Source organism: Eleutherodactylus coqui, chromosome 1, assembly GCF_035609145.1.
Source record: "Eleutherodactylus coqui strain aEleCoq1 chromosome 1, aEleCoq1.hap1, whole genome shotgun sequence".
NCBI classification, from domain to species: Eukaryota; Metazoa; Chordata; class Amphibia; order Anura; family Eleutherodactylidae; genus Eleutherodactylus; species Eleutherodactylus coqui.
The window spans coordinates 528,122,112-528,410,469 of record NC_089837.1 but is presented as its reverse complement, the minus strand read 5'-3'; the positions used below and the strand labels follow the sequence as shown (position 1 = coordinate 528,410,469).

The 288,358-nt window shown below is 47.9% G+C and overlaps 2 protein-coding genes across 5 annotated transcripts; both read right to left on the bottom strand.

Moving 5' to 3' along the window:
• Positions 1-72,731: 72,731 nt before the first annotated feature.
• Positions 72,732-222,421, bottom strand: SLCO2B1 (solute carrier organic anion transporter family member 2B1). Of its 4 annotated transcripts, XM_066588374.1 has the most exons (16): positions 207,454-207,627; positions 206,769-206,980; positions 176,050-176,151; positions 172,866-173,003; positions 169,124-169,286; positions 167,798-168,019; positions 159,809-159,907; positions 157,782-157,912; positions 145,528-145,630; positions 128,084-128,248; positions 125,800-125,998; positions 123,915-124,074; positions 114,461-114,630; positions 112,824-112,888; positions 79,323-79,443; positions 72,732-77,159 (listed from the first exon to the last, which is right to left on the bottom strand). In XM_066588374.1, exons 3-16 carry the CDS (start codon positions 176,131-176,133, stop codon positions 76,973-76,975), a joined length of 2,007 nt encoding a protein of 668 aa, XP_066444471.1. In that variant the 5' UTR covers positions 176,134-176,151; positions 206,769-206,980; positions 207,454-207,627; the 3' UTR covers positions 72,732-76,972. The 4 variants fall into 4 exon arrangements, with proteins under 4 accessions (XP_066444471.1, XP_066444470.1, XP_066444473.1 ...); XM_066588373.1 differs by lacking the exons at positions 206,769-206,980; positions 207,454-207,627 and adding an exon at positions 222,344-222,421; XM_066588376.1 differs by lacking the exon at positions 206,769-206,980.
• A 28,087-nt stretch (positions 222,422-250,508) lies between these two features.
• PGM2L1 (phosphoglucomutase 2 like 1) lies at positions 250,509-288,092 on the bottom strand. Its single transcript, XM_066588372.1, has 14 exons — positions 287,885-288,092; positions 281,102-281,269; positions 262,123-262,229; positions 261,520-261,604; positions 261,318-261,401; positions 260,141-260,334; positions 259,044-259,233; positions 258,780-258,877; positions 258,407-258,584; positions 257,096-257,189; positions 255,583-255,712; positions 255,004-255,193; positions 253,417-253,550; positions 250,509-252,344 (listed from the first exon to the last, which is right to left on the bottom strand). Exons 1-14 carry the CDS (start codon positions 287,987-287,989, stop codon positions 252,242-252,244), a joined length of 1,860 nt encoding a protein of 619 aa, XP_066444469.1. The 5' UTR covers positions 287,990-288,092; the 3' UTR covers positions 250,509-252,241.
• Between the last annotated feature and the right edge of the window lie 266 nt (positions 288,093-288,358).

Here is a 288,358-nt window from a genome sequence, read left to right as displayed (position 1 = left end):
ATTACCACAAAGGCTATTAAAGGGGGCACAATTACTATAGAGGCCACTGAGAGGGAGCACAATTACTATAGAGGCCACTGAGAGGGAGCACTATTATCATAGGAGATATTGAGAGGGGGCCCTAGAACTATAAGGACGACTAAGAGAGGGCACTAGTGCTATAGGGGCCACTGAGAGGGGCCACTGAATAATGGAATGAAGCGGCTTCTCGCGTTCCCAACTACTGCTCTATTCAATGTAGTTTTTATTGGTACCATTTTTTGGGCACATATAATGCATTGTAGAACTTTTACTAATTTTTTTGGAGGGTCCGGAGAAAAAACATAAATTCTGCCAGTGTTTTGTTGTTTTTTTTTAATCATACAGCCTTAATTAAACAGCATGAATGAGATTTTTTTTCTGTTGGTATGATTATAATGATACCAAAATGATATATATATAATAATCAATCCATCCTGAATGCGGCAGCCAGGCTCATCTTCCTGTCCAGCCGCTACTCGGATGCCTCTGCCCTGTGCCAGTCACTGCACTGGCTGCCCGTTAAATACAGAATAGAATACAAACTCGCTACCTTCATCCACAAAGCCCTCCACAGTGCAGCGCCCCCCTATATTGTATCCCTCATCCACAGCGCAGGGCCCCCCTATATCGCCTCCCTCATCTCAATCACCCAGCCCGGGCTCTCCACTCTGTAATGAAATCAGACTGAGCGCCCCTTTAATTCGAACTTCTCATTCCCGCCTCCAAGACTTCTCCAGAGCAGCACCGGTCCTCTGGAACGCACTACCAAAGGCCCCCCGGGTAATCCAGGACTCGCAGAACTTCAGGCGTGCTCTAAAAACGCACCTCTTCAGGGAGGCATACCGAATTCCCTAAACAAACCCCTCTGTACTCCGCCTGATAACATGCTTCCTGACCTACTGACTGCAATCCCTGCTAGCCATCATAAACCGCTCCTGCAGTCATACTGTTTCCGCCGTCACACGGCTAAATGTCTGACCATTGTCTACGTGTATAGCATCCCTCACTCTCCACTCCGCCATACCGTGAACATCCCCACCCCGCCATACCGTGCACATCTCCACCCCCCCATACCGTGCACATCTCCACCCCCCCCCATACCGTGCACATCTCCACCCCCCCATACCGTGCACATCTCCACCTCGCCATACCGTGCACATCTCCACCTCGCCATACCGTGCACATCTCCATCCCTTTACCTTCTGTATCACCCCATTACTTGTAGTATGTAAGCTCGTTGGAGCAGGACCCGCACCCCTATTGTCTTCATCAGCTGATTACTATGTAGCCGTGGTTCTGTAATGTTTGTACTTTTGTCTTTCTGTATCCCCCCCGTCTATGTAAGCGCTGCGGGATATGTTGGCGCTATACAAATAAAGATTATATATATAAAATATAATATTTTTTTTAGGTTTTTCCACTTTTTCACATTAAAACTCTTTTTGGGAAATTCTTCTTATTTTTTGCTGAATTGACAGTTCCATAACTCCACGCATGGAGCTTTGTGAGGACTTTACGTTTTTTGCATGTCGAGCTGCAATTTTGTATTGGAACCATTTTGGGGTATATACAGCTTATTTAATCACTTTCATTGTTTTGTTTTTTTTTCTTTTGTAAAGGCTGAATGTTTTTATTTTTATATGGCAGACACGGACGCCATTCTCCAGTACTCAGTTGCCATTGGCAATCCATAGGCCCCCTATGATTACATAGTGCGCTCCCTCTGTGATCCCTTCAAATGCCGCAATCTACATTGATTGCGATATGTAAGGCCTAAAATCAGGGATCAGTGTTCTCACTGATCCCCGCTGTTGCAGCAGGAGGCCAGCTAGCAGTCACACCCTCCTCCTGCTGTGGGATGTGCCATCCACATGGCATAAGTTTACATCCTGTTAAGGTCCACCCAGCCTGGATGTAAACTTACGCCCTCTGGCATTAAGAAGTTAGATGCCCATCTTGAGATTTTTTGATTTGGCAGCTTTACCCATGGGACTGTTAAGGATTAGAAAACATGGCAGCGCCACTCCTGTCCACAGGTTGTGTGTGGTACTGCAGCTCACCATACACTCCAATGGAGCTGAGTTGTAATTCCAGCTGTACCCTCAGACAGATGTGGCGCTGTTTCTACAAGAAAGGAGCAATGCTTTTCTAATTCTGGAAACCCCTTTAAGATGCAGGACAGCAAACTGAAGGAAATCCTAAAACAGCTCTACAATAATCCTTTAATGTACAGAACAAAGCTTCGCTGAAAGCCGTCTTGGCGGGACTTGCAGATAAGGCAGATGGAGGAGATATGGCGATATCTCCTCACTCTACACTTCCATCTGATCTCAAGAAGAACATGGGATATAGATCTAGATATCTCCAGGGAAAACTGTCAAACTTCCAGAAAGTTCTCAAGATGAATTCTGAAACTTTTGCGAGCGCCCCCCCCCCCCCCTCCCCCCCGCACACTTTATATAATATTTTATATCAGATCTCTTCCTATTCGGCTGCAATTTAATATTCGGCGTTACTAAGAATATCCGAATGTACGATTATCCAGCTATTACATGTTTAACTATTTATGTCTTTGTCCTACATTAAAGATGACTTTATAAAAAGCGAAGAAATTGCGGCGTCCAGAAATATATCCTGTAAATACGAATATGGAAATGTAATTAAAGGGGAAATAACCTGGAAATGAGGAACTGAATGCGACTGAGAACACGGATGGTGTAATTGTGGTGCGTAAGATCACCGAGGAGCGTTATAGAGAGTCTAGACATCTCCTAGTTGTTGCGTATGCTGTAAGGGGGAGGCGGCTCCGCACATGCTCCCTTAACCCGACTAACCGCCATCAAACCACAAGAAAAAGCGCACAACAATACTTTTGAAAGACAGAAACTTGTGGCATGAACCAGGTTTTTATTTACAGACAATACATGGTGGAGCCTGACATCAGTCGCGGCACTTACACCCTACAGACTGAAGGAGGCGCCTGTCGCCCGCCTCTGGGGTGAGTCAGTCCACACCTGCCCCCCGACTCATGCTCGCTGCTGTGCCCACACTGCATTACCTGCATGGCATCAGGGCTGACACTGACATTAAACCAGTAACACGCTGCTGATGTGGCATTGGGCTGATATTAAGCTGGTAGACACGCTGGTGATGTGGCAATTAACGGGCCAATGTCAGTGTCAGCCCTGATGCCATGCAGGTAATGCAGTGTGGGCACAGCCGCGCGCACTGATTCAAGAAGTGCATGTTCAGTATTTGAAACCCGTGGGGTCTTTAGCTCAAAGGAGTTGCAGACATCATGCATGAGCCGAGGGGCGCGTTTTGAGCCGATGAGCTAGGAGAGTCTAGAACAAAGCGGCCAGAGAAATGCCCATTGGACAAGTTACAAAAACTCAAATATTGCTGGCACCATGTGAAAATGGCCGTGGCGTGCTGGGCAGTGGGGATATGCTATAGTTACACTTATATCTCCCCTCTTGTGCTAGGTTTGGTTTATGATGGGGATTTTTGGTGATAAACTTCCATTATTACAGTTTTTTGGCCCTGCAATTTGGAGCAACAAAAAAAGGCAACAATGGTGGAGATTTTAGGACAAAATCCCTGGTTTGGGGCCTGGATTAAATCTGAAGTCTACTCTAGGGATCAGGATTACTTCAGGGGTCTGAATTTATTTTGGGGTATATTCAGTATGAATTAATTTAGGAGTCTTAATGAATGCAGGGATCTGGGAGTGGATTCACATTGTAAAAGCCTCTGGAGGGAGATGTCAGACGGAGGAAACTGTCTGTGTGATTACAATACCAGAGCAAAAGGGTCAATTATTGTGGAGAACCAAACCATTCTATGGAGGCTCTAGTACCCTGTTGTACCGCCTCTAGCTTGGATACAAGATGTGATACGGGGGGCATGGAGGCTCTAGTACCCTGTTGTACCGCCTCTAGCTTGGATACAAGATGTGATACGGGGGGCATGGAGGCTCTAGTACCCTGTTGTACCGCCTCTAGCTTGGATACAAGATGTGACACGGGAGGGGCATGGAGGCTCTAGTACCCTGTTGTACCGCCTCTAGCTTGGATACAAGATGTGATACGGGGGCATGGGGGCTCTAGTACCCTGTTGTACCGCCTCTAGCTTGGATACAAGATGTGATACGGGGGGCATGGAGGCTCTAGTATCCTGTTGTACCACCTCTAGCTTGGATACAAGATGTGATACGGGAGGGCATGGAGGCTCTAGTACCCTGCTGTACTGCCTCTAGCTTGGATACAAGATGTGATACAGGGGGGCATGGAGGCTCTTGTACCCTGTTGTAACACCTCTAGCTTGGATACAAGATGTGATACAGGAGGGCATGGAGGCTCTAGTACCCTGTTGTACCACCTCTAGCTTGGATACAAGATGTGATACAGGGAGTATGGAGGCTCTAGTACCCTGTTGTACTACCTCTAGCTTGGATACAAGATGTGATACAGGGAGTATGGAGGCTCTAGTACCCTGTTGTACTGCCTCTAGCTTGAATACAAGATGTGATACAGGGAGTATGGAGGCTCTAGTACCCTGTTGTACTGCCTCTAGCTTGGATACAAGATGTGATACAGGTGGGCATGGAGGCTCTAGTACCCTGTTGTACCGCCTCTAGCTTGGATACAAGATGTGATACAGGCAGGCATGGAGGCTCTAGTGCCCTGTTGTACCGCCTCTAGCTTGGATACAAGATGTGATACGGGCCGGCATGGAGGCTCTAGTACCCTGTTGTACCTCCTCTAGCTTGGATACAAGATGTGATACAGGAGGGCATGGAGGCTCTAGTACCCTGTTGTACTGCCTCTAGCTTGGATACGAGATGTGATACAGGCAGGCATGGAGGCTCTAGTACCCTGTTGTACCTCCTCTAGCTTGGATACAAGCTGTGATACCTGAGGGCATCGAGGCTCTAGTACCCTGTTGTACCACCTCTAGCTTGGATACAAGATGTGATATGGGAAGGCATGGCAGCTCTAGTACCCAGTTGTACCGCCTCTAGCTTGGATACAAGATGTGATACGGGAGGGCATCGAGGCTCTAGTACCCTGTTGTACTGCTCTAGCTTGGATACAAGATGTGATACAGGAGGGCATGGAGGCTCTAGTACCCTGTTGTACCACCTCTAGCTTGGATAAAAGATTACTATGGGAGGGCATGGAGGCTCTAGTACCCTGTTGTATCGCCTCTAGCTTGGATACAAGATGTGATATGGGTAGACATGGAGGCATACCGGTTCTGTATGGTATCCTGCAGAGTATCGCTCCACATTTGCTGTAACTGAGCCTCTAGATCTTGTAAACTCGGCGGCTGTGGAAGTTGATGTCCCAGATGGTCCCATACATGTTCTTTTGGTGATAAATCTGGCGACCGGGCAGCCACGGAGTGTAACAATTTTGTGGGGGCTCCTGGGACCCATTTATGTGAGCGGCCAAGCATTATCCTCTATGGTAATGGTTCCGACAGACACAGAAGTGTAACGATGGCGCCCCCTGTCTCTGGATGGCGGACAGTGAAACAGTTGGAGTTGTTGGTGCTTGTCGGATGATCAGACGCTCCTCTCTACTGGTGGTTTTGCAGCAAAACAACAACTACTCGGGACGGATTGTTTTGGACAAAGACTGTATTTAAGGGGTTGTTAATTTTAGGTTATGGCATCTGAATTAATGTAATTGTCTGGTCTGGGTGTAGATTAATTTAAGTATCCACTCAAGGGTTCTGGATTCATTCTAGGATCTGATCAGTGGTTGGAATTTGTTTTGGGTCTGCTCTATGGTCTGAATTAATTATAGGGGCAGAATTTGGTCTTGAGCCTACTTTGGGCTCTGTATTAATTTAGGGGTCTGGTAAGAAGTCTGAATTAATTTTGGGGTCCCCTCTGGATTAATTACAGGGCCGTTTTGCAGCCAGAATCTATTTTTGCTCTTGGCTCTGGATTAATTTGAGTCAAGTCAGAGGTATGAATTAATTCTTGGGGTATTGCCTGAACGGTATATTTGTGAAGTTATGTGTTTGACCATTATAAAACAATCAGCTCCCCAAGCAGTCCAAGTGTTGAGGATGAGAACATTCCCATTTGACCAAATGTAAAAGCCGAAAACGATAGAATTTTGCCAGCTCATCCAAATCTTGAAAAAAATCTGAACACAATAACCTTTTATTTATGCCAAAAACGACTGAAGGACGACCTCACCCTCAGAAAGACTTTGCTGATGCGTTTCTGGCACAAACAGCACCAGAAATGGTCCTAATGACAACGTGAGCCTATCGCGGCATTTTAGGTTTAAATAGATCGTTATTCTGGTAAGAGTACTGGATTGGATGTTTGCTTCATTAGCATGTCACATGATCACAGGGTAATGAATTTTCTTTTAAAAGGGTATGAGGTTTTTCCTTCTTTGATACAACTTAGACTACTGTTTTGGGCCAGAAACTCATCCTCAAAGGTTTTCTGATGGTGGGGTTGCTCTTCAATCCATTTCAAAATTTGGCATAAATAAAGAAAGACTATTGTTTTTGCTTTTTTTTTTTTGAAGATTTAGATAAACTGGCAAAATCCTATAGTTTTCAGCATGTGTGGCACAATATATCTCTAGGGTTCATTTTACATTGAGCAATTTACTCTAGATGAGCGCCAATCAATGAGATCAAAGTTCACCCACCCAGCCTTAACACGTGCCGATTCAGACTCTACATGGGACAAATGATAGTTCAAGTGATCGTTTAACTCAGGATTTCCTCACCCAAAAACTCTAGAGTTGGGGGCCCATTCCAACGTTTGTTCTCGGGTCCAACACTTTCAAGTTCTGCTTCTCTTTAGTTTTGTTGGCAGCTGATTACGTTGAAAGGCCCAACATCTTAGAATTTGTTATATTTAAGTTCTATTGTAAGAAACTGTTACGTCTGTCACCACTTGGTTAAATATTTGCCAGCACACCTAGTGTCTGTGGGTTCTATCCAGACTTGCCAGGGTTAACAGCTCCTGTGCCTTCTAGTCTAGGTTAATTATCCTACTGGTGTCTGAGAGGTGTGCTGGTGCTTGACATGTCTGGCAGCCAACCAGCTTCTCCCGCCTCCCTATAAGATCCAGCTCTTGCTGCCTGGGAGTTGCCGATTATTCTCCAGTGATCCCTGAGCAGTCCTTTGGTTTGTGCCGGGTGTTCTAATACTGCTGATAGTAGCTGCTGCAGGTTTACCAGTTTTTCCTGTCATATTGGTCCATCCTTCCAGCCTAGCCTGTCAGTACCAGTAAGTGGTCTTCTTCATAGGTACAGCAGTTCCTTCCTGTTTTGCCACTAGGCAGCATAGGGTAATTGTTGGCGGCATAGACCTGTCCACCTTTGGGGCTATCTCCAGGAAGGGACATTGGCGTGGGTGAAAGTCAGGCAGTCCTGTGCCGTGCGTACCTGTGCACATTACCAGTATTCCAACATACCTGTGCCGTGTGTACCTGTGCACACTACCAGTATTCTAACATCCCTGTGTCGTGCGTACCTGTGCACACTACCAGTATTCTAACATACCTGTGTCGTGCGTACCTGTGCACACTACCAGTATCCTAACATACCTGTGTCGTGCGTATCTGTGCACACTACCAGTATTCTAACATACCTGTGCCGTGTGTACCTGTGCACACTACCAGTATTCTAACATCCCTGTGTCGTGCGTACCTGTGCACACTACCAGTATTCTAACATACCTGTGCCGTGCGTACCTGTGCACATTACCAGTATACCAACATACCTGTGCCGTGTGTACCTGTGCACACTACCAGTATTCTAAAATACCTGTGCCGTGCGTAAATGTGCACACTACCAGTATTTTAACATACCTGTGCCGTGCGTACCTGTGCACACTACCAGTATTCTAACATACCTGTGCCGTGCGTAAATGTGCACACTACCAGTATTTTAACATACCTGTGCCGTGCGTACCTGTGCACACTACCAGTATTCTAACATACCTGTGCCGTGCGTACCTGTGCACACTACCAGTATTTTAACATACCTGTGCCGTGCGTACCTGTGCACACTACCAGTATTTTAACATACCTGTGCCGTGCGTACCTGTGCACACTACCAGTATTCTAACATACCTGTGCACACTACCAGTATTCTAACATACCTGTGCCGTGCGTACCTGTGCACACTACCAGTATTCTAACATACCCGTGCCGTGCGTAAATGTGCACACTACCAGTATTTTAACATACCTGTGCCGTGCGTACCTGTGCACACTACCAGTATTCTAACATACCTGTGCCATGCGTAAATGTGCGCACTACCAGTATTTTAACATACCTGTGCCGTGCGTACCTGTGCACACTACCAGTATTCTAACATACCTGTGCACACTACCAGTATTCTAACATACCTGTGCCGTGCGTACCTGTGCACACTACCAGTATTCTAACATACCCGTGCCGTGCGTACCTGTGCACATTACCAGTATTCTAACATACCTGTGCCGTGCGTACCTGTGCACACTACCAGTATTCTAACATACCTGTGCCGTGCGTACCTGTGCACACTACCAGTATTCTAACATACCTGTGCCGTGCGTAAATGTGCACACTACCAGTATTTTAACATACCTGTGCCGTGCGTACCTGTGCGCACTACCAGTATTTTAACATACCTGTGCCGTGCGTACCTGTGCACACTACCAGTATTTTAACATACCTGTGCCGTGCGTACCTGTGCACACTACCAGTATTCTAACATACCTGTGCACACTACCAGTATTCTAACATACCTGTGCACACTACCAGTATTCTAACATACCTGTGCACACTACCAGTATTCTAACATACCTGTGCCGTGCGTACCTGTGCACACTACCAGTATTCTAACATACCTGTGCCGTGCGTACCTGTGCACACTACCAGTATTCTAACATACCCGTGCCGTGCGTACCTGTGCACACTACCAGTATTCTAACATACCCGTGCCATGCGTACCTGTGCACACTACCAGTATTCTAACATACCTGTGCCGTGCGTACCTGTGCACACTACCAGTATTCTAACATACCTGTGCCGTGCGTACCTGTGCACACTACCAGTATTCTAACATACCTGTGCCGTGCGTACCTGTGCACACTACCAGTATTCTAACATACCTGTGCCGTGCGTACCTGTGCACACTACCAGTATTCTAACATACCTGTGCCGTGCGTACCTGTGCACACTACCAGTATTCTAACATACCTGTGCCGTGCGTACCTGTGCACACTACCAGTATTCTAACATACCTGTGCCGTGCGTACCTGTGCACACTACCAGTATTCTAACATACCTGTGCACACTACCAGTATTCTAACATACCTGTGCCGTGCGTACCTGTGCACACTACCAGTATTCTAACATACCTGTGCCGTGCGTACCTGTGCACACTACCAGTATTCTAACATACCCGTGCCGTGCGTACCTGTGCACACTACCAGTATTCTAACATACCCGTGCCATGCGTACCTGTGCACACTACCAGTATTCTAACATACCTGTGCCGTGCGTACCTGTGCACACTACCAGTATTCTAACATACCTGTGCCGTGCGTACCTGTGCACACTACCAGTATTCTAACATACCTGTGCCGTGCGTACCTGTGCACACTACCAGTATTCTAACATACCTGTGCCGTGCGTACCTGTGCACACTACCAGTATTCTAACATACCTGTGCCGTGCGTACCTGTGCACACTACCAGTATTCTAACATACCTGTGCCGTGCGTACCTGTGCACACTACCAGTATTCTAACATACCTGTGCCGTGCGTACCTGTGCACACTACCAGTATTCTAACATACCTGTGCCGTGCGTACCTGTGCACACTACCAGTATTCTAACATACCTGTGCCGTGCGTACCTGTGCACACTACCAGTATTCTAACATACCTGTGCACACTACCAGTATTCTAACATACCTGTGCCGTGCGTACCTGTGCACACTACCAGTATTCTAACATACCTGTGCACACTACCAGTATTCTAACATACCTGTGCCGTGCGTACCTGTGCACACTACCAGTATTCTAACATACCTGTGCCATGCGTACCTGTGCACACTACCAGTATTCTAACATACCTGTGCCGTGCGTACCTGTGCACACTACCAGTATTCTAACATACCTGTGCACACTACCAGTATTCTAACATACCTGTGCCGTGCGTACCTGTGCACACTACCAGTATTCTAACATACCTGTGCCGTGCGTACCTGTGCACACTACCAGGATTCTAACATACCTGTGCACACTACCAGTATTCTAACATACCTGTGCCGTGCGTACCTGTGCACACTACCAGTATTCTAACATACCTGTGCACACTACCAGTATTCTAACATACCTGTGCCGTGCGTACCTGTGCACACTACCAGTATTCTAACATACCCGTGCCGTGCGTACCTGTGCACACTGCTAGTACTGTAACAGAAACTCAATTTTCTAGTCTTATTCCTTCGCTGATATATGACAAATTGTTTGTAGTTTCACCTCCTGAATGAGACTTTTTCTTTCTTGCATCCTTTTTCTTTTTGGATTCACTAATAGAAAAATCGCCCCAAGAAGAAGGATTTAATTAATAATGTTGTGTGGAGCAGAAGTGAAGGTTCAACCAAGGTTTATCGAACGTCGAACTTTGAAGAGTGAAAAAAAGGAAGAAGTAAGCCCCGCTGTGTCGGAGATAAAACAAAGTAATGTTACAGTAGGAGCGACCGGCAGGACGAGGATCGGCACTGATTTATAGACAGGCTGATGAAGTAACAGGACTTTAGTCGGAACCCGTAGGTCCAGCTTCTCCCACAGATGGCTGTCCTTGAAAATACGTCAGAATTCCTCTTTAATCACAGAATGGTGCGAAGATTTCAGGTTCCAAATATAAAAGAGTTAAAACATGGAATATGAGGGTCAACGAGGGGGCAAGAAAGGACTCAAAACGTCTTGCATTGATCATTAAAAATATCCAGGGGCTTGGAAAATCCCACCAATTCATTGAGGATCTTCAGATGTCTAAAGAGTACCAGGGCCCCTTGCAGCCCCTTGGGGTCTTTTCCTCCCGTCTTCCATCTTGGACCTATTGTTTACATGGATTACATGTAAGATTAAAACTGAAAGTGAAAGAATGTTGCTCTACTTGAATTTAAAGAAGAATAAAATTAGGACAACTGCAAAAAATGGCCAAATTCAAATCTAAATCGACAATGAGGTCATAGAATGCGAGCGGGACGTCCTCTCCCTTGTTTCAAAATTGGCCAGGCTGGAGAATCTATGCCAGAGATAAAATGTAGGATAGTATCGGGGCGAAGAGCGATGCTAAACATGGACAAAATCTGGAAAAGTAGGGATCAACTAAACGCAGAATAGTGCAAACCACCGTTTTCCCCAGATTCATGTATGGATGTGAAAGCTGGACTGCGAGGGAAGCTGATAGGAAGAGGATTGATGCGTTTAAGCTGTGGTGCCGGTTAAAACTGCTGCGTATACCCTGGATGACGAGGGGAGCAAACAGCGATGTCCTCAATTGTAAAAGACCCAATATATCACTGGAGGGTAAGATGAACGGACTCAGACTCACGTATTTTGGCCATGTAATGTGAGCAGAGCCACTAGAAAAATTTATAATGCTTGGACAGATCAGTCACAACACAAGATTTGTCCGCCAAAGGACATGATGGCTGATACTGTCAGAGCTGATACTGGCATGGATATCACATAGCTGAAAGCAGTGCAAAACTGAAAAACATGGAGGGAGGGAGCCTTTAGGGTCGTCGAAGGTCATGAACGAATAAACGGCCAACAACAACAGGGACTGCATAATCTGTTTTTAACATAAACATTGTCTTAGCCCTTTTTCCATGGGTCTGTTGGGTTGGGTCCATACCACATACTTGCTAGGTCCTTATACAATGGCCAAACAGAAGACTGATATATGTTTTGCACCAGTTTTGTACTTGAAGCCTTTCCAATCCACTGTCTGATGTCTTACTACATTCTGATTGAAACTTGTACAGCTCCAATGTCAGAAAACGTCCAACAGGGTATTCTTACCGTCTATTGCTAGCCACTCCACTGTCGGAGCCTCTCTGGCGCACACACACTGGCTTTAGCCAGCAGATGGCACCGTTGTATACCAGCAAAAAGAGAAAGCCTTTTAGGAAGCCCTGAACCCAAGATTGGATTGGAAAGGGTTAATATTTGGGCCAATGTGCAAATGACATTGGATGACTCACTAGGTGTCAGAATTGAAGTCAGATGAGGAGGTGGGTGAGTGTTCATAGACAGGAAATCTTGTATAATTTCAACAGTAGTCCCAAATTTGTATACTTTTCATAAACTGAGCCCTATGGACGACTTTGGACAGATTTGTTTTACTTGTTCATTTAGTTCCTACATGCAGATTTAAATAACTTGCTAAATAGTCTTCATTAAAGATTTTCTTTGATTTTGCTGTAGAATCTGTGTAACCCCTGCACATAGCTGTCTGTGCTGCTGCTTTTGAACTAGATCCCACAGCATGCTGCTCCTAGTCCAAGAGAACATGGGTCCTGTAATCAACCAACAGATGGTTCTGTTTGCTGCAGAAAGAGCAGCGTGGACAGGCAGCCAAAGAAAAGTGGGACTAAAGAAAGACCATGAATGCCAAAATGTATCTCCTGTGTGAACCCACCAGACTCCATAAACCTGCCATAAACCAACTGTGTGATCAAGCCTTCTTCCAGAGATACGGCCAAGGGGACTCTATGTTCTGCCTGTGTGGGATACAAGTCCCATCTATGCAGATACAAGAGTCTGCCCTGCAGCTGGAGCTTCAGCCGGGGGACTGATAAGGGACCACGTGCAGGCAGCCCCATAACCCATTGTGGCAAGGAGCCTTCACCTATCTGGGTTGCATCACACTGTAGAGCAGACTGCATCAAGGTGTATAGAGGAGGAGAGCACCCACAATAGGGTATAGAGGGGGATCACAAATTCCTTTAACATCAGGCTTTTCACAGGGACAGGAAATCACACAGGAGCGGTATCATTGTCTGCAGAAGGGAAAACCAATACAGGAGCGAAGCAGTGCTAATACATGAGAGCTAGTAAAGGCAGAAGCATCCTGGACACACTAACCTCTCATCCAGCATGTATCACTGTAAGGTATACTTCCTAACTTTACGCCATCTGTGTCCCTTTACAATAATTGTGCCCATGAGTGACCCTCTTACACTAATAATAGCCTTTAGTGACCCCTAACAACAATAGTGCCCCTCAGTGAATCCCTTACAGTAATAGTGCCTCTCAGTGACCCCCTTACAGTAATAGTGCCCCTTAGTGTCCCCTCACAACAATAGTGCCCATCAGTGAGTCCCTTACAGTAATAGTGCCTCTCAGTGACCCCCTTAAAGTAATAGTGCCCCTTAGTGTCCCCTCACAGTAATAGTGCCCCTCAGTGACCCCCTCACATTAATACTGCCCCTCAGTGACCCCCTTACAGTAATAGTGCCCCTCAGTTACGCCCTTACAGTGTTAGTCCCTCTCAGTGACCCACTTACAGTGATAGTGCCCCTCAGTGACTCCCTTACAGTAATAGTGCCCCTCAGTGACTTCCTTACAGTAATAGTGCCCCTTAGTGTTCTCTCGCAGTAATATTGTCCCTCAGTGACCCCTTTACAGTAATAGTGCCCCTCAGTGACCCCCTTACAGTAACAGTGCCCCTCAGTGACCCCCTTACAGTAATAGTGCCCCTTAGTGTCCCCTCACAGTAATAGTGCCGCTCAGTGACCTCCTTACAGTAATAGTGCCCCTCAGTGACCTCCTTACAGTAATAGTGCCCCTCAGTGACTCCCTTAGAGTAATAGTGACCCTAAGTGTCCCCTCACAGTAATGGTGCCCCTCAGTGACTCCCTTAGAGTAATAGTGACCCTTAGTGTCCCCTCACAGTAATAGTGCCCCTCAGTGACCCCCTTACAGTAATAGCGCCCCTCAGTGAGCCCCTTACAGTAATAGTGCCCCTTGGTGTTCCCTCACAGTAATAGTGCCCCTTAGTGTCCCCTCACAGTAATAGTGCCGCTCAGTGACCCCCTTACAGAAATATTGCCCCTCAGTGACTCCCTTAGAGTAATAGTGACCCTTAGTGTCCCCTCACAGTAATGGTGCCCCTCAGTGACCCCCTTACAGTAATAGTGCCCCTCAGTGACTCCCTTACAGTAATAGTGCCCCTTAGTGACCCCTGACAACAATAGTGCCCCTCAGTAACCCTCTTACAGTAATAGTGCCCCTCAGTGACTCCCTTACAGTAATAGTGCCTCTCAGTGACCCCCTTACAATAATAGTGCCCATCAGTGACTCCCTTACAGTAATAGTGCCCCTCAGCGACTCGCTTACAGTAATAGTGCCCCTCAGTGACCCCCTCACAGTAATACTGCCCCTCAGTGACCCTCTTACAGTAATAGTGCCCCTCAGTGACTCCCTTAGAGTAATAGTGACCCTTAGTGTCCCCTCACAGTAATAGTGCCCCTCAGTGACTCCCTTAGAGTAATAGTGACCCTTAGTGTCCCCTCACAGTAATAGTGCCCTTCAGTGACCCCCTTACAGTAATAGTGCCCCTCAGTGACCCCCTTACAGTAATAGTGCCCCTTGGTGTTCCCTCACAGTAATAGTGACCCTTAGTGTCCCCTCACAGTAATAGTGACCCTTAGTGTCCCCTCACAGTAATAGTGCCCCTCAGTGACCCCCTTACAGTAATAGTGCCCCTCAGTGACCCCCTTACAGTAATAGTGCCCCTCAGTGACTTCCTTACAGTAATAGTGCCCCTTAGTGTTCTCTCGCAGTAATATTGTCCCTCAGTGACCCCTTTACAGTAATAGTGCCCCTCAGTGACCCCCTTACAGTAACAGTGCCCCTCAGTGACCCCCTTACAGTAATAGTGCCCCTTAGTGTCCCCTCACAGTAATAGTGCCCTTCAGTGACCCCCTTACAGTAATAGTGCCCCTCAGTGACCCCCTTACAGTAATAGTGCCCCTTGGTGTTCCCTCACAGTAATAGTGACCCTTAGTGTCCCCTCACAGTAATAGTGACCCTTAGTGTCCCCTCACAGTAATAGTGCCCCTCAGTGACCCCCTTACAGTAATAGTGCCCCTCAGTGACCCCCTTACAGTAATAGTGCCCCTTAGTGTCCCCTCACAGTAATAGTGCCCCTTAGTGACCCCTGACAACAATAGTGCCCCTCAGTAACCCCCTTACAGTAATAGTGCCCCTCAGTGACTCCCTTACAGTAATAGTGCCCATCAGTGACCCCCTTACAATAATAGTGCCCATCAGTGACTCCCTTACAGTAATAGTGCCTCTCAGTGATCCCCTGACAGTAATAGTGCCCCTCAGTGACCCCCTGACAGTAATAGTGCCCCTCAGTGACTCCCTTATAGTAATAGTGCCCCTCAGTGACTCCCTTATAGTAATAGTGCCCCTCAGTGTTCCCTCACAGTAATAGTGCCCCTTAGTGTCCCCTCACAGTAATAGTGCCCCGCAGTATTCCCTCACAGTAATAGTGCCCCTTAGTGTCCCCTCACAGTAGTAGTGCCCCTCAATGACTGCCTCACAGTAATGGTGCTCCTACTCAATATTAATGCCCCCTGAGTAGTAATGCCACCCCTGTAATAATGCCTTTTTGTGCATTTTCTCAATAATAATACCATGCACCCCTCCTCAGTAATAATGCCCCCTTTTAGGCAGTAGAGTAAAACAAAACAGCCTCACAACCTCCAGTCCCCTGCGCCTCTCTGGTCCCCTGCTCACTTCTGGGTAGCACAACTACGTAATCACACTGGTGTGGCTGGGGCCACTGATTGCCCAAATCGATAGCATGCTAGCCAGCATGTGATCGTGCTACCAGGAAGTAAGTAGGGGACCAGAATAGTGGCGGCTCAAAAGAGGTGAATATAACCATTTTATTTGTCTTTTACCCCCCTCCTGACCGTCCGTGCAGGACATGTCTACTGCCTCCGGGGACAGCTCCCAAAATCTGGGACTGTCCCACTGAATCTGGGATGGTTGGAAGACATGCTGGCAGGCGAAGGCTCACATAAGCCTCGTCTGATCCTGGAAGCAGATGGCAAACTGCATATCGAGGGATCTAAATGAATGAAGGAATGAAGATCGCAGCCTAACACTTAGTGCATGTTAACCCATAGGTGTTGTTCCATGAAGACAGCCGCTGTCTGCAGATCCTTACATGGAGGGGAGTCCACGAAGCGGTATCTCTGGGTGGTGAATGAAGCAGGCTGATCATCGCAGTCAGACGGGCGGAGGGGCGCTGACACCTTCTGGGGTGATGGACAAATTAAATGAGACACTTTTGTTCCTGATGCAATTGCTTTCCACCGGCTGACATCTTGTAACGGGACTTAATTGGCTTTGTTCTGATGGATGAGGGGCTGTTGATTGGACTTTTCCTGAATTCTCAGCAGTTCCCTCCTTCGGCGTTTTATTGATCATCCCTTAAAGGGCAGCGTTAGTATTGGGAAGGCAGCCCGACGCTAAAGAGCAGAGAACTCCGAGATGGTACATGAGCGCTATAGGGTTGGTGAGCCTGACTGAGGAGGGAGAGGGCATCGGCGGGCCGCACACAAAGCTCCTTTTTGTCAAGTTTTTGCCTATTTCTCAGTTTTTCACGGAGTTCCCCACGTATCGGTGTCGATTGTGCCGGCAGCTTGTTTGGTTGTACTTGGTGAGACAAGTCTGGCTGCTGCCACTCAGCATGCCAAGAGGATCGATACCATTGTCTGCCCACAACCTTGGCATTCTGTTAGAGAATCAAATCCACCTTACTTTATCTGGTGGATAGGGGGGCTGGAAATCGTGCATTTCATTTCCCGCGGCCAGATTATCGCCGCAGGGAACGCAATTCGATAACGCCCGTGGACAGGCGGCCTTAGTTAGGTCAGGCACGGTACTACATGCAAAATCTATCAATTGTTTTAAGTCTATAACAGCACACCACATTGTAGAGGATGGTCCTACATGTAAAGCATAGTAACATGGTATGTTAAGCTGAATGAAGACTAATGTCCATCTAGTTCAGCCTGTCAACCCTTGTAGTTCATAACAGCACACCTAGTGGTCAGGCATGGCATTACATGGGAAACATACTGTATCAATCATACATGTACAGAAGAGAATGCCATTTAGTTAGGTGTGGTACTACATGTGAAGTGTAGCAATCATTTTAGGCCACAGATGTCACAGGTGAGAGGTCAGCGGTCACAGACTCAGCATCGGCTACTACTGCTGCAGGTGGACCGGAGCTACAGGCTGGATGAGTGGTAAGCCTGTAGGGATGCTGACTGGCCAGAGACTAATAGGGGGGTTGCCATTACTACTGGGACTACTATGGGGGTTACAATCACAACTGGGACCACTATGTGGGTCACTGTTACTGCTTTGGCCACTAGGGGGGTCAATATTACTACTGGAACCACTTTGGGGGTTACTATTACTACTGGGACTACTATTGGGGTTACAATCACAACTGGCATCACTATTGGAGTTACTGTTACTGCTTCGGCCACTATTGGGGTCAATATTAATACTGGGGCGAGCATGAGGGACACTATTACTACTGGGGCCACAATGTTGGACACTATTACTACTGGGGCCACTATAGGGGTGACTGTTACTACTTTGGCCACTATGGGGGTCTCTATTACTACTGGGGCCACTATAGGGGGGGTCACTATAAAGGCTTGTTCACACTTTGCATATTTGCATGAACAATGCAGTGTAGCAAAGTCCGTTCTACTGCTGAATGGCAATATATTGCACACTATTTCAGTGTTACAGACTATTGAAGCAAAGTGCAGAAGGAAGCGCGCCCGGTCAGTCCATTGCGCTACACTTTACCTTTGACCTCATATTATCCATTCTCCTTCTATCGCCCAGCATGTGAAGCCAGGACTTTGCAGAGCTGTGAGTGATGATTACCCAGCGTGTTATTACACAGCTCCGTCTCACCTGCTTCTCCGTAGATAAACCATCCGCTGTGCTCATAGAGTAAATAATACAGTATGGCAGCGTGTGCGCCCCCCGGTGACCCTGCGCTGTTTTACTGCTGCAGAAGATACTTCTACTTATAGCAACCTATATTTCCCATGGAACTCATCCAGCGAGTACACAACGTAATATCTCAAGGTGACATAGAGGTCAAAACTAAGGGAGGTCATGCAGAAAACCGAGCATCCCGCTAGGACTGCAGCCCCCTGGAAGCACAGAGCGCTGCAGAAGGAGCGAAAATGTGCAGAAAGAGCAAAACTGAATAATTCACGATATAGAGAAGTTCTGAAAGAAAAGCAAAGTGGAAACTCTTCAAACTCCCACCGACGGCAATCCTACCTACTTCATCAGGATGGGGGTGACTAGTGGTTTATAGGTGCTGCGGTGTATGATGCTTAGCTCTTGCACTGCACCTTTGAGGGTTAATTCACATGCGGCAGATTATGTGTTGTACTTTTTATGATTGTTAAATCCAGTTCATTTAGCTGAATGTTTCTGCAGTTTATACATGTATGTCTGCAAGCTCCCATTGGTACTGGTGTATCTTGTCGACACCGGAAGCTAGGGGTTTAACAGCTCTTAGCAGGAGGGAATGCTCCTGTCCAGCCCCTAACTGCCGATTGGCTTGTACTGTGGCAGGGAGGACACTGAGAGCCACAGACTTGTGGCGACACCAGGAAACACTCATAGCGGACGACAGCAGTGATGATGAGCGTGACAGCAATGGTCTTCAGCAGCGCACAGGAGAGCCCAACACGCACAGGTCCTCCTGCCTCATCCCAGCGCTTGGCCTCACATCTCAGCACCCTGCAGCGCCCCTGTCATTAAACGCGCCTCAGCGCTCCTCAGTCCGGGGCGGCTCCTCAAACCCCCCCCTTCCCCCCACTACCACTGCCTCTGCTCCCTGCTCTGGCGCTGTTCTTGTTGGACCGCCTCCGCTCACCGCTCCAGTACCCCACAGCCTCCCATCTCCGGCTATGTGCAGTCACCTGTGAGTGTCTGAGGTGCTCTGCCTTCTACCCTCCCTGCAGCGCCACACACAGGATTAACCCTGACCCTACCCCTAAACCTAACACTCACAGTCTTCCGTAAACCTAACACAGTTTTCCGACACAGCGATACTGCGGAGCTTTATATAGGAATTCCCTCTCACTGACAGCAGCCAATCCATCTCTCCACCCATACTGGTGGAGACATAATACAACAATACCACTCCAATTAGCTGAATGGGGCACAGATCTGCCAAATATAAATATACCCCAGAGAAGGTTAAAATACTGGTGCAGCAGGGTGAAGGCATGTCCGGTGAACATTTGTCGTGCTAAAGGAGCATTCATGGTGTGATGAGTTCGAGTTAGCGCTGCTACATCAGTAGATTTGTCAGGCATACGATGGAGGGCAATGATGGAGCTGGTGATATTTAGTTTTATATGATTTAGTATTTTCATTCACAGAGCAGTTTAACTTACAGAGAAAGCCTGTGAGTCCTGCTTCCACTACCCATTCATTTAGAAAGCCTGTGAGTCCTGTTTCCGCCACCTACTCATAGAGAAAGCCTGTGAGCCCTGCTTCCACCACCCATTCATATAGAAAGCCTGTGAGCCCTGCCTCCACCACCTATTCATATAGAAAGCCTGTGAGTCCTGCTTCCTCCACCCACTCATAGAAAAAGCCTGTGAAACTTACTCCCCATCCACACAGATTGAAAGCTTTTACTATATCAGTTTTTTATGCTGCCAGAGAATATAACAGGTTAATATTGAATGGGTTTTCCAGGATCTCAATTATGATGGGTGTGAAGCTGCCACCTCAGTGTCATTTCCCATTCGCTGTCTACATATTGACATTCCTACACGTGTAACTGTGTCTATACTTGGTACTGTGGCACAGCTCCCCTTCATTGCATACCAGGCACAGCATCCTCATACAGTGCCACCATATAGTAATATTGCCCCTATTGTGCCCCCATGCAGTAATAATGTGTCCTTCGGGCCCTTATACAGTAATAGTGCCCCCTTTGTGCCACTATAGACTAGTACCCTCATTGTACCACTATATAGTATGTATGCCCCTTTCAGTAATGGTGCCCCCATTTGTGAGCCCATACAATTATAGTGCCGGCTTTCTGCCACTATACAATAATAGTGCTGCTTCTGCAATAGAAAAAAATTCTATAATTAAATTTCTATTTTAAACTCCCCATTCCCATACCAAGCCGGTTCTTTCCCTGCAGCCCAGCGCATAAGCACCATATAGTAACATCATCACGCTGCCTGAGCCGGCCGCTAGTCTATTGATTGACATTTGGAAGATATAAGATGCAGGGCAGGGAGCTGATGAGCTTTCTCCATCAACTTAGCTTTCAAGTGAATCAAAATACTAACGACCACCTGTCTGTTAGTCAGTGACTGTGCGAATTACATGTGATGATGTCACCATCATGTGCTCAGTCACCGGGGCTCTGAGCTCCGCCCCTGACTACATGATGATGACATCATCACAGGTCCTTCATCCCTGTGCACTCAATGAGGGATTATGGCCGGACTACATCCTCCACAAACCCCACGGCCTCAGTTGCTATGGATACAGCAGTCTTCAGCCTGGCAGTTTGTAGCTGGTTGACAGATGCACACCTGTGTGGAGACTCCAATAAATGACACCTCACAGATGTCTACATACATAGTTGGCGGTGCATTTGGCCAACAACATTGAAGCATAGTCCTTCACCACTATCTTCACATCTCCTAAACATGATATCATGTAATCTCAAGTGCTAATCCTGCCAACACCAGTCCAGCCTTCATCTAATCGTCAACCATTGTCCAGTGTTGTAACAAATCATCGCTGTTGTGCAAAGATGTCACCACAGAGGGTTCAACGCCCCTGGAAAGCTAATGCAGATTACATTACACAACGACAAGCCATGATGTCAGCTCAGCCACCAGCATAAGTTTGTAAATCTCATGCAGCAAATATGCGAAAGCAACGAGCCAACATGTCTCCTCAGCGAGCTGCTGAACATTTGTAATTCACATGGTCAGCAAAATTTCAAATAATGGCAATAGCATACTATTTGCATGGAAACATTTTGACCAACTTCAATCCCTTTCACTATGTTATATTAGTTGCATTTCACCCCACTAGAAACACTGGTGTAGTGGCCCAGCGGGTCCTACAGAACACTCACACCAACACTAGTCCTGTCTCACTTGTCTATGTGCCGTCCATGGGCATTGAAGGTGCAGTCTGTAGGAGAGACCCTGTTTCTTTCCTTCTCTCCACTAAGCCTAGAGCTTAGCTCTGATGTCAGCTGGTGTTCTATTAGCTGATAGTTAGCTTTAGTCTTACTGGTGCAGAGTCCAAGGGGAGGAAAGCCGCAACACAAGTTCCTATGCAAGAGTGGGTGGAGTCGAGAATGTGCAGGAAAGAAACAGAGGAGATAAAAGGAGGAGTCAGTTAGGCAGACTCAGCCAGGCATGAGAGAGGAGAGGTTGCAGTCAGTCATGTCTGAGAGGAGGAGGTACACGTACAGAAGCAAGTCAGCAGTGCAGCACGTTCCTTCTGAGGTTGAGCATGGTGTAAACCCATTCCCTTGGCATCTCGCAGCAGAGGAAAGGAGAACCTTTCTGAGGTTGGCCTTCTACTAACAGTGAGTCATAGCTACCCGGTGAACTCAAAGCCAGGATTAGCCTTACAGCTACTTTGCCCTCTGCTTCATCTACACTTCACTAAACTCAAATCAATCTTTCAGCTGGATCAACTAGTGGGGAGATTGTCTGTCAAGTCAGTTCAGAAAAGAAGAGGAGAGAGAGCATTGAAGTCAGATCCTAATCAAGTTAAAGGTTACTGTATTTCTCATCATGTTCAATTGCCTGCCTACTAAAGCAACTGCGTGTACCTGTTCAAAGTACCTTTGTGGAAAATTGTAAATACCAAAGTCAGTAAATCTGCGTACTGCCAGGTTACTAGATACTACTGGACTCGACTCATTTATTTCATCATCATTTCACCTCTGAGGGTCCAGTTGGAGTACTGGCGTCACCGTGACAAAACAGGCATTCCTGCCACGCGTACAAAGGTACGTTCCTTGGGTCGCTGCTCAGCTGTTGCACTGGTATTAGTCAGCATCCTAAAGAGGAGTTGCCCAGATATCTGGGTAAGGGACTTCTCCTACAGACCCAGTTGCACCCTCGGACACTGACATTTTAATGTCCCTGGACATTGGTTGGCGAGAGAACAAAAAAACAGTCAACAAGCTATGACATGATGCCTTTGTTGTGTGGATCAGTACAACTACGATGATACAAAACTCATATATACATTTTTTTTTTTTGTGGAAGTTTTAAAAAATAAAATTATTTTCTTACGCCATCCTCTGATTGCTACAAATTTTACATTTTTTTGTTGACATAGTAGTGTGAGGAGTTCATTGTTGCGGGACGTCCTGTATTTGTGCCATTTTGAAGTACATACGACTTTTTTTATTGCTTTTTATTACATTTTTTTCTTAGAGACAGGGTGACCAAAATAGTGCAAAACTGAAGTGTAGTTTTTTGTCCTGATGACATTCACTGTGCAGGATAAATAATTTTACTTTGATAGATCAGACTTTTACAGTTGTCGCTAATTCAAATTTGTTTTTTTTCCTTAGATTTTTTTAAATCATAAATATGGAAAAACTGTTTTTTTAAAAAACTTTTATTACCTTTTTATTTTTTCTAACAATTAATAAAAAATGTTAAAACTAATTTTTACATTTTTTTTTCCACATAGGGGACTTGAACTTGTGATCATTTTAATGCCATAGTACTACATTATACCACATTCTGACAGTTTACCAAGCCATGCCACAGGCATGTCTTAATACATAATCAGCCATGGCAGCCCTTTGTAGTGGCCCAGAGTTAGGGTACGTCTAGTTGGTAGTTATCTACCCTAGTTGTATCGTCTTTGTGTTTATGTTGAGCTATGTGCTATGTTCGTGTTGGTGTCACCATTCTTGGTGGTTTCGGTGAGTCTTTCTCTCTAACCTGCTTTGTCTGGCGTGATTGGTTGTTGAAAAATCTGGGGGTGGAGCTGGTAGTGTTGAGAGAGATTAGAGATGTAGTCATGGAGGAGGATGTGTGAGCAGATGGCTCTGCTGCTTCTGCCTGGGCAGAGCCCCGGGCCGTTTTCCCAATTGCTATGGGAAGTATCCCCTCCAAGGATTGGAGCCCAAAGACCAGATCCTTATAAGGAGGTGGCAGATAGCATCACACACTCCCCTGCTTAACTACATGTTGGAGAGAAAGGACTGAGTCAGATATTGCAGGTCGGAGGACAAGTTTTACATAAGCAACTGCATCGCACGAATGCCGCTAGAGAAGCAAGTTCAAGGACGTAGCGAGTGATGAATGTGGAATAAGTGTTTCCCCTCCATGTCCAGAGTGCTCTCTCAAGGGTTCTACCATCAGATAACTGAGACCGATGATGACTGTACTATGGGAGAAGAGTGACTTCTAATTACCAAAGTGTTGTACCTAAGACCGTAAAAGAAGACCGAGTGCTTCTGGTTTGAAACTACATCTTTGACTGTGGACTCATTTATTCAACTCAAGTGGTTTAATCACTCAGAAGAGGCACTGGCGTCACGTGAACAGATAAGTTCCGAGAGTACCAGAGCACTGTTGCTAATTTCACCCCTGCATGCATCTGGCCAGGCCGTGTTTTTGGGGATACCGGGAGAAGATGGTAGCACATCGTGACCTTCCGCCATCTTGTATCCCTGTCTACTCTGGCCAAAGTTCTGACCCCAGCTGCTGCACCTTCAAAAGATCCCAGGTGGTCATTGAAACCAAATGGCACCTCACAATTTCATCGCACAGATAGGGGAGTCATTCTGCAACTCAGAATACCAACAGAGGCATTTAAATGCTGTTATCTGAATTGACAGCGGCATTGAAAGGGTTAACAGCCATGCTCAGTCTGACGCATAGTCTGGAGTAGGATCGGATCCATACAAACCGTAAAATCGTCAATCCCCATGATGTAACTGTAGGTTTTGGGATCTTCATCCTGGTTATGGCTCGTAAGCCCCTGCCCCCTAAATAGGGGAACCCAATGGATTAAATTGCTTTATCAGCGATGTATCCGCCAACATCAAATTCTCAAAGGAAAATCATTGAGATCCCCTCCATTGTTCTTCCGCAATAGTCATCAGCTGAAAAGAAAGCCTTCAATCTTAATAACGTCCCAAAACCTTTACAAAACCGTGAATCTGTAATCGCATTGCGGACGCTTCAGCTAGACAATAGATACGTTTATATTTAGAATCCGCTGCAGATAAATCCATAACCAAGAGACGGTGAGAGCATTAATTCTGCGAGATTGCTTTTTAATGATGCCTTCATAATGGACTTAGCTTCTATTTATGAGGCGGTGAGAAGGTTCAGACGGTAAAGATGGCAATGGAGATTTCAGAACAATGGAAAGCCTTCCTTGCATTGTGGCGCTTTCATCTCCAGCTTCTGGCTTCCGTCTGAGCCTTCTGTGGAGACAATGTGCTGCTTGTAGGTAATGTACATTAGGTTAGGATAGATCTGCAGCTTTTACCCACCACAGACAGCAATGATTAGGATGAATTACTCCGGACGCAGGAGGTTCGGCTTTATCTAGAGGTACATTTGGCAACAATGTATCCAACGCACCTCTGCCTCACATCACTGCTATTGGAGACAATGCTTCTTAACCTCTGGTCTCTCCATTGCTTCTGCTTCATCACCTCAAGATTAAAGTGATCCTCAAGTCCCCAAAACTAAGACAGGGTCCTATACTATTTTTGGCCCCAAAAGATGTGCTAGGGCTTATTTTCAGGGGATGTCTTATTTTACTAACCCAGTAGGCTCGGTCCAGGTCTTCCTGCTGCTCTCCAGAGCCCCGGCGCTGTTCCCATAGTCCTTGGCCGCCCACACAGGATCACTCCCTGGTTACAGGATACATAAATCCTGCCTTAACAAAGCAATGGCTGGGATTGGTTTTTTGAGCGCTGCATTGAAGGACTGCAGCAACCGCACTGGGGCTCTAGAGAGCAATTAGAAGGACCTGTACCAAGCCTGTTGGGTAAGTAACTCGGCTGATCTGCGCGAAAAGTGCTGTGAAAATGCAGAAATTGCATTTTTCCGACAATTTTTACGCCCCTAATGCATTGCTATTGACGTTTTTATGAATTGTAACTATGGCATATTTTTGGGGTAGGGCTTATATATCAAGCCTCTTCGAAAATTCTGAAAAATCATGTTGGGGCTTATTTTCAGGAAAAAAACAATATTGCCTGTTCTTCTCTGAATGCGGAAATCTCACCACCTCACAAACTCCCATTTGGCACCTGCTGGAATCATAATCCTTAAATAAAAACTCAACAACCATTGTTTGAAAATTAAACCGTTCTTCGTGGGATGGGGGTCGGCCACAGCTTTATAAGAAAATTGTATGTTATTACAGAATATATTAACATTATGAAACAGGGTAAAACATTTGTAACACATCCTCCTTGGAAGAAAATTGCCTACTGAAGGCCCTTTAATGGATAAGCCCACCTTCCAAGGCCATTCTATATTTCTTAATGCCAAGGAGGAGCTTATATACTCTCTACTCAGGAGAAACAGGGCTTGCTCATCTTGAAGAGGAAGATGTCAAGCCCAATATCATTAAGATGGACCCCATCGGCCCTCAACAGGCTAGAAGCTGTGTATGGTGAACTACTATCCCCAATCTGGACCTAATATGATGGGACAGGCGAGAATTAATCATGTGCCTGGCTTTTTCTACTGCCCCTTGCCAAATGATCCTCAGTATAATTTCAGACCAAACAAGTACCAGTTCAGGACAAAACTAGGAAAGCATTTGAATGCTGAAGGCATGAGCATCAGCAGCTCTGCCAAGCAGAGATCATGTCCCCCAGCGTGTGTGTATAAGATAATAGGACTTTGCACTCCCTGACTGATATTACAACTTTCGTCAGCAACTGCGACCATCGGAGGACACAAATCCCCCTCTAAGACACGTCTACATCCTGAAATCCAAGACTTCTACCTCCTGGCTGACATGGCTCTCTGAGCAGCCCCAAAGACATGAGTGGCCCAATAGCCACACTTCAGGACTAGGGGAACCATGCTGTCTCCAGGTAGCTGGGGTCTCTGATACTCTAACCAAGGGCATCATCTGGTTTCCTCGATCCAGAGCTGCTCACAAGAGGGGCTCCAAATGAATAAGAAGGGAGAGTAGGAAGCCCCTTCCTTTATGCATATGCAGCGACCCAGACCTAGGAAGTGTTTAAGCAGCGGGGCAGAGATCAGATGGTACTAACGGTGGCTCTACTACCCCTATTGGCAGAGTGGAAAAATTCCAGTCTTAAGGTCCAACACCAGTGATAAAAATATAGGCAGATATTAACGCCTGCTACCGGCAGATTTGGGTAGGTGAAGATGTTCGTTTGTCGTGACGCCAGACCGTTTACGGCTAGGGACCTATTCCGGACAAAAATAATAAAATACTAAAAGTGGAGAACTAACCAATAATGATGGTACTAGTCCTTGCTCTCCTTTAGTGTCATGTGGTACCTCAGTGCAGATGTTGGGGTTGGCAGGAAGCACTCCAGGAAGCAGACTTAGATGATGAAAACAATTTAAGTCTTCATTGTCAGGGAGAGAGGTAACTGTTCAACTTGCAGCAGTAAAACAATTTATGTTACAATCACTGGAAGTAGATGATGAATTAACCTTCCAGGTATAAAGTCCTTTGAATTTAATTTTTGGACATTGATTATTTCCGAACTTTTCTCACGGAACTGATATTAACTTCCACCTTCTGTCCCTTGCTTTTACTCTTAGATTAATCATGACTTGCTGACTGGATTTCTTTTATTTCCTTCCCATTTCTATCCTTTCTAATTCTCTCCCTTCTACATATTTCTTGTAGTTCGAGTACTCACACTTTGAATGCTCTAGCTTCCCACCACACTGGCTGTCATGGATGTTCTCCTTGTTCCTCCCCGGTCTCTATCTCAGGTTCCTCTAGACTAGACTCTCTCCAGGTCTGGCCTAGACTCTCTTGGAAGACTTTTAAAGATGTTCGCATTATTCCTCCCTGGTCTCTATCTCTGGACTGTCTTCTCTGAGCTATCTTTAGGACTAGACTGGTTAACCCCACCCGCACTCTACCTTTTATACTCTAACACTCAGCCAATCATGAGATAGGGGAAAGCTATCTATCCAATCCCTAAGCTAGCTAGGGGTGACTGACAGGTGTTAAAGCAGGTGAAGGTATATTCTGCAAAGTCATAGGTTAGACACATTTAAAGTCATATACACATATTTACATAACAGTGGCTGTAGGAGTGCTGTGGGACCCCAACTCTGCGGTACTACACATAGGGTATAAAGGGGGAGGAGAAAATAATGTCCCATGATGGGACAGGCCTATTTATCAAAACAAAAGTAGAAGACAGAAGAAGAAGACCTTATAGCAGGTGCCATTTATTATAAATGAGAGAGGCCTTCACCATCCCTGCAGTCAGGAGGCATCCTCCACAGTCGGTCAGGTGACCTGCAGTCGTTGTCTCTTTGAACTGCAATTTTCTAACTACCTAATGCAGACTGCACACTTCTCTCTGACTGGTCAGCACTAATCATGTGAGTGATGCTGGCCAATCAATGAGCAGGTATAGTGTAATAGTAGTCTAACATTGGCAAGAATCAGGCCTCTTTGGAAGTCGCTCCAATTGCTGGATTTTCCACCCTAATGTGGATTCACACTGAAACTGATCCACAGAAAACTTGTCACGTGATTTTATGCCGCACGCCGGGGTCACGGGGAGAATTACCATATAGGGGAACGCCAATCGTAAAGGGGCAGAAAATGTCTCTAATAAAGGGTGCAGTCAGTGTAAGTGGGATAAAGTACAAGAAGGGATAATAGTTGAAAGATTGTAACTTCAACCACTGATGACACTGGCCAACATCATATTTTGGTACATTAAAAGTAAGAACCAAGCTTGAGTACATCTGGGCGCTGATTCTGTATGTAGCACCAGTTTACCTATCAGCACTAGTTCTCACTCAGCATGGCCACATTATATCCTGCTACTAATTCAGAAATGTTGCCTGCCTCAAGGTGACCAAGAAAGTTCTAGAACAAACGAAGATCAGAAACAAGACTCAACCTTGATATGATGTCGGTTAAGGAGAGGCTTTACACCAGCTCAGCTGGTCAAACAATGCTTTTCTGAATGTATAATAAGGAGTAACATGGCGGCAGCATACAGTATTATTTGCAGATAATACACAGTTTACTAAAGCGCAATGAATCAGTCGGTACTCTACAAATAAGGTGTCTTTAAAGGGGTTCTGTCATTAGAAAAAAAAATTCTATACTTACCTATTCCTCCCCAGGCAGTCTTCTTACCACATCTTCTCCTCGCCAATCTTCTCCTGGCCCCTCCGGTCCCGCCGGGTCACATAATCTCCAGCCGGCCGGATCCTCTTCTTCCTGTTATGTAGCATACATTGCCGGCATTCTGCTTCCGGCAGGTCGGTGTAACCGGTCACTAGTGACGTAGCATTCACTGCCTAGCAGGAGATGCCGAATCCTATGCCAGGCAATTGCCGCAATTGCGAGTGTGCGGTGTTTCGCTGCAATAGTATATGAACACTCGTGGCAAGACATTCATTCTCTGGTCGCGGCAATTGCCTGGCATAAGATTTGGCATTCCGTGCTAGACAGTGAACACTACGTCACTAGTGACTGGGTACACCAACCTGCCGGAAGCAGATTGCCGAGAATGTACACTACGTAACAGGAAGAAGAGGATCTGGCCGGCTGGAGGTCAGGTGACCTGGGGGAATGGAAGAGCCAGGAGAAGATGCGGTAAGAAGACTGATGGGGGAGGAATAGGTAAGGATAGAATTTTGTTTTCCTAATGATGGAACCTCTATAATATTGTGCACTTAATATAGAATTATCACAAATGGTTTACACCGTCAAGTAACTCCTCAGATGGTTCAGTCTCCTCTGATTAACTAAAGTTCCTGCAAGACTAAATTACTTCAAATGACTAAATCTGCTACCTGAAATATATCATCACAGTCCCCTGAGCAAACGATTAACACACCACCTTTAGGAAGGCTGTACAGTGATGAAGTAAAACCAATCTGGAACTCATGATTACACACCACCAGAACTGGAATATCCAGATGCCTTCTGTCTGTCTATCTGCTCTTGCTGGTGGTCCCTTTTCCAGTGATGGCTTGATGCTTGCGGTAGGTAATTGCAGCTTACATTTCCTTGGATGATCATCAGACCTCCCTCTGGCACTCATGTTGCAATCGCTGGGTAGCGCCACCCCAGGAATCCGAGTAGCACACTCTCAATCCCTCTTTCTAGTACAGGAAAACCCAGCTCTCCAGAAGAACTGGGGCAGCTCACTCCTCAGAAGGCTCTCTGTGAAAACCGCTGAGTTACACCAGAGCCCGAGAACAGGACCTGCCTTTTATACCCAGCCAATCAGCAGGCAGCTCAGGTCCTCTTAGTCCACAGCAGCAAAGTTAGAGTAAAAAAAACACAGTTGTTACCACTCTGAAGATCCTTAAACTCACACACCGGTTCGATCATATATAGACAGGTGTATTAAATGGGGTTACCCCCTTAGAAATGTAGCCCCAGAATCAAGCTCAGTACATAAATACAGTAGCAGAACTAAGTGATTGTTTTGCAGAGGGTACCGAAGGGCTGACAATGGAGCCTTAGAACATTGGAGGGGAGGAGACAGAGCAAAGAGGAAAATGATTCATAAAGCCCCACAAGATGTTGCCACATGGAGGAAGAGTATCATCTGTCCAGATGTACCTAAGGGTGGCGATCGCCCCCAACCTACATATACCTGGTGCCCCTAGTGGCCAGCACCCTGTGCAAACGCTTGGGTCGCATGCAGTTCAGGTCAGCCATGTTTATGTGATATGTAATTGAAAACAGCAGAAAATGTGAAAAACCGACTGATAAGAATGCAGATGATACGTCATCATAAACAGCATAAACCTCATTATAATCAATAAATTACACCAAAATGTCTGCAAAATGACTTCAAAAAATGCTTCAAAATTGACTAAAAACCAAATATAGAAACGTATGCCAAGTCTTAGCGTATCTCCAAAACTAGAGCTGATAGGATATAACTGGTGTTATTTTTGGAATCAGCACCCAAAATATACCCCAAAATATGTCAAACTTCCAAAGTACCCAATAAAAAAATGTAAATTCCTTGATCTGTGTAATCCAACAAAGAAAACACGGAGATCAAATCAAGTTTGTCCGACATCCACCGTCCACAACCCCCAAACACAAGGAATGATTGAATTTGTTGATTAAACCAAGAGTCTATAACATACCAGGGTAATGCGGTGAGTCACCGCCATGTGCCAGACAGGGCCGCACCTAATTCAATGAATGTCATCATTTCCAGCCGCTCCTCACTGCTAATTATAGAATGGATGGAGACTTTCCCCTCCGTGACTCCTGCGCCTAATAACCGGGATCTGGAGATCGAATCACATTAAGTCCAACCAGAGAGAAATAAAACCTCGCTTAGCTGCCAATCAAATGCCCATTTTCCCATTTTGTGCTGTTGTTACGGTTTAATAGGCGTTCATCGTGGCCGCCCGGTAATGTTCCTCAATCATTTCTGATGAGGTCGTCGCTGTTTCGATTTGTTTTTTAAATTTAAACAACTTGAAGGAAAAGCAACCCGTTCACATCACAGGGAGGGCCTGGAAGACTCAGGCAAAGATGAGGGTCTCACATTCTCCACGAGTTCATCTCTCCTCATGCCTGCCGTCGTCTTCACTCCGGCCAAGGCCAGGACGCTTCTGAGTTTACCAACTAATGGGAGAGTCTATTTATGGGCTTCTGCATGGTCTGGGGTCATCATGGGTCTGTATTTATTTAGATCAGGTCTGGGTCTTGGTCCAAGTACATAGACAAGTACGCACAGGTCCCACTATAGTCCACTACATCCATCTTAATTCCACACTCCTGATGTCATCCACTATACAGTACTTTCTACCAAACTGCACAATGGCTCCTCCCACAGCAGTTCCTTCTGACATCACCACAGGTTCTTCAGTCCACCGTGGTGGCAGTAGGTCAGTGTCTTCTGAATTGTGTCTGGGCTCGAACCCATGACCTCTTACATGCTAGCGAAGAGCTCTCTTGGCTAGGCTATCAGGACAGTTCCATTGCTGAAACCTATCCTTGTTCTGTATTGTTTAGAGGATCTGCTCTGGATTTGCATTTAATTAGGGAGTTTGGTCTGGGGTCTTTCTTTAGGTACTCTAGTGTCTGTATTTGTTGAGTACATCTTGTCTGGGGTCTTGAAGTTTTCCGGGGGGTCTGTATTCATTAAGGAGGTCTGGTCTGGAGACTGTACTCATATAGGAGCATGATGAAGTTGGTCATATTCACTACTTGTGATACTGTAGGTTGGGGGCTTCCTTACAGCTTGGAAGCTGAGATTTATGCTGCTGCTTGCAAGGACTTTGCATGAAAGGGTGGATTTCCCTCTCTCTGAGCCTGTAGGCCTGTTATCAGGAGCAAGGATTCACTGCTCAACGAGCCAATGTTTTGCCATTTGAAACAATGGATGGTGAAGGAATCTGCTGTTCAGCCGCCATCGTCTTAAATGTCAGTAAAATTGTGAATTGTCAAGTTTCACCTCATCTCTATAAATTTATTAGATGCCACTGTGTTGTTTCTATGTCACATCATCTATTTGAGCTCCTCGATGCAAGGACTCAGTCTCCGCTTCCTGAACCGTTGTGCATATGCAGCATCTGAGAAGCAGGCCCACAACCGAGGAGACAGCAGGGTAGATTTGGGTCTTGTCACAAGGCTCTACCATCTCCTCCCAGAGGGTAGCACGGGACCTGTCCGAGTAACTGCTGGGGGAACTTTCACGGGGGTAACCCAAGATGCATAGATTACCCTGAAAGTCCTGTCACTCGTGACGCCACCGTTCCTTACTCCACGGTGAATCCAGATGCTGAAATAAGTGGTCCACACACAAGGAAAGATTTAAGGAGCAAAGCTGGGAATGGTCAGCAGTGCTGGTTTATTTGAGAAATCATATATAGTCCACAACAGTGGATACACGCTAGCAGGGAATAATGCAGAACACAGGGTGGTGCGACAGGGAGGAAATCACAGGATAGCAGAAGAATCCACAGTCCAAAGTTATCTGTGGGGTTCTATTCTCAATCACTCTTCTCTACTCTCTTCACCTCTCTACTAGTCAACACTCACACTTGGAAGCAGAAAGCACTCAGCGCTGCTTGGCGGCCCCTTTCTCTCGGTACTGGTGCATTATGTTTCCACCACATGTATGAGTGGAAAGATGGGTTTGCCATGTTGAGTTATTGGAAATGCCCACAGTTTGCGATTGGCTAACTTGCCGGCGGCTGAAGACAGCACCTGACACCTGGCATCCATCCATCGTTGTGCCGGGGAACGGGAGCAGAGGTAGGCCAACAGTGGGGCAGCATCAGCGGCTTCAGAGGACGGGAGCGGAGATGGGAGGCCGGAGGGGAGAGTGACAGTAGCCTGGAGTGGAGATGGGAGACTGCCGGGGAGAGTGACACAAGGCCGGGGAGATGTCTGAGCCGTCAGCGGGGATAACCGGTACATGTGTGTCTCCATCAGCCAATCCGCAGCTGTGGGCATGACCTGGTTGTCCCCTGTAACTCAGGCCGGCCAACCCCTGTCTCCACCCATACTTGCGGTGGAGACATAATGCACCAATACCCTCTCTCTCCACTCGCAGCATTTTGGGGGTAACACTGGCATCTCTCGGGTAAAGCAGGCCCAGGGAAGGCTGGTGGAGATCGCTCAGCCTCCCCCATTTTGGCCCACACAGAACAGATGGTGTCTGCGTGGTTCACTTGCAGAACTCCAACCTCTCCTCTAGCAAGACTAGAGCGGGAATCTCTTGCAAAACACCTTGCATACACACGCACACACACATAACAAACAACAAGATACATTTTCCAGGCATTTCACATCCCAGACAGTTAACCCATTCAGTACTGCAGATGTGCAATACACAAAATCCTATTCATGCAACATGAAAGGCACTGACAACAAATAGGCACAAGACAAATGTATGCATACATTATGTGGGGTCCTCATTAACTCTGGGCCACTACACATATGGCTTGATGGGAGCGGAGGTCTTCACTCAAACCCAAATTTTACCTCAATAGTTACTACAAAGTGCAAACAGTGCATTGATGCAGCCCAATGGAGTTAAATAGCAAATTCAGCTCTGCTATGCCTGTGTTCTCCGAGGGTTAATTCTCTGTGTTGTTGTCCCGGATGCTTTGCAGACATTACTCTATTTAATTTATGGTGATTAGTGTATGGAGAAAGGGATGTGATTCCCGTAAATCGCATTATCAACAGGATAGCCGTCATATGGGGTCACTGCATGGACACAACCATGTTATACCGCAGCGAAAAAGGGGAATTGTAAAGACAGAGACACTGTGAAAACGTAGCATCCTAAAGGGGTGCTACAAGATTAAAGTAACGAGGATCTATGATCAGGATTAGAATCAATATCAGCTGATTTGCTGTGTGTATGTACAGAGCTGCAGTTTACAGTGATGGTCACAGCCCACCTCCTCCCCTCCCTGCATAGGTCATAAAGCATGCCTTCCCATAGAAGTCAATGAGTGAAGAATGTCAAAACCATTTGCTGGCCAGATAGGAACATCTGATCATACTTTGTGCATTTGGTATGGGGCTTTGGATACAGATGCCTTTGGGGCGAATACAAAATATGGCTACTCTTCACATAGAGCATGCGGGAGATTTCCAAGGCAAAGAGATACGCTGCCCTCACTGTATATACACTTTTACACTTTCACTAACTTTCAGAACTGCTTTGAAGCTTCTCGGTAACTGTGCCAGGTCCAAAACTATAAAGTTAAAAGTTGGAAGTGGGAGCATTAATAAAGCTCATGGTGTCATGGTGTGCGCCCGCGCTGGCAGCCGACGGTGAATTTCCATTTTAATGGGAACACACATTTCAATAACTTTGTGATTTGTTCTCTGCAGCTAATTACCCAATTTTAAAGCAATTACAAAGCAATAGGCAAACTTTGATTTAACCATTATGTATTATGCCTGGGGAATCCGCAGCCAGTGGCGATTATGGGCCGGAGAAGCCTCACATTTACTTACCTAACCATCTCCTTACTGAGAAAGGCTCCCGATAAGTAAGTGGCTCCTTAAGAATACCGTACACGTATGCCTCCCAACACTCAAGGAGGAGGGAAAATCCTTGTGGCTATGCACACTGTGGCATTGTGCCCCCCATCAAATATAATACCCTCAAAATAATAGTGCTTCTTTTGTACCCCTCCAAATAGTGTCCCTCTGTTCCCCCTCAAAGTAAAGTGCCCCTCTTTTCTATAGTGCCCTTTCTTCGCCCCTACAAAGTAATGACGTCCCTCTCTAACCCTCAAAGTAATAGTACCGTTTTGAGCTCCTCAAAGTTTTAATGCCCTTTCTGTACATTTATAAAGTAATAGTGCCACTCCATGCCTCCGTAGAGTAATAATTCCACTCTGTGCCCCTTCAAAGTAATAGGGACTAGAGATGAGTGAACGTACTCGTCCGAGCTTGATGCTCGGGCGAATATTAGCGTGTTCGAGATGCTCGTTACTCTTAACGAATACCACGCGATGTTCGGGTTACTTTCAGTTTCCTCTCTGAGACGTTAGCGCGCTTTTCTGGCCAATTGAAAGACAGGGAAGGCATTACAACTTCCCCCTGTGATGTTCAAGCCCTATACCACCCCCCTGCAGTGAGTGGCTGGCGAGATTAGGTGTCACCCGAGTATTGAAATCTGCCCACCCGCGGCTCGCCACAGATGCATTCTGACATTAGTTCAGGGAAAGTGCTATCGTGTTGGAGCTGCTATAGGGAGAGTGTTAGGAGTATTTTAGGTTTCAAGAACCCCAACGGTCCTTCTTAAGGCCATAAATCTTCTCTATATGCGCTCAATGGGGCCGGCGGCAGCAGCGCCGACCCCATTGAGAACATATAGAAGACAAATCCTTCTTCTCTGCCACAGCTGTAACAGCTGTGGCAGAGAAGAACGATGTTTGCCCATTGAATTCAATGGAGACGGCAATACAGCAGGTTCCACTGAATGCAATGGGCTGCCGGCGATCGCAGGATGAATGGTCGGGAAGGGGTTAAATATATAAACCCTTCCCTGCAATTCATCCAGAAATGTGTTACAATAAAAATATATACCGGCATATAAGACAACCCCCCAACTGTCACCTTATACGCCGGCAATACAGTGGAGCAAAGAATAAAAATCATTACTTCTTCTGACGTTCTGCGGTGCTCCTGCAGGCTGTCGCTCCCTCCTGGTTCCCGGCAGAGCATTGATTTCTCTACGGAGGGCTTTAAATCCCCGCCTCCAGAATCACACGTGCCTTCAGCCAATCACAGCCAATGACAATGATGTCATTGAATGGCTGTGATTGGCTGTGTTTCTGGAGGCGGGGATTTCAAGCCCTGCGTCCAGAAAGCAATGGTCTGCCGGGAACCAGGAGGGAGCGACAGCCTGCAGGAGCACCGCAGAACGCCCGGTGAAGTGAGTAATGCTTTTTATTCTTTGCTCCACTGTATTGCCGGCGTATAAGGTGACAGTTGGGGGGTCGCCTTATACGCCGGTATATATTTTTATTGTAACACATTTCTGGATGAATTGCAGGGAAGGGCTTCTATATTTAAGCCCTTCCCGACAATTCATCCTGCGATCGCCGGCAGCCCATTGCATTCAGTGGAACCTGCTGTATTGCTGGTTCCATTGAATTCAATGGGCTAACATCGTTCTTCTCTGCCACAGCTGTTACAGCTATGGCAGAGGAGAACGATCTTTACGCTGACAGTGCGGGGGGGGGGGCACTCTTGCCGCTATTGTGGCTTAATAGTGGGACCTGTGAACTTGAGATGCAGCCCAACATGTAGCCCCTCGCCTGCCCTATCCGTTGCTGTGTCGTTCCCATCACTTTCTTGAATTGCCCAGATTTTCACACATGAAAACCTTAGCGAGCATCGGCGAAATACAAAAATGCTCGGGTCGCCCATTGACTTCAATGGGGTTCGTTACTCGAAACGAACCCTCGAGCATTGCGAAAATTTCGTCCCGAGTAACGAGCACCCGAGCATTTTGGTGCTCGCTCATCTCTAATAGGGACCCTTCTGTACCCCTACAAAACTATAGTGCCACTGTGACCTTTCAGAGTAAGAATGCAAGTCTGAGACCCTATAACCTAATAATGCCGCTCTGTGCCTATTCAAAGTAATATTGCCTCTTCTGTACCACCTCAAAGTAATAATGCCACTCTATACTCCTCAAAATTATAGCAACAATCTGTGCCCCCTCAATGTCATAATGCCCCTTTGTGCTATAGTGCCATTCTTGCTCTTTCAAAGTAATAGTGTCACTCTGCCTCTCAGTTATAATGCCACTCTGTATTTCCTCAAAGTAATAGTGCGACTCTGTGCCCCTCAAAGTAATAATGCCACTGTGAGCCCCTCAAATTAGTAATTCCACTCTGTGCTCCCTCCCAGTAATAGTGCCCCTTCTGTACCTCTTCAAAGGTGCTACACTGTGCTCTTTCCAAGAAATAATGCCCTTCTCTGCTGTAGTGCCAGTTTGTGTTCCCTTGATATAATAATGCCACTCTGAACCACCTCAAAGTAATAGTGCCTCTTCCATACCGATACATATAATGGTGACCCTATGCCCCCTCGAAGTAATAGTGCCATCTCAAAGTAAAAATGTGCCTCTTTGCCATAGTGCCACTCCTTGCCTTTTCGATGTAATAGTGCCCCTCTGCCCCTCAGTTATAGTGCCACACTGTGTCTCTTCAAAGTAATAGTGCCACTCTGAGCTCCTCAAAGTAAAAGTGTCCTTCTTTGCCCCTCAAAGTAATAGTGCCACGCTGTGCCCTTTCAAAAAAATAGTGTCACTCTGTGCCCCCTCAAGGCAATGTACCGCTCCAAAGTAATGATCCCACCCTGTGCACCATCAAAGCAATAGTGCCCCTTCTGTACCACTACAAAGTAATAATGCTATTCTGTGCTCTTTCAAAGTAAAAAGTCTCCTCTTTGCAATAGTGCCACTCTGTGCCCCCTCAAAGTAACTGTGCCTCTTCTTTAACCATATATATAATAGTGACCCTGTGCCCCCTAAAATTAATAGTCCCACTCTTTTTCCCCTTCAAAGTAATAGTGCCACTCTGCCCCGCTGTTCTAGTGCCACTCTGTGCCTGCTGCAATCTCCTGCCGCCCGCCCTAAACTTTGGCCATCAGAGAACAAACTTTCCCACACTGCTGTAGGACACATCATGGTTCTGGGAATAGGCCAACTCCTCCCCTTGTCTCCTGCTATCAGTAAAGCTCCAGAGTCGGTAAATGGGGGAGGAGTCAGTGCATGTAACCGTAATGCGTTCTGCAGCCTTGTAAGAAAGTCCGTCCTCTGCCATTGTGTATGCCTGACTGCATTCAGCTGCATCAGGAGTATTCGGCTTGTAAAAGCTGCAGTTTATGCTCCGGAGCAGTCTGTTCCAGGAGAACTCACCAAGAATAGGAGAATATGAAGAACTCTCTTATGTCCGCCTCTCCATTACGCTCTAGTTGTGCTTGGTGGCTGTACAGTATGTCCTTTTTAACCGTTCTGTGTCTTACAATCTAATTTATGTAAGATAGCCTACTATCTAAGGTAGCCTACATCAGACTATTTCTCCTGACTCGACCATACAGATGCGCGCTCATTCCAGACCTGTGTGAATGAGTGGTATACTGAAATCCAATCTGTCCATGCTTCTGTAGTGGCCCAGAACAATCGGGCCCCTGCATAATAGTATGCATGCATTTGTCTACTGTATTGTCAGTGTCTTCTGTGTTGCATGAATGATGTGTATTGCATAGCTGCAGCACTGAAAGGGTTAACTGTCTGGTATATGAGCTGACTGTCTGGAAAATGTATCTGTTTGTTTGTCATGTGACCTTGTGATATATATGTGGAAGCAAGGTGCATAAATGGTGTTGAGTTCTGTTCTGGATCTGCAAGAGGACCACACAGGCACCTTCAGCCTGTGTGGCCCAGAATGGAAGAGGCTGGAGAGAATCTACAGCCTGCCCTGGGCTGCTGTACCCAGGAGATATGAAAGTACCCCTTCAATGCTAGGAGAGAGAATGAGGAACCGTCATGCAGCGCACCTGTTCCTAAATGTAAGTGTTGACCAGTAGAGAGTTAGAGGAGAGAAGAGTGTCGCCGGGATCAGGACCCATGGATAAGAGGACTGTGGTTTCTCCTGACCTCCCGTGAATCCACCCTGTCACACCATCTTGAGTCTTTGCACTGTTCTACTGCTGGCATGTATTAATGGATTGTAACCAAGCTGTTTCAAGTAAAGGAGCTTCACCGACCGTTCCCGGTTTGGCTCAGAAAATTAAATCCCCGTGTGGGGACTCCTTATTACCAAAAACTGGATTCACCGCAGAAGATGGAACAATGACGTCACACGTGACAAAAAGGACTAAAGTAATCAATCATTGGGTTCCCCTGTTTTAATAGCCTGCCCTCAGCCCTTGGACGTGTCTCTAGTTACCCTCCGGGTGGGAGGCGGTAGAGCCACCATGACAAGGCCAAAACTCTACCCCGCTGTCTCCTAGACTGGGGCTTGCTCCTCAGACGCTGAACTTCTTTTCCTCAACACCTACTACGGTATTAGTAGAAAGTTGGGATGGCCCCATGGACATTACATGAACAAAAATGTACTGCGCCAATCATATGACTGTTCGCTGCTCACCTTTTTGGCGCCATCCCCCTGCATCTCTGCGGAGGTTGCACCATGTCACTAAGCCCTCCATATACACTGCTGGGTTCTTGGCCAGGACAAGCAGGTTTTGATAGCATGGTCTACTGTGGCAATGCAGTGGTTAACTCTCCCTGTCTTTAGTCTCTGTTGCCACAGTGGTTTCTAATGATTAACCACTTGATTTGCATCTTGGGACTTCAGTCATGCCTTGCCTGATTCAATGCAATTGATTCCCGGTCCAGTCCTGTAAATGCTAAACCAGGTTGCCTTCTGTTATCCAGCCTTGTCCGTCCTGGTGCCTGCACTTGCATGGCTTTGCTACATCATCATCATGCCTTGTCTAACGTCCTGCACTTCTGGCCGCTCCATGATCGGGTATCTGATCGCTGTTCCAAGGATCCAGGAGTCAGCAGCTAAGGTAGGTGTCATAACATGAACACCCAGTCCCACCAAGATCCGCAGCTGGGGTCAATATTAATCAAATGTTTGACACCCTTTAGCTTCATTCTTATCCAACCTTTTAACCGACCTTACAACATGACTAGGGTTGTATAGGGAACTGTTTTAGAGCTCTAGCCCCCTTATCAGTATTCACTAGGGGTCTGGAAGCCATCAATGTTTCTCCTTGTGGAGAGCAGCTCAAGGGTGTAGGGATGCAAAGAGGGGACTATATTACTACTGGGGCCATAAAGGGGGTCACTATTACTATTAGGCTCACTGAGGGGATCACTATTACTGCTGGCGCCACTATGGGGGTCACTATTACTACTGGAACAACTAAGGGAGTCACTATCACTACTAAGGTCACTAAAGGGGAATCTATTACTACTAGGACCACTAAAGGGGCACTATTACTACTGGGATCACTAAGTGGGTTATTATTACTATTGAGGCCACTGTGGGAGTCATTATTACTGCTGGGGCCACTATGAGGGTCACTATTAGTAGTAAGGTCAAAAAAATCTATACTTACCGATTCCTCCCCTATCAGTCTACTTACCAGATCTTCACCTCACCTATCTTCTCCTGTCTCCTGCAGTAAGGAAGGGAGGGGAAAGGGGGGGTCACATCACCTCCACCTGGATGATTCCTCTGCTTTCTGTGAGGTTACATCCATTAATAGGCAGTCTCCTTCCTGCCCGGCAATGTAGGCTATGTCACAGGGGAGTGCTGAGCTATTGCAGTGACTGCTCATGCCCTCTGTCTCTGCAATAGATCGGCATTCCTTCCCAGCCAGTGAATGCTACATCACAGGGCCATGACCTTCACTGAAGAATGTGAGGAATGCCGGCTTCATAACAGGTCGGCCCGGCAGAAGCTCAGGGAGGATAGGATGCGGTAGGAAGACTGCCTGTGGAGGAGTAGGTGAGTAAAGAATTTTTTTTTTAATGACAAAACCCATTTAAGGGAGTCCCTGTGACTACTCAGGCCACTAAATGAGGTACTATTACTAGTTGGGGCCACTATAATGGAGGTAAAAATAAACATTGTAATAAGCCACACCCCTAACCACCTCTTCAAACCACACCCTCTTTTACCTGTCCAGTTTTTTTTAGTGACAAAGGTGGCAACCATAATCTCACCTGCCCGACCTGAGATGATGAAGAGCAGATAATCAACGTACAACACGCTCTTCATGTGCTGAATAAAGTGCTGACAAACCCGGCGCCGCCAACCGCAGCCAAGAGCCGTTATACCCAGACTACATTTTTTGCTCATCTGACAGAAGAAATAATCAGGATGAAATGATCCGCGACGCTTCTCTGTCTGTGTTTTCAGAGTTTTTCGATCCTATCAGCACACCTCTAATTGCCGCTGACATAAGAAAACAGAAAACAAAGAAATTGTATTTTTGCAGTGAAATGTAGCAAAGAGTGAAATAGGGAGAAAATAGGGATTTGGTAATATGAGGGGAGGGGGGTGGGGAGCATGGCTGTTAATCTTACCTTAAAGGGGTTTTCCAACAAAAACTATTGGTGACCTATCAGGACAGGTCACCATTGCCGGGAGCCACCGTTAGTGATCCCCAGTGACGTACCGATCACTCAACCCACTGTTAATGCAAAGGGGTCAGGAGGGGACGTTCCCTGGCTGGCTTCACTCCCATGAAGCAGCTATCGCACCTCTACAGCCGTCCTCGGTGTTAGAGGTGGAAGTGTAATAGCAGGTTCAGCTGCCATTGATTTCAATGGGAGCGAAGCCAGCCAGGCTACTTCCCCTCCTGACTATGATGCACGCCGGTCCTGCTGCATTGCCCCGGTTCCCAAGGGCCGTGTCCCCAGCGATTATTAATCACCTGTCCTCAGGATAAGTCATCAATAGCTTTTGCCCAGAAAACCCCTTTAAATGATGTCCATTATAGCTGAGCTGGAAGCGAGTTCAGTTTCCGAGAGATAAGCAGGATGAGCATGACAGAAAGAGAAGAAGAGGGAGGTGACCCTTACAGCGCCGCCTGCAACACCTTATAGGCCGACTCATGAAAAATGAGAACGTGTCTCTGGCCCACCACCAGCGGTCAGCTAATTTGCCTACAAAGGTGATAACCAGCCGGATCACTAGACCGGGTGCCCGCGGACATACAGAGACTGTGCCTCAATGAAAGACTAGCTACCTCCACAGACGACAGCTGATTCAGCGGAGCCCAACCCAGGGCATGAAAGTCTTACTACCCAGAGCCCCGCACAGGAACGTCACTCACCCGGCCGCCAGCTCCGGTCTGCGCATGCGCCGGCTGCCCAGCAGCTGGCACATGAAAGAGCCGGGGCCGCCAGGCGTGGGTAAGTGCGCGCTCGTCCCTGCAGGCGCTCGGGTCGGGTCCCGTAGCGAGAATCCTCGCCGCTGGTCCGACCCGCTTGTCTGCAGGCGGCCTAAGGGTTTAATCTAATCAATATGCCTTAGAAAAAAGTTCATATATGCATGTGCAGGACCTTCCAGGGAGGTCGTGTGATTTAACTAAACTCTACTGTGGTGTAGTAATCTGCAAGGACCTTAAAGGGGTTGTCCCGCGGCAGCAAGTGGGTCTATACACTTCTGTATGGCCATATTAATGCACTTTGTAATGTACATTGTGCATTAATTATGAGCCATACAGAAGTTATAAAAAGTTTTTTACTTACCTGCTCCGTTGCTAGCGTCCTCGTTCCCATGGAGCCGACTAATTTTCGCCCTCCGATGGCCAAATTAGCCACGCTTGCGCAGTCCGGGTCTTCTTGCTGTCTTCAATGGGGCCGCTCGTGCAGAATGCCGGCTCCGTGTAGCTCCGCCCCGTCACGTGCCGATTCCAGCCAATCAGGAGGCTGGAATCGGCAATGGACCGCACAGAAGAGCTGCGGTCCACGGAGGAAGCAGACCCCGGCGGCCATCTTCAGCAGGTGAGTATGAAGACGCCGGACCGCCGGGATTCAGGTAAGCGCTGTGCGGTTTGTTTTTTTAACCCCTGCATCGGGGTTGTCTCGCGCCGAACGCGGGGGGGGGGTTAAAAAAAAAAAAAACCCGTTTCGGCGCGGGACAACCCCTTTAAGCTCTGTGCTGATTGGCGAGTTAGTGAGGCAGGCCTTAGAACCTTCCAGACTGTGAGGGCAGAAAAAGACAGCAGTGTCCTAGTCAGGCAGGCTATAAAGTGGTGGAGGCCGCTGCAGAGTGTGGCGCAGGCCAAAGAGCAGCCTCATCCATTAGAGATTAAAATTGCAGCGTGCGGCAGCCAGCAGCATCCCGTGAGTGAGTGAGTGAGTGAGTGAGTGACCTGCGTGGAAAACGTGCTGTGAGCAACCGCTACTCAGTGAGCACTGAACAAAGGCTGCTGTGAGCGTATGCTGCAGGTAGACAGTTCGCAGTAGGTCCCTGGCTTGGTCTGTGGGCAGCCTATATTGTGGGTCAGAAGCAGTGGCCTGTCTCCATAAGGAGAGCACCCAAAAACTGATATGTAATGTTATGCAGCATTTCAGTGAATCATCCATAAATCCTAGTGGTGATTGCTCCATTGCCGACTCCATACGGCGGGTCCTCTGCTGGGGTTCTGAGGCCCACCAAGGGATCCTTTGCTACTCTACTGGGCTACTCCAACCTGCTGGGACACAAACTTTCCCTCAGTTTAATTAGAACCATGGCGGTCCACATCACTCATCGTACTTGTCAGGTTACATTCTGAACAGACAAAAAATGGATTTCGCTATTACTGGACAAAACCATCAACCAAATTACAATGTGGGCCGACAAGAGGCACATTAGGCGATAATAGGATTTCATCCAATATGAGTTGTCATCCGTCACCCTGTCTGCAGATGTCATGAGGCGCCCTGATGGATTCTGCGCTCTCACGGATAAAAATGGGAAATAAATGAAGCTTAAAAAAGGGATTAATACGACTCAACTACCGAAAGGTCAGAATCCGGCCGGGATGGTCATCAGGGGTCATCAGAAAATGACACAAATGTGATCAAAGCGTTCATTAGGAATAACCTGAAAGGGAAAATGTTACAAAAGTTTTCCTACGACCCCGTTCAAGAGAAACCTTAAAGGAGAGATCAGCCAGCTTCTGAAAAGCTCAGTTCAGCCAGTTCGGTTGACTGACTACTGCTATGACTGAAGTAAGGAAAGTGTATTGGAAGTAACCTCCTTCTGCATTGATGACGGACTACTCGGGGGGAGCGCCTTAATCTTGCCTTTGCTGTGGAGCGGCACACTGCCCCCTGCTGGTGTGATGGTCTGGGGGGCATCACATACGACAGTCGGTCCCCCTTAGTGGTGGTACGAGGGACAATGACAGCTCAGCGATATGTTCAGGACATCCTGCAGCCACATGTGTTCCTCTCATGGCGGCTTACAGCAGGATAATGCTCGGCCGCACACAAGGGGGTCCCAGGAGGCCCCCACAACATTGTCACACTACGGTGGCTGCAACATATATGGGGCCATCTGGGACACCACCTACAACAGCCTACGAGTTTGTATAATCTAGAGGCTCAGTTACATGTGGTCCAATATGCCGTAAGATACCAGATAGAATCTGTATGCCTCCTGGCTCACCCATATTAAATCTTATATCCATACAAGAAGCAGCCGAAGAGGGTACTAGAGCCTCCATGCCCCCCATATTTCCTCTTGTATCCAAGCTAGAGGTGGTACAACAGGGTACTAGAGCCTCCATGTCTGCCTGTATCACATCTTGTATCCAAGCTAGAGGCGGTACAACAGGGTACTAGAGCCTCCATGTCTGCCCGTATCACATCTTGTATCTAAGCTTAAGGCGGTACAACAGGGTACTAGAGCCTCCATACCTGCCTGTATCACATCTTGTATCCAAGCTAGAGGCGGTACAACAGGGTACTAGAGCCTCCATGTCTGCCTGTATCACATCTTGTATCCAAGCTACAGGCGGTACAAAAGGGTACTAAAGTCTCCAAGCCTAACCATATCACATCTTGTATCCAAGCTAGAGGCGGTACAACAGGGTACTAGAGCCTCCATGCCCGCCTGTATCACATCTTGTATCCAAGCTAGAGGTGGTACAACAGGGTACTAGAGCCTCCATGCCCCCCCTCCCTTAACATCTTGTACCCAAGCTAGAGGCTGTACAACAGGGTACTAGAGCCTCCATGCTCTCCCGTATCACATCTTGTATCTAAGCTAGAGGCGGTACAACAGTCTACTAGAGCCTCCATGCCCCCCCTTAACATCTTCTATCACATTTTGTATCTAAGCTGGAGGCAGTACAACAAGGTACTAGAGCCTCCATGCCCCCCCTTAACATCTTGTATCTAAGCTAGAGGTGGTACAACAGGGTACTAGAGCCTCCATGCCCTCCCGTATCACATCTCGTATCCAAGCTAGAGGCGGTACAACAGGGTACTACAGCCTCCATGCCTAACCATATCACATCTTGTATCCAAGCTAGAGGCGGTACAACAGGGCACAAGAACCTCCATGCCCTCCCGTATCACATTTTGTATCCAAGCTAGAGGCGGTACAACAGGGTACTAGAGCCCCCATATCCGTCCGTATCACAACTTGTATCCAAGCTAGAGGTGGTACAACAGGGTACTAGAGCCTCCATGCCCCCCGTATCACATCTTGTATCCAAGCTAGAGGCGGTACAACAAGGTACTAGAGCTTCCATACCCGCCTGTATCACATCTTGTATCCCAGCTAGAGGCGGTACAACAAGGTGTGATAGACATGATGATTGGTTGGTGTAAAATGTCTATCGATTTGCACTAGACGTATTATGTGTGTTTTGTGACTTCAGCCTAATGTGGAACTCTGCTGCATAAGAAAAGAGTTAAATCACAGTGTTATATGTTATTGCTTGAGTGTTTTCCCAGTCCTCCCCATCCCCCACACATAGAATCTTCTTGAACAAAGAGATATGTACTTCCAGTTTCAGTTTTGAGCACGTTTGTGAGACAAAGACTTGCTTATACATTGGACTTGAGAGAAGGTGGGCAGGAAGGAGGGGGGATTCTATATGATCCGACAAATGAGAATCATATATGTTACTGATGTAACCTGTTAAACGCCCATAAAGGGCAGGTGTTATCCTTCTCAATAAAAGGCCCTGTCTGGCTGTTTCTGGGCAGAGAGCCATTTTGGATATGAGGCTGATAGCTTGTGTCTAATTTGCTCCACGATGTGTGCACACGATACAATTCGGAAGCGACAAAATACCCCGAAGCCTGCTGGAGAAAACCGTAATCCAGATCAAAGGTACTAGAGCCTCCATGCTCCCCCTTAACATCTTGTATCCAAGCTAGAGGTGGTACAACAGGGTACTAGAGCCTCCATGCCCTCCCGTATCACATCTCGTATCCAAGCTAGAGGCGGTACAACAGGGTACTACAGCCTCCATGCCTAACCATATCACATCTTGTATCCAAGCTAGAGGCGGTACAACAGGGCACAAGAACCTCCATGCCCTCCCGTATCACATTTTGTATCCAAGCTAGAGGCGGTACAACAGGGTACTAGAGCCCCCATGTCCGTCCGTATCACAACTTGTATCCAAGCTAAAGGTGGTACAACAGGGTACTAGAGCCTCCATGCCCCCCGTATCACATCTTGTATCCAAGCTAGAGGTGGTACAACAAGGTACTAGAGCCTCCATGCCCATCCATATAATATCTTGTATCCAAGCTAGAGGTGGTACAACAGGGTACTAGAGCCTCCATGCCCCCCGTATCACATCACATCTTGTATTCAAGCTAGAGGTGGTACAACAGGGTACTAGGCCTCCATGCCCGCGCATATCACATCTTGTATCCAAGCTAGAGGTGGTACAACAAGGTACTAGAGCCTCCATGCCCATCCATATAATATCTTGTATCCAAGCTAGAGGTGGTACAACAGGGTACTAGAGCCTCCATGCCTGCACGTATCACATCTTGTATCCAAGCTAGAGGTGGCACAACAGGGTACTAGGCCTCCATGCCCGCGCATATCACATCTTGTATCCAAGCTAGAGGCAGTACAACAGGGTACTAGAGCCTGCATGCCCACCTGTATCACATTTTGTATCCAAGCTAGAGGCGGTACAACAGGGTAGTAGAGCCTCCATGCCCGCGCATATCACATCTTGTATCCAAGCTAGAGGCGGTACAACAGGGTAGTAGAGCCTCCATGCCCGCCCATATCACATTTTGTATCCAAGCTAGAGGCGGTACAACAGGGTACTAGAGCCTCCATGCCCGCCCGTATCACATCTTGCATCCAAGCTAGAGGCGGTACAACAGTGTACTAGAGCCTCCATGCCTGCACGTATCACATCTTGTATCCAAGCTAGAGGCGGTACAACAGGGTACTAGGCCTCCATGCCCGCCCGTATTACATCTTGTATCCAAGCTAGAGGTGGTACAATAGGGTACTAGAGCCTCCATGCCCGCCTGTATCACATCTTGTATCCAAGCTAGAGGCGGTACAACAGGGTACTAGAGCCTCCATGCCCACCCGTATTACATCTTGTATCCAAGCTAGAGGTGGTACAACAGGGTACTAGAGCCTCCATGCCCGCCTGTATCACATCTTGTATCCAAGCTAGAGGTGGTACAACAGGGTGCTAGAGCCTCCATGCCCACCTGTATCACATCTTGTATCCAAGCTAGAGGCGGTACAACAGGGTGCTAGAGCCTCTGACTGATTGATTACACATCCTGATATTAGTTGATCAGCATCAATGTCAGTAAATATTAGTTTCCTTCTGGGGAGAAGCATCCAGCAGATGTGGTCAGAATATCAACAGAAGGTCTCTGTAACCGGCCGGGGTGATGACATATCTGCAGTATCCTACGAGGAGAATATAAGGAACAATGAGAGGGGCCCGGGGCTCTCCTCCTGCCCTCAGTCTTCTGTGCTCCTAGATTGGCCCCCGGGGGTCTGCTGTGCACATACTTTGGTACACCGCCACTGCCGGCAGTCCGGCGGTCTCTTCCGGGGGTCCCATAAGGCGGTATAATCACAGAAAATGTTGGCTCCCTCGGTCTCGGGGTTTGTAGAGAGTTATGGCCTCACACTACAAGGAATGTAGATATTTCTTGTGCAGTGAAGTAGAGACAGCGTTCACCATCTTCCTCATGTCACCGGTAATGTACAGAGGCAATAGCGCAGCTCGCAGCGAGCCATAAAGCAGCGCCGCACACAATTGGAATTGTCTTTGGCTAAAGGTGAAGATGTGTAAGAAGGGAATAAGTGAGAATCGGTCGAAGCCGAGCCGCTCTGTGGTGGAGAAAGCTTCCACAATGTATCTCTGCACTATAATACACCATCTAAGAGCTGAAATGAGAGAGATAATCTGCAGCGGATATAAGACCTCTGCAGCCCCCCCCCTCCCCCCCCCCCCCCCCCCCCCGTAAAATGACAGGTTTTTGTCAAGTTAAAAAAATCCGACCAATATGAATGATTTCAGATTTCGCCCTCCCATGGGAGCCGCTGTCTGACAATTACAGGGGATCATTCAGGGTGGAAGAATAAAACTGCAGTAATGTGGTTGCATCGGTGTTCACGCCCTCCTATATTGGGGGATGTGATTGGGTTCAGAGTTGGCCAATCACATGTAACCTCGTGATAGATAGTAGTCAGCGCTCCGCTGCCAGTATTTACAGGGATTCTGGGTCCCCCAAAGAAAGTTCGGCTCTTCTAGGGGGATTTTTCTGACATTTTCTTAGTTGGTCGGTAAAGATCTTACAGAACATCAAAGGGATCTGATTGTGGGAAGGGATCAGTCCGGAGAAGGGGAGCAAAACATGTTCAAGACATTACATGTACCATGGGGCACAGGGAAGACCGTCAGCAAGAAGGAGATTAATGGCACAACAGTAACATCACCAGGAACTGGACGTCCCTCAAAGATTGATGAAAAGACCAGAAGAAAATTGTTCCGGGAGGCCAAGAGGCCGACAACAACATTAACCCCTTCCCTCCCTATGACGTAAGAGTACGTCATGGGGGCTGGGTACTTCCCACAAAATGATGTACCCTTACATCATAGAGATAGACAGAGCTTGTACTATCCCACAGCGGGAGCCGGCTCTCAGTCATAACTGGCCTCCCGCTGCAACAGCGCACCCCCAGCTGTTAACCCCTTCCCTGCCGCGATCTATGTAGATCGCGGTATGGGAAGAGATCACCGAGGAAGCGCTCCCTCTGTAAAGTTCCCAGTCTCTCGTGATATAATCGCAGAGAGCCCAGCTGGTTGCCGGCGTCCTGTGTTGCCAGAGCCTGTGATCGCTGTATAAGCGATAAGGCATGGCAGGACCCATGCCTTATTACAGCAATCATCAGTGCTGTGCTTTAAGTCCCCCAGAAGGACACAAATTGTGTAAGAAAACAATAATAAAAAAATATGCAAAAAAGGAAAATTCAAAAAAAAGAAATGTTAAAAAAAACCTTTTTTTATGCTTTCTCTCATATGAGCCTAAAAAAAGGTTAAAAAAAATCAAATCCAGCACATATTTGGTATTGACGCATCCGTAACGACACGTACAATAAGCTGAACACGATTTTTATTCTGCACGGCAAAAAGCGTTTAAAAAAACGCTAAAAAACAGAGGCAAAATGCTAATTTTTAGCATTTTGTCTCCCAAAAAATGCAATAAAAGTGATCAAAAAAGTCGTATCTTCCCCAAAATGGCACCAGTAAAAACTACAGCTCGTCTCGCAAAAAATAAGCCCTCATAAAGCTCCGTACAGAGAAAAATAAAAAAGTTACAGGACTTTGAATGCAGCGATTTAGAAAAAAAAAAGATTTCCAAAAAAAGGGGTTTTATTGCAGAAAAGTGGAAAAACCTAAAAAAAATATAAGAATTTAGTATCTTTGTAACCGTACCGACCCGCAGAAAAAAATGTATTGTGTCATTTATGCTGCATGATTAACGCTGTAAAAAAAAAAATCTATGGCAGAATTGATGCGTTTTCACTCCCTGCTATCATAAAGAAAAAGAAAATGTTAAAAATATAGTCTATGTACCCAAAAATGGAGCCGATAAAACTACAGTCCGCCACGCAAAAAACAAGCCCTTATACGTCTGGAAAAGTAAAAAGTTATGGCTTTTGAAAAACGGAGATGAAAATCCGCCAAAAATCCTTGCGTCCTTAAAGGGGTTGTCCCGCGCCGAAACGGGGTTTTTTTTTTCAACAGCCCCCCCGTTCGGCGCGAGACAAACCCGATGCAGGGACCTAAAAAAAAATCCGCACAGCACTTACCTGAATCCCAGCGCTCCGGTGACTTCTTACTTACCGGCTGAAGATGGCCGCCGGGATCTTCTCCCTCGGTGGACCGCAGGGCTTCTGTGCGGTCCATTGCCGATTCCAGCCTCCTGATTGGCTGGAATCGGCACACGTGACGAGGCGGAGCTACACGGAGCCGCTCTTCGGCACGAGCGACCCCATTGAGAAAAGAAGAAGACCGGACTGCGCAAGCGCGTCTAATCCGGCGATTAGACGCTGAAAATTAGACTGCACCATGGAGACGGGGACGCTAGCAACGGAACAGGTAAGTGAGTAACTTCTGTATGGCTCATAATTAATGCACAATGTACATTACAAAGTGCATTAATATGGCCATACAGAAGTGCTGAACCCCACTTGCTTTCGCGGGACAACCCCTTTAAGCCCAAAATAGGCCATGTCATTAAGGGGTTAAAGAAGCTGCAGGAGTTTCTGGGAAATCCTGGTTGTGTAGTCATGTGACAACCATCTTCTGTATTCTTCATACGTCTGGGATGTGGTGAAGGTGGTAAGACAGAAGACTTTTCTAACAAAGAAGAACATCCAAGCCCGGCCATGTTTTACCAGAACCTCCATCCCGTCCGCCAGCAGTCTGTGGGGGACGTGTTCTGTCTGAGGGGACCGAGGGGGAACTTGTTGGCCAGAAGTCCAGAAGGGATGTTTGGTGTAAAGCCAACCCTGCCATCACCAGAAGACCCCCAGACCACAGTGAGGATGGTGGGGGCAGCATTATGTGGGGGGCTGTTCTGCTGCTGGAACTGGGGCTTTAGTCAAGGGGGAGGGAATTATGAACAGTTCCAAATATCAGACCATTTTGGCCCAAAACCTTCAGGCTCCTGCTGAAAAGCTGAAGATGAAGAGGAAATTCACCTTTCAGCACGGCGACCCAAAGCGGACAGACACATCACCAAGAGAACGGCTTCACCAGAAGAAGATCAGAGTTTTGGAATGGCCCAGCCAGAGCTCAGACCTCAATCCCATTGAAGTTTTGTAGTTGACCTGAAGAGGGCGCTGCACACGAGATGCCCCGTAATCTGGGATTTGGAGCGCTTTTACATGGAAGAGTGGGCAAAGATTGCCAAGTCAAGATGCCCCATGCTAATAGAGAGCGACCCAACAGACTGACCGCTGTCATAATGTCAGAGGGGGCAGCAACAAAGTATTAGTTTTAGGGGGTGATTATTTATGCAACCACATTTAGTTTCACCCAAAAAGCTTTAAATTGGTTGTTTAATGGAATTGTACAAATAAGGCCTCCTTCCCACGAACGGATTTCCGCCGCGTAATTCGCGGCGAAAATTTGCTGTGTTGCCCGCAGCTATTAGGTTCTATTGAGCCTAATAGCTCAGGGCACACAGTGCGGATTTCCACCGCGGAATTCCGCACTGTGAAATCTCCCATCCTCACCCGCTGCATGCTCTATTTGCCGCGGGTGTACGCGCTGACGGCTTCCATTGCAGTCAATGGAAGCCGTCCGTTCACGCTATCTCCCGCTGTAACAGCGGAAGATAGCGTGAAAACGCTTTCCCACCAAGCGACGCTGCGTCATATGACGCAGCCGGCGCATCACATGACGCAGCCGGCCGGCCGTGTCATGTGACGCGGTGGGTGTGTCGTGTGACGCGGTGGGCGTGTCATGTGATGCGGTGGGCGTGTCGTGTGATGCGGTGGGCGTGTCGTGTGACGCGGTGGGCGTGTCGTGTGACGTGGCGGCGGTGGGCGGGGAAGCGTCATGCGAGAGCGAAAACGCCGGATCCGCTGGTAAGTATAGGGCCTCTGGGGGGGCGCCGTGACGGGCTTCGCCGTGGAATATTTCGCGGCGGAGCCCATCACGCTCGTGTGCAGCCGGCCTAACGGGTCACACTGAAGGTGGGAATCAATCTGAAACGATTCATCTTTGTTGGATTCTACAACATGACAAATACCTGGCGTTATAACAGGGGTGCAGACTTTTTATATCCACTATAGATAGATAGGAGATAGACGATAGACTAGTAAGGTGTGAGCGGCTGTAGATCTGCTGCTCAGTCTGTATACATATGGTGACCGGTACCATCACGCAGATCCCTGCAGTTGGCATCCTGCGATGACATCATCTCACCAGGTAAGCTCCTTCTCTACGGGTTCCTCGGGTCAGTGATACTCTGTAATTAGTCATCCTGCTGCGGAGGGAATGAAGCATTGAGATGAACTGTTCTAATTAACGTTTTACAAGATCACTGACGTTGGCGATTAATCACACACACCGGCAGACCGTGTCGCAGCAAACGCAGCATTATTTAATTCATCCCGTGGGTAGGGGGAGTAACATCCCTCCTTAAGGAGAGCACCAAGAAGGGGAGTGAGAAGACTTATAAGGCCATCCATGCTCCTCTGGATAATATGCAAATAAGGGAGATGGAACAATACCTCTGCAGCGCCACCTATTGGATGACAGCATTCCTTCAAATCAATACTTGACTCTTTATACAGGTCTGTAAGGCAATGATTGGGGGTCACTTTAAGAGTCTGTTCATTTTACAACTTGTTATATTCTTTAAAACTGATGACAAAAGAGCAAAAGTTTAAATCTGGTTGTTCTGCAGCTTTGTGGCCCCCATACATGAGGCTCGTAAATACAGGACCGCTCAGCCGCAGCCAGAGGACTCACAAGGTGATCATATCCAGGGGCAGGCGACGTCTTTTCTGGTGCAGTCGTTCACGATCCCCATTTTTTCCATTTGGACAAACTGACATGAAGACCCCCTCTATCTACGGTGTAAGTCACCTCTGTCTTTTACAGTACATAACCTTCACAATGCCCTTTATGGTAGCCACAATGTCACTAATGAGAGTCTCAATGCCCACGGTAGCTACGATGCCACAGGACATCCACAATACACTCATGAGTCACAATGCCCTCCGTGACACCTACAAAGCCTCCCCTGACAACCATAACACCCCATTAACAACCGCAGTGTCCCTAATGACAGCTACAATGTCCCCATGGCAGATACAAAGCCTCCTGTGACAGTCCACATGGCACTAATGACAGCCAGAGTGTCCTAATAATATCACGAAATCCCGTGACAGCCCCAGTGTCCCTAATTACAGCCACAATGTCCCTAATAACAACCGCATTGCCCCATGAATGCTACAATACGTCTCTGGTTTTGCTCTCACTCTTGCCTCTCATCTGATTCTCCTGTGTCTTGTAGTAGGGTGGCATTACCTTATGGCTAGCTGCAGGGGGTCTCACCATATAACTGGCATGGGGGGTCCCTTCTGATTCCACAGGCTCCATGCCCACGCGTTCCAGGTTGACTGTCTAAGATTCCATAAATCTAATGGATGTAGCCGCTGATGGATGAGAGAAGGGCTCCGTAATTATCTCTCAGACACATCATTACTGGAGGACTTTTAATTGAGTCATACAGAAAGACGAAGTAACTATATGAGAGGTAATAAAGCGGCAGAGAACATTCACTGCCGGCTCATTGACTCTATAAAATGTTTATATACATGACATTGAGAACTGATTGCCGCAGAGCCGAGTACACGATACAATGTAGCAAACACGCTCTCCTACTTCCAAATCAAAACTCCAGTCATCAATCAAGACCTACAGTACAAACTATGTACATCCACGAATGATATGCTGTATATCCATCCATCCAGGGTGCAACGCAGACTGAAGTCCTGCAACTCCTGTGCCCAGGGGCGTAACTATAGAGGATGCAGGGGATGTGGTTGCTCCCTGGCCCAGGAGCTTTAGGGGGCCCATAAAGCCTCTCTTCTCCATATAGAGAGCCCAGTACTATGAATAAAGCATTATAGTTGGGGGCCCTGTTACACGTTTTGCATTGGGCCCCAGAAGCTTCATGTTATGCCTCTGTGCAGCATGGTTTAGGTATGGGTACGGGTACAGATACAGATAGAGGGGGGGCCCAGCTCACCTTTTGCATCAGGGTCCCTGAGCCTTTAGTTACGCCCCTGCCTGTGTCCATGATGAGGGAGCCCACATGCTGCCGATCAACTCAACCTTTTCACTGGTGGAAACCAAACAGGTAATACGGTTAACTTTCCCCAAGAGGGGCGGTCCGGTATAACATACAGCTGACTCGGTTCATTCTCTTCTCCTGCCGCAGCTCTTGGGACAGACTTGAGGTAGTGGTAGACTGCAAAACTCCCACTGGGAAGACTCTTGCAGATACAGGGACTGTCATTTCATTTAGCTCAGACCGTCATGTTCCCATGAATTGCCCTCTCCCTAGGGCGTGCCTCAGAATACAGCTTCCACACAACTTCTATGACACACAGGCGTCCTCGCCACCTGACCCTCACCATGCAGCTTCCACACAGCCGCCCTCGCCACCTGACCCTTACCAGCGCACGCTTTTCCAGGCAAAGTACCTCTTAAAGGCACAAATACTTGAAACCAGAATGTTGCATAAACAGAATAAACGTTCTCCAAACATGGGGGAAATAATGCGGAGTCCCAGTCCTACCTCCCTTACTGTTTCACCAAATTACATCTAGTTTTTGACTCTTCAGTCATCCCTCCAGCTGATACAACAGTTTTACACCATTGAGGCATTCTTTCTACAATTAGATTCAGATATTGTTCAGAAATTTCTTCCCCACATTGCTGTGCTGCACCTGTAGATTGCTTCGCTTCCCCCTTCTGTTTAGTTCATTCCAAAAAGGTCAATGGGGTTTATGTCTAGAGACTGCAGGCTATTCCATTCTTCTTGTCTTCTTAAGTAGTTCTGGTATAACAGAGAAGTACGTTTTGGACATTGTCTTGCTGTAACATGAACCCCTGACTAACTAGGCGTACACCAGAGGGTATTGCATGGTGTGTCAAACTGCTGTGGTGGCCCTCTTTGTCCAGTGTGCCGCTCACCCTGTGCAAGTTGCCAACTCTAGATCCAGCAAAAGAGCCGCTGACCATCATGCTTCCTCCTCCATGTTTGGCAGTTGGTTTCACATACTCAGGAACCCTCACCTACTCAAAGGCGTACAGAAACCCTGTGTGATATACTAAGGATGTCTGATTTTCATTCAGCAGTCCATAAGACCTTCTTCCACTCCTCAGTAGTCCGCTGGAGGTGCTGCTTGGCCCAGGCAAGTCTTTTTTGTATTTTGCAATCTTAGCAGAGGCTTTCCTACTGAAATTCTACCTGTCAGACCTGAAGATTGAAGTCTTTGCTTCACAGTTAAGAATGGAAACTTTATTCTTATGGAAACTTTATGCTGCATTAAGCTGCGCTTGAAGATTTTGTGCTGTGAGACGCTGCCGATCACCAAACTGTTGACTGTCAAAAACCTGTCATCTGATTTTGTAGTGGCCTTTGGTCTGACAGACCTCTTACTGTCAGAGTTTCCTCTGGGTCCAAGTGTCTTTTGATGACATAGGAAACTGTAGTGACGGCCAACTTGGTTTTCTTGGCACTTTCTCTACACTTCTGAGGGTTATCATTGTTTGTCTTCTTTGGCTATCTTCCTTTATCTTGCCATTTGGATAGTAATGTCTTCTGTCCTGAAGAGCAAAACTGTCCCAATCCAGCCCCAGAGGGTGTAATGCAGTCTGCTCCAACGTGGAATCGGAGGGTTTGAAAGTAATCTACAAAAGTTGAGACTCCTGTAGGAATAGTATTCATCCAATTTCAAACCATAATTAGCTGTTTGTGCTGCAGAGCAGCCGTCCTTGATGTGTTACCTGAAAAAAACCCTTTGGTTAACCCCTTAGTGACGGCGCTATCGTAAAACTACGTCCTGCTGTATAGCGCTGCTATCTCCCTCCATACAGCGCGGGCATCAGCTGTTTATTACACCCGTTCAGCCGATCGTGGCTATTAACCCTTTAAATGCCGCTGTCAAATATGACAGCGGCATTTAAATCCCCTGAACGCTGTTTGGGGGTCCCGCACGGCCCCCCCGCGGTGAGATCGGGGGAGCCGTGCAGGTGTCATGGCAGCCGGGGGCCTAATGAATGGCCCCAGGGCTGCCTTAGCAGACTGCCTATCAAGCCATCCACACAGGGTGGCTTGACAGACTGCCTGTAAAAAAGCAGTATGACGTAATGCTATAGCATTACGTCATACTGCAGGAGCGATCAAAGCATCGCATATTGTAGTCCCCCAGGGGGACTTCAAAGTAAAGTAAGAAAAAAGATCAATAAAGTTTTTTAAATTGTAAAAAAAAAAAGTTATAAAAGTTTAAATCACCCCCCTTTTGCCATATCAATTATTAAAAAATCTAAATCATAAAATAAAAATATGTATTTGATATCGTCGCTTCCGTAAAAGTCCGATCTATCAAAGTAGTGCATTATTTTTCCTGCACGGTGAACGTTGTCCGAAAAAAAAAAAAAAGAACGCCAGAAATACACTTTTTTAGTTACCCTGTCTCCCAGAAAAAACGCAATAAAAAGCGATCAAAAAGTCATATGTATTCCAAATTGATACTATCGGAAACTACAGGACATCCCGCAAAAAATGAGCCCTTGCACAACTACGTAGATGAAAAAATAAAAAAGGTATTGCGCGCACAAAATGACGACAGAAAATAATTGAAAAAAATTAAATATCTTAAAAAAAAATACAAGTACTACAGCAAAAAAAAAAACTATATAAGTTTGGTATCGTAGTAATCGTACTGACCCATAGAATAAAAATATCAGGTCGTTTTTGTTGCAGCTTGTGCGCCGTAGAAGCAGGACGCACCGAAAGATGGTGGAATGTCGTTTTTTTTCCATTTCTCTCCGCTAAGAATTTTTTAAAAGTTTTTCAGTAAATTATATGGTACAATAAATAGTGCCATTGAAAAATACAACTCGTCCCGCAAAAAACAACAAGCCGTCATACAGCGATGTCGATTGATAAATCTCCGTCACTAAGGGGTTAAAATCATAAATTCAGACAATTGTTGTGTTTCAGGTTAAAATGTTATAATATTTTTATGATTTTTAATTACTTTTGAACCATTTCTAATTATTTGCTGGACATGAATTGTGTTAGGGCTCGTTCATAGGGGCGTAAGCACATTTCATCCAAGTACTGGGTTCCTTTTTGGAGGCATGACTGGTTTGAAAGGGTTCCAAGCTATGAGGATGTTCACATTCAGTATCGCTACAGTTCATCCACGGTAAGTAATAAAAAATGGCTGAGTTTCCATGTGCGGAGATTTGATGTCTCGCCAGTCGCCTCCTGAAGAGATTTTAATTCCTACTTGCTTTTGTGTTCTTTTGCGAATATGTCGAAGTTAGTTCCTAGAGAGCTGAGGAACACGCTCTTCCCTTTATACAGACATTGTATATGTAAAGTATATTTTTTAAATGCATTTGGCACCTTTTTTCATTTTGCTAAGTTGTGGCCCTGTGGCCCCTCACTCTGCACTCAGTACCCCATAATAACAAAGTGACAAGAGAACCGGAGAAATCCTTGTACATTTAATTTTTAAAGCAAAACCTCCCATTCTGTAGTGACCAAAGTTATTCCCACTCAGCACTTAGTTGAAGCCCCTTTGGCAGTGATTCCAGCCTCCAGTCATCTGGGGTATGATGCCACTGTAGTGGCCCAGTACATGCTTTGCTGGCCGCCTCCATAATGTCATACATGTATGTCTTATGTAGATGCTCTGTGCAAAACTGTCTTGTCATTCTGGTACGTGTGTTGCACAGCTGCAATTAATGAGAGATTAATGTCTGCAAAGTGTGAGCTGACTGTCTGTAAATGTATCGATTTCAAATCCTGTCACATGCTATGAGGAAAGGTATAAATGTGAATGCTTGAGAGCGGAAAAAGGTCTTCCATCAGCTTCCATTTTGAGTTCTACTAGAGAGAGAAAGTACAGAGACACATGGGGGTACCTTCAGCCCTCTTGTGTTGAAGATGGAAGAGGACGAGAGATTTCCCAAGCGCAAGGATCAGCATGAACAGTAAGTGAGCCCTCAGAGAGAGAGAGAGAGAGAGTTAGCCAGTCCTACGTTTTCTACTCAAGGCCCAGTGCAGAGGTACTCTTCTCTTCTAAACTATTCACGCCCAAGCGTCCTGAAGCCTGGGACCGCTGGGTGGAGGTACGCATCTACAATTGTCACACACACTGGCGTCCTGAAGTCTGGGATCACTGTGTGGAGGTACTCATATTCAAGTCTCTCTGTATATATCTCTCATTTTACCTGCACTTGGAATACTGCTTATTTTTGCCTTGTATCATTGGATTTGTTACCAAGTAACAGTTATTCCAGGCCCTGATCATTCCTGGGGACCTGAGGTACTATACTACTGTCTGTGGCTCAATTATATCCCCGCCGATGTTCATGCCGGTGGGTGCCGGAACGGTGGTGTCACCCATGACAACCCCTTCATCTGTTCTACTGTTTATTGGGCATCCCCATGCTGGGGGTGTCTGGTAGAGGCCCAGCGCTGCCCTGGCCTTGGCTACGTGGTAAGTGCCGCCGTGACAAGCCAGCATCTTTCCCTCCCAGCTCCTCAGCATATGCCATATGTCCTGGCTCACCCTACGGGACCCTGCACCTCGATGTTTGTGCACCTGAATATGGAGATTTTCTGTCATTCTTCTCTGCAGATCTTAAGCTCTGTGAGGTTGGACAGGGGCCTCCCACACACACTTTGATTGTGCTGAGCACGCATATGTTCTCAGCAGGGAGACCAGACCACTCTTTTCTCTCCAGATGCCTTTGTACCCCCTCCAAACTCCTCTATCCTCCCCCAGACTTCCTTGTACCCCACAGACTTTCCTTTGTTTCTTCGAGACTTCTCTGTCCTCCTTCAGACTCCTCTGTTCTCTCTGGACCTTCCTGTCTCTGTTAGCCCCTTCTGTTCCCTGGTGGCAGCTTATCTCCCTTGAAAACAAAAGATCAGGTATGTTGAAATCCATAAAGCCCACTTCCATCTTCGAGGCTCATCTCACACTCTTCTCACATCCTCAGGCTGCTGCCTCTTCAATCTTTGCTGCTTATAACACTCAGAGACCTTTAGACACCAATCACTCTACTATTCGACCCAATGCCAAAGGTCCGAGGACTGCAATGAAAAGCTCCATCGACGGTTACATCATGATCTGGGAGAAAAATCAATTGCCTCCGACTGACCTGAAAGCCCGAAGACAAGGTGATTTATCAGAATCCGCTGAACTCACAATACGTGACATTTCTTCCTTCAGCCAAAGAAGAGATCTATAAACAAAAGAGGAAAATGCGTCTCGGAGAGATGAAAAGGGAGAAAACCGGCGAGGAGGCAGAAAAGAGAGCTGACAACAAGATCACCGGATTTGGCCGGTTTTAGAAGACGTTTCGGATGTGGAAATATACAAAATGAGAAAATGAAGTGAAAATGTTAAGATTAAAAAACTGTCTTTTTTGAAAACCTAATTTAACCCCTTATTGATGCGCCGATTCTGGTCCTAAAGACGCAACAATTTTAGGGGGGGAATTTTCACCTGCACATCCCAAAACCCATAGCTTCCTTATTTTTCCGTCGATGCGGCCGTATGAGGATTGTTTTTTTCTGTGATGAGTTTTTGGGTACATATAATGTAATGCAGAAATTTTATTAATTGTTTTTGGACGTCCGGAAGAAAAAAAAACATAAATTCTGCCATTAGTTTTTTTGTCTTGTACAGCTTTAATTATACGGCATAAATTTATATATATTTTTATGTTTTTCAGCTTTCATACTATAACCCCCCTTTTTTTGAGAATATGTATACAGATTTTTTGCACCATTGTTTTTAAAGTCCCATAACCTTTCTATTTTTCCATGCTCGGCGCTCTGGGAGGTCTTGTTCTTAGCGTGATGTGCTGTAGTTTTTATTGATACAATTTTGGGTTACATAGGGTCTTTTTGATCACTTATATTGCTTATTTGGAGGGGAGGCAGAAAGAAAAAGAAAAAAAAAACATTTTGACTGTTTTTTAGCGTTGTTTTTTTTTTATAGCATTTACCATGCTGGATAGAAAGTGCTCAATTTACTGTATGTAACGATACAAATTTTTGCACTTACCCCTCTTGGTTTAAAAAAAAAAATCTTTTCATTTGTTTTCCTCTTTTTTTTTACTACTTTACGACTTATTAATAACACCGCGTTTACTTCCAATTAAGCAGAATATCTGGCTCCGTGTATTACCCAGCACCTCACTGCTCACTATTACCAATCCTGCCCAAGGGCGCCGCATCTCGAACAAAAACAAAAAAGAAAACCAATCATAATTGCCCAGTAATCAGCCCACCATATTGAGTACTTTATAAGGGACTTATACTATTGATAGGCGAGAAGTTGCGTGAAGATAAGACTAATCTAATTCTGCTCTTAGTTACACTGAACAAATGTCCAATTTACTCACTTTTGCCAAAGTGCCACGTTTCCCCATCAGGTCTACGGTCATGTGACACCTCTGTGAAATCCAGGCAAGTTCCAGTGACGTCACGTACGGAGACCTACATGAGCCTCTGCGGCTCGGTGTATTCGTACAACTGTAACTACCGAGTAAAAACAATAGTTTTGTTTGGCCTTACAACCAACAAGGATCAGGGACAAGATACAACACAGACAACTCCGGCCTGACATGGTCCTCCACCCTCTTAATGCAAAGTCTTGTAGCTGGAAAGAAGGCGGATCTCCATTTGTAGTCCGGGCAGGCCATACTGGTCGAAGATACATCGTCTCCATGACCATGAGAGCCACCTCTCTGTTGAACAATCAGACCTTCTCACCAAACACCAAATGTCTTGCACCTTCTGGCACTGGACTCACTTCCGCAAACTCTCAGAAACCATTTATTATCTTCTTTGTGGGAGAGGACTATGAGAGGTTCACAATTTTGTGTATTTTCTGTTGTAAGCTGTGAAGATGTTAAGATGGGGGAAGGGAACAGCCCCCACAAGAAGTGAAGGACCAGCAGGTCTGACTGGTTTACTGAACAGTGGAAAACTTTTACAAGGCTCAAGTTACAGCCTTAAAGGGACAGGAAATGGCTGGAGGGCAACAAGAAGTATGTCTTCTGGACAGCAAGTCAAGAATGACTAGAGCATGCTCAATGGAAGCTCCTCCTCAGTGAATGATCTCACAGCTAGCTCACAAATACCTCCCTAGGAGAATGACCTATCAGCACACAAAGTGCTGTAACTGAACCCCGAATGACCCAACTTCCTGTGTTTGAAACCTTATATAAACTTGTATCCGCCTAAATAAAGATTGGATCCCTTTTGGTGTACACAATGTAGATGCGTGCTCATTGGGGGGTCTCCGGGCCTGTACATGAATCAAATCTAATATGGCACCACAGCTTTCATGTGATCCTCGTACTGCGGCACAGACCCACTAACATGGACTACCAGTGTCCGTTACAATAAACAGCAGGGATCAGGAGATGATTCTGCCCCATACACGGTGGGTGTCGGTTGTCTTTGACATCTGACACCTGCCCTCAACAGCTGCAATCAGCATGAACACTAATCATGACTGTTAACCCATTAAATGCCCCAGGAGGTATTCTGGTATACCAAACGAACTCCCGACATTGAGATTGCGAGTTTCCGTTGAGTTGCCATGGCAGCCTGGGGCTTCCTGAAGACCCCCAGAGCTGTGATGGCGGTTTGCCTATTAAGCCAAGCCTGTAGCACATCTTAATAGACTACCTGTCAGAACACAGTATAATGCAATACTAAAGTAATGCATTATACTCTATGAGTGATCAAATGACCGCAAGGTCACATCCCATGTGGGGACTAAGAAGATGGGGCCGGCAGAATGGGAGGAATTGGGCTAAGCAGCAGCACATGTGAAAAAGACTTGGGTATACTAATAGATCATAGACTGAACATGAGTCAACAATGTGATGCAGCAACCAAAAAGGCAAACACAATTCTGGGATGTATTAAGAGAAGCATAGAGTCTAGATCATGTGAGGTCATTATCCCGCTCTACTCTTCCTTAGTCAGACCTCATCTGGAATACTGGGTCCAGTTCTGGGCACCCCACTTTAAAAAAGACCTAGACAAACTGGAGCAAGTTCAGAGAAGAGTTTTCAATGGGGCCGGCAAAGCATCACATGTCGTGCGAAGTGCAAGCGAGTGCAATGCGAGGTTTTCCAACAAGGTTTGAGAAGAGAAGACGTTCTGCAATCCTTGGATGCGGTTTTTCGCTACTTCCCTGAAGTAAACACTAAAACGCCTCACATCTGCAGGGAAGTTGCACATTGACAAGTGCGATATCCATCTGAGTTTCATGGCCCAATATCGCTGTCGCCGTGTGAAATTAGCTTGAGGGATTAAAAAACTTTTTCAAACAGTTTTCCACTAAATCTGAAAATTAACTGCAACTCAGGGAAAAAAATTTACCTTCATCCAGTACAAGCTTTTAGACCGTCAATGTCCTGCTTGGTTAAGGAGGATGCTCCACAACAAGAGAAGACCGCTAAGGAAAAGGATGGGCAAAACTAGAGACAGAACTAGGGTGGACAGTGCAAACAGAGTGCCCCTCCTGGCACTAACCCTCACTGCAAGACCTCGACCCATGTAATGGTTCATGCATGAGATAATGGCTGGAGGACTAGTGGATTGGTGGCGGTCAGCGGGTGCGAAACAGTGGTGGGTACTGACAGCGCAGAGAATGCATGACTTGGGAGGCTGTGATAGCTCTGCCTTCACCGAGCATCATGATGCTGTCCAGGCAAAATGGGATTTAACTTGTGGCCATTATGAGTTTTCAGCAGCCTCACAACGTAGGATTGGTTGTAGGATGGCCCACTGACACATCAGGTAGAATGGCCTACCGGGAATCTGCCTGGTTGGGTCGATTGCTAGTCCGGGCCTGGATGCAACTCATTCCTGGGACCCAAGTCCCTTCATCTCTTATGTGGTAGTTTCTTCACTGGTCAAATTATGATTACTGATGGTCATTCCCTAAAAAAATCCAATAATCAAGGAGAAAACCTGCAGACATCACGGCATTGGATTTAACCATTTCTATGGCTTTGAGATCTCAAGGTCACATGAAGGACGAGGACAGATTCTCTCCATGATATTTCATAGAGAAATCCGATTATTTTACTGAAGTAGAAATCAAACAAAGCCGAGAAGCGATCAGTAAGCCAAGCTGATTAATGAATTATGAGCCCTGATATTTACATACGGATGGTGATTAATTAATCTCTGTTTGGTCTGTGGGATGAGAAAGATGAGAACTCAGCAAGACTGCTTTAGTAAAATGTACTGCATGCTTCTACCCATGACAGGAATGGACTCAACTGCACCCATTATTTGCCTCCCCATAGCGCCCATCAGAAACACATATAACAAATACAAAGCAAATGGGAAAACGGGCATTGCCTCCACAGCGCCACCTATTGAAAGGCAGCATTCCTGCAAGTCAATGTCAGACCTTTTAAAGGGAACCTCTCATCAAGTTTTTACAATGCATTCTACTGCACAACTCTTTTCAGCTCATTATAATGCAGTGCGGGAAAACCCGAAAGACATAGAATCATAGGATGGTAGAGTTGGAAGGGACCTCCAGGGTCATCGGGTCCAACCCCCTGCTCAGTGCAGGATCACTAAATCATCCCAGACAGATGTCTGTCCGGTCTCTGAACACTTCCATTGAAGGAGAACTCACCACCTCCCGTGGTAACCTGTTCCACTCATTGATCCCCCTCACTGTCTAATATCTAATCTGTGTCTCCTCCCTTTCAGTTTCCTCCCATTGCTTCTGGTCTTCCCTTGTGCAGATGAGAATAGGGCTGATCCCTCTGCACTGTGACAGCCCTTCAGATATTTGTAGACAGCTATTGTCTCCTCTCAGCCTTCTCTTCTGCTAAACATTCCCAGATCCTTTAACCGTTCCTCATAGGACATGGTCTGCAGACCGCTCACCATCTTGGTAACTCTTCTCTGAACTTGCTCCAGTTTGTCTAGGTCTTTTTTAACCCCTTAGTGACGGAGCTTTTTTGCCTTTTTCCATTTTTGTTTTTTCTTTCCCCCTTTTAAAAAATTGTAACTCCTTTATTTATCCATCGACGTTGCTGTATGATGGTTGTTTTTTGCGGGCCGAGTTGTATTTTTCAATGGTGCGATTTAACGTACCAAATAATGTACTGAAAAACTTTTAAAAAATTCTAAGTGGAGAGAAATTGAAAAAAAAAAGGACATTCCGCCATCTTTTGATGCGTCTTGTTTCTACGGCGCACAAACTGCAACAAAAATGACATGATAACTTTATTCTACGGGTCGTTACAATTACTACGATAACAAACTTGTAAAGTTTTTTTTTTTGCTGTACTACTTGTATTTTTTTTAAAGATATATATTTTTTTTAATTATTTTCTGTCTCTATTTTCTGCGCACAATAATTTTTAATTTTTTTTGGCGACATAGTTGTGTGAGGGCTCATTTAGTGCGTTATGTCCTGATGTTTCCGTTGGTACCAATTTTGTATACCAACGACTTTTTGATTGTTTTTTATTACATTTATTCTTAGAGACAGGGTGACCAAAAAAGCGCATTTCTCGGGCTCTTTATTTTCTTTTTCGGACAACGTCCAGGGTAAAACTTGCATTACCTTGAAAGATCGGACTTTTATGGACGCAGCGATACCAAATACATATTTTTGCTTTATTATTAAGATTCTTTTATTGAAAATATAGCTTTTAACTTTTATTACTTTTTAAAAAAATAATTAGTAAAACTCTTACGTCATACTGCTTTTTGACAGGCAGTCTATCAAGCTACCCCACGGGAGTCTCCTAACGCAGCCCTAGGGCCTTTCAGAAGGCCCCTAGCTGCCATGACACCTGCAGTGCTCCCCCGATCTCACCGCGGGGGGCCATACGGGACCCCCCGAACATTGTTTGGGGGATTTAAATGCCGCTGTCAGAATTGACAGCGGCATTTAAAGGGTTAATAGCTGTGATCACCCGCGCGGCCGATTGCAGCTATTGCCCGCGGGTGTCAGCTGTAGTAAACAGCTGACGCCCGCACTGTATAGAGGTAAATAGCTGCGCTATCTCCCTACATACACGTCCTGCAATGCCGTCACTAAGGGGTTAAATTGTTCAAATTTGCCCAGATCTTTTTGAATCCTCTCTCTCTTCCCTAGTGTTGGCTATCCCTCCTAGCTTTGTGTCATCAGCTAATTTGATCAGTTTCCCATCAATTCCCTCCCCCAGATCATTTATAACAATGTTGACCAACACTGGGCCCAGGACAGAGCCTTGTGGTCCCCACTTGATACATTCTTCCACTTGGATGTGCAGCCATTTATGACCACTCTTTGAGTACGATCACTCAGCCAGTTGTGAATCCACCTAACAGTTGCCTTGTCAATCCCAGATTTGGTCATTTTTTCAATAAGTATGGTATGAGATACTTTGTCAAATGCTTTACTAAAGTCCAGATATACTATATCCACCGCATTTCCCTGATCAACCCAGTTGGTGATTCTGTCATAGAAGGAAATTAGATTCGCCTGGCATGACTTGTTTGTTAAAAACCCATGCTGGCTCTAGTTAATTACTCCATTCTCATCCAAGTACTTGCATACATGCTGTTTAATAATCTGTTCAAAGATCTTTCCCAGTATAGAAGTCAGGCTCACAGGTCTGTAGTTTTCTGGAATCACCTTCTTTTTTTTTGAAGATAGGGAAAACATTTGCTCGTCTGTAATCTTCTGGAACTTCTCCTGTTCTTCAGATGAGAAAAGATAATGTGTATCAGCTGTCTGTGTATGGTTATTTGCCCCTCATCAGAGTTTAGTTGGTTTCCTGGATTGGCTAATAAGGGGCCTGTAGACATGGGTCAGGAAGGGTAATTTTTAAGTCTCCTCACAACTCTAGGTGCTCTCCTTAAAAAGAATCTATACTCTTCCTGACTAACAAATTCAAAGGTGACACTTGAATATTTCATCTTAGAACACCCCGCCTCCAGTAAGAGATTGCACTGATTAGTTCCTCAAGCCCTAGCTCAGCCAATCATAGCCAGCACTTGATAAATCAATTACAGCTATGTTAATGAATGGCTCAGCCAATCAGGGCAATCCCTTGCTAAAGGTGGGGTCTTCAAACCCCGTTACCAGCAAAAGATGCTCTGACGGTACTGACAAGTGTCTAGAGGCCTGCCCGTTGCTCCAGAGAGCACAGTATGATACTTAACCAATCAAACCAAACAAACAACTTTACCCATAGACTAAAATAGTAGGGAGAACCCCCTTACATATATAAAACACTGAGGCAGGTTCTGTATAGGTCATTGGGTCATGACAAACAAGTCATGCCAGACTAATCTAATTTCCTTCTATGACAAAATCACCGACTGGGCTGATCAGAGAAATGCGATGGATATAGTATATCTTGACTTTAGTAAAGCATTTGACAAAGTATCTCATACCATACTTATTGAAAAAATGACCAAATATGGGATTCACAAGGCAACTGTTAGGTGGATTCACAACTGGCTGAGTGATCGTACTCAAAGAGTGGTCATAAATGGCTGCACATCCAAGTGGGAGAATGTATCAAGTGGGGACCACAAGGCTCTGTCCTAGGCCCAGTGTTGGTCAACATTGTTATAAATGATCTGGGGTAGGGAATTGATGGGAAACTGATCAAATATGCCTACGACACAAAGCTAGGAGGGATAGCTAACACTAGGGAAGAGAGAGAGAGAGAGAGAGGGGATTCAAAAAGAACTAGAAAGTCTTGCACAGGGGGCAGCGACTAACAGAATGGTATTTAACAAGGAGAAATGCAAAGTCCTACATCTGGGCAAGAAAATGAAGAAAGCACATACAGAATGGGAGGAATTGGGCTAAGCAGCAGCACATGTGAAAAAGACTTGGGTATACTAATAGATCATAGACTGAACATGAGTCAACAATGTGATGCAGCAGCCAAAAAGGCAAACACAATTCTGGGATGTATTAAGAGAAGCATAGAGTCTAGATCACGTGAGGTCATTGCCTCCTCTACTCTTCCTTAGTCAGACCTCATCTGGAATACTGCGTCCAGTTCTGGGCACCCCACTTTAAAAGAGACAGACAAACTGGAGCAAGTTCAGAGAAGAGTTACCAAGATGGTGAGCGGTCTGCAAATCATGTCCTATGAGGAACGGTTAAAGGATCTGGGAATGTTTAGCAGAAGAGAAGGCTGAGAGGAGACTTAATAGCGGTCTACAAATATCTGAAGGGCTGTCACAGTGCAGACGGATCAGCCCTATTCTCATCTGTACAAGGAAAGACTAGAAGCCATGGGATGACACTGAAAGGGAGGAGACACAGATTAGATATTAGACAGTGAGGGGGATCAATGAGTGGAACAGGTTGCCGCAGGAGGTGGGGAGTTCTCCTTCAATGGAAGTGTTCAAACAAAGGCTGGACAGACATCTGTCTGGGATGATTTAGTGATCCTGCACTGAGCAGGGGGTCGGACCCGATGACCCTGGAGGTCCCTCCCAGCTCTACGATTCTATGATTCTAACCTGATTTCCTCAGTGTTGTGCAGCAATAAAAAATGGAAGAAAAGTTGAGAGAAGTTTTCAGAGAACTTTAGTGAATAAATAAGAATCAGGAGAAAAATAATCCAAAACCAAATAATACAAGTCAGTATATTTTATATCCCCAGATCCACAGCGGAGCGGCTCCAGAAATCTTCTGAACGACTCTAAAGATTGATTTCTGTTATTAACTCTCCCTTCATCTGTTTCCCTGCGGATCTTCCTTGCAGCATGATATATCGGCGGCCGTTCCTCTGTGATTCCCTTTACTTCTGCTCCTCTATTGCTTTTAGTGTTCACTTTCAATGCTTTTTGACTGCCTGACCACAGAAAGGCATCTGGAGCCACATATATCCTGCAGCTTGCTTTTATAGTCCCGGACGTTAGCCATTTACCTCATGCAGTAATTAGGTTTAGGACTCGGAGCCTCCAGCGCACAACTTAAAAGGAGGGTTAATAAAATAGGACATAAAACATGCAGAGGTTGTTGGATTTATGAGGTCGGAGCTGGTGTTCCTATTCTTCTTGCATTTGCTCTTCCTCATCCCTTGCAGTAGGGGGCGCTGTAGGTTCTGACGTCATGTTCAAGCTTAAAGGGGAATTACATTCAGAATCCTCTTCTGGCCCCTATTGTAGTCACAGTTTTGGATGTCTGTAGTATTGATGTAACTGTTGTTTTTAAGAAGGTTCCACGAGAAGAGAGGGACTTTACCTTGATCAAGGACTCAAGTAGTCAAAGGTAGGGGGTTCCTGTCCCACCCCTGGGATCTGGGCTGCTGCCACAGGTAAGGTAGGACTATTTGAGGTTTTGAAATCTGTTGTAGTTTTATTTTGCTTATGTGTCCCTTTGATGACCGTGGGATCTCCTGGGAAGGAGCGGGGTCTGGCGCATCTTCACGCTACTGGTATCCGAGTGTGGCAGATGAGACAGAGAACAGCACTCATCTGAGAAGCTCCACGGAGGCTGCAGAACAGAAGTCCTCTGGCCTTCTGACCTTGCCAGTTCACGCGCCTCTTTTGGGTTCAGGCCGCCACCCAGGGAAAGTTATTGGCTACTAAAAAGTCTGTGGTAAGCCTGCGTGATATGATCCCGATTTCCGGTGAACCTTGTTACAGACTGTTCTGTGGTCCCGGATTACTATACGGCGAAGTACCGGCAAAGACTAGAGACTTTAACTTTTCTAATAGACCCAGTTCCCAGGAGAATTTATACCTGTTTCCTGCGGCTGATCCGCCTTGTACAACAAGTATTAAGCATGTCTGGAGAACGAGCCTTTGTGACATACTCTAACAGCTCTAGAGCCACAGGTTGGGCCTAGAGGTGCCAGAACCAGGCCATGCGAGCCTTCTCACGCTGCTCCCACAACACACAGACAAAGCTACCATGTCTCCCATTACGAAACAATCATTAGCGCAGACTGAACCCTCTATGCTGGCACCGTTAACATCATGGCGGAGCTCGTCCTCCCCAGCCGTGGTGGATAAGGAGACATCTCAACATCTCCTGCGCCTATCGTTAAACCACATATGCACGTGGCCCACTTTACTTGTAGTCTACTGTAGACAGTGACTTCGAAATTGAGAACTATATGGAGCCATCACAGCACTTCTTCTTTACTGGACAGGATCATCAAATGACCATCAAGAAGGGTATTGGAGACCTTCCAGATTACCAAGGTGGTGGAGGCCCCAGGACATGTGCCCCAAGTGCTCTCCCTACAGTTGGCCATGCCTGTTGCACTTCAATAAGTTGAACTCAACTTGATACCTTCCATCTCCACGAGTTCTTGATCGAGCATCTCTGCAGTGGCGCAATAAATTGTCCATTTTCTCCTGGAGTCTTTCTCCAATATTGCCTTGTAATTGATGCGGCTGTAACACACAGAGACACTGCTACGACCTTGAGATTAGAGGGTACAGTAGTCCCAATCAGGACTACGGAAGGAGTGTCAGCCAGGACAGGAACAGGAAACGGAAATGTTGTTGTGAACCTGATCCCCAGTCATCACATGCAGTGTTATAGGACAAACTTTGGTTCTGTGCTGCAGGGAGGGAGTAGGCCAATAATTGGTGTAGCAACACTAAAGTGGGAATGGCTACTTATCAGAGCAGCTAGTTAAGAGGGGGTAGGCCTTCTATTGGAGGGTTAGGTACTGATCGAAGTCAATGTGAGCTTAGCAAGTCAAAGGCACCTGGTGTAAGGAGCAACAACTAGCCAAGAAATGTCGGAGAGTATATAGAAACTTTTATTGGGCTTTCAAGCCAGATCTTAATACAGACATTGTCCTATCCTACACAAAACATTGTTCAGAATCTGCCCATTGCTCTTTGGGAACATCCTACAGACTATTGAATACGTTCAATGCATTTTGCTAGGTAGCTCCTACGAGGACCACATAGTCCTCCATACTGCATATGAATTGCTATACCATATTGCTAACATCATGGCTACTGATTCCAGCAGTGCACAACAGATCTGATAACTTGGCTTCATTTCTTGCTCTTGGTTGTGATTGAAGATTACATTTAGCACTTTTGGTGTTCTGATCAGTTTGGGTTAATGTCCATGGAACCACAGCTATGGTTCTGGTTCCAGTTATGACCATAACTGTGGTGGGACCTCCTAGTTGTGTTGTACCAGTAGTGGGGTCTATCGGGTGTGGTTTCCATCTGTCTCATCAGGCATCTGCCCTGGGTCACCTACAATATGAGTGACGAAGGATACAATGTCATATGCAGGATGCCTCCATGCGTCATTCAACATCTGGAGTCATCCGTCATCATGAATAAAGGAAGTGGAACCAGAGAAGACGCATCACATCCTCCTGTCTGCTGAGTGAATCACCAACTTTACATTCTCTTGTTTTACTTTTTATGACTCTTCTTCTGTTTTCAGTGTTTCTTCACTTCCCAGCCGGCTGCTCTTAAGGAGAAGGAAATACAAAAAGTTCTCCTTGAGTCTATTATAAAAAAGGGCACTAAAGTATTGAGATCTGATTGTTTGAACTTAATGGCCCAGAAGTCTGAGGCTGCACTACTGCAATATGTAGCATGTGATGTTAACCCCTCACCGCTGGAAGCAGTTTTCATAAATTCGAGCGCTCTACTTGAGTAACGAACCCCATTGACTACAATGGGAGACTCGAGCATTTTTGTATGTGGGACGCCGGGGCCCGAGTGTCTGTCTCTCTCTCTAAAAAATTTTCCGTTGATGCGTGCGCTGTATTGTGGGGGGAGAAGGGCCAAAACAGGCACGTCACAGCAGGGAGGAGCCAAAAACTGGGGCGGGGTCGAACATGGCGTGATGCTTGTTCAAGTAACGTGCACCATCGAGTACGCTAATACTCGAACGAGCATCAAGCTCGGCGGAGTCCGTTCGCTCATCTCTACACGTTATCTTTGCTCCGTGAGTTGGTACAATGACAGCGAGGCCACATTTATATTGTTTATGTTATACTACATTAAAAAATAAATCACTTCTGACCCCCGGGATGTTTTTTCTCCATTGATGGGTTGGCCTGAGGGCTTGTACGGCAGATGTCCGTAAGGGGTTAAAAACACTTTGAAAAAACACAAAAACAAGTTTTCCCATATTCTGAAAACCCTCCATTTCTTATTTTTGCGATGCGCGGAGCAGAGCGGGGGCTCGTCTATTGTGGCGCAGATTATAGTTTTTATTGGAACTATTTTGATACAATCCACTTTTTGTTCAAATTTTTGGGTGAAATTAACCAAAAACACTGCAGTTTTGTGATGGTCTTTTGTTTTATTTAGTAGCCGTTGTCCGTGGCTCACCGAGCGAAGGACAAAGCTTTACCCTTTCTTTGTACAACACTGACCGGCCCCTTTTATTAGACCCCCGTCCCTCTCACGATTGCCAACTCCTGTATGGTTATTCTCACCGTGACCCCGGAGTGCGGCATAAAATCACGTGACAAGTTTTCTGTGGATCAGTTTCAGTGTGAATCCACATTAGGTCATCGGTGCTAGACTAGTTGGCGTCTCACTGCCAACCGCGGGGGGTTTCTCATGTAACGGTGTGAAAAGTATACAGAAAATGGCACGATCGAGGAAAACATCCAGCAAAAGGATATCCTGTGGAAGTAACTCATCACTGAAAGGGGTCGGAGGAGGATGTCAGGAATCGTTCTGACCAACAGGCTGCACAGACAGCTGAATACAACGCTGGAGCTCCAACTAACGTGTCCGAACGCACAACTCGCCGTTCCTCCGCACGGATGGTATAACAGCAGACGACCAGTTCCAGCGCCATTGTGTCTAAGAGAAACAGAAAGACTCCAGCGGGCAAAAGAGCGCAAAACTTGTATCACTGAGCAGCGGAAAAACATCTCCTGGTCAGATGGATGGAGATTCCTGTTGCTGATGGGAGGTCAGAATTTGGTGCAAGCAGCATGAATCGCTGACCCCTTCCTGTCAGGCTGGTGGAAGTGGAGTGATGGTGCAGAAGGGGTTTACTTGGAACATGCTAGTCCCTGATATCTGTGAATGGATGCTGCAATTCTGATGGTCAAAGGAGGTCCTAGGCGCTACTAAATGGGGGCTCTAATGAAGTGGCCATTCTGTGTTTAGTACTACTGCAATTCTAACGACTCTTAGAAAGAGGAAATGCATCACTTCACCGACATCGCACACAATATGAGACAACTCAAACACAAAAAGGGGATGTTCTTCTTCTATAAAAGTTTTAAAATAAAAATCACAGACATATAATTTGGTATTGGCTGAATCGTAGCGTCCGATGACATAAAGTTAAGGTGTTATTGATCCTGTGGGGTGATATGGCGGAGTTGCCTTTTATTTCCTTCTGCTCAACATAAAATTAATAAAAGTTGATTAATAAATTTTGCGCATTGAGAAGATTGCATGGCGTGGCGGTCACGCATCCACGGCGCCGCGCCATTCATCTTCGGAGGGACTGCGAAATAAATGAGTGACACTGCGAATGTGTGACCGCTGCTTCATTCAATCCACGTCACTACAGGTGGGTGCAGAGACCCCTATCCTGGGGAAAGGCAAGAATTGTCAATTTCGGTACCGCCCCTTTAAGGGGTTAAGGTTAAAAAGAGCAGATAGATATATTCCCAATTATCTTTCTCCATCTCTTAATGACTGGTAAACAGGAGGATGGCAGTCACATCCCAGACGATGCGGTTTCCTGTAGAGCGGTCAGTAATGCCTAACCTCCAAACAAGACTGGAGACCCGGACGGCGCCCCCTAACACCAACTGCTGACATATCTGTGTTTAATGTGCACTTAAGTCAGAAAAGACTGAATATATAATTCATGGCAGAACAATCATTTCTCGGTACAAGAAGGAAATGAGACGTCTAACCTTCATAGGAGGCATCAGCAGTCCCATTAAATATCATTTCCCACCCCAATCAATAATTAACAAAATAAAAAATAACCTGAAAACAAGAATCCTCCCCATTTATGGGCCTAAATGTTAGACTGACTCCTCAGATATCATCCTGGAGACCACAAGGACAAGTCATGGTAATGCTGGAAGGCATACAGGCTTTATTAAGAATATCCCCCCAATAAGGCTGAGAGACGCATCAGTGGGTTATTACCTATGTATATATGTATAGCCCAGACAAAGAATGATAAGTCTTTAGCATCTTCTTTCGGTCATATTGAGATGGTAATCTAAGCATGCAGTATAAAAATGTTCAATGTGGACCAGAAAAGTAGTCATAACAAATGTAGGGCTGCTATACATTACTTCTCCTGTATTATACCCCAGAGCTGCACTCGCTATTCTGCCGGTGCAGTCACTGTGTACATACATTACTTATCGTGTACTGATCCTGAGTTACATCCTGTATTATACTCCAGAGCTGCACTCACTATTCTGCTGGTGGAGTCACTGTGTACATACATTACTTATCGTGTACTGATCCTGAGTTACATCCTGTATTATACTCCAGAGCTGCACTCACTATTCTGCTGGTGGAGTCAATGTATACATACATTACTTATCCTGTACTGATCCTGAGTTACATCCTGTATTATACTCCAGAGCTGCACTCACTATTCTGCTGGAGGAGTCACTGTGTACATACATTACTTATCCTGTACTGCTCCTGAGTTATATCCTGTATTATACTCCAGAGCTGTGCTCACTATTCTGCTGGTGGAGTCACTGTGTACATACATTACTTATCCTGTACTGATCCTGAGTTACATCCAGTATTATACTCCAGAGCTGCACTCACTATTCTGATGGTGGAGTCACTGTGTACATACATTACTGATTCTGTACTGACCCTGAGTTACATCCTGTATTATACTCCAGAGCTGCGCTCACTATTCTGCTGGTGGAGTCACTGTGTACATACTGTACATTACTTATCCTGTACTGATCCCGAGTTACATCCTGTATTATCCTCCAGAGCTGCACTCACTATTCTGCTGGTGGAGTCCCTGTGTATATAAATTACTTATCCTGTACTGATCCTGAGTTACATCCTGTATTATACTCCAGAGCTGCACTCACTATTCTGCTGGTGGAGTCACTATGTACATACATTACTTATCCTGTACTGCTCCTGAGTTAAATCTTGTATTATACCCCAGAGCTGCACTCACTATTCTGCTGGTGGAGTCACTGTACATACATTACTTATCCTGTACTGATCCTGAGTTACATCCTGTATTATACTCCAGAGCTGCACTCACTATTCTGCTGGTGGAGTCACTGTGTACATACATTACTTATCCTGTACTGCTCCTGAGTTACACCCTGTATTATACTCTAGAGCTGCACTCACTATTCTGCTGGTGGAGTCACTGTATACATACATTACTTATCCTGTACTGCTCCTGAGTTACATCCTGTATTATACTCCAGAGCTGCACTCACTATTCTGCTGGTGGGGTCACTGTGTACATACATTACTTATCCTGTAGTGATTCTGAGTTACATGCTGTATTATACTCCGGAGCTGCACTCACTATTCTACTGGTGGAGTCACTGTATACATACATTACTTATCCTGTACTGATGCTGAGTTACATCCTGTATTATACCCCAGAGCTGCACTCACTATTCGGCTGGTGAAGTCACTGTGTACATACATTACTTATCCTGTACTGATCCTGAGTTACATGCTGTATTATACTCCAGAGCTGCACTCACTATTCTGCTGGTGGAGTCACTGTGTACATACATTACTTATCCTGTACTGATGCTGAGTTACATCCTGTATTATACTCCAGAGCTGCACTCAATATATAACCCATGTTTAAAAGGATCCTTCCACCATAGAAAGTGATAGCATACAGTTTAACCTATCTCTGAATTTGGCTGCCCACCAGACAATTGAAGCCGATACGGCGGAGAAGGAAGGCAGAGATAAAATGGAGATGGATTTCTTGACTATGACGATCAGAAGTGCTTGATGTAATACAGGGAGGTTACAAATACCTCCTTGAGACAATGAAGAAGATAGATCAGCGATGACTGTGCTGCTGGGGCAATCGTGTCACCTTGTATGGTCCATTAACTAGGATTCGGTCCTGCTGGGCGGTCACCTACATAACCTAATCTGTTCATTTAAATGGTCCATAAAAGTCTCTAAAAACCCGTAAAGCACAAATATCAGACATCCATAAGGTGCTATATATATTGCATGGAGCTTTACAAGTATGGATCAAGTTAGCGAGGCCGGAATGTCTATGAGACGTTGGAAGGTTAAAGCCTGGAACATATTACAACGAGATTACAAATTAACAGGTACGAAAATGATCAGATCTCTGAAACAGCAAGAAAGACACATCTTAAAATATAAGACAGAGGGTCTAAGAAATCAGAATGGAGATCATATTTTTGTAATGGTTCACATCATGGCAGTAATTATTCCCCGAGATAGACTTCTTGGGGAATAGATACAGGTGGGCATGCAGAAGTCCAGAAGTCACACAGGTAGACACCAATACTCTAACTGGCACATGGTGGCTGTGAGGCGGTTGGGACGCAGCAGCATCAAATGACACCTCTCATCATTACTGTAAATATGATGGAGGCTTAACCTCTTCTTCCATCTCCAGCATCCCTTGTTGGTTAACATTCCAGCAAATGTGGAAAGCAGGAAGTAAAGGTAAGGCCAACCGGAGCTGGGAGAGCAGCTGGAAGCATCCTTCATGAAATGTGGATCAAGGAAGGGTCAACTAGGATAGCATCAGAAGGTGAAAACTGTTACAGAATGCAGGACAAGTAAAGGTCAACAAGATCTAAGATAGCAGCTGAAGGTGAAGCTTTCTTCATGGAATGTAAAGCACATAAAGGCCAACCAGAGTTAGTATAGCAGCTGCAGGGCATAATGCAGAGCAAGGAAAGCCCAACTGGAGCTAGGATAGCAGCTCAACGTGACGTAGGCTTTAGCAAGAGGAGGCCAACTGGAGCTGTGATGGTAGCTGAAGGTGAGCATGGAACGATCAACTACCGCCAGGATAGCAGCTCAACGTGAAGTATCCTTTATCAACTTAGAGCAAGATGAGGCCAACTGGAGCTGTGATAGTAGCTGGAGGTGGTTTCCTTTATGGTCTTCAGAGCAGTTAAAGACCAACTCAAGCTAAGAATGCAGCTGAAAGTGAAGTTTTTGTCATGAAATGCAGAGCAAGGAAAGACCAACTGGAGCGAGGGCAGCAGCCAAAGGGGAAGGTTATGTCATGGAATGTACAGCAAGTAAATGTCACATGGAGTTAGAATAAAGGCTGAGCTTCCAGCTTCCTCTATCGGATGTACAGTACCACAAGTAATGGTCAGCTGAAGGTAAAACTTACTATATGGAATGTAGAGCAAGGAAAGGCCAACTGGAGCTAGGACAGCAACGGAAAGGGAAGTCTCATTTATGAAATGCAGAATAAAGAAGGACCAAGTGATAAAAGAAGAGCAGCGGAAGGGGAATTCCCTTTATGGAATGTACAGCAAGTAAATGGCAGCTGGAGCTAGAATGTATCCCCTAGCTTCCCCTATAGAATGCAGGAAAGTCCAACTGGAGATAAAACTGTAGCTGAAAATGACGTTTCACTCGTGGAAAGTAAAGCAAGTTGTGTCGGCCTGATCCCAAATGTCTGAGCTTACATGAAGGATGTCTAACAAGTTATTACTGGTCCATATTTACAGTTTCTTGATTGCTTTTAGGTCTTCTGTCCCATAACTTACTCCTATGGGTTCATAAGGACCTTATGGCTCTTTGTGTACCAACCAAGCAAAGACAGGATCGGCTGAACTTGCTGATTTGTTTTATGGATTTCAGAAGTACTTCCTTGTACGTCCAACCGGCAGTCAGTCTGGGGTCATCAAACAGATTTTGCAGCGTGATTGGAAGAGTTTGATTTTCTAATTGTGCAATGATCAAAAATCGAAAACCACAACATTTACGGTAGTAATAAGGCATGTTGATGGCAGTACATCAGCTGATTTGTGGAGTTCTTAATGTTTTTTTGCCACACACCCAGTTCTGTGATAGCCTCAGTCCAAGCACCTTCCTCCGTAAGGTCTTTGATATTTTTGAAAAGTTTGTAATTAAAAAAGGTTTGGTCCTCGATCCCAGGAAGACAAAGTAGAAAAAAACAAGAACAAGAGATTGTTGACAAGTGTTGTGTTTAAGGATGAGATGTTCCTTCCGAACTTCTCCTGGAAATATTGTGCAACGTCTCCCAGTGATTGTGCAGAACGCAGTCATGGCCAACACCTACATCACCAACATCCCCATGGAACATTCGACCAGCGCTCTAAGCAGCCGCCTCCGTCTCCCGGTTCAGGATGAATCTTAGATTTTCTTGCTTTTCATTTAGCTTGTGAATCTCTGGGTTTTTCTCATCCTCTATCTTGACCTGTTCTTTGTAACGTAACACAAAGTAAACCGCGATGAAGAAGATCAAAGCTCCAATTTCAAAGAGAATCTGCAGGCCGATGTACCTGAGGAGAATAAAAACTAGATGGGCAAGGGTAGAGATCAGAGCGCCCACCGCAGCACCAGAGTCAGCAACATTGCAGAACTGTTAGAATTTAAACATGATTTACATTTAAGTCGGTCTTTTGGCACAAATATCAACTGCAATATGGCTAATCACTGGTGTTACTAAGGACTGCAGATTAGGCAGAAGGCACAAAGAAATGTTGGAAAACATGCTGTCCAAGGATGCCACAGGCAGAAAATGGCCCGATTATAGCTTTGGAAGCTATTCACATACATGCTTTTCCATACTGTCCACGGACATATATAGGGAAAGTCATCAGACATTCTAATTACATCCATTATCAGAAAAAGAGAAAAAAAAAACATTTAATGTGCCGTGTCCATATGGATTTGACAGCAAATGTATGGGTGTCCGTATACTCTCCAATGCGTGCACAGTCAGGTTTCTCAAGTGAAATTCCCATAAGAATATGTACCTTTGGCCTAAAACTGTTTCATCGCTTATTAGTAAACTTACGCTCTACGTAATTCCCAAATCAGCCATTGACCATTACCCCTATGTACAAGAATATAACTACTATAATACTGCCCCCTATGTACAAGAATATAACTACTATAATACTGCTCCTATGTACAAGAATATAACTACTATAATACTGTCCCCTATATACAAGAATATAACTACTATAATACTGCCTCCTATGTACAAGAATATAACTACTATAATAGTGCCCCCTATGTACAAGAATATAACTACTATAATACTGCCCCCTATGTACAAGAATATAACTACTATAATACTGCCCCCTATGTACAAGAATATAACTACTATAATACTGCCTCCTATGTACAAAAAAATAACTACTATAATACTGCTCCTATGTACAAGAATATAACTACTATAATACTGCCCGCTATATACAAGAATATAACTACTATAATACTGCCCCTATGTACAAGAATATAACTACTATAATACTGCCTCCTATGTACAAGAATATAACTACTATAATACTGCTCCCTATGTACAAGAATATAACTACTATAATACTGCTCCCTATGTACAAGAATATAACTACTATAATACTGCCTCCTATGTACAAGAATATAACTACTATAATACTGCCCCCTATGTACAAGACTATAACTACTATAATACTGCCTCCTATGTACAAGAATATAACTACTATAATACTGCCCCCTATGTACAAGAATATAACTACTATAATACTGCCCCCTATGTACAAGAATATAACTACTATAATACTGTCCCCTATATACAAGAATATAACTACTATAATACTGCCCCCTATATATAAGAATACAACTACTATAATACTGCTCCTATGTACAAGAATATAACTACTATAATACTGCCCCCTATGTACAAGAATATAACTACTATAATACTGCTCCTATGTACAAGACTATAACTGCTATAATACTGCCCCCATGTACAAGAATATAACTACTATAATACTGCCCCCTATGTACAAGAATATAACTACTATAATACTGCCCCCTATGTACAAGAATATAACTACTATAATACTGCCCCCTATGTACAAGAATATAACTACTATAATACTGCCCCCTATGTACAAGAATATAACTACTATAATACTGCCCCCTATGTACAAGAATATAACTACTATGATACTGCCCCCTATGTAGTTATATTCTTGTACATAGGGGGCAGTATTATAGTAGTTATATTCTTGTACATAGGGGGCAGTATTATAGTAGTTATACTCTTGTACATAGGGGGCAGTATTATAGTAGTTTTATTCTTGTACATAGGGGGCAGTATTATAGTAGTTATATTCTTGTACATAGGGGGCAGTATTATAGTAGTTATATTCTTGTACATAGAGGGCAGTATTATAGCAGTTATATTCTTGTACATAGGAGGCAGTATTATAGTAGTTATATTCTTGTACATAGGAGGCAGTATTATACTAGTTACATTCCTCTACATAGGGGTTTTTCTATCACCGACCTTTATCTGGCACTTCTGTTTTTAGCGTTACGCGACTCATAGGAAGTAGCCAAACAAAGGTAATATGCAGCACAAATTAGTCCTCGCCATTTTTAAAATACTGGCTGTTTTACGCTATTTCCATTGAAAATGTGTGTTCCTCTCTGCGGCCTCTGTCACTTACCGTAGTCTCAGCAGACTGTTATTATAATACTGGCACGCCGCTTTGGCTCCACACTTCTTCCCCCATAGTATACAAGTGCTGTCAATCATACTTCCAAACATGACGGGACCCGGCAGCCAAGCTGGGAAACAGCGTGAAATGTCATTAGTTATAAGCTAATAATACAGAGGATTTGTATCATTTCTTCAATGGAAGGTCAAATAATTAGACAATTTACAGGCCTTTACTCAACATTTATTAGAAACAAACAGAATGAGGCAAAAATCTGGACACACCAGTTTAACTGGGAATAATGAGAAAATTGACTTCCGATGTGTGAAAGTATTAATTGGGAGCGAGTCTGCAGTTTGTGGTGGTGGAGACGTATTTGGTAGCCATTTTGAACTCTACCATATTGAATTCAGCTCAGGTTTTTCAAATAGGAAGTGGGTCATACGATGTATCAATCTTGGCTAGAATTGACTCAGAAACCCACTGGAAGTGTCAGTTTTGCACCATCTTGACTTGCTTAAGTAAACCAATGTATCCTTTTTAACATATTGTCAATTTTCTCATTATTACACCACTTAAGTGGGTGTGTCCCGACTTCTGCCGCACCTTGTACAATAAACAAGTGTCCAATGAGCATCAAGGACTGCTTCAGACAACAAATTTGTACACTATGAAAAGGGTCATAGCATTAGACCTCAAGAACTATAATACTACCCCACTGGACACCAATGACTGGAATTCCGTATCCCAGTGGTCACCATGAAGTGGGACAGTAAACCACGGGACATCTTGTAATGAGATATTCATCACTTTTCTCGTTTCCCTGCAGACAGGGCTCCTAATTACAGGACACCAGGGACTGGGACTCTAAACCTCGGGCACCATGAATAGGGACATATACCAACAGCAACAGAAATGGGGACACTTATCTACTGGACTACTGAGATACTTGATGAAGGGACACTAGGAACTGGAAAACCTGAGCACTACACCTCTGGAGAGCATGGTACTAGACTACTAGACACCAGGGACTGGGGCACTAAATCACTAGACATATACAGCATTGTGATGCTAAACCACCAGATATACTGAGACATTCAACCTCTGGACACCATTAATAAAGACAGATATACCACATAGCACCAGGGACTTAGGAGCCAAACCACTGAACCCTTAGAGGTTACTAACTGGGACACTAAACGGTTGATAATGTGAATGGTGAAATATACCACAGGACACCAGGAACTGGGACACAAGATACCAGGAATAGAGACACTAAACCACTATAAACCAGCGATGTGGATACTAAACCAATGGACACCAGGGACACTAAGCCACCCGACACCAGGGACACTGAGCCACTAGACACCAGGGATACTAAGCCACTAGACACCAGGGACACTGAGTAATGTTCTGTAATGTTTGTACTTTTGTCTTTCAGTATTCCCCCTGTCTATGTAAGCGCTGCCGAATATTATTATTATTATTATTATTAGACACTAGGGGCTGGGACACTAAACCACTCGACACTAGGGGCTGGGACACTAAACCACTAGACACTGGGGACTGGGACACTAAACCAGTAGACACTGGGGAATGGGACACTAAACCAGTAGACACTAGGGACAGGGACAGTAAACCACTAGACACTAGGGACAGGGACAGTAAACCACTAGACACTAGGGGCTGGGACACAACCATTAGACACTAGGGACAGGGACAGCAAAACCACTAGACACTAGGGACTGGGACACTAGGGACTGGGACACTAAACCACTCGACACTAGGGACTGGGACACTAAACCACTCGACACTGGGGACTGGGACACTAAACCACTCGACACTGGGGACTGGGACACTAAACCACTCGACACTGGGGACTGGGACACTAAACCACTCGACACTGGGGACTGGGACACTAAACCACTCGACACTAGGGACTGGGACACTAAACCACTCGACACTAGGGACTGGGACACTAAACCACTCGACACTAGGGACTGGGACACTAAACCACTCGACACTAGGGACTGGGACACTAAACCACTCGACACTAGGGACTGGGACACTAAACCACTCGACACTAGGGACTGGGACACTAAACCACTCGACACTGGGGACTGGGACACTAAACCACTCGACACTGGGGACTGGGACACTAAACCACTCGACACTGGGGACTGGGACACTAAACCACTAGACACTGGGGACTGGGACACTAAACCACTCGACACTGGGGACTGGGACACTAAACCACTCGACACTGGGGACTGGGACACTAAACCACTCGACACTAGGGACTGGGACACTAAACCACTCGACACTAGGGACTGGGACACTAAACCACTCGACACTAGGGACTGGGACACTAAACCACTCGACACTAGGGACTGGGACACTAAACCACTCGACACTAGGGACTGGGACACTAAACCACTCGACACTAGGGACTGGGACACTAAACCACTCGACACTAGGGACTGGGACACTAAACCACTCGACACTAGGGACTGGGACACTAAACCACTAGACACTGGGACACTAAACCACTCGACACTAGGGACTGGGACACTAAACCACTCGACACTAGGGACTGGGACACTAAACCACTCGACACTAGGGACTGGGACACTAAACCACTCGACACTAGGGACTGGGACACTAAACCACTCGACACTAGGGACTGGGACACTAAACCACTCGACACTAGGGACTGGGACACTAAACCACTCGACACTAGGGACTGGGACACTAAACCACTCGACACTAGGGACTGGGACACTAAACCACTCGACACTAGGGACTGGGACACTAAACCACTCGACACTAGGGACTGGGACACTAAACCACTCGACACTAGGGACTGGGACACTAAACCACTCGACACTAGGGACTGGGACACTAAACCACTCGACACTAGGGACTGGGACACTAAACCACTCGACACTAGGGACTGGGACACTAAACCACTCGACACTGGGGACTGGGACACTAAACCACTCGACACTGGGGACTGGGACACTAAACCACTCGACACTGGGGACTGGGACACTAAACCACTCGACACTGGGGACTGGGACACTAAACCACTCGACACTGGGGACTGGGACACTAAACCACTCGACACTGGGGACTGGGACACTAAACCACTCGACACTGGGGACTGGGACACTAAACCACTCGACACTAGGGACTGGGACACTAAACCACTCGACACTAGGGACTGGGACACTAAACCACTCGACACTAGGGACAGGGACAGTAAACCACTAGACACTAGGGACTGGGACAGTAAACCACTAGACACTAGGAAGTAGGACATTAGGGACTGAGACACTAAACCAGTAGACACTAGGGACTGGGACACTAAACCAGTAGACACTAGGGACTGGGACACTAAACCAGTAGACACTAGGGACTTGGACAGTAAACCACTAGACACTAGGGAGTAGGACATTAGGGACTGAGACACTAAACCAGTAGACACTAGGGACTGGGACACTAAACCAGTAGACACTAGGGACTGGGACACTAAACCACTCGACACTAGGGACTGGGATACTAAACCACTCGACACTAGGGACTGGGACACTAAACCAGTAGACACTGGGGACTGGGACACTAAACCAGTAGACACTGGGGACTGGGACACTAAACCAGTAGACACTGGGGACTGGGACACTAAACCAGTAGACACTGGGGACTGGGACACTAAACCAGTAGACACTGGGGACTGGGACACTAAACCAGTAGACACTGGGGACTGGGACACTAAACCAGTAGACACTGGGGACTGGGACACTAAACCAGTAGACACTGGGGACTGGGACACTAAACCAGTAGACACTGGGGACTGGGACACTAAACCAGTAGACACTGGGGACTGGGACACTAAACCAGTAGACACTGGGGACTGGGACACTAAACCAGTAGACACTGGGGACTGGGACACTAAACCAGTAGACACTGGGGACTGGGACACTAAACCAGTAGACACTGGGGACTGGGACACTAAACCAGTAGACACTGGGGACTGGGACACTAAACCAGTAGACACTGGGGACTGGGACACTAAACCAGTAGACACTGGGGACTGGGACACTAAACCAGTAGACACTGGGGACTGGGACACTAAACCAGTAGACACTGGGGACTGGGACACTAAACCAGTAGACACTGGGGACTGGGACACTAAACCAGTAGACACTGGGGACTGGGACACTAAACCAGTAGACACTGGGGACTGGGACACTAAACCAGTAGACACTGGGGACTGGGACACTAAACCAGTAGACACTGGGGACTGGGACACTAAACCAGTAGACACTGGGGACTGGGACACTAAACCAGTAGACACTGGGGACTGGGACACTAAACCAGTAGACACTAGGGACTGGGACACTAAACCACTAGACACTAGGGGCTGGGACACTAAACCACTAGACACTAGGGGCTGGGACACTAAACCAGTAGACACTAGGGACTGGGACACTAAACCAGTAGACACTAGGGACTGGGACACTAAACCAGTAGACACTAGGGACTGGGACACTAAACCAGTAGACACTAGGGACAGGGACAGTAAACCACTAGACACTAGGGACTGGGACAGTAAACCACTAGACACTAGGGAGTAGGACATTAGGGACTGAGACACTAAACCAGTAGACACTAGGGACTGGGACACTAAACCACTCGACACTAGGGACTGGGATACTAAACCAGTAGACACTAGGGACTGGGATACTAAACCAGTAGACACTGGGGACTGGGACACTAAACCAGTAGACACTGGGGACTGGGACACTAAACCAGTAGACACTGGGGACTGGGACACTAAACCAGTAGACACTGGGGACTGGGACACTAAACCAGTAGACACTGGGGACTGGGACACTAAACCAGTAGACACTGGGGACTGGGACACTAAACCAGTAGACACTGGGACACTAAACCAGTAGACACTGGGCACTGGGACACTAAACCAGTAGACACTGGGCACTGGGACACTAAACCAGTAGACACTGGGCACTGGGACACTAAACCAGTAGACACTAGGGACTGGGACACTAAACCAGTAGACACTGGGGACTGGGACACTAAACCAGTAGACACTGGGGACTGGGACACTAAACCAGTAGACACTGGGGACTGGGACACTAAACCAGTAGACACTGGGGACTGGGACACTAAACCAGTAGACACTGGGGACTGGGACACTAAACCAGTAGACACTGGGGACTGGGACACTAAAACACTAGACACTAGGGACTGGGACACTAAACCAGTAGACACTAGGGACTGAGACACTAAACCAGTAGACACTAGGGACTGGGACACTAAACCAGTAGACACTAGGGACAGGGACACTAAACCACTCGATACTAGGGGCTGGGACACTAAACCACTAGACACTAGGGGCTGGGACACTAAACCACTAGACACTAGGGGCTGGGATACTAAACCACTCGATACTAGGGGCTGGGACACTAAACCACTAGACACTAGGGGCTGGGACACTAAACCACTAGACACTAGGGGCTGGGACACTAAACCACTAGACACTAGGGGCTGGGACACTAAACCACTAGACACTAGGGGCTGGGACACTAAACCAGTAGACACTAGGGGCTGGGACACTAAACCAGTAGACACTAGGGACTGGGACACTAAACCAGTAGACACTAGGGACAGGGACAGAAAACCACTAGACACTGGGACAGTAAACCACTAGACACTAGGGAGTAGGACATTAGGGACTGAGACACTAAACCAGTAGACACTAGGGACTGGGACACTAAACCACTCGACACTAGGGACTGGGATACTAAACCAGTAGACACTAGGGACTGGGACACTAAACCAGTAGACACTAGGGACTGGGACACTAAACCAGTAGACACTAGGGACTGGGACACTAAACCAGTAGACACTAGGGACTGGGACACTAAACCAGTAGACACTAGGGACTGGGACACTAAACCACTAGACACTGGGGACTGGGACACTAAACCACTAGACACTGGGGACTGGGACACTAAACCACTAGACACTGGGGACTGGGACACTAAACCACTCGACACTAGGGACTGGGACACTAAACCACTCGACACTAGGGACTGGGACACTAAACCACTCGACACTAGGGACTGGGACACTAAACCACTCGACACTAGGGACTGGGACACTAAACCACTCGACACTAGGGACTGGGACACTAAACCACTCGACACTAGGGACTGGGACACTAAACCACTCCACACTAGGGACTGGGACACTAAACCACTCAACACTAGGGACTGGGATACTAAACCACTAGACACAAGGGACTGGGACACTAAACCAGTAGACACTAGGGACTGGGACACTAAACCAGTAGACACTAGGGACTGGGACACTAAACCAGTAGACACTAGGGACTGGGACACTAAACCACTAGACACAAGGGACTGGGACACTAAACCACTAGACACAAGGGACTGGGACACTAAACCACTAGACACTGGGGACTGGGACACTAAACCACTAGACACTGGGGACTGGGACACTAAACCACTAGACACTGGGGACTGGGACACTAAACCACTCGACACTGGGGACTGGGACACTAAACCAGTAGACACTAGGGACTGGGATACTAAACCAGTAGACACTAGGGACTGGGACACTAAACCAGTAGACACTGGGGACTGGGACACTAAACCAGTAGACACTGGGGACTGGGACACTAAACCAGTAGACACTGGGGACTGGGACACTAAACCAGTAGACACTGGGGACTGGGACACTAAACCAGTAGACACTGGGAACTGGGACACTAAACCAGTAGACACTGGGCACTGGGACACTAAACCAGTAGACACTGGGCACTGGGACACTAAACCAGTAGACACTAGGGACTGGGACACTAAACCAGTAGACACTGGGGACTGGGACACTAAACCAGTAGACACTGGGGACTGGGACACTAAACCAGTAGACACTGGGGACTGGGACACTAAAACACTAGACACTAGGGACTGGGACACTAAACCAGTAGACACTAGGGACTGGGACACTAAACCAGTAGACACTAGGGACTGGGACACTAAACCACTCGATACTAGGGGCTGGGACACTAAACCACTAGACACTAGGGGCTGGGACACTAAACCACTAGACACTAGGGGCTGGGATACTAAACCACTCGATACTAGGGGCTGGGACACTAAACCACTAGACACTAGGGGCTGGGACACTAAACCACTAGACACTAGGGGCTGGGACACTAAACCACTAGACACTAGGGGCTGGGACACTAAACCACTAGACACTAGGGGCTGGGACACTAAACCACTAGACACTAGGGGCTGGGACACTAAACCACTAGACACTAGGGGCTGGGACACTAAACCACTAGACACTAGGGGCTGGGACACTAAACCAGTAGACACTAGGGACTGGGACACTAAACCAGTAGACACTAGGGACTGGGACACTAAACCAGTAGACACTAGGGACAGGGACAGTAAACCACTAGACACTAGGGACTGGGACACTAAACCAGTAGACACTAGGGACTGGGACACTAAACCAGTAGACACTAGGGACAGGGACACTAAACGACTCGATACTAGGGGCTGGGACACTAAACCACTAGACACTAGGGGCTGGGACACTAAACCACTAGACACTAGGGGCTGGGATACTAAACCACTCGATACTAGGGGCTGGGACACTAAACCACTAGACACTAGGGGCTGGGACACTAAACCACTAGACACTAGGGGCTGGGACACTAAACCACTAGACACTAGGGGCTGGGACACTAAACCACTAGACACTAGGGGCTGGGACACTAAACCAGTAGACACTAGGGACTGGGACACTAAACCAGTAGACACTAGGGACAGGGACAGAAAACCACTAGACACTGGGACAGTAAACCACTAGACACTAGGGAGTAGGACATTAGGGACTGAGACACTAAACCAGTAGACACTAGGGACTGGGACACTAAACCACTCGACACTAGGGACTGGGATACTAAACCAGTAGACACTAGGGACTGGGACACTAAACCACTCGACACTAGGGACTGGGATACTAAACCAGTAGACACTAGGGACTGGGACACTAAACCAGTAGACACTAGGGACTGGGACACTAAACCAGTAGACACTAGGGACTGGGACACTAAACCAGTAGACACTAGGGACTGGGACACTAAACCAGTAGACACTAGGGACTGGGACACTAAACCAGTAGACACTAGGGACTGGGACACTAAACCAGTAGACACTGGGGACTGGGACACTAAACCACTAGACACAAGGGACTGGGACACTAAACCACTAGACACTGGGGACTGGGACACTAAACCACTAGACACTAGGGACTGGGACACTAAACCACTCGACACTAGGGACTGGGACACTAAACCACTCGACACTAGGGACTGGGACACTAAACCACTCGACACTAGGGACTGGGACACTAAACCACTCGACACTAGGGACTGGGACACTAAACCACTCCACACTAGGGACTGGGACACTAAACCACTCCACACTAGGGACTGGGACACTAAACCACTCGACACTAGGGACTGGGACACTAAACCACTAGACACAAGGGACTGGGACACTAAACCAGTAGACACTAGGGACTGGGACACTAAACCAGTAGACACTAGGGACTGGGACACTAAACCAGTAGACACTAGGGACTGGGACACTAAACCACTAGACACAAGGGACTGGGACACTAAACCACTAGACACAAGGGACTGGGACACTAAACCACTAGACACTGGGGACTGGGACACTAAACCACTAGACACTGGGGACTGGGACACTAAACCACTAGACACTGGGGACTGGGACACTAAACCACTCGACACTGGGGACTGGGACACTAAACCAGTAGACACTAGGAACTGGGATACTAAACCAGTAGACACTAGGGACTGGGATACTAAACCAGTAGACACTAGGGACTGGGACACTAAACCAGTAGACACTAGGGACTGGGACACTAAACCAGTAGACACTAGGGACTGGGACACTAAACCACTCCACACTAGGGACTGGGACACTAAACCACTCGACACTAGGGACTGGGACACTAAACCACTCGACACTAGGGACTGGGACACTAAACCACTCGACACTAGGGACTGGGACACTAAACCAGTAGACACTGGGGACTGGGACACTAAACCAGTAGACACTAGGGACTGGGACACTAAACCAGTAGACACTAGGGACTGGGACACTAAACCACTGGACACTAGGGACTGGGACACTAAACCACTGGACACTAGGGACTGGGACACTAAACCACTCGACACTGGGGACTGGGACACTAAACCAGTAGACACTGGGGACTGGGACACTAAACCAGTAGACACTGGGGACTGGGACACTAAACCAGTAGACACTGGGCACTGGGACACTAAACCACCGACTTCTGCCGTACCTTGTACAATAAACAAGTGTCCAATGAGCATCAAGGACTGCTTCAGACAACAAATTTCTACACTATGAAAAGGGACGTAGCATTAGACCTCAAGAACTATAATACTACCCCACTGGACACCAATGACTGGAATTCCGTATCCCAGTGGTCACCATGAAGTGGGACAGTAAACCACGGGACATCTTGTAATGAGATATTCATCACTTTTCTCGTTCCCTGCAGACAGAGCTCCTAATTACAGGACACCAGGGACTGGGACTCTAAACCTCGGGCACCATGAATAGGGACATATACCAACAGCAACAGAAATGGGGACACTTATCTACTGGACTACTGAGATACTTGATGAAGGGACACTAGGAACTGGGAAACCTGAGCACTACACCTCTGGAGAGCATGGTACTAGACTACTAGACACCAGGGACTGGGGCACTAAATCACTAGACATATACAGCATTGTGATGCTAAACCACCAGATATACTGAGACATTCAACCTCTGGACACCATTAATAAAGACAGATATACCACATAGCACCAGGGACTTCGGAACCAAACCACTGAACCCTTAGAAATTACTAACTGGGACACTAAACGGTTGATAATGTGAATGGTGAAATATACCACAGGACACCAGGAACTGGGACACAAGATACCAGGAATAAAGACACTAAACCACTATAAACCAGCGATGTGGATACTAAACCAATGGACACCAGGGACACTAAGCCACCAGACACCAGGGACACTGAGCCACTAGACACCAGGGATACTAAGCCACTAGACACCAGGGACACTGAGTAATGTTCTGTAATGTTTGTACTTTTGTCTTTCTGTATTCCCCCTGTCTATGTAAGCGCTGCCGAATATTATTATTATTATTATTATTATTATTATTAGACACTAGGGACTGGGACACTAAACCACTCGACACTAGGGACTGGGACACTAAACCACTCGACACTAGGGACTGGGACACTAAACCACTCGACACTAGGGACTGGGACACTAAACCACTCGACACTAGGGACTGGGACACTAAACCACTCGACACTGGGGACTGGGACACTAAACCACTCGACACTGGGGACTGGGACACTAAACCACTCGACACTGGGGACTGGGACACTAAACCACTAGACACTGGGGACTGGGACACTAAACCACTAGACACTGGGGACTGGGACACTAAACCACTAGACACTGGGGACTGGGACACTAAACCACTCGACACTGGGGACTGGGACACTAAACCACTCGACACTGGGGACTGGGACACTAAACCACTCGACACTGGGGACTGGGACACTAAACCACTCGACACTGGGGACTGGGACACTAAACCACTCGACACTGGGACACTAAACCACTGGACACTGGGGACTGGGACACTAAACCAGTAGACACTGGGGACTGGGACACTAAACCAGTAGACACTGGGGACTGGGACACTAAACCAGTAGACACTGGGGACTGGGACACTAAACCAGTAGACACTGGGGACTGGGACACTAAACCAGTAGACACTGGGGACTGGGACACTAAACCAGTAGACACTGGGGACTGGGACACTAAACCAGTAGACACTGGGGACTGGGACACTAAACCAGTAGACACTGGGGACTGGGACACTAAACCAGTAGACACTGGGGACTGGGACACTAAACCAGTAGACACTGGGGACTGGGACACTAAACCAGTAGACACTGGGGACTGGGACACTAAACCAGTAGACACTGGGGACTGGGACACTAAACCAGTAGACACTGGGGACTGGGACACTAAACCAGTAGACACTGGGGACTGGGACACTAAACCAGTAGACACTGGGGACTGGGACACTAAACCAGTAGACACTGGGGACTGGGACACTAAACCAGTAGACACTGGGGACTGGGACACTAAACCAGTAGACACTGGGGACTGGGACACTAAACCAGTAGACACTGGGGACTGGGACACTAAACCAGTAGACACTGGGGACTGGGACACTAAACCACTAGACACTAGGGGCTGGGACACTAAACCACTAGACACTAGGGGCTGGGACACTAAACCACTAGACACTAGGGGCTGGGACACTAAACCACTAGACACTAGGGGCTGGGACACTAAACCACTAGACACTAGGGGCTGGGACACTAAACCACTAGACACTAGGGGCTGGGACACTAAACCACTAGACACTAGGGGCTGGGACACTAAACCACTAGACACTAGGGGCTGGGACACTAAACCACTAGACACTAGGGGCTGGGACACTAAACCACTAGACACTAGGGGCTGGGACACTAAACCACTAGACACTAGGGGCTGGGACACTAAACCACTAGACACTAGGGGCTGGGACACTAAACCACTAGACACTAGGGGCTGGGACACTAAACCACTAGACACTAGGGACTGGGACACTAAACCAGTAGACACTAGGGACTGGGACACTAAACCAGTAGACACTAGGGACAGGGACACTAAACCAGTAGACACTAGGGACAGGGACAGTAAACCACTAGACACTAGGGAGTAGGACATTAGGGACTGAGACACTAAACCAGTAGACACTAGGGACTGGGACACTAAACCACTCGACACTAGGGACTGGGATACTAAACCAGTAGACACTAGGGACTGGGACACTAAACCAGTAGACACTGGGGACTGGGACACTAAACCAGTAGACACTGGGGACTGGGACACTAAACCAGTAGACACTGGGGACTGGGACACTAAACCAGTAGACACTGGGGACTGGGACACTAAACCAGTAGACACTGGGGACTGGGACACTAAACCAGTAGACACTGGGGACTGGGACACTAAACCAGTAGACACTGGGGACTGGGACACTAAACCAGTAGACACTGGGGACTGGGACACTAAACCAGTAGACACTGGGGACTGGGACACTAAACCAGTAGACACTGGGGACTGGGACACTAAACCAGTAGACACTGGGGACTGGGACACTAAACCAGTAGACACTGGGGACTGGGACACTAAACCAGTAGACACTGGGGACTGGGACACTAAACCAGTAGACACTGGGGACTGGGACACTAAACCAGTAGACACTAGGGACTGGGACACTAAACCAGTAGACACTAGGGACTGGGACACTAAACCACTCGACACTGGGGACTGGGACACTAAACCACTCGACACTGGGGACTGGGACACTAAACCAGTAGACACTAGGGACTGGGATACTAAACCACTAGACACTAGGGGCTGGGACACTAAACCACTAGACACTAGGGGCTGGGACACTAAACCACTAGACACTAGGGGCTGGGACACTAAACCACTAGACACTAGGGGCTGGGACACTAAACCACTAGACACTAGGGGCTGGGACACTAAACCACTAGACACTAGGGACTGGGACAGTAAACCACTAGACACTAGGGAGTAGGACATTAGGGACTGAGACACTAAACCAGTAGACACTAGGGACTGGGACACTAAACCACTCGACACTAGGGACTGGGATACTAAACCAGTAGACACTAGGGACTGGGACACTAAACCAGTAGACACTAGGGACTGGGACACTAAACCAGTAGACACTAGGGACTGGGACACTAAACCAGTAGACACTAGAGACTGGGACACTAAACCACTAGACACTGGGACACTAAACCACTAGACACAAGGGACTGGGACACTAAACCAGTAGACACTAGGGACTGGGACACTAAACCAGTAGACACTGGGGACTGGGACACTAAACCACTAGACACAAGGGACTGGGACACTAAACCACTAGACACTGGGGACTGGGACACTAAACCACTAGACACTAGGGACTGGGACACTAAACCACTAGACACTGGGGACTGGGACACTAAACCACTAGACACTAGGGACTGGGACACTAAACCACTAGACACTAGGGACTGGGACACTAAACCACTAGACACTGGGGACTGGGACACTAAACTACTAGACACTAGGGACTGGGACACTAAACCAGTAGACACTAGGGACTGGGACACTAAACCACTAGACACTAGGGACTGGGACACTAAACCACTAGACACTAGAGACTGGGACACTAAACCACTAGACACTAGAGACTGGGACACTAGGGACTGGGACACTAAACCAGTAGACACTAGGGACTAGGACATTAGGGACTGGGACACTAAACCAGTAGACACTAGGGACTGGGACACTAAACCAGTAGACACTAGGGACTGGGATACTAAACCAGTAGACACTAGGGACTGGGATACTAAACCAGTAGACACAAGGGACTGGGACACTAAACCACTAGGGACTGGGACACTAAACCACTAGACACTAGAGACTGGGACACTAAACCACTAGACACTGGGACACTAAACCACTAGACACAAGGGACTGGGACACTAAACCACTAGACACAAGGGACTGGGACACTAAACCACTAGACACTAGGGACTGGGACACTAAACCACTCGACACAAGGGACTGGGACACTAAACCACTCGACACAAGGGACTGGGACACTAAACCACTAGACACAAGGGACTGGGACACTAAACCACTCGACACAAGGGACTGGGACACTAAACCACTCGACACTAGGGACTGGGGCACTAAACCACTCGACACTAGGGACTGGGACACTAAACCACTAGACACTAGGGACTGGGGCACTAAACCACTCGACACTAGGGACTGGGGCACTAAACCACTAGACACTAGGGACTGGGGCACTAAACCACTAGACACTAGGGACTGGGACACTAAACCACTAGACACTAGGGACTGGGACACTAAACCACTAGACACTAGGGACTGGGGCACTAAACCACTAGACACTAGGGACTGGGGCACTAAACCACTAGACACTAGGGACTGGGACACTAAACCACTAGACACTAGGGACTGGGACACTAAACCACTAGACACTAGGGACTGGGACACTAAACCACTAGACACTAGGGACTGGGACACTAAACCACTAGACACAAGGGACTGGGACACTAAACCACTAGACACAAGGGACTGGGACACTAAACCACTAGACACAAGGGACTGGGACACTAAACCACCGACTTCTGCCGCACCTTGTACAATAAACAAGTGTCCAATGAGCATCAAGGACTGCTTCAGACAACAAATTTCTACACTATGAAAAGGGACGTAGCATTAGACCTCAAGAACTATAATACTACCCCACTGGACACCAATGACTGGAATTCCGTATCCCAGTGGTCACCATGAAGTGGGACAGTAAACCACGGGACATCTTGTAATGAGATATTCATCACTTTTCTCGTTCCCTGCAGACAGAGCTCCTAATTACAGGACACCAGGGACTGGGACTCTAAACCTCGGGCACCATGAATAGGGACATATACCAACAGCAACAGAAATGGGGACACTTATCTACTGGACTACTGAGATACTTGATGAAGGGACACTAGGAACTGGGAAACCTGAGCACTACACCTCTGGAGAGCATGGTACTAGACTAATGGACACCAGGGACTGGGGCACTAAATCACTAGACATATACAGCATTGTGATGCTAAACCACCAGATATACTGAGACATTCAACCTTTGGACACCATTAATAAAGACAGATATACCACATAGCACCAGGGACTTCGGAACCAAACCACTGAACCCTTAGAAATTACTAACTGGGACACTAAACGGTTGATAATGTGAATGGTGAAATATACCACAGGACACCAGGAACTGGGACACAAGATACCAGGAATAGAGACACTAAACCACTATAAACCAGCGATGTGGATACTAAACCAATGGACACCAGGGACACTAAGCCACCAGACACCAGGGACACTGAGCCACTAGACACCAGGGATACTAAGCCACTAGACACCAGGGACACTGAGTAATGTTCTGTAATGTTTGTACTTTTGTCTTTCTGTATTCCCCCTGTCTATGTAAGCGCTGCCGAATATTATTATTATTATTATTATTATTATTAGACACTAGGGACTGGGACACTAAACCACTCGACACTGGGGACTGGGACACTAAACCACTAGACACTGGGGACTGGGACACTAAACCACTCGACACTGGGGACTGGGACACTAAACCACTCGACACTGGGGACTGGGACACTAAACCACTCGACACTGGGGACTGGGACACTAAACCACTCGACACTGGGGACTGGGACACTAAACCACTCGACACTGGGGACTGGGACACTAAACCACTCGACACTGGGGACTGGGACACTAAACCACTCGACACTGGGGACTGGGACACTAAACCACTCGACACTAGGGACTGGGACACTAAACCACTCGACACTAGGGACTGGGACACTAAACCACTCGACACTAGGGACTGGGACACTAAACCACTCGACACTAGGGACTGGGACACTAAACCAGTAGACACTGGGGACTGGGACACTAAACCAGTAGACACTGGGGACTGGGACACTAAACCAGTAGACACTGGGGACTGGGACACTAAACCAGTAGACACTAGGGACTGGGACACTAAACCAGTAGACACTAGGGACTGGGACACTAAACCACTCGACACTGGGGACTGGGACACTAAACCAATAGACACTGGGGACTGGGACAGTAAACCACTAGACACTAGGGACTGGGACACTAAACCACTCGACACTAGGGACTGGGACACTAAACCACTCGACACTAGGGACTGGGACACTAAACCACTCGACACTAGGGACTGGGACACTAAACCAGTAGACACTGGGGACTGGGACACTAAACCAGTAGACACTGGGGACTGGGACACTAAACCAGTAGACACTGGGGACTGGGACACTAAACCAGTAGACACTAGGGACTGGGACACTAAACCAGTAGACACTAGGGACTGGGACACTAAACCAGTAGACACTAGGGACTGGGACACTAAACCAGTAGACACTAGGGACTGGGACACTAAACCACTCCACACTAGGGACTGGGACACTAAACCACTCGACACTAGGGACTGGGACACTAAACCACTGGACACTAGGGATTGGGACACTAAACCAGTAGACACTGGGGACTGGGACACTAAACCACTCGACACCAGGGACTGGGATACTAAACCAGTAGACACTAGGGACTGGGACACTAAACCACTCGACACTAGGGACTGGGACACTAAACCTCGGGCACCATGAATAGGGACATATACCAACAGCAACAGAAATGGGGACACTTATCTACTGGACTACTGAGATACTTGATGAAGGGACACTAGGAACTGGGAAACCTGAGCACTAGACCTCTGGAGAGCATGGTACTAGACTACTAGACACCAGGGACTGGGGCACTAAATCACTAGACATATACAGCATTGTGATGCTAAACCACCAGATATACTGAGACATTCAACCTCTGGACACCATTAATAAAGACAGATATACCACATAGCACCAGGGACTTCGGAACCAAACCACTGAACCCTTAGAGGTTACTAACTGGGACACTAAACCACTCGACACCAGGGACTGGGACACTAAACCAGTAGACACTAGGGACTGGGACACTAAACCAGTAGACACTAGGGACTGGGACACTAAACCAGTAGACACTAGGGACTGGGACACTAAACCAGTAGACACTAGGGACTGGAACACTAAACCAGTAGACACTAGGGACTGGGACACTAAACCACTCCACACTAGGGACTGGGACACTAAACCACTCGACACTAGGGACTGGGACACTAAACCACTCGACACTAGGGACTGGGACACTAAACCACTCGACACTAGGGACTGGGACACTAAACCACTCGACACTAGGGACTGGGACACTAAACCAGTAGACACTGGGGACTGGGACACTAAACCAGTAGACACTGGGGACTGGGACACTAAACCAGTAGACACTGGGGACTGGGACACTAAACCAGTAGACACTGGGGACTGGGACACTAAACCAGTAGACACTGGGGACTGGGACACTAAACCAGTAGACACTGGGGACTGGGACACTAAACCAGTAGACACTGGGGACTGGGACACTAAACCAGTAGACACTGGGGACTGGGACACTAAACCAGTAGACACTGGGGACTGGGACACTAAACCAGTAGACACTGGGGACTGGGACACTAAACCAGTAGACACTGGGGACTGGGACACTAAACCAGTAGACACTGGGGACTGGGACACTAAACCAGTAGACACTGGGGACTGGGACACTAAACCAGTAGACACTGGGGACTGGGACACTAAACCAGTAGACACTGGGGACTGGGACACTAAACCAGTAGACACTGGGGACTGGGACACTAAACCAGTAGACACTGGGGACTGGGACACTAAACCAGTAGACACTGGGGACTGGGACACTAAACCAGTAGACACTGGGGACTGGGACACTAAACCAGTAGACACTGGGGACTGGGACACTAAACCAGTAGACACTGGGGACTGGGACACTAAACCAGTAGACACTGGGGACTGGGACACTAAAACACTAGACACTAGGGACTGGGACACTAAACCAGTAGACACTAGGGACTGGGACACTAAACCAGTAGACACTAGGGACTGGGATACTAAACCACTCGACACTAGGGGCTGGGACACTAAACCACTAGACACTAGGGGCTGGGACACTAAACCACTAGACACTAGGGGCTGGGACACTAAACCACCAGACACTAGGGGCTGGGACACTAAACCACTAGACACTAGGGGCTGGGACACTAAACCACTAGACACTAGGGGCTGGGACACTAAACCAGTAGACACTAGGGACTGGGACACTAAACCAGTAGACACTAGGGACAGGGACAGTAAACCACTAGACACTAGGGACTGGGACAGTAAACCAGTAGACACTAGGGACTGGGACAGTAAACCAGTAGACACTAGGGACTGGGACAGTAAACCAGTAGACACTAGGGACTGGGACAGTAAACCAGTAGACACTAGGGACTGGGACAGTAAACCAGTAGACACTAGGGACTGGGATACTAAACCAGTAGACACTAGGGACTGGGACACTACACCAGTAGACACTAGGGACTGGGACACTAAACCACTAGGGACTGGGACACTAAACCACTAGACACTAGAGACTGGGACACTAAACCACTAGACACTAGAGACTGGGACACTAAACCACTAGACACTAGAGACTGGGACACTAAACCACTAGACACTAGGGACTGGGACACTAAACCGATAGACACTAGGGACTGGGACACTAAACCACTAGACACTAGGGACTGGGACACTAAACCACTAGACACAAGGGACTGGGACACTAAACCACCGACTTCTGCTGCACCTTGTACAATAAACAAGTGTCCAATGAGCATCAAGGACTGCTTCAGACAACAAATTTCTACACTGTGAAAAGGGACGTAGCATTAGACCTCAAGAACTATAATACTACCCCACTGGACACCAATGACTGGAATTCCGTATCCCAGTGGTCACCATGAAGTGGGACAGTAAACCACGGGACATCTTGTAATGAGATATTCATCACTTTTCTCGTTCCCTGCAGACAGAGCTCCTAATTACAGGACACCAGGGACTGGGACTCTAAACCTCAGGCACCATGAATAGGGACATATACCAACAGCAACAGAAATGGGGACACTTATCTACTGGACTACTGAGATACTTGATGAAGGGACACTAGGAACTGGGAAACCTGAGCACTAGACCTCTGGAGAGCATGGTACTAGACTAATGGACACCAGGGACTGGGGCACTAAATCACTAGACATATACAGCATTGTGATGCTAAACCACCAGATATACTGAGACATTCAACCTCTGGACACCATTAATAAAGACAGATATACCACATAGCACCAGGGACTTCGGAACCAAACCACTGAACCCTTAGAGGTTACTAACTGGGACACTAAACGGTTGATAATGTGAATGGTGAAATATACCACAGGACACCAGGAACTGGGACGCAAGATACCAGGAATAGAGACACTAAACCACTATAAACCAGCGATGTGGATACTAAACCAATGGACACCAGGGACACTAAGCCACCAGACACCAGGGACACTGAGCCACTAGACACCAGGGATACTAAGCCACTAGACAACAGGGATACTGAGTAATGTTCTGCAATGTTTGTACTTTTGTCTTTCTGTATTCCCCCTGTCTATGTAAGCGTTGCCGAATATTATTATTATTATTATTATTAGACACTAGGGGCTGGGACACTAAACCACTCGACACTAGGGGCTGGGACACTAAACCACTAGACACTGGGGACTGGGACACTAAACCAGTAGACACTGGGGACTGGGACACTAAACCACTAGACACAGGGGACTGGGACACTAAACCACTAGACACTAGGGACTGGGACACTAAACCACTAGACACTAGGGGCTGGGACACTAAACCAGTAGACACTAGGGACAGGGACAGTAAACCAGTAGACACTAGGGACAGGGACAGTAAACCAGTAGACACTAGGGACAGGGACAGTAAACCACTAGACACTAGAGACTGGGACAGTAAACCAGTAGACACTAGGGACTGGGACAGTAAACCAGTAGACACTAGGGACTGGGATACTAAACCAGTAGACACTAGGGACTGGGACACTACACCAGTAGACACTAGGGACTGGGACACTAAACCACTAGGGACTGGGACACTAAACCACTAGACACTAGAGACTGGGACACTAAACCACTAGACACTAGAGACTGGGACACTAAACCACTAGACACTAGAGACTGGGACACTAAACCACTAGACACAAGGGACTGGGACACTAAACCACTAGACACTAGGGACTGGGACACTAAACCACTAGACACTAGGGACTGGGACACTAAACCACTAGACACTAGGGACTGGGACACTAAACCACTAGACACAAGGGACTGGGACACTAAACCACCGACTTCTGCCGCACCTTGTACAATAAACAAGTGTCCAATGAGCATCAAGGACTGCTTCAGACAACAAATTTCTACACTGTGAAAAGGGACGTAGCATTAGACCTCAAGAACTATAATACTACCCCACTGGACACCAATGACTGGAATTCCGTATCCCAGTGGTCACCATGAAGTGGGACAGTAAACCACGGGACATCTTGTAATGAGATATTCATCACTTTTCTCGTTCCCTGCAGACAGAGCTCCTAATTACAGGACACCAGGGACTGGGACTCTAAACCTCGGGCACCATGAATAGGGACATATACCAACAGCAACAGAAATGGGGACACTTATCTACTGGACTACTGAGATACTTGATGAAGGGACACTAGGAACTGGGAAACCTGAGCACTAGACCTCTGGAGAGCATGGTACTAGACTACTAGACACCAGGGACTGGGGCACTAAATCACTAGACATATACAGCATTGTGATGCTAAACCACCAGATATACTGAGACATTCAACCTCTGGACACCATTAATAAAGACAGATATACCACATAGCACCAGGGACTTCGGAACCAAACCACTGAACCCTTAGAGGTTACTAACTGGGACACTAAACGGTTGATAATGTGAATGGTGAAATATACCACAGGACACCAGGAACTGGGACACAAGATACCAGGAATAAAGACACTAAACCACTATAAACCAGCGATGTGGATACTAAACCAATGGACACCAGGGACACTAAGCCACCAGACACCAGGGACACTGAGCCACTAGACACCAGGGATACTAAGCCACTAGACACCAGGGATACTGAGTAATGTTCTGTAATGTTTGTACTTTTGTCTTTCTGTATTCCCCCTGTCTATGTAAGCGCTGCCGAATATTATTATTATTATTATTATTATTATTATTAGACACTAGGGACTGGGACACTAAACCACTCGACACTAGGGACTGGGACACTAAACCACTCGACACTAGGGACTGGGACACTAAACCACTCGACACTAGGGACTGGGACACTAAACCACTCGACACTAGGGACTGGGACACTAAACCACTCGACACTAGGGACTGGGACACTAAACCACTCGACACTAGGGACTGGGACACTAAACCACTCGACACTGGGGACTGGGACACTAAACCACTCGACACTGGGGACTGGGACACTAAACCACTCGACACTGGGGACTGGGACACTAAACCACTCGACACTGGGGACTGGGACACTAAACCACTCGACACTGGGGACTGGGACACTAAACCACTCGACACTGGGGACTGGGACACTAAACCACTCGACACTGGGGACTGGGACACTAAACCACTCGACACTGGGGACTGGGACACTAAACCACTCGACACTGGGGACTGGGACACTAAACCACTCGACACTGGGGACTGGGACACTAAACCACTCGACACTGGGGACTGGGACACTAAACCACTCGACACTGGGGACTGGGACACTAAACCACTCGACACTGGGGACTGGGACACTAAACCACTCGACACTGGGGACTGGGACACTAAACCACTCGACACTGGGGACTGGGACACTAAACCACTCGACACTGGGGACTGGGACACTAAACCACTCGACACTAGGGACTGGGACACTAAACCACTCGACACTAGGGACTGGGACACTAAACCACTCGACACTAGGGACTGGGACACTAAACCAGTAGACACTAGGGACTGGGACACTAAACCAGTAGACACTAGGGACTGGGACACTAAACCAGTAGACACTAGGGACTGGGACACTAAACCAGTAGACACTGGGGACTGGGACACTAAACCAGTAGACACTGGGGACTGGGACACTAAAACCAGTAGACACTAGGGACTGGGACACTAAACCACTGGACACTAGGGACTGGGACACTAAACCAGTAGACACTGGGGACTGGGACACTAAACCAGTAGACACTGGGGACTGGGACACTAAAACCAGTAGACACTGGGGACTGGGACACTAAAACCAGTAGACACTAGGGACTGGGACACTAAAACCAGTAGACACTAGGGACTGGGACACTAAAACCAGTAGACACTGGGGACTGGGACACTAAACCAGTAGACACTGGGGACTGGGACACTAAACCAGTAGACACTGGGGACTGGGACACTAAACCAGTAGACACTGGGGACTGGGACACTAAACCAGTAGACACTGGGGACTGGGACACTAAACCAGTAGACACTGGGGACTGGGACACTAAACCAGTAGACACTGGGCACTGGGACACTAAACCAGTAGACACTGGGCACTGGGACACTAAACCAGTAGACACTGGGGACTGGGACACTAAACCAGTAGACACTGGGGACTGGGACACTAAAACACTAGACACTAGGGACTGGGACACTAAACCAGTAGACACTAGGGACTGGGACACTAAACCAGTAGACACTAGGGACTGGGATACTAAACCACTCGACACTAGGGACTGGGACACTAAACCACTAGACACTAGGGGCTGGGACACTAAACCACTAGACACTAGGGGCTGGGACACTAAACCACTAGACACTAGGGGCTGGGACACTAAACCACTAGACACTAGGGGCTGGGACACTAAACCACTAGACACTAGGGGCTGGGACACTAAACCACTAGACACTAGGGGCTGGGACACTAAACCACTAGACACTAGGGGCTGGGACACTAAACCACTAGACACTAGGGGCTGGGACACTAAACCACTAGACACTAGGGGCTGGGACACTAAACCACTAGACACTAGGGACTGGGACACTAAACCAGTAGACACTAGGGACTGGGACACTAAACCAGTAGACACTAGGGACTGGGACACTAAACCAGTAGACACTAGGGACAGGGACACTAAACCAGTAGACACTAGGGACAGGGACACTAAACCAGTAGACACTAGGGACAGGGACACTAAACCACTAGACACTAGGGACTGGGACAGTAAACCACTAGACACTAGGGAGTAGGACATTAGGGACTGGGACACTAAACCACTCGACACTAGGGACTGGGACACTAAACCAGTAGACACTAGGGACTGGGACACTAAACCAGTAGACACTAGGGACTGGGATACTAAACCAGTAGACACTAGGGACTGGGACACTAAACCAGTAGACACTGGGGACTGGGACACTAAACCAGTAGACACTGGGGACTGGGACACTAAACCAGTAGACACTGGGGACTGGGACACTAAACCAGTAGACACTGGGGACTGGGACACTAAACTAGTAGACACTGGGGACTGGGACACTAAACCAGTAGACACTGGGGACTGGGACACTAAACCAGTAGACACTGGGGACTGGGACACTAAACCAGTAGACACTGGGGACTGGGACACTAAACCAGTAGACACTGGGCACTGGGACACTAAACCAGTAGACACTGGGCACTGGGACACTAAACCAGTAGACACTGGGGACTGGGACACTAAACCACTCGACACTGGGGACTGGGACACTAAACCAGTAGACACTAGGGGCTGGGACACTAAACCACTAGACACTAGGGGCTGGGACACTAAACCACTAGACACTAGGGGCTGGGACACTAAACCACTAGACACTAGGGGCTGGGACACTAAACCACTAGACACTAGGGGCTGGGACACTAAACCACTAGACACTAGGGGCTGGGACACTAAACCACTAGACACTAGGGGCTGGGACACTAAACCACTAGACACTAGGGGCTGGGACACTAAACCACTAGACACTAGGGGCTGGGACACTAAACCACTAGACACTAGGGGCTGGGACACTAAACCACTAGACACTAGGGGCTGGGACACTAAACCACTAGACACTAGGGGCTGGGACACTAAACCACTAGACACTAGGGGCTGGGACACTAAACCACTAGACACTAGGGGCTGGGACACTAAACCACTAGACACTAGGGGCTGGGACACTAAACCAGTAGACACTAGGGACTGGGACACTAAACCAGTAGACACTAGGGACAGGGACAGAAAACCACTAGACACTAGGGACTGGGACAGTAAACCACTAGACACTAGGGACTGAGACACTAAACCAGTAGACACTAGGGACTGGGACACTAAACCACTCGACACTAGGGACTGGGATACTAAACCAGTAGACACTAGGGACTGGGACACTAAACCAGTAGACACTAGGGACTGGGACACTAAACCAGTAGACACTAGGGACTGGGACACTAAACCAGTAGACACTAGGGACTGGGACACTAAACCAGTAGACACTAGGGACTGGGATACTAAACCAGTAGACACTAGGGACTGGGACACTAAACCAGTAGACACTAGGGACTGGGACACTAAACCAGTAGACACTGGGGACTGGGACACTAAACCACTAGACACAGGGGACTGGGACACTAAACCACTAGACACTAGGGACTGGGACACTAAACCACTAGACACTGGGGACTGGGACACTAAACCACTAGACACTAGGGACTGGGACACTAAACCACTAGACACTAGGGACTGGGACACTAAACCACTAGACACTGGGGACTGGGACACTAAACCACTAGACACTAGGGACTGGGACACTAAACCACTAGACACTGGGGACTGGGACACTAAACCACTAGACACTAGGGACTGGGACACTAAACCAGTAGACACTAGGGACTGGGACACTAAACCACTAGACACTAGAGACTGGGACACTAAACCACTAGACACTAGAGACTGGGACACTAGGGACTGGGACACTAAACCAGTAGACACTAGGGACTAGGACATTAGGGACTGGGACACTAAACCAGTAGACACTAGGGACTGGGACACTAAACCAGTAGACACTAGGGACTGGGATACTAAACCAGTAGACACAAGGGACTGGGACACTAAACCACTAGGGACTGGGACACTAAACCACTAGACACTAGACACTGGGACACTAAACCACTAGACACAAGGGACTGGGACACTAAACCACTAGACACAAGGGACTGGGACACTAAACCACTAGACACTAGGGACTGGGACACTAAAACACTCGACACAAGGGACTGGGACACTAAACCACTAGACACAAGGGACTGGGACACTAAACCACTAGACACAAGGGACTGGGACACTAAATCACTCGACACAAGGGACTGGGACACTAAACCACTCGACACTAGGGACTGGGGCACTAAACCACTCGACACTAGGGACTGGGACACTAAACCACTAGACACTAGGGACTGGGGCACTAAACCACTCGACACTAGGGACTGGGGCACTAAACCACTCGACACTAGGGACTGGGGCACTAAACCACTAGACACTAGGGACTGGGACACTAAACCACTAGACACTAGGGACTGGGACACTAAACCACTAGACACTAGGGACTGGGACACTAAACCACTAGACACTAGGGACTGGGACACTAAACCACTAGACACAAGGGACTGGGACACTAAACCACTAGACACAAGGGACTGGGACACTAAACCACTAGACACAAGGGACTGGGACACTAAACCACCGACTTCTGCCGCACCTTGTACAATAAACAAGTGTCCAATGAGCATCAAGGACTGCTTCAGACAACAAATTTCTACACTATGAAAAGGGACGTAGCATTAGACCTCAAGAACTATAATACTACCCCACTGGACACCAATGACTGGAATTCCGTATCCCAGTGGTCACCATGAAGTGGGACAGTAAACCACGGGACATCTTGTAATGAGATATTCATCACTTTTCTCGTTCCCTGCAGACAGAGCTCCTAATTACAGGACACCAGGGACTGGGACTCTAAACCTCGGGCACCATGAATAGGGACATATACCAACAGCAACAGAAATGGGGACACTTATCTACTGGACTACTGAGATACTTGATGAAGGGACACTAGGAACTGGGAAACCTGAGCACTACACCTCTGGAGAGCATGGTACTAGACTAATGGACACCAGGGACTGGGGCACTAAATCACTAGACATATACAGCATTGTGATGCTAAACCACCAGATATACTGAGACATTCAACCTCTGGACACCATTAATAAAGACAGATATACCACATAGCACCAGGGACTTCGGAACCAAACCACTGAACCCTTAGAAATTACTAACTGGGACACTAAACGGTTGATAATGTGAATGGTGAAATATACCACAGGACACCAGGAACTGGGACACAAGATACCAGGAATAGAGACACTAAACCACTATAAACCAGCGATGTGGATACTAAACCAATGGACACCAGGGACACTAAGCCACCAGACACCAGGGACACTGAGCCACTAGACACCAGGGATACTAAGCCACTAGACACCAGGGACACTGAGTAATGTTCTGTAATGTTTGTACTTTTGTCTTTCTGTATTCCCCCTGTCTATGTAAGCGCTGCCGAATATTATTATTATTATTATTAGACACTAGGGACTGGGACACTAAACCACTCGACACTGGGGACTGGGACACTAAACCACTAGATACTGGGGACTGGGACACTAAACCACTCGACACTGGGGACTGGGACACTAAACCACTCGACACTGGGGACTGGGACACTAAACCACTCGACACTGGGGACTGGGACACTAAACCACTCGACACTGGGGACTGGGACACTAAACCACTCGACACTGGGGACTGGGACACTAAACCACTCGACACTGGGGACTGGGACACTAAACCACTCGACACTGGGGACTGGGACACTAAACCACTCGACACTGGGGACTGGGACACTAAACCACTCGACACTGGGGACTGGGACACTAAACCACTCGACACTAGGGACTGGGACACTAAACCACTCGACACTAGGGACTGGGACACTAAACCACTAGACACTAGGGACTGGGACACTAAACCACTAGACACTAGGGACTGGGGCACTAAACCAATAGACACTGGGTACTGGGACACTAAACCAGTAGACACTAGGGACAGGGACAGTAAACCACTAGACACTAGGGACTAGGACATTAGGGACTGAGACACTAAACCAGTAGACACTAGGGACTGGGACACTAAACCAGTAGACACTAGGGACTGGGACACTAAACCAGTAGACACTAGGGACTGGGACAGTAAACCACTAGACACTAGGGACTAGGACATTAGGGACTGAGACACTAAACCAGTAGACACTAGGGACTGGGACACTAAACCAGTAGACACTAGGGACTGGGACACTAAACCAGTAGACACTAGGGACTGGGACACTAAACCAGTAGACACTAGGGACTGGGACACTAAACCAGTAGACACTAGGGACTGGGACACTAAACCAGTAGACACTAGGGACTGGGACACTAAACCAGTAGACACTAGGGACTGGGACACTAAACCAGTAGACACTAGGGACTGGGACACTAAACCAGTAGACACTAGGGACTGGGACACTAAACCAGTAGACACTAGGGACTGGGACACTAAACCACTCCACACTAGGGACTGGGACACTAAACCACTCGACACTAGGGACTGGGACACTAAACCACTGGACACTAGGGACTGGGACACTAAACCAGTAGACACTGGGGACTGGGACACTAAACCACTCGACACCAGGGACTGGGACACTAAACCACTCGACACTAGGGACTGGGACACTAAACCACTCGACACTAGGGACTGGGACACTAAACCACTCGACACTAGGGACTGGGACACTAAACCACTCGACACTAGGGACTGGGACACTAAACCACTCGACACTGGGGACTGGGACACTAAACCAGTAGACACTGGGGACTGGGACACTAAACCAGTAGACACTGGGGACTGGGACACTAAACCAGTAGACACTGGGGACTGGGACACTAAACCAGTAGACACTGGGGACTGGGACACTAAACCAGTAGACACTGGGGACTGGGACACTAAACCAGTAGACACTGGGGACTGGGACACTAAACCAGTAGACACTGGGGACTGGGACACTAAACCAGTAGACACTGGGGACTGGGACACTAAACCAGTAGACACTGGGGACTGGGACACTAAACCAGTAGACACTGGGGACTGGGACACTAAACCAGTAGACACTGGGGACTGGGACACTAAACCAGTAGACACTGGGGACTGGGACACTAAACCAGTAGACACTGGGGACTGGGACACTAAACCAGTAGACACTGGGGACTGGGACACTAAAACACTAGACACTAGGGACTGGGACACTAAACCAGTAGACACTAGGGACTGGGACACTAAACCAGTAGACACTAGGGACTGGGATACTAAACCACTCGACACTAGGGGCTGGGACACTAAACCACTAGACACTAGGGGCTGGGACACTAAACCACCAGACACTAGGGGCTGGGACACTAAACCACCAGACACTAGGGGCTGGGACACTAAACCACCAGACACTAGGGGCTGGGACACTAAACCACTAGACACTAGGGGCTGGGACACTAAACCAGTAGACACTAGGGACTGGGACACTAAACCAGTAGACACTAGGGACAGGGACAGTAAACCACTAGACACTAGGGACAGGGACAGTAAACCACTAGACACTAGGGACTGGGACAGTAAACCAGTAGACACTAGGGACTGGGACAGTAAACCAGTAGACACTAGGGACAGGGACAGTAAACCACTAGACACTAGGGACTGGGACAGTAAACCAGTAGACACTAGGGACTGGGACAGTAAACCAGTAGACACTAGGGACTGGGACAGTAAACCAGTAGACACTAGGGACTGGGACAGTAAACCAGTAGACACTAGGGACTGGGATACTAAACCAGTAGACACTAGGGACTGGGACACTACACCAGTAGACACTAGGGACTGGGACACTAAACCACTAGACACTAGGGACTGGGACACTAAACCACTAGACACTAGAGACTGGGACACTAAACCACTAGACACTAGAGACTGGGACACTAAACCACTAGACACTAGAGACTGGGACACTAAACCACTAGACACAAGGGACTGGGACACTAAACCACTAGACACTAGGGACTGGGACACTAAACCGATAGACACTAGGGACTGGGACACTAAACCACTAGACACTAGGGACTGGGACACTAAACCACTAGACACTAGGGACTGGGACACTAAACCACCGACTTCTGCTGCACCTTGTACAATAAACAAGTGTCCAATGAGCATCAAGGACTGCTTCAGACAACAAATTTCTACACTGTGAAAAGGGACGTAGCATTAGACCTCAAGAACTATAATACTACCCCACTGGACACCAATGACTGGAATTCCGTATCCCAGTGGTCACCATGAAGTGGGACAGTAAACCACGGGACATCTTGTAATGAGATATTCATCACTTTTCTCGTTCCCTGCAGACAGAGCTCCTAATTACAGGACACCAGGGACTGGGACTCTAAACCTCAGGCACCATGAATAGGGACATATACCAACAGCAACAGAAATGGGGACACTTATCTACTGGACTACTGAGATACTTGATGAAGGGACACTAGGAACTGGGAAACCTGAGCACTAGACCTCTGGAGAGCATGGTACTAGACTAATGGACACCAGGGACTGGGGCACTAAATCACTAGACATATACAGCATTGTGATGCTAAACCACCAGATATACTGAGACATTCAACCTCTGGACACCATTAATAAAGACAGATATACCACATAGCACCAGGGACTTCGGAACCAAACCACTGAACCCTTAGAGGTTACTAACTGGGACACTAAACGGTTGATAATGTGAATGGTGAAATATACCACAGGACACCAGGAACTGGGACGCAAGATACCAGGAATAGAGACACTAAACCACTATAAACCAGCGATGTGGATACTAAACCAATGGACACCAGGGACACTAAGCCACCAGACACCAGGGACACTGAGCCACTAGACACCAGGGATACTAAGCCACTAGACAACAGGGATACTGAGTAATGTTCTGCAATGTTTGTACTTTTGTCTTTCTGTATTCCCCCTGTCTATGTAAGCGCTGCCGAATATTATTATTATTATTATTATTAGACACTAGGGGCTGGGACACTAAACCACTCGACACTAGGGGCTGGGACACTAAACCACTAGACACTGGGGACTGGGACACTAAACCAGTAGACACTGGGGACTGGGACACTAAACCACTAGACACAGGGGACTGGGACACTAAACCACTAGACACTAGGGACTGGGACACTAAACCACTAGACACTAGGGGCTGGGACACTAAACCAGTAGACACTAGGGACAGGGACAGTAAACCACTAGACACTAGAGACTGGGACAGTAAACCAGTAGACACTAGGGACTGGGACAGTAAACCAGTAGACACTAGGGACTGGGATACTAAACCAGTAGACACTAGGGACTGGGACACTACACCAGTAGACACTAGGGACTGGGACACTAAACCACTAGGGACTGGGACACTAAACCACTAGACACAAGGGACTGGGACACTAAACCACTAGACACTAGGGACTGGGACACTAAACCGATAGACACTAGGGACTGGGACACTAAACCACTAGACACTAGGGACTGGGACACTAAACCACTAGACACAAGGGACTGGGACACTAAACCACCGACTTCTGCCGCACCTTGTACAATAAACAAGTGTCCAATGAGCATCAAGGACTGCTTCAGACAACAAATTTCTACACTGTGAAAAGGGACGTAGCATTAGACCTCAAGAACTATAATACTACCCCACTGGACACCAATGACTGGAATTCCGTATCCCAGTGGTCACCATGAAGTGGGACAGTAAACCACGGGACATCTTGTAATGAGATATTCATCACTTTTCTCGTTCCCTGCAGACAGAGCTCCTAATTACAGGACACCAGGGACTGGGACTCTAAACCTCGGGCACCATGAATAGGGACATATACCAACAGCAACAGAAATGGGGACACTTATCTACTGGACTACTGAGATACTTGATGAAGGGACACTAGGAACTGGGAAACCTGAGCACTAGACCTCTGGAGAGCATGGTACTAGACTACTAGACACCAGGGACTGGGGCACTAAATCACTAGACATATACAGCATTGTGATGCTAAACCACCAGATATACTGAGACATTCAACCTCTGGACACCATTAATAAAGACAGATATACCACATAGCACCAGGGACTTCGGAACCAAACCACTGAACCCTTAGAGGTTACTAACTGGGACACTAAACGGTTGATAATGTGAATGGTGAAATATACCACAGGACACCAGGAACTGGGACGCAAGATACCAGGAATAGAGACACTAAACCACTATAAACCAGCGATGTGGATACTAAACCAATGGACACCAGGGACACTAAGCCACCAGACACCAGGGACACTGAGCCACTAGACACCAGGGATACTAAGCCACTAGACAACAGGGATACTGAGTAATGTTCTGCAATGTTTGTACTTTTGTCTTTCTGTATTCCCCCTGTCTATGTAAGCGCTGCCGAATATTATTATTATTATTATTATTATTATTAGACACTAGGGGCTGGGACACTAAACCACTCGACACTAGGGGCTGGGACACTAAACCACTCGACACTGGGGACTGGGACACTAAACCAGTAGACACTGGGGACTGGGACACTAAACCACTAGACACTGGGGACTGGGACACTAAACCACTAGACACTAGGGACTGGGACACTAAACCACTAGACACTAGGGACTGGGACACTAAACCACTAGACACTAGGGACTGGGACACTAAACCACTAGACACTGGGGACTGGGACACTAAACCACTAGACACAAGGGACTGGGACACTAAACCACTAGACACAAGGGACTGGGACACTAAACCACTAGACACAAGGGACTGGGACACTAAACCACTAGACACAAGGGACTGGGACACTAAACCACTAGACACAAGGGACTGGGACACTAAACCACTAGACACAAGGGACTGGGACACTAAACCAGTAGACACAAGGGACTGGGACACTAAACCAGTAGACACTGGGGACTGGGACACTAAACCAGTAGACACTGGGGACTGGGACACTAAACCACTAGACACTAGGGACTGGGACACTAAACCACTAGACACTGGGGACTTGGACACTAAAACAGTAGACACTAGGGACTTGGACACTAAACCACTCCACACTAGGGACTGGGACACTAAACCACTCCACACTAGGGACTGGGACACTAAACCACTCGACACAAGGGACTGGGACACTAAACCACTAGACACAAGGGACTGGGACACTAAACCACTAGACACAAGGGACTGGGACACTAAACCACTAGACACAAGGGACTGGGACACTAAACCACTAGACACTAGGGACTGGGACACTAAACCACTAGACACTAGGGACTGGGACACTAAACCACTAGACACTAGGGACTGGGACACTAAACCACTAGACACTAGGGACTGGGACACTAAACCACTAGACACTAGGGACTGGGACACTAAACCACTAGACACTAGGGACTGGGACACTAAACCACTAGACACTAGGGACTGGGACACTAAACCACTAGACACTAGGGACTGGGACACTAAAACACTCGACACTAGGGACTGGGACACTAAACCACTAGACACTAGGGACTTGGACACTAAACCAGTAGACACTGGGGACTGGCACACTAAACCACTAGACACAAGGGACTGGGACACTAAACCACTAGACACTGGGGACTGGGACACTAAACCACTAGACACTAGGGACTGGGACACTAAACCACTAGACACTTGGACACTAAACCAGTAGACACTAGGGACTTGGACACTAAACCAGTAGACACTAGGGACTGGGACACTAAACCAGTAGACACTAGGGACTGGGACACTAAACCAGTAGACACTAGGGACTGGGACACTAAACCCGTAGACACTAGGGACTGGGACACTAAACCCGTAGACACTAGGGACTGGGACACTAGACAATATACCATGCCATGAATACATCACAGAACTCCAGAGACAGGAATATTAACCCACTAAATACCAAGGACTGGGACACTAAACCACTGGACACCAGGGACTGGGAGAATAAACTACTGAGCAGCAAGGACTAGGACATTAAATGTGTTGGCACTACAGATTAGAGCACGTAGCCCTGGACACTATGCACGGGGACATGGACTTGGGAGCGCACTGCTGAGCTACAGATCTAGTCTGATGTTTTTACATATCACTGCGCTGCATATTACTCTAATACGTGACATATCTGTCCAGTGTGATGATGGAGCCGCCAAGGACAAGTGATCTCATCATGTACAGCAGACGCCTTACCAAGGATCCTCATGAGCATGAACTGGATCCCGATTGCCAGGGACTTTTCTGCTGGGTTTACGCTCCTAAAAAAACAGAAAAGGCAAAAAATGTACAAGGAGGCACCAAAATTAACCTTTTGTTGCTTGTCAGCCAAAAGACGGCATAGAAGCTTCTAAGGACGGGTCCAGCTCAGGTTGGCACCATCTTTTTCTCCAATAAACAGTTACCGTATACCACCTTTGCCTATTACAAGTGCTTGCACACAGCAGAATAGTGAGTGCAGCTCTGGAGTATAATACAGGATGTAACTCAGGATCAGTACAGGATACGTAATGTATGTACACAGTGATTCCACCAGCAGAATAGTGAGTGCAGCTCTGGAGTATAATACAGGATGTAACTCAGGATCAGTACAGGATAAGTAATGTATGTACACAGTGATTCCACCAGCAGAATAGTGAGTGCAGCTCTGGAGTATAATACAGGATGTAACTCAGGATCAGTACAGGATAAGTAATGTATGTACACAGTGATTCCACCAGCAGAATAGTGAGTGCAGCTCTGGAGTATAATACAGGATGTAACTCGGGATCAGTACAGAATAAGTTATGTATGTACACAGTGACTCCACCAGCAGAATAGTGAGTGCAGCTCTGGGGTATAATACAGGATGTAACTCAGGATCAGTACAGCATAAGTAATGTATGTACACAGCGACTCCACCAGCAGAATAGTGAGTGCTGCTCTGGAGTATAATACAGGATGTAACTCAGGAGCAGTACAGGATAAGTAATGTATGTACACAGTGACTCCACCAGCAGAATAGTGAGTGCAGCTCTGGAGTATAATACAGGATGTAACTCGGGATCAGTACAGAATAAGTTATGTATGTACACAGTGACTCCACCAGCAGAATAGTGAGTGCAGCTCTGGGGTATAATACAGGATGTAACTCAGGATCAGTACAGCATAAGTAATGTATGTACACAGCGACTCCACCAGCAGAATAGTGAGTGCAGCTCTGGAGTATAATACAGGATGTAACTCAGGATCAGTACAGGATAAGTAATGTATGTACACAGTGATTCCACCAGCAGAATAGTGAGTGCAGCTCTGGAGTATAATACAGGATGTAACTCGGGATCAGTACAGAATAAGTTATGTATGTACACAGTGACTCCACCAGCAGAATAGTGAGTGCAGCTCTGGGGTATAATACAGGATGTAACTCAGGATCAGTACAGCATAAGTAATGTATGTACACAGCGACTCCACCAGCAGAATAGTGAGTGCTGCTCTGGAGTATAATACAGGATGTAAGTCAGGATCTGCACAGGATAAGTAATGTATGTACACAGTGACTCCACCAGCAGAATAGTGAGTGCTGCTCTGGAGTAGAATACAGGATGTAAGTCAGGATCTGCACAGGATAAGTAATGTATGTACACAGTGACTCTACCAGCAGAATAGTGAGTACAGCTCTGGAGTATAATACAGGATGTAACTCAGGAGCAGTACAGGATAAGTAATGTATGTACACAGTGACTCCACCAGCAGAATAGTGAGTGCAGCTCTGCAGTATAATACAGCATGTATATCAGGAGCAGTACACGGTTTGTCATTTATGTATAGTGCCCCTATAAACAGATCTTTACCTAAGTATCAGCATGAAGGATGGTGTCTGGGATGTGCTGGCCAGTGTCCCTGCCAGACAGGACAGGACCATGAAGGGCAGGAAGAGGTGGTAGCAGCTGGTTCCACAGGACCCTGGTCTTGCTGAGCTGCCGGATCCTGGAGATGTTATACAGCGGCACCTGGTATAATTCTGCAACCAAGAGAATACCACTGTGAAGAAGCTGGTTATAGCACAGTGTATACACCATGTACATCCTGTCTCAGATCCCTGTTTGCACATCAGTGTTTCGGCATCCTGCCCGCTACGCTATATCACTAGCAGCCAGATACTATGTTGCGTCTTGTCCCCACCTTCTCTCCCAGCTTGCGATGTTGATTTTCCTTTACTTTTAAGCCTGAAATGATGAATTCTTAAAGGACTCATACAATTTTATGTAAATGTAGGAAATATACTTCTCAAGATCTCTGCATGCTGTCACTGAATGGTCGGCTATATAAATAATAATGAATTGCTCCATAGTGCACTGAAACCCTGTTAAACAAAAACACAGAACCAGACTAAAGCTAGAAAGGTTATCTGAAGCAGTTGTGCAGCTGGCACATCCTGGTACCATGCTAGTAGCCAGCCGAAGCCTGGGACCGACCGGTAACCCAGACTGCATATTAATGGCCAGTAAAAAATAATTGACAGTTTGGAGCCATCACTACTGGGGCCACTATGACGTCTGGGGCCACTATGGGAAACACTATGACTACTAGAGTCACTATGGAGTGCACTATTAATACTGTGGCCACTAACTGGGTCATTATGACTACTGAGACCAATGCTGGGGCCATTAATGGGATCACTATTACTATTGGGGCCCCTATTACACTATTACTCTCATTGGTTCTAATATGGGTTTGGTATCTTGTGTATTGGCGCTTTCCATGCCTGTAAAATGAATGGGGTTTTGTTCTTTGGGGGGGTGGGGGGGGGGTGTGCCATGTCACACCTCAGGACGTATAAAGGCTTGGGACATCCTTTGGGTGGGATGTAATCCCCATGACAGGCAGGTTCGGTTTACCCTCCCTGGCCTATACGCTGCGCTCGCTCCCTCGGCCGCTTCTCTTTTGTTTGTACTGAAATTATATTTATTGACAAGCAGCAGAATGCAATTATTTACAGTAATGGCCGCGGCCGGCGTGTAATTGGATTTCCCTGGTAACTTTTAGTTCATTATTGTTTCCATTCTGCATTTGCCGGAGGCGGCGTTACATTGGAGATCATTGTATGGTGATGATGATCGATGGGGCGGCGATAACTGGATGAGGATCCTTTGGAGAGGAGAAAACCTGTAAAACCTGTGACATGGATCAGCAATAGAGATGAGCGAGCACCAAAATGCTCGGGTGCTCGTTGCTCGAGTCAAACTTTTCGTAATGCTCGAGAGCTCGTTTCGAGTAACGAACCCCATAGAAGTCAATGGGCGACTCGAGCATTTTTATATGGGACCGATGCTCCGCATAGCTGATGACTTGTCAAACACCAGAAAACATCAGAAAGTCATGGAAACACCACAGAAACGGATAGGGAAGGGCAGGGGCAGCATGCATGGCTGCATCTGAGGCTCCCAGGTCCCAGTATAAAGCCAAAATGGGGGCAAGAGTCTGGCGTCACCCCCACCCCCCTAACAATTTACTTTGGACAAACCCTCATTGGCAAGGCACATGCGCTGGCACATCTTAGCTAAGCACCACACTACCTGCAACCAAGGACAATCACCGACTATGGGTGACACCACTGCCTCTTCTCCTGGGTTACATGCTGGCGTTGCTGTCCAATCCTCCGCACAATCCTGCGTCCACAGCGCACACAAAAGTTTCCCTGCGCAGTGTTCAGCTGCCCTCATGCCACACGCTCGCTTCATAGCCACACCACCCTCATGTTTATTTATAAGTGCGTACTGGATGAGGATGAACCAGAGGCACACACTGCAGAGGGTTGGCAGGGCCAGGCAGCGACCCTCATTGAAAGTGTGGGTGATAGCCCACAATGCTGTTGGGAACGGATGATAGATTGACGTACGATCATCATTCCAATCCCGTGCCACCGCTGTCACAAAATTGTCAGGAGCTGCAAACGTGAGCATAAAGTGGACTCAGGTGCCAGCACTTCTACACATCTCCACAATGCAGCAGCACATACTAACAACAAAGATTGGTTTGAAGCAGGAGATGTCACAAAAGTAGCCACCACAGGTATACAGTGACCCTGTGAAAGTCTCATGAAATCACTAACGCTTCCTGTGAATGCTCCAATCCTGTATCTCGGATAACTGTGGTAATATGTAGCACAAGAGATAATACACGCCGACCAACGCAGATCTCCAGACCCCAAGCAGAAGGAGGAGGTGGCATAATAAGCCCGAGAAACCATGACTGAAGTAGGACCCACAATACTCTGTGTGGGAAGCACGTGAGCGGGCCCAGTGTCAGGCTTGGTCCCAGCCTCCACCTTGTGTGACCCAATGTACCGTAAGTTACATAGCAATGGGAAATCCATGTGTCCCCACACAATTCATTCTGTGTAGGTGTCATATAGCTGAACAACACAATGGGAAAGCCATCTGCATTATGCACCCTACCCAAGTCAGTCAGTGTATTTGTGCCAGACAGGTAAAACACCGCTATGGGAAGTCTTTGTGCACCCACAGCATAGGCGAGCCAAAGGAACCCAAGGAAAGTATTACACATAAAGAAACATGGCAGTTTCACCCTGGCAAGGACCTCGGACTCGGCTCACACCCTCATTAATCATGGGCATAAAGCGGACTCGGATGCTAGTGCAGCTGTAAACGTCTCATTAATGCAGTAACGCTCCTTTTGTTTGGTCCAAACCAGTGTCTCAGATAACTGTGGTAACACGAGAGAAAATACATGATGCGCAATGCTGACCCCCTGACCCCAAGCAGGAGGAGGAGGTGGCATAATAAGGCAGAGAAACCATGACCGAGGTAGGACCCACAATACTCTGTGTAGGAAGTACGTGAGCGGGCCCAGGGTCAGGCTCGGTCCCAGCCTCCACCTTGTGTGACCCAAGGTGCCGTGAGTTACATAGCTATGGGAAATTCATGGGTCCCCAAACACTTCATTCTGTGTAGGTGTCAGATAGCTGAACAACGCAATGGGAAGTCTTTGAGTTCCTTGGGCTCGCCTATGCTGTCAGTGCACAAAGATGGTATTACACAGGAAGAAATCAGAGTGCCCAAACATGGCAGAGTTTCACCCCGCCAAGGACCTTGGCCTCGGACCACATTTCTGCCCCTGTCAGTCAGTGTATTTGTGCCAGATAGGTAATACACAGCGATGGGAAGTCTCATTACACCTACAGCATAGGCAGACCCCTGTAAAATTTCTGTAGCAAGAGTATAGGCGGCCCTTAGTAACATTTTTGTAGCAAGAGTATAGGCAGACCCCTGTAAAATTTCTGTAGCAAAAGTATAGGCAGACCCCTGTAACATTTCTGTAGCAAGAGTATAGGCGGACCCCTGTAACATTTCTGTAGCAAGAGTATAGGCGGACCCCTGTAACATTTCTGTAGCAAGAGTGTAGGCGGACCCCAGTAACATTTCTGTAGCAAGAGTGTAGGCGGACCCCAGTAACATTTCTGTAGCAAGAGTGTAGGCGGACCCCAGTAACATTTCTGTAGCAAGAGTGTAGGCGGACCCCAGTAACATTTCTGCAGCAAGAGTGTAGGCGGACCCCAGTAACATTTCTGCAGCAAGAGTGTAGGCGGACCCCAGTAACATTTCTGTAGCAAGAGTGTAGGCGGACCCCAGTAACATTTCTGTAGCAAGAGTATAGGCGGACCCCTGTAACATTTCTGTAGCAAAAGTATAGGCGGACCCCTGTAACATTTCTGTAGCAAGAGTATAGGCGGACCCCAGTAACATTTCTGTAGCAAGAGTGTAGGCGGACCCCAGTAACATTTCTGTAGCAAGAGTATAGGCGGACCCCAGTAACATTTCTGTAGCAAGTGTATAGGCGAACGCCTGAAACATTGATGTACCAAAAGTATAGGCGAACTCCTGAAACATTGGTGTACCATGAGTGTAGGCGAAGGCTGGAAAAATTGATTAGATAACAGTATAGGCGAGGGCCAGAAAAATTGGTGTACCAAGAGTACAAGTGTACCCCTGAAAAATTTCTCAACCGCGAAGGCAGGTGAAACCCATAAACATTTTTTAAAGATACAGCTCGCTGTTGCTTAATTTGTAACAGAGCCTGGAGGCAGCCCTGTGAAAAAATGGTGTCTATTAAAGTATCAATATTTTGAAACTTAAAAAAAAAAAAAAAAAATTGTAAAAAAAGTTATAAATAGAGCCTTTTGGGCCGCAAAAAAATTGGCAGTTCAGCGTGATGACATGCTGTTTTAGGAGTAGGAGGAGTAGGAGTAATAATATCCGAGAGTGATTGACAAAGCTAATTCCCCCTTTTTTTGTGGTGATTGGGATGCATTTTTCTCCTGTTGTAGCGAAAAGAATCATTAGATTCCTCTGCTTTCCACCGGTGGAGAAGAGAAGTCTGGGGAAATCCAGCCTTTGTTCATCTTTATGAGTGTAAGCATGTCGGCACTGGCAGTCGACAGGTAGTTACGCTTATCCGTGATGATTCCCCCAGCTGCACTAAACACCCTCTCTGACAAGACGCTAGCGGCAGGGCAGGCCAGCACCTCCAGGGCGTACAGCGCAAGTTTGTGCCACGTGTCCAGCTTTGACACCCAATAGTTGTATGGAGCAGAGGCATCACAGAGGACGGTCATATGATCAGCTATGTACTCCCTCACCATCTTTTTACAGTGCTCTCTCCAACTCAGCCTTGACTGGGGAGTAGTGACACAGTCTTGCTGGGGAGACATAAAGCTGGCAAAGGCCTTGGAGAGTGTTCCCCTGCCTGCGCTGGACATGCTGCCTGATCCCCGCTCCTTCCCTGCTACTTGGCCCTCTGAACTCCGTCTTCTGCCACTAGCGCTGTCAGATGGGAACTTTAGCATCACTTGCCTCTCTCCTAATCCCGCAGCAGCCGGCTGTGATTCACCGTGCCCAGGAACTCGGCCTGTGCCCATACCCTCACTTGGACGTCCGTGTCCTCGACCCTTACCCCTACTCCTCATCATGGCAGATTAGGAATAGAGCAGGGCCCAAATAAATTACCCCACTGTACAGCACTGACTTGTATGGGGGCACCAAATGGCTGTGATTGATTCATCGAGCGCTGGCTCTGATTGGCTAAGCATCACAGCACTCAGCCAATAAGAGGCAGCGCTTCCGGGAGGCCGGGATTCTCTAACGCGACTTTGTAGTGCCACATAATATTGCTGCCATTTTCTCTCGCCCATACCGTATCGCCCGGGTGAAGGAGGCCTCTTCCACACGGGCTATAAAGTCTTGCTACAAAACACATCTATGTATCGCCTGTGGTTTCCAATGGGTTCTCTCAGGCTACAAAACATCTCATGTGAAGGAACCCATTGGAAACCATCAGCTTCACATACAGGCGTTTTGTAGCGAAGATTTTGTAGCTGTGTGAAAAACGCCTAATTAATGGCAACTAACCCTTCAGTCCAGAGCTTATAATAGTTGTAGCAACCCGGGGATCATTCGCTCACATCACAGGTAGACACCAATGGGTTAAACTCCAAATGTCTATTTATTTTCAACTTCACCGCAATATCAGCTTCCTTCAGGACAGCACTTTATGCACTTAAACTTAAATGTCCTTTTACTTTAAGGTTTTAATAAACAGTCCAACTGTGGTTCTCACCCACTTTCCAGGGCAGCTTCATACAGTTGTCTTCAGGACTCACTCTGTTTTCCCTCAGGAAGGCTTCACCCAAGCTTCCTGAGGCACACGAACAGTCTCTTCCCAGCATCCAGGTCTCTCTCCAGACCTCTTGCTCCCAGGGCCAGAGCTCCCCAAGCATCCCGCCAGGACAACGTCTCTCCGCCTGGTCACAGCGTCACTCTTTGCTTGCAACAGGAGTCAGGTTGAGCAGAAGTCTGGTCACAACACAAGTCTGGTTCTCCCAGACACACACAGCTCCTCCTTAGTTCCACCTGTCCCTTTACATAGCTTGCTGGTTCAGGTGGAAGAACTGGCCTGGAGTAATATTGGACTGATCTATATTACAGAAGCTAACAACCTCTGTGACGTACATCTTCCATTCCACACCATACCTGTGAGGTGTTTTTCCTCTTGCCTGAGGCACCAGACTGACTGTCTGTGCCCCCTACAGGCCATTCTCTGTAGCGCACCCCTACATAGTCCAGAACAGAGCATCATTATAAGGGAACTAGCTGGCTGCTATCAGTCACATAAGTGTACAAGGCTGTGGAGGTTCTCAGCACTGAAAATAAGGGACATAAGGTAGGCATCATGGAGGTCTGGGTCGGTGCGAGCGTGGGGGGAGTGAGGGGGGTTCTACTTTCTTCCTATGAGCAACACTGCAGTCAGTCACTTCCAGGCCTGAAGCAGCTGATAACAGGGAGGAACACATTGAATTTATCTGTCTTATGGCCCATTGACATAAAACGATTGTCACTCAAAATTAGTTCAAATGAAGGAAAGTGCGAAATAATCATTAGTCGAAACACAAATTGTGCACTTGTCATTCGCTTTCCGTTTGTTGCTCAGCATCAGCTGGCATTAATCTCATCGCTGGTTCGCACACTCGTCGCTGTATCTAAACGCTCCCCGCTCATAGAATGTGAGCTCTGAATGAGAAGTGACCTACTCTGATTGATGATCTGCCTGTCTAAACATTCTGCACGAGTGCAAACAACCAGCGGTGACATCAGCTTAACAGAGCGAGTGACGTCACCGGAGAATCATCCTGTGTAAAAGGGGCATTACATTCAGCCTCTCCCTGGCTTGAAATGGCTGATAACAGGAGAGAATAGAGTACATTTACCTCTCTTACAGCCCTATTACATTTAACAATAATTGTTTAGACTCTCGCTGAATCGCAGCAATCTAAACGATGATTCAGCGTAATTGCTGGCAGCGATTGAGCGACGATTGATAATTTGTTCGTCATTCAGTTTCTGCAGGCATAGAAATCAAACAACGGTCGGCGCGTGTGAACAGGCAGTCACTCATCTGTGAACAGGCAGTCACTCATCTGTGAACAGGCAGAACACTCATCTGTGAACAGGCAGAACACTCATCTGTGAACAGGCAGAACACTCATCTGTGAACAGGCAGAACACTCATCTGTGAACAGGCAGTCACTCATCTGTGAACAGGCAGTCACTCATCTGTGAACAGGCAGTCACTCATCTGTGAACGACTGCCTGTTTACTGTGAACGCAGGCGGAGACAAGAAGAGACCTCTGGCCCGCTCCGCCCCATTAACCGAATGATCAGTCTTCTGTAAAAGTGCCGGACAATTGCCCCATGTAAAAGGACAGTCAGCCTTTCCTCAACCGGAAATAGCTGATAACAGAAAACAATAGTTTTTAATCCATGCCTACAGGAAGCCTTTCTCCAGTCTGAAAAGATTGATAACTGAGAGCAATAGATCACATTTATGTTCTACAGTCAGCTGGAAATGGATGATAACAGCAAGCAATAGATTTCATTCCTCTGTCCTAGAGTCAATCTCTGCCCAACATGAAATATAGCAGATAGCAGAGAGCAATAGACTGCTTGCTCCTGTCTGACAGTCAGAGCCTAGCCAGCCTGTATTGGCTGATAAAAGTGAGCAATAGATTGCATCCATCAGTCCTACGGTCAACCTGCAGGTGTAACACGTGTCTCTAGGACACTAGATGATAAGTCCTGACTACTCGCTCTAGACTTTGGGTTGTGTGGAATCCCCAGAGAGCCATCGATCAGCGCAACCAACGGAGTCACTGATCCCCACGATTCATCGCTCTGGTTTTGAAAGGAAGAATTCTTGAAGCTTTGAGACGCGTTTCTGCACTGACGTCTTAGGTTGTTTCTCCATTACTACAATACCAGAATGGTAACCCCTGACAGATTAAAGTACATCTGTCTATATCAGAGTACGCCTGTCTATATCAGATATATATATATATATATGCAGTAGTACATGTGAGACAGCATGCTGTGAGGGGGAGGGGAGGGAGATGGAGCTGCAGCATCTCTCCCTCAGTGTGCCTATAGGTTGCAGGCTGTAAGCGGGGTGAAGGGAAATGAAGCTGCGTATACCTCCTGTTACACTGGCTTCAGTCTCCTCCTCAGTATATCTGTGAGACTGCAAGCTGTCAGATAGGAGGAGGGAGAGGGAGCTGCAGTATCTCTCACTTAGTATGTCTTTAGACTGCATGTTGTAACAGGATGGGAGGAAGATGAAGATACAGTATTTCTTCCTTAGTAAATCTGTGAGACTACATGCTGTGAGAGGGAGGAAGAGGAGCAGCAGCATCTCTCTCCTAATAGATCTACGATACCGTGAGTTGTGAGAGAGCATGGAGATGCAGCTGTGGCATCTCTCCCTCAAAATGCATTTACACCGCATGCTGTGACAAAGGAAAAGGGAGATGAAGCTGCAGTGTTTCATCCTCATAAAGTCTTTAGCCTGCATGCAGTGACAGGAGAGAAGCTGCAGTATCCATCCCTTAGTGTGTCTGTAGACTGCATGCTGTTAGCGAGCAGAAAGGAAATGTAACTGCAGTACCTCTTCCTCAACTTGCCTGTGAGACTGCAGGGAATGTGAAGTAGAAGCATCTGCAGCATATCTCCCTCAGTGTGTCTGTAGACTGCATGCTGTGAGAGGGGAGGAAGGAGATGCAGTTGCAGTATCTGTCCCTCAGTATGTCTGAGACTGCATGCTGTGAGAGGGGAGGAAGAAGATGCAGTTGCAGTATCTGTCCCTCAGTATGTCTGAGACTGCATGCTGTGAGAGGGGAGGAAGGAGATGCAGTTGCAGTATCCATCCCTCAGTATGTCTGAGACTGCATGCTGTGAGAGAGGAGGAGGGAGATGCAGTTGCAGTATCTGTCCCTCAGTATGTCTGAGACTGCATGCTGTGAGAGGGGAGGAGGGAGATGCAGTTGCAGTATCCGTCCCTCAGTATGTCTGAGACTGCATGCTGTGAGAGGGGAGGAAGGAGATGCAGTTACAGTATCTGTCCCTCAGTATGTCTGAGACTGCATGCTGTGAGAGGGGAGGAGGGAGATGCAGTTGCAGTATCCGTCCCTCAGTATGTCTGAGACTGCATGCTGTGAGAGGGGAGGAAGGAGATGCAGTTGCAGTATTTGTCCCTCAGTATGTTATTGAGACTGCATGCTGTGAGAGGGGAGGAGGGAGATGCAGTTGCAGTATCTGTCCCTCAGTATGTCTGTAGACTGCAAGTTGTGAGAGGGGAGGAGGGAGATGCAGTTGCAGTATCTTTCCCTCAGTATGTTATTGAGACTGCATGCTGTGAGAGGGGAGGAGAGAGATGTAGCTTCAGTATCCAAGACTTACCAGCACTTTATTCTGCTTGTAATCAAGGTACACCTCCTCACAGCCGGCGTAGCACGGGGAGATGTACTCGATGCCGTCCGCTCCGCAGACTGGGTTGAAAGCAGACTTGGAGCAGCCACATTTACTGCTGCATTCGGTGACATTGTGCCAAATTCCAACACTGAAAAACAACAGATATATCCTGAGTGATGAGATATAAATGTGTCCCGTGACACGGGGGTGGAGGTGGTCCGTTCAAATGGATAAATCTGCTATACATATCATTACATAGCTAGACAATGCCTTATACTCCAGTCCCATCCAAAGCTGTATTTACAATTGTGCTGGAATCACTCAGTCCTAGGTTGAAAAACATATCTGCACCCCATAGCTCTCTTTAAGAAGAAGCAAGTAGAATGAATGCAGCTCTGGATGTGAGTAGAGCACAGCCAATATCAACAGCACATGTACAATGTAATACCCAGGAGGAGATATATTCTTCATGCAATCAGTAGAAGTAAGATAATTACTTCATTGGGGCCCAAAAGAGACTCCTCTGGTCTGGACCCCCCTTCACTAACCTCGCTAGTTCCAAGGGCCATGTGTGTTCTTATACTGTACATCACATAGGAGGAGAGAGTAGAGAGAACGATACCTATCCATCAATCCGGCCTCCGTCCCCAATTACTCACAGATCGACTATTCCGTGCGCACTTGCTGTTACCAACCATTATGACAGAGCCTCGATAAACCACTCTAGTGGTACTGCAAGCTTCGAGTCATTAGAATACAGGCTGATTTGTACCCAGCTTTCCTGGGCTCCTGCACGCATGGGAAGCGAAAACTCAAGTCATCACCTGTCCATTCTAGGTCACATAAAAATGGACACTGAGACATACACAGAATGCCTGGCCGCCTAAAGTCTTTACATCACAATATCTATCTCAGTAGAAGCACAAACCAAAAATGGCAACAGCACACAGAATACATTTAATATCAGAGGTATACATACCTAGAATCAATGCTCTAACCACATTAAATAATGCAAGGCTCTTGGGATATAATTTGATCAAATTACATTGGCCCATCTACCAACGTCCGGGTGACCAAGCTCAGATGGGTCCTAACGCTATATCTGTATGCACTGAGTTCAGCCTTAGTGGTGACTGTATATATCTGTATGTAATGCGCTCCCCCTTCGAGGTGGCTGTATAAATCTGTATGCAGTGAGCTCCCCCTAGGGGTAGTTGTATATATCTGTATGTAGTGAGCTCCCCCTAATGGTGGCTATATATATCTGTATGCAGTGAGCTCCCCCTAGTGGTGGCTGTATACATTTGTATGTAGTGATCTCCCCCTCGTGGTGGCTGTATATATCTGTATGCAGTGAGCTCCCCCTAGTGGTAGCTGTATATATCTGTATGCAGTGCGCTCCCCCTAGTGGAGGCTGTATATATCTGTATAAAGTTAGCTCCCCCTAGTGGTGGCTGTATGTACCTGTATGCAAAGAGCTCCTCCTTAGTGGTGGCTGTATATATCTGTATGTAGCGAGCTACCGCTAGTGATGGCTGTATATATTTGTATGTAGTGATCTCCCCCTAGCGGTGGCTTTATATATATGTATGCAGTGAGCTTCCTCTAGTGGTGGCTGTATATATCTGTATGCAGTGCGCTCCCCCTAGTGGTGGCTGTATGTACCTGTATGCAGTGAGCTCCTCCTAGTGGTGGCTGTATATATCTGTATGTAGTGATCTCACCCTAGTGGTGGCTGTATATATCTGTATGCAGTGAGCTCCCCCTAGTGGGGGCTGTATATATCTGTATGCAGTGAGCTCCCCCTAGTGGTGGCTGTATATACCTGTATTCACTGCAGTTCATTTATACAGAACGAGAGCCTTTTCTGTACCTCAAGTGCTGGTCAGCCTGCGGACTTGCAAACTGCTGAGTTGAGCATCCCAGGAAGAGCAGAGGAAGAGCAATCAAAATACAGCTGAGCAGCCCAAAGATGCACATGGCTCCGCACTGCCGCGGGGATAACTGGAACCTCTTCATAATAAAGCCACCTAAAATAATGCCAGCCATCGCTCCGGGGATGATCACAGATCCTGAGGAGGAAGAAGGAACGTAAAGCCATTGTAAAAACATTACTGATGTATTACATCCCCCATCACTAACTGGATGGGAGGCTGGGAGCTTCTCGGGGGTCTTCAGACCCTCAATACTAACCGCATCACTTCATAGGATCATCACAACAAATGTAATCACCAACAATGATGGAAACATCAGCTACAAAGTATAACCAAACATGTCTGAGACGTCCTCCCAAAATGTATTCTAGAGGGGTGATCCTATTATATAAGAGGCCAACATACTCTTTATTAGACCCCCATCCAGTAGCCTTTGGCCATCAGATCTGCAAGGAAGCTTCTTCTAGTTGCTGCAGATTAGATGGCGGTGCCGACATGTTCTGACCGGCTGACAAAAAGGGGTCAGCGATTCATGCTGCTTGCGCCAAATTCTGACCTCCCATCAGCAACAGAAATCTGGCTCCATCTGACCAGGAGATGTTTTCCCGCTGCTCAATGATACAAGTTTTGCGCTCTTTTGCCCGCTGGAGTCTTTCTGTTCCTCTTAGACACAATAGCGCTGGAACTGGTCGCCCGCTGTTATACCATCCGTGCGGAGGAACGGCGAGTTGTGCGTTCGGACACGTTAGTTGGAGCTCCAGCGTTGTATTCAGCTGACTGTGCAGCCTGTTGGTCAGAATGATTCCTGACATCCTCCTCCGACCCCTTTCAGTGATGAGTTGCTTCGATCCACATGATCCCCTTTCACTGATGTTTCCCTCGATCGCGCCATTCTCTGTATACTCTCCACACCGTTACATGAGAAACCCCCCCACGATTGGCAGTCAGACCCCGGCTAGTCTCGCACCGATTACCGGCCTCGTTGGAAGTTGCTCCGATCGCTGGATTTTCCCATCTGATATGGATTCACACTGAAACTGATCCGCGGAAAACTTGACATGTGACTTTCTGCTGCAGCGCAGGATTAGTGGGGGTCCAATACTTTTGTCAACATAATGTATGCTTTTACATCTAGTATTGAACTCAGTGGGCACGGTGATAACTTCTGTACAGGGAAGCGCCAATCATGAAAGGGCCGGGCGCCAATAAAGGGCCAGTCAGTGCACATATAAGCATCCTTCCTGGAGCTGATTTGAGAGTCTGAATTTTGCAATTGGTAAGTTATAATCTGTTCCAGCAGCTTCCGTTGGACCCCTAGAGCACCAACCACTGGGAAACATGTCATGCATTCCTTAAAAGGGGCTTTCCCATTAAAGGGCGATGGCCGAGTGCATCAATATCCATCCACCCCATACAAGTGAATGGAGCGGTGGTGGCGCATGAGCTCCGCCTAACCATTCACATGTAACATTCAGAATGTGCGATTCTTGGGATCCCTGGGGTCCCCAAGTGTGTAGACATCGATTCCCATCCTAGGGATAAGGGATAAATGTTTTTAGTGGTAAAAACCCTTTTAATCAAAATCTTATCAAATAGTGATGTTTACATTGCACTGATATATTGGATTACATTACACTGATACATTAGATTACATTACACTGATACATTAGATTACATTGCACTGATACATTAGATTACATTACACTGATACATTAGATTACATGTAGTTTAGTTTGCATTATAATTGTCTAGATTGATTGTAACTTAAAGGGCATCTCTGCAACGATCACATTCGATGCATATCTTTAGGGAATGAGCTGTAGGTCCAGGCTCAGCCAATGGGAAGAACGGCTAGCTGAGGACTGAATGATATTTATCCTGCATGATGAAAGCTATAAAAATAAGGGATGGAATGCCAGAAATGCCATTTTTTTTGTGTAATGAGTCTAAAAAATGTGACTAAAAAGTGATCAAAAAGACATATATTACCCACAGAGGTAAAAACTACAGCTCACCCCACAAAACCAGCGCTCACACAGAGGAATGGATGAAAAAGTAAAAAAGTTATGGGTCGCAGCCTACGGCAACCTGGTATGTCCGCACATTACACCAAATGCATCTTTGAAGTCATGATTTCTTCCAACAGATCCTAATGGACACAATCAATCAAGTATCACATGACATTGGAATGCGATGACATCATCAAACAATCAGGTCACTTACCGATCATTAAATTAGCTAAGGACGCCGTGATTGAGAACTGCCTCTCCAGGAATTTGGCCATGAATGTGGCCAGCCCGCAGATCATGACGGACAGATTGGCCTGAGCCAAAACCACCAAAATATAGATTGGATTTTTCAACGTCCGAAGTAAGACTTTTGGGAATACTGAAATAAAAGAAACATAATGACATGAATGACCGCAGATTGTACCACATCGACCACTGGATGCACCCCTCCAAACATCCCCATGGTCGTGGGACAGTTCCAGGGTCCTACACAAGGGCAGAGAACAAACTTCAACTCCTCACACTGCAGCTCCATGCAGAGTATAGCCGACTCCGCCCCTTGTATCCCGCTCTCTGGCACTTTACTATACTGAGAGCAGGAGACGGGGGAGGAGTCGGCTCTACTCTGCATGGAGCCGCAATGTGACCTGCACGAATATGAGTAAAAAAGGTTTTCCCTCTGCCAGCTGGATGTTCAGTGGGCAGGGGAAGCTGCGAACTGCATGCAGCACAGAGTGGCACTATTACTTTGAGGGGGTCAGAAGGGAATTATTACTTTAAGGGGGCTCAGAGTGGCACTATTACTTTGAGGGGTTCAGAGGGTCTATTACTCTGGGGGGCTCAGTCGCATTATTACTTTAAAGGGGGCTCAGAGTGGCACAAGTACTTTGAGGGGGCTCAGGGTGGCACTATTACTTTGAGGGGCTCAGAGTTGCATAATTTAAGGGGGCTCAGGGTGGCACTAGTACTATGAGGGGGCTCAGGGTGGCACTATTACTATGAGGGGCTCAGATGGTCTATTACTTTGGGGAGCTGAGAGTCGCGTTATTACTTTAAGGGGGCTCTGAGTGGCACTAGTACTTTGAGGGGGTTCAGGGTGGCATTATTACTTTGAGGGGGCTCAGAGTAGCAGCATTATTTTGAGGGTGTATCAAGTGGCATTATTACTTTAAGGGGCTCAAAATGGCACTTTAAAGGGACATTGACTGCTATACATTTTAGGGTCCACGAAGTGGAACTATAGCACAAAGAAGCATTAATACTTTGAGAGAGCACAGTGTGGCACTACTGCTTTGAGGGAGCACAGAGGGTCCATTACTTTGAGGAGCTCAGAGTGGCATTATTACTTTATGAGGCTCTGAGTGGCACTATTAATTTCAGAAGTTACAGAGCATCATTAACAAGTTAAGGGGGCACAGAGTGGCACTACTACTTACAGGGGGCATAGAGTGGCACTACTACTTACAGGGGGCACAGAGTGGCACTACTACTTACAGGGTGCACAGAGTGTTTGTATTAATTTGAGGGGTCACACTGTAGCAATATTACTTTGAGGGGCCAAAGAGGGTTATTATTAATTTGTGGAGGCAGAGGGGCCTTTATTAATTATAGAGCCCACAGAGAGGCCCTATTACTTTAGGGGGGAATAGACCAGCAGGGTTAGAGGTGTGACCTAATGTTAAAACAATTGGTAGTCTATGCAGGGATTGTCCCTATTTTATTCTTCGGAAGTTGGGAGGTGTAGAATGCGATGCGTTAATTATGTTTATGAGTTTTCAAGTCATGCCTGCACAGAAAATTGGTGAACTGATTTGCATACGACTGGTGAAGAATACTCGGAATCACTAAACCCATATTTACTGGGGTCAATTCTAATCTGTAAAGATGACAGGTCTATACAGTGTATGACTCTTCTTGGAATCGACCAATCATGTAGCTCTGCTCATCTGGAGCATAAACAGAATGCAAGGATTGCAGTAAATACTGACACACATAGACCAGTAGAAATGAGGGATCTCCATTAAAATATCATTTTGCATGATTGATCTGCTGCTCAGGGCTTGGCACAGCTGGTAACACGGACTGTATTATAAATTCCTGCTGCCACCCCGCTATATTTGACAAGTCGTCGGTGCCTTTAGCTAAACGAATGCATATTTATCATTTTTCACTTTATGCTTTCCATTTTCACATAAACCATATGCAGCCCAGATGCAGATCTTGGATATGTGTGAAGATTCCCCGGTCTACGCTACAGAGTTCTTAATGCCTCGGCCTCCGGAGGATTCAGGAGGAAGATGGCATTTTCTGTATATAGAAGAGCGCTTCACTGAGGCGACAGACGCGGGATGAACCTCTAAAAGTGTGCTACCTCCTCGGGGACCGGCAGGACCAACACCTGCCAACTCTGAAGTGCCAAGATAAAAACACTTCACGTGTGAGATGGAAGAGGAACAACTACAAGGACGCCGAAGACCTCCATCAGAGAATTCAGCTCCGGAGACAAACATGCCACCACTAAAAATGTATGAGAGGAAATAAGAACGGAGCGCATTGAGGGAAAAACACTAAATATGTAGAAACTAAAATAATCAAAAAAAATAAGAGAACCACAAAATAAATAGAAAATAGAAATCTATATATATAAAATTGAATGTATGCGTGTGTGTCTGTCTGTGTGTCTGTCTGTGTATCTGTGTGTCTGTCTGTGTGTGTGTGTTTGTCCTTTATGCACTACTACACCATTCATCCGATCGCCATAAAACGTTGGGAAGTTGTTGAGTGCACTCCTGGGAAGATTATAGGCATAGTTCAACTATCCTATGATAAATGGCACACGTGCGAGCGTCGCCGACAGTTACGCCCCCCCCCCCCCCACGTAGATCGTTCGATTTCCATCATTGCCACCAATTCTCTCACTTCCCAATGTCGTAGAAACATGAAATTTGGCACGAGCATTGATTATGTCATAAATAGGAAACGTTAATGGGTCCCAACTCGATTATTCAATTCTAAGCGCCAAACAATTAGCGTCCAAATTTTATGTACCGAATCTAATTCTCTCACTTCCCGATGTCATAGAAACTTGAAATTTGGCACAAGCATTGATTGTATCATAAATAGGAAAAGTTAATGGGTCCCAACTCGATTATTCAATTCTAAGCGCCAAAGAATTAGCGTCCAAATTTTATGTACCGAATCTAATTCTCTCACTTCCCAATGTCATAGAAATTTGAAATTGGGCACGAGCATTGGTTATGTCATAAATAGGAAAGGTTAATGGGTCCCAACTCAATTATTCAATTCTATGCGCAAAAGAATTAGCGTCCAAATTTTACGTACAGAATCTAATTCTCTCACTTCCTGATGTCATCTATATATATAAAAATGAATGTATGTCTGTCTGTCCTTTATGCATTACTACACCATTCATCTAATTGCCATGGGACGTTGCTGAGTACACTCCTGGGAAGATTACTGGCATAGTACATCTATCCTACGATAGGTGGGGTGCGTGCGAGCGTCGTCGACAGTTATGCCCCCCAGACAAAGATCGTTTGATTTCCATTACAAGCACAAAAGCAAAAGGCATTACGAGCAACGGGAGGCGTGTTCAACTACAAAATGATGCATCCGCCGAACGTATCGCAGGACAATTGCTGGATATTGAGAATGCTGAGGTAAAATGAAAGCTGTGCTGTGATTGGTTGCTATTTCTTATACTGCTGAGGTAACATGAAAGCTATGCTGTGATTGGTTGCTATATATTATACTGCTGAGGCAACATGAAAGCTGCGCTGTGATTGGTTGGTACTGCTTATACTGCTGAGGTAACATGAAAACTGTGCTGTGATTGGTTGTTATATATTATACTGAGGTAACATGAAAGCTGCGCTGTGATTGGTTGCTATATATTATACTGCTGAGGTTACATGAAAGCTGCGCTGTGATTGGTTGCTATTTTTTTATATTGCTGAGGCAGAATAAAAGTTGTGCTGTGATTGGTTGTTATTTCTCTTACTGCTGAGGTAACATGAAAGCTGCGCTGTGATTGGTTGCTCTATATTATACTGAGGTAACATGAAAGCTGTGCTGTGATTGGTTGGTATATATTATACTGCTGAGGTAACATGAAAGCTGCGCTGTGATTGGTTGTGATATATTATACTGCTGAGGTAACATGAAAGCTGCGCTGTGATTGGTTGTTATATATTATACCGCTGAGGTAACATGAAAGCTGCGCTGTGATTGGTTGTTATATATTATACTGCTGAGGTAACATGAAAGCTGTGTTGTGATTGGTTGTTATATATTATACTGAGGTAACATGAAAGCTGCGCTGTGATTGGTTGTTATATATTATACTGCTGAGGTAACATGAAAGCTGTGTTGTGATTGGTTGGTATATATTATACTGCTGAGGTAACATGAAAGCTGCGCTGTGATTGGTTGTGATATATTATACTGCTGAGGTAACATGAAAGCTGCACTGTGATTGGTTGTTATATATTATACCGCTGAGGTAACATGACAGCTGCGCTGTGATTGGTTGTTATATATTATACTGCTGAGGTAACATGAAAGCTGTGTTGTGATTGGTTGTTATATATTATACTGAGGTAACATGAAAGCTGTGCTGTGATTGGTTGTTATATATTATACCGCTGAGGTAACATGAAAGCTGCGCTGTGATTGGTTGTTATATATTATACTGCTGAGGTAACATGAAAGCTGTGCTGTGATTGGTTGTTATATATTATACTGCTGAGGTAACATGAAAACTGTGCTGTGATTGGTTGTTATATATTATACTGCTGAGGTAACATGAAAGCTGTGCTGTGATTGGTTGTTATATATTATACTGCTGAGGTAACATGAAAGCTGTGCTGTGATTGGTTGTTATATATTATACTGCTGAGGTAACATGAAAGCTGCGCTGTGATTGGTTGTTATATATTATACTGAGGTAACATGAAAGCTGTGCTGTGATTGGTTGTTATATATTATACTGAGGTAACATGAAAGCTGTGCTGTGATTGGTTGTTATATATTATACTGAGGTAACATGAAAGCTGCGCTGTGATTGGTTGTTATATATTATACTGCTGAGGTAACATGAATGCTGCGCTGTGATTGGTTGTTATATATTATACTGCTGAGGTAACATGTAAGCTGTGCTGCGATTGGTTGTTATATATTATACTGCTGAGGTAACATGAAAGCTGTGCTGTGATTGGTTGTTATATATTATACTGCTGAGGTAACATGAAAGCTGTGCTGCGATTGGTTGTTATATATTATACTGCTGAGGTAACATGAAAGCTGCGCTGTGATTGGTTGTTATATATTATACTGCTGAGGTAACATGAAAGCTGTGCTGTGATTGGTTGTTATATATTATACTGCTGAGGTAACATGTAAGCTGTGCTGTGATTGGTTGTTATCTAGATATATAAAAACAAATGTATGTATGTCTGTCTTCGCAGCAACGCGCCACGGGTAAGCTAGTGAGCTATAAAATAAATAAAGAAAATAAATACAAAAAGAATAAAAATAACTACAAAATAATAAGAAATACAAAATAACTATGAAATGAATAAATATAGAAAATATATAATTTAATATAAACAGGGGTGCTCCCATCGGGGCCAAACATGGCTGCATCAGGCACACTGCTATAAACGAGGAGGGTGGGTAGCCGGAAGAATGTGGCTGGGCCGTTTCCATAACTCCTATAGCATATGATAGCTGTGCCACGCTGCTTGTGTAAATCCCGTTGACTTCTATGGGAGTTACATAAACAGTGTAGTGAAGTCCGCTCAGCTGCTTCCATTCTCCCCACCACCCATGGTCCTCACATACAGCCAGGCTGAAGTAATGGAGGCCTAAACTCAATTCAGTTGCTGGTCCTAGAGGTGGGATGCACAGTTATCGAATTTTGATAGCATATCCTGTGATTCTGCCATAAAGATCACAGATGGGAAGATCCCATTAACTATAAAACATCTAAGAATTATTGGGGAAAATCAGAAATAAACGACATCACTACAAAATACATTTTTAAAGTACAAAATTCGTAAATAAATAATTAAAATAAGTTAAAAAAAAGTTATTAAAAATATAAGTTCTAAAATAAATGATACATTAACGATGAAATATAAACGGGAAATATGAAAAAAATAACTACAAACAACCTAAATGAATACAAGAGAAATAAAATGATAAAACAATACATCAAAAACGGCAATAAAGTCATAAATACAGAAGAGGAAATAGAAGAAATTAAAAATATATAAATAAATAAACTAAAATAAGAAACTCTGAAATATTCAGTAGAATAAATACAAAATAAATGAATACAAAACGTAACAAAATAGAGAAACCCCAAAACAACAAACCAATCAGATGTGAGATAATTACAAACGACTAAATGCATAAAGGGATGGGCGAAGATAGAACCTTACAAGATAAAGACTGACTCTCTGATGGGTGGGAGTCTGACTGCTGGGATCCCCCGAGTCAGAAGAATAGGGATGAAGCAACGGCCGCGCATGCGCATTGCCACTCCAGTCATTTTAATGGGAGAACTGCCGGTCGTTGGGCTCAAACACTTGGCTATCGCTCCTGCTCCCACTGGAATGAATGAGGCCAGTGTTTGACTGCCACCGTTATGTGCTGCTGGCCAAGCACAGGAAGCTGCAGGTGGCCCAAATATTAAGGTTAATGAATGAGAATCTTTTTTTCTCAGCCATTTTCACTTGAAGCATTTAGCTTTCAGTAGTTGGACGGCCCCTTTAAGACTATAAACTCTGTACTGATTCATGGTCCTGGCCCCGTTGCAGAAGGACTACAAGCGCCATTTGAGTAGGAGCAGAAGCATATGCAGCCTCTGCGGTGGGATGTGAGGCGGACTCATACATAATATCTAGAGATGAGCGAACGTACTCGTCCGAGCTTGATACTCGTTCGAGTATTAGCGTGTTTGGGATGCTCGTTACTCGTAACGAGTACCACGCGATGTTCGGGTTACTTTCACTTTCCTCTCTGAGACGTTAGCGCGCTTTTCTGGCCAATTGAAAGACAGGGAAGGCATTACAACTTCCCCCTGCGACGTTCAAGCCCTATACCACCCCCCTGCAGTGGGTGGCTGGCGAGATCAGATGTCACCCGAGTATATAAATCGGCCCCTCCCGCGGCTCGCCTCAGATGCATTCTGACATAGAGGAGGGAAAGTGGTATCGTGTTGGAGCTGCTCTAGGGAGAGTGTTAGGAGTTAGTGTAGGCTTCAAGAACCCCAACGGTCCTTCTTAGGGCCACATCTAACCGTGTGCAGTACTGTGGAGGCTGCTTTTAGCAGTGTTGCACATTTTTTTTTTTTGGTATATCGGCCGTGCAGAGCATTGCGTCCTGCAGTAATAGTCCAGGGACAGAAGTGTGGAGGCAGGGAGAGCGGTAGGAGTTATTGTAGGCTTCAAGAACCCCAACGGTCCTTCTTAGGGCCACATCTGACCGTGTGCAGTACTGTGGAGGCTGCTTTTTGCAGTGTTGCACATTTTTTTTTTTTTGGTATATCGGCCGTGCAGAGCATTGCGCCCTGCAGTAATACTACAGGGACAGAATTGTGTAGGCAGGGCCAGAAGACATATATTATTGATTGAATATACGCAGTGGGCCTTTTGAAAAAAATATTTGAAAAAAATCTATTTGGCCTGCCTGTCACTGTGCTCAGTGTTCTGGGTCCGTGTCTGCTGGAGGTAGTAGTTCTCCAAATAAATACGCAGCCAGCTAAGTGTTACAGCAGGCTTGCGCCAAATTATTTCCTGGCGTTCCGTAAGCGAACTCAGCCTCCAACCACAGGCCAATAAGCGGCACATTTAATTACAGTGTTGTGTTTCTGCATTCCTGGTAATACAGCATGCTGAGGGGTAGGGGTAGGCCTAGAGGACATGGGGGCGGCCGAGGACGCGGAGGCCCTAGTCCGGGTGTGGGCACAGGCCGAGCTCCTGATCCAGGTGTATCGCAGCCGACTGCTGCGGGATTAGGAGAGAGGCACGTTTCTGGCGTCCCCACATTCATCTCACAATTAATGGGTCCACGTGGTAGACCTTTATTAGAAAATGAGCAGTGTGAGCAGGTCCTGTCGTGGATGGCAGAAAGTGCTTCCAGCAACCTATCATCCACCCAGAGTTCTGCGCCGTCCACTGCTGCAACTCAGAATCCTCTGGCTGCTGGTCCTCCTTCCTCCCAGCCTCCTCACTCCATGAAAATGAGACATTCTGAGGAGCGGGCAGACTCCCAGGAACTGCTCTCGGGCCCCTGCTCAGATTGGGCAGCAGTGGTTCCTCTCCCACCAGAGGAGTTTATCGTGACTGATGCCCAACCATTGGAAAGTTCCCGGGGTCCGGGGGATGAGGCTGGGGACTTCCGGCAACTGTCTCAAGACCTTTCAGTGGGTGAGGAGGCCGATGACGATGAGACACAGTTGTCTATCAGTGAGGTAGTAGTAAGGGCAGTAAGTCCGAGGGAGGAGCGCACAGAGGATTCTGAGGAAGAGCAGCAGGACGATGAGGTGACTGACCCCACCTGGTTTGCTACGCCTACTGAGGACAGGTCTTCAGAGGGGGAGGCAAGGGCAGCAGGGCAGGTTGGAAGAGGCAGTGCGGTGTCCAGGGGTAGAGGCAGGGCCAGACCGAATAATCCACCAACTGTTTCCCAAAGCGCCCCCTCGCGCCATGCCACCCTGCAGAGGCCAAGGTGCTCTAAGGTCTGGCAGTTTTTCACTGAGAGTGCAGATGATCGACGAACAGTGGTGTGCAACCTTTGTCGCGCCAAGATCAGCCGGGGAGCCACCACCAGCAGCCTCACCACCACCAGCATGCGCAGACATATGATGGCCAAGCACCCCACAAGGTGGGACGAAGGCCGTTCACCGCCTCCGGTTTGCACCGCTGCCTCCCCCCCCTGTGCCCCAACCTGCCACTGAGATCCAACCCCGCTCTGAGGACACAGGCACTACCGTCTCCTGGCCTGCACCCACACCCTCACCTCCGCTGTCCTCGGCCCCATCCAGCAATGTCTGTCAGCTCAGCGTCCAGCCGTCGCTAGCACAAGTGTTTGAGCGCAAGCGCAAGTACGCCGCCACGCACCCGCACTCTCAAGTGTTAAACGTGCACATTGCCAAATTTATCAGCCTGGAGATGCTGCCGTATAGGGTTGTGGAAACGGAGTCCTTCAAAAGTATGATGGCGGCGGCGGCCCCGCGCTACTCAGTTCCCAGTCGCCACTACTTTTCCCGATGTGCCGTCCCAGCCCTGCACGACCACGTCTCCCGCAACATTGTACGCGCCCTCACCAACGCGGTTACTGCCAAGGTCCACTTAACAACGGACACGTGGACAAGCACAGGCGGGCAGGGCCACTATATCTACCTGACGGCACATTGGGTGAATTTAGTGGAGGCTGGGACAGAGTCAGAGCCTGGGACCGCTCACGTCCTACCCACCCCCAGAATTGCGGGCCACAGCTCGGTGGTGGTATCTGCGGCGGTGTATGCTTCCTCCACTAAACCACCCTCCTCCTCCTCCAACGCAACCTCTGTCTTGCAATCCAGATGTGTTAGCAGCAGCAGAACGTCGCCAGCAGTCGGTGTCGCGCGTCGTGGCAGCACAGCGGTGGGCAAGCGGCAGCAGGCCGTGCTGAAACTACTCAGCTTAGGAGATAAGAGGCACACGGCCCACGAACTGCTGCAGGGTCTGACAGAGCAGACCGACCGCTGGCTTGCGCCGCTGAGCCTCCAACCGGGCATGGTCGTGTGTGACAACGGCCGTAACCTGGTGGCGGCTCTGCAGCTCGGCAGCCTCACGCATGTGCCATGCCTGGCCCACGTCTTTAATTTGGTGGTTCAGTGCTTTCTGAAAAGCTACCCACGCTTGTCAGACCTGCTCGGAAAGGTGCGCCGGCTCTGCGCACATTTCCGCAAGTCCCACACGGACGCTGCCACCCTGCGGACACTGCAACATCGGTTTAATCTGCCAGTGCACCGACTGCTGTGCGACGTGCCCACACGGTGGAACTCTACGCTCCACATGTTGGCCAGGCTCTATGAGCAGCGTAGAGCTATAGTGGAATACCAACTCCAACATGGGCGGCGCAGTGGGAGTCAGCCTCCTCAATTATTTTCAGAAGAGTGGGCCTGGTTGGCAGACATCTGCCAGGTCCTTCGAAACTTTGAGGAGTCTACCCAGGTGGTGAGCGGCGATGCTGCAATCATTAGCGTCACCATTCCTCTGCTATGCCTCTTGAGAAGTTCCCTGCAAAGCATAAAGGCAGACGCTTTGCACTCGGAAACAGAGCCGGGGGAAGACAGTATGTCGCTGGATAGTCAGAGCACCCTCCTGTCTATATCTCAGCGCGGTGAGGAGGAGGAGGAGGAGGAGGAAGATGAGGAGGAGAGGGAAGACACAGCTTGGCCCACTGGTGAGGGTACACATGCTGCTTGCCTGTCATCCTTTCAGCGTGTATGGCCTGAGGAGGAGGAGGATCCTGAAAGTGATCTTCCTAGTGAAGACAGCCATGTGTTGTGTACAGGTACCCTGGCCCACATGGCTGACTTCATGTTAGGATGCCTTTCTCGTGACCCTCGCGTTACACGCATTCTGGCCACTACGGATTACTGGTTGTACACACTGCTCGACCCACGGTATAAGGAGAACCTTTCCACTCTCATACCCGAAGAGGAAAGGGGTTCGAGAGTGTTGCTATACCACAGGACCCTGGCGGACAAACTGATGGTAAAATTCCCATATGACAGTGCTAGTGGCCGAAGGCGCAGTACCGAGGGCAAGGTAGCAGGGGAGGTGCGGAGATCGAGCAGCATGTACATCCCAGGCAGTGCAACAGTCTTTAAGGGCCTGGACAGCTTTATGGCTCCCCACCAAGACTGTGTCACCGCTCCCCAGTCAAGGCTGAGTCGGCGGGAGCACTGTAAAAGGATGGTGAGGGAGTACGTAGCCGATCGCACGACCGTCCTCCGTGACGCCTCTGCCACCTACAACTACTGGGTGTCGAAGCTGGACACGTGGCCTGAACTCGCGCTGTATGCCCTGGAGGTGCTTGCTTGTCCTGCGGCTAGCGTCTTGTCAGAGAGGGTGTTTAGTGCGGCTGGGGGAATCATCACAGATAAGCGTACCCGCCTGTCAACCGACAGTGCCGACAGGCTAACACTCATCAAGATGAACAAAGGCTGGATTTCCCCAGACTTCTCTTCTCCACCAGCGGACAGCAGCGATACCTAAACAATACGTAGGCTGCACCCGCGGATGGAAGCATCGTTCTCTATCCCCATTAAAAACGGGGACCTTTTTGCTTCATCAATCTGTGTATAATATTCCTCCTCCTCCTCCTGCTCCTCCTCCTGAAACCTCACGTAATCACGCTGAACGGGCAATTTTTCTTAGGCCCACAAGGCTCAGTCATATAATTTTTATAAACAACTAGCGTACCCGTCGTGCGTTGCTGCGAAGACAGACATACATACATACATTCGTTTTTATATATCTAGATGACGGCAGCAGCGACCACTGAGCTTTTGTAGGCCGCTGCTTCCCCCTTGCAGGCTGAATAAAATAGCCGTTGTGTGGAACATCCAATTTATCCGGCTGCTGTGGCTTCTTGGGAAGATAGCCTAGTACATGTTTGCCCACTTCCAACTCCAATGGAGACTGACTGTAAATGGCTGGCGTGCTCTAGTATTTATGGTTTCAAGCTGTACGTGTCATTGCATACAGTCTATCTATCTATCTATCTATCTATCTATCTATCTATCTATCTATCTATCTATCTATCTATCTATCTATCTATCTATCTATCAGGGTTATTGCATACAGTCTATCTATCTATCTATCTATCTATCTAACTATCTATCTATGACATCAGGAAATGAGAGAATTAGATTCCGTACGTAAAATTTGAACGCTAATTCTTTGGCGCTTTGAATTGAATAATCGAGTTGGGACCCATTAACTTTTCCTATTTATGACATAATCAATGCTCGTGCCAAATTTCAAGTTTCTATGACATTGGGAAGTGAGAGAATTAAATTCCGTACATAAAATTTGGACGCTAATTCTTTTGCACTTAGAATTGAATAATCGAGTTGGGATGAGACATAAGGCCTTGCCCATAAGCATTCCCCAACCTCCAAGAACTGAACCTACCTACCTGAATGAGATTTTGTAGGCCGCTGCTTCCCCCTTGCGGGCTGAATAAAATAGCCGTTGGGTGGAACATACAATTTATTCGGCTGCTGTGGCTTCTTAGGAAGATATCCTAGTACTTGTTTACCCACTTCCAACTCCAATGGTAATTGGCTGGCGTGCTCTAGTGGTTCCAAGCTGTACGTGTCATAATAGAGCCTTAATGACATCACAATGCAGCTTTATAGAACATGTTGGGGCATGTTCAAGGGCGTCCAATGTTGATGACATCAGTGATGACATCACAATAGCAGGTGGCTTACTTATTCGATCTACGTGGGGGGGTGGTAACTTTCGACGGCGCTCGCGCGCGCGCCATTTATCGTAGGATAGTTGTACTATGCCTATAATCTTCCCAGGAGTGTACTCAACAACTTCCCAAAGTTTCATGGCGATCGGATGAATGGTGTAGTAGCGCATAAAGGACAAACAGACACGCACGCACGCACGCACGCATACAGACATACATTCATTTTTATATATATAGATTTTTATACGTTTCAATGCTCATTAAAGCGTTGAAACTTTCACCTCAACCAATTTTTATTTTAACTGGGCTGCCTCCAGGCCTAGTTACCAATTAAGCCACATTAACCAAAGCGATTAATGGATTTCACCTGCCCTCTCGGTTGGGCATGGGCAGTTTTTCTGAGGTACATTAGTACTGTTGGTACACCAATTTTTGTGGGCCCTCGCCTACAGTCTAATCAAATGAATTTTTAGCCCACCTGCATTACAGCTGATGTTACATCAGCTGTGTTGGGCACTGCAATGGGATATATTTATGTACCGCCGGTGGGTTCCAGGGAGCCACCCATGCTGTCGGTCCACAGGGACTTGTAAATGCATCTGTTTCCACTTCTAAAGAACCCCAGTCTGACTGGGGCATGCAGTGTGGGCCGAAGCCCACCTGCATTAAACATGACATTACTACCTCAGCTGTGATGGGCACTGCAATGGGATATATTTATGTACCGCCGGTGGCTTCCTGGCACCCACCCATGCTGTGGGTCCACAGGGAGTTGTAAATGCATCTGTTTCCACTTCTAAAGAACCCCAGTATGACTGGGGCATGCAGTGTGGGCCGAAGCCCACCTGCATTAAGCACGACATTACATCAGCTGTGATGGGCACTGCAATGGGATATTTTTATGTACCGCCGGTGGGTTCCAGGGAACCACCCATGCTGTGGGTGCACACGGAATTCCCATTGCGGAGTTGTACCTGCCTGTGACTATATATAAAAAAACGCGGTCTGACTGGGGCATGCAGACACCTTGACAGAATGAATAGTGTGTGGCACATAGGTTCCCCATTGCTATGCCCACGTGTGCAGCTCCAGATGGAGGTGGCACAGGATTGGATTTCTCATTGCTTCTGTACAGCATTGTGGGCTATCGCCCCGCCCCTTTTAAAGAGGGTCGCTGCCTAGCCGTGCCAACCCTCTGCAGTGTGTGCCTGCTTTTCCTGTGGCAGACGCACTTATAAATAGACATGAGGGTGGCGTGGCATGAGGGCAGCTGAAGGCTGGGCAGGGACAGTTTGGTGTGTGCTGTGGACACTGGGTCGTGGGGGGGGGGGGATTTGGCAGCATGTAACCCAGGAGAAGTGGCAGCGGAGTGTCATGCAGGCAGTGATTGTGCTTTGTTGGAGGTAGTGTGGTGCTTAGCTAAGGTATCCATTGCTAATGAGGGCTTTTCAGATGTTAAAGTTGTTGGGAGGGGGGGGCCCACTATTGCTGCTATTGTGGCTTAATAGTGGGACCTGGGAACTTGAGATGCAGCCCAACATGTAGCCCCTCGCCTGCCCTATCCGTTGCTGTGTCGTTCCCATCACTTTCTTGAATTGCCCCGATTTTCACAAATGAAAACCTTAGCGAGCATCGGCGATATACAAAAATGCTCGGGTCGCCCATTGACTTCAATGGGGTTCGTTACTCGAAACGAACCCTCGAGCATCGCGAAAAATTCGTCTCGAGTAACGAGCACCCAAGCATTTTGGTGCTCGCTCATCTCTAATAATATCATTATTTCTTTTCATCCTCTGCAATTAAAATCTCCCAATTTGGCAGCCGAATGGTTAATATGATGACCGTGGTGCAGACCTTGTCCTCTATCCAGCAGCGGGGCGTTCAATGACTGGATTGTTGGACATGAAATGAAACAATCTGTGAATTTATTGTATATAGAAACAAAGTGAACATATCACTGAATAAGGAGAGACCACCGAGTGACACTGAAACCCGGGGGGGTCAGGTGGGGTCAGCTCCTCTGCCAGATGGGGCTAATTAATTATGCAGGTAGGTAAATTAGCAGCCAGTTGAAAACTCCTTGTGTGGGAGATGTTCCCATTTATCTGTTATTATGTAGCTGAATGGAGGGGAGACATTTACCCCCAAAAATGACACAAGCCGATCCATTGTATCACATGTAGAGAACTACAACACACCCTCCCCACACAATGCTGCAGTAGGAGAAACCTTTCATTGTGTTGCACCTTTTCCTTTACCAAAGCTGGGTGAGTCTGTCTGTTTGGGTAGTACCAGGCACCCAGCTTTCCTAGACTTTTCCGAGGCCACTGCTCTGTTTCTACCTTGTTCTTCATTGAACTACACAGTGATACATCTTATGCTCCTATATTAGTGCAATATGAGGAGGAGGAGAGGAAGGAGATGGGAGAGGGGGGCAGAAAGTGAAAAGAACAGGGAATGTAGGGAAAGAGAAGAGCATTGAGAAGTGGAAGGGAAAGATGAGAAGGAAAAGAGAAGGTAACACGAACAAAAAAGGTAAACGAAGAAGGGAAGTGAAAAGGAAAACAGATAAGGAGAGGGAGGGAGAAAGGAATGGGAAGGGTGATGGAAAAGTGTAAAGGTCATGGAAAGGGAGGATAAAAGTAAAGTGAAGGAGAAAGGGAAATGGATGAGGGAAAAGGAAAGGGAGGGAGAAGGGGAAATGGATGAGGGAAAAGGAAAGGGAGGGAGAAGGGGAAATGGATGAGGGAAAAGGGGAAATGGATGAGGGGAAAGGAAAGGGAGGGAGAAGGGGAAATGGATGAGGGGAAAGGAAAGGGAGGGAGAAGGGGAAATGGATGAGAGAAAAGGAAAGGGAGGGAGAAGGGGAAATGGATGAGGGAAAAAGAAAGGGAGGGAGAAGGGGAAATGGATGAGGGAAAAGGAAAGGGAGGGAGAATGGGAAATGGATGAGGGAAAAGGAAAGGGAGGGAGAAGGGGAAATGGATGAGGGAAAAGGAAAGGGAGGGAGAAGGGGAAATGGATGAGGGAAAAGGAAAGGGAGGGAGAAGGGGAAATGGATGAGAGAAAAGGAAAGGGAGGGAGAAGGGGAAATGGATGAGGGAAAAAGAAAGGGAGGGAAGAAGGGAGGGAGAAGGGGAAGGCAAGAGGAAAGACACTGGAATTTGAAGGGGAAAGAGTGGAATGTAAATGAAAAGGAAAAAGCCAGAGATAAGGAAAAAGAGAGAGAAGGGAATGAAAAGAGAAGATTGATGGATTGTGAAGAAAAAGTGGAAGGGACATGGAAAGGGAGGATAAAAGTAAAGTGAAGGAGAAAGGGAAATGGATGAGGGAAAAGGAAAGGGAGGGAGAAGGGGAAATGGATGAGGGAAAAGGAAAGGGAGGGAGAAGGGGAAATGGATGAGGGGAAAGGAAAGGGAGGGAGAAGGGGAAATGGATGAGGGAAAAGGAAAGGGAGGGAGAATGGGAAATGGATGAGGGAAAAGGAAAGGGAGGGAGAAGGGGAAAGGAAAGGGAGGGAGAAGGGGAAATGGATGAGGGAAAAGGAAAGGGAGGGAGAAGGGGAAATGGATGAGGGAAAAGGAAAGGGAGGGAGAAGGGGAAATGGATGAGAGAAAAGGAAAGGGAGAGAGAAGGGGAAATGGATGAGGGAAAAAGAAAGGGAGGGAAGAAGGGAGGGAGAAGGGGAAGGCAAGAGGAAAGACACTGGAATTTGAAGGGGAAAGAGTGGAAGGTAAATGAAAAGGGAAAAGCCAGAGATAAGGAAAAAGAGAGAGAAGGGAATGAAAAGAGAAGATTGATGGATTGTGAAGAAAAAGTGGAAGGGACATGGAAAGGGAGGAGGAAAGAAAAATGATGATGAAATGGTATAGAAAGGAACATGAAAGAACTGTGGAAAAGAGGGGGAGAAAGGAAAGGGAAGATGAAATACATTGGAATATGAAAGAGAAAGGAGAAGGGAAAATTAGAAGGAATGTGAAATAGAAGTGGAAGAATCATGGAAGGGATGGAGGAAGGTGCTGTAAAGGAGAAGGAAATGGAGGAGGAAACAGAATTGGATGGAGCTTGAAAGGGTAAAAAGGAATAGGAATGGGGAGAGGAAAAGAAAAGGAATTGAAGGAGATGAGAACGTGAAAGAGGCATAGGAACAGGAAGAGAAAAAAAGTGGAGGGGAATAGGAAAAAGGAAGGAGTAGGAGAAAAGAAGAGGGAACGTGGTAAGGAAAGAGAAGAGTATTGAGAAGTGAAAGGGAAATGTAAATTGAGTAAAAAAGGTAAATTTAAGAAAGGAAGAGAAAGCTGGAGAAGACGTGTATTGAAAAGGAAAGAGATAAGGAAGGAGGGAGAAGGGAAGAATGGTGGGATGTAAAGGGGAAGTGTAATGTGATGGAAAAGGAGAAGAAAGGTTCAGTGAAGGGGTAAGGGACATGGGTGAGGAGACAGAACTGGATGGGAATTGAAAGAGTTAGGGAAAAAGGAAAGGAAAGGAAAGGAAAAGGGGAAAGCAAGAGGAAAGACAATGCAATATGAAGGGAAAAAGGAAAGGGAAGGAAAAGGGGAAAGCAAGAGGAAAGACAATACAATATGAAGGGAAAAGGGAAAGGGAAGGGAAGGTCGATGGATTGTGAAGGAAAAGTGGAAAAGACACAGAAGGAGGAAGTCACAGTGAAAAAGTAAAGGAAATGGAATTGGAAACAGAACTCGATGAGGATTGAAAGAGTTGAGAAAAAGGAAAGGGAGGAAGACAAAAAACAATGGAATGTAAAGTCTAAAGGAAGGGAAATAGATGTGAGAGAAAAACAGAAAGAGGAAAACTGAAGAAGAAGAGAACTGAGATGGATGGGAAAATTAAAAAGGAATAAGGGAAAGGAAACGGAAAAGGACCAGAAGGGAGCAGGACAGGGGAAGGGCACCGATATGAGGAAGAAGAGGAGGCTGGGAAATCAGAAGTGTAAAGAGTCTGGGGTATGAAGAGTAAAGGGCAAGAAAAGAAGGCCAAGAGCGTTGTGTGCGGTGAAACCTCGGCTCCTTGGGATTATTATGGGGACATTTTCCCATCCCTCATAAATGATCCTCCTATCACTCGACTGAACGCAGCCTTCCAGGGGTAAGAGGGACTCCCTGGGGTATCATGGGGTATGACGAGGTGCCGTACCTCGGATGAACTTCGCCATGGACACAGGTTCGCTGGTGTCAGGATTTTTGAAGGCGGCCATCAGGCCGGGTTTGCCCTCCTCTGCGCTCTCATTTGTGACCTGCTGGGAAAATAGAGATAATGTCCGTTACAGAATATCAAAAGAGCGAGGAAACAGCGTAGAGTCAGCCGTAACGCGGAGCGCGGTTCATAAGAGGCCGAGGATATCACAGGCGTTCATCACGATCACCAGGAATGGTCAATGTCATTAACCCTTTATATCTGATACAACTCTACCAACTTACAAATATTATTGTGTGGGGGATGTTTTTGTTGTTCGGGGCACTACTGGTGGCATCTTTACTGTCTTTGGAGGGCCGTACTGGGCCAATCCCTACTGGTTTGAAGGGCATTACTGTGAGCATCTTTACTGCATATGGAGGGCACTACTAGAGGCATCTCTATTGTGTGGGGAACATCCTTACTATGTCCAAGGGGCATTAATGGAGGAATTTTTTACTGTGTTTGATGTTCACTACTGGGGGCATCTTTAGTGTGCGGGGGCACAACTGTTACCATCTTTTCTGTGTTTGGAGGGCACTACTGGGGGGAATCCTTATTGGGTTTGAAGGGCATTACTGCAGGTATCATTACAGCATATGGAGGGCACTACTAAAGACATCTTTATTGTGTTGGGGGCATCTTTACAACATTTTGGGGGCATTTTTACTGAGTTTGGTGGTCATCACTGGGGGCATCATTATTGTGGTTGGGGGCACAAGTGGGTAATTTTTATTGTGTGGTAGGGACACATGTTTGACAATGTTTGGGGGTGCTACTGGGGCATATTTACTGTGTTTGGAGGGCATTAGACTGAGCATGTTTATTGTGTGGGGGGTACTGGAGGCCTCCTTACTAAGTATGAAGCGGATTACTGAGGGAAGCTTTACTCCACTAGGAGGCCACAACCGGGAGCATCTTTACTGAGTTTGAAAGGCAACACTGGGGGCATCTTTACTGCATTTGCAGGGCAATAACGGAGGTGTTTTTTTTGTGTGGAGAGGCACTACGGATTCCTCTTTACTACGTTTGGGTGGGCATAACTAGGGGCATTTTTACAGCATTTTGTAGACACTACGGGGGGCATCTTTGTGTGTTGGCACCAGTGAGTCTTCTTTACTACATTTGTGGGCATTTTTTACAGCATTTGGTAGGCCCTATGGGGGGCATCTTTTTATGTGGGGGCACTTCTGGAGTATCTGTACTGTGTTTGGAGGGCATTAGTAAGGGTAGCTTGCTGTGTTTGGGGGACACTACTACTGTGTGTCACACAAAGAAGGCATAATGAAAGCATGTGGGGGCACAGGGTGGACTAGGCAAAACCAGGTGGGGCTTTATGTGTGGCTTATCACTAAAATGTCCCGCTGTGCAGGACACATGCCACACGAAGTTGTCCTTCGTTTCATTCTTTGAAAGTTGGGTGGTAAATGCTGGGCACTGTGTGGCATTCTCCCGTAATTTGTGCACAATGGAACATCTTTATTTAATCTCATGTTTCATACACGGCTGTCAGCTCTGCTCCAGCGGCAGTCTGTGCGTCGCACTGAAGTCTACACCACCTATAAATTATCCCAACTTCTGGTGTATCATATAGTAAATCTGGTGGGCTGTGCATGGCCATGCCGCCTAAAGCTAGGTTGCATCCACCTCTCCACAACACCGGTAGTGCCTGGCACGGGCGCCAAAACTGCAACTGTTGTATGCCAAAAATCTTGTGTATAAAATATCTATATATGGAAAAGATGAAAGCCCTCACCGACCGACTCGACACTAATTCTCTAACTTTCCGATGTCGCACAAACATGAAATTTGGCATGACCATTCTTTAGGTCCTACATAGTAAAGGGGTCACAACTTGATTAATTAATGCTAATTGCAAAAGTAAGTGCCCCCCTATGTAATGTAACTTCCTAGTGTAGTACTACCATGAAATTTGGCACAAGCATTCTTTAGGTTCTAAGTGAGGAGAGGGGGAGAGATGGCACATTCTGCAGAGGGATATCAGTACATACAGCCTGATGAGAATCTACCTCTCCTCTATGTGTATACATATTTTATTCCTCGACTTCATAAAATTTTCCGTGCGAACAACACGTAAACATCTGTATCAAACTAACTCAGGCAAAGCCGGGCATATCAGCTAGTACTACATATGCCCCAATCTTCCCTGGCACTCTACAGCGCTATATGTACAGGGACAGTACACCAACATGGCAGCACTGTGATATGATAATGTGAAGCTGACCTGGCGTTGTGTGTCCACAGCGGACATATATAATAGGTGATATAATCAAGTGTCATCAGTTTCAATGCTTCACTTTTAGCAGCAAACTAAATGATCCAGGGAGTAATATTAACAGCTTCAGAGCAGAAATCCGACACCTGACTGAACTGCCTCCTGATCACTGATACAACTTTCCGCATCAGAAGCTTCCAGAGTCCGGCACTGCGGCACACCAAGCAGCTTCTTGCTTACAGCGTGTGTTTTAGAATGCAACAAGATATCCCATGCAGCTAATGATGGCTCACTCCATCCGCTCAATGCATTAACCCTTTATAGCATTACCCTCCATCCTATAGCTTTGCTTCTGTGTCAGTCTTAACTCTAGCTCTGACATTCTATTCATGGCAGCTCAGGATGAACACTGCTGAGGGTCTATAGTAGAACATTACCCTACTTGACCTGTGTCAGTCTTCACTGCAGTTCTTATATTCTATTCATGAAACAGGAAGCTCAGTATGAACAAACCCATAAGCTTAGCCAAGAAAGGGAAGTGCTGCAGAGTATGGATTAACCCTTGCTATTATCATCATGTAGTCTGTCATCTGTGGTGACTCGGCCTTATGTTGTGCAGCGCTATGATTGCACAATATTCCTCAGTGCGTCATCCTGCCACTTTAACCTCTCACTGAGGAGACGACATTTCCAGCTCCGTTGTTTAGGGGAGATTCTTATATTTAGTATTATCGATCTTTTCAGACTGCTGTAAAAGTAAAAAGAAGAAGTGTGTCTGTCCGACTACTTCCTCCACAGCTTTGGCACTATGTACAAAAAATGCAGTGTGTGCAGTCCTATGTAACAGCCCAGACGTCACTGATATTGTGTCCCTACTAGAGACTGTCCTGCGCCATGTAGACCAAAGGTCTCCATATTTGACCCCCTGGCTGCCCATGTGCACCACAGATCCCAGAGAAACCCATCTCTCGGCAAACAGTCGTCTACAAAACATGTAACAGATAAAGTGCCCCCTACTAACCACTAGGGGCAGTGTTGTAATGGTTTAAAGGGGTATACCGATCTCATACATTTAGGGTTGATCAACAGTACATCCACTATGTTGGGGAAAGTAATGGCCCCCCAACAGTTCGGTGCGGTCCAGTGATGTGTAACATCAGGTATAAAGGAGGGGACTCCACAGGAGAACCCAGTACAGAAACCATCATATGCCCCCAGGCGTACAGCTGACAATGGGTATGGCGGGGGCATGTCACCAGGTATAGAGCTGACAACGGGGTCTGGTGGGGGGATGTCACCAGGTGTAGAGCTGAGAACTGGTCTGGCAGGGGGATGTCACCAGGTGTAGAGCTGACAACGGGGTCTGGTGGGGGGATGTCACCAGGTGTAGAGCTGACAACGGGGTCTGGTGGGGGGATGTCACCAGGTGTAGAGCTGACAACGGGGTCTGGTGGGGGGATGTCACCGGGTGTAGAGCTGACAACGGGGTCTGGTGGGGGGATGTCACCAGGTGTAGAGCTGACAATGGGGTCTGGTGGGGGGATGTCAGCAGGTGTAGAGCTGACAACGGGGTCTGATGGGGGGATGTCACCAGGCGTAGAGCTGATAACGGGGTCTGGTGGTGGGATGTCACCAGGTGTAGAGCTGACAACGGGGTCTGGTGGTGGGATGTCACCAGGTGTAGAGCTGACAACGGGGTCTGGTGGGGGATGTCACCAGGTGTAGAGCTGACAATGGGGTCTGGTGGGGGGATGTCACCAGGCGTAGAGCTGACAACAAGGTCTGGTGGGGGGATGTCACCAGGTGTAGTGCTGACAACGGGGTCTGGCAGTGGGATGTCACCAGGTGTAGAGCTGACAACAAGGTCTGGTGGGGGGATGTCACCAGGTGTAGTGCTGACAACAGGGTCTGGTGGTGGGATGTCACCAGGTGTAGAGCTCACAACGGGGTCTGGTGGTGGGAAGTCACCAGGTGTAGAGCTGACAACGGGGTCTGGTGGGGGATGTCACCAGGTGGAGAACTGACAACGGGGTCTGGTGGTGGGATGTCACTAGGTGTAGAGCTGACAACGGGGTCTGGTGGTGGGATGTCACCAGGTGTAGAGCTGACAACGGGGTCTGGTGGGGGGATGTCCCCAGGTGTAGAGCTGACAACGGGGGCTGGTGGGGGATGTCACCAGGTGTAGTGCTGACAACGGGGTCTGGCAGTGGGATGTCACCAGGTGTAGAGCTGACAACAAGGTCTGGTGGGGGGATGTCACCAGGTGTAGTGCTGACAACGGGGTCTGGTGGGGGGATGTCACCAGGTGTAGAGCTGACAACGGGGTCTGGTGGTGGGATGTCACCAAGTGTATAGCTGACAACGGGTTTGGCGGGGGGATGTCACCAGGTGTAGAGCTGACAGTGGGGTCTGGTGGGGGGATGTCACCAGGTGTAGAGCTGACAACGGGGTCTGGTGGTAGGATTTCACCAGGTGTATAGCTGACAACGGGTCTGGCGGGGGGATGTCACCAGGTGTAGAGCTGACAACGGGGTCTGGTAGGGGGATGTCACCAGGTGTAGAGCTGACAGTGGGGTCTGGTGGGGGGATGTCAGCAGGTGTAGAGCTGACAACGGGGTCTAGTGGTGAGATGTCACCAGGTGTAGAGCTGACAACGGGGGCTGGTGGGGGAATGTCACCTGGTGTAGAGCTGACAGTGGGGTCTGGTGGTGGGATTTCACCAGGTGTAGAGCTGACAACGGGGTCTGGTGGTGGGATGTCACCAGGTGTAGAGCTGACAACAGGGTCTGGTGGGGGATGTCACCAGGTGTAAAGCTGACAATGGGGTCTGGTGGGGGGATGTCACCAGGTGTAGAGCTGACAACGGGGTCTGGTGGTGGGATGTCACCAGGTGTAGTACTGACAACAAGGTCTGGTGGGGGGATGTCACCAGGTGTAGAGCTGACAACGGGGTCTGGTGGGGGGATGTCACCAGGTGTAGAGCTGACAACGGGGTCTGGTGGGGGGATGTCACCGGGTGTAGAGCTGACAACGGGGTCTGGTGGGGGGATGTCACCAGGTGTAGAGCTGACAATGGGGTCTGGTGGGGGGATGTCAGCAGGTGTAGAGCTGACAACGGGGTCTGGTGGGGGGATGTCAGCAGGTGTAGAGCTGACAACGGGGTCTGGTGGGGGGATGTCACCGGGTGTAGAGCTGACAACGGGGTCTGGTGGGGGGATGTCACCGGGTGTAGAGCTGACAACGGGGTCTGGTGGGGGGATGTCACCAGGGGTAGAGCTGACAGCAGGGTCTGGTGGTGGGATATCACCAGGAGTAGAGCTGACAACGGGGTCTGGTGGTGGGATGTCACCAGGTGTAGAGCTGACAACGGGGTCTGGTGGTGGGATGTCTGCAGGTGTAGAGCTGACAATGGGATCTGGTGGAGGGATGTCACCAGGTGAAGAGCTGACAACAGGGTCTGGTGGGGGATGTCACCAGGTGTAAAGCTGACAATGGGGTCTGGTGGGGGGATGTCACCAGGTGTAGAGCTGACAACGGGGTCTGGTGGTGGGATGTCACCAGGTGTAGTACTGACAACAAGGTCTGGTGGGGGGATGTCACCAGGTGTAGAGCTGACAACGGGGTCTGGTGGGGGGATGTCACCAGGTGTAGAGCTGACAACGGGGTCTGGTGGGGGGATGTCACCGGGTGTAGAGCTGACAACGGGGTCTGGTGGGGGGATGTCACCAGGTGTAGAGCTGACAATGGGGTCTGGTGGGGGGATGTCAGCAGGTGTAGAGCTGACAACGGGGTCTGGTGGGGGGATGTCAGCAGGTGTAGAGCTGACAACGGGGTCTGGTGGGGGGATGTCACCGGGTGTAGAGCTGACAACGGGGTCTGGTGGGGGGATGTCACCGGGTGTAGAGCTGACAACGGGGTCTGGTGGGGGGATGTCACCAGGGGTAGAGCTGACAGCAGGGTCTGGTGGTGGGATATCACCAGGAGTAGAGCTGACAACGGGGTCTGGTGGTGGGATGTCACCAGGTGTAGAGCTGACAACGGGGTCTGGTGGTGGGATGTCTGCAGGTGTAGAGCTGACAATGGGGTCTGGTGGAGGGATGTCACCAGGTGAAGAGCTGACAGTGGGGTCTAGTGGAGGGGGGATGTCACCAGGTGTAGAGCTGACAATGGGGTCTAGTGGGGGGATGTCACTAGGTGTAGACCTGACAACGGGGTCTGGCGGGGGGATGTCACCAGGTGTAGAGCTGACAACAGGGTCTGGTGGGGGGATGTCACCAGGTGTAGAGCTGACAACGGGGTCTGGTGGGGGATGTCACCAGGTGAAGAGCTGACAACAGGGTCTGGTGGGGCGATGTCCCTATGTGTAGAGCAATAGTTGAGCAGCGGGATTGCAACCAATCAGCTGACTGAAGTAACAGCAGTGTTTGGGTGAGCGCCGCTGTCACAACAATCTATACCGGGCACAGCGCTGTACATTGTATAGTGCCTATGCCTGGTATTGCCACTTGCTCCTATTCACTTGAATGTGACTGCGCTGCTCTTAGGTCACGTGACTGAGGAATGTAACGTCACAGGCCTGAGAAGAGACTATAGAGCCTCACCCCCCACCCCGAGCATCTTGGCCTTCTGCATCAACTGATCCACAAGACTCAACTGATTGTCAAACTCTGACCAATCAACTATTGATGACCTGTCCTGTGGAGGGGTCCCTAATGCTTTACTCCCAGAAACTCCTTTAACCCCTTCACGACTGCCGATGTAAATTTATTTTGGGTACTCTTGAAGGCTGTATGAAGTGCTCTCCATACTGACTGGCTGTTTTTGAGACCTGATAAGCTACCAGTGACTGCCGCAATCAGGCTTGATAGGCAAAATCCAAAATCACTACATACTGCAACACTGAAGTATTGCAATATACAGCACAAGTCACCATAAAAGAAAAAAAAAATATTTCTTTTTTTATATCTCGGCTCCACAAAAAATGTAAAAAAAGGTGATCAAAAAGATACTAATAGAAAATACAGCCCACCCCCCAAAACAGTCCTCAGAGAGCCCCATGGACAAAGAAAAAGGCCGTTGTGAGTCTCAGAATTCTGCGACAGAAAGCAAAATCGTTTTAAAGAAAGTTTTTTTACTTTTTAAAAAAAGAAAAATAATAAAACCCGACCTGGATGTGACCTCACCGTAATCACACCGACCCGGAGATGTGACCTCACCGTAATCACACCGACCCGGAGATGTGACCTCACCGTAATCACACCGACCCGGAGATGTGATGTGACCTCACCGTAATCACACCGACCCGGAGATGTGACCTCACCGTAATCACACCGACCCGGAGATGTGACCTCACCGTAATCACACCGACCCAGAGATGTGACCTCACCGTAATCACACCAACCCGGAGATGTGACCTCACCATAATCACACCAACCCGGAGATGTGACCTCACCGTAATCACACCGACCCGGAGATGTGACCTCACCGTAATCACACCGACCCGGAGATGTGACCTCACCGTAATCACACCGACCCGGAGATGTGACCTCACCGTAATCACACCAACCCGAGGGGAAAATCCATATGTTATTATACTGCAATAAGAATGCTGTCAAAACTAAGCCCCTCCCCCCATGCAAAAAATGGCGCAAGTGCATTTTTTTTTTTTTACAAATTTCTCCCCACTTAAAAATGTCAGCAGCTTTTCTGTCCGTTATGCGGAACCCTAAATTATATTATTAGAGATACAACTCGCCATGAAGACAACAAGCCCTCATACAGCTACATCAATGGGAACATTACAGAGTTAGGGCTTTTGGAAGGCCTTAAATTAAAAAAAAATGAGAATTTTTTGGTTCTGAAGGGGTTAAAGCCCTACTGGAGGCTAGTAATGTCCAGGGTCGGCATTACAGGGATGCACAATGGGCATCACTTGGCACTACTGAATGCAACACCATTAGCCCTGATATTTGCACCCCTGATTGTAAAGAGGGTGCAGCTACAGCCCCCAGTATAGTGATTGGGCAGCCGTGTTTCTTCATGGCTTCATTGTGGTACAGAATGAGGTGGATGGACACCAACAGAAGGTGCTGCAGGGGGCGCCATCCAGCCTAAGGTCGGTCCTGCCCACTATATACCCTTCCGTAGAGCTCTGCTGTGTCCCCAGAAGTTTGGCTCTTCTTGATATTTGCTCGGCTCAGCAGGTTTCTTTGTGTCGCACTCAGCAAAACAGACAAAACCACATTTTCTTCTGACTCCAAACATTGCAGAAAGTTTTCAGGAACTGCGCCGTCCACATCCTTGTCACATGACCGCGTTATGTACGGCGCCAGACGTAAATATTTAGGATGATCAGACAAAGAAAGACACATATTGGGGCGAAAACTTAAAACTAAGGGTGGACTCACACGAGCGAGTGCGACATATGGAAGCTTGGCCCTATAGGGCATCCTTAAACCTCCGATTACTGCAACATGTTGTTTCAACAGGAAAGCTACAAAAAACCATATTGCAATCGCATGAAAATCGCATTTACATGTGAGTGTGATGTGATAGGAAATAATGAACGATTCTGAAACAGAACTGGACCCAGTGTTCCAGATGAGGTCTGACTGAGGAAGAGTAGAGGGGATAATGACCTCATGTGATCTAGACTCTATGCTTCTCTTAATACATCCCAGAATTGTGTTTGCCTTTTTGGCTGCAGCATCACATTGTTTACTCATGTTCAGTCTATGATCTATTAGTATACCCAAGTCTTTTTCACATGTGCTGCTGCTTAGCCCAATTCCTCCCATTCTGTATGTGCTTTCTTCATTTTTCTTGCCCAGATGTAGGACTTTGCATTTTTCCTTGTTAAATACCATTCTGTTAGTCGCCGACCACTGTTCAGGCTTTTCTAGATCTTTTTGAATCCTCTCCCTCTCTTCCCTATTGTTAGCTATCCCTCCTAGCTTTGTGTCATCATCAAATTTGATCAGTTTCTCATCAATTTCCTCCTCCAGATCATTTATAACAATGTTGACCAACACTGGGCCTAGGACAGAGCCTTGTGGTCCCCACTTGATACATTCTTCCACTTGGATGTGCAGCCCTTTATGACCACTCTTTTTGAATCCTCTCTTTCTTCCCTAGTGTTAGCTATCCCTCCTAGCTTTGTGTCATCATCAAATTTGATCAGTTTCTCATCAATTTCCTCCTCCAGATCATTTATAACAATGTTGACCAACACTGGGCCTAGGACAGAGCCTTGTGGTCCCCACTTGATACATTCTTCCACTTGGATGTGCAGCCCTTTATGACCACTCTTTTTGAATCCTCTCTCTCTTCCCTAGTGTTAGCTATTCCTCCTAGCTTTGTGTTGTTGGCATATTTGATCAGTTTCCCATCAATTCCCTCCTCCAGATCATTTATAACAATGTTGGCCAACACCGGGCCCAGGACAGAGCCTTGTGGTCCCCACTTGATACATTCTTCCACTTGGATGTGCATGTTTTTGTGCAAGACTCACAAGAAAATAGAACATGCTGCAAAATTTCCGTGCGACGTAGGTCTGAATATCTTGGGCCAATATCACTCTTGCCATGTGGATGCCTCTTGGTCGGAGTTGTAGAAGGTGCTTAGCCTAGAAGGTGATGGGATGTGCAGATCTCCAGCGATCACGCTTTCCAGGACACGCCTGCCATGAGCCCCACATAATCCCCCTTCTATTATGTAGGTTCCCAGACACACTGCTGACGGCGCATACTGGTAGTCGTGACGGAGGTGACAACAACTCTTGGGGATATATTGCAGTCACAGCTGTGTTCATCCAGGCTGGCAGCTATGCTATCAGGGTGACATTGTAACAAATCATGGGACATTTGCTACTAAAGACAAAAAGTTATTCAAGGGCAGACCATTCACGTGTTGTACTTTAGGGGGCGCTCAGGTCATACTAGGAAGCCCTGAAAAGAAGGCATAAAACAGCAAATGGACTCCATGAAAGCTGCTCTCTGGCCAAGATGCTTCGAGGCGATCGACCCCCCTTACATCTGCCTGGCCAAATAGTCCTCCGTGCGACAATGTCTTATGGGCCTAGACGGATCCTTCTCTTGGCTCTGTCTCCTCTGTTCTCATGTTCTGAGGTGCTGCTGTGAACCCGTTAGCGCCCCACAATGCAAGTGCTGAGATCTGCTACTTTATATATGTACTGAGCTTGGTCTACAGCAACATTAAAGGAGCTGCAGGAGTTTCTGGGAAGTCCTGGTTGTGTAGTCATGTGACAACCATCTTCATATGTCCGGGCTGTGGGGGAGGGGTGGGGCAAGACAGAAGACTTACTCTAACAAAGAAGAACATCCAAGCCCGGCCATGTTTTACCAGAACCTCCATCCCGTCCGCCAGCAGTCTGTGGGGGACGTGTTCTGTCTGAGAAGACCGAGGGGAAACGTGTTGGCCAGAAGTCCAGAAGGGATGTTTGGTGCAAAGCCAACACTGCCATCACCAGAAGACCCCCAGACCACAGTGATGATGGTGGGGGCAGCATTATCAGCATTATGTGTGTGGGGGGGGGGGGGGGGTGTTCTGCTGCTGGAACTGGTGTGTTAGTCAAGGGGGAGGGAATTATGAACAGTTCCAAATATCAGACCATTTTGGCCCAAAACCTTCAGGCTCCTGCTGAAAAGCTGAAGATGAAGAGGAAATTCACCTTTCAGCACAACGACCCAAAGCGGACGGCCAGATCACCAAGAGAACGGCTTCACCAGAAGAAGATCAGAGTTTTGGAATGGCTCAGCCAGAGCTCAGACCTCAATCCCAATGAAGTTTTGTGGGTGACCTGAAGAGGGCGCTGCACACAGAATGCACTTGCAATCTGACAGATTTCGAGCGCTTTTGCAAAGAAGAGTGGGCAATGATTGCCAAGTCAAGATGCCCCATGCTGATAGACAGCGACCCAACAGACTGACCGCTGTCATAATGTCAGAGGGGGCAGCAACAAAGTATTAGATTTAGGCCGCCTGTACACAGCCGGGTCAGATCCCGCTGCGAGAATTCTCACAGCGGGATGAGACCCGTGCCCGGGTAGTGACCTTATACTCACCCGTCCAGCGCCTTCTCTCTCTGCACTGCGATGTGCCGGCAGTCACACACCAGAGTCGGCGCGTTACCCGGAGCGTTTCTCTGTGGGCATCTGCAACGCTCGGATTTATTCACTGCACACGTTTTCATGCGGTCGAATCGCGGCGGTCTGCATGGGATGGCGTTATTTATTGCAATCCAATGGCAGTGTGCACGGGCGGAAATTCTGCGGGAAATCCCACCCGTGTGCAGGAAGCCTTAGGGGGGGGGTTATTTATGCAACAACATTATTTTTTTTCTTAATTTGTCCATTCTAAATTATTTCAGTTTGTTTCAGTGGAATTGTACAAATAACGGGTCACACGGAGGGCGGGAAGTCATCGGGGGGATTCATTTTGGTCTGATTTTTTAACATAACAAAAACCTGGCATTACAACAGGGGCGTGAAGGCTCTATCTCTACGGTATGTTAGCAACTTGGTTCTGGTGCTGTATTTATGGCATGAGCTTGGTTCTGGTGCTGTATTTATGCATGGAGGTTGGTTCTGGTGCTGTATTTATGGCATGAGCTTGGTTCTGGTGCTGTATTAATTTACTTGCTTCTGTTGCTGTATTTGCTATATATTTGGTGCTGTGTATGCTATGAGCTTTGTTCTGGGGCTGTATTTATGCTATGAGCTTGGTTCTGGGGCTGTATTTATGTTCTGAGTGTGTTTCTGGTGCTGTATTAATGTAGCTGTTCTAGTGTGGGTACGCTGCTATCTTGCCGCTTTCTACAGGCAGACTGCCCACAATTCCTTACATTAGGGGAAGGCTACGAGGAGTATCGAAAAAATAAAAAAAAAGTTCTGCACAGAGTGCCCTCTGTCCTGAGGCTGGCACTGGGTTTAATCAGTACCCTTTCATTAGATGGTATTTACCTCTCTTGGCATTTCTCTGGGGAAGAAGAAGTATGGAATGGCGGACAGCGCTACAATACTGGCCGCCACTATGAAGCCCAGCCACCAGGCTCCGATCCAGCGTGGGTCACTGGGGGTCAGACTGATATCACCTGAGGAGAGATGGAAACGTGGAAGACATGAAGAAGAAGAAGGTTTCATCCTATTGTGGAATTCCATCTCGTTAGACTAAATACATTATTTATAATTAGTTGTTTTTTTTTTCTTTTTGAGAACTTTATGAGGCAAAAGTAAAACCCTGCGGGGGAGGGGGGGGGGTCACACATTGCGGAAACTGATTAAAAAATTGTGTTACTTGTGGATTTAGAAGAGGTGAAATGCAGGAGAACATCTGCCGCAGAAACGGACGTCCTGCAGATCTACAATCCCGACCGCGGGTCAGATCACGCTGCGGGGTGTCTCTGCAATACACAAATCCACTGCACAACTCCGCGATTAATGTGCTGATCTGTGCAGCGGTTTTGGTGGGGACGGTGTAGCTGGTTGCACCACGCTGTGGGCGTTACTCCCAGATGTCTATGGGGATTACAGACACAGCCTAGTGAAACCCACCCTGCTGCTTCCATCAGCCGCATCGGGGGCCAGAACTAGAAATAAGTGCGGGTCCCAGATCTATGGCCTATCCTGTGGAGGAAGGTGCTCTCCATTGGCGCTGCCCCTCCATCCTGGCGGTGGTTAGGCTGCTGCTGGTGTCAAGAAGCTCCTGAAAGGAGCTTCTCCAATTGGTGGCTGCAAGAGGTCACTGCTACTAAGGACCAGAGCTGCCAGTGATTGGCTGTAATAGTCACATGTCTGTGTCAATAGGGAGCAAGACAGCCAGTGATTGGCTACAGCAGTCACATGTCCCTGTCAACGGGAAGCAGGAAGTATGTAAACCAGCAGCGGCCCCCGGGAAGCATCAGATCAGGAGGGAATCAGGAAGGGGAGTACTACTTTGTTTAATGGGGGCCGGACGAAGTGTGTAACCCCTTCACCCCACCAGGTGTACATTTACATCCTGGGTGTGCGGGGTCTATATGGATTGCGAGTCGATCCCGCTCAGGTGTCGGCAGTCTTTGATAGCAGATACCCGCCTGCAACAGCCACAAGGGGCGCTAAAGCTTCTAAATGCCGCTGTCAATTCTGATTCCATCGCGGAGTGTAATTCTGTTGCCATGTCAACCAGGAGCCTTCATAGACGACCTGTCACAATGCAGTATAATGTAATACTGTGGTATTACATTATACTGTATGACTCATCAAACGATCGCAAGTTCAAGTCCTCTGTGGGGACTAAAAAAAAAAATGGTAGAAAGAAGTAAAAACATACATTTATTTATTTATTTATTTTTAAGTATTGGAAAAAATAAAGAAAGTTAAATTTTACCCCCAACCCACCTTTATCCCTGTTAAAATAATATGAAAAAACATATTTGGTTTTGTCACGACCATAAAAGTCTGATCTATCGGAGTAACGTATTACTTTTCCCACACGGAGAATGTTGTAAAAAAAATACCCACCACCAGAATTGCACGTTTTTGTTCACTCCGTCTATGTCACCGCTGCTCATTTATGTGTGCTGGCCCTTTAAATCTTATTATCCCTCATGTAATATAGTAACTAGGCATGGATATTGCAGGGACTCCTAAAGTCAACTGGAGAGGATACTGCTGTTGTCAGCACCTGACGATGAGCCTCCATGTGCTGACCTAGATACGTCTAGATACCTAGATACGTCTGGATACGCCCGTGCTACCCCGCGGCGGCAGCTGGAGGTTTTGTTACTGAACACGTTGTGGGGTAAAGGTCTGGCGCGCTGGGACGGCAGGATACGCCGCAGCAGACAGCTTGCCGGGCCGATAATAGACGTTTTATGAATCAGCGGCGACGCTTGGCAGCACCGCACCTCGCCGGGCCGCTTTATTTTTGGACTCTCAGCCGCTCGCTGTCATAGTCGGCGGTGAAGCTCTTAATCTCAGAATAATGCTGGCGCAGCGTTCACACTCACCGGCGGAGAGCTTGTCAATGTCAACGTAGTAGCGCAACATGGCGGAACCGAGGATGAAGGCGACGCCGGGGCCAACTATCGTCACAGCAAAGAGGATGCCTGCGAGAAGACGACAAACGGAGGAAGATTTAAAAAGGACTTTGTGCATAATGACCAATTGTAATGTGATTGTAACCAACCGTAGACGCCGCAAGAGCGCTAACGAGCTGACCGTTAGAGACGAGGCTAATTATCACTACATTTATAGACGGACTGGATTAAAGCGACTGAAAGTTGTTCCAAGGGTCATCGATGATTGGTCTAACACAGGCATGTTCTGCTTTGCTTCATGGAATTGAGTGATAAGTGGGCGGAGCTGTGACCACCTCACTTATTGTCACTTTGTAGAGGACATGTTGTGGTTTGTGCATGATGTGGATCAGCCAATCATAACTTACAAGACACAGACAAGTAATGATCATTGACAACAGTGAATGTGAGGAAGAAGCAACAAAGCAGGGACTTCAAGAAATAGTCCTTAAAGGGGCTGTCCAAGATTAGAAAGACATGGCGAGTGCCAAACCTCTCATGGGTTGTGAGTGGTGTTAGCCCCATTTACTTGGATGGCATAGAGGCAAGTAAAGGAGGCACTAATGGTGGCTGTAAGAGAACATAAGCGGTCCAGGGATGAGATGGGGACATAGGGCCGAGGTGGAATAAAGGTAAGATGGCGGACTGTGGGGCATGGCAGAAACCAAGGCAGTAACATAGTGTGGAAGACTGAAAAGGGCATATGACCCCAGCTCAGCCTATAAATCCCCAATGTTCATCCAGAGGAAGGCAAAAACCCCACTGAGGTAGAAGCCAATTTTCCTCATTAAATGGGGGAAAATTGAGTGATATAACATGAAATATTATTTCACTCCAGACCCCTCTTGTACTGTTTTATCGAATTCACCATCACCATGTCTTCAGGCAGAGAGTTCCACAGTCTCACTGCTCCTCCAGTAAAGAATGTTCTAGATGAAGATAATGCCTCCTTATTACAGTCACAGTCCTGGGTATAATAGATGATGGGAGAGATCTCTGTACTGACCCCTGATATATCTATACATAGTTATTAAAGTGCCCTCTTGTTACAGTCCTGGGTATAATGGATGATGGAGAGATCTCTGTACTGCCCCTTCATATATCTATACATAGTTATTAGAGCGCCCCCTTCTTACAGTCCTGGGTATAATAGATGAGGGGAGAGATCTCTGTACTGACCCCTGATATATCTATACATAGTTATTAGAGCGCCCCCTTGTTACCGTCCTGGGTATAATAGATGAGGGGAGAGATCTCTGTACTGAACCCTGATATATCTATACATAGTTATTAGAGTGCCCCCTTGTTACAGTCCTAGGTATAATAGATGATGAGAGAGATCTCTGTACTGACCCCTAATACATTATACATAGTTATTAGAGAGCCCCCTTGTTACAGTCCTGGGCATAATAGATGATGGAGAGATCTCTGTACTAGAGGGGTTTTTTATCCTTTAAATTAATAAAGATTATATTTTATTTTCGGGCCTTTTCAGTGAGAAATAGTCTAACAGCTTACAAGAGCCTTGGTTCTCGCAGTGAATTCTTGTTACAGTCCTGGGTATAATAGATGATGGGAGAGATCTCTGTACTTATCCCGGATATATTATACATCGTTATTAGAGCGCCCCCTTGTTACAGTCCTAAGTGTAATAGATGATGGGAGAGATCTCTGTACTTAACCCTGATATATCTATGCATAATTATTAGAGCGCCCCCTTGTTGCAGTTCTAGGTATAATAGATGATGGGAGAGATCTCTGTACTGACCCTGATATATCTATTCATAGTTATTAAAGCGCCCCCTTGTTACAGTTCTGGGTATAATAGATGATGGGAGAGATCTCTGTATTGTCCCCTGATATATCTATACATAGTTATTAGAGCGCCCCCTTGTTACATTACAGTCCTGGGTATGAATAGATGATGGGAGAGATCTCTGTACTGACCCCTGATATATCTATACATAGTTATTAGAGCGCCCCCTTGTTACAGTCCTGGGTATAATAGATGATGGAGAGAGCTCTGTACTGAACCGTGATATATATATATATATATATATATATATATATATATATATATATACACATAGTTATTAGAGCGCCCCCTTGTTACACTCTAGGTATAATAGATGATGGGAGAGATCTCTGTACCGACCCCTGATATATCTATACATAGTTATTAGAGTGCCCCTTGTTACACTCCTGGGTATAATAGATAATGAGAGAGATTTCTGTACTGACCCTGATATATCTATACATAGTTATTAGAGCACCCCCTTGTTACAGTCCTGGGTATAATAGATGATGGGAGAGATCTCTGTACCGACCCCTGATATATTTATACATAGTTTTTAGAGTGCCCCTTGTTACACTCCTGGGTATAATAGATAATGAGAGAGATTTCTGTACTGACCCCTGGTATATCTACACATAGTTGTTAGAGCGCCCCCTTGTTACAGTCCTGGGTATAATAGATGATGGGAGAGATCCCTGTACCGACACCTGATATATTATACATAGTTTTTAGAGTGCCCCTTGTTACACTCCTGGGTATAATAGATAATGAGAGAGATTTCTGTACTGACCCCTGGTATATCTACACATAGTTGTTAGAGCGCCCCCTTGTTACACTCCTGGGTATAATAGATGATGGGAGAGATCTCTGTACTTACCCCGGATATATTATACATCGTTATTAGAGTGCCCCCTTGTTACAGTCCTAAGTGTAATAGATGATGGGAGAGATCTCTGTACTGACCCCTGATATATCTATACATAGTTATTAGAGCGCCCCCCTGTAACAGTCCTGGGTATAATAGATGATGAGGGAGATCTCTGTATTAACCCCTGATATATTATAAATAGTTATTAGAGCGCTCCCTTGTTACAGTCCTGGGTATAATAGACGATGGGAGGGATCTCTGTACTGACCCCTGATATATCTATACATAGTAATAGAGCGCCCCCTTGTTACAGTCCTGGGTATAATAGATGATGGGAGAGATCTCTGTACTGACCCCTGATATATCTATACACAGTTATTAGAGCGTCCCCTTGTTACAGTCCTGGGTATAATAGATGATGGAGAGATCTCTGTACTGACCCCTGATATATCTATACATAGTTATTAGAGCGCCCCCTTGTTACAGTCCTGGGTATAATAGATGATGGAGAGATCTCTGTACTGACCCCTGATATATCTATACACAGTTATTAGAGCGTCCCCTTGTTACAGTCCTGGGTATAATAGATGATGGAGAGATCTCTGTACTGACCCCTGATATATCTATACATAGTTATTAGAGCGCTCCCTTCTCACAGTCCTGGGTATAATAGATGATTAGAGAGATCTCTGTACTGACCCCTGATATATCTATACGTAGTTATTAGAGAGCTCCCTTGTTACAGTCCAGTATAAAATAGATGATGGGAGAGATCTCTGTACTGACCCCTGATATATCTATACATAGTTATTAGAGCGCCCCCTTTTTACAGTCCTGAGTATGATAGATGATGAGAGAGATCTGTACTGTGCCCTAATATATCTATACATAGTTATTAGAGCACCCCCTTGTTACAGTCCTGGGTATAATAGATGATGGGAACGATCTCTGTACTGACCCCTGATATATTTTACATAGTTATTAGAGTGCCCCCTTGTTACAGTCCTGGGTATAATAGATGATGGAGAGAGCTCTGTACTGAACCGTGATATATATATATATATACATAGTTATTAGAGTGCTCCCTTGTTACACTCTAGGTATAATAGATGATGGGAGAGATCTCTGTACTTACCCTGGATCTATCTATACATAGTTATTAGAGCGCCCCCTTGTTACAGTCCTGGGAATAAATCGATGATGGGAGAGATCTCTGTACCGACCCCTGATATATTTATACATAGTTTTTAGAGTGCCCCCTTGTTACACTCCTGGGTATAATAGATAATGAGAGAGATTTCTGTACTGACCCCTGGTATATCTACACATAGTTATTAGAGCACCCACTTGTTACAGTCCTGGGTATAATAGATGATGGGAGAGATCTCTGTACTGACCCCTGATGTATTATACATAGTTATTAGAGCGCCCCCTTGTTACAGTCCTGGGTATAATAGATGATGGGAGAGATCTCTGTACTGACACCTGATATATTATACATAGTTATTAGAGCGCTCCCTTGTTACACTCCTGGGTATAATAGATGATGGGAGAGATCTCTGTACCGACCCCTGATATATCTAAACATAGTTATTAGAGCGCCCCCTTGTTACTGTCTGGGGTATAATAGATGATGGGAACTGAAGTAAACCATCATAAAACATAGCTGGAACTGGCAAGATTTATGTAACAGATAGAAGGTGGGAAAGAAGGGAAGCATGGCATGAATATAATAGAGATGTGATGAAGAGACTGGCATCCAAGAGGACATGGAGGAAACCAAGCCAGGGTAGGAATGGTAGAGAGGAGGTGGAGAGGGCAGGGCATGAGGGGAACGAGACAAGATGGGCAGGGAGAACACCTGGAGGACATTACAGCTGAGGCAGACAGAGATCTCCTCCTGACTGGACAGAGACATTACATTCCTGTTCTTCTAGGTGTGAAGTCGCCGTTACTTCGCTCTTCTTGTTTTGGTGTATCTGTGGTATTCAGCTGCTATTAATGTGACAGCTTCTAGCAGAACAAGGTGAAACCAGGCGAAAGTCAAAATCATTAAAAATGTCCGTGAAGAAACACCAAAAATTGGATGCGACACATTAGAGCGTCCCGATCACAGCCCCATGCTGCAGACGCCTCGCTACATGATCTTCGCTACAGTGGCTCATCTCCTTAGAAATCTCAATATCTGTGATCTATGACATAAAAGGAGACACGGCAGCGCTTACATTATGCATGACGGCGTCTTGTTATCTGGGGATTACCGGAATCATAAAAGTCACTCAGGAAAATGTAATTTATGGGCAAATATTTGATCCTGCAAATTATAAACTCTCAATCCTGCAGAGCAAAGAACGCTCGCTCCCAGCGCCGGAATACATTACAGTGATTATCGCTGCGAGCCGAATCTATTATCCTACTATTACAATATATAATGAGAAATCCCCATGATAGATAGATAGATAGATAGATAGATAGATAGATAGATAGATAGATAGATTAATATCTATCTATCCCATATCTATCTATCTATCTATCTATCTAACTATCTATCTATCTATCTATCTCATATCTATCTATCTCATACCTATCTATCTATCTATCTATCTATCTCTATCTATCTATCTATCTCATATCTATCTATCTATCTATCTCATATCTATCTATCTATCTATCTCATATCTATCTATCTATCTATCTCATATCTATCTATCTATCTCATATCTATCTATCTATCTATCTCATATCTATCTATCTCATATCTATCTATCTATCTATCTCATATCTATCTATCTATCTATCTCATATCTATCTATCTCTCATCTATCTATCTATCTATCTATATCATATCTATCTCCTATCTATCTATCTATCTCCTATCTATCTCCTATCTATCTATCTATCTCATATCTATCTACCTGTCTATCTATCTATCTAATATCTGATAGATAGATAGATAGATAGATAGATAGATAGATAGATAGATAGATAGGAGATAGATAGGAGATAGATAGATAGATAGGAGATAGATATGATATAGATAGATAGATAGATAGATAGATAGATAGATAGATAGGAGATAGATAGATAGGAGATAGATAGATAGATAGATAGATAGATAGATAGATAGATAGATAGATAGATAGATAGATAGATAGATAGGAGATAGGAGATAGATAGATAGGAGATAGATAGATAGATAGATAGATAGATAGATAGATAGATAGATAGATAGATAGATAGAGAGATAGATAGATAGATAGATAGATAGAGAGAGATAGATAGATAGATAGATAGGAGATAGATAGATAGATAGATAGATAGATAGATAGATAGATAGATAGGAGATAGATAGATAGATAGATAGATAGATAGATAGATAGATGATAGATAGATAGATAGATAGGAGATAGATAGATAGGAGATAGATAGATAGATAGATAGATAGGAGATAGATAGATAGGAGATAGATAGATAGATAGGAGATAGATAGATAGATAGATAGATAGATAGATAGATAGATAGATAGATAGATAGATAGATAGATAGGAGATAGATAGATAGGAGATAGATAGATAGATAGATAGATAGATAGGGGATAGATAGATAGATAGATAGAGAGATAGATAGATAGGGGATAGATAGATAGATAGAGAGATAGATAGATAGGGGATAGATAGATAGATAGATATGAGATAGATAGATAGGAGATAGATAGATAGGAGATAGATAGATAGGAGATAGATAGATATGAGATAGATAGACAGATAGATATGAGATAGATAGATAGGAGATAGATAGATAGATAGATAGATAGATAGGAGATAGATAGATAGATAGATAGATAGATAGATAGATAGATAGATAGGAGATTGATAGATAGGAGATAGATAGATAGATAGATAGATAGATAGATAGATAGATAGATAGATAGATAGATAGATAGGAGATAGATAGATAGGAGATAGATAGATAGATAGATAGATAGATAGATAGATAGATAGATAGATAGATAGATAGATAGATAGATAGATAGAGTGGAGTTCAGGGAGATCTCTCTGTTACTTGTTTCTCTCTTATGGAACAGGAAGCATTGAGTCTCCGCCCTCATACCGGCACATTGTGCACATTTGTTCTTGGCCTGTATGATTGGACGACTTCCAGAATTCCGCTAAACGTGTTTGTGAAGTTTGCCGACACAGATTGTAGCTGCGCTGCTGATATGTCGATGGTCGGGTATCTGCTCTACAGGTACTATGCAGGGCAGAAGGGTCACAAGGTAACGCTCTCTCTTCACCTGGTGTACAATGAGCAGGAGTACAGCTATGGGGGCGCAGAGGTAGTAGTCACACCCGGGTCTTGGGGCACATAGATCCCCCTGTCACATAATGAGATGCCAGTACTATAAATGGCACACGGTAGGCGGGGGGCTTGGTGCAGGCTTTGCGCTGGCGTTCAGGTGCTTAAAGTTACACGTCTGCCATTGAGCACATGGAGAATATACAAGGGTCCTCCTCTAATTGGGAGGTTCCTCCTAATGCTAAGAGCACCTCTTGGGGTAAATCCTCCAGACCTGGACGTCTTCCACTGCAAATTTTCAGCAAATCCACCGTGAAATCTGATGAAAAGAATACTGCAGCACGCGCAATTCTGGTGCGATTTTCTCATAAATATCGCCTATTCAGGTTTATGGGTGCGATTAAAAAAACGGATCGCTTGGTTTGATAAAATTGCTATCTGTTGTTATTGCATGGAACCCTGGGAACCGTAAAGCAGGGCGCAGAACTTACATCATTTAGCTGAAAGTTGGGCAGAAAAATCACAGAAAAGCAAAATAAAAATCGGGTGAAAAGAAAAAACGTATTTAGTGCAATATGTGTTCTCACAATAGAAGTCAACGAGTGAACATGTACAGCAGGGGGAGAAGATGGTCCACTATCATCCACAGGTACATTCACAACTGTTGGCTGCAGAGCTGAAATCTCCCCGCACACCCTGCTTGCTCAGTGTCTGTATAAACCTCATTCGGGTCGTTTACATTCGTTACCCCACGTACTCCACAGTCACCAGATTTTGGGAAAGCTTTAAGCCTGCTGACTGTTTCCAACAGCAGAATTATAAATGCAGCTCTGGAGTAATATACTGGTTGTAACTAAGGATCAGTACAAAAGAGGGAATAATAAATTGATGGCTGGGTCATTGTAAAACTCAGACACTCACGTTCCCATCCTGTTTGGCAAGATGGCGCCGCTGATCTCACCTATGTACAGCGGCGAGTTCCTTTTGTTGGCGAAATCATCAATGTAAGAAATCCCGAATGGCTGTATGGGCACACCGCCGATGCCAAGCAGGATCTGACCGATGAACAGGATGGACAGGACGTCCTTGTTGCCTTTTAGAGTCTTTGCCATGCACTGGTCACTGCTGGGGTTTTGGCTCAGTGGGTCGGGCTGGCAGATATCTGTTGTGTTACTGTAGGCACCTGGAATAGAGGGAGGATGATGGGGGTGAGCACATGGGAGTCGTGTCCTCCAACGGTCCATGGATCTCCTATAATACTACATTCAGTCCAGTCGCTATGCAGAATAATGTACAACCACAAGTTCCTGATGGGGAGGGGGGGGGGGGGGGGCGCAAGAAAAGGAAATACAAAATAGTTTTTTTTTTTAAGTATTATTATAAATTAATTAACTAGTCCCTCCATGCCCACTTGAATCAAATCTTGTATCCAAACTGGAGGCGGTACAACAGGGTACTAGAGCCTCCATGCCCGCCCATATCACATCTTGCATCCAAGCTAGAAGCGGTACAACAGGGTACTAGAGCCTCCATGCCCACCCGTATCACATCTTGCATCCAAGCTAGAAGCGGTACAACAGGGTACTAGAGCCTCCATGCCCCCCGTATCACATCTTGTATCCAAGCTAGAGGCGGTACAACAGGGTACTAGAGCCTCCATGCCCCCCATATCACATCCTGTATCCAAGCTAGAGGCGGTACAACAGGGTACTAGAGCCTCCATGCCCCCCGTATCACATCTTGCATCCAAGCTAGAAGCGGTACAACAGGGTACTTATACCTCCATGCCTGCTCGTATCACATCTTGCATTCAATCTAGAGGTGGTACAACAGGGTACTAGAGCCTCCATGCCCGCCCGTATCACATCTTGTATCCAAGCTAGAGGCAGTACAACAGGGTACTAGAGCCTCCATGCCCGCCCGTATCACATCTTGTATCCAAGCTAGAGGTGGTACAACAGGGTACTAGAGCCTCCATGCCTGCCTGTATCACATCTTGTATCCAAGCTAGAGGCGGTACAACAGGGTACTAGAGCCTCCATGCCTGCCTGTATCACATCTTGTATCCAAGCTAGAGGCGGTACAACAGGGTGCTAGAGCATCCATGCCCACCTGTATCACATCTTGTATCCAAGACAGAGACGGCCCAACAGGGTACTAGAGCCTCCATGCCCGCTCGTATCACATCTTGTATCCAATCTAGAGGTGGTACAACAGGGTACTAGAGCCTCCATGCTTATTCCCTCGGTTGGACCCCAGATGTTACTTACCGAAACCCTTTACTTACTGGCAGTAGATTTGTCGTATTCATACCGCCCCATAATAAAATGAGGTAGACACATGGTAAATCCAGCAGCGCAGACAATCAGCGCTCCGCAGCCGATGAACCGCGGTCGGTGGACTCTGCTCCCAAAATAGCTGACGAAGACAATGAGTACGGTGTTCCCGATCTGAAAGCAGAAGTAATAGAGACGCTGCAGAAGTCACCAAAAAGGTTTCATTACAACACTTTACATTCCCAGATGAACTATTATCCTGTATATCCTGTAAAGACAAGAGGTACGGGCCATCACCCACTGCTCATCACCGCATGTGCCGCCTTCCCCAATAAGCCCCCCCCCCAAAAAAAATATGTGCACCCCTGAAAACTACCTGTGTCTCTCCAAAAAGGAATTGCTTTCCCAACTGAAAATTATGTCCCCCCCCCCCCTCCCCCACACACAAAAATATGTTTAGCAACCCGTAAAAAAAATCTGTTATGTGCATCGCCCTAAAAAGTATGCTGTGATGAGAAGTCCACACTGTCCACGGACCGTAATACTTCCTGATTCTGGCAAAATTATTACAAAAAAATAGATAAATGTTGATGACAGATCTGTAAATGATTGTATAGAGTGGAATCAACAATCTCTCTCTCTCTAATATATATATATATATATATATACATATACACACTAGCTGATATCCCCGGCCTCGCCCAAGTTAATCTGTTCCAGGTTTTTACGTGTTGTTTGCACAGAAAATTTTATGAAGTCACGGTTACTTTAGAGGAACCGAGGACTAAGATATGCATACACATAGAAGACTGTTAGATTATCCTCAGGCTGCATGTACTGATGTCCGTCTGAAGAATGTGCCACCCCTCCCACTCTCCTCACTTAGCACCTAAAGATTGCTTGCGCCAAATTTCATGCTTGTACGACACTGAGAAGTTTCATTACATAAGGGTGCACTTACTTTTGCAATTAGCATTGAATAATTGAGTTGTGACCCCCTTACTTTTCCTATTGCAGTTTTTATTGATACTATTTTGGGGTAAATGTGGCTTTTTTGTCACTTTTATTGCTTCTTTGGAAATCAAAATGAACAAATAAAGGATTTCTGCTCAGTTGTTTTAATAGCATTTGCTGTACAGGATAAGGCCCAATGTCCACGGGCGGATTCGATTTGCGGAACCCGCGTGGGAGATCCACAAGTCAAGCGCCCATAGGGATGCATTTGCCTCCGCAGAACAGTAAAAAGCACGCTCCATTTTCCTACGGTTCCCTCCATTTTCCATTGAAGGCAATGGAAGCCGTCTGATCCGCGGACCCCCTGCGGCTGTCACTGTGGACGGGCCGCGAACCTCCAGGAAAGCAGGAGATTTGAAGAATAAAAAAAGAGCACTGCGCATGCAGCGGGCCCCTCAGCTTACGCACCCCCTGAACACATCCGCCGTGCTGAAGAAAGAAGGTCTGGCCACGATGGAGGAGACTCGCGCTGGATCTGGAGAGGTAAGAAACTGTCTTTCCCCCCCATGTCCACGGGCACGCACAGATTCCACTAAAAAATGTGCAATTTCTTGTACGAGTCGCTACGGATGGGATAATAATAAATGTGGTTTTTATTTTAATTTTTTTATTAAACAAAAGAGAGGAAAGTGAGCAAAAAAGGTGGTGGTTTTTTTACAATTTTTTTACGTTTTGTTTTTTAACGTTTTTAGTGTCCCCATAGGGGACTTCAACCTGCGATGTGATAATCCCTCCGATAATACACTGCAGTACTTCTGTACTGCCATGCAGTATTTCTTCTCATAGTGATGCCAGGCCATGGCATTTAGTTTTGCACCGACGGGGCCAAAGCTGAGCTTCTCCTTTTGTGGGACGATTTGTTTGTTTCAGTGGCACAATAGGACTTGCTGATTAGCTTTTATTATATCATTGTGGGAGAATGAAGAGCAGCAAATACTCCATTGGTTTTATATTTCAGATTTTGCATGTTTTTATATTTAAAGGGGTTGTCCCGCGCCGAAACGGGTTTTTTTTTTTTTCAAACCCCCCCCCCCCCCGTTCGGCGCGAGACAACCCCGATGCAGGGACCTAAAGAAAAATCCGCACAGCGCTTACCTGAATCCCCGCGCTCCGGTGACTTCTTACTTACCGGCTGAAGATGGCCGCCGGCATCTTCTCCCTCGGTGGACCGCAGGGCTTCTGTGCGGTCCATTGCCGATTCCAGCCTCCTGATTGGCTGGAATCGGCACGTGACGGGGCGGAGCTACACGGAGCCCCATTGAGATAAGAAGAAGACCCGGACTGCGCAAGCTCGGCTAATTTGGCCATTAGACGGCGAAAATTAGTCGGCTTCATGGAAACGAGGACGCTAGCAACGGAGCAGGTAAGTGAATAACTTCTTATAACTTCTGTATGGCTCATAATTAATGCACAATGTACATTACAAAGTGCATTAATATGGCCATACAGAAGTGTATACCCCCACTTGCTGCCGCGGGACAACCCCTTTAACCATAAATACTGGAACAGGTGACCTTTATTCAGCAGTTCAGTACGATCACAACAAGTGGCTCAGATTCCTTTTTGCGTTTCCAATGCGAAGTGGATAATATCTAGGTTGGACATAGTGATATAAAGGACTAACTGAGATCGATATTGTCCCCCCGGGCCAGTTTTTCCTTGGACAAACTTATGAAAAAACAAGAAATCCTGGACCCCCCGCCCTCAAACCATTCTAGGGGCCGGATAGAAAAACATCCAGAAATTCCGCCATTGTTTTTGAGATTTGTCTTTATGGCGTTTGGCATTCAGTATAAATAACCTGATAACTTTCTTATCTCATCGGCACGATTAGCGTTCAGTCAGACGAGCATTTTTTCTGCGCACCTATGTGAGCAAAAAAAAGCGCTCCACGCATTAGCAAAATGCGCGTTACCATGGTTCCCTGCTCATTGCTTTCAATGGGATGCAGGCAACCCCCGTAGTGATTTTCAGGGAGGGGCTAGAAATATAAGCGCTTCCCTGAAAATCATCCCTAGATGCTGTAAAAATAAAAAAAATATATACATCACCTCTCTGCCGGTGTCGGGGCTCCGGCGCGTCTTCTCACTGGCTGCCAGCACTCTTCTGAAGCTTCTTTTCCTGCTGGAAAATTAAAAATCCCCGCCTCCTGAAAGAGCTGTGTCTGACTGGCTGAGCGCTCAGCCAATCACAGGCAGCGCTCAGACATTCATTGAATTCAAATTAATTGAAAATCACTGCGAGGGTTGCCTGCACCCCTTTGCTTTCAAGAGGGCAGCTGCAGCGATGGTCCCATTGTAAGCAATGGGATGGCATCACGGTCCTTTACCACAGCTGTGACAGCTGTGACAGGGGATTCCTTCATCCCCGCGGAGGGTCCCCTTGTCACGGTGTTCAGTGATGAGGGGACTCCCCGCAGGAATATTTTACACGCAGCACAGACCTTACCGATGCACGCATGTCCAATCTTTTGCAGGTGCGTTTATTTTGTGCCTGTAAAAGACGGACATGTGAAAACACCGTAGGGAACCAATGGCTCTATCAGACGCGCTGTTTTTTAGCTCATGGGCGCACAAAAAAAAAACGCTTGTCTGACTTCGCCCTTACTGCGACAACAAGTTTATAGAGATTTTTTTTACATTTTTGACATCAGCAAGGAAGGGGCAACAGGGTAATATAGGGGCAGTGAGTCTACCAGATGCCATCTCAGATACCCCTGACCAAGAAACCTGCAGTCACCTCATTGAAGGAAGCCAGAATCCCGGATGTCTGACTGGAGAGTCCAAAGCGTTTCTCAATAGTGGAAATGGAGCTCTTGAGGTAGCCGGAGAGAAGGAGCTGAGAAAGCTGCAGGAGTCCATGACAAACCACGAAGACCTGAGATAGCAAGATGAAAAGATACAAATTACATAATACTTCTCATATAAAAAAGGTTCCCGCCCCCGAGGAGCCGCCAGAGAGCAGTCACAGACGCTGGAATGTTATATCATAGAATCATTTATAGACCACTGATGGAGCGGATAATTACAACATATCCTTTATTCTAAACCAGCTCCAATATAAGAGTACACATAATGTAGTAGATGTTCCCTGCAGCCCTATGTAACACCACAGATAACACAGCGATAACTCTCTGAGTACAGATAATGAAGCAATCCTAATCTCCTCTCTCTATATATCTCTCTCTATTGTTATGGGAATGAATCATATTCCAGAAGATTTCACTGGTTTGCTCCAAATTAGTTATAATGAGAAGCTTCATGCATGAATATATGTATTTGTACTCACGGATACTCCCCATGAGCCCCCATACCCTCCTGGTTTATTGAAAGGAAGTACAATACAGGTATACTGAATATGAAGCACCAATTACATGCACGCCCCTCCCAACATCATAACAACTCATGATTGGCCTAGTATGTAATGACGCTGATGATTAACATATGTTTACGCCCCAGGTGTATGTTGCTATGTGAACACGTAATTCCTACGTACTCAGATAGCATAGACTTTATTAATATTCCAATCTGGACCAAAGGAATCCAAGGGATGAGATAAGGAGCAGCCCCCCCTTTTATGAGCGGTGGCCATCGCAGGTCTTTCTCATCAGAAACACATCTCAGGACCTTGTTAAGTCTTGGAAACTTGTGTAGGAGTGTATTTCAGATACCAGTATAAGGATGCAACATACAGTATACAGTGTACAGTGTTGTACCAGTTAACCATTTCACTGCTAGCTATTTTCTATGAAGGTGGATACATGGATATATGAATATACATATTTGCATAGGATGCTCTAAGAAACACATTTATATTATTATTACTACAAAACTGTCTATCTATCTCCTATCTATCTATCTCATATCTATCTATCTATCTCCTATCTATCTATATCTATCCCATAACTATCTATCTATCTATCTATCTCATATCTATCTATCTCCTATCTATCTATCTATCTCCTATCTATCTATATCTATCCCATAACTATCTATCTATCTCCTATCTCTCATATCTATCTATCGCATATCTATCTATCTCCTATCTCTCATATCTATCTATATCTATCCCATATCTATCTTCTATCTCCTATCTATCTATCTATCTATCTATCTATCTATCTATCTCATATCTATCTCATATCTATCTATCTCCTATCTATCTATCTCCTATCTATCTATCTCCTATCTATCTATCTATCTATCTATCTATCTCCTATCTATCTCATATCTATCTATCTCCTATCTATCTATATCTATCCCATAACTATCTATCTATCTATCTATCTATCTCATATCTATCTATCTCCTATCTATCTATATCTATCCCATAACTATCTATCTATCTATCTATCGCATATCTATCTATCTCCTATCTCTCATATCTATCTATCTCCTATCTATCTATCTATCTATCTATCTATCTCCTATCTATCTCCTATCTATCTCATATCTATCTATCTCCTATCTCTCATATCTATCTATATCTATCCCATATCTATCTTCTATCTCCTATCTATCTATCTATCTATCTATCTCATATCTATCTATCTCCTATCTATCTATCTCCTATCTATCTCCTATCTATCTATATCTATCCCATAACTATCTATCTATCTCCTATCTCTCATATCTATCTATCGCATATCTATCTATCTCCTATCTCTCATATCTATCTATATCTATCCCATATCTATCTTCTATCTCCTATCTATCTATCTATCTATCTATCTATCTATCTATCTATCTATCTATCTATCTCATATCTATCTCATATCTATCTATCTCCTATCTATCTATCTCCTATCTATCTCCTATCTATCTCCTATCTATCTATCTCCTATCTATCTATCTATCTCCTATCTATCTCATATCTATCTATCTCCTATCTATCTATCTCCTATCTATCTCCTATCTATCTCCTATCTATCTATCTCCTATCTATATCATATCTATCTATCTATCTCCTATCTATCTATCTATCTATCTATCTATCTATCTATCTATCTATCTATCTATCTATCTATCTCCTATCTATCTCATATCTATCTATCTCCTATCTATCTATATCTATCCCATAACTATCTATCTATCTATCTATCTCATATCTATCTATCTCCTATCTATCTATCTATCTCCTATCTATCTATATCTATCCCATAACTATCTATCTATCTATCTATCTATCTATCTATCTATCTATCTATCTATCTATCGCATATCTATCTATCGCATATCTATCTATCTCCTATCTCTCATATCTATCTATATCTATCCCATATCTATCTTCTATCTCCTATCTATCTATCTATCTATCTCATATCTATCTCATATCTATCTATCTCCTATCTATCTATCTCCTATCTATCTCCTATCTATCTCCTATCTATCTCCTATCTATCTATCTCCTATCTATCTATCTATCTATCTCCTATCTATCTCATATCTATCTATCTCCTATCTATCTATCTCCTATCTATCTCCTATCTATCTCATATCTATCTATCTCCTATCTCTCATATCTATCTATATCTATCCCATATCTATCTATCTATCTATCTATCTATCTATCTATCTCCTATCTATCTCCTATCTATCTCCTATCTATCTATCTATCTATCTATCTATCTATCTATCTATCTATCTATCTCCTATCTATCTCCTATCTATCTCCTATCTCTCATATCTATCTATATCTATCCCATATCTATCTATCTATCTATCTCCTATCTATCTATCTCATATCTATCTATCTCATATCTATCTATCTATCCCATATCTATCTATCTATCTATCTATCTATCTATCTATCTATCTATCTATCTCCTATCTATCTCATATCTATCTATCTCCTATCTATCTATCTATCTATCTATCTATCTCCTATCTATCTCATATCTATCTATCTATCTCGTTTTTCTTACCTTTATGCTGTTGAATGGATTCTTGCAGAATTTGTTGTTCTCCGTCTGCTCTTCCCCATAGACCCTCTGACTTGTGGCCGTCATTTTCCTGGTGACCCTTCCCTGTAGAAACATACATTGTGAATAGGGTTTTCTGTCTCCGCAGACGTCTTGTTATCTTATTGATGTCCGTGTGTTTTATAACAAAACCTGCAGGCAAAGTCTCAGGAAACTCCCGGATGCTGCTCCTCACGTTCTAGAAACGTCCGGATGTGCCCAGTAACCGTGATATTGGGGTTCTTCATGAATATCAACGCTTAACCATAAAGGAATGGGACTAAAAAAGTACTGACACCTCTGAACTCTGATGCTGGTGAAGACTTCTGAGAAGGTCGTCAACGGCAAGGAGAACCAGAACCGAAAATGTAACCATGGTCAAGTGAAGGATGTCCTTCCTGACTGGGGCCTCACCTTCATCTGGACACATGAGGGGCCGTCCAGCTCGCGGTAACTGACAATTACGCTCGGAAGTATAGAAAGGACAGAATAGTTGACTTCTAACAAACTGGAGCCCATTTGGAAGCCATGAGCACATGAGAGAAGCTTCCAGAAGAAGACCAGTCATTGGGACAGAAGTATTAATACTCTGTTTCTGCACAATTTTGATAAAAAAGCATAAATTGCTAAATTTTTGATCCCTACAGGGTTTTTGTCATTTAACTGAAGCTTTGACATCTTTATCTCGCTGCCAACAAATCCCTAATGTACCTGTGTTTCATATTCTCCTTCCTTCCAGCGATCACAGGCCGGGTCACATGACCCAATACAGAGCACTTTTCCCGGATCTACTAACGTAACTTCCATATCCATCTCTAACTTCCAGCCAGTGAAGTCAATCCCACTCCTCTACTGACATCAGTGCTTTGCCTTTTCTGGAAGGGCAGAGTCCCCGTTCTTCTGTGAAAGCCCACGCATGCGCCGTACTGCTAATTTTATGCGCATGCGCAGTTCAGAATTGAGCCCAAACCTCCATGCTAAGGGTGGAACCTGGCTGTAAGGGCAGGAGTAGCTTGCTGGGAAATGACCCCCAAACTGCAGACTGGAAGAGATGCAAAGCCATGACAGATATAGTAAACCAGAAGGCGGCTACAAGAAACGGCAAAAGGGTGAGAAAAAACAGCCTGAAAGGTATTAAACATGCACTGCGGGGACACACTGATCGCTGGCGGACCGTGAATGTATGTCCCACAGTATGTCACATCGGGTGATAAAACCCCTTTAAGCTGGACCCTGGCGGTGTGTGCCAGCGTTAGGGGGCTTCGCTGTGTGTGGCTCTCCAGGTTTACTATTAGAGATGAGCGAACGTACTCGTCCGAGCTTGATATTCGTGCGAATATTAGGGTGTTCGGGATGCTCGTTACTCGTAACGAGTACCACGCGGTGTTCCGGTTACTTTCAGTTTCCTCTCTGAGACGTTAGCGCGCTTTTCTGGCCAATAGAAAGACAGGGAAGGCATTACAACTTCCCCCTGTGACGTTCAAGCCCTATACCACCCCCCTGCAGTGAGTGCCTGGCGAGATCAGGTGTCACCCGAGTATAAAAATCGGCCCCTCCCGCGGCTCGCCACAGATGCCTTGTGAGATAGCTGAGGGACAGTGCTGCTGGTGCCGGAGCTGCTATAGGGAGAGCGTTAGGAGTTAGTGTAGGCTTCAAGAACCCCAACGGTCCTTCTTAGGGCCACATCTAACCGTGTGCAGTACTGTGGAGGCTGCTTTTTGCAGTGTTGCACATTTTTTTTTTGGTATATCGGCCGTGCAGAGCATTGCGCCCTGCAGTAATACTCCAGGGACAGAAGTGTGTAGGCAGGGACAGAAGACATATATTATAGATTGAATATACGCAGTGGGCCTTTTGCAAAAAAAGATTTGAAAAAAATCTATTTGGCCTGCCTGTCACTGTGCTCAGTGTTCTGGGTCCGTGTCTGCTGGAGGTAGTAGTTCTCCAAATAAATACGCAGCCAGCTAAGTGTTACAGCAGGCTTGCGCCAAATTATTTCCTGGCGTTCCGTAAGCGAACTCAGCCTCCAACCACAGGCCAATAAGCGGCACATTTAATTACAGCGTTCTGTTTCTGCATTCCTGGTAATACAGCATGCTGAGGGGTAGGGGTAGGCCTAGAGGACGTGGGGGCGGCCGAGGACGCGGAGGCCCTAGTCCGGGTGTGGGCACAGGCCGAGCTCCTGATCCAGGTGTATCGCAGCCGACTGCTGCGGGATTAGGAGAGAGGCACGTTTCTGGCGTCCCCACATTCATAGCACATTTAATGGGTCCACGCGGTAGACCCTTATTAGAAAATGAGCAGTGTGAGCAGGTCCTGTCGTGGATGGCAGAAAGTGCATCCAGCAATCTATCGACCACCCAGAGTTCTGCGCCGTCCACTGCTGCAACTCAGAATCCTCTGGCTGCTGCTCCTCCTTCCTCCCAGCCTCCTCACTCCATGAAAATGAGACATTCTGAGGAGCGGGCAGACTCCCAGGAACTGTTCTCGGGCCCCTGCTCAGATTGGGCAGCAGTGGTTCCTCTCCCACCAGAGGAGTTTATCGTGACTGATGCCCAACCATTGCAAAGTTCCCGGGGTCCGGGGGATGAGGCTGGGGACTTCCGGCAACTGTCTCAAGACCTTTCAGTGGGTGAGGAGGCCGATGACGATGAGACACAGTTGTCTTGCAGTGAGGTAGTAGTAAGGGCAGTAAGTCCGAGGGAGGAGCGCACCGAGGATTCTGAGGAAGAGCAGCAGGACAATGAGGTGACTGACCCCACCTGGTTTGCTACGCCTACTGAGGACAGGTCTTCAGAGGGGGAGGCAAGTGCAGCAGCAGGGCAGGTTGCAAGAGGCAGTGCGGTGGCCAGGGGTAGAGGCAGGGCCAGACCGAATAATCCACCAACTGTTTCCCAAAGCGCACCCTCGCGCCATGCCACCCTGCAGAGGCCGAGGTGCTCAAAGGTCTGGCAGTTTTTCACTGAGAGCGCAGACGACCGACGAACAGTGGTGTGCAACCTTTGTCGCGCCAAGATCAGCCGGGGAGCCACCACCACCAGCCTCACCACCACCAGCATGCGCAGGCATATGATGGCCAAGCACAAGGTGGGATGAAGGCCGTTCACCGCCTCCGGTTTGCACCGCTGCCTCTCCCCCTGTGCCCCAACCTGCCACTGAGATCCAACCCCGCTCTGAGGACACAGGCACTACCGTCTCTTGGCCTGCACCCACACCCTCACCTCCGCTGTCCTCGGCCCCATCCACCAATGTCTCGCACCGCACAGTCCAGCCGTCGCTAGCGCAAGTATTTGAGCGCAAGCGCAAGTACGCCGCCACGCACCCGCACGCTCAAGCGTTAAACGTGCACATAGCCAAATTTATCAGCCTTGAGATGCTGCCGTATAGGCTTGTGGAAACGGAGTCCTTCAAAGCTATGATGGCGGCGGCGGCCCCGCGCTACTCAGTTCCCAGTCGCCACTACTTTTCTCGATGTGCCGTCCCAGCCCTGCACGACCACGTCTCCTGCAACATTGTACGCGCCCTCACCAACGCGGTTACTGCCAAGGTCCACTTAACAATGGACACGTGGACAAGCACAGGCGGGCAGGGCCACTATATCTCCCTGATGGCACATTGGGTGAATTTAGTGGAGGCTGGGACAGAGTCAGAGCCTGGGACCGCTCACGCCCTACCCACCCCCAGAATTGCGGGCCACAGCTCGGTGGTGGTATCTGCGGCGGTGTATGCTTCCTCCACTAAACCACCCTCCTCCTCCTCCTCCTCCTCGAACGCAACCTCTGTCTCGTAATCAAGATGTGTCAGCAGCAGCAGCACGTCGCCAGCAGTCGGTGTCGCGCGGTGTGGCAGCACAGCGGTGGGCAAGCGTCAGCAGGCCGTGCTGAAACTACTCAGCTTAGGAGATAGGAGGCACACGGCCCACGAACTGCTGCAGGGTCTGACAGAGCAGACCGACCGCTGGCTTGCGCCGCTGAGCCTCCAACCGGGCATGGTCGTGTGTGACAATGGCCGTAACCTGGTGGCGGCTCTGCAGCTCGGCAGCCTCACGCACGTGCCATGCCTGGCCCATGTCTTTAATTTGGTGGTTCAGCGCTTTCTGAAAAGCTACCCACACTTGTCAGACCTGCTCGGAAAGGTGCGCCGGCTCTGCGCACATTTCCGCAAGTCCCACACGGACGCTGCCACCCTGCGCACCCTGCAACATCGGTTTAATCTGCCAGTGCACCGACTGCTGTGCGACGTGCCCACACGGTGGAACTCTACGCTCCACATGTTGGCCAGACTCTATGAACAACGTAAAGCTATAGTGGAATACCAACTCCAACATGGGCGGCGCAGTGGGAGTCAGCCTCCTCAATTATTTTCAGAAGAGTGGGCCTGGTTGGCAGCCATCTGCCAGGTCCTTGGAAACTTGGAGGAGTCTACCCAGGTGGTGAGTGGCGATGCTGCAATCATTAGCGTCACCATTCCTCTGCTATTTATCTTGAGAAGTTCCCTGCAAAGCATAAAGGCTGATGCTTTGCACTCGGAAACGGAGCCGGGGGAAGACAGTATGTCGCTGGATAGTCAGAGCACCCTCCTGTCTATATCTCAGCGCGGTGAGGAGGAGGAGGAGGAGGAAGATGAGGAGGAGGGGGAAGACACAGCTTGGCCCACTGGTGAGGCTGCTGGCCTGTCATCCTTTCAGCGTGTATGGCCTGAGGAGGAGGAGGAGGAGGAGGAGGAGGAGGAGGATCCTGAAAGTGATCTTCCTAGTGAAGACAGCCATGTGTTGCGTACAGGTACCCTGGCACACATGGCTGACTTCATGTTGGGATGCCTTTCTCGTGACCCTCACGTTGCACGCATTCTGGCCACTACGGATTACTGGGTGTACACACTGCTCGACCCACGGTATAAGGAGAACCTTTCCACTCTCATACCCGAAGAGGAAAGGGGTTCGAGAGTGTTGCTATACCACAGGACCCTGGCGGACAAACTGATGGTAAAATTCCCAGCCGACAGCGCTAGTGGCAGAAGGCGCAGTACCGAGGGCCAGGTAGCAGGGGAGGTGCGGAGATCGAGCAGCATGTACATCCCAGGCAGTGCAACAGTCTTTAAGGGCCTGGCCAGCTTTATGGCTCCCCACCAAGACTGTGTCACCGCTCCCCAGTCAAGGCTGAGTCGGCGGGAGCACTGTAAAAGGATGGTGAGGGAGTACGTAGCCGATCGCACGACCGTCCTCCGTGACGCCTCTGCCCCCTACAACTACTGGGTGTCGAAGCTGGACACGTGGCCTGAACTAGCGCTGTATGCCCTGGAGGTACTTGCTTGTCCTGCGGCTAGCGTGTTGTCAGAGAGGGTGTTTAGTGCGGCTGGGGGAATCATCACAGATAAGCGTACCCACCTGTCAACCGACAGTGCCGACAGGCTAACACTCATCAAGATGAACAAAGCCTGGATTTCCCCAGACTTCTCTTCTCCACCAGCGGACAGCAGCGATACCTAAACAATACGTAGGCTGCACCCGCGGATGGAAGCATCGTTCTCTCTCACCATCCAAAACGGGGACATTTCTGCTTCATCAATCTGTGTATAATATTCCTCCTCCTCCTCCTCCTCCTCCTCCTGAAACCTCACGTAATCACGCCGAACGGGCAATTTTTCTTAGGCCCACAAGGCTCAGTCATATCATTTTTCTAAACAATTTTTATACGTTTCAATGCTCATTAAAGCGTTGAAACTTTAACTTGAACCAATTTTTATTTTAACTGGGCTGCCTCCAGGCCTAGTTACCAATTAAGCCACAGTAACCAAAGCGATTAATGGGTTTCACCTGCCCTCTTGGCTGGCCATGGCCAATTTTTCTGATGTACATTAGTACTGTTGATACACCAATTTTTGTGGGCCCTCGCCTACAGTGTAATCCAATGAATTTTTAGCCCACCTGCATTACAGCTGACTTTACATCCGCTGTGTTGGGCACTGCAATGGGATATTTTTATGTACCGCCGGTGGGTTCCAGGGAGCCACCCATGCTGTGGGTCCAAAGGGAGTTGTAACTACATGTGTCCACTTCTAAAGAACCCCAGTCTGACTGGGGCATGCAGTGTGGGCCGAAGCCCACCTGCATTAAGCACGACATTACTACCTCAGCTGTCTTGGGCAATGCAATGGGATACATTTATGTACCGCCGGTGGGTTCCAGGGAGCCACCCATGCTGTGGGTGCACACGGAATTCCCATTGCAGAGTTGTACCTGCCTGTGACTATATATAAAAAAACGCGGTCTGACTGGGGCATGCAGACACCTTGACAGAATGAATAGTGTGTGGCACATAGGTTCCCCATTGCTATGCCCACGTGTGCAGCTCCTGATGGCGGTGGCACAGGATTGGATTTCTCATTGCTTCTGTACAGCATTGTGGACTATCGCCCCGCCCCTTTTAAAGAGTGTCGCTGCCTAGCCGTGCCAACCCTCTGCAGTGTGTGCCTGCTTTTCCTGTGGCAGATGCACTTATAAATAGACATGAGTGTGGCGTGGCATGAGTGCAGCTGAAGGCTGGGCAGGGACACTTTGGTGTGCGCTGTGGACACTGGGTCGTGCGGGGGGGTTGGGCAGCATGTAACCCAGGAGAAGTGGCAGCGGAGTGTCATGCAGGCAGTGATTGTGCTTTGTTGGAGGTAGTGTGGTGCTTAGCAAAGGTATGCCATGCTAATGAGGGCTTTTCAGAAGTAAAAGTTGTTGGGAGGGGGGGGGGGTTACTCTTGCCGGTATTGTGGCTTAATAGTGGGACCTGTGAACTTGAGATGCAGCCCAACATGTAGCCCCTCGCCTGCCCTATCCGTTGCTGTGTCGTTCCCATCACTTTCTTGAATTGCCCAGATTTTCACACATGAAAACCTTAGCGAGCATCGGCGAAATACAAAAATGCTCGGGTCGCCCATTGACTTCAATGGGGTTCGTTACTCGAAACGAACCCTCGAGCATCGCGAAAAATTCGTCTCGAGTAACGAGCACCCGAGCATTGTGGTGCTCGCTCATCTCTATTTACTATAAATGATGCCATAAAGCGTTGTAAATTGTAGTAAGACCGACTGCAGATCGTAGCTGCTGTAGGCTTCAGTCTGCTGGACGGAGCTGCTGCCAAAGGTGGCAGATGTATTACCAGGTACATAGAGGCATCCACAGACGTGTGAACACATTTCTCGTACTTTTACCGTTGCAAAGTTTATTTAGACTGTCGGAATAAATGCCGGTCTAAGTAAATAACGCCCCATTATCTATGTGAGACCCTGGAGAAGACATTAGCCTGGTACCTTGTAGTCGATGCCCACAAGATTACTGGCTTTTGACTCTTGGCCACCAGTATTTTTCTAACATGTTCTGTCTTCTGGGTTTTCAGGCGTATCAATGGCATTTTTAAGACTTTAGCAGATTCCCCCTTCTTATTGTACAAGTCTACTCTCATCTGATCATCATTGTCTCCTCCAAGGGGTAAAGATGGCTGCACAACCAAGAAACACGTCAACCAGAAGCAGCTGCCAGTCATCGCTAAAGGCTTAGATGTAGATCAAGAAGAGAGGCGCCTGAATATTAGGAAGTCCTTAGAATGCAATCACAAGAAGATAATTCAGGGAACATACAGAAAATTATTTCACCGACCCCCCACCATCCCTTCCTCAATAAAGTGGGGGTCTGAGATGGGAAACCCTCATGTGCAAACTCCTCAAAGACCAGATCTGTGAGTGCAGAAAATGCCAGACTCTTGGGAATGCTCAACAAAGGGGGCGACACGGCTGAGGGGGGATAATATTTACCTCTGGTTGGTATGAAAATCGACAGATTCTCACTCCCTACAAGAAGCCATCCACAAGTCCTATACAGCGTCCTAATGAACAGACATCACATTGTATCACTGCAGGGCGACGACATTCACACATGGAGAGGGAGAACAGGAAGGCAAGCAAACACAAATCAATGACCAAAGGTCAGAAGATAAACAGGGAAAAACCAGAATATGTTGCCATTGCTGAAGTATAGGTACATAAAAAAATCAGCGTTCTCCTCTGTTCTAACCAGAGATACTTTTGCCACAAAACAGAAATTCACATAAATAATATCACAATGACTAAAACTGAAACTAAATATGGACAAAACAACAAAAATAATATAAAACTACCCTCTAAATACAAGAATATACCTACTACAATACTGCTCCTATGTACAAGAATATACAGTAACTACTATAATACTGCCCCCTATGTACAAGAATATACGGTAACTACTATAACACTGCCCCCTATGTACAAGAATATAACTAGTATAACACTGCCCCTATGTACAAGAATATAACTACTATAACACTGCCTCCTATGTACAAGAATATAACTACTATAATACTGCCCCCTATGTACAAGAATATAACTACTATAATACTGCCTACTAAGTACAAGAATATAACTACTATAATACTGCCCCTATGTACAAGAATATAACTACTATAATACTGCCTCCTATGTACAAGAATATAACTACCATAATACTGCCCCCTATGTACAAGAATATAACTACTATAATACTGCCCCTATGTACAAGAATATAACTACTATAATACTGCCCCCTATGTACAAGAATATAACTACTATAATACTGCCCCCTATGTACAAGAATATAACTACTATAATACTGCCCCCTATGTACAAGAATATAACTACTATAATACTGCCTCCTATGTACAAGAATATAACTACTATAATACTGCCTCCTATGTACAAGAATATAACTACTATAATACTGCCCCCTATGTACAAGAATATAACTACTATAATACTGCCCCCTATGTACAAGAATATAACTACTATAATACTGCCTCCTATGTACAAGAATATAACTACTATTACACTGCCCCTATGTACAAGAATATAACTACTATAACACTGCCCCCTATGTACAAGAATATAACTACTATAATACTGTCCTCTATGTACAAGAATATAACTACTATAATACTACCCCCTATATACAAGAATATAACTACTATAATACTGCCCTCTATGTACAAGAATATAACTACTATAATACTGCCCCCTATGTACAAGTATATAACTGCTATAATACTGCCCCCTATGTACAAGTATATAACTGCTATAATACTGCTCCTATGTACAAGAATATAACTACTATAATACTGCCCTCTATGTACCAGAATATAACTACTATAATACTGCCCACTATGTACAAGAATATACCTACTATAATACTGCTCCTATGTACAAGAATATAACTACTATAATACTGCCCCCTATGTACAAGAATATAAGTACTATAATACTGCCCTCTATGTACAAGAATATAACTGCTATAATACTGCCCCATATGTACAAGACTATAACTACTATAATACAGCCTCCTATGTACAAGAATATAACTACTATAATACTGCTCCCTATGTACAAGAATATAACTACTATAATACTGCCCCTATGTACAAGAATATAACTACTATAATACTGCCCCCTATGTACAAGAATATAACTACTATAATACTGCCCTCTATGTACAAGAATATAACTACTATAATACTGCCTCCTATGTACAAGAATATAACTACTATAATACTGCCTCCTATGTACAAGAATATAACTACTATAATACTGCCCTCTATGTACAAGAATATAACTACTATAATACTGCCTCCTATGTACAAGAATATAACTACTATAATACCGCCCCCTATGTACAAGAATATAACTACTATAATACTGCCCCCTGTGTACAAGAATATAACTACTATAATACTGCCCCCTGTGTACAAGAATATAACTACTATAATACTGCCCCCTATGTACAAGAATATAACTACTATAATACTGCCTCCTATGTACAAGAATATAACTACTATTACACTGCCCCTATGTACAAGAATATAACTACTATAACACTGCCCCCTATGTACAAGAATATAACTACTATAATACTGTCCTCTATGTACAAGAATATAACTACTATAATACTACCCCCTATATACAAGAATATAACTACTATAATACTGCCCTCTATGTACAAGAATATAACTACTATAATACTGCCCCCTATGTACAAGTATATAACTGCTATAATACTGCCCCCTATGTACAAGTATATAACTGCTATAATACTGCTCCTATGTACAAGAATATAACTACTATAATACTGCCCTCTATGTACCAGAATATAACTACTATAATACTGCCCACTATGTACAAGAATATACCTACTATAATACTGCTCCTATGTACAAGAATATAACTACTATAATACTGCCCCCTATGTACAAGAATATAAGTACTATAATACTGCCCTCTATGTACAAGAATATAACTGCTATAATACTGCCCCATATGTACAAGACTATAACTACTATAATACAGCCTCCTATGTACAAGAATATAACTACTATAATACTGCTCCCTATGTACAAGAATATAACTACTATAATACTGCCCCTATGTACAAGAATATAACTACTATAATACTGCCCCCTATGTACAAGAATATAACTACTATAATACTGCCCTCTATGTACAAGAATATAACTACTATAATACTGCCTCCTATGTACAAGAATATAACTACTATAATACTGCCTCCTATGTACAAGAATATAACTACTATAATACTGCCCTCTATGTACAAGAATATAACTACTATAATACTGCCTCCTATGTACAAGAATATAACTACTATAATACCGCCCCCTATGTACAAGAATATAACTACTATAATACTGCCCCCTGTGTACAAGAATATAACTACTATAATACTGCCCCCTGTGTACAAGAATATAACTACTATAATACTGCCTCCTATGTATAGGAATATAACTACTATAATACAGCCCCTATGTACAAGAATATAACTACTATAATACTGCCCCTATGTACAAGACTATAACTACTATAATACTGCCCCCTATGTACAAGAATATAACTACTATAATAGTGCCTCCTATGTACAAGAATATAACTACTATAATACTGCCTCCTATGTACAGAAATATAACTACTATAATACTGCCTCATATATGCAAGAATATAACTACTATAATACTGCCCCCTATGTACAAGAATATAACTACTATAATACTGCTCCCTATGTACAAGAATATAACTACTATAATACTGCTCCTATGTACAAGAATATAACTACTATAATACTGCTCCCTATGTACAAGAATATAACTACTATAATACAGCCCCCTATGTACAAGAATATAACTACTATAATACTGTCCCCTATGTACAAGAATATAACTACTATAATACTGCTCCCTATGTACAAGAATATAACTACTATAATACTGCTCCTATGTACAAGAATAACTATAATACTGCTCCCTATGTACAAGAATATAACTACTATAATACTGCCGCCTATGTACAAGAATAAAACTACTATAATACTGCCCCCTATGTACAAGAATACAACTATAATACTGCCCCCTATGTACAAGAATATAACTACTATAATACTGCCTCCTATGTCCAAGAATATAACTACTATAATACTGCCTCCTATGTACAAGAATATAACTACTATAATACTGCTCCCTATGTACAAGAATATAACTACTATAATACTGCCCCCTATGTACAAGAATACAACTATAATACTGCCCCCTATGTACAAGAATATAACTACTATAATACTGCCTCCTATGTTCAAGAATATAACTACTATAATACTGCCTCCTATGTACAAGAATATAACTACTATAATACTGCCTCCTATGTACAAGAATATAACTACTATAACACTGCCTCCTATGTACAAGAATATAACTACTATAACACTGCCTCCTATGTACAAGAATATAACTACTATAATACTGCCCCCTATGTACAAGAATATAACTAGTATAACACTGCCTCCTATGTACAAGAATATAACTACTATAATACTGCCCCTATGTACAAGAATATAACTACTATAACACTGCCTCCTATGTACAAGAATATAACTACTATTACACTGCCCCTATGTACAAGAATATAACAACTATAATACTGCCTCCTATGTACAAGAATATAACTACTATAATACTGCCCCCTATGTACAAGAATATAACTACTATAATACTGCCTCCTATGTACAAGAATATAACTACTATTACACTGCCCCTATGTACAAGAATATAACTACTATAACACTGCCCCCTATGTACAAGAATATAACTACTATAATACTGTCCTCTATGTACAAGAATATAACTACTATAATACTACCCCCTATATACAAGAATATAACTACTATAATACTGCCCTCTATGTACAAGAATATAACTACTATAATACTGCCCCCTATGTACAAGTATATAACTGCTATAATACTGCCCCCTATGTACAAGTATATAACTGCTATAATACTGCTCCTATGTACAAGAATATAACTACTATAATACTGCCCTCTATGTACCAGAATATAACTACTATAATACTGCCCACTATGTACAAGAATATACCTACTATAATACTGCTCCTATGTACAAGAATATAACTACTATATTACTGCCCCCTATGTACAAGAATATAACTACTATAATACTGCCCTCTATGTACAAGAATATAACTGCTATAATACTGCCCCATATGTACAAGACTATAACTACTATAATACAGCCTCCTATGTACAAGAATATAACTACTATAATACTGCTCCCTATGTACAAGAATATAACTACTATAATACTGCCCCTATGTACAAGAATATAACTACTATAATACTGCCCCCTATGTACAAGAATATAACTACTATAATACTGCCCTCTATGTACAAGAATATAACTACTATAATACTGCCTCCTATGTACAAGAATATAACTACTATAATACTGCCTCCTATGTACAAGAATATAACTACTATAATACTGCCCCGTGTACAAGAATATAACTACTATAATACTGCCCCCTGTGTACAAGAATATAACTACTATAATACTGCCCCCTGTGTACAAGAATATAACTACTATAATACTGCCTCCTATGTATAGGAATATAACTACTATAATACAGCCCCTATGTACAAGAATATAACTACTATAATACTGCCCCTATGTACAAGACTATAACTACTATAATACTGCCCCCTATGTACAAGAATATAACTACTATAATAGTGCCTCCTATGTACAAGAATATAACTACTATAATACTGCCTCCTATGTACAGAAATATAACTACTATAATACTGCCTCATATATGCAAGAATATAACTACTATAATACTGCCCCCTATGTACAAGTATATAACTACTATAATACAGCCCCCTATGTACAAGAATATAACTACTATAATACTGCTCCCTATGTACAAGAATATAACTACTATAATACTGCTCCTATGTACAAGAATATAACTACTATAATACTGCTCCCTATGTACAAGAATATAACTACTATAATACTGCCCCCTATGTACAAGAATACAACTATAATACTGCCCCCTATGTACAAGAATATAACTACTATAATACTGCCTCCTATGTCCAAGAATATAACTACTATAATACTGCCTCCTATGTACAAGAATATAACTACTATAATACTGCTCCCTATGTACAAGAATATAACTACTATAATACTGCCCCCTATGTACAAGAATACAACTATAATACTGCCCCCTATGTACAAGAATATAACTACTATAATACTGCCTCCTATGTTCAAGAATATAACTACTATAATACTGCCTCCTATGTACAAGAATATAACTACTATAATACTGCCTCCTATGTACAAGAATATAACTACTATAATACTGCCCCGTGTACAAGAATATAACTACTATAATACTGCCCCCTGTGTACAAGAATATAACTATTATAATACTGCCCCCTGTGTACAAGAATATAACTACTATAATACTGCCCCGTGTACAAGAATATAACTACTATAATACTGCCCCCTGTGTACAAGAATATAACTATTATAATACTGCCCCCTATGTACAAGAATATAACTACTATAATAGTGCCTCCTATGTACAAGAATATAACTACTATAATACTGCCCCGTGTACAAGAATATAACTACTATAATACTGCCCCCTGTGTACAAGAATATAACTACTATAATACTGCCCCCTGTGTACAAGAATATAACTACTATAATACTGCCTCCTATGTATAGGAATATAACTACTATAATACAGCCCCTATGTACAAGAATATAACTACTATAATACTGCCCCTATGTACAAGACTATAACTACTATAATACTGCCCCCTATGTACAAGAATATAACTACTATAATAGTGCCTCCTATGTACAAGAATATAACTACTATAATACTGCCTCCTATGTACAGAAATATAACTACTATAATACTGCCTCATATATGCAAGAATATAACTACTATAATACTGCCCCCTATGTACAAGTATATAACTACTATAATACAGCCCCCTATGTACAAGAATATAACTACTATAATACTGCTCCCTATGTACAAGAATATAACTACTATAATACTGCTCCTATGTACAAGAATATAACTACTATAATACTGCTCCCTATGTACAAGAATATAACTACTATAATACTGCCCCCTATGTACAAGAATACAACTATAATACTGCCCCCTATGTACAAGAATATAACTACTATAATACTGCCTCCTATGTCCAAGAATATAACTACTATAATACTGCCTCCTATGTACAAGAATATAACTACTATAATACTGCTCCCTATGTACAAGAATATAACTACTATAATACTGCCCCCTATGTACAAGAATACAACTATAATACTGCCCCCTATGTACAAGAATATAACTACTATAATACTGCCTCCTATGTTCAAGAATATAACTACTATAATACTGCCTCCTATGTACAAGAATATAACTACTATAATACTGCCTCCTATGTACAAGAATATAACTACTATAATACTGCCCCGTGTACAAGAATATAACTACTATAATACTGCCCCCTGTGTACAAGAATATAACTATTATAATACTGCCCCCTGTGTACAAGAATATAACTACTATAATACTGCCCCGTGTACAAGAATATAACTACTATAATACTGCCCCCTGTGTACAAGAATATAACTATTATAATACTGCCCCCTATGTACAAGAATATAACTACTATAATAGTGCCTCCTATGTACAAGAATATAACTACTATAATACTGCTCCTATGTACAAGAATATAACTACTATAATACTGCCCCTATGTACAAGAATATAACTACTATAATACTGCCTCCTATGTACAGAAATATAACTACTATAATACTGCCCCCTATGTACAAGAATATAACTACTATAATACTGCCCCCTATGTACAAGAATATAACTACTATAATACTGCCCCCTATGTACAAGAATATAACTGCTATAATACTGCTCCTATGTACAAGAATATAACTACTATAATACTGCCTCCTATGTACAAGAACATAACTACTATAATACTGCCTCCTATGTACAAGAATATAACTACTATAATACTGCCCCCTATGTACAGGAATATAACTACTATAATACTGCCCCTATGTACAAGAATATAACTACTATAATACTGCCTCCTATGTACAAGAATATAACTACTATAATACTGACCCCTATATACAAGAATATAACTAATATAATACTGCCTCCTATGTATAAGAATATAACTACTATAATACTGCCTCCTATGTACAAGAATATAACTACTATAATACTGCCTCCTTTGTACAAGAATATAACTACTATAATACCACCCGCTATGTACAAGAATATAACTAATATAATACTGTCCCCTATGTACAAGAATATAACTACTGTAATACCGCCCCCTATGTACAAGAATATAACTACTATAATACCGCCCCCTATGTACAAGATTATAACTACTATAATACCGCCCCCTATGTACAAGAATATACCTACTATAATACTGCCCCCTATGTACAAGTATATACCTACTATAATACTGCTCCCTATGTACACGAATATAACTACTATAATACTGCCCCCTATGTACAAGAATATAACTGCTATATTACTGCTCCTGTGTACAAGAATATAACTACTTTAATACTGCCCCATATGTACAAGAATATAACTACTATAATACTGCCCCCTATGTACAAGAATATAACTACTATAATACCGCCCGCTATGTACAAGAATATAACTACTATAATACTGCTCCTATGTACAAGAATATAAGTACTTTAATATACAAGAATATAACTACTATAATACCGTCTCCTATGTACAAGAATATAGCTACTATAATACCGCCCCCTATGTACAAGAATATAACTACTATAATACCGCCCCCTATGTACAAGAATATAACTGCTATAATACTGCCCCCTATGTACAAGAATATACCTACTATAATACAGCCCGTATGTACAAGAATATAACTACTATAATACTGCCCCCTATGTACAAGAATATAACTACTTTAATACCACTCCCTATGTACAAGAATATAACTACTATAATACCGTCCCCTATGTACAAGAATATAACTACTATAATACCGCCCCCTATGTACAAGAATATAACTACTAGAATACTGCCCCCTTTGTACAAGAATATAACTACTATAATACTGCCCCCTATGTACAAGAATATAACTACTATAATACTGTCCCCAATGTACAAGTATATAACTACTATAATACTGCCCCCTATGTACAAGAATATACCTACTATAATACTGCCCCCTATGTACAAGAATATAACTACTATAATACTGTCCCCAATGTACAAGTATATAACTACTATAATACTGCTCCCTATGTACAAGAATATAACTACTATAATACAGCCTCCTATGTACAAGAATATAACTACTATAATACTGCCTCCTATGTACAAGAATATAACTACTATAATACTGCCACCTATGTACAAGAATATAACTACTATAATACTGCCTCCTATGTACAAGAATATAACTACTATAATACTGCCCCTATGTACAAGTATATAACTACTATAATACAGCCTCCTATGTACAAGAATATAACTACTATAATACAGCCTCCTATGTACAAGAATATAACTACTATAATACTGCCACCTATGTACAAGAATATAACTACTATAATACTGCCTCCTATGTACAAGAATATAACTACTATAATACTGCCCCTATGTACAAGTATATAACTACTATAATACTGCCCTCTATGTACAAGAATATAACTACTATAATACTGCTCCTATGTACAAGAATATAACTACTATAATACTGCTCCTATGTACAAGAATATAACTACTATAATACTGCCCTCTATGTACAAGTATATAACTACTATAATACTGCCCCCTATGTACAAGAATATAACTACTATAATACTGCCTCCTGTGTACAAGAATATAACTACTATAATACTGCTCCCTATGTACAAGAATATACCTACTATAATACTGCCCCTATGTACAAGAGTATAACTACTATAATACTGCCCCCTATGTACAAGAGTATAACTACTACGGTAACATTCTTGTATGTTAGGCTGAAAGTAGACAATATCCATCTAGTTCAGTCTGTTCAGGTTATGTAAAAATTCCTGATAACTGAAGCTATCAGATGTTATTTCATAGCAGCGCGTGACTTTTCATCTTCTTTATTACGTATGACGTTTTGGTGCTGGTGACATTTTAGCTCCCTCGTCCAGATTTTACAAAGAGTAATCTCAAGTGTATCACAGAATCCAAAAAAGCACAACGCCTTGGAAATGATAATATTACCCCTACAGCAAATATGTATGAATCACAGGAGTTCCTGTTATACACATCAAAATAAAACACAACTATTATTAAAGAATTTTTTAAATATCTACATATCCAGGAGGGAGCAAGATAAGTAAACACAGAAAGAGGTTAATATAGAAGAGGGGAGAGCCCTAAGAAGTATCCTGTTGTGCACTCTGATATCTCCTAATACAGAGCCTATCCACCATGAAAAGGGCAACCCTGTGCTAGAACCTTACCCTTCTTTGGGCGGGTGCTCCGTATTATTAAATAGGGCCCAACAGTATATTTCTTCGGGCCCTTTCCTTTTCTATATAACCCTCTTCCTGTGTGTTCTTGCTTTGCTCTCTCCCTCCTGGATATAAATGTTACGTATATTTGATTGGTATGTACAGCAGTATCTTCTGTGATTCGCAAAGTGTCATCTAATATCCAAGTCATGACTCTTTCTCTTTTACCAAGTTCTGCACATGTTGCTGTCGCTGGGATAGTTGTGTGATAACCTCTGTGGCCTCTATTACAGCTCTTACAGGGGGTGTTACCCAGCATGCTTATCCCTCGGACGAGGATGGATCAGAGTCCGAGATCTGCAGGAGATGGGGGATTCATTTCTGATACATTTTTTGATTCTGTATCTTTTTCCAAAAGCAGCGCCGCCTATGGGCTTTAAATGGTATACACAGGAATGGGGCCGAGCTGAAATACCCCATAAGAGGAAACACACAGACATCAGTGCGTTATTTTCACACCCAAGTTCCATCTATATCACTATCGGATGGAACTCGCGTGCGAAAAATCGCCGGTGTGAACGCAGCCACGCTGTCATTTGGGACATGACGTGACACCTTCTTATTCAGTTCCTTAGAGCTCAATCACATGGGCGTATGTGGCGTGCAGAAACGATGCAGTACACAACCAATCTACATGTACATGCATATCCCCCGTGTAGGTTAAATCCCCACAGGCTATATTGGTGCGTAATATGCACATGAAAGAAATGGAGGAGTAAGTGGGCCAATGAAAATCAATGGGCTTTCAGCACCGTGTATTACGCGCATAATACATGGGACACAGTGTCACGTCTGATCAGGATGCACACTGGTCCCCCGAACAAAGAACATAAACCACCACAGGTGACGTGTGGGATAACAGATGGAGAGGGGAACCTTCCCTATAAGAGACCGTACCTGCCTACAGCGGATGCTCCGTCCTGATATGTACGCACCCAACCCACTATCCCCGGCCACTCACCGTCCCTACCTGGGACAGAAGAAGACAACTAAGTTAGAATACAACTATCACCAATAACCACAGTACTTAACTTGAGATGAGCAGGAAGAAGCAGGAGACCGAGACCCAGCTCTGATTCCAACAACCAGAAGATGAAGCTCAGGTTCACAGACAGGAATACAAAGCCCTTCCTAACTGCTAAGCAGGTGGAACAGGTAGCAGAACACTCCCATGGACTCCCACCAGTGCTGGAGAAAGCTGAGAGCATAAACCCAAACCTGCCACAACACATAACCTGTGTGAGCCCTTGGAACCGAGGTCTGCAATCTGAGACCCTCAATTGTTGAGAAACTAGTAATCCCAGCATGCTGTGAAGTGTGCTGTGACGTGCTGGGACTTGTAGTTCGGCAACAGCTGCAGAGCCACACTTTATAGCTTACTGCCATAAATGTGTAGCATCAACTCCACAAACAGTTCTGTAGATATAGCGCCATACGTGTGTCCATGGAGAGCATAGCTAGACTGTGACAACTGCCTGCAGACCACAGGGTCACTCGGGCCGGGCTCCCATGACTGGGGCCGAGCGCAAGCATGCAGCAGGTATGCAATGACTACCTTGGCATGTATGCATGCGTAATACGCTGCCGGATTGAATAAGCCACATTCTTTTGGCATGCATACTCCGCACAGCCCGTGTGAGCGGCACCATTATAGAGTATGGATAGCGCTAGATTGTGTATTATGTGCGCAAAACTGCATTGTAGATTACCGCTGAACATGGAGAAATACCACCCCATACACCGTTGGATGTATACAAGGCACATAGTACTAACACACGAGAGCAGTGGATGCACACCATAGAGATTCACAACCAGAGGGCATCACGTTTCCCACCAGAGCATGCTGGGTGTTGTGGTTTACCAACCGCTGTGGAATCACCGGTCACACGAGCAGTTATATATATACAATGACTGGCCACTTTATTAAAGACCCCCAATCTAGTAGTGCATTGGACCTCCTTTGGTCTTCAAAACTGCAGGGATTCACCATGGCGTCCTTCGACCGATATTAGAGGAGCCAAGATGTCCCAAGTAAACCATCCCGGCACCACTACTCCTCCTCCACCAGCCTAACAGGAAGGGGTCAGCGATTCATGCTGCTTGCGCAAAATTCTGACCTCCCATCAGCAGCAGAAAAATTGGTCCATCTGACCAGAGGACGTTTTTCCACTGATCAATGATACAAGTTTTGCGCTCTTTTGCCCGTTGGAGTCTCGTCTTTCTGTTTCTCTTAGACACAATAGCGCTGGAACTGGCCATCTGGTGTTATTGCCCAACCGTGCTAAGGAACGGCGAGTTGTACGTTTGCACAGGTTAGTTGGAGCTCCAGCATTGTATTGAGCTGCCTGTGCAGCCTGTTGGTCAGAACGATTCCTGACATCCTCCTCCGACCCCTTTCAGGGATGAGTTGTTTCCGTCCACAGGATCCCCTTTCGCTGGATGTTTCCCCCGATCGCGCCATTCTCAGTATACTCTCCACACTGTTACACTAGAAAACCCCCCATGGTTGGCAGTGAGCCCCCGGCTAGTCTAGCACCGATGACCGGCCTCGTTGGAAGTCGCTCCGATCGCTGGATTTTCCATCTAATGTGGATTCACACTGAAACTGATCCACGTAAGACTTGTCACTTGATTCTATGCTGCTCTCTGAAGTCACGGGAGAATTACCATACAGGGAAGCACCAATTGTGCAAAGGCCGGAGGTGCTAATTTGGGGATTAAAGCTCCAATAAAGGGACCAGAGGCTCTAATAAGGTGGGGGCTGTAACAAAGGGGCCCAAGACTCCAAAAAAGGCCACTCAGTGTATAGGAAGCACATAATTCATGGGAACACTGATAGCACAGACTGGAGTGTCACGGCCGCTGCAGAGTCCTTGGTCGCTGACCAATTGATTTACAATCTTCCTCTTGCTATTGAAGTTGCTGCGATCAATACTAAAGTAATTACAGAGGAAGGAGAATGGGAGCGGTTACCTTGATAAAATAGTCGTCTCCTCTCCCCACAGTCCATATATCATCAGCCGGGGGCTCGCGGGACCTTTATCCTCACTGGATTATAGTGAGAGGGTTTGTAAACCAGAGCAGGAGTCGGGCAGAGCTGCCAGCCCGGGGCGACAGGATGGGCGCTCCATAGACCGCAGCGGATACAATGTATCAATAAACTCCCGGACAGGATCCTGTTACAATGTGTCAGCTCCTTCACTGGGTCCCCATGTATCAGTCTGTCATGTGTTGCTAGATGGTCAGTTTGTAGTAGGATGCCCTCCAGCTCCAGTAGGGGTCTTGTGGAGGGCTTTTGATGCCCAGGGGGCACAAGGAGTATTTGATAGAAATGAAAAGACCAGATATTTTTATACTAATTCCCTAAGAATGTGTCCAATATTTCAGAAAATATACTGCAGAAAAATGTTTTATATTAACAGGGATACTTTTTTTTACTTTGTTTTTTTTTTTGTAAGAGCTAAAGCCAGAGACTGAGGTGCAAAAAAACCCTAAAATTTAAACCTCCGACCACCAGGGATAATATGTGTTACTCCTAGCCAACCAGGAGGTAAGTTTTCCTTATGATAAGGCCAAAAACTGTGGTGCAGGAAAAAAACATGTTTTGTTAACCCCTAGACCACCAGAGATATTATTACCCCCTAGCCAACTAAGATTTCACTTTTTCTTGTTGATAAAGCCATCGATTGTGGTGCTGGAAAAAATACATTTTATATGGACCCCAAGAACGCCAGGGATATTATTTATCACCCTCTAGCCAACCAGGAGCTCAGTTTTTCCTATGGATAAAATTAAAGACTGAGCAGAAAAAAAGAAACATTTTATATTGACCCTCTGACCACCAGGGATATTATTTATTATCTCTAGCCAACCAGGACTTCAGTATTTCGTATGAATAAAATCTGAAATTATGTGGCAGAAAAGCACCATTTATTTGAACCCACAGACCACCAGGAATATTATTACGCCCTATCTAACCAGCAATTCAATGCTTCCTGTACACAATGTCAGAAACTGTGGTGCAGAAGGTAATATTTACCCCTAGAACACCAGGGATATTGTTTATCACTCCCTACTAACCTAGACTTCAATTTTACTTTTGATTTAGCCAGAAACTAGGCTGCAGAAAAAAACAACTATTTATATTAACCCCTAATCCACCAGGAATATTATTTATTCTAGACTAGCATAGACTTATCCTATAGATAAAGCCAGAAACTGTGGTGCAGGAAAACATTTTATACTAACGCCCAGACTACGGGGTTATTATTGATTACCCCCTCCAGCTTCCTTGACTACAGTTTTTCCAATAGCTAAGTCAGAAATTGTGGTGCAGGAAAAACATTTTCTATTAGCTACCAGACCCCCAGTGATATCGTTACCTCCTAGCCAGCCTAGACGACATTTGTTTCCCTATAAATAAAGCCAGAAACTGTGGTGTAGGAAAAATCATTTTATATTGATCCCCTGGACCACCAGGGATATTATTTATTATCCACCAGCCCAAACCTTGACTTCAGTTTTTCCTACAAATGCAGCCAGATACTGTGGTGCAGAAAAAAAACATTTTACACTGACCCACGGAACATCAGGGTTATTATTTCTGACTCCCTAGCCAATCTAGACTTCAGTTTTTCCTATAGATAAAGCCAGAAGCTATGGTGCAGAAAAGAAAATTAACCCCTAATCCACCAGGGATATTATTTATTACCCCCTAGGCAGCCCACGCTTTAGTTTTTCCTATAAAGCCAGAATCCTTGGTGCAGGAAGAACATCTGATACTCAACGTTAGACCACAAGGGATGATAGCATTATTATTCCCTGGGCTTGATATACAGTATTATATATTGGTCCATTACATGGCCATGCGTGTTATTAAACACCCAGAAGACCAGTAAAGAATCTGTAGAACATAAAGAGCCATCAACCACCATATACATGAAGAGCAATAACCCCCCCCCCCCCCCTCCCAGCTCACAAGTCACTACTTGGCATGTGTAGCCTGGATGTAATTTGCCACCACTACATCATTTAAGACCCAGGACATTTAATGACCCCATTCTCACCCCTGAAGCCTGGCATCATAATAATGAACCAGGAGGCTCAGGATGAACACATCAGTATTCCCTCCTTGACATGGAAGTGTGGGAGGACGCTGGGATAATGATTGGTTGACGCTGCTACATCGGTGGCGGCGATCTATGGGAACGTTCAGCACTAATTAGGAAATCTAATTTAATGTTCACCAGAGCTTTATAGTCTTCAGGCAGGAGATTATTTTATAAAAGCCTCATAAAAGCCTAATTCTGTTTGCTTCTTTACTGTCTCATGCGGAGAGGTTCAGCCTCGGTGCGCACGGGGAGCGGGTCAGGGTTGGCTATGAAACACTATGAGCAAACTCTAAAATCCCAATCCCAATCGTAATCCCAATCCCAGTCCCAGTCCCAGTCCCTCCCTTGTAGGATCTTGACAGCCCCTGTCCATATATACTGAGGGGGAGGGAGGGCATGCCCCGGGCATCCTCTGTAAGCCAGAGCTCAGAGTCCCTCTACAAGAGCAGCTCTCTCGCTAGCAAACTGGTCACTAATTGCGCCAACCCCTGCGGAGGTTGTGCCATGGCGCTGGCACTTGCTTGCACATCTTTGGGATCTCAACCAGGACATTATATGACCCTACGAAGATGTCTTGGTAATGTGCTATGGTCCATTGTAGCAATTCAATAGTTAATTCTTCTTGGTCTTTGGTCTGTTGCCACAGTGGTTCTTAATTTAAGGGGTTGTCCTTGCTAACTATTAAGTGCCTCAGTATACATTATCAGTAGTAGATCAATGAGGATCCATTACCTGGGACTGCTGCCAATCAGCTGCTTGCCCTCCTGCACTGACTCTAGGACTTTAGTCATGTCTTGTTTGTGTATCAAAGCAATTGATTCTAAGTCCTCATCCTGTAAATGACTAAACCAGGTTGCCTTGTATTATGCAGCCTCCTCAGCCGCTTACCTGCCCAGCTCACCTACATCATCTGTTACCTGTCCAGCTCAGCTACATCATCTGTTTCCTGCCCCGCTCAACTACATCATCTGTTACCTGCCCAGCTCAGCTACATCATGTTACCTGCCCCGCTCACCTACATCATCTGTTACCTGCCCAGCTCAGCTACATCATGTTACCTGCCCAGCTCACCTACATCATCTGTTACCTGCCCCGCTCACCTACATCATCTGTTACCTGCCCAGCTCAGCTACATCATGTTACCTGCCCCGCTCACCTACATCATCTGTTACCTGCCCAGCTCAGCTACATCATGTTACCTGCCCCGCTCACCTACATCATCTGTTACCTGCCCAGCTCACCTACATCATCTGTTTCCTGCCCCGCTCAACTACATCATCTGTTACCTGCCCAGCTCAGCTACATCATCTGTTACCTGCCCAGCTCAGCTACATCATCTGTTACCTGCCCAGCTCAGCTACATCATCTGTTACCTGCCCAGCTCAGCTACATCATCTGTTACCTGCCCCGCTCACCTACATCATCTGTTACCTGCCCCGCTCAGCTACATCATCTGTTACCTGCCCCGCTCACCTACATCATCTGTTACCTGCCCAGCTCAGCTACATCATCTGTTACCTGCCCAGCTCATCTACATCATCTGTTACCTGCCCAGCTCAGCTACATCATCTGTTACCTGCCCAGCTCAGCTACATCATCTGTTACCTGTCCAGCTCAGCTACATCATCTGTTACCTGCCCAGCTCAGCTACATTATCTGTTACCGGCCCGGCTCAGTTACACTGTCTTCTACTTGTCCAGCTCTGCTACATCATCTGCTGCTTGTCCTGCCTTGTCTGACCTTCTGTGCTGCCAGCCACTCAGTGATCACTCATCTGATTGCAGGTCCAAGGATCTATGAAGCAGCACCTGAGGTCGGTGTCCTTCCAAAACTCATGCTGCTGAGACATTACATGGACACTCCATTCTTCACTTCTGCAGCTTCAGAGCTGAAATCCCGGGGCATCCCTTGCTTGTTCAGTGTCTGCACAGAGCTTACTCTGGAGATTTGCATTCTTCTACAGTTAAAATAAAGCCCAGTGTGATAGTAATCTGCAGTCTGAGGCTTCCTTCCTTCCTGTGAATGTATATCGGCCGGCCGTCTTCATGGCTGATATGTGATCTGATGCACTGGATTCCAATGCATCAGATCACACGGCCGTATTCCTGAGACATAAAAGTGCCCGGCCGGCCCAATATAGCAGCGGGCGTTTTTACGTCGGGCTCAAAAGATAGTTTTTCTTTCCCGCATCCAGGTGGGGATTCTGCTGCGGGATCCCACATGTGGAATGTATGCCCCAAGCTGGTGTGCATTATAGCAGAAACCTGTGCCAGCTGGCATCTTGTGCCGCTTAATACATCTGTCACTCAGCGGGGCGCGCAGTTCAGTTAGACCGCCATCTGAGGGCCCTTTTACATGGATGCTGATGCCCGACGGGTCGTCACAGCGATAATCATTCCTGTGCTTTTACACAGGAGCGACCGTCACGCAATGAACAGAGGTGGAGCTTCCCGGGATCGTTGCGGCCGCCCGTCTCCATTCAGAATAAACAGGCCGCTATTCATCAGTCCACCACTGCCTGTTCACACGGCCGATCCGTCATTTAGTTATAATGCATGCAATAACTGGGAGACGAACGAGGAGCGAGCGAATCTCATTATCGGTCAGTCGGGCAGCATTTATACTGAGCGCTAATCCTTCAGATCCCTGCTGGGGGCACGCAGCGATTTATCCCCCCTCCTGTAAAAGGGCTGTAAGTAAATGTGCCCACTGTCTTCTGTGCTGTCTTCCTCCACCCACCGAAGAGAACCTTCCACCAAGATCAATAAGAGCCACAAGGAGCCGCGCCCGCGATGAGCGCGATAATCATCCCACACTACATCACAGCCAGAGGATCGTTACTGTCTCTTTACGAGGTCAGCGGACTCAATAAACTGGAAGTACAATAAAGGGAAGAATCCATGCACAATCTGTGACAAAGGTCTGCGACAAGAGACGCCGGATAGTCATGGGAAAAAGTCCTGTGCCCTGCTGCTGCCATGGAGGAGGCCGAGGCAATGTTATGTGTCGGCAAGAAAGGCCAGTTGCTGGTTGGGAGTTGCAGTCGATGTTTTGAGTACTGTCGCTTTAAGAGAGTTTATACCAGAGTCATAACGTTTATTATACCGCCTGTCATCGCCGCACCACCTGCCCCATACATATATACACCTTACTTGGTGGACCTCTAATATGGCATATGGAAACGGCTGTCAAGTGAGAACTTTCACAATGCCCCTGAAGAGCGAGGGGGGGCGCACTTTTGGTTGGTAACATCTTGTTGCTTTTAGGTGTCCAAAGGGAAAGAAAACAAGAGAGTGATAAAAGTGGTAACATTTAGGGTCCTGGAAGTGGGTTAAGGGGAAAAGAAAAAACAGTCCTTTTCCACTGTGAGGAGTAAATGGAGGGTCCAGTTTGATTGGTTTGAGGCCCCCTACTGTCTGTGTAGACCACTGAACAGTACAACTAAGGGGTGAACCATGACTATGAAGAGATAGTCTGTAGGTATGGATACATCAGGGGTGGACTATGGGAGACTTTGGGAATAGCGCCCCATGTGGCCCAAGGGGTCATGTGTTCATTGGACATTCCAGGAATCATGAAAGGTTTAATGGTTGGGTTTTGTCGCCACCTGGTGTTCGTGTTGCACACCAGCTTGGGAGGTGGTCATGCGGGTCCTAGGACTTCCTACCGAAGCCAGACATATATATGGGGGCATTTTGTGCCTTTTTGGTGTGTGCCATACTCCTCTTGCCACCGGTAGGCCCTGGAGACTTCAGCTTCAGTATGGAGGCGGCCTCCATCTAAATACGTGGCTTATGCCCTGTTTAGCGGATTGTGTTCTTCCACATTCTGAGTCCTTGGTCAAAACCACCATCCCAACCCCCTTCTAGGAGCGGCAACGATGCCCATCCGGTGGAGTAAGTAGCCATATCCGTAAGATCTGTGAATAGTTATTTGTTTCCCGGACCATGCCCTCGCATAGCGAGCGCTCCAGAGACTCTCCTGTTGTGCTACTGTGTACCCGCTCCACGGACCTGAGGTAAGACCCCCATCTCCTGCAGGGGTGAAACCTCCCCCTCCACCGGGGTCCCCTCTTATATATTGACACTGCATATTCCATGATAAGACCTGAAGAAGATCTAGAATGTTGCAACCAAAAGAATTCTGCAAGTTGTGAACAGAACTAAACATTTTGGCAGAAGCGTCCCCTCGTCAGCCACTTCCTCATCCCCCTCAGGCGGATTTCACCACTTTTCTCATAATCTGGGCAAAAGATCAGAACAAAACTTTTTTCTGCTGCTTTTGTGGAGATGGATGCGGCGCCAATGTGAGCGACCAGAAAGTAGGACCATGTTAGAGATGATATGAGACCGGCGGGCTGAGAACCAGTCTACCAACTCAGCACTTGGTGGAGTCTTGTATGCGGCAGAGCAGAGTCTATCTGCAGTCCTCGAATCCTCCAGCAGGTTATGGTTTCAGGATATCCTATAGGGAGGGACGGACACCAATGGCATCGCCTGCGCAACACTGAGGAAATCCTGAAAACAAGACCTGCTAGAGCTGAGAAACACCGCAATGTAAGGAGTTCATAAGGGCCTGATGATGGAGCAAGAATATTCATAGACATGTCCTTTACCCGATTGTCAGCAAACACAGCCGAAAATATCATCGATGTCCTAGCTTGGATACAGGATGTGATACGGGTGGGCATGGAGGCTCTAGTACCCTGTTGTACCGCCTCTAGCTTGGATACAGGATGTGATACGGGTGGGCATGGAGGCTCTAGTACCCTGTTGTACCGCCTCTAGCTTGGATACAAGATGTGATACGGGTGGGAATGGAGGCTCTAGTACCCTGTTGTACCGCCTCTAGCTTGGATACAAGATGTGATACAGACTGGCATGGAGGCTCTAGTACCCTGTTGTACCACCTCTAGCTTGGATACAAGATGTGATACAGACTGGCATGGAGGCTCTAGTACCCTGTTATACCACCTCTAGCTTGGATACAAGATGTGATACGGGCAGCATGGAGGCTCTAGTACCCTGCTGTACCACCTCTAGCTTGGATACAAGATGTGATACGGGCGGCATGGAGGCTCTAGTACCCTGCTGTACCACCTCTAGCTTGGATACAAGATGTGATACAGGGGGCATGGAGGCTCTAGTACCCTGTTGTACCGCCTCTAGCTTGGATACAAGATGTGATACAGGGGGCATGGAGGCTCTAGTACCCTGTTGTACCGCCTCTAGCTTGGATACAAGATGTGATACATATGGTATCCTGCGGTATATTGCTCCACAATAGTATTATACTTCATGGTACATTCTTCTTAAAAAACATTTTTAAAAAAGCCAGAATTGCTGCTCTTCAGTCATCCGGATGCCGAAAAACACAATAAAGGTAATCAAAAAGTTACATGTAGCTTCAAATAGTAGCAATGGAAACTACAACTCGCCCCACACCCATCCACAGTGGCCAATGGCCAGATACTTATACCACAGAACTACCATGGTGCAGCAAACAAGTACCACCGCGCAGCACAAATAGCACCAGCACTGTACACCAACCGTCACACACCGGCGGCGGTAGCATCTACACCCCCACAGGTGACAGCAGCATTTATCCCCCGCTTCACTCACTACCAGCAGCATTGTACCCCCTAATCACCCCTCCTCCACTGGCATTATCCCCCTTCTCTCCCCTCGGACCTGTATGTGATGCTGGAGGTGGAAGGAGCTCCTGTCTTACCTCCTCTGCAGACTGCTGATGATTTACATGAAGGACCTGCGGTGGTCATGTGACTGGGATGTAATCGCAGCTCCTTCATCCACTGTAGCCTTGGAGACTGCACTGATAATACGAGGCAGTCTTATGAGTGCAGTGATGATCAGCCCGGACTGGGGGCAGGATATACCCTTCTGTGGGAGAGAGTCCCAAATCCGAGACTATCCTGCAGAATCTGGCAGAGTTGGGTGGCATGACTGATGCACAAGCCCCATCCAGCATGGTGATCGGGTGCAGAGTATTCACCAACTGCGCCTGGGTCTGGATTTGAGAACACACATATATCCGCACAGGCCATATCACACACCCTGCCCTTTACAGCTCACTCAGCACCCCTGTGCAAGGCGCTTTCATTTGCTCATTCACCCACAAGCCTGGCCAGCCCATTACCGAGAGCAGAGCATTCCACGATTGTCATGGCTTCTGGATTTGAGGCCTCACCTGTATCCACACGGGCCATGACAGAGACTGCTGCAAACCCCAAACTACACGGCATAAACAACACGAGTCATAGTGCCCCCATCAGTGCCCAGTACACCATTACGTTATACCGCAGGCTCTGCTGCTACCTCTCAGCTACCCAACCCCGCGCCATTTATTCTATACGTTCGCGGACATCTCCGCGCTGCACACATCATTATTAACCCCTTAGGGACACGGCAGCTGTTTTTTCCCCTCCTCGCTTTCTGTTAGCACAGCTACATGAGGGCTCGCCGTGTTTTGCAGGACGAGTTGTATTTTTCAGTGATGCCATTTATCGCACCAGATAACTTATTGGAGAAAACTTTCTAAGTGCATTTATAGGGAAAATGGAATTCCGCGTCTTTATAGGATTCGTATTTTTATGGCGTACAAAACTCATGACTCAATAAAGTTATTCTACGGGTCGGTACGATTACGAGGATGACATATTTACGGTATATAGTTTCTTTGCTGCACTGCTTCTGAAAGTCTCTGGTTGCCATGGCAATGAACGGCACCCCGCAATCGCATCACTGAGGGGAAAGGGGTGAATTAGGGCTCCCCAAACAATGATCGAGGCATTTAAGTGCAGCTGTTCGAACTGACCGTGGCACTGAGAGAGTTAACAGCCATAATCAGCGCTAACGCTACCACAGACAGCCGGCACCCATCGTAATCCCGCTCCATATAAACCCCCCACACAGGACGGAACGGTACGCCCTGCGGTGTTAAAGTGTTAGGGCTCATTTACACGTAACGATTATTGCTCCAAATTCACTCCAGCGGTGGCGTCAGCGCTTATGCGGCCGCTTAAAAGTCTGTCGGCCCGGAAATAGTCCTTTCTCACCTATCACGGCGGCACGTTCCCATCATATGATGTCCACACAGTAAGCTGTACGCATAACCGCATCTCTACTAGTAACGGCCGGTTTCCGTATTCTTGGCCGCGCTGGCCCCAACGTTTAGAGCAATATCCTCACCTTGGCCATAACGGGTCAGGATCGGAATATCCCTTTAAACACTATAACCACCATCACCGCTGGCACAGTGGAGGCCACCCAGCTGTCCCGGAGCCCTGAATGGTACAGGTTATCACATATGCAATAAAAAATGGCTGTCAAAAAGCAGCGTTACCTTTCAGGCGGCGACATTGGCCATCACCCTGCTGTCCCAGGAACAGATATAACTAAGAGTGAAGGTAACAAGGTGACGCCTCGGTTTATACTATAAGATCGGGTCGCTCGCTTATTATCGCCGTATTTATGTATCTCCCCTTTAAATCTAAAAGTGTGGAGAATAGAAGAGTAAAGTCATCACTTACTGCGATCGACCTTAGAAGGAGCGGAGAGTGGATGAGCCACCAAGCCGCCTCGCACTGGACATCAGCCGACTCCTCATAGCCAGTCAGTCGCGGCCACACGAACAGCGTCCAGCTCGCCCGGGTACGGAGTGACAACACAGATCTGACTCCGTCCTCACTTTTCTTTGTTCTCCTATTTCCCAATAATTCTGCTGACACTTCAATGACAGACGCTGGAAATACAGGAAGTCTTATGGGTCAGCAGCAGCGGCCACAAGCTAACAGCGGAGGATCCTGAGAGGGGGCCGCACGATCCCTGCCATCATCTGAGCATCTCGCACTGCAAAAGTATTCACACCCCTCCAAGCAGCAAATCATAATAACTGCTTTTGTGTCACAATGAATGGAAAGTCATCCCATAATGCTGTCTGGATTGTAAATGGGGACCTCTAGTGACCCTCTGCCATACAAACAGCTTAATGAGGACACCCCATCATTTGTCACCACCTACGGTATTAACTAAAGGGGTCCTCTCACAAAAAAAAAAAAAAATATCCCATATCCACAGTATATGCACTCATTGTCAGTAGCATCCCTTCCCTAGAAGGGGCGTATGTATGTATGTATATGTATACACACACACACACACACATTATATATATATTCACACACACACTCTGTCAGTAACATCCCTGTAACGTCTTACCAGCACTGCATAGGAGCCGCGGGTATAGTAGCTGTGCAGGTCACTAGAGAGTAGTCAGGATAGCCAGGAGGCAGCAGCAAGAAGTCACGGTTTGCAGTACAATGGATTAGGCAGGTAACGTAGTCAGGAGGCAAGCCAGGAGGCAGTATCTGGGAGTCTTGTAGAAATAGCAAGCAGAAGAGAAGCTGGATCAAACGCTGTAGAGCAGAATAATCACACAATGCAGGAGTGTCAGGGCCAGGCTTTTATAGTAAGTACAATCAAGGCAGAGGTGGGCTCAGGGCCAGGAGGCAGGAACTAGGTAACTGGGATCAGGTAAATGGCTGAGCAGCATGCATAGCTCAGCAGTGAGAGCCCCAGGAGCCGGCTTACCCAGGTACCTACAGTGAAATTCCCTCGTCAGCTGGGGGGCATGAACGTTGGAGGCTGGCTCCCAGGAATTCTCCTCTGGGCCAGATCCCCTCCATTGGACGAGGTATTGCAGCCTCCATCTAGGTTTTCTAGAGTCTAGGATCCAGGTCCACCTTGAACTCCTCTTCACTGGTGGAGGAGGTGTTTGGTTTCTTCCAGGGAACATGTTCCCCTTAAATGGCGTAACTAACGACACATTGGATGGATTCTAAGTCTGCCGGGGAGTTTTAGGCGGAAGGTAACTTGGCCCACTTTTGCAAAAATCTGAAAAGGCCAGATAAATTTCTGCCCCAGTTTGGGAGCGTGTATGTGGGCCTTCTTGGTCAATAACCACACCTTTTCTCTTTCGCCTGTTTGTCTGCCTCCTTTTTAACTCTTTCTGAGTCCTAGCCAATGCTATCAGTCTGTGGGTGACAGTCGGCACAGGAGTATTGATAGGGAGGCCACGAATATCCTAATAGGCGTAGAACTGAGTCTGGGCGGTAGAACTTTGTTTAGCATTATTATAAGTAACTCCCAACTCCTCCTAACAGTCTGGTCAGACGCTCCTCTCTACTGGTGGTCTCTTGGGGAATCCTGAGCCCGGTCACCTTGTGTCCCCCATCCACTGGTTCTAACACCTCCTAACAGTCTGGTCAGACATTCCCCTCTACTGGTAGTCTGTAGGGGGCATCCTGAGCCCGGTCACCTTGTGTGCCCTCACATATCCACTGGTCCCAATGCCTCCTAACAGACTGGTCAGTTGCTCCTCTCTACTAGTTGTCTGCAGGGGCTGTCCTGAGCCTGGTCACCTTGTGTTCCCCACACACATCCACTGGTTCCAACACCCCCTAACAGTCTGGTCAGACGGTCCTTTCTACTGGTGGTCTGTAGGGGGCATCCTGAGCCTGGTCACTTGTGTGCCCCCATCCACTGGTCCCAACACCTCGTAACAGTCTGATCAGACACTCCTCCCTACTGGTGGTCTGTAGGGGGCGTCCTGATCCCGGTCACCTTGTGTGCCCCAACCACTGGTCCCAACACCTCCCAACATTCTGGTCACACGGTCCATTCTACTGGTGGTCTGGAGGGAGCGTCCTGAGCCCTGTCACCTTGTGTGCCCTCACCCATCCACTGGTTGCAACACCTCCTAATAGTGTGGTCTGATGCTCCTCTCTACCGGTGGTCTGTCGGGGGTCCTGAGCCCGGTCACCTTGTGTGTCCCCATCCACTGGTCCCAACACCTTCTAACAGTCTGGTCAGATGCTCCTCTCCACTGGTGGTCTTTCGGGGGATCCTGAGCTCGGTCACCTTGTGTGCCCTCACACATCCACTGGACCCAACTCCACCTAAAAGCCTGGTGAGACGGTCCTCTCTACTGGTGGTCTGTAGGGGGCATCCTGAGCCTGGTCGCCTTGTGTGCTCCCATCCACTGGTCCCAACACCTCCTAATAGTCTGGTCAATTCATGGGGGGACAATTCATCGATACGACCATCCAGCTTCTCACATCCCAATAATGCGCCCCTCTCAGACTCTGGTAACGGGGTCTCTTCTCTTCGTCGTAGAGGCGTCTAGTGGCCAACAAGCTCTACAAGCAGAAGAAGAGATCACTACACACAAGGAGCCTCCAAGAGCCTCTTATAGGACAAGGAAGGACCCACTTTTAGGGCCTCCGGTGAGAAGACCGTCCATCTAATCACCACAACTCTCATCATCTACAGATCTGCTGAGATGGAACTGCAGGACTGGGTCTGCAGCAAAACCACAACCTTTCCTGGGGGCGCAATTTTGTTTTGACAAGGAATACATAGAGGACAGGAAATTAATGTCAGACCACTGGGACCCCCAGCAATCCCAAGACTGGCTGTGTGTGAAGAGCCCCTCGGTGCACATGCCTAACTAACCACCACTCCATTAACTTCTGTGGGAAAGAGCGGGATTACCATGTACACTTATCTCCCTCCTCCGTCCCATACTAATGAATGGAGTGACAGTTGAGCACCACTGGTAAATTCACATGCAGCATTCATGGTGCACCATTTTCATGATCGGGGTAGGTTGTAGTGGTCGGACCCCCAGCGATCCCATTGATGGGAAACATAGCAGCTACCTCAAAACTGAATCTACTATAACTTAATACAAGAAATCTTGCATCAATGTGACCTGATAGTTGCTGGATTAACAGATATTCTGGATTACCAAATGCAGTTAATTTCCTGTATATATCTGCATTAGTTCTCAGTTTTCTGAACTTGGGGAATTCCTCTTCATATTGTAGTTCTGTTCTGGAAACAAGTGCCAGATTATCAGATATTCTGTATTTTCAGCTGCTGGATTAGAGGAGTTTCACTGTAGATCATTTATTTTAAAGGGGATGTGCCAAGTTATCGTTATCCCCATATACAAGACAAAGGATGACTTTGTGATCGTTCGTATTATGATTCCTATTGCCTTGCCGTAAGCAAGCCGGCCGGTGGTCAACCTCCCTGACAAGATGACCCCTCAATACTCACACAGGTGCGGGCGTCCCAAGCATCACCTGAGGGCACTTCACAATCCATCTGCATACCGCTTTCTCAGGAATTTTGGTACCTCAGTGTATATAGACTGGTAATCGTGTGATCTCTGTATGGACTATATACCTAGCAGATAGAGTTAAGGCTGGCAGTACCATTATGTGGTCTCTATGGCGGGACATACAGTCCATACAGTCTGGGTATAAACAGATGATGGAAGAGATCTCTGTACTGACCCTTGACATATCTATACATAGTTATTAGAGCGCCCCCTTGTTACAGTCCTGGATATAAATAGATGATGGCAGAGATCTCTGTACTGACCCCTGATATATCTATACATAGTTATTAGAGCGCCCCCTTGTTACAGTTCTGGGTATAATAGATGATGGGAGAGATCTCTGTACTGACCCCCTGATATATTATACATAGTTATTAGAGTGCCCCCTTGTTACAGTCCTGGGTATAGTAGATGATGGGAGAGATCTCTGTACTGACCCCTGATATATTATACATAGTTATTAGAGCGCCCCCTTGTTACAGTTCTGGGTATAATAGATGATGGGAGAGATCTCTGTACTGACCCCCTGATATATTATACATAGTTATTAGAGTGCCCCCTTGTTACAGTCCTGGGTATAGTAGATGATGGGAGAGATCTCTGTACTGACCCCTGATATATCTATACATAGTTATTAGAGCACCCCCTTGTTACAGTCCTGTGTATAATAGATGATGGAAGAGATCTCTGTACTGATCCCTGATATATTTATACATAGTTATTAGAGCGCCCCCTTGTTATAGTCCTGGGTATAAACAGATGATGGGAGAGATCTCTGTTCTGACCCCTGATATATTATACATAGTTATTAGAGCGCCCTCTTGTTACAGGCCTGGGTATGCTAGATGATGGGAGAGATCTCTGTACTAACCCCTGATATATCTATACATAGTTATTAGAGCGCCCCCTTGTTACAGCCTTGGGCATAATAGATGATGGGAGAGATCTCTGTACTGACCCTGATATATCTATACATAGTTATTAGAGCGCCCCCTTGTTACAGTCCTGGGTATAATAGATGATGGGAGAGATCTCTGTACTGACCCTGATATATCTATACATAGTTATTAGAGCGCCCCCCTTGTTACAGTCCTGGGTATAATAGATGATGGTTTAGATCTCTGTACTGTCCCCTGATATATCTATACACAGTTATTAGAGCGCCCCCTTGTTACAGTCCTGGGTATAATAGATGATGTGGAGACCTCTGTACTGACCCCTGATATATCTGTACATAGTTATTAGAGCGCCCCCCTTGTTACAGTCCTGGGTATAATAGATGATGGGAGAGATCTCTGTACTGATCCCTGATATATTTATACATAGTTATTAGAGCGCCCCCTTGTTATAGTCACAGTCCTGGGTATAAACAGATGATGGGAGAGATCTCTGTATTTTCCTGTGATATATCTATACATAGTTATTAGAGCGCCCCCTTGTTACAGTCCTGGGTATGATAGATGATGGGAGAGATCTCTGTACTGACCCCTGATATATTATACATAGTTATTAGAGCACCCCCTTGTTACAGTCCTGGGCATAATAGATGAAGGGGGAGATCTCTGTACTGACCCCTAATATATCTATACATAGTTATTAGGGCACCCCCTTCTTACAGTCCTGGGTATAATAGATGAAGGGGGAGATCTCCGTACTGACCCCTGATATATCTATACATAGTTATTAGAGCGCCCCCTTGTTATAGTCCTGGGTATAAACAGATGATGGGAGAGATCTCTGTACTGACCCCTGATATATTATACATAGTTATTAGAGCGCCCTCTTGTTACAGGCCTGGGTATAATAGATGATGGGAGAGATCTCTGTACTAACCCCTGATATATCTATACATAGTTATTAGAGCGCCCCCTTGTTACAGTCCTGGGTATAATAGATGATGGGAGAGATCTCTGTACTGACCCTGATATATCTATACATAGTTATTAGAGCGCCCCCCTTGTTACAGTCCTGGGTATAATAGATGACGGGAGAGATCTCTGTACTGACCCTGATATATCTATTCATAGTTATTAGAGCACCCCCTTGTTATAGTCCTGGGTATAATAGATGATGGTTTAGATCTCTGTACTGACCCCTGATATATCTATACATAGTTATTAGAGCGCCCCCTTGTTACAGTCCTGGGTATAATAGATGATGTGGAGGCCTCTGTACTAACCCCTGATATATCTGTACATAGTTATTAGAGCGCCCCCCTTGTTACAGTCCTGGGTATAACAGATGATGGGAGAGATCTCTGTACTGATCCCTGATATATTTATACATAGTTATTAGAGCGCCCCCTTGTTATAGTCACAGTCCTGGGTATAAACAGATGATGGGAGAGATCTCTGTACTGACCCTGATATATCTATACATAGTTATTAGAGCACCCCCTTGTTACAGTCCTGGGTATAATAGATGATGGCAGAGATCTCTGTACTTACCCCTAATATATCTATGCATAGTTATTAGAGCGCTCCCTTGTTACAGTCCTGGGTATAATAGATGATGGGAGAGATCTCTGTACTTACCCCTGATATATCTATACATAGTTCTTAGAGCACCCCCTTGTTACAGTCCTGGGTATAACAGATGATGGGAGAGATCTCTGTATTGAGCCCTAATATATCTATACATAGTTATTAGAGCGGCCCCTTGTTACAGTCCTGCGTATAATAGATGAAGGGGGAGATCTCTGTACTTACCCCTGATATATCTATACATAGTTCTTAGAGCACCCCCTTGTTACAGTCCTGGGTATAACAGATGATGGGAGAGATCTCTGTATTGAGCCCTAATATATCTATACATAGTTATTAGAGCGGCCCCTTGTTACAGTCCTGGGTATTAATAGATGATGGGAGAGATCTCTGTACTGACCCCTGATATATCTATACATAGGTATTAGAGCGCCCTCTTGTTACAGTCCTGGGTATAATAGATGAAGGGGGAGATCTCTGTACTGACCCCTGATATATCTATACATAGTTATTAGAGCGCCCTCTTGTTACAGTCCTGGGTATAACAGATGATGGGGGAGATCTTTGTACTGTCCCCTTATATATCTTTCTAAACTAAATATTCCCAATTTTGATAACCTCTCTGGGTATTGTAGGCTGCCCATCTCAGTTATTACTTTAGTTACCCACCTTTGAACCCGCTCAAGCTCTGATATGTTCTTCTTGACTACCGGTCCCCCAAACTGTCCACAATATTCCATGTGTGGTCTGACCAGTGACTTGTAAAGAGGAAGGACAATGTCATAGTCATACGCTTATATAGACTCTCTGCTTAATACTTTCTAAGGGTTCTACAGATGATATAGTAGCTGGTAGTACTATTCTACAGACTCCACAACTACAGGTTCAATTACACGCAAAGACAATCTTTTAAATGATTAAAAGATTGACAGTTTTATCGATCATTTTGCATAAAGTGCTAATAGACATTAATGACCATTAGCACTTTATCAGCTTCATTTGCAAATAAAGCCGCCAGCAGCTGTTTGCAAATCCCAGCATGTGGTCTGGACTTTGCACTCAGCTGCATTGTCTTCATATGGGCTGCCACAGGCTGTCAGCTGAATACAATGTAATCAGATGCTCCCATGCAGAACACAGCATGCGCTCCCTGTTATCTACTCTCTGTCTGAAAGATGGATTTTACGCTCACCTAAAAATCATCGTTCAGCCAAAGAGTGAAAGATGAAAGCGTTTACACGCAATTGTTATCTCTCAAAAGCCATTGTTTGAACGAATTTAGAGTGATAACCATTGTGTGTAAATGTGGCTTTACACTATGAGGGGTTTATAGATAATATAATTATAATGGGTGATAGCGCTACTATCTGTACTCTGTGTCTGGCACTATTAGATGGGCTCTATAGATGATTACTACAATAGCTGATACTATAATATGGTGATACATTTATGTAGACACTGACTATTATATATAGGTGATATAATGGCTGATCGTGCTACTACCTGTACTCTGTGTGCGGCAGCATTATATGGGCTCCATAGACGTTCCTATTACAATAGCTGATACTATAATATGGTGATACATTTATGTAGACACTGACTATTATATATAGGTGATATAATGGCTGATAATGGCTGATAATGGCTGATAATGGCTGTGTCCGGCACTATTATATGGGCTCCATAGACGTTCCTATTACAGTAGCTGATACTATTATGTGGTCTCTATGGTGATACATTTATGTAGACACTGACTATTATATATAGGTGATATAATGGCTGATCGCACTACTACCTGTACTCTGTGTCCGGCACTATTAGATGGGCTCCATAGACGTTCCTATTATAATAGCTGATACTATTATGTGGCTTCTGTTGCAGGATGTAAGTTGGACAATTGATCCTTGATCACAAACCTCTTTTCTGGACCCGGGAGCCTCAGTATAAGCTAAGAAATAGATCTGCATAAAGAAAAGTACCGAAACAAAGATCCCGAGGAGACGGAGGACAAGCTGCCGCCTGCTCCGCGTGTGGGATTAAGGTGAAGGACTCCTCGGAAACTTCTCAGAAATCCCCGTACGGATCCAGAAGGACGGGTTTATAGAGCAGATCAGCCTGGAGGGGGGAATATAGTCTACAGGTACCAAGCTGCCTGCGGTACTGGTACGGCCCCATGACAACCCTTCCAGTCCAGGGCTCTCACCATTTAGAGGGACACTGGTTCCAAACCCCCATCCATGTCAATGTCCAGAGAATTGCTGCTATTCATGACACCAAGGCCGCGTTCACACGGGCGACAAAAGCTGGTAGGTGAATCCCATGCTTGCCAATGGGTTCCCTTACATGTTTGATGCCATCGCGCCCCCCTCTCTCTTACCACGGTTTGCGATTCTGTATTTTTTTAGCCTGTGTTTCTCTATGGAACCTCCTTGTTTATCGCATGCGCTTGCGATTTTCGTGCAATGCATTTTTACCATTAGAAGGTCCTATTGACTTTCGCGATAAAAAAAAAAAAAAAAAAAAAAAAAAATCGCAATGAAAAATCGCAGGAACAAAGATACGATTTTTCCGGGCAAAACCACTGTCCCCCGTGTGAGCGAGCCGCGGGCCGGACTCTCTCTCACCGGATTTTGATTGTGGTATTTTGCCATGATTTTACCACCGTTTTTGGACACAGCGGTTTTTAACGCATCCGATCATTGTGATGGCTGATGAGGTGCGTTAAGAAGCGCGAAACAAAGTGGCAAAATAGAGTTGTTGTAACCTCTGCCCTCTGGGGTCACTATGGGGGACACTATTACTTCTGGGGCCCCCACCGGTACCATTAATACTACTGGGATCACTAATAGAGTCGCTAGTAATAATGGGGCCTTTAAGGGGGTGACTATTACTATTGGGGCCACTGCTGAGAGTCACTATTATTATTGGGGCCACTATTTGGGGTCACTATCACTAGTGGAGCCACCATGGGGGCCACAAGTACTACTGGAATGACTATGTGGGGCACTATTGTTACTGGGACCACTAAAAGTGGCACTATTGTTACTGGAACCAGTGTAACAGTCCTATTACTACAAGGGTGACTAATGGGTTCAGTGTTACCAGTGGGGCCATTAAGGGGGTCACTTACTATTTGGGTCACTACTGGGGCCACTATTGCTCCATCACCTCAAACAAGTTGCAATGTTTCCAATATGTGTTGGGTATATTGTGCCATGGCGCGTTCAATGCCTGTACAATTGCCATCTTGGGAAGCATAAAGGCCTAAGACCACTGGCTGGAATGCAGGGCAGGAAGGGTTGTCATAGGGATACAGCGGGATCATATTCTGCAATGTTGTAAGTAAATTTGGCCCTCACTATCCCCCCTAAACAGCTAATTTGATGACGAAATACTTGAACTTCCGTCACGTTTTTCAGTGTGGGAAGAAATCAGATAATTCTGAGTTAATCTAAAGGTGAAGAGAAGAAAGTAAAAAACCTCCACAGATGAGAGTCGTACAGGAACCGGAGACCGTGAGCAACAGCGCCACCCCAAGGAGGAACGGCGGGACCAAGGGCAAATCCACCCCTAAATAGGAGAAAACAGGTGGAGAACAGCAGATCTGTGGCTGATGATGAGACCGCTGGAATGTCACTGCGGTCACGGAACGGACAGAGGCCAGGAAATCCCGTATCCCACCCAGCTAGATGAATCATCCCACATATCTGCCGCACGGGACATTACAGGGCTGCTCATACTGAAGAGGAGAGAGAGAGGGAGAGAGAGGGAGGGAGAGAGAGAGGGAAGGAGAGAGAGAGAGGGAGGGAGAGAGGGAGGGGGAGAGAGAGGGAGGGGGAGAGAGAGGGAGAGGGGAGAGAGAGGGAGAGGGGGGGAGAGAGAGAGGGAGGGGGAGAGAGAGGGAGGGGGAGAGAGAGGGAGAGGGGGGGAGAGAGAGAGGGAGGGGGGAGAGAGGGAGGGGGAGAGAGAGGGAGGGGGAGAGAGAGGGAGAGGGGGGGAGAGAGAGAGAGGGAGAGGGGGGGAGAGAGAGAGAGGGAGAGGGGGAGGGAGAGGGGGGGAGAGGGGGAGGGAGAGGGGGGGAGAGGGGGAGAGAGAGAGAGGGAGGGAGAGAGGGAGAGAGGGAGAGAGAGATAGAGAGAGGGAGGGAGAGAGGGAGAGAGAGAGAGGGAGGGAGAGAGGGAGAGAGGGGGGGGGGGAGAGGGAGGGGGAGGGAGAAAGAGAGGGGGGAAGAGACACAGAGAGAGGGGGATAGGGAGGGAGAGAGAGGGAGGTAGAGAGACAGAGAGGGAGGGAGAGAGACAGAGAAGGGAGGGGGAGAGACAGAGAGGGAGAGAGAGAGGGGGGAGAGAGAGAGGGGGGAGGGAGGGAGAGAGAGAGGGAGGGAGAGAGGGGGGGAGGGTGAGAGAGAGGGAGAGAGAGGGAGGGAGAGAGAGGGAGAGAGAGAGGGGGGGAGAGAGAGAGAGAGAGGGGGGAGAGAGAGAGAGGGGAGCTAGAGAGAGAGGGAGAGGGAGATAGAGAGAGAGAGAGAGAGGGAGAGAGAGAGAGGGAGAGAGGGGGAGAGAGATGTACACTGCAGTGTAAAGTATAGGGGAGAGATAACAAACAGCTGGTTTTATGACAACACTTTTAAATTTAATTTCTAGATTTATTATTGATTTGCGTATCACAAGAACAGATGTCACGCCATAAGTGACCAATGCCCAGCGCTCCGGGGAATATGATCATAACTATAGAAGGGATAGGAGTAGGGAACATTCACTTTTCTCACAGGGGCGTAACTATAGAGGATGCAGGGGATGCGGTTGCACCCGGGCCCAGGAGCCTTAGGGGGCCCATAAGGCCTCTCTTCTCCATATAGGGAGCCAAGTACTATGAATAAAGCATTATAGTTGGGGGCCCTGTTACAAGTTTTGCATCGGAGCCCGGGAGCTTCAAGTTACGCCTCTGCACAGGGGGTCTCAGATGAGAAGACCCCACACCCTCCCTTTCCCACTTTAAGGGGCAAATAAACAGAGGCGCATAAACTTACTGTGTATTAAAACATAAGTCATGTTGAACTTTGCTGCGTCCGCCCATCAATCCCTGCGGAGGCTCAGATCCCCAGTAATGACATGTAATATATACGTGCCGCACGCCGCGATCCTAAACATGGCGACAACATATCATTAGAGATAATGATACAGGACAGATGGGAGGAGCGGGACCTCCAACCCTAAAGGAACCCGGCACTTAAAGCCTCCTCTCTGTGGCTTCTGCCGTGCAGTCTAGTGCTCCCTGTTACCATCCATTTCAGGCTGCAGAGAAGCTGCCTGTAAGCATGTATATATGATCTATTGCTCAATGTTAGCAGCCATGCACAGTGGGATAGGGATCTAGGGTATGACAGACAACTATAATCTATTGCTCCCTGTTATCACCCATTTGATACTTACTGTTATTAAATGGGATAAGTGACAGAAAATGCGCAAAACCTCTCAGCGCCCCCTAATCATCGCTTACGTCACATATCTGCAGCGCTGAGACCCTCCGAAGACATTAACCTCGATATACACGGATATCAGCCACAAACTATAAGACAGACCCAAGATAGGGAAAAAATCAATCGCACCCATCGGACTGCCGGAGCTCAGGAGAGACACCTGCTGGTGGCAGATAGGGAGTGCAAGTGAGTTTGATTAGAACTTAGTATGACAACGGGGTCTGGTGGGGGGATGTCACCAGGTGTAGAGTTGACAACGGGGTCTGGTGGGGGGATGTCACCAGGTGTAGAGTTGACAACGGGGTCTGGTGGGGGGATGTCACCAGGTGTAGAGCTGACAATGGGGTCTGGTGGGGGGATGTCACCAGGTGTAGAGCTGACAACGGGGTCTGATGGGCGGATGTCACCAGGTGTGGAGCTGACAACGGGGTCTGATGGGCGGATGTCACCAGGTGTAGAGCTGACAACGGGGTCTGGTGGGGGGATGTCACCAGGTGTAGAGCTGACAACGGGGTCTGGTGGGGGGATGTCACCAGGTGTAGAGCTGACAATGGGGTCTGGTGGTGGGATGTCACCAGGTGTAGAGCCAACAACGGGGTCTGTTGGTGGGATGTCACCAGGTGTAGAGCTAACAATGGGTCTGGTGGTGGAGTGTCACCAGGTGTAGAGCTGACAACAGGGTATGGTGGTGGGATGTGATCAGGTATAGAGCTGACAACGGGGTCTGGTGGGGGATGTCACCAGGTGTAGAGCTGACAACAGGGTATGGTGGTGGGATGTGATCAGGTATAGAGCTGACAACGGGGTCTGGCGGTGGGGGGATGTGACCAGGTGTAGAGCTGACAATGAAGTCTGGTGGGGGTATGTCACCAGGTGTAGAGCTGACAACGGGGTCTGATGGGCGGATGTCACCAGGTGTAGAGCTGACAACGGGGTCTGATGGGCGGATGTCACCAGGTGTAGAGCTGACAACGGGGTCTGGTGGGGGGATGTCACCAGGTGTAGAGCTGACAATGGGGTCTGGTGGTGGGATATCACCAGGTATAGAGCTGACAATGGGATCTGGCGCTGGGATGTCACCAGGTGTAAAGCTGACAACAGGGTCTGGTGGTGGGATATCACCAGGTGTAGAGCTGACAACGGGATCTGGCATTGGGATGTCACCAGGTGTAGAGCTGACAACGGGATCTGGTGGTGGGATGTCATCAGGTGTAGAGCTGACAACAGGATCTGGAATTGGGATGTCACCAGGTGTAGAGCTGACAACTGGGTCTGGTGGTGGGATGTCATCAGGTATAGAGCTGACAACGGGGTCTGGCGGTGGGGGGATGTGACCAGGTGTAGAGCTGACAATGAAGTCTGGTGGGCGGATGTCACCAGGTGTAGAGCTGACAACGGGGTCTGGTGGGGGTATGTCACCAGGTGTAGAGCTGACAACGGGGTCTGGTGGGGGGATGTCACCAGGTGTAGAGCTGACAACGGGGTCTGATGGGCGGATGTCACCAGGTGTAGAGCTGACAACGGAGTCTGGTGGGGGGATGTCACCAGGTGTAGAGCTGACAATGGGGTCTGGTGGTGGGATATCACCAGGTGTAGAGCTGACAACGGGATCTGGTGGTGGGATGTCACCAGGTGTAGAGCTGACAACGGGGTCTGGTGGTGGGATGTGATCAGGTATAGAGCTGACAACGGGGTCTGGCGGTGGGGGGATGTGACCAGGTGTAGAGCTGACAATGAAGTCTGGTGGGGGGATGTCACCAGGTGTAGAGCTGACAACGGGGTCTGGTGGGGGTATGTCACCAGGTGTAGAGCTGACAACGGGGTCTGGTGGGGGGATGTCACCAGGTGTAGAGCTGACAATGGGGTCTGACACCGGGGGGATAGAGAGTCCGCCAACGTGCTGAGATAGGGAACAGTGCCAGGCATCACCCATTTGACACACACATAGGACATCAGACGTGTGAGGGACGCACCTGCCCAGGGATAGGGAAAAAACCTGCAAGTGCATGCACCTGTGCAGTCACCATACCACACACTACTCGATGCATGCAACCCAAAACACAAGGAGGGGAGGGACAGTAGGTGTCCAGACCGTCTTTAGGGAAGGAGAAAGAGACACTACAGATAAGCATGCACCACACCAGTGGCATAAGCACAGAGATACATACAATGACCAGCAATCTCTTTACAAGAGTTGCTGGTATTTATCTGCAGCAGACAAGGGGGGTTGGCTGTTAGAGAACACCACACCCAACAATCTCAATTAACCCCAACCTGTAAATGTGTGCACAAGGAAACCTGTAGAACCACAGGTCCCAGACATCCAACCTTAACAAGACCCTTGATAGGGACCGCCATGTGAAGGGTGTAGAAGTACACTACAGAGAATGGCCTGTAGGGGGCAACAGACAGGCATTCTGGTGCCTGAGACAAGGGAAAACACCCACAAGTGTGGTCAGTAAGGAGGATATAGGTGTTCATTCCTGCTACAGTCAGGGGTGAAGTGGGCTGCAAGCCAGAGAGAGGTCCAGAGAGGGACCTGGGCTGTGAGAGCCAGAGACAGGTCTAGAGAGAGACCTGGACTGACAGCAAGAGGTCTAGAGAGAAACCTGGACACTGAAGAGACTATTCATGTGCCTCAGGAAAGTTGGGTGAAGCATTCCTGAGGAAAACAGAGTGAGTCCTGAGCTGAACACAACTGGGTGAATCTGCGCTGCAGAGCGGGTGAGAACCACAGTTGGACTGTTTATTGAATTATATGAAACAAAAGGACATTTAAGTTTATCTAATGAAGTGCTGAGCTGAAGCCAGATGATGATGCTGTGAAGGTGAAAATAAGTAGCAATTTGGAGTGTAACCCATTGGTGTCCACCTGTGATGTGAGCGAATGATCCCGGGTTGCGACAAGAGTTACCACGGACGAGCGGTGGCACACAACATCACAGCAGTGAATGCACAGCGGCGCTTCCGATGGGGCTCGGAGCGACGGACTGTAAGTGAGTGGAAGCAAGTGTTGTGAACAAATGAATCATAGCACACCATCTTCTGATCGGATGGCGGCACTTGGGTGTGGTGGTTGTCTGGAGAGCGGTTTTTATCTGACGGCATCGTCCCAACAGTGAGGTTTGGAGGGGTTTCTGTTATGGTGTGGGGGTGTCTCTGCTAGTAAGGGCTAGGACCATCAGTTATAGTGAAGTCCACCCTCATCGCGAATGGGCACAGGGATATCCCGGTCAATGTGGCATCACCTCCCCTGTGGTAATACTCTGGTACCGCTCCATGTCTCCACCAAGATGATGGAGCGCCATGTCATACGGCCGCAGTATGGGGGAGCAGAGCGTGTGCAGACTTCATTGGCCGCCCAATGACTCTCCAAATCTGATAGATCCAACTTAAACCTGTTCTTTATTGCTAGCATACAGTTGGCTGACAATTCGATCTCCTCTCCCATATACATACACCCACGTCTCAGTGGTCTACAGCGGCCCGTGGCGCTCCAGCTGTTGCATAACTACAACTCCCAGCATGCACTGACAGCCGGAGGCAGGTTTGAGGCTACAAGTCCCCTCTAGTACCGCTATACTTGCTTTGCTGTCCCAGGTGCTGACCGGCTGTAGTCGTTGTACTGTGCCCGCTGCCCCCTTGTAGGGGCCATGTCTTGGCATTGGACCCTCTAGCAGCCCCCTTCTCCGGCACCGCAGAATCCATCCCTTCCTTTCTATAACAATGTCTCCAAAAAGTAAAAGTTGCAAAATAACAGAATTCTCATAATTGTCGCAAATCTCTACCTCATAAGGAAACCTAGAGGTCACATGACAACCAAGGTCACCCAGCATTTTACGGTCACCGCCACATGTCCACAGGTCACTGAGGACTTACATCCTAAAAGTTGCATAGGGCTAGAATACTGCGCCTCCTGTGGCAGAAGAAGAGCAGGCACCCAGGAAGTGAAGGAGTTACCTGCGGCAGCGACTCGGCGTCCTCCTGTCATCGGTCCGTCTGTCACAATCCACTGAAAGTGAAAGTTTTCCTCCTTGGGCGGAGCGCAGGCTCATGATGCAAGCTGGTAATTACAGCCGCGCCGTCCCAGCGCCTCACAGACCTCGGATTCATCGCTTATTTTGACTCAATCTTTCTTAATTTAGAAGTGTGAGGTTAACAAAATACACATGTGGTGGAGCCACCCCAGAGGACGCGGGCGGGCCCGCACCAAGGGTCCAAGGAAAACACCAGCACAGGCAGCGGCTCGTCGTCTGTTGTACCAGATCCTCTTCAGTCTCAGGATCCCTGCTGCCTGTCAGTGACTGGGGACATCGGGATTGCAGCAGAAGGGGAATTTCTTCTGCTTTCTTCCCTTCTTCAGTTTAACCCCTGCAGCCTATTTAGGTTTTTTCACTTTTTCCAAAAACAGTTGTTTTTTTTTCACGGTGCAAATATTTATTTTTGTATCGCTGTATTAACCTTTTTTCTCTTCCCATGGCCGGCGCTCTGGGGGGGGCTTTTTTTTTGTAGGTTTTATTGCAGACCTGCGGGTTTTGGTGTGGCGCTCCTGAGTTGCGGGTTTTGGTGAGGCGCTCCCCAGCTGCGGGTTTTGGTGAGGCGCTCCCCAGCTGCGGGTTTTGGTGAGGCGCTCCCCAGCTGCGGGTTTTGCTGCGTCCTGCGGTGTAATTCCGGCCCATGTGAAAGTCCCTTATGCCGAATGCACACGGCCGGATTTGCATTGCGGAATCCGGGACGGGCGACCTCCTCGGGATTCTGCAGCACGTGCCGGCCAGAAGCATGCGATGTAAAAGCGGGTTTTTACCCCAATGAGCGGAAATCTATTGCGATTTTCTCCTTGCGGGTGGAAAATCGCAGCAAGTTCTATTTTGAGCCGATTCTGTGCAGACGGCTTTCACTGAAGTCGATGGAAGCCGTCCGACCCGCGGCCGTCCGCCATCATCAGTCTCTATTCCTCTATAACCAGTTGTATTTCGCAATATCAGAATACCGTATTATCCAAAACTTTTTAAAAAGTGGAGAGAAAAAGGCGTTTTGTTCTTCCGGTGTTCACGATGCAGTAAAGTGACGGTATCTTTATTGTGCCGGTCAGTGCTTAAAAAAATAAAATGCCCTTTAAAAAATTGGGCCGCCATCTTTTGACTCAATAACTTTTTTTATTCTTCCGCCGATCGGGTTGTCTGAGGGGCGTCTTTTGCGGGTGATCTGTAGTTTTTATTGATACAATTTTGTGGTGCCACTAGTAGTGGCCCCAGTATTAATAGTGGCCCTCAGTAGTAATAGGGGACTCAGTAGTAATAGTGGCCCCCATAGTGGCCCTCAGTAGTAATAGGGGACCCAGTAGTAATAGTGGCCCCCATAGTGGCCCTCAGTAGTAATAGGGGACCCAGTAGTAATAGTGGCCCCAGTAGTAATTGTGGCCCCCATAGTGGCCCTCAGTAGTAATAGGGGACCCAGTAGTAATAGTGGCCCCCATAGTGGCCCCAGTAGTTATAGGGGACCCAGTAGTAATAGTGGCCCTCAGTGGTAATAGGGGACCCAGTAGTAATAGTGGCCCCCATAGTGGCCCCAGTAGTTATAGGGGACCCAGTAGTAATAGTGGCCCTCAGTGGTAATAGGGGACCCAGTAGTAATAGTGGCCCCAGTAGTAATTGTGGCCCCCATAGTGGCCCTCAGTAGTAATAGGGGACCCAGTAGTAATAGTGGCCCCCATAGTGGCCCCAGTAGTAATAGGGGACCCAGTAGTAATAGTGGCCCCCATAGTGGCCCTCAGTGGTAATAGGGGACCCAGTAGTAATAGTGGCCCCAGTAGTAATTGTGGCCCCCATAGTGGCCCTCAGTAGTAATAGTGGCCCCAGTAGTAATAGTGGCCCCCTTAGTGGCCCCAGTAGTAATAGTGGCCCCAGTAGTAATAGTAGCCCCCATAGTGGCCCCAGTAGTAATAGGGGACCAAGTAGTAATAGTGGTCCCCATAGAGGTCCCAGTAGTAATAGTGGCCCCCTTAGTGGCCCCAGTAGTAACAGTGGCCCCAGTAATAGCCACCACCGGACCAAATCTGCGGACTGATAGACTGACTGAGTGAAATGCCATCAAAACTAAGGTTGCCTTATACTATGGGCAAGATAGATGTATGGGGGGGGGGGGGGGTAACTGCAGGCAACTGGGAAGATGGAACAATGCCTTCAGCGCCACCTCAGGCACTGACTTGCAGGAATGCTACCTTCTAATAGGTGGCGCTGCAGAGGCATTGTTACTCAGAGGAGCTGCATGGCCTTATAAGTCTCCTCACACCCACTAGATGCTCTCCCTAAGGAGAAACTGTTCCCCTCCGAACACAGCAGCCAATCAGGACCCCAATAACGGTACATCTGTATATACAGTATGATACAAAGTATCATCACTGATCACTGTGCGGCTCGTTAGTACCGGCACTGTTAACAAACACTATTAATCGTTAGTTTCACATGACTTTGCTTCTAGCTGATTGATTCTAGCGCCGTTTTATGGTAACATCCGCGTTGTTCGCTTCTCATTTATTCGCCTCTGTCGCAGTTTTCGCTTAGTCCATTTATAGGACCATAAAGCCGAGTTTGTGCTTCCATAAACCTCTTACTTCCTGCTGAACGCTGCATCCTGATTTATCTGTTTGTTCCCCATCACGGGGCGTCTGTTTATGTTACTCTTCACAAAAACAAAAAGAAACGTGATGAAAATGAGGACGTGAAACCCCAGCGGCAGCGCCGGCCGTCCCTGATGTCACCTCCACCAAAGGGCAGAAAATCAGAAGGAAGTGCGTGACTGACGGAGGGGATTCTCCTTGTGAAGTAGTTACGAACAAACTTTATTAACTTTTCCTGGGATTGAAAAAGGGCTAATGCGGTCAAAGGGGCCGTCCGTAAAAATGTATCTATTTCTTACATAACGAGCCGCCGATCTATACACTGAACGATTGCTGTAAGAGGGCACTGCAGTCGGGAAAGACCTCCGGAAGATGTGGTGCAGATGGCCAGCTCAGAGGTCCCTGCAGCATTCACCAACCAGGGATTATGGTATCCTGACCAACAGTCCTAGGCCAGCCATGAAAATGCTCTCCAGGCTATGACACCACCGGCCTGGTGACCCCAACTGTGCACCATGTGATACGGTTTCATGCTGTTTACACCAGATGCTGACCCAAAGATCTATGTGATTCAGCAGGAATTGGGACTCATCACTCCAAACTACCTTCTGCCATGTGTCCAAGGTCCATTGACGTCTTCCTAAGCCCATGTGAGGCATTGTTGGCAACAACGTGAGGTCATCAGGGACACTCTTGTTGGTCTTCGGCTACTAAACCCCAGTCAATGCGAGGTACGGCCCATGGTCATTGTGGAAATATGTCTAATTTCCCCACTGCTGAGTCAGCAGGCACTGTGGCACGTGTTGCTGAGATACCAGACGTGCCACCGGACACTCGCCTCTAGGATCAACCACACATGGCCTGCCGCTGAGTGGTCTGTCAGATGTCTTGTGAGTCATCCAGTCTTTCTACCCTCTTAAAACCGCAGTTCAGCAATAGCCAACAAGTGCGATTGTTCCAGAAATACTGATACCACACCTTAGGGGACCAACAATCTGCCCAAAGTTACTCGAGTCACCATAATTACCCATGGCAGTGTTGGGAGCCGGGGATCCTGCCCTGAGTCTGTGCAGCCGTGCTGCGGAGTGAGGAGCAGGGGATACTCCATGGTGGCGGAAAGGCAATTGGCATTATTAACCCTACGGGTGTGTGCTCCTCGACAGGAGGATAAAGGCTGAGCTGAATACAAGGATTGGAGAGATCTCTGCCTCCTCCCTTCTGGCAATTGATGTGATACAGAGCGTCCGGAGACTACATTACTGGTCACTGGGTAAGGACTTCTGAGAAACCTGTTACATGGGGAAAAGAGGGTTTAGACTGAAATCCTGGTTACCGGGTGGGAAATTTCAAAAAAGTCCATATACGGGTACTGAACTATTAAACCACCATACCGCTAACACGCATCCTCTAATACAGACCATACAGGGCCGCGAGTCACGCCAAAACGGGGCTTAAATGTTTTATCCGATTTCTTTTTAAGTTTCATTAAAGTTTGTAACTGAAAGCATACATGTCGGCTTCGGGACCCTGCGTTATCTATCCTCCGAACCTCTGTGATACAGACACCAACCCAGACCACCGGGAAAACGCTGAGTCAGATAGCAGGGCCCCCTCCCAACAATCACACTGTCCTCTCAGCAGGCAGAGATTGTACAGGCCCTAGCTGGCCATGTGATGCTGTGCTGATGGGATTATTACCACAGCAAAGAGAAAGCAGGGGAAAATCTACAAATCAAGATGTGTCTGATAAGTATCAGACAGGAGGCTGCTCTACATGGAAGACATTGCAATATGTAGAAGAGACCTCCAGAGAGTAACAGGCAATCTGGTGAGAAAGGCAGGGATGGAAAATGTGTTTTTGCTGGAGTGACCTTTTAAGAAAGTCCTCCATTAGTTGACATTTTTATTACAGGACACCATTAGATGGGGGGGGGGGGGGTGATTCAGTATTCAGGGGTTCCATAAAACACAAAATGCATAGTGGTCTAGGGTAAAGGAGCGGTTAATGTTGATGTGGTTTTGGATGGTGGTCCAGGATTGTTATGCGTAACACCGAAGATCCCTGGAAGGCTGCAGTGATGGAGTAACCAATTCTAGTGCTAGGAGCGCGAACAGTGACTGCGGGCCAGAAGGTCCCAGTTAGGGGGGAGTTGCCCTTTAATGCATATCTGTTTATAGTCTTTGCAGAAGTTCCATCTTGCAGGGCTTCAGAGCAGAAGTCATTTTGCTATCATGTAACCTTCTGAACATTTGCAGAGAACAGTATAGCATATTGTAACACATTTCATCAAGGCTGACCTCCAGCCGCCTCCACCGACGCTGCCGAATTCCATCTCGGCTCCTTTCTTTCCTTGTCGGCAGGATTCCTCTGATACGATTTGCTCAATAAGGCAAACACATAACAATAGTGATTTCCATTTGCACCCATCGGCGGGATTTATGGAGTGCTGACCGCGAAAACCCATCAGCTGAGCTCAGCGCTTCTTCTTTTTATGGTTCAATTACTTTTTACTGACTTTTTTGTCTGCCAGTTAAGAAAAGAGAGAAGAAATATATGTTATGGAGGTAAGCAAGATGGAAAGATGGGAGATGATGCAGAGGGGCCTGTTTACATGGACCGGCATGTCATCTAACGAGCTAAGCACTCTGGGCTAATTGCAACAAATTAATGAAGACCTCTGCACCTTGTAATACGATTGTCGCATCTGACAGCAACTCCGTGCGCTAAACTGAGACTTACCCCCGCTATGACCTGACAGAGGGTGGAGCAATAGTGTAAGCCAATCAGAGCTGATATACGGTAGATGATGTCACTGCGGTCTGGTAACGGATGATGCGATGCAGGGGATCCCGCATCCAAACCAGCTAGATGTGATGAATTAGCCCCATGACTAACCCATTACAGGGCGGCCCATACTGAGGATGATGAATAGGTAGATATGAGATGAAGGACAGATATCCGTTTTGTCCGGGATCATTAGTTTCTTCTTCTCCAGTTGGCTCTTCTATAATGACCCATTAGTTTTCCCTCCACCTCGGAGACGTCTGTGATTCCACCATATCGGTGTATGATTTGCACTTTCTTTGCAGAAGGCCGATGCTGTAATAAATACCGGGATGCATTGATCAGCGGCAGCGTATAACGTACGGCTAGTGGAGCGCGGCGCACATCCACTTCTACCCATTTATCCACCGATGTATCATCCAGGGGAAACTTTCTGGCTAGGACTTGGTACAAAAATCCTGGTAAAGCGAGGACGTTCTCCGCTGCGGACCCCCAGAGGCTTAGTAATGGCGGCATCCCGCCATCAGTGTGCCATCACGGAGCTCCCTGCAATGTGGCCGGCGAGCTTTACCCCCCCCTTAATGTACAGACGAAGAAACCTTCAATCTAAACCCATCGCATTCCACTCAAAATGTCACATGAAACCGATTGCCTTCCCAGCCGTAACAGCGGAACGGAAGGACATAAAGGAATACAAAGCAGTACTTACCTAGAATCTCCCTCTGCTCTGGCACCGCCGGTATGTGCCCCCCTGCCAGTCTTTTCCACCAGGGCTGCAGTGGTGATGTACCTGTACACCCACATGACCACTGCAGCCAATCTCCCATGGCATGAAGCGTAGATGGCACCCTGTGCAGAATTCTTTTCCGTATTCCCCACCACCACCACATACCACAACCAAGCTCATAACATAAATACAGCACCAGAACCAAGCCCTGTACATAGATACACCAGCAGAGCAAAGCAATTAGGTTGCAGGGTGCCCATAGGCTGACAGCGGCATCTCAGAACATCAGCGCCAGGAGGAGGATTCATGTAGAGTTATGACGCTGCTGACAGAGGATGAAGATCATATGGCCAGGTAGACCACAGCCTACATTCACCTGTGCCCTCCTACAAGCTGACAGCCGGCGCCCTGTGCAACCATATGGGTTCTGCATAGCGAAGGCCAATAATAATTACCTGTGATGCCTATATACTAGTAGGCCATGTGAGCTATATACATAACATCTGACATCCTCCTCCGACCCCTTTCAGTGATCAGTTGTTTCTGTCCGCAGGATCCCCTTTCGCTGGATGTTTTCCTCGATCGCGCCATTCTTGGTATACTCCCCACACTGTTACATGAGAAACCCCCCGCAGTGAGCCCCCGGCTAGTCCAGCACCGATGACCGGCCTTGTTGGACGGCGCTCAGATAGCTGGATTGTCCTTTCTAATTTGGGTTCACACTGAAACTGATCTATGGAAAACGTGTCATGTGACTTTATGCCGCACTCCGGGTAATTTCCATATAGGAAGCGCCAATCGTGAGAGCGCCGGGGGCTGTAATAAAGGGGCGGCCGGGGTAGATTACAGCAGGGAGATTACAGAAAGAAATGTTTTTTACTTGTTAGAAAACTATGACTAAGTTCGGATTATTTGTTCTCCGACGCCCCAGCGGGATGACAGCGGCAGAGGAGGCCTTGTATTACACCATGCAATAAGAACGTGCTGACGCTACAACATAATCCGAGGTACGCGCTCGCCTCCGTCAGGATACACTCCACATGACTTGTTACACTCTTCTCCCACAAGGTCCTGGCAGCCGCTCAGGTCTGTTGTGTCCCCCCCCCCAAGGTCCTGGCAGCCGCTCAGGTCTGTTGTCCCCCCCCCCCCCCAAGGTCCTGGCAGCCGCTCAGGTCTGTTGTCCCCCCCCCCCCCCCCCCCCAAGGTCCTGGCAGCCGCTCAGGTCTGTTGTCCTCGTCGTCTTCCAGCAGGTAAAAGATCCAGAAGAAAACTATTGTTTGTTACTAAAATATCATCTAATGTAATAAATGGAGTCTGAGAGGGAAGAGCCAAAGAAAGTCCATGACAACCAACCAACAGCAAGGAGAACAAAGTATCTTCTGAAGTTGGGCAATAGGTGAGGCGATGCAGTAGGAGGAGGGCATGGGGGAGGGGAGGAGGTCTGCTGTAACTCATCGTAGAAGCCAGTACTTAATACACCCTAACGAAAGAAATGGAAGGGTCACCCCAAGAATGGTGGCCCCGCGCAGGACCTGATGGACTCTGATGAAGCTTCTTTTATTTTATATATCGGGTGCCAAGAACGTTCTCACTCGTTCCCTAGGGGGCAGGCTTAGCCCTCACACTTTCCCGTATCCTAGGGGCAGTCTTCTTCACATCACCAACGCATCAGGGAGGGGAAGGAGCCTCAGCCATAGCCTCACCGTAATGGCGCCCGGCGTCAGTTGTCTTCCGCTCCCAGCAGCTGCTCTGTAGAGACCAGGAGTGCAGCATAAAGTCACGTGGCAGGTTTTCCGTGGATCAGTTTCAGTGTGAATCTACATCAGATGGGAAAATCCAGCGATCGGAGCAACTTCCCACGCCGGTCATCGGTGCTAGACTAGCCGGGGTCTCACTGCCAACCCCGGGGGGGATTACTCATGTAACGGGGTGGAGAGTATACAGGGAATGGCGCGATTGGGGGAAACTTCTAGTGAAAGGGGATCCTGGGGACGGAAACAACTCATCCCTGAAAGGGGTCGGAGGAGGATGTCAGGAATCGTTCTGACCAACAGGCTGCACAGTCAGCTGAATACAACGCTGGAGCTCCAACGAACGTGTCCGAACGCACAACTCGCCGTTCCTCCGCACGAATGCTATAACAGCGGGCGACCAGTTCCAGCGTCATTGTGTCTAAGAGAAAACAGAAAGACTCCAGCGGGCAAAAGTGCGCAAAACTTGTATCACTGAGCAGCGGAGAAACATCTCCTAGTCAGATGGGTGCAGATTTATGTTGCTGATGGGAGGTCAGAATTTGGTGCAAGCAGCATGAATTGCTGACCCCTTCCTGTCAGCCGGTCAGAACATGTCAGCACTGCCATCTAATCTGCGGCAACTACAAGAAGCTTCCTGTCCGCAGGGGCCGATATTCCTGAAGACCAAATTTACACCACGACGAATTGCTGCGGTTCTGATAATCAAAGGTGTCCAACGCTACTAGAGGGGGGGGGGGGGGTGTAATAAAAGGACCATCAGGGTATATACAGTAGTAAATCTCTGAACAGAAGCATCTACTGACATGAGGCGGGGGTCTTCACAAGGATTTGGGGGAGTTTCCCTGTATGTTAATCCAGTGTGTCCTATTCACAATACTGGGGGGAGACGCAGTACTTGTGGTGGGGTATATATATATATGTGTGTGTGTGTTAATCTACGCTGTAAGGAGGGACTATTGGCACTATGATAAGGGATCTTTGGCGCGGTATGAGGGCATCGCTGGCATCATGTAAGGGGTGATGGTTGACACCGGGGCGCTGCAGTCATTCCGCCGGACCCCCTTACATTGCACTTTGAGTGCCCGCAGCCTAGGGGGTACACGAGGGGGTCTCAGCCTCTACTCCATCCCAAACTCCAGTTGGACTGTATGTAGTCCCATAGAAGCCACCTACAGGGGTCCTTGAGAGGCAGATCCAGCGCAGTCATCTCTGGGGTCAGTCGGGCCCTCCGGGCCCCCCGCCCTGTATCACCGCACTGCGGACCTCCTTTCTGCACTTTCTTCCTTCTCATTGTTTCCAAATGATGTGATTTTGCAGGAAATCTTCCCCCTCGCTGGTTTAGCTGCAGCCGCTCATTAGGAATCGTCAGAGGCGCATGCTGACTGCGGCTCCTGACTGACACTGAGGAGCATCTGACAGAATTGGAAATGCCTCCGCAGCAAACTTCAATGGGGGTTAGGGGTGGGGGGGCTCTATAGATCTGCAGCGAACCATCATCTGTGGAAGGCTCCGCCGTGAGCTCCCAGAAGTCCCTCCGACATCCAGGATCCCGCGCTGCCAAAATAACATCATTCCTACAACGTCTGCCTTTAACCCCTTAGTGACGCGGCCTATTTTGGACCCAAAGATGTGACGATCTTTAGGGGGATTTTCATGCCCACTTTTTTAAAGCCACAACGCCACGGCCGGATGAGGGGGGGGGGGGGTTTATGTAGTGCTTATTGGTACCGTATTTTGGGTACGTGTCATGTGATACATAACTTTTATTCATTTTATTTGGGGGGCAGGGAGAAAAAAACATCACTTCTACCATAGTAAATCCTGCAGCGTGAGGCCTCGTGTCCACGGGGGGATCTGAAGCGGGGGTCTGCCTCCGGATTCCACAGCAATACCCATCCATAGACCGCTATGGAAACGATTCCTCATGCAAACGAGCAGAAACCAATAGCGGTTTCTGATCGAGATGAACGATCCCAGCATGCTCCGTTTTTCCTGCGGTTCCCACACAGATTGCTTCCATTGAAGTTAAGAGAAGCCGTCCGACTTGCAGCTCGTCGCAACTGACATTACAGACGGCCCATGGGAAGAGCGGGAGAGTTAAAAACAAAAATCAATACTGTGCCTCGGCGGAACTCCCCATGTGGAATCTGCGCCCGCGGACATGAGGCCTAAATGACAGGATACATTTTTCTGTGGGTCGGTACGATTACGATGATACCGAAATGATAAACATACATTTTTAGGGTTTTTCCACTTTTGCACAATAAAAGCCTTTCTTTTGGGAATATATATATATCGCATCACTGCATTCAAGGTACAAAAACTGTTTTCACGCGGACGGAGCTCCTGCTTTTGCGTGACGAGCCGTAGCTTTATGTAGAGCTATGGAGTCCAGCGGCAGGACGAATACCAATACGGGGATGCGAGAGAATGCGCAGCCGCTGCGGGGACGCCAATAATCCACTAATCGCACAGAAGTGGGGAAACAACGTCACTAAAGGTTACTCTTCCATCTTTAGAACAAGAACAGACAACGTTTCCACCTCCACGGTCTTCCTTCCTCTTCCTTTCTCCAGCTTCCTCCTTCTCTCTTCCTCCTCCTTCTTCATCTGATTACAGCAGTTTTTCGTTTTACTCCTTTTGCACAATAGAAACTATTTGACAAGATGAATGTTTTGTCTTTGCGTGTCTATATTCGGAGCTCGTTAGCGCTCCCCTCACCGTGCGGCGCTCGTTTGTCACAGGATTGCTTCCCTTGGTTCCATCTTGCAGGATCAGATCGCGTTTTATTCGCCTTTCATTCTGATTTTTAGGAAGCAGGATGAACAAAAAACAGCAATTAATTATGAATCTTTCTAATTAGCTTTTTATGGCATTTACCAAGTGGGTTAAATCTATAGTTTGGATCGTTATGGTTATACGGGTGTGCCGATACCGATTATGGGGACTTTACTAGTCTGTTCTTCTGTAATCATTTTTTTTTATTAGGAATTAAGGCTTTTGTATTTTTTTTTTTCATTTTACTTTTTTTTTAGTCCCACTAGAGCAGGACTGCACACTAATTTCACCGAGGGCCACATCAGCCTTATGGTTGCCCGATTGTAAGTGTGTGTGGGGGGGAGGGGGGGGGGGTCAGTGGTCACAGAGCCTGCACTGCCACCGCTGGAGGCTGTGTGGGTGGAATGCCCATTGGGTTGCTGCACGGTTGGTGGGCCACATGGAATAAGGTGGTGGGCTGGGTTTGGCCTGCCCGCACTGGTGTAACTATAGTTAATCCAGGGGATGCAGTAGCACCCGGGCCCAGGAGCCTTGGGGGCCCATAAGGCCTCTCTTCTCCATACAGGGGTCCAGTACTATGAATAAAGCATTATAGTTGGGGCCCCTGTTACAGGTTTTGCATTGGGGCCCAGGAGCTTCATGTTATGCTTCTGCCTGTGTGCCTTGTGTTTCACACTTGTGCAGTAGGGAAACTTGACCAAGTATGAGCCTGATTCTTCAACAGTACACAGCAATACTTCTGCATTGCAGTATATTATGCTTGTCACTGTACGGCCCTGTTCACACGGGGAGCATTCGCCATGGATTTCCTATAAATTTTCCATGCAGAAAATCTGCTTACATAGATCTGTGGCTGCTGCTGCGGATTTGCTGTGGATTTTGGGGCAGATTTCAGCTTTTCCATTAAAGTCTAATGCAGAAATCCACATGTTTTCTGTATCAAGAGCTCAGCTTGACCTGCTGTGGATTTAATTCTGCACCGCAGGACTCAGGCTGCCTTCACGCGGGCAAGAAAATCATGCGAGATTTGTGTGTTGCGAGATGCCTACACCTCCCACCAACATGACTGGGGTTGTAGCTGAGCGATATTTACCTGCATGGCCGCGCGATGCAATGTGGGAAACAAATCGCAGCATGTTCTATCTCCCTGCATGCACTCGCATCGCAGCGCCCAGTGTCTTCAGTGGGGCCGGCGGCAGCTTTACCCCACCTGCTACGGTGCAAGCGATGCAAGGTCTCCAGTGAAAACAATGGAAGTAACGGATCGCTGCGGGCGTCAGCTGTGCTCCCCGAAGTGATGCAAGGCTGTTTTGACATAATAATGCCTCACATCCTCAGGGAATTCATATGTTGGCGAGCACAATATGGGGCTGTGATTCGCAGCCCTATATCACGCTCACCCGCGTGAAGTCAGCCTAAGGCTGCAGGTCCACGGGTGATGATCCGCTGGCTGGTCACGCTGGGTGAAGCTTTCCATGGGGTTGCTATAGAAAGTGTAGCACCGGCGTCCACGAGCGGAGAATCATAGCGATTCCCCACTCGCAGGATCTAAATCGCGGTGAGCCTATCTCTAGTAATATTCCGCCTCGGCCGTGGACAGGGGGCCTGAGCGTTCTTTTCTTGCAGCGTCTGGATGAGGTTTTTACAGCGTCGTCCACATTGCTGCTCATTGTCAGTGCAGATAATCTGATGGAAAATCCACAGCAAACCTCCCCAGCGCAAACATGGCCAAAAGCTGGGGGACGTTGGATTGGCCTCAGGCTATGTTCACATGGCGGACTTGATTCTGCATTATTACCGTTAATGGAAATCCACGATATAGTCCTTACAGCGCCGGGGTAACTACATGCAGATTTCTAATCCACATTGAAGGAAAAAAGTAGAGCCGTCCCCTCTCAGTGCAGAGTCCATACTAAAGCCGTACTGGCAAGTCTTCACACAGATTTTCCCCATTGAACAGGACTCAATCCGAATGTCCATCTACATGATGTTGGTACGTCTGTCTGTCTGTTCTGCCCTAGAGGATGATGGTTTTATTTCTGTGTGGGTTTCAGACAGTTACAGAGCAAAATCTGCAGCTCTCCGTGCAAAATCTATAGAATCCGAGAATAATAGAGTTGGACGGGACCTCCCAGGTCATCGGGTCCGACCCCCTGCTCAGTGCAGGATCACTAAATCATCCCAGACAGATGTCTGTCCAGCCTTTGTTTGAACACTTCCATTGTAGGAGAACTCCCCACCTCCCGTGGCAACCTGTTCCACTCATTGATCCCCCTCGCTGTCTAATATCTAATCTTTGTCTCCTCCCTTTCCTTTTCATTGCCGGCGGTAAAGAAAAACCACCAAAAACGGAGGTCCGGTATAGTTCTCCACACGGGGAGTAACTGCGCGCTTTATTGCAGGTTACATGCCATTTTATAACCCTTGCTGTGTCACTAGGAATGTGTGACTGTCTTACTGTCCTATTGGCTCAAATCCAGCGCATATCCATATATGTAATGTCCCGCAGTTCCGCCTGAGGCAGTGATAGTCATATAGGCAGTTAACTTAACCATTATCAAGGTGAGACACTTCCAGTTTCCAGTCTTTTTGCAAGAAGTTACGTAGTCAGGCATTCTGTCCTTGTTGGCTTCAGATTGCATCTCTCTGCCTTGCAAAACTCTGGTGTAATATCTACTCAATTATCATTAAGGTCCATATTAAGTTTTCCCCATGACATCATGACAGCATACACCTGGAGGTCGCTCACCTGCTGACCTGATGGGACAGGAAGAGGCAGAGCATAAAAGAAACCTCCCCTCCCCCAAACACCAGTGCTTTTCCTGTCCCCTCAGGACAGCAGCGGCAGAGCTCCAGCGATGCTGTCCCATGCCGGAGGTTCCAGGGCTTACCGGTGAGCGGCGGCATCTCTCCTGGCAGCCCTGGTTGCCCCAGTGGGAAGTACCTCATCTGGGAGCTAACCGGGGACTGCGTTGGCCTGGGTCCAAGTACGGGCTTTCCGGCACCACTGCGGCCGTCATTTAGGCGGCGGCCGCCATCTCTGGGTCCAGGGCCGAGCTGCAGCATTCCTCCAGGGGGTGTGGCCTCGGCGGAGCACCGGGAGTGACGTGGTGACGTCAGATGCTCCACAAGGGGGCGTGGCCTATCAGAAAGTGGGCCTGGCTTAGCGCGGCTGGCGCCGAATTCAATTTTTAGAGCTCCTCTGCACCAGGGAAGCAGCTGGTGTTTCTTCACGCCGGGGAATCGATGCTAAGTACAGGAGTTGATCCCACAAGCGCAGGATGTCGGCTAGAGAGGACCCAGAGAATCTCCAAACTGTAAGTGGTCCAGTGGGCCCACCTACAGACACCTGCACTACATACACTTCCTTACTAACAGAGTTCTCCCTTGTCATTTCAGGACAGGGATACTCAAAAACCTAGGGAGGCTAGGAGGAGAAGTAAAAAGTGTCCAGTGTGCTTGGCCAAACTCGACGACTCCTACACCAAAACATTATGTGCCGTTTGTTCTGCAAAAGTTCTGCAGGAGGAAAAATCTTCCCTTATGTCCAAAATTCGGTCGGTCGTCCGGGAAGAAGTTCAGTCTTCCCTCTTGGACCTCCAACCTGGGCCCTCAGGGGTTACACGAAGGTCTGCTCCGGCTGTGTCAGAGTCCGACTCTGACATGGCGGAAGATTTGGAGTTTGATAATCTTGGGGAAGTGTTGCAGGAGGAGAAAAAGTACCTTTTTTCCACCGCTGACATGGATCAGCTTTTAAAAGCTGTACGTAGAACCATGCAGGTGGAGGAAGATGTGCAGCAACCCCGCACGGCGCAAGATGATATGTTTGCGGGATTGCTTCCACAACGGAAATCTTCGTTTCCTGTAAATGCCACACTCAGTGGGATTGTGTGGATCAGGCTCCGCTAATCCCTAGGGAGTTCAAGGAGCGCCTTTTATTTGCGAGAGACGAGGTGGCGTTTCTGGACGAAATGCCGAAAGTAGATGCGGCTATCGCTATGGTGTCCAGGAAGTCTGGATTACCATTTGAAGATACGTCCCACTTAAAGGACTCCTTGGACAATAAAGTGGACATGACCATGCGTAAGGCCTGGTCCACGTCCAGCCTTATTATAAAATCCAAAATCGCGGCCACTTCTGGGGCTCGCTCCATGGCGGTCTGGCTGGATCAGCTCGCGTCCCTAATTGACCAAAAAGCCTCCCGGGAAGAGTTTGCGAGCAGCATCCCTCTGCTACAGATGGCAACGGGGTTTCTGGCGGATGCCTCTATGGAAACGGTCCGCTTCAGAGCGCGCACTGCAGCCCTATCCAACACCGCCAGAAGGGCAGTCTGGGTAAAGGAGTGGTCAGGGGACTTAACATCCAAAACCAAGCTGTGTACTCTACCCTTTCGGGGTGCACGCATTTTTGGACTGGACCTGGATCGCCTGCTGGAAAAAGCAGCTGACAAGAACCAGGGACTGCCAGCCATCAGACCGCCCAAGAGACCCTTCACTCCACGTCCCTCATTTACATACGCTGGGAAAGGGAAGACCGGAAGATGGTCTTATCCGAAGGGTGTAAGGGGTAAGACTCTTATTGTTGTCCCTCAGCCCGCATCTTCGTGCCCGGTGGGCGGTAGACTGGCTCGTTTTGCCACTAGTTGGCGTAACATAACGACTAACGAGTGGGTGCTACACCTGGTGGCGGAGGGGTACAAGATCGAACTAGAATCTCGCCCCCTGACAGATTTATTGTAACCTCAATCCAGTCTCCAGCCCTAGAGCAGGCCCTGTTGAGAGGTGTACAGAACCTGCTGGATCTTGGCGCGGTTATCACCGTCCCCAAGAAGGAACGGGGGAAGGGATTTTATTCCCCTCTTTTTCTGGTTCCCAAACCAGACGGCTCCCACCGCACAATAATTAACCTCAAAGAACTGAATAAATTCATTGAGTATAGAAAATTTAAAATGGAGACTATCAGAACTGCAACTCCCCTAATTGCCAGGGATAATGTAATGGCTACAATTGACCTAAAGGATGCTTACTTTCACATCCCTATTTACGCCAACGTGCAAAAGTTCCTGAGGTTTGCGCTGAGAATGGAAGGGGAAATCTGTCACTTTCAGTTTATTTGCCTCCCATTTGGAATTTCCTCTGCTCCGCGGATCTTTTCCAAGGTGGTGATAGAAATGGTTGCCTTTTTGCGCAATCGTGGGATTATTATCACCCCCTACCTGGACGACTTCCTGTTGGTGGCAGATTCCCCGACTATTCTGAGGTCACACTTGGGTTCCACGCTTCAACTGTTTAAGGACCTTGGTTGGATTATTAATGATCTAAAATCCAACATGGAACCAGAAACCAAGAAAAAATTCCTGGGAGTCATTCTGGATTCCAGTCTCCAAAATTCGTCCCTTCCCCCTCTAAGGAAACAGCTTATTTTAGAGGAATGTTCCACTCTCTATAAAAAACCTAGAGTAACAGTAAGAGACGCAATGCGGATCCTGGGGCTAATGACTTCGTGTATTGGTGTGGTTCCCTGGGCCCAGTTCCATAGTCGCGGTCTCCGGTCACTAATCCTTCAGAACTGGGACAAGTTACAGTCCTCACTTGACCAGACAATCTCTATTTCGGCTAAAGCCAGATCTTCACTCCGCTGGTGGTTGTCATCGGACAACCTGTCACGGGCATCCGAATGGAACTTGGACCCTGCAATAATAATCACAACAGATGCCAGCGCCAAAGGGTGGGGGTCCCACTTTGAAGGCGGTCATATACAGGGTACTTGGGACGCTCATGAGAGATCTGGTTCGTCTAACTTTAGAGAACTTAATGCAGTGTGGAAATCCCTACGTAGCCTGCAATCGCTCTTAGGGATGAAGCATGTGAGGATCTTTTCAGATAATATGACGACAGTGTCACTCATTCGCCACCAGGGTACCACCAGGAATCCTCTACTGCAGCAGTTGGCGGGAAGGATCCTTCAGTGGGCGGAACTCACAACCAAGTCACTGTCGGCCTGTCACATAAAAGGAGCCGAGAATTCAGGCGCGGACTTTCTAAGCAGGAAGAAAGTGGACCCAGGAGAGTGGGAACTCCATCCCGAGGTGTTCAGCCTGCTCGTGACGAAATGGGGGGTACCGGAAATAGACCTATTTGCGTCAAGCGCAAATACTAAGTGCTGGCTTTTCTTTTCCCGAGGCGCGGAGAAACAGGCCTTGGGCACGGACGCTCTCTCTCACCCCTGGGTTTGGGACTTAGCGTATGCTTTTCCCCCTTTACCATTAATTCCGCTCCTACTAAGGAAATTACTGCGGTCAAGCCTGTCAGTAATTCTGGTAGCACCTTATTGGCCCAAAAGACCTTGGTTTCCCCTCCTGAGATCTCTGTCAGTAGGAGAGCCTTTCCACCTTCCACCAAGACCCGACCTATTGCTGCAGGGCCCTCTTCTTTACCCGGAGGTTCACAAGTTCAGGCTTACGGCCTGGATCTTGAACGGGTAAAATTCTTGGGGAAGGGTCTTTCTCCTAACGTAATTTCCACTATTAGTGAGAGCCTTAAACCCTCGACAAAAAAGATCTATTCCAAAGTCTGGAAAAAATTCTCAGAGTGGATGGGCCAGGACATCCAGCAGTTAGATCAGCCAGACATCCGTAAAATCCTAGATTTTCTCCAGACGGGCCTGGATAAAGGGTTGAGTCCGAATACCCTCAAAGTCCAAGTTGCGGCTTTGGGGGCATTCTTTGATCTCGCGCTTGCAGAGCACAGGTGGATTAGGTGGATTTCTTAGAGGGGCAAGTAGATTGCATCCATTTACAAGGCTTACGGCACCCCCCTGGGATCTGACCATAGTCCTTCAGGCCTTCTGCGATCCCCCATTTGAACCTATTAGAGAGCTATCCATCGCCTTGCTGACGTATAAGGTAGCCCTCCTTGTGGCACTCACGTCGGCTAGGCGCGTGGGTGAAATCCAGGCCCTCTCACGAAGGGCCCCATATATGACTATTCAGACAAAATAGTATTTTCTTTAGACCCGTCCTTTCAGCCTAAAGTCTTGTCAGATTTCCACAGAGGCCAGCCAATAGTTATTCCAGCCTTCTGGCAAGAGTTTAAAAACGAAAAGAAGCAGAAGCTCCATAATCTAGATGTCAAAAGAGCTGTACTAGCGTACCTTGAGGCAACGGAAAGTTTCAGAAAGACTGATAAACTTTTCGTTCAATTTCAGGGGCAGGCCAAAGGAAGGGCCGCTTCTAGAGATGCGATCGCCCGGTGGCTCAGGAGAGCGGTCCAGGAGGCTTACAAGGCCAAGGGCATTCCTCCTCCAGAAGGATTGAAGGCCCACTCTACGTGAGTGGTGGCATCTTCTTGGGCAGAAAGAGCGCACGCGTCAATCGAGCAGATTTGTAACGCAGCCACGTGGACTTCTGGCCATACTTTTATTAAACACTACAGGCTGGACTTTAAATGTAGTCAGGACGCAACCTTCGGTAGGAAGGTGCTCCAAGCGATAATGCCTCCCTAAAAAAGCCCATGCCAGTTATTTGGTATTCCTCCAAGCGTATGCTGTCATGATGTCGAGGGGAAAACGGGAATTTTTCGTACCGATAATTCCCTTTCTTGAAGGCATCATGACAGCATACGGGCTTTTTCCCCCCTTACCGACACGGTTACCCTTATTTTGTCCAACACATGAGGTAATGTGTATGCTTATGTTTCTTTGTCTAAGGTGTGTGATGTCAATAAAAACACACCTTCTGGTTAAGTATTCTGTCACTGTGGTTATTTGGAACGCACTGGTGTTTGGTGGAGGGGAGGTTTCTTTTGTGCTCTGCCTTTTCCTGTCCCATCAGGTCAGCAGGTGAGCAACCTCCAGGTGTATGCTGTCATGATGTCGGAGGGAAAGGGAATTATCGGTAAGAAAAATTCCCATTTTTTTGCATTATAGTATTGCATAGTATTAGCACATGTATAAAAAAGGAAGGACATAGCAATATATATATATATATCTTCTTCCTACATACACATATATTTCCCTCTCACTTCTAGTCTGTCCTCGTGCAGATGAGAATAGGGCTGATCCCTCTGCACTGTGACAGCCCTTCAGATATTTGTAGGCAGCTATGAAGTCTCCTCTCAGCCTTTGTTTGAACACTTCCATTGTAGGAGAACTCCCCACCTCCCGTGGCAACCTGTTCCACTCATTGATCCCCCTCACTGTCTAATATCTAATCTGTGTCTCCTCCCTTTGTTTCATCCCATTGCTTCTAGTCTTTCCTTGTACAGATGAGAATAGGGCTGATCCCTCTGCACTGTGACAGCCCTTCAGATATTTGTAGGCAGCTATTAAGTCTCCTCTCAGCCTTCTCTTCTGCTAAACATTCCCAGATCCTTTACCCGTTCCTCATAGGACATGATTTGCAGACCGCTCACCATCTTGGTAACTCTTCTCTGAACTTGCTCCAGTTTGTCAGTGTCTTTTGTAAAGTGGGGTGCCCAGAACTGGACCCAGTATTCCAGATGAGGTCTGACTAAGGAAGAGTAGAGGGGGATAATGACCTCACGTGATCTAGACTCTATGCTTCTCTTATACATCCCAGAATTGTGTTTGCCTTTTTGGCTGCTGCATCACATTGTTGACTCATGTTCAGTCTATGATCTATTAGTATACCCAAGTCTTTTTCACATGTGCTGCTGCTTAGCCCAATTCCCCCTATTCTAAATGTGCTTTTTTCATCTTTCTTGAAGCACTTTGCATTTCTCCTTGTTAAATACCATTCTGTTGATTAGTTGGAAGAACACTACCACTTGTGGTCGCGCTCAACATATTCTAGAAGTAGAATCTGCAAGGTGTTGATTCCTGCCCAAAAGGCCAATAATTTTCAAGAACCAAGAAAGGCAGCAGCACTCCAGACTCCAATTTAGCACTTAAAAATAGAGTATTTCATTTCTACTTCTCCATCCATAATTCATGAAGCTGTAAATCATATCCTTCAGTCCTGCAGATACTTTTGACCTGCAGTTGATTTTCACAGACATTGAATCTGTGATTAAATTTAAAGTATCAGAGACGGCCCCCTCATCTGGCGCTGGCATATGCCAGGTCTGCCACCGTACAGAGGAGCTTTCTAACAGGACTCTTCCATTTCCATGTAAAGCCCCTTGTAATTAACTAGAAGGGTATTAATTGTGGCTGCAAACCTCTCTGGAATTATTGTGTTGATACTTTGTAGCATCTGAGCCTCTTCTACTGGTTTTCACCTTAAGGTTTATGGTGCTAAAAAAATGATGCGACTTGTGTTTCTTCCCCTGGTAATTAATTGGTGTGTAGTGAATACTTCTAAAATTAACGTCCCGTAAACAGAAGGGACCATAATGAGCCCCACAAGAACCATATATAAATTATACCGTTAATGCCCGCTCTGTGAAGCCATATGCAGTGCTGTACACACATGTGCGCGGAGCAGAGGCGGGGTTTGTTTTTAAATTAAAATCTCATTACCTCATCAACAGGTAACATGATGGTCGCAGGAGTGAAGACTTATGCCTTGTTTCTTAGCTCCATCTAGTGGTGCACAGCAGTAATGCAGCTTGCTCTACAATGAGTTTCTAATGACTCCCGAAAGAGAGGGGCGTCCCTTTCCTGAGATGGCTGCAGGGGGTTGTTACCCCAGCAACATTAATGACCTCCCCCTTGTTACTACTAGGACTATTATAGGGGTCACAATTACTGCTGGAGCCCAATACCCAGTGAAAATTACTTTTGGGACTAGTAACAGGATCACTGGGACTTCAGATAAGATTCAATGGTTCCAATATATGTTGGGCACCTTGTGTATTGGTGCTTTCAATGCCTGTGAAATGAGTCTCAGGCAGCATCACGGCTTGTCCCCTCCATATAGATATAAGACAGACAGGAGCAACTCATGATAAGAACATAGGACTAGCAAAGAAGCAACCTTTGGGATCCTGGATCCCCTTTTCATATTTCCAAAATGGTCACAGCAATTCTTAAGAGTATTCAATGCACATTAGTGATGCATCGGTAGTCTAAGACATTACATGCTACTACACTTGGTTGACCAATCAGGAAGCAGCATGCAGTGTCCATCGGTACACTGCACGTAGTGGTGGACCCGTCCCGGCCATGTTGGATGAATAGGGGCCCCAGGAAGAAGCAGGTCAGCAGGTGAAACATAAAAAGGACAGCCTTAGGAAATAACTCCTCTGGTCATTGGAAAAACTCCGTATCATGGCCTTAAAGGGCTTTGCTAAGTTATAGTCAACCAGGGGCATAACTATAAGGGATGCGGTTGCACCCGAGCCCAGGAGCCTTAGGGGGCCCATAAGGCCTCTCTTGTCCATATAGGGAGCCCAGTACTATGAATAAAGCATTATAGTTGGGGGCCCTGTTACAGGTTTTGCATTGGGGCCCGTGAGCTTCAACTTACTCCTCTGTAGCCAACCATCCATGAAACTTCTGAGAAAGCCATCGCTAGAATGTGACTTGGATGGATTGATGAGAACGGAAGAGCGGGGGGGCGTCTAATACTGCCTGTCTGCTCCCATCAGTCTGACAGGCATGGGCAGCGTGGTATTTACTTCTTATAGAACACCTTTAATTTGCAATGAGTTTGTGATATTTTGGTGGCCCCTTCTACAATGATAGAGACTAGAGATGAGCAAGCCTACTCGCTAAGGGCAATTGCTCGAGCGAGTACCTGCCCGCTCGAGAGAAAAGGTTCAGGTGCCGGTGCGGGGGAGTGGTGAGTAGCGGCAGTCAGCAGGGGGGGGAGAAAAGGGGGGGGGGGGGGGAGAAAAGGGGGGGGGGGGAGGGAGAGAGATCTCCCCTCCGTTCCTCCCCCGCAGCTCCCTGCCCGCCGCCAGCACCCGAACCTTTTCTCTCGAGCGGGCAGGTACTCACTAAGGGCAATGCTCGCTCGAGCAATTGCCCTTAGTGAATATGCTCGCTCATCACTAATAGAGACTTTAAGTGGACATTTTGTGTCTCCATGCCTACTGAGTAGATAGGCTCTACACTGCAGCTCCCATGGGAGGTAAGGAGTTCACCTTCAATGGAAGTGCTCAAACAAAAAGGCTGGACAGACATCTGTCTGGGATGATTTAGTGAATCCTGCATTGAGCAGGGGGTCGGACCCGATGACCCTGGAAGGCCCTTCCAACTCTACCATTCTGTGATTCAATCAAGTATCAGAAACATTTCAACATCAGCTATGCGGGAGACAGAGAATCAGGCCGTAATGGTGAAACTACTGAGGAACATCAATTGGAGACTTGCTTTGACCAAGAAACACACAGAAAAGACATTAGACAAGTGGATAGCTGTGGTTTAGTCTGACGAATCAAAATGTGATATGTTCTTCCGTTCCATCCATAGATATGTGAGCGCCTGTATACCCTCTGTCCACTGGTGTGGTAACCCGATTCACACTTACCTGTAGGTTTGGCGACTCCCAAATCTGTGCCGTTTGGTGCGGCAGCGTTCCCTGTCTGACTTGTAGATGTGTCCTGTTGTCCCCTGTCATAGACCAGGCCCAGTAGGTACGAGATGTGGGGCCGTCCTTATCAGGATGATCGCGCTGCTGTCAGGCAGGGACCCACCAATGTCCTGGTTCCTTTAGGGAAAGTATTCCCGGGTTTGTATCCGTCCTGTCTGTTCTTTTTGCTCATCTTTGTCCTGTTGAGTCCTGTCTGATGACGCCCGTGCGGGGCTTCGTGGTCTCCATGGACATGACAAGGAGATTCTGTCTTCTGGGATCATTATGTTGCATCTGTTCAGTGATTGTAACTCCGTTGTCCTCTTTTCTGCTGCTAAATACAGATGGCTGATGAGGAGTTTTCTCCGATGAGTGATCTAGACCGGAGCGCGGCCACCAAGTCTCATGGAAGACTGCTTGTTGTAAAAGTAATCATCACTACGTGCAAATATTCTAACCAGAGTTTATTACAACGCCGGTTACACAACATATAATCACCACAATAAAAATATACAATCTGCAAACAGCGACAGAAATCTGTAGAAAATCAACAAACATCAATAGTCTGAGGTAAACATGAGAAAGGAACAAGTCGGTACAGCCGGAGCCTCCGCTTATAACCGAACATCTGGGCGCGCGTCACTCAAAGGGGTTGTACAGGATTAGAGAAACATGGCTGCTTTCTTCCAGACATAGCGCCACCCCTGTCCGTGGGTATTGCTGCTCTGCTCCTGTGAAGTAAATTGGGTTAAGTTGCAATACCATATACAACCTGTAGAAAAAGTGGCGCTGTTTTTGGAAGAAAGCAGCCATGTTTTTTTTAAATTTTATAACGCCTTGACATCTCATCAGTGGTGTAACCATCTATAATAGTGGTATGCTGGGTAGAATCTCCTCACACCAAGCTCAGTCTGATGGGTCGGTTCCTGCTAAATATAAAATAATGATTTAGGATTTGCTGAATGGATGCAGGGGGGGGGGGGGGGCCTATGTGACAAGCCCTTTAAAAGGTGGCTTTACACACTGGATGAATTATAGCAGAAACCTTCAATTTTGATGACCAGCTAATGCATATGGTGATGACTCAACTGCCCCACAATCATGTCGGGGGCAATTAGGATCATTATGTCCAATCCTAAATTGTTGAGGGAGATAAGTCACTACCAGAGGAGTTTGTTGGGGAACAGACGACAGGTGTCTGGCAGTGGCTAATCGGGGTCAGGAGAAACCACTATCGGCCGAACGAGCATTACCTAAAGTGTATGGCCGCCTTAAAGCTTTCGATATGAGACTTGGGTTGACTACAAGCTTCACTAGGTCCTTGGACACAATCTCTGATGTCTGTCCAACCACGACGGTCAAGTAAAAATGTTTGGCATCACCCGGCTGCATTTGTAGTATAACAGAGAAAACGTGGTACAGATGTGAGCATAGAGGTCATGAGTGTCATCTATAGTATTGTCCATACTTCTTCTGCCAACCGGAAGGTCTCAGAACCCGTCAGACGATGCCATCTCATCGAAGACCGCCCTACAACAATGTTCTCTTGACGTGAGCAGATTTCTTTCGTGAAAAATTCAGGTTTCTCGTGGGGGGAGTAGATAGAAGCGTCACCAAGACCTTCGACAAGCACATAGCAGACAGGCACTGCCATATGGGAGTGTGGCGGATGGGTAGCGGCGTTTAACGAAGGACGTGCGAGTGCTGAATGAGGCCGGAGCAGGCAGGCCTGTGACAGCAACAGACAAATTTCACATTGCTGAAGTCCACCTGATGCTGGAAGACCACCGATGGACATCCAAAGATTGGGCTGCTGCGATAAACACTCCATCCTAATCTGTGCATACCATTGTGACGGTACACCTGACTAGCCAGCAGACGGGTTCTACGCCATCTTTCCGAAGCTCAAGCTTGACACCACATGGAAGGGTCTGCGTCCCATCTTCCTCAATATGAAAGAGGAGAATCTTTTCTGCGATGCGTTATCACAACTAACGAGACGGGCCCGGAGCTGAAACGGCACGAGGAACCTCACTTGTCACGAAATAAATCTGCCAGAACATTATGTTACAGGGCGATATTTGGTGAGATGGCGTTGTTCGACCGCTGCGGATGCCTTCCGGTTGGCGGAAGAAGTATGAACACCATAGAGAACGGGGTGTTGCCAATCAAGTGTACATGACTCTTCTAAAATTAATGTGTAGGTCTCGGGAAGTTCCCCAATCAGAGATTGCCACAAGAAGAACCATCACATGTCCAAGTGTCTCCCACCCAACCACAACCGGTCATCTGATGGCTTCAGACAAGTATGGAGGAGCACGGAGGAACCAGGAGATGGTGGGATCATCAATGTCTTTGGTAACCAACCACGATACTCTTTGGAGATCCCACCCACTGATTGGCTTGGGTTGAAGAACTTAAATATGTGTTGTAAACAAGAAGCAAGATCGTTGGGAAGGGAGGGGGGGGGGGGGGCAGGACCTAAAGGTTTGGCGAGCAGCATCTTAAAGCGCGATACATTCCACAGTCTATGAACGACGAGACATCGATGAAGATTGAATAAATCATAGTAACAAAGCAAAAGCGAAACACAAGCGATACAAAGCGCTGAGCAGTCCCCAACCGCGTAGCACAGAACAAGAACCATAAAAGAGGACTTTACTTCAGCCCGAGTCCTGGGAGCGGTCAGTAATAACTATGCCTTAGCCATAGGGTTTGGGTACATGTCGGCCCCGCTAGGGTGCAAAATACAAACAGATTTCATATCATCTTCTAGTCATCACAACATGAAGAGTCCTTCCACCAACTTTTCGTGACCCGGCCGTCCGGGCTCGTAGGGCTTAATGGAAGCCTCATCTGAGGCCATTGCTACAGAGTCTCCATTAACATTCACCCACCGATACTGGAGGAACCTTAAATCAGGACTCGTTCTCCTTCAACTGGGGCGCTGGTTCGATGCAGGGCTAATGGGTCCTTATGTAATGACCTCCGAAACCGCTACTATCAGAGAGGTAGAAGGGACAGTAAGCTGACTTTCTCCACCCTCATGAACGCCTCCCAAAAACACAAGAAGCTTCAACTATCTCAGTTTTGGCTTCTTCACTGCTCCGAGTAGCCAACGGGATACAAGAGGGACGAGGAGAGCCTTCGCCTGGCTGATATTCCAGGAGAACAAGGTCATCCTCTAGTGAATCTACATGAGGAATTGCTGCCGTTTCTACTAGTTGGGGGCTCTAATAAAAGGGATCCACGCCAAGGTCAGGCTGGGCAGCGGTGGGCACACTGGTTGGAGGGTAAAGAATGGTGGTCGTTCTCTAATTACCCAAGACCGTAAAGCCAGCCACAACTGATACATGACCGCGGTCCGGCTCGCCTCCAGGCTATGGCGATGGGTACAAAAAGAGGCATGCTAGAAAAATAGTCTATCAACGCAGACGAAAGCAGAAAGCGCAAGGAGGGATGTGGGCACTTTGGTAACATCCCCTCCTCCACAGCAGCTAAACATCATTCTAGCTATAACCTAGGTGTGGCGCCCCCTAGAGGACATTGCTTAAAATAGATGGGGTTTCATTGCAGGACAGACAAGAGCAGTGCAATAAGACGTAGTGCAACATGGGCCCCCGGGGCGAGCGCTTACATTCAGACCGCGGGGAACCGTCATGAATCACAGTGCAAAGAGTGCCAACAGAAACACCCGTAGCCGCCAGCACCAACCCCCGAGCCGGGCAGCCAGCGGTCAGCGACTGACTGGAAGCTTCCAGCATCCTCAGAATGACAGCGCAGAGTAAGGACTGGAGCATACTCAATTACGATTATTAGGGGATTGTCCAGGGTTAGAGAAACATGGCTGCTTCCTTCCAAACACAGCGCCACCCTTGTTCATGGCTTATATCTAGCATTGCAGCTCCCATTCACTCCCATGGAGCTGAGCTGCAGTACCGCACAGAACCCTATGGATGAGGGTGGTGCTGTGGTTGGAAAAAAGCAGCCATCTTTTTTTAAACCTGGACAACCCCTTTAAGACATCATCCCCTGAAGACCCAACCAATGGTTGTCATCATCAGTATACAGGTCTGCATCCAATGTCCAGCAGCGTGTACCGTATACTCCAGTTGCATCAAGAGCTGCATGCAAAATTCTTTCAGCTGCCACTTGGAATCCGTTTAGTGCCGCGCTGACAGAAGCTCAATGACCAACAGCTTCTTCTGGATCCACGTAGAGTAGCCTGAACTAAACACTCCCACAATACAATGCAGCAGCATTTTAAGGGCCCATTCACACGGGCCTATGCAGATCCGGTCCACGAAATGCGCAGCGCGAAAACACAGATCGAAACTGGGTGTTCCCTATTTTTTTCTTGTGCGCGTATTCACTGCAAGTCCTATTCTCAGATTCACACGGAAATAGGACCTGTCAGTGCGAGAGGGAAGGGGTTAATACAGCGGGCGAGTGACTGAAGTACATGACCTGACTGAGTGCAGCTCTGGATGTGACTGGAGCATAAAGATGTAGATGTAACCTGTAGGATGATGGAGCTGGAGAACATCTTGTGGACGGAGGATGCAGTCGCTTTCTACCTCCAGCAGGGGGCGATCACACTGGATATAAAGTGCAGAGAACAATCAGCAATAATAGTACATATTGGATACGATTAATGTAATGATATTCGCACCCGGCACATTTCTCGCCTCTGACAGCTAGGACAGCGAATAGAGCGATACAAAGTAACAACCCCCTCAACAATTTACACAAATTCCCCATTTTCAAGATCACCGCTTGCTGTCAGTGAGGCTCCTGACCCGTCCTGCTCACACAGCAGACGGGGGTACAATAAATGATTGTGGACACCACAACCTGCTCGTCCTCCTGTCCTGGACTTCAGGCTGCGCGAGCTTTATGGTTTGTTGTCAGTGAATGAAAACATTTTATACATCCAAAAGTCTATAATCCATTCCTGAAGCAACACTGGAGAAGGTTACAGCGTATCCGTCCGCGGGGGATGGGGTGGGGTGTGGGGGAGGAGGAGCGGCACGACTGTCTCATCTATGTTGATGTCCGGGTGCGGCAGGGTGGGCTTTCAGATACTGGGTGCAATGAAGACATCTGGAGATCCTGACAGCAAGCAGAGATCTTGAATGGAGTGAGAAATTGATACAGAAAGTATTAAAATGTTGCAGAACGCTGAAGCTTCATGTATTCATTAAGGCCGATCCTCAACAAGACAGTCGCAGGTCCGTCTCTCTGGTATCAGCCGTCTCCAACCTGCGACTGTCGTGTGAAACTACAACTCTAAGCATGCCCTGCAGGAGCAGCTGGGATAGGTGAATCTCACACCCCTTATCCCCAATGAGGAGGAAGCAGCAGGGAGCGCAGCATCCCACCTCATCCTTAGTCATGACATCAATGGGGAGGGAGAAGGGGACAGCAACGCGACAGAGGGGGGGGGGGGGGGGGGGACGACACAAAAAGAGAGAGAAGAAGAAGAAGGGGGGGACGACACAAAGAGAGAGAAGAAGAAGAAGGGGGGACGACACAAAGAGAGAGAAGAAGAAGAAGGGGGGACGACACAAAGAGAGAGAAGAAGAAGAAGGGGGGACGACACAAAGAGAGAGAAGAAGAAGAAGAAGGGGGGACGACACAAAGAGAGAGAAGAAGAAGAAGGGGGGGGACGACACAAAGAGAGAGAAGAAGAAGAAGGGGGGGGGACGACACAAAGAGAGAGAAGAAGAAGAAGGGGGGGGACGACACAAAGAGAGAGAAGAAGAAGAAGGGGGGGGACGACACAAAGAGAGAGAAGAAGAAGAAGGGGGGGGGGACGACACAAAGAGAGAGAAGAAGAAGAAGGGGGACGACACAAAGAGAGAGAAGAAGAAGGGGGGGACGACACAAAGAGAGAGAAGAAGAAGGGGGGGACGACACAAAGAGAGAGAAGAAGAAGGGGGGGACGACACAAAGAGAGAGAAGAAGAAGGGGGGACGACACAGAGAGAGAAGAAGAAGAAGGGGGGACGACACAAAGAGAGAGAAGAAGAAGAAGGGGGGACGACACAAAGAGAGAGAAGAAGAAGAAGGGGGGACGACACAAAGAGAGAAGAAGAAGAAGGGGGGACGACACAAAGAGAGAAGAAGAAGAAGGGGGGACGACACAAAGAGAGAGAAGAAGAAGGGGGGACGACACAAAAAGAGAGAGAAGGGGGGGGGGGGCGACACAAAGAGAGAGAATATAGGGATGCAGACAACCGCGATCTACTGAAAAATTCAAGAGTGAAAGCACTTCTACAATTGTGCGAGCGAACAACAGAAGTAACATTATCCTCCTGAGGAGACGTCCGGCGCGGCGCCGCTGCTCGGGGGCTTCCAGCAGGAAATAATAATTTAAACATCAAAACAAGAACAAACATAAAAGGGACTTTCAGGGGACCGCGCACGTTCTCTGCCGAGGAAGGGGCTCAGAGGCCACCAACCGTGGAGTCACAAGGACAGAACGCATCGCTGTAAGCTCCGCCCTTCCCAATGGCAGCTGTGCGTGTAAAGGAGCCATTTACTGGTTACCCCTGAAAGCTTCATTCCAACAATCCCGGACCACCATTCATGGTCACCAGGAACACGAGGCGCCACTTCTCTCTGTGGTGGAAATAAACTGGACATTTTCTGAGGACCCTCGTAGATCTGCGGTCTGTAGTTGACTTCACCCCCCCACCCCACGTGTTGGGGGTCTTCCCCCCCATTTGTTAAGCTTGGACATCTGAATTAGAAGGGGAGCCGTCCCGTGACTCCGAGAGCCCCAGGAGGTCCGGCGCAGGTCGCCCCGCACATCTCGGAGAGCCCCAGGACGTCCGGCGCAGGTCGCCCCGCACATCTCGGAGAGCCCCAGGAGGTCCGGCGCAGGTCGCCCCGCACATCTCGGAGAGCCCCAGGAGGTCCGGCGCAGGTCGCCCCGCACATCTCGGAGAGCCCCAGGAGGTCCGGCGCAGGTCGCCCCGCACATCTCGGAGAGCCCCAGGAGGTCCGGCGCAGGTCGCCCCGCACATCTCGGAGAGCCCCAGGAGGTCCGGCGCAGGTCGCCCCGCACATCTCGGAGAGCCCCAGGAGGTCCGGCGCAGGTCGCCCCGCACATCTCGGAGAGCCCCAGGAGGTCCGGCGCAGGTCGCCCCGCACATCTCGGAGAGCCCCAGGAGGTCCGGCGCAGGTCGCCCCGCACATCTCGGAGAGCCCCAGGAGGTCCGGCGCAGGTCGCCCCGCACATCTCGGAGAGCCCCAGGAGGTCCGGCGCAGGTCGCCCCGCACATCTCGGAGAGCCCCAGGAGGTCCGGCGCAGGTCGCCCCACACATCTCGGAGAGCCCCAGGAGGTCCGGCGCAGGTCGCCCCGCACATCTCGTACAATGAAACGAAAAGATATTTGGTCGAAAGCGACAAACACAAAACGGGTAAACCTTAAACTGAAGGGGTTGGGGGGGGTGGGGGGGCGCTGACCGTCCCTTTAAGAAACGTGTCCACAGCTTAACAAGACCTCAGAAGCAACCGCTCGTCTGACGTACGCTTCACCCCTCATGGTGGCGTAAGCAACTCGCTGGAACAGAGAGCAGTAACCACAGACACTACGCACAATGCTTTGCAGCAGGATCACACATGGAGGTGTTTGCATTGAACATGTCTGGACAGGTACACGCTGGTGATGTGTAACGTGGGGTCCGCAGGCGCACACCAGGCCGGGGGTCCTCACACCGCCCTCCAGATGAGGCCATTCTTACTGGGCTCCAGGAACTCCTCCACCAGAACCTGGATGACTTTCTTCAGCTCCCCCTCCAGGTAGGAGCGGTCACTGCAGAGACACAGAGACATCAGTGAGGTCGGCGGCCGTGGTACAGGGATGTAACACTGCAGGGAATGCAAGGTCTTCAGCAGGGGGCGCAAGAGCAATGCAATACTCTGAAAGGGGCAAGCAAAGGAGGCAGAGGAAGAAGGACTGCTGGAGAGGGGGGGATCCTGACAAGCAGAGGAGGCACGGGTGGGGGGTGGGGGAAGCAAAAAGACCGTGGAGAGCAAGGTGAGGGGGGGGGGGGGGGGCAAAAAGACCGTGGAGAGCAAAGTGGGAGGGAATGGGGAGGCGAAGGACCTGCGGAAGGCAAGATGGGGGGGATGGGGAAAGGGGTGGAAGCAAAGGACCTGTGGAGAGCATGGAGGGGGGGATGGGGAAGCAAAGGACTCGTGGAAAGCAAGATGGAGGGGGGACGGTGGAAGCAAAGGACCAGCGAGAGAGCAGGGAGGTGGGATGGGGGAAGCAAAGGACCCGTGAGAGAGCAAGATAGAATGGGGGTGGTGGGATGGAAGCAAAGGACCGGAGAGCAGGGAGGGGGGGATGGTGGAAGCAAAGGACCCTTGAAGAGCAAGACAGAGTGCAAATGGGGGAAGCAAAGGACCTACGGAGAACAGGGAGGGGGCAAGGGGTGGAAGCAAAGGACCCACTGGGAGGGGAAAAAGGAAAGAAGTCCAATGGAAAAGAGGGCAGAAGCAAAAAGGACCAATGGGGGGATATAGGCAGCAATTACAGGACATGGGACTCATGGGGCAACAAAAGATCTAGGAGAGCCAATTGGGGCAACAAATCACGAATGGGGCTTATGGGTGCAGTCAAACAGCCTCATGGATTCAAAGGACTCTGGAAATCGCAGCTACAATTAGGGACCCTTCACACAGACGGAATTATTCTGCCAGGACGAAGCTTAAGCCGCCGCCGCGGAGTTCCACGCCGGTATATACAGGTCCAACTGCAGGTCTTACTGATGTATAAAGGCCAATTTCAAGTCCGCCTCAAGTCCTGCAGGTGGCGCCTTCTGGTGCATCTTGTGAAAGGTCCCTAATAGTCTGAGAAGGGACCATGGAGCCGGACTCACCCCTGGCCGGGGACCCCGCACATCTCCGCATAGTACTTGATCTTTGGCTCCGTCCCGCTTGTCCTCATGGTGGCCACACAGCCGTTCTGGAAGGTGAAGGTGATCATCTGACTGTTCTTACTGACGGGAAGCAGCTGGAAGAGAGGAGACATCCCACCCATGAGAGCGCATGAGACCCCTGCCCATTAGAGCGCATGAGACCCCTGCCCATTAGAGCGCATGAGACCCCTGCCCATTAGAGCGCATGAGACCCCTGCCCATTAGAGCGCATGAGACCCCTGCCCATTAGAGGAGACATCCCACCCATAAGAGAGCGTGAGACCCCTGCCCATTAGAGGAGACATCCCACCCATGAGAGCGCATGAGACCCCTGCCCATTAGAGGAGACATCCCACCCATGAGAGCGCATGAGACCCCTGCCCATTAGAGCGCATGAGACCCCTGCCCATTAGAGCGCATGAGACCCCTGCCCATTAGAGCGCATGAGACCCCTGCCCATTAGAGCGCATGAGACCCCTGCCCATTAGAGGAGACATCCCACCCATGAGAGCGCATGAGACCCCTGCCCATTAGAGCGCATGAGACCCCTGCCCATTAGAGCGCATGAGACCCCTGCCCATTAGAGGAGACATCCCACCCATAAGAGCGCGTGAGACCCCTGCCCATTAGAGGAGACATCCCACCCATAAGAGCGCGTGAGACCCCTGCCCATTAGAGGAGACATCCCACCCATAAGAGCGCGTGAGACCCCTGCCCATTAGAGGAGACATCCCACCCATGAGAGCGCATGAGACCCCTGCCCATTAGAGCGCGTGAGACCCCTGCCCATTAGAGGAGACATCCCACCCATGAGAGCGCATGAGACCCCTGCCCATTAGAGCGCATGAGACCCCTGCCCATTAGAGGAGACATCCCACCCATAAGAGCGCGTGAGACCCCTGCCCAGTAGAGGAGACATCCCACCCATGAGAGCGCATGAGACCCCTGCCCATTAGAGCGCATGAGACCCCTGCCCATTAGAGGAGACATCCCACCCATGAGAGCACGTGAGACCCCTGCCCAGTAGAGGAGACATCCCACCCATGAGAGCGCGTGAGACCCCTGCCCATTAGAGGAGACATCCGACCCATGAGAGCGCGTGAGACCCCTGCCCATTAGAGGAGACATCCGACCCATGAGAGCGCGTGAGACCCCTGCCCATTAGAGGAGACATCCCACCCATGAGAGCGCGTGAGACCCCTGCCCAGTAGAGGAGACATCCCACCCATGAGAGCGCATGAGACCCCTGCCCATTAGAGGAGACATCCCACCCATGAGAGCGCATGAGACCCCTGCCCATTAGAGGAGACATCCCACCCATGGGAGCGCATGAGACCCCTGCCCATTAGACGAGACATCCCACCCATGAGAGCGCATGAGACCCCTGCCCATTAGACGAGACATCCCACCCATGAGAGCGCATGAGACCCCTGCCCATTAGAGGAGACATGGCACCAACAGGGTCTGTTACATCCGATGAGCACAATACAAATTACCAGACATACGGGGATGCTGGGAGTTGTAGTACGGGTTACATGCAGCTCTTACACATCTCTTATTCTGCTGACTGCTGTCGTATCCCATCGTTACGTCTCGCACGTGGAGGACGCCGAACGCCCCGCACACCTGCGGGTACTGCTTGGGGCCGCTGTAATTGCGCAGCCGTTCAAATATCCTCTTGATGGTGAGCGGATCGTAGCACAAGAAGTAGGACGTCTTAGAGATGTGATAACCGTATCTGGGGAGGGGCGAAAGAGGCATGATGGGAAAACATGGCTGATCTGTACAGCCTATACAACCCTGCGGAGCTGACAAGTACAACAGCCTCAACCTACCAGAGAGGCATGATGGGAGTTTAGAGGGTCACAGAGCAAATGTTACTGACAGTGCAAAAGTCATGGCGGTCGGAATGAAAAGTTACAATTGACTTTATTTAACACCCCCGTTTGCTGTCAGTGAATAGATACAATATAGTTTATAGACTGAAAACTCATCCTAGATGAGTCCAGGACCGGACGGGGATTGGTGCGACTAAAGACTGTCTGCACTGGATGCAACTGTAACAAACCCCCAGCTGCAAATATTGTTTCACTGCAGACCCTCCCGCCCAGCGCCCCGTCTGCTTACGTCTCGTATATCCGGATGAGCTGTTGCTCCATGTTCAGCCCCATGCTGTCCAGATAAGTCGCCATTTCTGCGACAACCACGGCCGCGCTCACTCCGTCCTTGTCCAGCACGGCCGTCCCGCACATGAAGCCTGGAAGAAATTGGATTACAGATTAAGAAGAATTATCACAGGGCGCCCCCTGCAGCAAAAACGAAGGCTCTGCAGCATCGCCTGCACCTCATGAGGCCGTCCTCAGACCACTGGAGTCGCTGTGGAAATTCTGCAGCATTTACGATATCTAAAGTCTCCTCCACGCCGCAGGAGTCTCCCTCAACGAATGCACAGCAAAGGTGACAGATTCAACGCCGCGGCGCGTCTGTTTATGCCGCAGAATCCATCCCTTGTGATGCAAGAGTTAAATCCTGCAGCGGGGCGGATACAAAAACTGCGGCCAAACGTGCGGCATCAGGTTGCTGCCACTAGGGGGCAGCGTGATTATGGATCCTTTGCAGGATAATAAGATACATATACAACCACCCACAGATTGCCCTCTAGTGGCAGCAACAAGCAGCAACAGGACGAGGAGTCTTCACTAACCCCTTAGTGACGCTGCTGTCCATTTCGGCCATTAGGATGCAAAAATTTGGGGGTGTTTTCATCTTGATTTTTCAGAAGCAATCACATTTGTATTTCTCTGTCGCTGCGGCCGTACGACTTGTTTTCACGTAGCGAGCTCTAGCTTCTATTGGTAACGCTTTGGGATGCATTTGGCTTTTTTTTGCCTCCTGTGTTTTGTTTTTTTTTAACAGTGTTTGCTGTTAAAAACACTCCCTCCTCCACGCCGATAGAGCATTGCTTTCTGGATGCGGGACTTGAATACCCCGCCTCCAGAAAGCTAATGCTCTGATTGGCTAACTCAGCACGGCGTCAGCCAATGAAAGCCGGTGCTGTGTTAACCAATCACAGCCATTCAATGATGTCATTGGGAGGCGTCAATGGACAGAGTCGCCCCATGGGCCCCTCAGTCAGCGGCTACTTGTATGATGGGGGACAAGGTGACTCCACTGGTGAGAATTGGGGTTCTGGCTTGAAGAAACATGGAGGAACTCCTGAACGTATGGCATTAGTAAGCTGCCAATATGCACATTTTCTGCTGTCCTGTCCTCATTATATACAAAGTGTCCAATCTCCTCATTACCAATTAAAGGGGTCCCGCACATCTTACAATCCCCATAGGATTCGCCAACAAATGGATGATCACAGGGGGCCTCCTCCTGGAACCCCCCACTAATCTGCTGTGATCTGTGGGGACACCTGGCAGGAAGTGTTCAGTATCCCTATAGCACTCCCACAGGAGAAATGAAGTATTACAGTGGCCATTCACATCATTAGGCTGCCCATATAATGCCGGACCGGTCGGGACCTCCAGAGTGAGACGCTCTGTAGCTGCTCAGGTTAGAAGTAGAGGGTCCTGAACACGGGGTACTTCAGCCCGCAGTCAGGTAATGATCCTATGGAAGCTTCTTCACTGACCTATAGATTCCTCAAAGGCAAACAGGACAGTTTTCTTTTGATCCAAGAGATTCTTCACCCGATTCCCGATCCACTTAAACCCCGGCAACGTCTCCTGCAAGAGAAGAGGACAGAAAGATCTCTTGTAGGAACCTCCATCAGAGAGTGTGACACAATGTATCAGTGCAGGCAGTTGTCACGGTAACAGGGCTTGTAGGTCTGACAGTCCCCAACCTGTGACATACGACACCCAGGGGCGACCGCAGGGTCCACTTACATACAGATCGTTCACCTGTGCAAGATGCGGCCCAAATCACGCCCTGACCGCCCCAACACCCCTCGCTGTCACCACTGACCGTCTGACAAGTAGGTCGGCCCCCTCGGTCTCCACCAGCGGGCACACAACGAACGCACTTCGGGGTTATGGATCGCTTAAAGGAAACGGACTAATAAAGTTTGCAGCTTTACTCTAAAACGGATTAGCAGCCCTTGGGTAAAAATATACAAAAGGGGAGGAGCAAAAACGCAAAAAGCCGTAAAGAGACAAAAAAGGGCTAAAATAATAGAAACCACCGGTCTATGAAGTTGTTTCACATAGTTTGGGGGCGAGGAGCACAGGGGGAAGGTGGACAGTCCTGACAATGGATGATCCCCTTTAGTTTTACAGCCCCCAGATCCCTCCTCCGCCGTCCTACTTATGATCTTCTGGACGGAACCTAATTTAACATTTCGGCCATATTTCCCTCGGAGGCCCTCTGACAGGAAAGCTATGGCCGCCATGTTTGATATGGTCAGCTGATCCGCCGGGGTCCCGTCAGCCAATCAACTGAGGATACATCATCAATAGTACTTTCCCTCAGAAACCCATAGAATGTAAAACCCCGGCAAGTTTATGTGTTGTCACTGATGATAAACATCCCGCCTGACCGCAGCGGGCCAACTAAACTACGCATCGGAGGACCGTAGTGGCGGCAAAGTATTTTCTTAATACCCATTTGGCCCCCTGCTGCCGCCCGCGCAGGCAGGTCAGAGAACCTGTCAGCACCACCAGCCGTCCCGGCGATAATCATTCCTGTGTTTTCACAAAGGGGCGACCATCGTTCCCTGAGTTGCGGCGGAGCGGTCCGGCGATCTCCTCCACCGCCCTCCGCTGTCCATAGAGGACCAGCTGCCCTCTCACATGGGACGATCCTCGCTGGACTCTTATGCCCCCTTAAACTGAATGGCAAATGGGGGAATTAGTTTTCGTCCGTCATTCATTCGCTGGCAGGGTTTACAATGAACCAGGAGAGGACCTTCCTGCTGACTGGCTCCCGTTAAACCAGGACATACCTCATACTGGAAGCCCTCCTTGGAGGCGACCGCACGCAGGACGGAGGAGGAGACGGCTGTGGCCAGCATGTACACGTCCTGCACTCCGGATGTGGACCCCGATTTGTCCCAGCAGAAGAACATCCACCACCCGAGGAGGGCGGCCAGCTCGTTGCCGGTGAACACCTTCCAGCGGCCCCTGAGGATGCAGAATCGGTCAGTCAATGGTTAACACAAAGGCAGGCGCATCAGGAGGGGGCTCTCGTTTATCCCCCACGGCAATGCTGGTTGTAGCTCCGCCCCCTGGTGGGTAACCCCCTCCCCCACTATTACTGGAGCGCCCCTTTAATTTATCGCAGGGTCATAAGTAAATGTCATAGATGGAGAGACTTACGAGTCTTGTAGTTCAGCCACGGCCAGGCGGTCGGCATCGGGATCGGTGGCCAGCACCACCCGGGCGCCCTCCTTCTCTGCCAGCCGGAGAGACAGCTCCTGGGACAGAGAGCCACATCAGTACGGTGACTATATGACCACGACAGGGTGGTTCCACCCAACTTTCCCAACATGCAGGAATGTTCCAAGGCGCTACTAGTCAGACTGCCCATTCTGGAAGCAGGAAAGCTGAGTAATGACCCCAGCGGGAGCGGCGAGTATTTACCAGCACGCACTCGCCTTCCTCCGGGTTCGGACATTTCACAGATGAAAAGTTGGGGTCCGGGTCCTTTTGTTCAGGGACGGGAATCGGAGGGTTAAAACCGAAGACTCTAAATGCAGACTGGACGTAGTCGTGACCGACTCCATGGAAGGACGTGTGGACGAACTTCAGCCGCGTCTTCTGGTTCAGCTCCCTGCAGATCACATGGAAGTCAGCGCTGAGACCCCACTTCTAACCCCCACTCCCGTAACCCTGCCCCTCCAGCAGGCACCGCCACAGCCCTGCCCCTCCAGCAGGCACCGCCACAGCCCCGCCCCTCCAGCAGGCACCGCCACAGCCCCGCCAGCAGGCACCGCCACAGCCCCGCCCCTCCAGCAGGCACCGCCACAGCCCCGCCCCTCCAGCAGGCACCGCCACAGCCCCGCCCCTCCAGCAGGCACCGCCACAGCCCCGCCCCTCCAGCAGGCACCGCCACAGCCCCGCCCCTCCAGCAGGCACCGCCACAGCCCCGCCCCTCCAGCAGGCACCGCCACAGCCCCGATTGAGAATGGTGCATATTTGGGGTGTATTTGGGGTGTAATATAGATATATGCCTCCAGCAGGCACCGCCCTAACCCCGCCCCTCCAACAGGCACCACCCTAACCCCGCCCCTCCAACAGGCACCACCCTAACCCCGCCCCTCCAACAGGCACCGCCCTAACGCCGCCCCTCCAACAGCCATTTCCCATAAATCATATGTATCCCAAAAGGGTGCCAATAAAATCCACAGGTCCCCCTGCGATAGACGAGCCTCGCACAGCGCCATTGTCTGGTGTCAGCCCTCAATGATTACATGGTGGAGGGCCGAGGGACTGCCCAACCCCCATCATGTGTTCTACTCCTTTACATGCTGCAGTCAACACTGATAGCGGCATGTAATGGGTTAACCACAAGCGCCGCAGCCGGCACCGCTGCAGATAGCGGGGGGGGGGGGAGGGGTTCAGCTTCTGTCTTTGCGCCATTCATAGAGCATAAATGTAATGCAAAGTCCGTTCGTGTGCAGGCGGCCTTATGGAGGGTCTAGGGAAGAAACGGTAGGAGGTCACGACACGCGGGATACCTGTGGAAGCAGACCGTCCGGAGGTCTTCCATGTAGCTCTCCATGATGACCAGCAGGGGGTCGCTCATGAGCGGGCTGCTGTCCACGAGGCTAACATTCCAGGACTCAGCCCAGGGCTCCGGCTGCTGCTCCACGCACTTCAGGATCTCCTTGTCGTACGGGGAGGCGATCTGCGCTCCGTTCTCCCAATACACCTGATATGGTGAGAGAAGACAGTGAATTATACTCCAATCACACCCAAAGCTGTCCACCCCCCATCTCTTCATGCCTCTACATGGTGCATGCTGTTTCGCACTGCATTGTGGGAGATGGGGTGTTGATCACACAGTTTGTGTATATGTGTAACTTATGGAGTATTCGGGTGGATTCCAGGAGAATTGTGAATGCAGCTCTGGATGTGATTGGAGTATAATGAGGTCATGATACCGCAGGTAAAGATCTGCTGCTTTATAAGGCTGTATTATACAATCTCTTATCCTCTAGCGACACCCAGAGCTGTAATCGCAGTACCGCTGGCTGACAGAGGACATTCCTGCCCTGCTGACAGACACAGCCTGTACGGCTCAGCTAGACTCCCGCGACCCATTATAGAGGATTCTGAACACTACATCTCCCACAATGCAATGCAGCAGAACACATGGAGGGAGACCCTTTGGAAAAGAATGCAATGCACTAAACCAGCAGAGGGCAGCAATGAGTACTTTGCTGCAGAACTGTGAATGCAGCTCTGTGTGCGACTGGAGTGGAAGATATTACCCTGAATACAGCTCTAGAGGTGACTAGAGCACAAAACATAAAAAGGCGTATTTACCCGGGAAACTTGGACCAATACCGCACCCTTAACTCCGCGATTTCCATGACAGTGCAATGCGTTCCTGCGATTTTCATGGACGTGAAAAATCATGTTCCATTAGGAAAAAGTTAAGCAAGGCCCCGCCCCCCGCGACCGAGCGCGGTCCATCGATTAATAACTCGCCTGTAGCAAATCCTGGGCGACTTTTCTGCGATTTGGCGCTGCAGTTCTACCGTCTCGCAGGAAAGACCCCCGTTTGTATTAATCCATTGTAAGCAAAGGGTTAACACATCGCGGCCTGTGCGTTGCGCAAATAAACGGGACTCATATGATCTTCTCACACATGTAAATAGGGCCTAATCTGCGGCGCCGGGCGCCCCGTACCTTGTACCCGTTGTCCTCCTTCCGGTTGTGGGATGCTGTGATCATCACTCCGGCCGCGGCGCGCAGCTTCTGGACGGCGTACGGCTGCGGGGAGAAGAAAACGGAGGATTACTCTCAATGATCCCGCGCGGGAACATGGCGGCTGGACTAAGAGGATGATGGGAGTAGTAGTGCTTCCCTTCCCCCACAGCCCAGCACTTACCACAAACGGCGTGGGGACGTATCTGGAGAACAGGTAGACCTGCACCCCGCGGCTCAGGAACGCGGCCGCCGCCAGCGCAGCCAGCCTGCAACACAGAGGAAATCATACTGTACATGGGGTGACCTGTTGCAGTGTAAAGCATGGGGGTTGGAGGGGAGCAGGTGAAATACATAGGACTTCAGATGCCCGATGACAGAGCAGTTAGGGCGGAGTCACTGAGCTTAGCAGAGCTGCAGTGTAAAGCATGGGGGGGGGGACAGGAGGCGGATTGCAGGTTACCTACCAGAAGGCTAATGAATACTCAGTTTGTACTGTTCTTGTGTTCTACTCCAGTCACATCCAGAGCTGCATTCGTCAGTCTCCCAGGTGGCCATGTGCCGACACACGGCAAATCATCCTACAGCACACGGTGTAACATCAGCGGCCAGCAGGAGGCAGCAGTGTGCTGTAGTCACAGGATGAACTGTGCCTTGCTGCAGTGCATTATGGGTGGCCCTATAAGTCTGACCCGGACGCCCCCTTCAGGAGAAGAGCTGCCAGCACTATGAAGACCTGTGAGCGCAGCTCTGGGTGTGGCTGGAGTACGAGACATCACTCACTTACCTCTGGCTGCTGCAGTTGCTGCTGGCCTGTCCCCGCGTGTCGTATCCGACCACCAGGCCGCGGCTCTTCAGGTCCGGGAAGCTTCTCTCCAGATAGTGGAACATCCCCTGCAGAAACACAGGAGCGACAGGCATCTTTACCTGAGGAACACAGGCTCTCCGGAGAGCTGCAGCGCTCTTCTGGGGATTCTGAGTGATGTCTGAGTGAGGTCACCACCGGGGCCGATTCAGCTTGCGAGTTCCCAAAGCATAATCCAGCTGTGACCCCGTGCACTTGCCATGCGGGTGACTGCCGACACTCTGTCCCCGCGCCCCTGCCATGCGGGTGACTGACGACGCTCGGTCCCCGCGCCCCTGCCATGCGGGTGACTGACGACGCTCGGTCCCCGCGCCCCTGCCATGCGGGTGACTGCCGACACTCGGTCCCCGCGCCCCTGCCATGCGGGTGACTGCCGACACTCGGTCCCCGCGCCCCTGCCATGCGGGTGACTGCCGACACTCGGTCCCCGCGCCCCTGCCATGCGGGTGACTGCCGACACTCGGTCCCCGCGCCCCTGCCATGCGGGTGACTGCCGACACTCGGTCCCCGCGCCCCTGCCATGCGGGTGACTGCCGACACTCGGTCCCCGCGCCCCGGCCATGCGGGTGACTGCCGACACTCGGTCCCCGCGCCCCGGCCATGCGGGTGACTGCCGACACTCGGTCCCCGCGCCCCGGCCATGCGGGTGACTGCCGACACTCGGTCCCCGCGCCCCGGCCATGCGGGTGACTGCCGACACTCGGTCCCCGCGCCCCGGCCATGCGGGTGACTGCGGACACTCGGTCCCCGCGCCCCGGCCATGCGGGTGACTGCGGACACTCGGTCCCCGCGCCCCGGCCATGCGGGTGACTGCGGACACTCGGTCCCCACGCCCCGGCCATGCGGGTGACTGCGGACACTCGGTCCCCACGCCCCGGCCATGCGGGTGACTGCGGACACTCGGTCCCCACGCCCCGGCCATGCGGGTGACTGCGGACACTCGGTCCCCACGCCCCGGCCATGCGGGTGACTGCGGACACTCGGTCCCCACGCCCCGGCCATGCGGGTGACTGCGGACACTCGGTCCCCACGCCCCGGCCATGCGGGTGACTGCGGACACTCGGTCCCCGCGCCCCTGCCATGCGGGTGACTGCGGACACTCGGTCCCCGCGCCCCGGCCATGCGGGTGACTGCGGACACTCGGTCCCCACGCCCCGGCCATGCGGGTGACTGCGGACACTCGGTCCCCACGCCCCGGCCATGCGGGTGACTGCGGACACTCGGTCCCCACGCCCCGGCCATGCGGGTGACTGCGGACACTCGGTCCCCACGCCCCGGCCATGCGGGTGACTGCGGACACTCGGTCCCCACGCCCCGGCCATGCGGGTGACTGCGGACACTCGGTCCCCACGCCCCGGCCATGCGGGTGACTGCGGACACTCGGTCCCCACGCCCCTGACACAGTTTTGTTTTCTTTAATATTTGCATTTCCTGCCGGGGGAGGAGGGGCGGCCATGTAGACACGGCCACCAACCAGGCGATGAGCGAGAACTGGGACGGGCGGCCGCGGGATAACGGACTCACGACTCGCCGGTCGTTTCCTTTTGGTTCACCTGCGGTTGAAGCCCCAGCGGTCGGTAACCGACGACCTGCTTGGAGACCCGGCGCTCCGAGTCCCTGCCGGCCAACGACTAACGCTTATGAAGGACCGTCCCTCGGACGCTTCTACACAGGAATGCGATTCGCTGAGGGAACAAAGGCGGAGCGGCGGGGGATCCCTCCAGCCACCACCATCCCCAGTGAACAGGCCGCCGGTCATACGTGATAACTGCCTGTTCACACGGAACGCTCCGTCGCTCGCTGTTCAGTCGACGATACATTTATGTTGATCGACTTTTCAGATTTTGGCTGGATCGTGCAAATCCGAATGTAAAACCCCTTCAGCGACCGCGGTAACGGTACACTCCATTCTCCTCCAGAGTGCATCCGCCTCCGCCGCCCGTGAATCTACCCCTCTTATGCACACGTAAACAGGACGCTTCCCCTTTAAAGATATCTAGTGTTGCGCAAGAACAGCCGTTGCAGAGTCAGCGCAGCAGCCCCCCCACTCCCCCAGCATGCCCCCCCCCGACTCAGACAGCATACCTGCACCCCCCCGTCCTCCCAGCATGCCTGCACCCCCCACCCCCACCTCCCCCAGCATGCCTGCATCCCCCAAGCACCCCCCCAGCACGCCCCCCCACCTCCCCCAGCATGCCTGCACCCCCGCCCCACCCCCCCAGCATACCTGCAACCCCCTCAGACAGCATACCTGCACCCCCCACCTCCCCCAGCATGCCTGCACCCCCCCAGTACTCCCCCCCTCCCCCAGCATGCCTCCCCCCCCACTCAAGACAGCATACCTGCACCCCCCACCCCCACCTCCCCCAGCATGCCTGCATCCCCCAAGCACCCCCCCAGCCCCACAGCACGCCCCCCCACCTCCCCCAGCATGCCTGCACCCCCCTCCCCACTCAGACAGCATACCTGCCCCCCCCACCCCCCCCAGCATGCCTGCACCCCTGCCCCACCCCCTCAGCATACCTGCACCCCCCCAGCATGCCTGCACCCCCCTCCCCACTCAGACAGCATACCTGCAGCCCCCACCCACCCCAGCATACCTGCACCCCCCCACCCCTCACCCCGGCACTACAAAAGGTCAAGTCCTAAATATAAGCGTCTTCCCTGTGCTGCGGCTCACCCCCCCCACCCCCTCCGCTGTTGCGCAACACCCAGTCAGCTCTGCAGCACACAGGCAGCACGTGGCGAGCAGCAGGCGCCGGCGTGGACGCACACAGCCCTGATAATACTGCTGGGCAGGACCAACCTGCGGGGAACTACAACTCCCAGCACGTCGCAAGGAAGGCAGAAGGACCCGACCACCGCGAACAGACCCCGAAGACTGCGGGACGTTACACACAGTTTAAGATCTCTGCTGTCAGTGAAGCCGCTGTCCAGACCTGACACTTCTCACAGCTGAGGGTTCGTTACAACATCCTCCGTCTGCCTCCCGCTAGGTAACCTGCAACAAACCCTCAGCTGTGAGAAGTACACTGAATCTGCCGTCCTCGCCTGCGGGATGTGAGGTGACAACTGCTGACAGCCGGCACTCGCCCGTCACCCAGCTTTCCACGCCCCCCAAGCGGCACAGAAGGGCTAGGTCACATTCACTTCAGATGTTCCGACGACGACTTCTGTTAACCCCTCGGTGACGGCCATTACGCCTTTTACTGACTGCGCTAAAGGGCTGTAAACCTGCACAGATTACTGACAGCGGGGCTCCTGCTCCAACAGCCGGGAGAGGAGAAACCTCAGGGCCTGGCAGCTTAACCCCTTATAAGCCACAGACAACTGCAGCACGTAAGCAGATGGCAGAGAAGGGGGGAGGGCTCCTATCACCCATCAACACCCCGCTGTGAGATTGCAGGGGAGCAATGGGTTCCCATGGCAGCCGGACACAGGCCTCCATGACTGCATGTAACTCAGAAGAGTGAGACAGGCTGCTGTGGTAGGATAGTAGACTGCAGTACACCAGGAATGCAGTGTATTATCCCAGGGATCGAACAATCACATCTGCAGGCTGCCTTCAGGGGCTACAAAATAGCATCAAAATAAGGTCAAAGTTAAATTTAAGTAAAAAAATAGCTTAAAAAAAAGCGCCACAAAAGAAAATATTCTCATTGTTTGTCTTTTGGACTGCGATAACATCCATTTGTTGAGCGGTGAGGAACGGCAAAATCAGGCCCGCTACGGATTCTCCATGGAGAAAACTCACCTCTCGCCCGCTCCGGATCTTCCCTTCACCGCGGCTCCATCTTCTCTCCGTTGCGGCCGGATTATCTTTCTTCGGCCCGGCGGATGCGCAGGATGACGTCGGTGACGTGCCCCGCGCATGCACCGGCCCAAAGAAAAAAGATTTGGCCGCGACGGAGAGAAGATGGAGCCGCGGCGAAGGGAAGATCCGGAGTGGGTGAGTAAATCCCGATTTTTGTCTCCCGCGGATCCGGACGGCTTCCACAGAAGCCCATGGGAGACCCGCACGAAAATGGAACAAGGTCCAGATTTTTTCATGCTCCATTTTTTTTTAAATCCCTTTTATTGACGATCCGCGGGTATTTATCTACCCCGCGGATGGTCAATGCATCCCTATGGGGTGCGGATCCGCGGACAGGAGAAGAGTTAAAATCCGCTGCGGATTTTAATTCTTCTTTCGCCTGTGGACATGAGGCCTTAAGAGTAACACCAGGGGGCCAAGTGTTTTGTTCGTCTTCCAAAAAAGGCAAAATAAACATCCAAAAGTCACAGGCGGCTCAGAATAGTATCACTAACAACTACAACTGTGCCTGCCAAAGACATACAGCCGCACGGAGCGCCGGGAGCGGCGGGAATCACGCCGATCAGATCGTTATCAGCCTATTATTACCCAATGGTGAACGCCGTAAAAACAAACTCAAGAAACAAACAAACAATGAAAGGTCATTTTTTCCATCTCGCTCCCCCCCCCCCAAAAAAAAATGTAATAAAAGTTCTACCACACATTTTATGTCCCCCGTAGTGCAGGTGGTAATATATAGTATTTTGGGGGACATTATATATAATAATCGGCTGCACATATAATGTGTTGGAGATGTTACTGGCTGCACTCTGGGGGACATATAATGTGTTGGAGATGTTACTGGCTGCACTCTGGGGGACATATAATGTGTTGGAGATGTTACTGGCTGCACTCTGGGGGACATATAATGTGCTGGAGATGTTACTGGCCGCACTCTGGGGGACATATAATGTGCTGGAGATGTTACTGGCCGCATTCTGGAGGACATATAATGTGTTGGAGATATTACTGGCCGCACTCTGGGGGACATATAATGTGTTGGAGATGTTACTGGCCGCACTCTGGGGGACATATAATGTGTTGGAGATGTTACTGGCCGCACTCTGGGGGACATATAATGTGTTGGAGATGTTACTGGCCGCACTCTGGGGGACATATAATGTGTTGGAGATGTTACTGGCCGCACTCTGGGGGACATATAATGTGTTGGAGATGTTACTGGCCGCATTCTGGAGGACATATAATGTGTTGGAGATATTACTGGCCGCACTCTGGGGGACATATAATGTGTTGGAGATGTTACTGGCCGCACTCTGGGGGACATATAATGTGTTGGAGATGTTACTGGCCGCACTCTGGGGGACATATAATGTGTAGGAGATGTTACTGGCCGCACTCTGGGGGACATATAATGTGTTGTGGGACTTTAATTACAGGTTTTGGGGAAAGAGATGGGAACAATAAAAGCCCAGAAATTGCGCCATTGTCTTTGGGTTTTGCTCTTACGGCGTTCACCGTTTGGTAATAATACCCGGATGACGTTCCTGTCTGATTGGCGCGATTCCTGCGGCACGGAGTTAATAGAGAGGGTTTTTTTTTTTTTAAATACTTTTGCACAAAACCCCCCACATTTTTAAGGATAACCCCTGCATGGCAGCGTTCTACGCCCCAAAACATTGTTATTCACGGCGGCGCTGAGGAAGGGGGGGGGGGGGGGAGGGTTGTTGCCTGCGGTACGAGCTGTCGGTGTTATTGGCGCCGGTTTGCGGTACGCGGGGTGATGGGCTGAATTTATTGCGTTTCTTGACAAAAACAAAAATCCTGGCTTTAGTTTTTGGGTTTTTTTTGCAGCGCTCAGCCAATATTTCCCGCTCGGTCGCTCTGGACGCGGTCGCACCCGCTGTGGGTTTGTTTTTAATTGGGGTATTTTATCCAATACAAAAGGGTTTTTGTGGAGAAAAAAAACCGTGTATTCTTTTTATAACTGGATTTTTTCCCCTGAAGTTTCCTTATTTTGCTCTACGTTTTGTGCCGCTCTCACACAAGCGCTTCTTGCCGCGGTTGCCGTGACGTTCTGTATGCGAAGGTTTATCGCACCTCATCACCATGATCGGGTGCGTTAAAAACCGCTGTTGAATGCAGCAACCTGAATTCGAAAACACCGATAAAATGTGGCGAACAAAACCGCGGCGTTTTACGGACACCGTGTGTGAGAGGGGCGTTAGTCCCTGGAGGGAACCCAAAAGATGCAATTGTTTGATAGTTAGTATAATACACTGCAATACTTCTGTACTGCATTCTACAATGCCAATGACAGCAGCCTATTACAGCCTGCAGGAGGCGGGGCCTAATCGGCACAATCACATAGCAGGCATGAAGGCCTTTGTCTGGCTCCCAGCCGTCATGGGAGCCCATTGGTACCTGTTGGTCGCACTGCGGGGTGCTGATGGGTGACCGAAGGATCCCCTCCCCCCTGCCATCTGCTTACATGCTGCAGTTACTATTGATGGTGGCATGTAAGGGGTTAAACGGAGGGCTCTCCATCCCGGTTGTTAGAGCAGCAGCCTGGCTGTCAGTCAGCTAATCCACCGCCTTAAAGATGTCTGTGCAGGTTTAACGCCCATTACTGACAATTGTAAAATAGTGTATTTTGGTCACTAAGGGGTTAAGAAACAAACACTGCACTGTGATTGGTTGCTAGGGGCAACGAGGGACGTACTGCAGATAACAGAGAGCACCGCACACAATGTTGGTCCATGATGCCTGCAGCAACCAATCACAGCGCAGCTTTCACTTTACCACAGCGTTACACGCCCGCCAGCCCGTGCACACATGGCCGCAGGGAGCGAGAAGCAGCGCAGGCGTCGCAGGCGTTTCTGTCAGGGCGATGAGGCCACTAATAGTGATCTCCACCTAAAGTGACCACAAGGCCGGAGCAACAAAGATGGCGGCAGCGCTGGACTACCTGACACACATGGTGTACATTATAGCCCCTACATGCCGACAGCCCTGGGTAACCATGTACACCATACAGCGCTGCCGCCATCTGCCATCCTCCTGGCCCAGAGGGGCGCTGAAAACCAGTCACCGCTGAGAGGGGTGAGCGATGGCGCGGTGCCCGCCGGTGGGTACAGCGGGCCGCCGTGTGCTCAGCTGTTCACAGGATATCCTGTAGTAAGAACAGCCGACAATCACATCACCGCTGCGACACTGAGGAGATCCTGAAGACGTGACCTGTTGGGGACGCTGCGGACGGGAGGTGGGAAACACCGATTAGGGGATATAGTGGAGGAAGTCTGCCAGGGGGTCAGCAGCCAAACAATAACTGATAACACCGCAGGGCTCATGAATACTGAGCTACACCTGTGATATAACATCAGCTCTGTATTCACAGGCTTTCGCAATTCCATAACCTGTAATCCTCCACCCCTCCGTCTAAGCTTTACTCCGGAGCTGCACTCACTATTCTGCTGGTGGACTCACTGTTTACATACATTACTTATCCTGTACTGATCCTGAGTTACATCCTGTATTATACTCCGGAGCTGCACTCACTATTCTGCTGGTGGAGTCACTGTTTACATACATTACTTATCCTGTACTGGTCCTGAGTTACATTCTGTATTATACTCCAGAGCTGCACTCACTATTCTGCCGGTGGAGTCACTGTGTACATACATTACTGATCCTGAGTTACATCCTGTATTATACTCCAGAGCTGCACTCACTATTCTGCTGGTGGAGTCACTGTGTACATACATTACTTATCCTGTACTGATCCTGAGTTACATCCTGTATTATACTCCGGAGCTGCACTCACTATTCTGCTGGTGGAGTCACTGTGTACATACATTACTTATCCTGTACTGCTCCTGAGTTACATCTTGTATTATACTCCAGAGCTGTACTCACTATCCTGCTGGGGGAGTCACTGTGTACATACATTACTTATCCTGTACTGCTCCTGAGTTACATCCTGTATTATAATCCAGAGCTGCACTCACTATTCTGCTGGTGGAGTCACTGTGTGCATACATTACTTATCCTGTACTGATCCTGGGTTACATCCTGTATTATACCCCAGAGCTGCACTCACTATTCTGCTGGTGGAGTCACTGTGTACATACATTACTTATCCTGTACTGATCCTGAGTTACATCCTGTATTATACTCCAGAGCTGCACTCACTATTCTGCTGGTGGAGTCACTGTGTACATACATTACTTATCCTGTACTGCTCCTGAGTTACATCCTGTATTATACTCCAGAGCTGCACTCACTATTCTGCTGGTGGAGTCACTATGTACATACATTACTTATCCTGTACTGATCCTGAGTTACATCCTGTATTATAATCCAGAGCTGCACTCACTATTCTGCTGGTGGAGTCACTGTGTGCATACATTACTTATCCTGTACTGCTCCTGAGTTACATCCTGTATTATACTCCAGAGTTGCACTCACTATTCTGCTGGTGGAGTCACTGTGTACATACATTACTTATCCTGTACTGATCCTGAGTTACATCCTGTATTATACCCCAGAGCTGCACTCACTATTCTGCTGGTGGACTCACTGTGTACATACATTACTTATCCTGTACTGATCCTGAGTTACATCCTGTATTATACCCCAGAGCTGCACTCCCTATTCTGCTGGTGGACTCACAGTGTACATACATTACTTATCCTGTACTGATCCTGAGTTACATCCTGTATTGTACTCCAGAGCTGCACTCACTATTCTGCTGGTGGAGTCACTGTGTACATACATTACTTATCCTGTACTGATCCTGAGTTACATCCTGTAATATACTCCAGAGCTGTACTCACTATTCTGCTGGTGGGGTCACTATGTACATACATTACTTATCCTGTACTGATCCTGAGTTACATCCTGTATTATAATCCAGAGCTGCACTCACTATTCTGCTGGTGGAGTCACTGTGTGCATACATTACTTATCCTGTACTGCTCCTGAGTTACATCCTGTATTATACTCCAGAGTTGCACTCACTATTCTGCTGGTGGAGTCACTGTGTACATACATTACTTATCCTGTACTGATCCTGAGTTACATCCTGTATTATACCCCAGAGGTGCACTCACTATTCTGCTGGTGGACTCACTGTGTACATACATTACTTATCCTGTACTGATCCTGAGTTACATCCTGTATTATACCCCAGAGCTGCACTCCCTATTCTGCTGGTGGACTCACAGTGTACATACATTACTTATCCTGTACTGATCCTGAGTTACATCCTGTATTGTACTCCAGAGCTGCACTCACTATTCTGCTGGTGGAGTCACTGTGTACATACATTACTTATCCTGTACTGATCCTGAGTTACATCCTGTAATATACTCCAGAGCTGTACTCACTATTCTGCTGGTGGGGTCACTGTGTACATACATTACTTATCCTGTACTGATCCTGAGTTACATCCTGTAATATACTCCAGAGCTGCACTCACTATTCTGCTGGTGGAGTCACTGTGTACATACATTACTTATCCTGTACTGATCCTGAGTTACATCCTGTAATATACTCCAGAGCTGTACTCACTATTCTGCTGGTGGGGTCACTGTGTACATACATTACTTATCCTGTACTGATCCTGAGTTACATCCTGTAATATACTCCAGAGCTGCACTCACTATTCTGCTGGTGGGGTCACTGTGTACATACATTACTTATCCTGTACTGATCCTGAGTTACATCCTGTATTATACCCCAGAGCTGCACTCACTATTCTGCTGGTGGAGTCACTGTGTACATACATTACTTATCCTGTACTGATCCTGAGTTACATCCTGTATTATACCCCAGAGCTGCACTCACTATTCTGCTGGTTGAGTCACTGTGTACATACATTACTTATCCTGTACTGATCCTGAGTTACATCCTGTAGATCTTTTATTATAAAAGTATAAAACATAACAATAAAAGCAAACTGTAACAATAGTAAATAATAATAATACAACCGTATACAGAGATAAGGCCCTTCACCCAGAGTCCATGGTGCACAAACAAAAGAAACCCCGTGTCTGGACTCCCCTCCCCCCTGCCGCACACTCGCACACACACTCAAAGCAAAACACAATATACCTAAAAGAAGAGCATCCAGCTATCCAGAAGAGAAAACTAAAACTAAAACTCCAGGTCCAGCCGTACCGCACTGAAACCCCATCATAAACAAAATTAGGCAATAACGTAAACATAACATATATATATACCAATAATTAACTAAATATGAAAATAAAGACCAAGCCAACCGGCATACAAAAATAACTAAAGAAATTGTTTTTCAAAAATTTTTTTTTTTTTTTAATTTTTTTTTGGGTCCCCAGTGCAGCTCGGGGGCCATGCCTGCTCCACCAGTCTGCGCCCAGAGTTCTAAAGTTCAGGACGTGCCAAGCCACACCAGGGTTTTTTTTGTTTTTTTTTGTAATATATAAACTGTACAACACTCTGCCTGCCGCAGCCTGGGGGCCATGCCCGCTCCACCAGTCCGTGCCCAGAGTTCAATGTTCGGGACGTGCCAGGCTACGGCTCAAGGCGTGAAACCACTCCCCCCCAACCCCCCACCCAACCTACCTACCACCCAGAACGTGAATATATACATATAAAACATACAATAACCAATATACATGACATACACGATATATATTAACATAACCCAAAAGCCTAAGGTCGGCTCACCTGCAGCCCTACTTCACTCCATCTTGCCCAAATCAAAACAAAAAGCTTCATGGTGCACTCACAGCCCGCCACCGGGATTGGAGGTGATAAGCCGGGCACAGACATCACAATGTACTATCCCTTGCATTTTCTCCCTATTCTTTCCCTAATTTGCCCTAGACTGTCCTTAGTCTGCCCCTCAGTCTGACCCTTCATGGAAACCTGTCCCTGCCCTATCCCTCCTCTCTCCCTATCCTGTCCCTATTCTCTCCCTACTCTGCCCCTAGAAAATTAAGAAAAACAAACTGTCCCTAACGAAATACAAGCCCTCTCCATAGGAGAGAAGCTTTAGATGTGCCCAGCCTCTCATACTCCAAAGAACGCACCTTCACCAGGTCACCCAGGATGTTCCTACATACCGTATCCACGGGGAGGACTTTCAGCTCCGTCGAGATTAGACACCGTGCACTCCAGATGTGGAACCTGACCACTAGGCTAACTAGAAATAAAGTGCAGCGGTCCCTGCCACCAAGGCCTCTGAACGCTCCATAAGCCCACTCCGCATAGGAGAGGTGTGCCAGCTGAGGCCAGCCTATGGAGACCCCTACCCGTTGGTATACCTCTGTATTAAAGGGGCACTGAAGCAGGAAATGCTCCATGCTTTCCAGCACGTCGCTGCACTCCTGACGGGGGCAACCCCTGTCAATCAGAGGCCTGCTCTTCAAGTTACCCCTTACATACAGTCTCCCGTGAAAGCAGCGCCAAGCCAAGTCCCAAAACTTCAAGGGGACCCGGGTTGAATTCAGTAAACGTAACCCTCCCTCCAGGTCCCGACTTGGGCAGTCCTTGAGCGCCAGGGGCTTCTGGAAATGGGTCAACAGGACTCTTTCGTCGAGGAGCCTCCTCGTCAGAGTCCTGATCTCCCACATCCCCAGACCCCACCGGCGTATCACCTTCAGAACCAAGGTAGCGTAAGCCGGGAGATGTCCGTGCTGCGTGCGAAGGTCCTTCACTCGCCCTCCTGTCTCCCATTCCTGGAAGAAGGGCCGAAACCATCCCCGGCAGGAGTAGACCCACGGAGGAGCCCTCTCTTGCCAGAGGTTGCCTATGTTGATCTTAAAAAAAGTGTTTACAAGAAACACCACGGGGTTGACCATAGATAACCCCCCTAGTCTCCTCGTGCGGTATGTAACATCTCTCCTGATCAGGTTCAACCTGTTCCCCCACAACATTAGGAAGAACAGGTTGTAGACCCGGGTCCAGAGAGGTTCTGGCAAAATGCATACGCTGCCCAGGTAGATGAATAACGGGAGCAGGTATGTTTTGACCAGGCTAATTCTTTCCCGAAGGGTCAAAGACCAACCCTTCCACTGGTTTACCTTGTGAGTTGCACCATCCAGCCTGTCCACCCAATTTTGCATGGGGTAATCCCCCTGGCCGAATTTGATGCCAAGTACTTTTGCTGAAGTTTGGGGCACCGGAAGGGTGTCCGGGAGATCAAACGTAGGATCCCCCCTTCCTAACCAGAGACTTTCACACTTATCCCAGTTGACCATAGACCCGGAAGCTTCCGAATAGCGGTCCACCTCCGACACCACAAACTCCGCCTCCTCTCTCTCGAGGACACGAAGAGCGTGACATCATCGGCGTATGCCACTGCCCTCAGGGTAGCCTCCGGCACCGCCTGGTCCATCCCGACCCCTGCTATAGGTCCACAATCAACCCTCCTAAGGAAGGGATCTATCGCAAACGCATACAACAGGGGACTTAGAGGACAACCCTGACGGACGCCGGACCCCACCTCAAAAGGGCGGCCAAGCCAACCGTTCACCAGCGGGAAAGTCTCAGCCCCTGCATACAATGTTCGCAGCCAATCAACAGACCCCACTGGCAGGCCGTATCTCAGAAGGACTGACCAGAGGTACTCGTGATTAACCCGATCAAACGCTTTGGCCTGATCCAAGGACAGCAGGTACCCCTCCCAGTGGCCAGCCCTACCCTGCTCCACTGCCTCCCGGACACCGAGAACAGCGCTAAAGGTGCTACGGCCTGGAACAGAGCAATGCTGGGCCCCCGAGAGGAGCCGGGGTGCAAACTTGACCAGCCGGTTAAACAGCACTTTTGCCAGAACCTTCCTGTCCGTATTGAGAAGCGCTATGGGACGCCAGTTCTCAATACGGCTCGAGTCTTTACCCTTTGACAGAAGGATCAAAGCCGACCTCCTCATTGACTTTGGCAGAGTGCCCGAGGAAAGACACTCATTGAATACCTCCGTCAAGAGGGGACTCAAGAGGTCCTTGAAGGTCTTATAATACTCGGATGTTAATCCATCCGGACCTGGCGACTTTTTGGGCCGGAGCCCATCAATCGCCAGTCTAACTTCCTCTTCTCTGATCTCTTCTGTCAAAACGCCAAGAGAGGTGTCTACCCCTGGCCCAGGGACAGCTTCAGCCAGGAAAGCCGACATCACTTCCGAATCTAGATCCCTCTTTCCCAAGAGTTGCGAGTAGTAGGATCTGATGACCTCCAGGATCCCTGATCTGGATCGATTCAGGGACCCCGTACTGTCAATCAGTCCAGTGACCACTTTACTATTCACTGACATCCTACAGTTTCTGTAAGGGTCGGGCGAGCGGTACTTCCCGAAATCCCTCTCAAAAACCAAGGATGCGTGTCTGTCATACTGGAACGTCTTGAGTAAAGATTTCACTCTGGAGATCTCCTCGCGGCTACCTCCAGTCGCAACGAGATGTTCGAGTTTCCTCCTCAGGCCGTTGTACAGGCGGTACCTGTCCAGGCATCTGAGGTTGGAGAGCTCACGGAAGAACCTCGCCGCCCTCCTCTTGAACATCTCCCACCACTCTGACTTACTGCTACAGAGATCCAGTAATGGTACCTGGCTCTGCAGAAAATCCTCAAAGGACTGTCTTATCTCTGCTTCCTCCAGGAGTGATGAATTCAGTCTCCACAAACCTCTGCCCATCCGGGGGGTCTCTGCAACATTCTGAGAAAACAATATTAGACAGTGGTCGGAGAATTCCACCTCAACAACGGACACTGGTGAAGAGATGGCTTCCTCCTTCAAATAAAACCTGTCTATTCTAGACCTGCTCTGACCTCTATAATAGGTGAACCCCTCGTGGCCTGGGGTGTGCCGGATGTGGACATCCACCAGGCGAGCCTCGCTAGCTATACTATTAAGTGTGACGCTGTCAAAAGTCAACCGCCTGTCTCCAGAGCCTCCCCTATCGCGGGCTCTCGTGACTGCATTAAAGTCACCTCCAAAGACAACTTGGCGGCTGGTAAAAAGGTAGGGCTTGATCCTCATAAAGAGACTCTTCCTGTCCTTTTTTGACTGGGGACCATAGATGTTTACAAGTCTCAATTCTTGTCCCTTCATGAGGACATCTAAGATCAGGCACCTTCCCATTTCTAATTCAATTACTCGTCGGCATTCGACCGCTGCGGTAAAAAGTACCGCCACTCCGCTATACGGCTCGGCCACAAGAGACCAGTAGGAAGGGCCTGACCTCCACTCCCTTTTTGCCTTATGTATGGCTGCCAAATCAGACAGCCTGGTCTCCTGCAAAAATAAAATGTCGGCTTCAACGCGGCCGAGAAAATCAAAGGCCGCAAATCTAGCCGTATCAGACTTAATGCTGGCACCGTTAATTGATGCCAGAGTCAGCGGAGTGGGTGCCGCCATCATGAGTGATTAAATTAGATGGCTTTCTTCCTCACACCCGCTTCTTCGGGGTCGGAGGAAAGCCCCTTGCTTCTTTTTTTGGACACAGATGTGTCCATAGCAGGGGATCCCCCGACCCCATCGTCCTTGTCTCCAGGCTCCAGAGTAGCCCCCTCCCCGGAAGGAACTAAGCCTCCACGAGGAGGAGACTCAGCGCCCCCCGTTGACCCTTTCTTTGCCCCAGGCACCTTGCCCTTTGCTTCCCCCTCAGAGGAGGAAGAGATGTCTTGAAGGGCCCGGTACCTATTGGAGAGTCCAACTGGAGGCGAGCAGGCTTCTCCTTCCAGTACTTGGCCCGGGGTGGGAGAAGATCTTGAATCCCCCCTTCGCTTTCTCCTAGTGGCACCTAGCTTACGCCGTTTCTCTAGCCACCTCTTTCCTTCCTCATCCACACTCTCATAGTGGGAGGAATCTGAAGAGTTGGTCTTTCCGTCCTCCCTCTGGATCCTCCTGTCCTCTTCATCCACTTCACTGTCCCTCAAGGCCTCAGCCGCAAAATTTGCTTCAGGAACAGGGGCCACCATTGACCCACCTGCTGTGGGTGCTCCTGTCAGCTCCCTGCTCCGTCTGCGTTTGTCCTGACGCCTCTGCTCAGAAGGCGTCTTTTGCTGGTTCTTCCCTGGCTCCTTAGCTCCTCCACCTCTGCTAGTCCCCTCACCCCCGGAGGCCGCACCATGGCCCCCATCCGTAGGGGCTGAGACCGCATTGGCAAAGGAGCGTGGACAGCGACTGAATGGGTGACCGAGATCACCACACAGGTTACACCTAATCTCCACACAGGAGGCGGCTAGATGACCCAGACCCCCGCACAGAGCGCACTTCAAGGTCTTACAAGCGGCGCTCAAGTGTGAGGGGTCGCCGCACCTGTGGCAGAACTTCGGCTGCCCCTGGTAAAAGGCCAAGATACGATCCCTGCCGAGGAAGGCTGCCGATGGTATGTGTGCCACTGAGTTACCTGAACGCTTCAGCTTGACCATGAATGTCCAGGCCCCGGACCAGATGCCGTGCTCATCCCGGTTCTTTCTGGGCATGTCCGTCACCTCTCCATATCGACCGAGCCACGTCATAATATCAAAACAAGAAAGTGACTCGTTACGAGTCAAAACGGTCACCTTCTTGACTTCGTTCTGGCGAGACACCACCTGGACGGCAAAGTCTCGCCAGCCGGGCTCGTTTTTCATCAGCTCGTAATTCCCCCAGAACAGTTCTAGACCCTCTGGGCGAACGAAGCTGATGTCAAACTCAGACGTGCCGAAGGGATGGATTAGGGCAAAGATGTCAACCGCCCTAAAGCCCATCTTCAGTAGAAGCTCCACTACCCTCGCCCTCGGGGGGCATGTATCATTGCCTCTCCAGCGAAGACGGACCACATTCCTACGACCTGCGTCCTGCCCGGGTGTTGGTAGGGACCATACGGTCTCCCCCCTTTGCTCTCGGAAGGCCCCTAAGCCGTGTCTCTCTGTCCAAAGAGACAGGTTCACCTCTCTTCCTCCAACTGTGATTGAACTCTCCCCCTTCCGTAGAGCCCCCAGGAGGCGCTGTTGCAATACGCCCTCTCTAGAGCCTGGAGACAAGGAGGACCCCTCCCCTCCAGCAGCGACACTGGCATAACTCCTACCAGCTGTTGTCGCCGCTGGAGGGGCGACTGGAACCTGTGATGTGCCCTGACTATCCCCAGAACCTGTGCCTATATTTACAGTGGGTGCCCCTGTGCTGAGAACACTAGCTGCAGCCCGTACCTCCGAGTGCGTCGGAGCATCAGACACACGGGCTGCACCAGACATATCCACACCTTTCATACCAAGACCTTTCATACCAAGACCCTCTGGACCAGACTTGGGGTTAGAAGTAGGGTTTGTTTTTGCCTTGGTAGACCTTGGGGGTGGCACTGCTGCCCCATCTTGCGTAGCTGCAACCACCGTAATGACCCCCCCATGGTCAGCACTCTGTATTCCGGCGCTTTTAGTTTTTTTATTTTTGCCTTTTTCTTTACTTTTGCCAGCAGCCTCCACATCACTGGGTGCCTGGGACCTAGACTGGGACCTAGACTGAGGGACCCCTGCAGACCGACCTGTCGCACAGGGGATCCCTGATCCCGACCCCGCAGCACCCTCCGCATCACTGGCCTTACTGGCGCTGGCAGTTCTACCACTGCCATAATCCTTTGCCACCTTGCCTTGTCCTGTGCTGGCCGCCCTGCTGGCTGTTTCTGTCACTGCACTAACTGAAACAGGGACAGAGGACCTGGCCAGTTTAACTCCTTTATCCCTGTTCCCATGTTCAAAACCCACTGCAGAGTCAGAAACCGGGGTTCTCAGGGTGGGGGTGCCCTGATCCGACTTTGCAGCCAAACCAGCGCCCCCCGTCACATACACAAATTTCTCCTGCACCAAATTCTTTTTTTTCCCTTTTTTTGTCTTGATTTTCACATCCTCTTCTGGTAAATCACCACCAAACTGAAGGCCGCTCATATTAGGGGGGGATTCCAACAGCCTTATCTGCTGCATTATTAAAGCGCCCCCATCGCTTTTATCTTCTTCTGGATCAGAATCCCCGGAGGTTAGAGGCAGCGCAACCTGCTCCGGCCGGAGGCTGCTGGTGGTTGTAGTGCCACTCTGGGTCTGCTCTCCTGAGCAGACAGGCTGCTCCCTCAGGCTATCCTCAAAGGCATCCTCGTCAGTACAGTCACCACCGCTGTCTCCATCGCTGGAGTGATCAGCCTCCTTGTGACCACTGTATCCTGATGCCATTTTGGAAAATCTATCACCGTTAAGTAACTTTTCCCTAAAGGGACCACTTTGCTCCAGAATCCTGTCCCTCTCTTCCTTACAGTCCTGTATAGTCTGGCTGATTGCATCTTTCTTGCCTTTAGCGGCGGTCTGGTCCTTTAGCGACCTGGCCGACCGCAGCTTCTCCTTCTGCAGGAGGATTTCTCTCCCCGCACGCTCATAGTCCGCCATGCTGGTGGCCAGACGGGAGGCCAGCTCTACCACCGACTCCCCTTTCCTGCGATCACTCCACTGCGGCTTACCTCCTTTGCTGAGCGTTTGGCTGCGAGTTTGACTGCGGGTCATCATTTCGCTTCCGGCGCTGTCAGATGCAGCTGCACCAACCTGCTGGGCCATGTCACTGCGCCTGCGACCCGGACCCTCTCTCTTCGCAGCTTTACTAGCTGCTCCGGCTTTCCTGGTTGTTGCTGCTGAAACCACGTATGCCGCCAGCGCCGCTGATGGTGTTGTCGCTGCCTTCTCAGCATTCCCCCCCTCCGACCGAAGCCGGGGGGGGGGGGGGGGGGGGAATTGCGTGACTCCATAGAACAAGAAGCCCAGATGAGTGCACTGATCCTGGGATCCAAAACAGGCTTCCAGCTGGGACTGCAGCCACACCCTGGTTCTCTGAGGAGCTCCAACAAACCACACCTTACTCCAGAGCTGCACTCACTATTCTGCTGGTGGAGTCACTGTGTACATACATTACTTATCCTGTACTGCTCCTGAGTTACATCCTGTATTATACCCCAGAGCTGCACTCACTATTCTGCTGGTGGAGTCACTGTGTACATACATTACTTATCCTGTACTGCTCCTGAGTTACATCCTGTATTATACTCCAGAGATGCACTCACTATTCTGCTGCTGGAGTCACTGTGTAGATACATTACTTATCCTGTACTGACCCTGAGTTACATCCTGTATTATGATCCAGAGCTGTACTTACTATTCTGCTGGTGGAGTCACTGTGTACATACATTACTTATCCTGTATTATACTGCAGAGCTGCACTCACTATTCTGCCTGTGGAGTCACCGTGTACATACATTACTGATACTGTACTGATCCTGAGTTACATCCTGTATTATACTCCAGAGCTGCACTCACTATTCTGCTGGTGGAGTCACTGTTTACATACATTACTTATCCTGTACTGACCCTGAGTTACATCCTGTATTATATCCAGAGCTGCACTCACTATTCTGCTGGTGGAGTCACTGTGTACATACATTACTTATCCTGTACTGACCCTGAGTTACATCCTGTATTATATCCAGAGCTGCACTCACTATTCTGCTGGTGGAGTCACTGTGTACATACATTACTTATCCTGTACTGACCCAGAGTTACATCCTGTATTATATCCAGAGCTGCACTCACTATTCTGCTGGTGGAGTCACTGTGTACATACATTACTTATCCTGTACTGACCCTGAGTTACATCCTGTATTATACTCCAGAGCTGCACTCACTATTCTGCTGGTGGAGTCACTGTGTACATACATTACTTATCCTGTATTATACTGCAGAGCTGCACTCACTATTCTGCCTGTGGAGTCACCGTGTACATACATTACTGATACTGTACTGATCCTGAGTTACATCCTGTATTATACTCCAGAGCTGCACTCACTATTCTGCTGGTGGAGTCACTGTATACATACATTACTTATCCTGTACTGATCCTGAGTTACATGCTGTATTATACCCCAGAGCTGCACTCACTATTCTGCTGGTTACGGTTTACCAGAGAGCAGTGCATTATGGGAGCTGTGCTGTTTGGTCACATGGCTAAATGATGTCATCCCTGCATGGACCGACCGCTGAGGACTGGAGAAGCTGCCCCCCTCTCTACACTGCTGCCCGGAGGAGGTGCAGAGTTCTCACCTGCGTTGTCTGTATGACGGTCAGGTCGTTGATCCTGGAGAATCCGGCTCCCATGGCGGAGCGCAGCCCAGCCGTGCCGAACGACATGCGGGAACAGAGCCTGTCCCGCAGCTCCTTGTTCCTGCCATCCTGCAGGAGGGTCTCGATCTGCCCTCTGGTTTTGGCGTTCTGTCAAGAGAGAAAAACAAGGGTCACCGGATCATTACAGGAGTCAAAAAATGTGACAACGAGTCTACCAGAGAGCGCCGGTATCACCAGATGTGGGGCCAGCTATATCCTGCAGCCTCATCTGCCTCCTCCCCTCTCACAGCAGGAGCCACACACGGATCCTGCAGCCTCATCCCCCTCCTCTCACAGCAGGAACCACACACGGATCCTGCAGCCTCATCCTCCCCTCTCACAGCAGGAACCACACACTGATCCTGCAGCCTCATCCTCCCCTCTCACAGCAGGAACCACACACTGATCCTGCAGCCTCATCCTCCCCTCTCACAGCAGGAACCACACACGGATCCTGCAGCCTCATCCTCCCCTCTCACAGCAGGAACCACACACGGATCCTGCAGCCTCATCCTCCCCTCTCACAGCAGGAACCACACACGGATCCTGCAGCCTCATCCTCCCCTCTCACAGCAGGAACCACACACGGATCCTGCAGCCTCATCCTCCCCTCTCACAGCAGGAACCACACACGGATCCTGCAGCCTCATCCTCCCCTCTCACAGCAGGAACCACACACGGATCCTGCAGCCTCATCCTCCCCTCTCACAGCAGGAACCACACACGGATCCTGCAGCCTCATCCTCCCCTCTCACAGCAGGAACCACACACGGATCCTGCAGCCTCATCCTCCCCTCTCACAGCAGGAACCACACACGGATCCTGCAGCCTCATCCCCTCCTCTCACAGCAGGTACCACACACAGATCCTGCAGCCTCATCCCCCTCCTCACAGCAGGAACCACACACAGATCCTGCAGCCTCATCCTCCCCTCTCACAGCAGGAACCACACACAGATCCTGCAGCCTCATCCCCCACCTCCCCTCTCACAGCAGGAGCCACACACAGATCCTGCAGCCTCATCCCCCACCTCCCTTCTCACAGCAGGAACCACACAGATCCTGCAGCCTCATGCCCCTCCTCTCACAGCAGGAACCACACAGATCCTGCAGCCTCATCCCTCTCCTCTCACAGCAGGAGCCACACAGATTGCAGTACATTAAGCCCCCTCCCCCCCGAGTACAGCCCGCATACCACAGTGCACCAAGACTCCTCCCCCCCTCCAAGTACAGCCCACATACCGCAGTACACTAAGCCCCCTCCCCCCCCCCGAGTACAGCCAGCATACCGCAGTACACTAAGCCCCATCCCCCAAGTACAGCCCATATACCACGATACAGTAAGTCCCCTCCCCTGAGTACAGCCCACATACCACAGTAAGCCCCTCCCCCAAGTACAGCCCACATACCGCAGTACATTAAGACTCTTCTCCCAGGTAAAGCCTGCATACCGCAGTACATTAAGACTCCTCCCCCAGGTAAAGCCTGCATACCGCAGTACACTAAGCCCCCTCCCCCGAGTACAGCCCACATAGCACAGTACAGTAGGCCCCCTCCCCCGAGTGCAGCCCGCATACCGCAGTGCACTAAGCCCCCTCCACCCGAGTACAGCCCGCATGCCGCAGCACAGTAAGCCCCCTCCCCCTAGTACAGTAAGCCCCCTCCCCCGAGTACAGCCCGCATGCCGCAGTACAGTAAGCCCCCTCCCCCGAGTACAGCCCGCATACCGCAGTACATTAAGCCCCCTCCCCGAGTACAGCCCGCATACCGCACAACACTAAGCCCCCTCCCCCCCGAGTACAGCCCACATAACGCAGTACAGTAAGCCCCCTCCCCTGAGTACAGCCCGCATACCGCAGTACAGTAAGCCCCCTCCCCCGAGTACAGCCCACATAACGCAGTACAGTAAGCCCCCTCCCCCGAGTACAGCCCACATAACGCAGTACAGTAAGCCCCCTCCCCCGAGTACAGCCCGCATGCCGCAGCACAGTAAGCCCCCTCCCCCGAGTACAGCCCGCATACCGCAGTACAGTAAGCCTCCTCCCCCAGTACACTAAGCCCCCTCCCCCGAGTACAGCCCGCATACCGCAGTACACTTACACCCCCCCAGTACAGCCCGCATACCGCAGTATACTAAGCCCCCCCCCCCAGTACAGCCCGCATACCGCAGCACAGTAAGCCCCCTCCCCCAGTACAGTAAGCCCCCTCCTCCGAGTACAGCCCGCATACCGCAGTACACTTACACCCCCCCAGTACAGCCCGCATACCGCAGCACAGTAAGCCCCCTCCCCCAGTACAGTAACACTCCTCCCCCGAGTACAGCCCGCATACCGCAGTACACTAAGCCCCCCCCCCCCCCCCCGAGTACAGCCCGCATACCGCAGTACACTAAGCCCCCTCCCCCGAGTACAGCCCGCATACCGCAGTACACTAAGCCCCCTCCCCCTAGTATAGCCCGCATACCGCAGTACACTTACACCCCCCCAGTACAGCCCGCATACCGCAGTATACTAAGCCCCCCCCCCTCCCCCTAGTACAGCCCGCATACCGCAGTACAGCAAGCCCCCCCGAGTACAGCCCGCATACCGCAGTACAGCAAGCCCCCCGAGTACAGCCCGCATACCGCAGTACACTAAGCCCCCTCCCCCTAGTACAGCCCGCATACCGCAGTACAGCAAGCCCCCCCGAGTACAGCCCGCATACCGCAGTACAGTAAGCCCCCCCCCCCCCCGAGTACAGCCCGCATACCGCAGTACAGTAAGCCCCCTCCCCCTAGTACAGCCCGCATACCGCAGTACAGTACGCCCCCTCCCCCAGTACACTAAGCCCCCTCCCCCGAGTACAGCCCGCATACCGCAGTACACTAAGCCCCTCCCCCTAGTACAGTAAGCCCCCTCCCCTGAGTACAGACCGCATACCGCAGTACAGCATGCCCCCTCCCCCGAGTACAGCCCGCATACCGCAGTACAGCAAGCCCCCTCCCCCCGAGTACAGCCCGCATACCGCAGCACAGTAAGCACCCTCCCCCAGTACAGTAAGCATCCTCCCCCGAGTACAGCCCGCATACCGCAGTACACTTACACCCCCCCAGTACAGCCCGCATACCGCAGTATACTAAGCCCCACCCCCCAAGTACAGCCCATATACCACGATACAGTAAGTCCCCTCCCCTGAGTACAGCCCACATACCACAGTAAGCCCCTCCCCCAAGTACAGCCCACATACCGCAGTACATTAAGACTCTTCTCCCAGGTAAAGCCTGCATACCGCAGTACATTAAGACTCCTCCCCCAGGTAAAGCCTGCATACCGCAGTACACTAAGCCCCCTCCCCCGAGTACAGCCCACATAGCACAGTACAGTAGGCCCCCTCCCCCGAGTGCAGCCCGCATACCGCAGTGCACTAAGCCCCCTCCACCCGAGTACAGCCCGCATGCCGCAGCACAGTAAGCCCCCTCCCCCTAGTACAGTAAGCCCCCTCCCCCGAGTACAGCCCGCATGCCGCAGTACAGTAAGCCCCCTCCCCCGAGTACAGCCCGCATACCGCAGTACATTAAGCCCCCTCCCCGAGTACAGCCCGCATACCGCACAACACTAAGCCCCCTCCCCCCCGAGTACAGCCCACATAACGCAGTACAGTAAGCCCCCTCCCCTGAGTACAGCCCGCATACCGCAGTACAGTAAGCCCCCTCCCCTGAGTACAGCCCGCATACCGCAGTACAGTAAGCCCCCTCCCCCGAGTACAGCCCGCATACCGCAGTACAGTAAGCCCCCTCCCCCGAGTACAGCCCACATAACGCAGTACAGTAAGCCCCCTCCCCCGAGTACAGCCCACATAACGCAGTACAGTAAGCCCCCTCCCCCGAGTACAGCCCGCATGCCGCAGCACAGTAAGCCCCCTCCCCCGAGTACAGCCCGCATACCGCAGTACAGTAAGCCTCCTCCCCAGTACACTAAGCCCCCTCCCCCGAGTACAGCCCGCATACCGCAGTACACTTACACCCCCCCAGTACAGCCCGCATACCGCAGTATACTAAGCCCCCCCCCCCAGTACAGCCCGCATACCGCAGCACAGTAAGCCCCCTCCCCCAGTACAGTAAGCCCCCTCCTCCGAGTACAGCCCGCATACCGCAGTACACTTACACCCCCCCAGTACAGCCCGCATACCGCAGCACAGTAAGCCCCCTCCCCCAGTACAGTAACACTCCTCCCCCGAGTACAGCCCGCATACCGCAGTACACTAAGCCCCCCCCCCCCCCCCCCCCCGAGTACAGCCCGCATACCGCAGTACACTAAGCCCCCTCCCCCGAGTACAGCCCGCATACCGCAGTACACTAAGCCCCCTCCCCCTAGTATAGCCCGCATACCGCAGTACACTTACACCCCCCCAGTACAGCCCGCATACCGCAGTATACTAAGCCCCCCCCCCTCCCCCTAGTACAGCCCGCATACCGCAGTACAGCAAGCCCCCCCGAGTACAGCCCGCATACCGCAGTACAGCAAGCCCCCCGAGTACAGCCCGCATACCGCAGTACACTAAGCCCCCTCCCCCTAGTACAGCCCGCATACCGCAGTACAGCAAGCCCCCCCGAGTACAGCCCGCATACCGCAGTACAGTAAGCCCCCCCCCCCCGAGTACAGCCCGCATACCGCAGTACAGTAAGCCCCCTCCCCCTAGTACAGCCCGCATACCGCAGTACAGTACGCCCCCTCCCCCAGTACACTAAGCCCCCTCCCCCGAGTACAGCCCGCATACCGCAGTACACTAAGCCCCCTCCCCCTAGTACAGTAAGCCCCCTCCCCTGAGTACAGACCGCATACCGCAGTACAGCATGCCCCCTCCCCCGAGTACAGCCCGCATACCGCAGTACAGCAAGCCCCCTCCCCCCGAGTACAGCCCGCATACCGCAGCACAGTAAGCCCCCTCCCCCAGTACAGTAAGCATCCTCCCCCGAGTACAGCCCGCATACCGCAGTACACTTACACCCCCCCAGTACAGCCCGCATACCGCAGTATACTAAGCCCCCCCCTCGAGTACAGCCCTCATGCGGCAGCACAGTAAGCCCTCTCCCCCAGTACAGTAAGCCCCCTCCCCCTAGTACAGCCCGCATACCGCAGTACAGCAAGCCCCCTCCCCCGAGTACAGTCCACATACCACTGTATAAGCCCCCTCCCCCGAGTACAGCCCACATACCACTGTATAAGCCCCCTCCCCCGAGTACAGCCCACATACCACTGTATAAGCCCCTCCCCCGAGTACAGTCCACATACCACTGTATAAGCCCCCTCCCCCGAGTACAGCCCACATACCACTGTACAGTTATACCCCACCCACCACCCCGAGTACAGCCTGCATTCATACCATATATTAAGCCCCACTCCGAATTACAACCTGCATAGGGCAGTACAATAAGACCCCTACCTGGAGTACAGCCAGCATATCACTGTGTAATAAGACCCCTCCCCCGAGTACAGCCCACATACCACTGTATAAGACCCCTACCTCGTGTACAGCCAGCATATCATTGTATAAGACCGGTCCCCCCCCCCAAGTACAGCCGGCATATCACTGCCACTGCATAATAAGACCCCTCCCCCGAGTACAGCCCGCATACCACTGTATAAGCCCCTCCCCCGAGTACAGCCCACATACCACTGTATAAGCCCACATACTACTGTATAAGACCCCCTACCTCGAGTACAGCCAGCATATCACTGTGTAAGACTGGTCCCCCCCCCCAAATACAGCCGGCATATCACTGCATAATAAGACCCCTCCCCCGAGTACAGCCCACATATCACTGTGTAATAAGACCCCTCCCCCGAGTACAGCCCACATATCACTGCGTAATAAGACCCCTCCCCCGAGTACAGCCCACATATCACTGCGTAATAAGACCCCTCCCCCGAGTACAGCCCACATATCACTGCGTAATAAGCCCCCTCCCCCGAGTACAGCCCACATATCACTGCGTAATAAGCCCCCTCCCCCGAGTACAGCCCACATATCACCGTGTAATAAGACCCCTCCCCCGAGTACAGCCCACATACCACTGTATAATAAGACCCCTCCCCGAGTACAGCCCACATATCACTGTGTAATAAGACCCCTCCCCCGAGTACAGCCCACATACCACTGTATAATAAGACCCCTCCCCCGAGTACAGCCCACATACCACTGTGTAATAAGACCCCTCCCCCGAGTACCGCCCACATATCACTGTGTAATAAGCCCCCTCCCCCGAGTACAGCCCACATATCACTGCGTAATAAGCCCCCTCCCCCGAGTACAGCCCACATATAACTGTGTAATAAGCCCCCTCCCCCGAGTACAGCCCACATATCACTGTGTAATAAGACCCCTCCTCCGAGTACCTCCCCATCTTATCCCTTGTCACCGTCTATATTGTTCCATGGTGCCCGCCGCCCGCTGACATCACACACTATAACACCGGCGACTACATAAATCTATAATACAAATGCATCCAAATTAGGCAAAACCCTGCGAGAGAAGAGGAAAACGAGGCAGAGCGCCAATTATCCCCTGATTAACCTGCGTAACCACCCCCTGCACACAGGTACACTGCAGGTACAGGCAGGTGATCAGAGGCTGCCGGAAACTACAACTCCCAGCATGCTTGGACAGGAGTAGCGTTGTAGGGCATGCTGGGAGTTGTAGTTCACACACATCCCTTATGTAACGGATACAGCATGCACATCCTCACCTTATCCCACTGCAGCCACTGCCACACGGCCGCGTCCAGCTCCGAGTCCCCGGTGGAGCTCCGGATCAGCAGGTTGGAGTTGACGTCACCCGTCGGGTCTCCCATCCTCTCACCCGGCTCCCGCTACACCCGCTTCTCCTCTAGCAGCCAGCAGACTGCGCCACAGGCAGAACCAACACCGCGCATGCGTACAGCACAGCTCCCTCGCTCATCCACAAGCGCTTACTGGGCACGCGCTAAACTCGATTCCCATGCTGTACCCAACAACACCAGTTCACATGCGTTGAGGTCGGGTCTCGCACGCACAGCGCATGCGTTGACTTGCTTCTATGTACGCATGCGCTTTATATCTGTCGCTCACGGCTCTCTGTGGACGCATGCGCGGAATAGTACTGCGAGGAGGATTACGTTTCCTCATCGCTGGAAAATGAAGCTGTTGCTAAGCAACCGTCTTTTTTTCCCCTTTGTTGTCTC

Excerpts from the sequence above, each read along its gene's own strand:
- SLCO2B1 (XM_066588373.1), bottom strand. The coding sequence starts at position 176,133 with ATGACGGCCACAAGTCAGAGGGTCTATGGGGAAGAGCAGACGGAGAAC. Across the intron at positions 114,631-123,914 it reads ACAAGCAGAATAAAGTGCTG|AATTATACCAGGTGCCGCTG; the intron begins GTAAGTCTTGGA and ends TCTTGGTTGCAG. Across the intron at positions 77,160-79,322 it reads AACAGTCTGCTGAGACTACG|GTACATCGGCCTGCAGATTC; the intron begins GTAAGTGACAGA and ends TATTCTCCTCAG.
- PGM2L1 (XM_066588372.1), bottom strand. The coding sequence starts at position 287,989 with ATGGGAGACCCGACGGGTGACGTCAACTCCAACCTGCTGATCCGGAGC. Across the intron at positions 260,335-261,317 it reads AGGAGGACAACGGGTACAAG|GTGTATTGGGAGAACGGAGC; the intron begins GTACGGGGCGCC and ends TCACCATATCAG. Across the intron at positions 252,345-253,416 it reads TGCGGGGTCCCCGGCCAGGG|TGACCGCTCCTACCTGGAGG; the intron begins GTGAGTCCGGCT and ends GTGTCTCTGCAG.